Source organism: Onychostruthus taczanowskii, unplaced genomic scaffold (assembly GCF_017590055.1).
Source record: "Onychostruthus taczanowskii isolate IOZ18803 unplaced genomic scaffold, ASM1759005v1 scaffold17, whole genome shotgun sequence".
Taxonomy (NCBI): Eukaryota; Metazoa; Chordata; class Aves; order Passeriformes; family Passeridae; genus Onychostruthus; species Onychostruthus taczanowskii.
In genome coordinates, this window is record NW_024498906.1 from 33,905 (window position 1) to 322,262 (window position 288,358).

The 288,358-nt window shown below is 39.8% G+C and overlaps 5 protein-coding genes across 9 annotated transcripts in view; 3 read left to right on the forward strand and 2 right to left on the reverse strand.

The window, feature by feature from the left end:
• Positions 1 to 51,546: 51,546 nt before the first annotated feature.
• On the reverse strand, positions 51,547 to 110,977 carry CTPS2 (CTP synthase 2). 2 transcript variants are annotated; one of them, XM_041399701.1, is made up of 20 exons: positions 110,649 to 110,977; positions 109,048 to 109,253; positions 107,532 to 107,702; positions 107,145 to 107,245; positions 105,239 to 105,355; positions 104,466 to 104,549; positions 101,862 to 101,942; positions 100,355 to 100,506; positions 99,969 to 100,101; positions 97,829 to 97,917; positions 96,939 to 97,033; positions 96,055 to 96,117; positions 95,380 to 95,423; positions 67,316 to 67,412; positions 65,439 to 65,494; positions 64,623 to 64,719; positions 63,085 to 63,229; positions 56,609 to 56,614; positions 54,781 to 54,891; positions 51,547 to 53,136 (listed from the first exon to the last, which is right to left on the reverse strand). In XM_041399701.1, the coding sequence occupies exons 2-19, from the start codon at positions 109,229 to 109,231 to the stop codon at positions 54,822 to 54,824; spliced, it is 1,785 nt and encodes a 594-aa protein (XP_041255635.1). In that variant the 5' UTR covers positions 109,232 to 109,253; positions 110,649 to 110,977; the 3' UTR covers positions 51,547 to 53,136; positions 54,781 to 54,821. The 2 variants fall into 2 exon arrangements, with proteins under 2 accessions (XP_041255635.1, XP_041255636.1); XM_041399702.1 differs by lacking the exon at positions 56,609 to 56,614.
• A 19-nt stretch (positions 110,978 to 110,996) lies between these two features.
• SYAP1 (synapse associated protein 1) lies at positions 110,997 to 128,925 on the forward strand. Its single transcript, XM_041399703.1, has 9 exons — positions 110,997 to 111,271; positions 114,275 to 114,393; positions 116,611 to 116,677; positions 118,054 to 118,127; positions 118,432 to 118,571; positions 120,151 to 120,296; positions 124,182 to 124,240; positions 125,194 to 125,338; positions 126,787 to 128,925. The coding sequence occupies exons 1-9, from the start codon at positions 111,067 to 111,069 to the stop codon at positions 126,912 to 126,914; spliced, it is 1,083 nt and encodes a 360-aa protein (XP_041255637.1). The 5' UTR covers positions 110,997 to 111,066; the 3' UTR covers positions 126,915 to 128,925.
• Positions 128,926 to 136,020: 7,095 nt separating this feature from the next.
• On the forward strand, positions 136,021 to 160,332 carry TXLNG (taxilin gamma). The gene is made up of 10 exons (XM_041399815.1): positions 136,021 to 136,176; positions 144,574 to 144,886; positions 145,598 to 145,689; positions 148,948 to 149,118; positions 149,911 to 150,105; positions 151,485 to 151,604; positions 152,608 to 152,682; positions 155,360 to 155,452; positions 155,975 to 156,070; positions 157,065 to 160,332. The coding sequence occupies exons 1-10, from the start codon at positions 136,072 to 136,074 to the stop codon at positions 157,383 to 157,385; spliced, it is 1,581 nt and encodes a 526-aa protein (XP_041255749.1). The 5' UTR covers positions 136,021 to 136,071; the 3' UTR covers positions 157,386 to 160,332.
• Positions 160,333 to 165,785: 5,453 nt separating this feature from the next.
• RBBP7 (RB binding protein 7, chromatin remodeling factor) lies at positions 165,786 to 174,935 on the reverse strand. The gene is given in 12 exon segments (XM_041399816.1): positions 165,786 to 166,228; positions 167,039 to 167,149; positions 167,675 to 167,732; positions 168,646 to 168,722; positions 169,296 to 169,373; positions 169,463 to 169,589; positions 170,483 to 170,643; positions 171,367 to 171,482; positions 171,792 to 171,965; positions 172,418 to 172,560; positions 174,329 to 174,473; positions 174,748 to 174,935. Coding segments are annotated over 12 exon segments (1,275 nt in total). The 5' UTR covers positions 174,764 to 174,935; the 3' UTR covers positions 165,786 to 166,159.
• Positions 174,936 to 202,625: 27,690 nt separating this feature from the next.
• REPS2 (RALBP1 associated Eps domain containing 2) overlaps positions 202,626 to 288,358 on the forward strand; it is a 101,081-nt gene continuing 15,348 nt past the window's right edge. For 3 of the 4 annotated variants that reach the window (XR_005952298.1, XM_041399911.1, XM_041399913.1), the window contains exons 1-14: positions 202,626 to 202,901; positions 236,796 to 236,919; positions 239,223 to 239,371; positions 241,015 to 241,138; positions 243,952 to 244,049; positions 245,692 to 245,830; positions 247,336 to 247,399; positions 250,100 to 250,242; positions 253,259 to 253,353; positions 256,674 to 256,743; positions 258,628 to 258,693; positions 262,979 to 263,021; positions 265,955 to 266,091; positions 277,144 to 277,208. Coding sequence is in view for 3 of the 4 variants with exons in the window: in XM_041399911.1 (XP_041255845.1) it covers positions 202,686 to 202,901; positions 236,796 to 236,919; positions 239,223 to 239,371; positions 241,015 to 241,138; positions 243,952 to 244,049; positions 245,692 to 245,830; positions 247,336 to 247,399; positions 250,100 to 250,242; positions 253,259 to 253,353; positions 256,674 to 256,743; positions 258,628 to 258,693; positions 262,979 to 263,021; positions 265,955 to 266,091; positions 277,144 to 277,208 (1,533 nt within the window). In the remaining variant the exon portion in view is untranslated. Of the gene's footprint in view, positions 202,902 to 236,795; positions 236,920 to 239,222; positions 239,372 to 241,014; positions 241,139 to 243,951; positions 244,050 to 245,691; positions 245,831 to 247,335; positions 247,400 to 250,099; positions 250,243 to 253,258; positions 253,354 to 256,673; positions 256,744 to 258,627; positions 258,694 to 262,978; positions 263,022 to 265,954; positions 266,092 to 277,143; positions 277,209 to 277,737; positions 277,797 to 288,358 lie in introns of those variants that run through there. The other variant, XM_041399914.1, reaches the window with a different exon arrangement.

Consider the following 288,358-nt stretch of genomic DNA (forward strand, 5'->3'; position numbering starts at 1 on the left):
AGAGCAGCAGTAAGGGCTGATATCCAATGTAAGGGACCTGCCAGTGAAACACTGAGTAGAGTTTCAACCCAATAACCTGGAAACATTGCATTTTTGGGCACCCAAAGAACTATTTTTTTTTAATTTGCCAATACCATCAGTTGGTTTTACATGCAAAATATGATCCAAAGGTGCCTCACATGACACCAGCTGGCCAGAGCAGCTTTCCCAGCAGTGCCTGTTACCTCAACATTTTGCAACAACACTTAAAGTGGGGTTCACTGGGCTTTTACAATCTGTCCTATCTGTCTGTGGCTCATGATCAAAGAAGAACAGAAAGGTAAATCAGATCAGACTTCAAACCTGAAGCCATGTTTAACAGAACTGGAATGTGGAACTCTTTCCTTTAAACATCCTATCAATCCTTTTGTCCCATACACAAAACATTTGCTGAATTTGCAGTAGCTCCTGCAACTCTCTTCCAAAAACACATTGCCAAGTGGTCTCCATTTCCAAGTAATTCTCTCTCTTGCACTCCAAAAATTAGAGAAACACACACAATCATTTTAAAGAACAATAAATTAAGTGCAAACTGTCAACTTTACAATGTAATTGCATTGAATCCATGCAATTACATGCAAGAATAATTTAATTCATTTTACTGATTCATTCTGGAGTTAGAATTACACAGTATTAAGGCTAATCTTTCATACTTAGAATAATTAATTGGTCTCAATATATTTGTTTGGGGAATGACTTAGGCAGGAAAGCACAAATTGCTCAGTGGTTGGATGGTGTGCGTTTTCCCTAAGCAGTGTGTGATGATGTGAGGCTTTCTACAAGATCACCACCACACACTAAATCAGCCCTGGAGCACCTTTATGGCATTCCAGGGTGGTCCCCATGCTTCTTTGGTCAGGAACCATGTGTGGCTGCCAGAGGATTGGATTCTCTTTGCTTGTACCTTCACTCAGTAGAAATAGAAGAAAGGGGGGTTTGGTCCTTTTCTGGGGCAGGTCTGTAGCTATGATATTTTATTAAAAATCCTTTCCTAGGATTTTTTTCCCCCCTGAGGAGCTGGGAGCCTCAGAAAAGAAATGTAAACAATAACTGTCTGCTGCTGTGGAATGCAACAGCTGCATCTTCCATTGGTCCATGTGGATTGTTTTCAATTGATGACCAATCACAGCCACCTGTGCCGAGGCTGTGAGCAGTCACAACATTTTGTTATGCATTCTATTCTATTCCTATTATTTGTAGCCTTCTGATCTTTCTTTTCTCTCTGTTCTTTTAGTATGGTTTTAATGTAGTATTTTAGTATAATATATAATATAACAAATCAGCCTTCTGAGAAATGGAGTCAAGCCTCGTGTCTCCAAGCACAGAGAGTTCACCTCAACACAGGTCCATATTCTTCCTTCCATCAGCCCCGTGGGTACTTCCAGGATGTTTTCCTGCTCAACTGTGGATGGATGTTCATTCCTAAGTAATAGAGCAATGAAAACAGTGGGGAAAGGCATGGTTTTCCATCTACTCACTGATATAATCAATTGCAGTCTTTGTGGACCTGGGAAAAACATTTAAGCACAAAGCAGCCCTTCCCAGCTCACACAGCTTGGACTGTGAATCAGCCAGGTGCCAGCCACCACCACACAGCTCCAAAGGAAAGAAGGGCCACTGAAAGAGCTTCCTCAGACTTTTCCTCAAAATTTGATTTTTGCATCAATAGACACAAACTTACCTAATAGATTCCTAGTTTCTCAAAAAAAAAAAAAAAAAAAAAAAAAAAAAAAAAAAAAAAAAAAAAAACCCAACAAAAAAATTACAAATTTAAAAAAAAAAAAAAAAAAAAAAAAAAAAAAAAAAAAAAAAAAACCAACCCATCCAAACTAAACACAACAACAACAAAGGGAAATAAAAGTTATTTGCTACTTGCTGCTAAAAATAATTATTTTGGACCCAAGGTGCAAGATAAATGGCAACCATATTTAATTTGTGAGGGGAATCATGTGTATGACTGAGCAATCCAAAAAAACCCCGGGCAGATCCCTTATATAATCCAAATAGAATGGAGGAGAAAAAAAAACTTAGATGAATTAGTAGGATGGGAACAAATTATTGTAACTTCTTACATAGTCACACACTTTCTAAAAATAAAAAAGAATCCACAAGGAAAAAGAAAATCCAAACAGAAGTTAGTCCTTGCTTGCATCACAAGTACCATGCATCACACTGATGTATTTTTGCTTAAAGCCTAATACAGGCTACTGCTGTATGTGCAAATTTCCAAAAGTCCCTCTTAAGTCTTCACGTCCCCATCTATTAACCTCATTTTATTTTTCAATGCAAGGCTGTTTTTTCCTCCTGACAAAGTTCTTTTTTTTTTTTTTTACTTCCATTTTTCATTTCTCAGAGAGTTGGTTTGAACATTCATATTTTTTCTCAAAGGAATGGACAAAGCAAATAGCAGTGTAGTGGCTGTTTAAAGACAAGGACCCAAGGAGGAGGAGGATCAGGAGGCACAGGCAGAAAAGAGGCTTTGCAGTGTGCAGACAACTTTGAGAGACATTTTGAGAAATGTTCAGTGAGGAGAACATGTCAGCTGTTTGTATTGCGACATCACAAAGGTCAGAACAATAGCAAGAAGCTTTTCTTTCAAGAAAACAAAACTCCACACATTAGTCATTCACAAGTATGGGAGAGATCAGCTGAAGAAAGTGAACATATAAGAAATTAAGCAAGTAGTGCATGAAACTTATTTTCCCCACATTTTATCAATTTTCCAAGGCACTGTTGCTACAGGAATGACGTTTTAGGCAGTCAGTTCTTTTGGAAATGTTAAATTTATGCTTGACTTCTCCAAGGCCTGATTATTTTTTCAAGTATTTGAGCCACAAAAGCTAGCAGCTCAATGTCCAAAGTACCTCGAGGGATCATTGCCTTTTCTGTGGGCCAGTGCATTAGAAGTGCTGCAGGGTTAGTGGGACGTCAGAAGGTGAGGATTTGCTGTGTCACTATTACAAAGCACTAAGTCCCAGTGCAGCATTGTGGGGAGACCTGCAGAGCCAGACCCCAGGGAAAGCACGTGGGAAGGTCCCAGGTCCTGCAGCACAGCAGGAGCCTGCAGCTTGCAGGAGGGCAGATATCTCTGTTTTGGATCTGCCGCCAGACAGCCAGCAAGGGACAGGGGCCGTATGTTAGTAAGCCAAAAATGCATCTATTATTGATTCCATCTGTTCATTTTCATTCACAAATAACTCCCCTCTGTCCAGCCCATCAGCCCTATTCCTCTGGTCACCCCTTCTCACCTCTGATACCAGAGTACCTTCCCGCACCTTGCCCGCTCTATGCAGCAAGGCTGTCCCTGCTGGAGAAAGTGTCTGAGCAGCGCCTTGCAGAGCAGCAGAGAAGCTGAGTGTCTGTTGAAGGCTCCTGCCTCTGCAGAGCGTACAGCTTACAACATCACTGTGCCTCCACCCTTATTTTTCCCTCAACCCACCACTTTTGGAGTAAAATGAGTTGTCTTTGTTTCTGCTGGGAGAGCAGATGGAAGAGGGAGGTACTCCATGGTCAAGTCCTTTCCTGTCTGTTCCTTTACCTCCACCTGTGCCCGCAGTCTCTTATTTTCTTCCTCCTCTCAGAAAGGGCTGGGCACAGACAGAGTTTTAGGACAGTTATTGCCTTAAAGCCTGACATAATTAAAATCTCTTTCATTACCACCACTGATTGGAGAGTATCATTACAATGAACAGGATAGACACCTTTAGCCTTTGCAATAAGAATAAAAGATAACTGCCCATGACCACATGTGTCAAATAATATTAACAGAATGTACAATTCAGTAATGAGAGTTAATACAGTTTTTAATGGCACTGAGGTACTGGTGTAATTTAACATTCAGATATTGGACAGGATTGTCTAAACCACCATTGCTTGGTGCTCTCCTCCCTGCACGTGGAGCATGCACCTTCCCCAGCAGCAGGGCTCAGGTGCAGAGCAGATGTGCAGTGATGGGAACAGGTTCCCATAGACAGCAACCTTACTGTGCATTTAAGAGTATTAAACCACCTAAAGCCTTCTTGGGAAGTCAGTCAGTTCCCAGAAGCTGCAGTAATGGCCCAAAAAGTATTGAGACAATTTTCTGCTTCTAAACATGTTTCACCTTGGCAAGGACAGAAAGGGACCCACTGTCCCTGTGCTCCGGCTCCTGCACGCAGTGGGGAGCTGGCAAGCCCTGCCCCAAAGCTGTTCCCACTGTGATGACACTGAACAGGCAGTTCTGCCCTGGGTGATGCCATCTGATGTTTGCACCTCTGGGTGCTGCTCAGCCCTTGCTGGCACAATGATCTGCAGGGCTGAATCCTCCACAGCAGCTCGGATGCCAGAGGATGCAGTTCCCACCATTCCCATGGCAGTCTTTCCCATCAGTCATATCTATCCACCTTCTAACCTCTCTGATCAGCCTTCCAAAAAGGATGTGCCAAGACAGCTCTGGCAAAAGGGTAGCTCTTGTGGAAGTCAGGGAGAGCAGGAGGAGTTGCTTTCCCACTGGAGTTGCTTTCTGTCCCACTCAGAGCACATTGGAGCTGCTGATGGACTGAAGCATCATCCAGGCTTCCAAGTGCAGTGTAGGTCAGATCTCCTCCTGGGGACACTGCTCAGCAGCACAGGAGCAGGGGCCCTCAGCAAGGAGCTCAGGAGTCAATTCCTGTTCTTTTGATTGTCCTCAAGAAAGAATTAATATTCAGCCAGGAAATCAAATTGTCATCAATTTTTCTGCTGTAAATTGCAGGGCCTCCACTAAAGACTACGTCTACACTGTTTCAGAGATGATTTCATGACCTTTGTCATCTGGAAACAGCATGTGTGTTAAGGAGTAATAAGATAACACCCAGAAACAAATAGAAAATAATTGACATGAGAGTGTGCCTGACAAAATTTTCGTGACTGATGTGACCACTGTTTCAACTGGTGCCATGAAGTCTTTGTCCTCTGCTCCTTGTCACATGTCAGAGAAAACTGTTCCCTGTGGTCAGTGGCTTCTGAAGAACCACATCATGTCACATAGCTGGCATCATATTCTTCTTTATCATTGCTCATGAAAGCCATAATATCTCAAAAAGGGCATGAAGAATGAGGAAATATGCAGAGAGGAGCACAAAGTTTGATCATTGCTCTGGAAAGAAAACAGGACCATATGGAAAGAGACTAATATCCTTCCAGTAGGTAAATATATAGCAGAGAGAAATTAAAAAAAGAATGGGAGATATGGGTGGAAAAGGACCTGAGAGCCCTCCAATGAGAGCATCATATAATGATTTGAAATGGTTTTAAGGTCAAATTATCCAATATAATTAAATTTGTGAGCTCATTGCTGCATAAAAGTATGGAAACAATACGTAAAAACAATTAGACAAATCCATAGAAGGAAGAAGCTTCATAATAAAAAGCCCACACCTCAGACTGAGAAGCCCCTGGCAGCAGGCTGTGGATAAGAGATCCTACCAGGGCAGCATGAATGCAGACTTTATGCACCCAGTTACTGCCTGAGCCCTTTTCATCTTGCCTGGCGGTGGCTGCAGGGAGGCACAGAGGATTCTGGGCCACATGGGACCTGTAAACCCTTTGGCACTTGTCATCAGTACGGCTGTAGCCTGGCCAAAGGCAGCAGGAGCAGAGGGACTGCCATGGGTCTGAGCTGAGGTGCAAGTGATGAGAGCACCCAGCCTAGAGGCAGCACAGTGGGCAGTGATGGTGACACTTCAGCAGGTGATACTGCCACACTTCTCACAGCTGGGGGAAGATTTTCTCCACCTCTGACTCAGGACTGAGCACTGACAACACAGCTGAATCCTGCACGACCGATGAGTACAGTTTATGTGATGTCATATATAATGCAATGACACCTCTTTATCACTTCATGTATTCCAGTCCACTCTGGATTACAAATACAGCAAAATGTTCAGTGTAAGAGAGACACGAAATTGAGGTGTATGGACCAAAAATACATCCTTCTTTTCTCATTGCAAGAGGTAAGAAAAATTCAAGTTCTTTCATCAGGCAGGAATTAAAATGTAGCTTTTAGAGCAGGAAAATAGCATATTATTGAGCCACTGTAAAGCAGGTGAGGTAATCATTAACTGATTCTATTATGCTACCTTCTCCCAAAATTAAAGCGACTTCCCTATAATTTAGAATTAATTCTGAAAGTATTTCCTGACTATGCCTTTCCTAATGATGGAGGGGATGGTGTTTCTATTCACTCTTGCTTTGTCCTGTAGTGAAACATGCCAGATAAGAAAATTAGCAAGCTGTTCTCATTAGCCATTTTGGACTGTGTATCCCACCCTCACAACAGGCAACTGGCAGGTAGGCTGGGAAATGTAATCAGCTTTGAGCCCATTATGAGCAGGTTTGATGAATTGTTACTTCACAAATCTTGTCTGCCTGACAAAGTATGTGGCATGGGTGTCTGTGCATTCCTGTCAAGTGGCAGCTTTGCTGGGTAAGGAATTTAGGACTGGTTTCAGAAGGAACTCTGCAGCCAACATTTTCTTTCAGTACTCCTGGGAATTATCCCAGTTTGGAGTGTTTTACAAAGCTAAAAAAATCCCCTAAATGCTCATTTCTGGAACAGTGCTGCAGCTTTCTGGGGAAGGCAGGCTGTGAACAGTAAAAAAATTGCACATCTACACTTGCACAGCCCTTTCCTTCCCTTCCCATGCTGTACTGTGCACTGCTGACTTGTGGATACCCTTTGTGCCTCTCCAGGGAGCTGAGTTTCCCCACAGGGCAGCACTGCCACTCATCTCGTGGCTGCAGCATGCTGTGACCCAAACTGCAGCTCCTGCACTCCAGAAATAGCATCCTGCCTCTGGGAGAGGTCAGCCATGGCTGACTGCTTCATGTCAGCTGTATCTGCTGTGCAGGTTTCCAAACATGCCCTGCCCGATTGCTCACTGCCTCTCTCCTCTTCGGGAATCATCTCTCAAGAGCTCTGCATTACCTCCCCGCATCGCTGCCCCAGGGCAGGAGACAACATCCACACAGAGCTGTCCCCCTGCACACTTCTAACCCTGGAGAATCCTGTATGTGGGTGAAGATCCCATAAATCACCCATGGGGGAGTTCCTAGACATCCCCTGCTCCAGATTTGTGGCCCAAGGGAGTTAGAAACTTGGGATTTGAGATACATCACTGTGCAATGTCTAAGAGGGCTCTTAAGAATGTAAACATACCCAGACCCAGAGCAAGGGTCTTTTAATCTAACAGTTTTCTGAAACATTCTTAAGAATAGAGTGTAAAAACCAGTCCTCTGCCCTTACAATTCCTCCCAGCCTCTAGAAACCAACGTTTTGGAGTTCTTGAGGTCGCATATTCATCACTGTATGTAATAACTCTTTTTTCCATGAGCTTACCAAAGTCCCTTCAAATTAATTTTTCTTTTTGGATAAATGCATTCATATTTTGACAGTAAGGTTTGGGGTGTTTTTTTTTTCCTTTTTCCCCCCCTCATTTTGCTTTTGTTTTGGCAAGTGTTACAATAAACAGCCAAGACATGAGAATGGCAGGTTGTACCAGAGGATTGGAGCACAGCAGCAGACCTACAGGACCATTTCTGCCCAGACATGTCCTCCCTCCCTGCCTCCTGAGCCCATCTCATGATCAAACCCAGTGCTCTGCTGTGGTAGCCAACCACTCCTGGTCCTCCCTTTCCCAGCTCTCTGGGGACAGCAGCAGGGGCAGCAGGCATGGGCGTGGAGTGAGCCCTGTGTGGGAGCAGTGCTTTCAGTGGTTGCTGAGACTGATGTTTATGGGTCTATCTGGTCTGAGACAGATGGACCACATCTCCTCTTCCTGAGGAGATCAAGCATGTGGACCACTCACCAGGAAGTGGAAGCAGAGATTAAATGCCCCACATTGTCCACAGAACCTCCTCCCCAGAGTTCCTCTCCTTCGCCTTCCCCAAGCCATGCCTGTCCTGCCCTGCTGCTGACCAAGCCCTGGTGTCCTCTTGTCCCCTGGAGCTTCATGGCCCTCCCATACAGGCTGTGTTGTCCCTGGGGCATGGCAGGGCTGAAAGAGCAGGTGAGGACAGTTCTGTGACACTGTGAACTCTGAGGGGTTCTGACCCAGTCAGCCCTGATTTTGCTGCTGACACAGTAGCACGGCTGGTCCGACCGTGACTGGCGCTGTTCTTTCCCTGAGGTCTCCTGTGTGTGTGGAGTGTCAGGGCTGCTATCTACCAGCCTTGGCTGCTCTTCTGTTAGCTGGGTGACTCATTTTCCAGAAATGTCATCCCAACCGTGTCCATGAGCCTAAATGTCTTTTATTCTTCCCTTGATGAAGACTGCATTTCTCTTTATCACTTTATATGGAGCCTATACTAGAGCAGCTTTTTTTATGAGAGGATCTTGTTTTGTAAGAGGATTTGCTAACAGAAAAATGTCAAGAAAATCCCACACTCCACAAGCATTGTACAGTAGTTCCTACATGTGTGTGCTTTGAGCAAAGTCTACTCCCCATTATCTGAACCACAATTTTGGCAATTTTGTTTAGCTAGAGTAGAAGCAACCACCTCTGAAGCACCTCAGATCCAAGAGCTACAGATGGTAGAAAAGGACACAGCAATTCCATTAAAAATAATAATAGTCAATGTGTGGAGATCATAGGTGAAAATAATATATTGGACCTGTAAGAAAAGGAAAAGACAAAACATGAATAAGAGTATTCTGGGAGAACATTTAGACAATTATAGAATAAAAATAGCTGGATGAAGAAAGCTCTCCAAAAAACGGAGCTGGCAACAGAAAGACATATTTTGAAAGAGCAACAAAAGATTGAATTATGCCTGTGAGCTGAGAAGCTGAATGACAGTGCCAAGGTCAATGGGATGGTAGACAATAGCAGGAGAGAAAGTTAAGAGGGGTTTTGTCATTTGCTAACTTGGCTATGAGAAGGAAAATTTGAGAAGAAAAAAGAGAGAAAGAAAGAGAGAAAGGGGAAAAAAAGCAGGGGTGTAGAGGGGTAGAGTTTTGTCCCTGAACACCAAGGAAGCCAAAGAAAGAATAGGAAGGAATAGGAAAGGGGAATAAACAGCACTACAGAGATCAAGAAACAGCAAGTTTTCCAAAAGTAGAAGTATAGTAATATAAAATCAGACTGTCCTTTCTTTTCTCTGAGGCACAAGAACAATTTGATTATACGAGGGATTTGAGAAACATACAAAAAGAGATTTTGCAGGATAAGAAATGTTTCTATTACTGCTTGAGAAAAATACACATTTCTGAAAAAGGCATGGAAGAAAATATTATTCGTAGTGAGACAGGTGGGAGCAAAAAGAGGAAGAGATCTTTATTTGTGATAACCATACATTGTAGAAACTAACATTTATACTTCAGGACATATGGGAAAACCAGTGAGAAATTGTATAGATGCTGTATCAATGACAAATTAAGCATTTGAGTTTTCCATTAGAAAATCTGATGTTTGATTGTGAACCACATTTCTGAGGGCTACGCAGCACACAAAGATAATAAAAATATTTTCTATGAAACCCAAAAATATCTTTAAACATAGGTTCTAGAGAATTAAGGAAGACAGATATATAGATGCATTTGCCTTGAAAATTAGAAATTCCCTAAATCCTCCATTGCTTTCAAGCAGTAGCTTTAATCTCCAAGGAGTTTTTACTGTAGATAAAGTAAAAACCTACTTGGAGTAGGTTTTTACTTTCCTCTGATGCAAATTAATAAATTGTTCAGCTCACATTTCACAACAATTCCCAAGGCAGGACCCACAGAAAGGGCGTGCTGACACCTTTGGAAGCAGAAGACTACGAGCAGCTCGTTTTGTGGCCGTGGTTTCTATTCCACTAAAAGCTGCAGACTGTGTTTCAGGGTGCTGGTATCCCTCCAGATTCTTGAGGAATTTGGAACACATCCTCTCCGCAAAGCAAGGCACTGCCAGTTTGCTGCTGGCCACACCTGTAGCTCTGGCAGGGCAGGTGCCCATAGCCTGAAAATCCTCCCATGCTTTGACCTGATCCAGCTCTCAAGAAGCTGCCATCCAGGGAGGAGAGAGCTCTTTTCCTACCAAAACATGTGAAACACACTGAGAAAGACATAAATGATGGGTTTCCTTCTGAAACAATAGTTTTTATGTATGTGGAAATATGGAAACTTCAGTGACAGCAGCTGTGATTTACAAAGAGAAGTTGACTGCAAGATGGTGTTAATGTTTAAAACCTTGTCCTCACCATAAAGAAGAAAAGATCACACATCTTCCAGAGTGAGGATCTGCTGTTTTCTACAGGATGAGCCCAGGTGAGAGAATATGGCTCCCAGCAGCTTTCTCCTACGTCTTCCTCTGATCAGGAGGAAAAGAGGGACTCCCATGTCCTTGTGCCCACAAGAAACAGCATCCAAGTCTCCCAGATCCTGCAGCCCCAGGGTCCCCCCTTACCGGACCCCTGTGGCAAGCAGGAGAGAAAACCTCTGGTGATGCCCAACTCTGTTGGTATAAATGGATTAAGGTAGGACTGCACCAGGTAGCTGAATCACTGCAAAAGCTCTGGTGTTTGTCCAAGAGCAGGTTTTTTCTTTCTTTAGAGAGTCATGGGCCACCTGCAGGTGTCTGAGTCAGTCTCATCTCCTAAATTTGCTGAGCTCCTGGCTGTAGCCAGTGGACTTAAAGAAATTGTTGATGTTCCAGGAAGCCTCAATCTGCAGATTTCCCATGCATCCTGTGATTACCTTGTTACAAATCTGTATGAACCATTGCAATAATCCCATGTGCTAAGGAAAGGAATTTGGTACCTCTGTTGAACCCGTATTGAGCACCTCTTACAGCCTCTTTTCTGACTGAAAACAAATTTACATATGTCCAGACTCTCCATTTCCCACTCTGCAGAAGAAAGATGACTCATTAAATCCACTGTCTGCACTAATGAGGTGAGTGCTCATGAAATTTCTGATCACCCTCCAAAAGATACTTCTGAGTGCAAGTGTTTAGAAACTGCACTTATCTGGACAACTTTCATCCTGTTTGTCAGACCTTTTAACTGATCAGTACAGTTCTAGGGGATTGAGCTGCAAACCTGGAGGATGCTGCATGTGAGGGACCAGAGTGCCACTGCCTTGGCAAGGCAGGAGCTCAGCCCTGACAGGGCTTCTCCATGCATCCCTGTTGTCTGTGGTACAAGCAGCCTGTCAGAAGTGCTGTAGGGATCTGAGAACACTGTCAGTGACATGTTGAGTACTCAAATTTATCTTTGTTTTATGCTGCTTAAGATAAAAACCTTTGCCATCTTTTCAATAGACTGCTGTCAATTAATCTACTGCTGAGGCTATCTAAACTTTGAAACAGTGCTGACATTTTCATTATTTGGCAAACTTGGCCTTCATTATCCACTTTGCCTCTCATCCAGGCTCCATAAGGCCCGAGATTTACCCTAAGTAACAGCTAATTGAATACATTTTTCAGTGCAAGAAATCTTTTAATCTGCAGAGATCAAATAACAGAATACTTGCACAGCAACTATTCAGCTGAACATTGGAGTGCCACACGCTTGCACCATCCTAATGAGCAACAGCAGACCAACAGGAAGCAAATACTGTTTCCCAGCTCTCTTTCTTTAATCTGCCAACCAGGGGTGGAACTATAAAAAAGGAACCACAGCTCAATAGGTAGGGAGGCTCCCTTTTAACGTTTTATCCAGGTTCAAGTTTTCACAGACACATGACAAAGACATTTTCCTGCTTTTACTGGTTTGCAGACATAAGGACTGAAACAAAATAATTGTCATCAACATTTGCAAATGGAGTGAGGACTCTAATCTTGACTTTTTGGAGAGCTATGGTAAAGAAACTTGTTGACAATTTTCCCCCTTATCCTTACATAAAGCTACATTCCTTTTCTGCTTTCAGTTTCCTCCTATGAAATAGTCATTAGGACCCAAATTCCAGGCACTTTCAAATGCATGTGAGCAGCAGAGGTAAAGAAAATTGAAAATCACCTTGTAATTTCTGTGATCTGAACCCAAAACCTTGTCGGAAGTCTTTAGCTATGCTAAGCTAGAGGAAGGGCAGGAAGTTTTGAATTCACATAACTTAAGGAATGCAGTTCAGCTTTCTGCTGTCTTTACCATGAATGAAATTGTTGATATTTTTCTCACAGAATGATTTTTCTTGAAGATCTGAAGGGGCAAAAGATATCCAGTGGAAACACATTCATTTCAAAGAAAATTTGTTTTGCCCTTTTCTGTTTTATTTTCTTATAATAACATAACTTTCATTATACAAATGTTAAAAAGCTTCAGTGAAATGCTATGGATTATTTTTCTTCATAAGGAAAATCCACTATTCCAACTTTTAACCAGACAAGGAAGAGCATGGTTCAAGTTCCCAACATTTTTCTTGGGACAGATTTTAGAGGCTCCCTTGGAATGGTAGAGATCTGTGTGAATATCCTGCAGATCGTGCAGTGCTGGCAAGAGAAAGCAGAGCTTGCAGGTCTCAAGCCCAGGCGCAGGGCTCAGATGCAAACCTGCAGCTCCCACTTCCATCACCTGCTGCTGTCTGCAGGCCAGGAGAGGCTTTCACCCAGCCCTGCCTCCCACAGCTGGAGGTGGCAGCATCCTTCCTATTGTAATATCACCCTGCTCCTGGCTCTGTGCTGAGATTTTGTACTGCTGCTTACAGAAGCTCTTTCATTTATTTTTTCTAGTCAAAGTCTTTCATATCCTCTAAACAGACAGTAGGAATTTGCCCAATATACACAAGCTTTACAATCTAGTCTCCTCTCAATTAAATCTCTTTGCAAACTTTCAGTCATATATGGAGACTTCTGCAGAGAAAAGCAAAGCTTTTTCTTTTTTTCTTCTTTCATTTACAGAGGACTGTATGGCCTTCAAACACCATACACAAGGGCATTTTTCACATTGGTCTTCTACTGACACTTCTAACAAGTGTGGGGAAGCAGAAAAAGTACAACACTGTGAGAAAAATCATTCACCCCAACAGATCCAAATCATCAGGAAACATTTTCATTTGCAATGTGACTGCCAACCTGCAGGGTGTGAGGGAGCAGTGTTCTCTCTCCCAAGAGGAAAGGCACCCCTTATCTCACAATATCACAAGAGCTGTGTTAACATCAAATCTGAGACATGACAGAAAATTTCTGCTAGCTAGAACTACAGTGAAAGAGTTGTTGAATATTGATGTGCACCAGATGCTAATGCATAGCCTAAACAAGCAGGAAGTGCCCAATTTCAGACATCAAATACTGGCTGTAGAACACAAACTATGGATAGAGTGAATTCAAAACGAAATTAAGCCCCAAAACAAAATACCCCACACAATTTCAGTGGGCTAAAGCAATGCACCTTTTTATGCAAAGCCATACTAATTGAAATTGCAAAAGTCTAATCAAAGAGTCATTACTAGTCCAGTTCTGATGATACTTATTGTCCAAATTATTTCATTATTACAGGAAGATTGGGAACAGACTTTTCAGGAGAGACCAGCAGGACTGGCAAGGTGAAGCAATATGACTCTACTTAAGCTAAAGGTTTTACTTTAATTCACTTTAAGGATCCCTGTAAGGATCCATAGCATTTGAGAAGCTATGGATTAAATGAGATAGAGGCAAAAGAAAGATGTTGTTATTGATGTTCTCTGTGAATCACCCAGCCCAGTTAACTAACAGATGAGTTAGTTACTCTACAGGCCTCTAGGAAAAATCTCCTGATTCATAACCCTAATCCTTATGGGACATTTCAATGTCTCACACCTCAGCTGGAAATACTCTACTGTTACTGTGGGGAGAAGTAAGAGGGAAATTCCTGAAGGTTGTTTACTATAATTTCTTATCACAATTAGTCAACAAGCTGGCTAGGAAAGGTGCCCTCCTGGACTTGACCTTTGTGAGTGAAGAAGGGCTCATGGGAGATGCCAGATGAACAGAGCAATCATGCTTCCACTGCTCATCCAGTCAATATGACTAACTTTTGGAATACAGCTTGAAGTGTGTAGGATGATGTCTTGCTGTTCTTACAGACAAGGGTATTTAGCTTTTGAATAATGACACCTTTTTTTGTGGCAGCATGAAAAGTTTCACTTTACCAACTGCAGAGGATTTGTTTGTCAGCTTGTGTGGCACCCAGCACAGTACAAAGAGAAAAGTGACATTATCTTTCTTTCATCTCCTGCTCAGTCTTGATAGTCACTCCTGGGATTCCTCATGCTGCTCTCAGTCTGTGGTTTTCTTCCCCTGGGAATACTAGTGTAGAAGAGACAGGATAAGTGATGCTGTTGTATGCCAGAGGTAACTCTGCTCTGCAGGACCTCTTCATTGGGTGCCACGGGCTCTTCTGCCTTTCCTGCTGCAGTGTTGGTGAGGAACTTGGGGAGCATGGGGCACTGGGGGAGACACAGCCAGGACAGGTGACCCCAACTGACCAAAGGATATTCCAGACCATCTGACATCATGCTCAGTACATAAAGTGGGGGGAAGAGGAAGGGAGCAGGAGACATTTGGAGAGATGGAGTTTGCCTTCCAAGTCACCATGACATATGGTGGGGCCCTGCTCTCCTGGAGATGTCTGAAAGCTTGCCTGCCCACGGGAAGCAGTGAATGAATTCCTGGTTTTGCTTTGCTTCTGTGCCTGGCTTTTTGCTCCCTCTATTAAACTGTCTTTACATCAATGCATGACTTTTCCAGCTTTCACCCTTCCCATTCTCTCCCCAGTCCCACTGGTGGGATGAGCAGCTGCCTGGGGTTTGGCTGCTGGCTGACCAAGCTGAGATGGCACAGAGAGGGCAGGGACACTTCCCTTGCTGCAGGGAATGGCCAGTCCAGATGGAGAGATTCAGAAGATGGAGCTCTCCATGGCTTGCAGCACGGAGTGACTGAACTGGCATCACATTCATAGTCAGAGCTCTGCAATCATGCTGCAATCCACCTTCCTCTGGGAAGATGCAGTTCTAGAACCAGACCAAAGCTACAATGTCCAAGGAGATTAGGAGTAGTGTTTGGAATATTTTTCCTCATGATAGAATAACAAAATAAATATATCTGAAAAGCCATAGTCAAGCAAAAGGTGACTACAGAACTCATTGTTTAGGTGAAAATAGTAGTTATTACTGTGTTTGTTAAAGAATCCACCAGTCCCTCAGTATTTATGATGTGTGTCAATGTTCACTAATAAATTTCTATGTTTCAGAAATTCTGAACAGTATTTTCACTGGCCACAATATTACAAAATTATAACTTCCACAATATTACACAATTATAAATTTCACAAATAATATAATCATCTCATTCTTCAAGTTGCTCTTGTTTTTCTTTTGTTTAGGAAGCATTGATAAGTGCACTCAGAAATCAGCCTATGTGGCTTCACTTTTTTGTTTTTGTTATTATTCAGAAAATATTTTTTTCTGGACAATGCAAAGGTTTCATGTAGGCTGAACAAGCAATTCCAGTGAAGTTATCAGAAAGTATTCTTCTTACCCCAGTAGGAACAGCTTCTGGTGCATTTAACTCACATTCCATTTCCTTCATTTACAGTATGGTGATGGAGAAAGGGAATTAATTTCATATCACTTCAAGCCTTTGCTGTCACTAAGCAATTGGTAATGCTGATTCCCTTCTCCTTGAGTGATTAAGTTTTACTGGCAGTAGTAAAATGTGATTGTCTTCATTCTGCTGTAGTTCTAGGCTATACCTGGTCTCCTGAACATACCAGGACCATAAAAACTACTTACCGAAGAAATTTCAAACATATATATACATTAAAATTATTTATTAGATTCAGCAATTCCTTTTCCCCTACAGCAACAAATGTGGCCTTTAGAAACTGGTATTGTATGAAAAATAAGCTGTCCGTTCAAATACAAAGTATTCCTTTGCCCAATTATATTTTTTCCCATTTGAAATCCATTTTCAGGCTTTATTATCTAATAAATACCAGGTCCCAATTTATGTTGAGGCAGAATATTATATTAGCATTCCTGGAACTCTGTCTCACTACTGAACCCTGCTTATATAAGATGAGAATTTTTCTTTAGACACAGATGTCAACCTAAATTGATGAGATTCTCCCACTCCTAATAATTGGTATGAAATTTTTCAACAGTCCCTGCACAGAAATTCACAGCCCATGCTGTAATGAGCCATTCAGCTTCACATGAGATGCTAGCAAGAAAATCACCTTCTCCAGAACTAAAATGATATTTTAACACTTGCGAAACATGGTATTGTATCAATGAGAATGAAAATGTTCTCTAAGGCACTGAGCACAGCAGCACATGCACAGCCCTGAGTGTGCAGTCCCTTGATCTCCTCTGAAATGATACCAAAGGCCAGCATTTAAAATTGCTTATTAAACATTTTAACAGAAGAACAAGACAAAACTGTTCAAGATTGCACAGGGTTTATATACAGCCCTGGAGTAAAGAGCTTGTTCATTTTTTCCTAAGAGCATCATTGTCTTCAATTTATTTTTCCTGTTTTGCTTTGCTATTGTAATGGATTGGGCTGCTCTCTTGGGAAACTGCTTGTGAATACTGCTGTGATCAGCTGGGGAGAAAATCGCCTGCAAAACAGAAATTCAAGGGGCTATTTGGTCCCTGCCCACACTGATAGAGAGACAACACTGTCAGATCAGTCAGCACTATCCAGTCACTTCTTGAAATTTTCTGATGAGGGGTATGCCATAGTCTCCCATATCTCTGTCACTATATACCTATACAGTCAATTTATTTTCTCCAAAATCAGACTTGCATCTCCTTTTCTGTAATTAAACTGAACACTTCTTGCCATCTGTGGAAAACAACTGAACATGGAAAGCAATTAATTGTTGGTCTTATTTTATGTTACTTTTAGAAATGTGTATTAGAAATCTGCTTTCATCTTCACCACATTTATCCTTTTTGCCTAAGACTAAACAAAGGCAGTACTTTCAACATATCCCTCAGCAGTGATATCCTCAAGTCATCCTTCTTATCAATGCCATCTTTCAGCTTTTGGCATGTTCTGGCTCACCCACACCTTCCAAAGGGATTGAAAAGTCCAGGTGGGAAAAGGCCAAACACCAGAGTGAAACAGAAGCTTCCTGTTTGGTTGCTATATTTTTCAGAAAGGATCCCCTTCAAGGCAGTGGTCGCAGTTCAGTCACCAGCACAGGAGTGTCTGCTGTCATTTGGGCTGTCCTACAGATGTCCCCAGCTGACAGATGCTGCTCCGCAGGACACAGCTCTCCTGTGGCTCTATATTCCCTTGGTCCACAGAGATGTCTTGGGCATCAAAAGGAGTAGAAGTGGCACCATGTTCAGGTAACTCAATTAATTTCTCTCTGTCAGCTTACAGAACTAGATTAAAAATTATCTTCCGAGATACAAGTCAGCATCAGTTTACTTCATTCATTTTAGAAATCCTTGTGCCTTTTCAAGTCAGACAGATTTCTACTGCCTCATGTAATGCAGGTTTATTTTTCCTGAGGATCTGCAGGTACAAGAAGTATGATTGCCTGCTCTTCTCAAATAATAAATGAGTCCACTTTTAATTTAATCTATATATTCACATATGACTTTCTGCCTAAATATCTTTTTGTTGTATGACTCATCCCGTAGGCTCTAAATATTGTTGATTATATCAAAGAGTGGTATCCAGCCCCAAAACAGACTTGCATGAATGTTTTACTGGAGGAATTGGGTGTAAAAATGAGACTTTGCTCTTCATTTGATTGATCCTCTGTTCCTCCAATTATGCTTATCCATGTTAATTGCCATCTATGTAGCTATGTAAGGATGTATATATGGCCTTCCTAATCTCCTTTTGTAGTTAACTAAAAAAGACAGACCCTCCAGACTCCAGGATTGTCAATGCAGAAAATGCAAAGGGCCAGGAAGGAAGTTTCTACACTGAACCTTTGAGAATCTATAATTTTCTTCATCCCTTGATATGTCTTTATTGTTTCATTTAATTCACTGTAATATTTCACCCATGCCGAGTCCAGATGATAGCAGAATCTCACTCTGAAACAGATATCCCACTTCAGGACACAGATCTTTTATCTCCCTCTATGGAAACACGACTCAGATAGTCTAAAACGCAGCCCTCCAACTGCCTTATGCATAGAAACTGAATTAACACACAAAAGAGTAACCCCAGCTTTGGGGCAGAGGAGCATCCACGTGGGTCCAGCAGAAACCCAGGGCCAAGTGCTGTGCAGCTTAGATAGGACCAACCTGCACTAACAGTGGGAGCAATAAGATACAGCAATACAGCAATACAGAGCCTAGGAAATCCTTTACCTGGCCTCATAATTGAAAATTTATCATCTTCCCCAATAGAGACAGTAGAGGACAACAATGTGTTTATTTTAGGACCCACTGTGTACCCAAAAAAAGCCAGCTGAAAGCCATATATTGATAGTGGCTGCAGCACAGACTTGTGGATCCCATCCAGAGGTAAAAATTACTGACCACAGGGATTTTTTCTTTTCTGCACCTATCCTCAATGAACAGTCACAGGGAATTTTTGCAGGTAGTTCAAAGGTGAGTACTGACTAACAATTTGAGAAATCTCAATGTAAATTTTAAGTGGAACAGGGAGGAGCTCCAGCTTTTTGACCATCTTCATGACCTCCTCCAGACTCACTCCAATAGCTCCATTTCTTTTTTTTTTGGGGAGCTCTGGAGATGAATTTATTAACATGCATAAATTGCAGTATAAATTACAGTTTTAATTGAAAGCTGGCACTGATACAAGTATGTTGCTGAGAAAGGAAATATGCATTTTGATACTGGCAGTGTTGAACTCCATAGTGGGCTGTTATTTGCTAATGTTTATATATATATATACAAAGCATACACCAATAGCAAGCCACTTCACTAAATAAGTAGGGTAAAAATGTAGTTAACAATTACTGCAACTGGGAGAGTAGTGAGTACAGGCTTTTCTCATCTGCACTTCAGCATACAGACAGCTTATGCTTACGTGTGAAAAAATGAGCTCTCTTTCTTTACATGTTTTCCCTTTCTCCGTTATCTGTAGAATACAATAACAGCAGGGACAAAACCCTCCAGCATGATTCAGAGAGCTGAGAAAAGCCACAAACCCCCCTCCTAATGTGATGCCAATTCACATGCAGAGCTGCTGACTGCTTTGTGCAAAACTCCTGATGCATCTCTGCTCACTGCCTCTGGATCATGGCTTCTGAAAAAACATAGCACAGAAAGAACTGCCCCACTGAATTCAGTTATAGTATTCCTGGTGAGTTAAACAGGGAGCAGAGTTTGCCTCAGGTCCTGAAGTCAGTGTGCCTGTGTAAAATGACATCTTAACTGCAGGTCTGTGCATAGTGTAGGACATTTGAATTTTGGTTTACCCTGAAGGAAATCCCAGGCAACTCAGTGTGTTAAAAGATTGACATAGTTTGGGTGCATCACAAGTCCGTGGCTGAGGAATGAAGATCATGGCCCCACCCCATCCATGAACAACCCATCTTTCCCTGCTGCAGCCCAGCCTTTAACTAGATGTGCTGTTCTGGTAGGCACAGAATCCCCCAGTGTCAGCTCACCTTGTACCCCATTTAGTGCTAGACCCATCTTAAGGGAAAAGCAAAATCATAGTTGTTGAAGACAGGAGTAATGTACTTTATTTATGGAACTGGAAATAAAGCTACAAAATAAGAAAAAGGAAAAAAAAAAGAAAAAAAAAAGGAAGAAGAAGCAGAAAAACTAATTATTAAAGCCACTTAAAATATTTCTCTGTCCTTATCAGCTCTGTCAGGAGTTGTTTGCAGATGTTGCCATTACTGATAAATTCTCACAAGCAAATACCCATCAGAGAACGCTCTGATTTTGGAGATCCCACCTCTTCCTCTGCTCAAAGTCTCCCGTTTAGATGTTTTCTTAAAAGGAAAAATCTCTAAATATTTATGAACCTTCAAAATCTATTCCATCTCTCCAGTATTCCCCTTTCCAGCTATTATTGTGACAGTTTTCATCATGTTTCAGTTTCATTTCTTTCTTTTCCCTCCTGTCAGTCAGTGCAGACAGGTCCCTCAAGGTTGAATTTTTGTGTCACTAGTGCTGTACCTGCTGCCCAGAGCAGCTGGCTGGGTCCCAGTTGATGTTTAACCACTGAGGTAAATGCATCAAGGTCGGTAATTTTACTGAACTTTCATATTTTTGCTATGCATTTCCACCAGCAGTTCAGCCAGAGCTGTGATTGTGATTTATCACAGAATTTCAAACATTTTGTCTTTACTGTTCCTTCAAATCTAGTAGCACTACACTAACTAACACTAACACTCAGTTCAGCAGGTTTCCTCCCCACTCAGATAACAACACCCAAACTGCTGCATAACAGAGACAGAAAGTAGAGCAGAGCCTGTTGCCTTGGGCTGGGTGCAATTTGCCCTAAGCAAGCCCTGGACTCAGACTGAGGCTGAACAGGCTCACAGCTGTGGAAAAAAGACAGGAAAAAAGAACAGGGCTCAGCCGTGTTCGTGCACATTCCTTGCCAGGGATGCCTGCACCCTGCAGACCCCCACCTGCCTGCTGCAAAATCCAGAGCTGAAAATGGGGAGCTGTTAGTCCCCGCTTCCTGGTGTCCTGTGTGAAGTCTTGGCCCTGAGCACCCAGTGGGACAGAAGGAGGTCTCATTGCCCCTCCCTACCTAAGGAAAAAGCACTGTCACTGTGGCTCAGCTCATTGTGGTTCAGCATCCCACCCAGGGACGCTCCTGCAGCCCAACCATGCAGCACTTCTGGATGTCCTTCCCTCCTCACCAACTCACTGTGTGAAGACAAAACCCATCACTGACCAGCAAAACAAAGCATCTCAAAGGCCAACCCCTTCTGCAGGGACTATGTGTTTATCTAATTAGGGCACCTTCCCAATAGCTTTGGTTTTAAGTGCTATGGCAACAGGCAGTATCATCATTAACAAACCAAATGGAATGGGAGGGAAGGCTTTCAAATAAAAAGAAAGTCCACACTACAGGAATGGAGTGTGCAAAATGACACAAAAGCCAGCAAGCCTAGAATACATTTAAAATGTGGTATGAAACAGGTTCAAATTTTTGGAGGTAGTAAATAGCGTAGGAGCGGTAAAGGCTTGTTAGATGAGTCCTGGTAAGTTGTTTCCCATCTAATTATCTTGGCACCCTCCCAGGTGTTCACCTGCCTCTGCAGTCACAGGATTGTGGCTAGAAACAAGTTGCCTTCTCCACGGCAGCACAGCCATCCTGAGTGTGTCCATCAGCACTGCTGCCCGTGTCCTCTGTCTGCTGACCAGACCTCCACCAACTCTTCATGAGTTGCCAACACAGAGCCTTTGTGTCAGGAAATTAGTTGGTTCTTCAAGCAACTTATCATCACTTTGTCTTGAGCTGGAAATAAGGACTGAGCTGAGTTTTCGCTGGCAATGTTTTCTGCACTATACAACAACACAGTAAGAGTATAAATGCTCACAAAGTGAAGCTCTCCATGGTCTACTTCATTGGTTTCAACAATGAAACTTGATCTCCCCCAGAAGACGTGATACGTCCTCACAGTGCTGAATGAATTAGCATTTAGTGGACAGTTCAGAAAAAAGAGTTTTACAGGTTTAAATTCATTTAGCATGTCTATGAAAGAACAGGATTGAATGCCTATGGATCATGGAAAACACATTCAGTTTTATGAGTATATGGGTCCTATGCTTAAGCAGTTTGCTATATGTAAAATTTTCTAAATCCCTTTTAACATTTATAAATAACTTTATTTTTAGTTCACAGTGTTCCAAGTTTTATCAGCAGAATACTATGTCTCATGTACTCTTTTAAAGTCCAAACACAAATACATGCTGAAAATAAGCTCTGCTGCTTTGCTATCTCTGCTTACTGGGACGTTCTTGCCTACTTTTTAAAGTCAAGCTATTGCTGCATATTTATGGATTTGAATACAAACAGCATGAAAAGGAAGGCAAGGGAGTTTTCTGAGCACCCTCTGTAAAGACACTCTAAACAAAACTCTGGGAAAGGCTGACCTTCTTGCAGGTTTGCCTGTTCATCTATCACAGTTGCACGGTGAAAATATTTTTTCAGGGTGGAAAAGAGATGCTGGGCAAAGGGAATTTGCTCTTCAGGGGTTTAGTTTCCTTCTGGGTGAAGTTATTCCACTGTCCTGTTATGTTTCATCTTGCTTGTCTCCAAGTGTCAGGACTGCTTCTAGAGAAAATGCTGCAAGGAGTGATGACAAACAAAGCAGCACATAACCAGTAAGAAAATATGTGGAATCATTCCCATATTCACTTTCAAATCTGAAGATGAGTCTCAATGTAAAATGACTGGACTTCTTTCAAAATTGGGACAGGCTGCCCAGGGAAGTGCTTTAGTCACCATCCCTGGAGGTATTGAAAAGATGTATGGATGTGGTGCTGAGGGACATGGTTTAGTGGTGGACTTGGCAGTGCTGGGTTAATGGTTAGACAAGAGTCTTTTCCAGCCAAGAGGTCTATGATCCTATGTGCTGTGAACCTGGACTACAGACAAGCCCCACACAATATGTGCTGGGGGCTTCTTCCCTGCCAAGACTGCTCTGGAGGGACTGAGGCATTTTTCCAAAAGAGTTCAGTGTGAGAAGTAACAGTGCCTTCATCAAGCTGTAGCTGTTCCCATAGCTCTCTCCACCAAACCAGCATAACCCTTGCTGGTGGTTCTTGACCTGCTCCCCCAAACCCCACAGTCACAGATCCTCCATTAGAGAAGCAAGGGGAAGATGCTTTTCTTGCATCTTTGAGCTAAAAGTGACACAGGTTTCCAGGCTTTCTCCTCCATGCTTCCCACTTCAGGCTAAGTTTCCTGTTTATCACTCTTCCATCTCTGTTTTCCTGAAATAGCCCATTTTCCCAGGCAATGGCTGGATGAGCTGGCAAAGACAGCCCTGTGCTTGCTCTAATGCTGAGGTCCACAGGCAATCAATCACTGGAGCGTGTTTGTTGCTGATACACTGATAAGTGCCTCCTCTTCTCTGTTTTCAAATTATTTCAAGCAACACAAACAGATACCCAAAACCAATCTCTGAGTGCTACTTGAGCAGCAGAGCCAGGGCCTCCAAACAGCGGAAGAGCAGCCCTTGAGCTGGTGATGTGGGGAGAGATGGGCTTGGGCCAACCTCACTGAAATGAGAGGCTGCACCAGCAAGGATGACCAGGAAGCCCCACTTGAGGAATCTGGGTCAGAAAAATCACTTACCTGTTTTATAAAGACTTGACCACAGGAAAGAGAGTCTTACTTTATATGTGATGAGCCTGTGGGGAGAAAGAGAAGCAGCCTGTGGGGAAGGATTCTCCACAGCTCTGGGGTGTGGAGGGAGAGGAGGAGTGCAGGAACAAGAACATCTGAGAGCCAGTGGGTTTGCTAACATACTTTCCAGATATAAAAATCTTAATGATAACAGCTATCATCTTGATAAAAGAGCCATGCTCTGGAAAAGTCTGAAGGTCTTTTGCTGGAAATAAGCTAAAAGGGGCCTAGGGAAGGCTTTCTATACTTTATTAAATTCTGTATGCTTTATATAAGATTTTGTTGAACTTTTTGTTCCCTTTAGTCATAAAACATAGGTCCCAGAACGTTATAGTTACAGTTTGCCTTTATTCCAAAGAGAAAAATTGGTTCAAAAGTTCTTTTCAAATATTCTAATTTTTTGTGAAGATTGTTGTGCAACAACCTAAAAAATTAATATGGACAGAAATATCAATTGCATAAACACCAGATATGGATATTTTACAGGTGTGAAACCAAGTGTAATAACTCATATTATACAGACTTCCCAGGTCAAACAATCCATTGGAGGGAAAGAAGAAGTTATTTTCTCTACCAAATGCTTGTTTAAAATTTCTTTTGACAAAAAAAAAAAAAAAAAAAAAAAAAAAAAAAAAAAAAAAAAAAAATAATAAAAAAATAAAAAATAGTAAGAATGTTAATACACATGATTTGTTTTAAATAAACATAGAAATCTATTTATTTTCCACAACTTCAAGATCTCATTCATTACTGTCAGGTCCTGCCACCTCATACCAATTAATTTATTAATTTTTAAGCAACTAAAGTCAATGGATTTAGATGCTACTTTGATATATAATTGATGAGCTCTGTATTACAGATGCTTTTGAGTCAAATAGCTGGGCAGTGTTTTTCAGTGAAACGTCACAAGAGCATGTGCTGAGCTATTGCCTGTCCACACTGGCCCTGAGGCAGCAGGTCAGGGCAGGAATGCTCAGAGCTGCCAGCGTGCTTGGTTTCATATGAAGAGAGAAGTTCAGGGGCTTGTCTAGGGATGGTTGCAGTCAAATGTTCTCCATCCTTCCCATCTCTGAGAGCAGAAAGAGAGAACTGAGTGACCTGAGACATTTTCAATGCCACTGGCCAAAACTATAAAGGAAAGCATTTTTTCAACTGGCAAATCCTGTCTGAATATGTTTTTTTATGTAGCAGGGCAGAGTAGGATGGCCTGGAACAAAAAATAAGGCAAAATTTCACAGAACCAGAGAATCATCTGAGTTAGAAGGGACCCCTAAAGGATCATCAAACCCAAATATCAAGTGAATGGCCCAGGGAGGGAGGGAGGGAGGGAGGAAGGAAGGAAGGAAGGAGATCAGGCTGGTCTGGCAGGACCTGCCTTTCCTAAAGCCATGCTGGCTCAGCCTGGTCCCTGGTTATTGTGTGATGGCACTGAAGATGATCTGCTCCACGGTCTTCACCATCAGGATGACATGCCTGTCATTCCCTGGATCCTCCTTCTGGCCCTTCTTGTACATGGGTGTCACATGTGCCAAGCCCAGTCAACTGGCATCTCCCCAGCTGGTCAGGACTGCTGATATGTGACCAAAAGTAGGTTGGTGAACTCTTCCAGCACAGGGAACTCTGCTGGCATTGCACAAGAACAAGCATTGGTACTGTAAATAGTGGAGCAAGAGACTCATTATCCTTGTAGGAGCAGACGGGGACATGATTTTTCTTTCTGTGTGGTATCTGCCTCATTTTAGGATCCTATACATTCAATTCACTTGGAGCTATTTTATTCCAGCAGTGGGCGTCACACAACTTGCCACACAGCTGTTGTCAATTAATAACAACGGGATATTATAGTAAAATGAGCAGCCCATTAGTTCACATCCTGGTTTATTTTCACGCCTCACTCTTGAGAAAACCAACAGGCAGCTGCACTGTGACTTTGAACTGGTCCCTATTCATTTCCTACTGGGGTGTGCTTGGACATCAAAATGTATTATGCATGCACAGCAGCTCAAAGGAGCCTCGCTCTTGCTTCAAGCCTGTGGAAATAATGCATTGGATCGGATGGTTATACAAATAGTAGTAATTATGCAGAAATCAGCCCATGTTCCCTTGGTAATGGCACCTCATTAATTTCACTGAAACCTCCCTAAATTATACCAATGAATTCTCCTGTTAGTTTGGGTTTGGGGTTTTTTCTGTTTGTTTGTTTTTTCCCTTTCATAAGCAAATTGTGCCATAGAAAAGTAAGAAGGGAACATTTCTGCTGGGTTGAAATAGATAAATTTCCCATCAGATAAAACAGCGGTGGTGAGAATAAGAGTGGTGATGTCTAGTACACACTAAAACTGTGGTTGCTAACTGCTGTAGAGAAAGTATTACTTTGACAAAAAAAGTTCAAGAATTCGTTCCAGAAGTGGCAGAGCCCAGTTTGCAATGGATTTCTGTAGGCAGTTGAATTGCATGAAGGTTGCAGCATGAACTCACCATGCCACTAAAAATGACAGAGCACTGCAGGGAGAAAGTAATGATATTAATTTTGATGAAAACTGCTATTAGCCGGTTGGGGTTTTTTTATTAGTAGTAGTTAATGCCAGATAATCTCCTTAGGAGACAGCCTTTGACAGAGGAGAGGACTCTTCACTTGACACTGTGCATTTTGCAGCTGAAAATCAGCCATGAAACACAACTCACAAAAGGCCTTGAAGACAGAACATCCATTGTCTTTTCACATGGATCCTCTGGCAAATGGTAAAATCTGAGCTCTAGTTGGAGTGAGAAAATGAGTGGAAATGCAGTGTCTTTGACACCTTCAGGAGTCTGGCAAAACTGTTTAAAACTAAACAGCAAGTTTGAAAATTATTGATAAGGGAGATGATGGTTGACATATCTCTGCAGCAAAAGAGTTTGACCTTTGTTTTTCATGAACCAGGCTAGTTAAGAGATACATTTATTTTTGTCAGCTTTCACATCAAGTTTTGTTCACATTTTGTCACCCTGTCCTGTTGATGGAGGGTTGGTGGGTACCTGGCAGCTAGCCAAGGTAAGTGCAATACATTCACTTTTATGTTTGCTCCTTTTCAAAATTCCTTCTCTGACTATTTACTCTGATAGTCTTATATCTGATACCCCTTTTTTTCTCTCTGTTCTGCTGAGATGTTTCTTATGTAAATACATTATCACCCATATTTTTATTAAGATTTCATTTTTTATTTGCTTATTTTAAATTCACTAGTTGCACTACTTAATAATTTTATTTTGTTTTGCCTTTCAAAGTCCATATTCAGTCTTTACACGTGCAACACATTATTCATTTAATTCTTGAGGTACACATAGTACTTCCAACAAATGCAACAATAGCCTTTCCTCTAACAAGCTTACAGCTCAAATGATAGATGATAGAAGAAGCCTGAGCTGGGGGCAATCACAGAATGATAAGACTTTCACTGTATACACTTGAGAATGAATTGACCACAGGATGTATATAGATCATCACATCCTTGATGGCATGTAACCGTGTAATCAGTGGCTGATAACGGCTTCAAGATATCAAAGCAATGAGGTTTTAAAACAGCTTTCTTGTTAGAGTTGGGGGAACAACAAAATAAGTCATCCTTAAGCTGGAGCCTGGTGTGTTTCTGAAAATGACTGCGAGATGTTGTCTGCAGCAGTGGGAGAGTGGTGGGGTTTTTTTAAATTTTGCTTTTTTTCCACTGTATTTTTGTATTTTCTTGTTGTGAGCAGGGAGGGAAAGGAGCTTTTCACAATGTAAGCTTACAGAAGGTGAGTGTCAAAGCTGCATGCATAAGCAGTCAAGCACGGTACCCTGGGAACAGATTAAAAAGTGCCACCACAAGATCTAGCAAGAAAGCAGGGTCATTAAATGCCTTTCCACTACCTTGCCCACCTGCACCTGTGGTAGCGCCCATCCATGCCTGAGAGGTGAAAGTATTTACTGCACAAGAAATGGACATTGTGCATTAGGCTGGTCCCAGTCGATCACAGACTAACCCAGTGACAGCTGTCAATCTGCCTTCAGAGCAGACAGCACCTGGCACTGCTAACTTGCCAAACCACACTAAAATAAAGCATAAACTCTTCTCCAAATAAGCAGTTGTTCTAGCTTTTAGAGAGCAAATAAAGGCAGGGAGGAGAAGGAAGGTGGTCTGCACGTCAGAAAGAGAAGTAGGGGCACATGGCCAGAAGATGATCTCACAACTGACTGTGATCTGCTTTTGAAAAATAGTTTCTACTCCATCTGCACCAGTATATTTGATGATAAATGGTACTGCTGATAGAGTGGCTAGACATCTTAAGACAAAATTAAAGGGTTTATTCGATTATATGGGGATAAAGCATTTGTGCAGGCAAAGCATAATTAAATACCAAGCTCTCTACAGCCCTCAGAACGTTGCTGCAAGGTTAAGGTATTGTCTTTTTGCCTCCCTTGTGCACTGATTGCATTTTGCCTACACACACGCTCACACACACACAGAGTCTGTCAGCTTGCTGGATTTGCCACTTTTCTCCTGATTTGAAATAGTCTTTCCTTACTGGAAAAAATACTTTTGTACCACTGCTGATAGCTTCCCAAATACTGCTAGTATTCAGGAAACAATGACAGGAAATGGCTTATTCATCCTGTGTGTTTCTATCACTGATCATACCTAGAGACTGAATCCTGTTTGAAATACAGATGTGATTCCTGACTGTCTGCCTAGAAAAACAGGTATCTGAATTGCAAATGCTGAAAGGGAACCTGTGGTATAACTGCAGTCTTTAAATTTTTTTATTGGATTTTGAGTAGGAAAAATATTTGTGCAGTGCTACATGGCAGGAAAGTCCAGGAGTTTCTGCCCAGCACCTGCTTGATGGCTTTGGAGTTCAAAATCCCAGGAGCCAGACTGTATGGAGTCTACTTTCTCCCTGTTTTCTGCCATACCTGACCTAACACAACTGAATGTTTCGTTGTCTGTCACTGCATAGAAGCCAGGCAACACTGTTTTGCTGGAGTTTTTAAAGCACATCTAAATGCTTTGGCACATAATTATTTCTACAAAAGCCCTCCTCAGCTTCTCCATTCTGTGCCTACTTCACTGTCCTCTTCAAGTCGCCTTTTGCAGCGTGGCTGCTGAAACTTTGGCATGGAGAAGGGCACCTGCTGTTTCTGCAATCACTGTCTGCCACCCCATCCATGCCCATCCAGGGAAGCTTGTCAGCTTGTTATATTGTCCAGTGGGGGGCAAGGATGGCCTTTGGTGAGCACCCAGCATGCAGGGATCTTTCCCTGAGCAAGTACTTCCAAGCACAACAGCAACACAAATATATTGACAAAACAGCATTTGATTCTGCCACAAACACTCTGGAGAGCTCCTTCCCCCTTCTGTTGTGGGGAGTTTAATCTCTCTGTGCACCACTTTCACCAAATGTCTTTCACAGCACACTCAGGGGTTTTGAGTAATTTCAAGAGTTTCAAGTGCATTCCTCCTATGTTTTGAATGCAGATATAATAGTAACATCTCCTCCTTGATTGTCTTGAAGAGTTTTGTTAATGCATTTCATAGTGATTTGACTTGCTCTCTACTCCATATTTTTAGGTGTCTTTCTGGCAATAAGGATGTATTTTCCCTCATGAGAGAATGAAGAGTGTTTACTCCTCAGCTTTTTAGATCTGCTTCACCTTACTCCATCTCTTTCAGGATAAGCCATTGATATCAGGCTTGGGGAAATACAGTACATTAAACTTTCTGAAGCAAGGCAGGAGCAAAAAAATCTGGGGTGTGATGGTTCTACCATGGGGTAACACAACACTGGTGCCACGTCTTGGTGAAGGAAAGAAGGGTTCAGCAGTCATCACTGCTGAGGCCCTCAGAGACACTTCTCACTCAGATCTGGAGTGGGCATCCACAGCCTGGCACAGTTTGCCATACATTTCACCACCAGTGGTTAAATGTATGGAAAACTATAGCATATGTCTTTTAATTATTGAGAAAAAGTACCCCAAATCCCTTATGTAGGGATATAATAATCCAAACTCCCTGAAGGAAAGGAGAAATGGGGTAAAATGCAGCATGGATGAGGAAGCAAGAGGACCAGATGGGACAGCCCCCCTGCCAGCAAGATGTGTGATCAGTGAAAGGGTCTCCAGAACAATAACACAACAGCATTGACCTGGGCATCAAACATCACCTTGCTGTTGAGCAGATATTCTGGCAGTCAATTCTGTGGGGAGGTTTTGTCCCAAAAACTGCCTCCTCATTGCTTCATGTCTGGAATAAAAGCAGAGAGCCTGAGGCAAGTTTCATCCTCACAGGTTCAAAGGCCTTCACACAAAACATGACCGGAGGTGCCATCAAAGTTCTTCTTGCCCAGCCTTTGTCTGGTGTTCCATATTCCCTCTTGCCACTCCAGATTCCACTTAATTTCAGTCACCCAGAATTGGTAATGCATTATTCCTTCATGTTCATACACAGATAATGGCCCAGAAGTCTCAAAAATAATTATGGTTTCAGATTAAGTCAAGCTTAGCTTTTGTCCTGAGTATGGACTTCAGACCAACCCAAGTTACGTGTAAGCTCTTTGTGAGGCTGGTTTTGAACTTTCCAATAAGCAAAAGGCCTCACTGGATACAGACCTGTGTCACTGCATCTGCCTGGATTTGAAAGGAAATGATTGCTAAGCTCTTGAATCTAAAACATATTTTTTGCTTCTTAAACTTAAAAACAAAGGAACAAAGGGTGTGTCGATAGCTGCTGTTAGGCAAGAAGAGATCAACATGTGCTAAAATAGAGTTTCTTTAGCAGCCTGCCAGAGCCTTCAAATTTTTTTCACCTAGTAAAAATTTGGGATAATAGCAAAAACTGATTCAGACTGTTACTGTAGGCAATTAAGTAATTTTTATAATGTTTTGCCACTTTTTGAAGTATCTGAAGCCATATGTAATACACCATAGTTCTAACGTCTCTCATTTCCTTGGGAATACTTCACTTGTCAGAAATTAAAATGCATTACTACTAATGAGATATTCTGATTTCAGATTGTCATTTCCAATTCTAAATATAAAAGTAATTACCAGCACATATGACCCCCCACAACTGAACAATTGTATCATCACTCTCAGAAGTAGCTCAGTACTTTTGTTTTTTCTTTTAAAAGAAAAGCCTTTACCATAATGACACCCTTATAGTCAAGTGGAAGACATCACATAGACACAAAGGCATGAAATAATTGCATTGGTGATTTCATAATATTTTCTACATAAAAGAGAAAAAAATAAATACAAAAGGAAAATTATTTAAGTTCTCATGTACAGTGATATAAGGCAGCTTTTGCATTTGTTTCCAAATGCATGGAAAAAAAATACCTAAAAGCAGAGTCTGTGAAAACTGAGTCTCAGCTTAGTCTCTGAAAAGTGCAGCAATAGCAGGCAATGTTTGTGCTACTTGTTTCTTCTCATTATACCAATATCTCACTTTGCAAACAACACAGCTATCCATGAGAGGACTTTTAAAATACAAGCAGCAGATTCATTAACAAGCTGGATTTCAGGGATAAATTTTGCCATATGCAAACCTCATATCCATCTCCTGCAGTGCTTTTCCTTTTTCAGTGCACCCCTTGCAGTAGGCAGAAGTTCCAGTTGGCATCATCATCCATCTTCCCGTTTGGCCCTCTCAGCCTTGGATGCTCTATATTGGATTTCCTCTATTTGATATAGACTAAAAGATGTCTCAGAAGGGAGTCAACAAGTAAGCAGACTTTTAAAGACTCTCTCTTATCTAGCACATGTAGTTGGAATTATCTAAATAATTGCTGCATTTATGCAACCTGTTCCTATTCTGTAATTTAATGCCTCTGCACATGTCTGTGCATTATAACACTCCTCTGTATAGCTCCTTCAATGTTTTACAAATTGTTTTTTAGATCAGTTTTGGTAAGTGTATTGATAATGGTGATTAAATAAGTGAGAATAGTTCTTCACTACTTACTACTTGGTACTGAGAAACTGTATTTTGAACAAACTGCTCTGGTTTATAGGAAAATATTTCAGAATAAAGCAGTCTAGTGGATATCTGGTTAGATCAATATTCATACAGACACTAACTATGTCCCCTTTTCCAATTTCATGCCCACTTGAAAGATAAGAGAAGTTGGTGGATTTTTGCCCAAAATCCTCTCATTTTCCTGAGGATAAGACTATGTGAGGAGACTAAGAGAGAAAGGATTTTCTTGGGTCATCAGATCTAGATTTCTGTTATCCCTATTAGCCATGTTACACACATTTTCCCATAAAGAGACAAGTATCTAAGTTTATTTTTCATTCATATCAGTGATCATCTACTGGTTAGGAACATAGCGCACATTTCCTCTTGGAAATTATTCTTGTCCTTGTTTATTTCCAGTTGTTTTTGTATCAGCATTTAGGTCAGTTAAATGCAGTGAGGTCCTTTGGTTAGCTGCCAGAAAATGGGGTTTCCTTTCTTCTGATTCTCCTCTCCTTCTTACCCTTGTTCTTACTCTGTTCAGAAAGAACAGATCATCACAACCATGTGCTGTGTTTTGGGTGGGACCTTACCAGTGGTTCTCAGAGGGTAAATAAGACTTTTCCAGTGTCTGCTGAAAGCACTCTGCCTGATCCAATTCCATCTCAACCTGCTCACCCTGCAGCTGCTTAGAATAACAAGCTCTTGTTCCTTCTTCCTTTGTTTCCAGCTGATGAGCTCCAGCTCACAGCAGGAATTTTAGCTACTTAGCGACCCTGTATTTTTGACTTCTATAATGTCATTATTTCTTTATTATGTCAAGATTTAAAGTCATCCTTTTGTTCTTGTACTGTTCTTCCTCCCAGCTGTTACTACCAAGAACTCATCAGCATGTTTCTACTTTTTCTGCCAAACTCTAAGATATTTCTGAGTACCATATCCATTACCCAAGGAATTCAGTTCTTCTTTTTTCTACTACTCATTAGTTCCCCTCACCCCTTGCATTTTGTTTATCAGACATTTCCTTAGTTATCATATACAAATTAACACACAAAACTCCAGCCTTATTAATAATTTTAGTGAGGAAATGTTTAACCTAAGTCCAGGCAGATTGAAGCTATTTCACTCCTCTTTTATCAAAATTTAATTGAATCATGAGGGATAAGTATTGAATCTACTCTTAGGAAATGGCAAATCTTCATCGTGTTTTATACCATTCCCCATCTAGTTCCTCACCTTTAATTATGCTTTTAGAATTATGGAATGAATATTGCCTAAGTTTCTAACTTGACTGCATTCACCATTTTGAATTCATTTTTTTTAATGGGAATTGACATATTTTATCATCCAGTTAAGAATTACTGGGCTCACTTGAAAACACAATAATGTTTAAAATTAAACAGAAAGCCTTATTTGTAAGGCTTTCTGTGATGGAATATGTCTATTTGAGCACCTGTTCTGCTGAATAAACTTATTTGATTTAAAGTACATTACAAGGTCTAAGTGAGTGTCATTTTTCTACTGTCATACCTTCTTGATTTTAAATTTGTCTTTTTGTGGTTTTGATCTGCTCTTTCATTTTTATCTGATCAGTCTAAAGAATGTCTGCTTCTCTATACAGAGAAATTTATAGAAAAATCCAGGAAAATTGTGCTTTACTGATTTTTCCATGGATCTTCATTCTACATCTGAGAAGGGAGCTTCCTCATTCATATTGCAATTCTTAAAATGTTTTAACTTGAAGAAGTACTCAAATATTAAGCTACTCAAATGCATTCACACAAGCAAGCACAGATATTAACATTAGAGAGAAAAAAACAGCCAAAGACATGTGTGAATTAATTGTGAATCACCCAGTACAATAGTACATTTGTTTTTTTAAAACTAGCACAAAAAGCCTTTCTCACTGCTTTCCTTACAAGTGTCTCTATAATCACCTGAAGCATTTGGCTTCACACATTGGAGAACTAGAGGATTTGACCTAGTTGCTAGATTTAAGGGAAACGAGACATACAAAGGAAGAAGCTGGAGGTTTTCAAGACAAGATGTTGCCAGGGTTACAGGAATTTGCTCATGCAATCCTCTCCACCACACTTGAACTATTCCAGAACTGCTTCATGCGCCGGCACACGGAAATAAGTGCATGCACCAAGGTCTTGAGAATGTTATTTCCAGACAAGAAGAAACACAAGATGCTGTGTTCAACAGTGTTTTTAGTTAATTTTGTTCCTTTTCCTTATCAAACCAAATATTCTATGATGTCCAAAAAAAAAAAAAAAAAAAAGAAAAAGAAAAGAAAAAAAAGAAGAATGAGGTGCTCTTGGTTTGAGAGAGCTCTTCAGATGGTCAAGATGTTTTGTTTTATTACTATTTCCAGAATGACATCATTTGAACAGAAACTTAGTATTTCATACTGGACTTCATGGTAGTACTGAAGAGTTGCAGAAAAGTAAACCTATTTTTTAAGCGTGTATTCATATTTCACCTTGCCAGTATCCAATCAAATTAAAATATGTTATAAAATACTACACTATACAACTCCTTTAGAGTAAGGCAAATGTTAAGATTTGAACCATGTGGAGCTGCCCTGGCCCTGCCTGGACTTACACCACAGGTCCCTGTCCCTTGTGGCATCCCTTGCCACTCAGCATCCTGGTCATTGTCACGTCCCAGTCCTGCCTGCCCCTGTGTCTTGTGTGAACCTCAAAGTCACATTGCAGCAGTTTTTCTGCTGCTGCCAGGAGGATTCTGGACATGACTCACTACCTTGCTTCCTCTGGGACTGTTGGTGGATCCTGCCAGGGTCACCAATCCTCCCCCCCCACCTCATAGCCTGTGGGACAGTGCCCGTTGCAGAGGGCAAACTAAACCCGAGCTCAAAAGGCACCCAGGGATTACAACTCTGCAAAGAAAGCTCATGTCCTGGGGGAACTGTGATGAGAATGAGTCTTCTTCTCTCTTTCATTCTTCTAGACAGCTCTGATTTTCCAGGCTGGGGATCAGTCCAACTCGGCCCAGTCTGTCGGGAGCCTGACACAGCTTTTCTGTTGGACTGTCCTTTGAGCAGGAAGAATTATGGTAGCACATGCAGTAGATAGCCTTGCAAGCCAGTGGAGAGGTTTATTCTGCCTGGGAAGGTTCTTCACTTGTCATATTACAGCCACCACGCCATAGCAGCTACCAGTCATGCTTCTGAGCTCCTCTGGGCATCTACAGGGCCCAAGAGAAGCCAGCAGTATGTGAAGCTCAATTTCATCTCAGAAACATCTAAGTAGCTCTCTGGATGCTGCTTGCTACTGATCTTAGCACGCCACAGGGTGTAAGAAACTAACCTCAGTTTCCATGGGTGCCCCATAAAGCATCCCTTTCCTCAGACTGTGCTTCTAGTTCTAGTCTTTGCTTTGTTTTTCATGGCCAGTCATTAATTATTCCATTGATTGATGCAGAAAGCTGTGAGGATAGGTTGCTTTTGGCATGAAGCAACTTTTTAAAAAATCTTCATTAAGGAAAGCCAGAGATTTGGTTTGTCTGAGGCCCATATGGACAGGACCAAAAGACCTGTTAGACCCCCTAGTAAGGCTGAGACCAGAATGATCTCACGTGCTGTATTGTCATTACGAAATTGCACCTCAGCAAAGGTGCATTACTTGAACATGTCTTACCTGGGTTTTTTTGAGACCTCAGTGCACTTCCCAGCACACCTAAGCTTTGAAGGACTCACACAGAAAGGGGGCAGAAACAGGTCCAGCCTGCTGCAGGCACTCTGCCATTGTGACTGTATTGTGGTGTTACACAAATGTAATCCCAGCAGTCCCAGTGCTGTTCAGGCACGTTCATCCAAACAAAATGCAGCCTTCAGAACAGGGGCATTACACCTTGCCTTGCATCATGGCATACAGCCCAGCCCAGCTGCCTTTTGCACAACCTGGCCCCAGAGCCTCTGGATTCCTGACTCCACAAGCAATTCCCAGTGCTCAGCAGTAGAGCAGAAGGGCAGAAGGCGAGCTGTGCATTCACCACCTGCCTCTAAAGGCAGCTGTGCTGGTTCCTAGCCTGCCTTATTATGGAGCCAGGTTCCTGTAGGGCATAGGGTAGGGTTTCTGAATCCCTGGAGGAGGAGGAGAAGGAGGACGGGATGAGGTCAAAAATGATGCTGGAGTGAAGAGCTGGGGCAGGAGAACTCATTTTATGATCTTGAATTGCACTGTTCACTGTGGAGACACATCACAGGCTCGTCACCTCTCCTTTGTTCCTGTTCCAGCTGAGCACTCAATGTTCCAATTCTCTCTTAATCAGCATCACCCTTTTTGAGCAACACAAAAAGTTTCCCATTTTCTAGATACATCAAAATAGTGTCTTGATTTAATCTCCTTCCTGCAGAGAAACAGAGGGAGAGAGACCTTCTTCCATCTCTGTCCCTATACTAAGAGCCATTTAGTGCAGCCTTATTGACAATACTCAGAAAAAAAACCTAGCTCACTGCCTTCAGAACTGAAAAACAGGACAATCAGGAGTAGCATAAAATCTATGCTGTCACCGCTTTAAAAGCCTTTTAAGGGACACCTCTTAAACCCAGCATCAGAACAGAGGCATGTCCTGGCAGAGAAGGGCATAAGATGCTGTGTGACAAGGTTACAAAACCTAGGCCCCTCCATCTCATTTGTTCTGAAGTTTTTCTCCACAGTCTTGGACTCACTAAGTAACTGCAAACACCCACTGAAGAGAGATTGTCTTCTTGAAATGAGGGTCTAGTACCGGGTGACACTCAGCACTAGTAGAACCATAGTTAAAATACCCCGCTTGGATAGAGACAATATATGTCTGCTAGACAATAAATATATTTTTGCAAGCATTTTGTATTGGAAGTTTTGAAAATCATGCAATATGGTTACTTAAATGCTTGGCTCAGCTACTGAAAAGAGACAACTTCAGATATAAAAAGACAGTGTCAGTTTTTTGAGAACTTTATTGCATGGTCTGATGGTCTTTGGGGCAGCATAAGAGAACCTGTGCATGAAACAAGGAAACAGACAAGTAAGCAGTGATCCTGACAAATGGCACTGCAACTTATTCTAATTAACTAAATTTAATTACTGGAGTCAGACAAACTGTCTTTTTAAAACCAGCCAACAAAATCAATACCAAGTATTAGTCATAGCAAATTTAGTAGTGCTGCCTGTTAGGAAAGTGGCTGGACATTTCTTATTATAAAACCTACTTTTGATCTAAATATTCCTTGCACAGCTTCATCTGTCTGAACTGAAATTGTCCATATGTGATATCTAATTTTGACTAATTTTTCCAGAAAATGTTATCAAAAAGAGTATAACCATTTCCAGGAATCAAAGCAGTGAACAGGACACTGCTTAGACATGTAAATTTCCAGGACAACTGTTTTCATCTTCTTACCCTTTGCTTCAGAGGGAGTACTTAAAATGCAGTAGAAAGTGGAAGGTAGCATTAGAAACTGGAACTGTCTCCCATAGGGTCTAGCTAAACTCAGCTAAGCTTCACAGTCTCGGACACTCCACAGATGCTCTGAAGTGTTTGACAGCTGAAGTGCCCAGAGGTACAGCCCTCCCTGAGGACAGCGCACCCATTTCCCTCCCTGATGCAATCCAGGAAACTTCTCAACATGCAGGAGCACTGGGAAACTCCCCTGAACAGCTGCTGTGAGTCATTGGAGACCTACCTGGGATAAACAAAGAATTTGTACTTAATTGTACCTTAGATGGCACTCAAGCAACCCAAGGGAGGGACCAGCTCTTTATGAATAAGGGAAGCAAACCAAAATAACAAGAAAATAAAAAGACTGGCCAGCTACAGCATATTCAGACCTAGGCCTGGGACAGGAAGAAGAGGAGGCTGGGGCAGAGGAGCCAAAGGACCAAAAGTTCAAGAGCTGGGCCCGTGGGAACCTCATGAGATTAAAGAGGGCCAAGTGCAAGGTGCTGCACCTGGACAATCACCAGTATCCAAAGGAAAGCCTGGACATGAGTTGGCAAAGTTAGACTGACAAAATCTACTGTCAGGACATGGCAAATCTACATTGTGTTTTATACCATTCCCCATCTAGTTCCTTGCCTTTAATCATGCTTTTAGAATTATGGGGTGAATATTGCCTAAGTTTCTAGTTTGACTGCTCTCAGCATTTTGCAGCCCAGAAAGCCACCTGTAGCCTGAGCTGCATCAGAAGCAGCGTGGCCAGCAGGGTGAGTGAGGGAGGGCTCCTGGCCCTCCGCTCTGTGCTCATGAGACCCTACATGCAATACTGCATCCAGCTCTGGGGTCCCTGGCACAGGAAAGACAACAGCTTGCCAGAGAGAGTCCAGAGGAGGCCAAAAATGACAAGAGGGCAGCAGCACTTCTCCCATGAAGACAGGTTGAGAGAGTTGGAGTTGTTTAGCCTGGAGAGAAGGCTCTGGGGTGACATTATAGCACCTTCCAAAAGGGGAAGGTACCTAAAGGGGCTACAAGAGAGCTGGGGAGGAACTTTTTACAAGGACATGTAGTGATAGGACAAAGACTAATAGCTTTGAACTGAATGATGGTAAGTTTTGATTACATATTGGGAAGAAATTCTTGACTGTGAAGGTGGTGAGGTAATGGAACAGGTTGGCCAGAGATGGTGGATGCCCCATCCCTGGAAACATTCAAGGTCAGGCTGAACAGGGCTCTGAGCAACCTGGTTTAGTTGAAGATGTCCTTGTTCACTGCAGAGGGGTTTGGTGTAGATTACCTTTAAAGGTCTGTCTCAAACCATTCTATGTTTTTGTCTTGAGACAAGCACCCAGGTGGTGTCTCTAGTCCATATTCTCTGGAGGCTCTCACACATATCAGTGTCCTCTCCAAGGTGGTCTCCATGTGGACAAAATTCCCTCCATGAAAGTCAGACAGAAACTTCAATGCAGTCCAAGAGGTTCCTGAGTGCAATGAGGAACTCCAGAACTAGGGGAAGAACAGGGACTGGAAGGAAGCAGAGGATATGGCACATCACAAAGCAGGAAACAATACTGCTGTGAGTGACAGAAAAAGATTAATATTTCTTATAAAAGCAGAATTCTAATCAATACATATTACAATGTCAGTAAGGCAAAATAAACACATTAATTTTATTAATCCTCTTCTCTTCTATCATGTGTGCTGACTATTCCTAGCCCACAATAGAAGAGGCAACCAGGCTTTATCCAACCAGGCAACAAAGCCATCAATAACCCTGTGCCTCAGGGAATTCTCTCCTAACCCATTTAAGTCTCAGTGAGCTTAGAAATAGCTGTCAGAGCAGACCTTGATGATCTTTCCAGTAATCTTTTCAGGCCACTGGGGAAGAAAAAAAATTGAACATTTTATTATCTGACTTGCTGTGGGCTTCGGCTTGGTTGTTTTCTTCATTTCTTATTTGAGAAATCCAGCCTTTTAAGGACTGTCTTCAAAATCTTTCTACTCATCTCCTTGGGAGGGGCCTTCAAAGGGAAATATAACCATGATCATATATGTCTACAGAAATGACTGTTGCATCATTTTTTGTGGCTTCCCTGCTGGAGAGGAACAATTCTCTATCCCAGTGAGAACCGATTGGAGTTCTTAATTGGTCCGGTACCAGTGTTATGTTGATTAAATATTCAGTAGAAGACAATTTAACCTGTTCTGGCTTACTTTACCCTGAGGTGGACAAAAAGACCTCATATTTGCTCCACCTGGGGGAGCAATCACCTCTGAAATCATCACAGGTGTTCCAGCAGGAATGATCTGTCTTCAGCCTCAACTTATGTTGTGCAAATTCTTAGCACAAGTTTGTGTCCCAGAGCATCTCTTTGCTGCCAAAATTTAGTCCTGGTAATAATGTATTAAAAAAAAAAAAAAAAAGAAATGAGGAAAACACAACAGATGCTGCTGTATTTCAGTAGTTGTCAAACATTTGGGCTGGAAATGTTGGGTGGCATACAACACTGAGAGATGAACAAAGTAATCTCCAGATCTCCAGTCTTTATTCATACTAGGTTTCCCTGTAATATCTACCTGTTATGGGAGAAGGCAGCTTATTTCCTGAATCTGAATCCTGAAAATGCATGAAAAAAACCCAGCAAAAGCAGCTCAAATATGCATTAAGTCATGCTTTGTAAAAAAGTGACATAAATTTGCATGGACAAAAAGGCCAGACACAGGGAAAGCATTAGAATGCAGCACACAGACAGTCAACTCTCTTAGTTTAATCTCAATATAATTTAACTTCAGTGTTCTTAAAAAGCAGGTGTCATTGTACAATCCTGAATCAGACATGCAGAGCTGTGACTGATGAGAAGCTCAGCCAGCAGTCCAGCCTGGCATTCCTGCTATTTTGCTTCATCAGACAGAGCCCCTGATGTGTCTGCTGCTTGTCCATAGCAGTCATGAACACAGGCATTGTCAGTACTGCAGCATCTCCCTTCAGCTTCCCTATCTGCCCCGGTGGGAAAGGAGCGTGAAACACCTGGAGACACACTTAATGCTGAGAATCTCAATTCATTCTTCACAAAATAGGTTGAAAACCTGAAATCTTGTTTGCTGTGTTAGCTATCAGATAACCTGATTTTTTTTTCAGGGCAGTTGTTCAGGTGACTCACATCTTGGGGAAAAGCCATGGTGCAAGGACTGTTCCACTGCTGCTGTGGTTTCAGATGTAGCAAAAGACTAATCCCATTTTAGACAAGTATAAGGAGAGGGAGGCGAGAACAGAAACCCACTTTCCTCTCTTCATCTCAAATTGCAGCATTTAAAGGTGTCAGCAGTGAAGCGCTCAAGTCTGGCTGAGAGCCCCTCACATAAGTTGTTCCATGGCAAAGAAGAAAACTCAGGAGATAAAAGCCCAGGCAGGCATCACACCTGTGATTCTCTTCCCTTGGCAGGCACACATGGCTTTAGAAGTGTAAGGGTCACCCTAAGGAAACTACAGCAAGCAGTGTGAATAACTTTTTTTCCTTCCACTAGTTCAGTTTAGATTTGCTGCCAATTTTTTTTTTGGAGAATTGTTACAACACTTTGATACAAGAAAATAGTCACTGATGGGAGCTAGTAATTATCTGTTGCAGAGATCACAAGAAGAAAAGAAAGAAATGATAAAACATCAGCTACGGCGTAGCCCATTAACTTGATGCCTTCAAATTCTTCTCAGCTTTCATCTTTTTTTATTTTAGTTACTGCTACTCATCTCTGTGTGGCCTCCTGTGGTTCCTGTTCCCTTCCATCCAAAAGGTATGTATTAAACCTTAGAACAGTGTCAGGCTTTTTCCCAATGAACAATTGTTAAAAAAAAAAAAACAAAAACAAAACCACAAAAACACAAAAAAAAACCCACACAAAAAAAAAATTTGACAACTTTTTTAAGTCACTGCATAACCTTACCTTCTGGCTTATCTTACTTCCAGCTCCCAAACATATCCTATTCATGTAAGAATCAAATAGGGATTATTTTTGCTTTCATACAATGTGTCTTCCTGGTCTTATTCCAACACACATTTGTTGTCATCCTTGTAGAAATAAAAAACGCAGCTGTTTTTTATAAGAACATGAAGCTTTAGCAGAAATAAAACCCTCATGGGCTCATATGTCTCTGTTCCCTCCAGTCCTAGTCTCTTCCTTTCATCCTTGGGATGAGAATACAGACAACACGGCTATTTGAAGCACACCATAACCTTCTCTTTTCCAACCCCAGGTGGCTAAAAGGCTCCCCAGTTACTGCCATAAGGAGTCCTTCCTTGCAGCTGCCTTGATGCACAGATGCTTGGCTCTCTCCATAGGACTGGTTTGCTGGTGGCAGGACAGAGCTGTGTGCCCTGTGCCCCACCCCTGAAAGCCACAGATGAAACAAGAGCAAGGATTTGGATATTTAAGCAGCACATGCTCTCTAACCCTGAGCCCTGTGCGTAATGACAAATTTTAAATGCCAAAACTCTCATAGCCTCATATTTCCATCATCATGAGCTATTTCACAGTGATAAATTGCATTAGTGCTTCTGTGTCTCTCATGGCCAAAGCCAGCCTTGATCTAAAGACCCACCAGTTTTGGTGACACTCATGCCCAGATTTTCACAGTGTGCTAAAATCTTTGTAATATCTGGTTCCATTTGTATCAAAGAGGAGATCTGGCCTCTTAATGGGTCTATCATAGTGAGACTAGAGAAAGTCTAATGAAATCCATGCTGGGATATTTCATTATCATGCAGGCAATAAAACCATCAAAACAAAGCCATTCATTATCTTTCCTATTAGGGAAGAAAACAAGTGATCTATATCATTTAGATTATCTCATTGTCCTCCCTGTTCAAAAATGATAGCAGCATAATGAACATTAAAAAAGGCAATGTATATTATTCACTTGTTTCTTTCCACAGTAAGAAAGCAGTGCTTTAGAAGGAAGAATAAGCTTGAGGGCTCAGCTGCATAAAAATTGCCTATTTTACAGCTCATTGCATTGTTAAGTAACATTATAGTGTAATTTGGCCTTTGGGATATGGTTTTACATAGGGTAGACCAGCACTTGCAAATTTTTTTTAATATTCTTTTCTCCCAAATATGTTACACATAACCAAATTCAATATTTGGATTTTCAAATCTGCACTAAGCGGAAATGACTATGAGCATACATGACAGTAGGCTGCTTCTGGACTCCAATTCAGAAACATAATTTTTTCTAAAGTGATATATTAAACACTTCAGAATTGCTCATCTCTACTGTCTATCTTTTTAAAACAGATTATAGGGTCTTTATGATAAGAGCTCTGTCACATTGACATGCCATAAGGCTGTGATTGTAGTAAGAGATTTGGGAGGTTGAAAAAATACAATTATTATAATAATTTTCGTCCTGTTGTCATAAGAAAGAAATTACTTCTCTGACTGCAGCATTTTTCCCTATCCCATCCTCAGTCTGCCAGTTCTCACAACTCTCAGGAATTTTCAAACAAGTGCAACAAAGAAACATGGGTGTCAGAAATGTTTAATTCCTCCAAACTTCATGGAAATAGGTCAGAAATACTTAGGTAAAAGGCAGTTTTTACTGCCAAAAGGCACCAGAGAGTTGGGCAAGTGCTACATTTAGGCTACACTGCTGCCAAAGCAAGTTTAGGCTGCACTGATGCTAGGAGCACTTTTGGCCTGAAGTCACTGGCAACTGCTCTGGGGCTCACCCCCACCTCTGATGGCAATGAGAATTAAAAAAAAAAAAAGAAAAGGGCTTAAAAGGGCATTTAATGTGCTCCAAAGCACACATCCTCCACAGCTGTCTAGAACACTGGGCACAAATAAAAACAACACCTCAGCTGCAAAGTCACCTTTGGGAAAGACTCAGTGGAGACCCCGTGTTTAATGAAGATCACACCAGGAGTAGATTGAGGCAACCAAGGCAAGTAGATCAAGACAAACTAAACAAGTAGCCAGTATTTGAATTCACCGAGGCTAGGATTTTACATCTAGGGAATGCCTTTTCACAGTTTCTATGGCATTTTCATGTCAATTAAGCCAAAATGAGATTCTAGTCTCCTTGGCTGTGGGAAATAAACTGAAGCCAAAATATGTTGCTTAGAGGCAGTGACTGAAATCAAATGGAAATTCAGAAGAATGTGTCATTATTTCTAGATGACTAAAGAAAACAGCATATAAAAGAGCAAAATCATATATTTTACTTTCAGACTGGTTCTCCTACAAATAAATAGCAAAATCCCCAGCAGGTAGTAAGGACAACCAGACTGTGTGAAAGCAAAAATGTTCCAGGTTCCCCCCAAAAAGAAATTGCCCTACAAAGAATTTGACAAGCACACATCACTTTTTAAAAAACTCACTGGCAATAAGAATTTTTTATTTAGTAGATTGAAACTAGGAAAAAAATAGTGATATTTCATCTCAGAAGAGGGAAATTCTGGGTTATGTTCTGGAATTCAATTCTTAACAAACAAACGCATTATTAAATAACTAGTAATTTAGGCATCTAAAATGGTTATCCTGTGGTAGCACCTCAGTCCTGTGTTATAGATTCACTGTAATATACAAATCTTTAATTGTAAGTTGGCAGTAGAAGGTCCTTTGTGGTAATTTAGCTTTAAAGCAATTACGTTCTTAGTGCCACTGTAGCAAAAATTTTTCCTACCATTTTCAGTTTAGCTGAAGGGAGAAGGCCAAATGTTGCCTTTGGGCACCTGAAGCTGGAAGTAAGGAATGGGAACAAAAGCTCTGCCTTGGATTTCCAGAGGGTGGTCTTTGGACTGTTCAGGACACTGGTTCAGAGAGTCCCTTGGGAAAAAGCCCTCAGGGTCCATGGAGGCTGGACATACTTTAAATGAGGAAATCTTGATGGCACAGGAGCAGCTCATCCCTATGTGCTGAAAAATAAGCCAGTGAGGAAAACCAGTCAGGCTAAACAGAAAGCTTTCCCTTGAACTCAGGGGAAAAAAGAGAGTTTGACTTATTTAGTTAAGGTATTTGGAAGAAGGGGCAGGCAATTCAGGAAGAGTACAAGGATGTTGTTAGGTCATGTAGAGAGAGAATTAGAAAGGCAAAAGCTCAGCTAGAACTCAATCTGGCCACTGCTGTGAAAGATAATAAAAAAGTGGGTTTATAAATGCATTAACAACAAAAGGAGGGCTAAGGAAAATCTGCATCTTTTTTAGATGTGGAGGTGAACATTGTTATCAAGGGTGAGAAAAGGACTGAGATGGAAAGGCTGGAAAATGCCTTCTTTGTCTCTGTCTTCCACAGAAAGTCAGGTTATCCTCTGGGCACCTGGCCCTGTGAGCTGGTAGACAAGGATGGGGAGCAGAATAGACACCCAGCAAGCCAGAAGAAGTAGCAGTGACCTGCTATGCCACTTAAATGCTCACAGGTCTGTGGGGACAGATGGGATCCAGCCTGTCCTCGGTGCTAGGAAAGGTGATGGAGCTGCTCATCCTGAGTACCATCATGTGGCACACACAGGTCAGCCAGGGGATCAGGCCCAGCCAGCACAGCCAGCCAGCACAGCCAGCATTTAGGAAAGGCAAGTCCTGCTTGACCAACCTGACCTCCTTTTATGACCAGGTGACCTGCCTGGTAGGTGAGGGGAAGGTTGTGGATGTGCCTACCTGGAGCTCAGCAAACCCTTTGCCACACCTCTCACAGCATTTCCCTGGAGCAGCTGGCAGCCCGTGCTTTGGATGGGTGGCCTCATTGCTGGGCTAAGAACTGGCTGATGGCAGGGCCCAGGGAGTGCTGGTGAATGGAGAAAAGTCCAGCTGGTGGCTGGTCACCAGTGGGGTCCCTCAAGGCTCATTATTTAATACCCTTATCAATGATCTAGATGAGGAAATCAAGTGCACCCTCATTCAGTTTGTAGATGACACCAAGATGTGCAGGAGGGAGCGTTGATCTGCTGGAGTATAGGAAGGCCCTGCAGAGGGATAGGGATTTTTGGGGTGAAGTAGTGTTTTTATTGATCAAGATATACTGCTGGGAAAAACAAACTAAATTTCAAGTACACAAGTTCTCCTTCAGATGACCCAAAACCTTGTCAAAACACTTCTAAATAAGTATTTCCATTTCATGAAAACAGTTACATGGGCCATCAAGTTTGCTTCTCCTCTAACTTCACAGTCAAAATGTTAACCCATGTGCAAAAAGTCAGCAAAGCAGAGGGTATTAATTCAGACACTCATTCTTTTATCAAGTTCATGTTCCTGAACACTACAGCAAATATTACCAGAATTTTTTAAGCCTGTACAGTAGGAAAAAAAAATGACATAAATTAGCAGCCTTGTAAATTAAGGCTCCTTACTATTAAAGAACAAAACAAACAGACTGGGTAATGGTCTTTTATCTTTTTCACACTCTAATATTCTTCTCACACAATGAGACAACCAACAGATGTTGAACAAATCATCTTGGAAAAAGCAATTTCAGAGGACTGCCACTGGCACATTTAAATTTGTACCTAGATTTTTACTTAATACAGTCATATTTTAAGCTATGATCTTGGTTGAACTTTTACATTTGCAGCACTGCAACAATATAAAAAGCACACAAGCATGACCTTTGTGTGATTCCTCTGACCTGCCCTAATAAGCTTTCTGTCAAAAGTCTCAAATAAAACAATCCCAGGAGTGCTACACACTTCTCAAATTAACAAGCAATCATGTCTCTGTTCCCCAGCAAAGTCAGAGCTGCATTACCCTGAGTAAAGAGCAAATCATTACATGGATAGTCTCATCCCTAATTCACTTAGTTATGTGAGTAGCAAAACTCCTAGATCCTGCCCCTCAGGAGGTCTGATTCTCTCCTGCTCACGATACTACACTACTGTCGAACTTCATGTAGCCAGGAGAGCTCTGTATCTTTAGTGAGTTGGAGAGAAATCATTGTTGGTCAAAACAGAATCACAGAATCACAGAATAATGAGGTTGGAAGAGACCTCTAAGATCATCGAGTCCAACCTATGCCCTAACGCCTCAACTCAGAATCCAGACTATAGCACCAAGTGCCATGTCCAGTCTTTTTTTAAACACATCCAGAGATGGTGCTTCTACCACCTCTCTGGGAAGAGCATTCCAGCACTTTATTTTTCTGTCAGTGAAAAATTTTTTCCTAATATCCAACCTATCCCCCCCCTGACGTAGCTTGAGACTGTGTCCTCTGGTTCTGTCAGTTGCTGCCCGGTGGAAGAGACCAACCCCCACCTGTCTACAACCTTTCTTCAAGAAGTTGTAGAGAGCAATAAGGTCACTGCTAAGCCTCCTCTTCTCCAGGCTAAACAACCCCAGTTCCTTCAAATGTTCCTCAACCTTTCTTTCTTAAAGTTCACGTAAAACTGAAAGGAGATGGTCTCAAGAGTGATATCCCTTTAAGTTTGTAAACAAAAGTTTGGCAGTAAGATAACATACACAGAACAATCTTTAAATTGTTAACCTTCTTCAAACTCAATTATCCACTAGCACTGTCCAAACTTTGTAAAAGGTGGCACATTATGCTCCCAAGACTAAACACAGGCCACACTAGCCAGGCACAAGCCTTAGAAGTCAATGTTTTGACTGTTCAAAATTTTGGATGCCTTTTCAATTTCTCAAACCTAGAGACTCAACCAAGGCATATTATTAGACAGGTATGTTAAGAAGAGTTCAAGCTCTTCCAGGCACTGGAACTATGCTGAGAACAGTTTACTTTCATGTGTACAGGCTTCCTTCTATCCCTTTTTGGGATAAAATAAATTAAAATCCTGGGTAGGACAGATGATGAGTAGCATATCCAGCAGAGGAAAAGATAATAAGCTAGTGCCTGAGGCTGGCACTAGCAGCAACACAAACTGGCACAGGTTCTTAACAACCAGCAGGGACAATAACTGAATGGTGAAGCAATGATGCAGCAACTTCCATCCATAGGGGAGAAAAAAGAGGGGAGGTGCTGTCACTCCTTTCTGTTCAATCTGTGCCACCCCAGAGAAAAGGATTCAAAACTTACTTGCACAAAACCAGAAAGCTTCTTCTTTATGGTTTAACAAATGGGAGTCCTCTACCCTGGCTCCTTTTCCAATGACAGTTTCTGTCTTTTGTTCAGTATCTATTTAAAATTCATCAGTCTATAAAGATATGGGCTCAGGTGCTCTCCCTCCCTCCCTCCCTCTCAAGGAACCTCTTGTTGCATGACCTGCAGAATCATATCCTTGCTGTTTTTCCAGCACAGGACCAGTGGGGATTTTGGCAGATGGCCCTGGTGTTATGAGAGCCATGAACACTGGTACTGAGAAGTGGCTTCAACCTGGAGGAGTGGGCAGCCCCCAGAGGAGAGCGGGCCTGGCTGCTCCTGAATCGCGGGAGGAAACTGGTCATGTCTCCTACATCCTGGGGAAGTGCCCTGAGAAACAGATTGTTGTTTTTCCAGGGAGGGTGGCACTACATGGTAACTCATGATGACAGATTCTGCTGCTGCTGCTGTGTCTTGTGTGGAGCTGGTCCCAGCAAGAGCAGACAGAGATGTTTACCCAAGCACCCACACTGGGGACACACAGGGACAGGCCCCTGGCTGGGCTTCAGCAAGAAAGGGTTGCTACATTCAAGGCTTTGACTAACACAAAAGTGGGTTTGAGGCCCAAGAGAAGAATGGATTTTGCATTCTGGGGAAGTTCAGGCTGTCCAGGGGTGAGTCTACTCAACTGAGCCCCCAGAAACCAGGGAGCCAGATACATCTAGCTGATAAGTAACAAAGAGTAGATGGTAGTGACTGATTCCCAGTTCAGCACCTACACCTATCAGGACCTATCAGGAATGGAATCATCTGACCAAACATACATTATCAGATGCTACGATGCCCGACGGGTGGGAAGAATGATGCACAGAACTCCATGATATCAGAAGGATAATTAATTACTTTATTATACTATAACTACATTACAGAACATTACATTAACAAGAACTATCATTAACTAACTCATGACTGTCTCCAAACCAACGCTCCACACAACTTGGACTTGATAGGCTAATTAACATAAACAATCTCTACTAGAATCTAATTACCAAATTCCTTCAGGTAAACAACCTTCTCAACACATTCCACATGTGCAAACACCAGGAGCAGCAAATGAGATAAGAATTGTTTTGGCAATTCTTTTTTTCTGCTTCTCTCACAGCTCCTCTCTGTTCAGAGGGCATGTGAATACCACATCGTGTATCTCAGCCATTTGGGCCAGGCTCTTTTTTAAGTTCCATGCCAAGAAAGAAACAATACCCACAGGTAATTCATCTGATCTGCTAAGGCTAACTGAGAAGTTCGGACAAAAGGAGCCTGTGGTGAGTAGCTCACACATAGGCATGGATATTTAGCAGTGCAGGTGCTGATACAAGCATGGCCCACAAGGCCATGTCTGTGATGCTGTATTTTGCAGTGCCCCATCACCCAAGTAGGACACTTACCAAGCTCAAAGAGGACCAGGCCAGGTGACTCCAGGATTCTGCTGCCTGGTTTCTGGTCTTATGTGAGAACACATCCCCAGCAACTCGGAGCATGGTGCCTGTGTGGAACCCTGAGTGTCAATGTGTTCGCGGGTCCCAGGACAAGGGAAGAGATAAATCTGATGCCATATATCTTAGAAGGCTGACTCATTATATTATGGTATTGTATTATATTAAAAATGCTATACTAAAGCTATGCTAAAAAGAATAGAGAAAGGAATACATCAGAAGGCTAGCAAAGGAATGAATAATAAAAACTGCTGACAGAGAGTCCAACACAGCTGGACTGCAATTGGTCATTAAGTCAAAACAATTCACATGAGACCAATCAAAGATGCACCTGTTGGTAAACAACCTCCAGACCAAATTCCACAGCAATCAGATAGTTATTTTTTACATTTCTTTTCTGAGGCTTCTCAGCTTCTCAGGAGAAAAATCCTAGCGAAAGGATTTTCATTAAATATCACAGTGGCACTTGAGGAAGACTTCAACAATAAAAACAAACAAACCAAAAACCCCATGACAACAACAAAAAGGCTGATAGGAAGGTGAGTACAACACCCATACAGAGGCATTCTGTGGCAGTGTTCTTCCCTGGGTGGGTTCAGAACTGAATTACACCAGGTTTTGGAATGAATCTTCAAATTTTATTCCTGAACAGGGTCTGAGGTCTGGTGCACACCAGCTGCTGTGGGAAATCAATCACATGTAGCGAGAAGGTTTGCTCCAAAACTGCACTATTCTCCAAATTGCAAATCTATACTTGGGCAATGAGGACCATGTTCCAAAGGTAGCACAAGTGGTATTCAAACAAGACGACACCTGAGGTCATATTTTTATTGCTCAGATTGACTCTGTGAAATCAGGGATTATTGAAGCTGCAATTGGATGAGGATACAGAAGCTCGGAGCAGACTATCCCAACTATTCCTTTAAATATATGGAGTCTTGGATTATGCTTTAATCCAAGACTTGACTTGGTCCTTAGGTTAGCCAAAGGATGCTACTGTGAACTTCATTAGTATCTCCCAACTTTTCTTAAATTATTAACTGAGGGTCCGTAGAAGCAGAAAAGATAGCCTTACCTTTCCAGGAGCACTCCTGAAACACACAATGTTGTCCACACTTCAGGAAAAACTGGTTTTCTAGGCTCTGATCCAAATTTGTGAGAGCATGTTACCAGGAGTCCAGTAAGGCAACCAATTTCTTCAAATGAATTAGGATGTTACAAGCAGGGAAAATATTCCATATACAAACAAATCATCAAAGTCTAAAGATTAAAGTACACAATTTTTACAAGATGAAAGACATTTTAATAGACTTTATTCCAGCAGTAGGTCAGCTAGGTCACAGCAGGATGTTAAATGCTGCAATCCCTGAGGTATTTTAGAGAGCAAGAAACCAGACAGTACTGAAGATGACTGACTTACTTTTATATGAATAAAGAACAATAGAACTGGTCCACTCCTGTGTTCCATGAAAAGTTAATAATTTTAATTCACATTAAAAGCAAATTTAAAAAGTTTAAAAAAAAAAAGTTTGCAGATAAAATCAAGACAATCAACCAGAAATTGGAAAATAGCATTTCTGGAATTGCTATTCAGAGGGAATTTCCAACTGAGGCAACATAGACATTTTCTTTGGACATCTAATAGATGCTGATGTAAATATTCTGAGCCATTTTAGGGCAGCTATACAAATATGAACCTGCTGCATAGCAGAACATACGCAGACTCTTTTAATGTAATTATTTTAGATGAGCTCTCAATTCATTTCACCTTGTTAGCACATGCTAGTTACCAATTCAGACACAACTGAATACCTGAAAAATCTAGACAGTACCCAATAAAGGGAGAAATATCTGAATAAAAGTTCATTGTCATCAAAAAATACAAAGGTTTCTAGCTGAGAAAATGTGAGAAATCCCTGAACAAAGTACCAACCATGTCAACATTAGCGATAGGGTGAAGTGATAAGAGGAAGAGTTTGTCTGCAAGTTACCACAGAGCTAACAGCTACCAATTCACTTTGCAAGCAGGGAAAAACCAAGCACTGTATAGAATAAAATGCTGAGGCACAGAAATGCACCATAACTCCCATGCAGATGTCCCAGGGAAGAAGCTGCCTTCTACTTGTGTGCAAGGGTGAGGTGTTATTCAGTCCTAGATACAGAAACAATGGCATCATTTGTTAACTTCCCTGTCAAACTGATTGAGTGAGCTTCTGCAGCATGTTGGAAGAGGCCACATGTTCTCTCCAGAGCAATATTGTTCTGATTGCCCCTTGCTCCACCTCACTCCCTTTCTCAGATGATTTTGGTCACCTCACATATGCAGACAGTGGGAAATGAGCTTCAGCCAGTCCCACACAGGTTTCCACAGCTCCTGTTCACCTGTGCTGCTCTGCCTCTGCTGCCAGCTCAGAAGTCCTCTAGGCTGTAATCACACTCTACTGTCATTGATACACACAGATTTTGGGGAAAACCTTTCATTTGCGTTGCCATGACAGCTGTAACAGCTCTCCTGAGCTCAGGTTGGTATGTCAGTTGTTGCTCTTACACTTGACTCTCCTTTATTTCCTCTACATCATTTTGGGCAGCAAGACCCTGCCCTTATAATTGTTGACAATCTGCCTTTTCTCTCCTGAAAACATCCTTTAGCTTTGGGCTGCAATTGCTGCTTACACAGGGTCTTGCAGAAAACTCCACCTCTACTTTTAAGGTATTGCTCAAAACTTCCCGTGTCTTCCTGGAAAGCTAGGGCTTAGATGCCTCTAGAGGATTTCAGAAGTAGTATGCCAGAGTCCCATGATCTCAGGCCACAGTAAGCCTTTTTTGGTACTACTCTGAGTCAACAGTCACACTCTGCCTGATATTAATATGGCTTCAGAAAAACAGCAACCTAATGCAGCATCTGGCCCACCCTCCCACAAGAACGCCCTGATGAGGAACAGTCTGTTTGGTCAAGCAAATCCTCCTCACTAGATCCAGCCTCTGCAGGCATTACACACAAGCACATGAAGGTTATGTCTCCAAGCAGGTAAATAAGGGGAAGCAACCTCAGCTTCAGGGTACACATTAAGTACACTGGGCAGGTGCTAAAGGAGCTCACCTGTAAAGCTGACAGTGAAACAGGAACCCCACGCTGCCCAGATGCAACACTGGACTGCAGACACTCAGTGAGATACAGTTCTGTGCACAGAATCAGTCAAGTGCAATACCTACCCTGCAGTCCCATCCAAACTTGGATGCTGCTCCCCTTCTTTACAAACAAGCACAGCTTCATGATTAAATGATGAATTTTCTTTAACACCACAGTTCACAATTGGCAGCATGATTCTTTAGCAGGTACCCAGACACTTCCAAATAACACAATTTATTGAAAATGTTTTGAAAATACATTTGCACATTACAGACAATCTTAGGAAATTCTTCACTTTTCACAAAGCAGTGGCCAGTGTCTCTCATGGGGGAAGACATACAGTGACACCAATTCTGCTGTCATTATTTCTAAGGCACATATTCACAAACTACTTTAGGAAAGTGCAGCCATAAAAATACATTTTATGTTTCATTACCATTAAAGCTCCTTTTAGTGAAAAGACAAATTTGCTATGTAACCTGAGATTTTCTAGAACAATGCACAGCTCTCAAACTTGCTGGTTTACAAAGCTGTAATAAGGAACATGGTGCTTCTTGTTTTTGTGTAGATGTTGACTTTTGATGAATTAAAGAAGACACTTTACCCAAAACCAAAATGAAAACCAGCTCTCAAAACTGAGAATTTTTCTTTATAGCAAAGTGTGCCCCAAGCATCTGGAGCCCATCAGTTCCATAGCTCAGATTCAGCTTCCGTGACAAGTGTGATACTGCCCCAATGCTACATGGGATCCTTACACCTTAATGCTGCCTTACACCCAGAGCAGAACCTCTCACCTTCCTCCTCTGTCCCAGTGGGTTCAGGCTCCAGCCCTGGCCTGGCAGGGCTGCCTGAGTTGTGATGCAGTGGAATAACCTGTGATTTCTAAATTAAAACACATCAATCCATTCGGGGAAAAGTGCTACAATGATGGAGTGGTCACATGATGCAGGAAAACAAAGGTGAACCTTACTTAATTTGCTTCATACTTATTTACTGCAACTAACTGAGTGTGGCACAGCTGGAGCCCAGATAACACCCCAGGTTTATGACTGTTTTTTCTACAACTTTCACAAAAGTGTTAAAACTGGAGTTTAATATATGAACGAATTTACTTTCTCTCTTACAAAATACAAATGTGAAACCACCTTCTAATATCACTTCTGTAATTTTGTAGGTCAGAATTATGTTGAGCATTATCAGACTTCCAGGAGAAATACAGCAAATGAATTTATGTGAAACCAAATCTCTTATAAAAGCAAAATGAAAAAACTTGTATCCAACATTAATTACTATAATCACACAGGGCTGAGATACAGCAACCATTTTTCATTTGTACATATAGAACAGCAAAAAAAAGTAATAAAAATATATATACAAGCTCAATAGGAAAAAAAACTGAAATGGTTTTCTACTGCTCAAGAGAAAGACAATTTTCTCTTAAATGCTTTAGTGCATTCCCCACCTAATTTCCAAGAACTAATGCATTTATTCTTCCTGTTCCAAGGCCAACTGAAACCAGTCAAATCTTTCTTCAAATCAAGAAAGCTGTGAACTAGTGAATTGATACATATTCACCTGAGATCATTCTGAAATATAGCACAAGATAATGATGATTAACAGCTAAGGTGCACAACCATTTAGTAACTTTTGAAACAGCATTTACATAGAACAGTTTTTGCTACAGAACAGTAAAACTGTCATCTGTAATGAGAATTATTGAACATAGCAGAGGAAGAAACAGTATGAGAACTGCAAGCAGCTTACTCTTCTACTTTCTTCTACTCAATATTGTCCTGTTCTCAAGTTTTCTGTAACATAAAGAGGGAGAGGAAGGAAGAATAAATGTAAAAATATCAATTATTAAAAATATTTCATCTTTAACTCAGTTTATTTCATGCTTATGTAATTTTCACTCAAATTTGTTGACTCATTTCAAAGTAGTCATATGTAAATTCTACAAGTAGATGCATTTTACCTAAAGTGAAACCACAAAGCTAAATATGATCTACATGTGTATCCAGCTCTGATTAATGTGTAGAATTAACCATGAGATTAAAAAAAAAAAAAAAGGCAATGCTTTTCTTAATTTTTGATATCTGGATTTAGTTATTTAATCTTTTCTACAGTAATGCTGTTGAATAACAATTGTTATCCACCAGCAACATGTTCAGACACCATCAGCTTGGCTACTGATAACCGCTCAAAAGCATCACAAAAGGACATTCATCCAAGTACTGAAAAAGTCACACTGCAAGAGTAAACAGAGAACTACCATTCATAAAGGTAGTTCCTCCATTGAGGAAAGCCAGGGCTTTTCCAGAGGGACTGTCCTGTACCTTGTGTTGGTCTCAAGAAACAGAACCATTGTGATGTTTGGAGGTGGGAAGGATCCAGGCAAGAGTGAAAAGGAACATTTTGTCTACTTCTTTTTGGTTATTTTAGGACAGGCATCAGTACTGTATGTACATGTACCAGGTCATTACATCTCTTAACATTCTGTTCTTTGCTCTCATGATTTGGATGGATCATTATCTTCAACATGTAGCACAGGAGAGCAAAAAGGAATTAAATTGAAAATCACAGAAGAAACGCATGCATCTAAGGACTGAACTCCAATTTCTAGTCTCATGTCACTACTTGGATCAGGAACCATTAGGCAGAAATGCTGTTCATATGCAGCTTTAATTGTCTGCTAAGCAGAGCTGCTCAGTGTCAACACCATGTGCGACATAATCAGAGGGGAAAGTTGTGCCCTCCTCACAAAAGGATGAGAGAGTCATACCAGCCCCAGCTCTGATGAATCTGCAGAGGAAAAATAAAGTAAGACCAAGTTTCAAGCCTAGCTCCTGCAGAGATCAGGCGTCTCACAGGAAATAAAACCTCCAAACTAAAAGGAAATCTATGACTACCATGTTTGCAGGTGAATAAACAACCAATCCAACATCACTCTGGCAAAGCCTATGGCAAACAAAGCTACAATTTGATAAAACCGGTTTGTGTCTCTATCACTCTGCAGATTAAATAAAAGTACTTATGTTGGGATGTGTTGGTTGTATCAATGCATCAAATGCAATTACAGGTGAATATTAAGGCAAAATAAAAAGTAATGTCTACACAGTGTAGTTGAAGTGATTCCAAATTGTAAACTGAAGACACAAAAAAATAAAGTATCATTTAAAAATGTTTTTTCTAATGTATCTTCAAACACTAACACAGCTTGGTTTTGTGCAGCATCCTATATAAAAGATGTATCCAAAATACTTAGCAGACTTTAATATCTCAATTTCAGAGTTAAGCAGAAGAGGAAACAATTAAATGCTACAGATAAGAAAGAAGACATAAGCTCTCAGATGGGACTTGAAACAAATGGGAGAATTAAGTTAACTTTATTTCCTGTTTTAAGTCTAGAATAAATCAGTGTCATAAAGCAGTATCAAAACATTTCAGTTTACCTCAACAGCATCATCCATTTCTGTGCTCTCATATAATCATTTCAGCTTGTGTCAGAATAAGGAAACTCTTTTTCTGGAGAGCTGTCATCACTTAGGTCACTGTAGCTGTCACTGTTGGAACCAATAAGAATTCAGAAAGATCTAAACCAAATATTTCATTTCAAGCCCTCCAACCCATGATGCATATGATCAACACTTTCCTCAAATGTAACCCATTTCCAGAAAACTTCTTTAGGCTCATGCTAAAAACACAGTATTTCAGAACACCTTCCTCTAAAGGAATGGGCTGAAGTCTGGAGTTTAAGACCTGATGCAAAATAACACTCTACCTGATAAACAGTACATTACATTTCTTTTTGCTTGACTCCTGTACATTCATTCTTCATTTTGCTGGTGTTGTGTGTCTAAGATCATGGTTAACAAGATAGATAATAACAGGTATTCAGAGCTAAAATAAAAGGAATTTCTCCCTTATGGTAAAGAAAATCATTGTTTTAACAAGAACAAAAAAAGTTAAGACAACTTTATTAGCTCACAATTCTACACTTAAATTACAGTTCTTGCTCTTTTAGTAACAAAAATAATTTTTCATTGCACCAAGCATTATCCTGACAGTTTTTCTAGAGTTTTATCCCCTTTTATTGTGTCCCGAGAACAGCAGACTGGTTTTCAGAGACCAAATTGCCATGCAAGTGATTGTTTTATAAGTGGTAAGAACAAGGAAACAGTGAAGAACAAGAATCACCACAGTGACTGAGAGAAAGAAGTGCCCACAAACCACATTTTCTGTCAGTGGGATTGGGTCTCCAAGTTTATCTTAAATTTAAGTGCGCTTCAGAAGTGCCTCCAGCCTCAACCCCTCCCTCCTATACCTCATTTTACAGTCTGTTTTCCAGACATTTTGATTTCCCCAGATGAGAAGCCAGCAAAGACAGCCCAGGGAAGAGATAAGCACATTTGAGCAGCAGTAATTGTGGTCAGTCCTGGGACCCTCCAGAGCAGAGGCCACGGTTAGCAGAGCTCAGTGGGGATCCCAGACCGCATTTGCGCGGGAGCACCATGACAGCCCGGGTGCCAGCTCCATGCCAGGCACTACTGCACAGATTTCTTGTCACATCTCCCCTTGACCACACAGCCCTTCATCCTCCAGACAACAGGGCCCCACTCGTGCCATGTTCCCCATCTCTGGGCATGGTCTCCTACTGAGACATCGAGCACGTGGCCCACCCAGACAGACCCTTATCAGTGCCAGAGCCTTATCAGTGACTGCCTGCTGGGCACTGCTACAAGGGAGCCATGCAGCTGGAGATCTCTGATGAGACTGCACTGTGGAACAGAGAAAACTGCACTCAGCTACTCTGCTGCTTGGTACTGAGCACTGCTTTGTAGCCTGAATTTCACCCTCTCTTCTTTGAAGGAAAAGGAAAATTGAAGAAAGAGTAGGTAAAAAACTAGACACTTAAACAGAGTGGGACAGGAGGAATGACACCAACAGTCACCTCAATGAATTTCTACCTCTGTTAGAAAATTTTCCCACAGATACAGCAAGTCACTGTACCAAATTTCTGTAAAACAGCATAGATATTCTGGCTGTCCTAACATTAAGTCTTTGTCCACAGCATTCTGACCTTTTCTGCATTACACACACACTGCTGATGTGGTTCTTATAAAGGGTGTGTCACATCAGGCTAGTGTGAAATGCTCAATTTGATCATTTCATCAGCTGGTGATCAATTACACAGTTCAAGTGAGGAAAGTGTTGTTAACAGTATGATCAAGCATGCCAGATGCACACAGACAAACACAACATCACCAACGTTGTACTTACTTTTTTCTGAAAGTACCCATGGAAACATGGAACAAAAATTCAGTATTATTAAAACAGTTTTGCATTTTTACATCACAGCAAAATAGCAAATATTGTCCACAGAACAGAAAATAAAACTGATGGTAGAGAACTGCACAATCTTGTGACAGCAATAATTTAAGTCAAAAGTCTTCAGAGAACTTTTTTTTTTTTCATTAGCTCTGCTGCCCAGTGGCAAACATAGCCCCAAATCATGCCAGAGCTCTGTAAACAACACAGTATGGAAGCCAGATGCTTAAGTAGAAGTGCTCACCAACCAAAGGGGTGAGTGGAGAACTGCCCAGCTTCATCTCCAGGAGGCAGCCAGGTGCTGATCCACACCCAGCACTCTCCTCACAGGTCCTCCCCCACTCAGGTTTTAGAGGGATTTGCCCACAGAAGTGGATGCTTCTGTGATTTCACTGACTTACCACCCAAACTTCTTAAGCCTGTTTTCAGTTTGCCAAAGCTGAGGCTCACCTGGCCACTAGTGCAGAGGCTTAACTTAACTCAGCTGATGACAATTTTGTCCCTGCTCCCACACTGCCCAATTTCAGTACAAGATTTGACACCAAATCCCAGAGAAGGGCTGTCATCATCACATTCTTGACTTCTGCAGTAGCACCTCACCATCTCCCCTACTTTAGAGCTGCTCTATGGGGTGTAAGTCAGTTTTATATCTCACAAGCAGGCCACAGGGCAAGGAAGGCAGGGGGAAACCCAGGTAAGGATCAGCCCTTGGACTTCAGACTCAGGTAGCTGCCAGCCTCTCAGTTTCAGTTGCTTGAATGATATGTCTAAGCATACCCAGAACATGTGGCATCATCTTAAAAATAACAACTTGGGCCCCAAGGAAACCTGAACTTAAATAGTTAGGCTGCCAGTGGACTTGAAAGCAAACAGGGACTCGTGAAACTTGTCATATCTACACCTGTGTGTTACAGCTTCAAGCCAGCACTGGTGTCGGGTTTCTGAGATTTACTCTGATATCAAATATATTAGTATCATGTGTCATCTGAAGGAAAACTGTAGGTGGCATTAACCAGAAGCAAGCCATCTTTTGTCTTTGGAATAAATGTGTGCTTTGCTCCAAATTACAATGAGTTGTACACAGACACTAAACACAAAACCCAAATGGATGCTTCCTGCTCACAGTTGGTAATATTAAGTAACCTTACTTAAATCTGCTGGCTCTGAAAATGGTGGTGGTGAGAAACCAAATAAACGCAGCTTTCTTTAATGAAATTATTTTTCACACTGAGCTAACCCCTGAAAAAATATGCTTGCATTTGCTTCAGCAAGTTTTCTCTTAGTCTGTGTTCAAATTAATCAGTAATTATCTTGTGCAGGAGCCTGACACCCACTTAATCTTTTTTGTAACAATTCTTACAAAAGTGGACTCCAACAAGGAGCTACTGCGCAGATCTGAGGCCACCAGTTCTAAGACCTAACCCCAACAGGTTTTGTTTGGTTGGTTGGTTTTGTTTGTTTGTTTTTGGGGGATCTCAAGTATAAAGTGGAAGCCAAGGGAAAAAAAAACATAACAAAACTCAATCCAGTGACACTGGATCTAGTCAGTCACTGTAGATGAAGAATTTTGGTCACTTCACTTCTGTAAAATGGGTACTCTGTGAACTTTCTGGTTTTCACTTGGAAAATCCAGATCAATATACTTTAGAAACAAAGCAGCAGTTTCAGGGAAGCTTTTCTTTCATTCATTTTTAATGTACAATTGACAAAAAACTCCTTTTGCAGAAATATAAGGAATTAAAATAATTGCTTCAGTAATGCTATACCCTGCAAGATGCCAAGCTAAGTGCATTTCTTCCTCAGAGCAAATTAAAGATACATGAAGTACAGATAAATTTAGTACAGGCTGCAGTTGTTTAAGCTGTTTAGCTTTTGAGGACTCAGCAAAATGAAATAATAATGCAAATTATTATAATATATTTCCCAAAAAAAAAGCTGAATTATTAAAATTATGATGCCATTAAAACATTATTTTGAATAAATGCATATTTGATTGTACAATGGTTATAACTGCAGACACCCATATTCTTGGTACAAATTTTTATGATCGTTACATGGTCATAAAAATCATAGATATCATTTACAGTCATAAAAATTTTATCTATCATTTAAAATCATGATCATCATTTAAAGTTATGGTCATCATGATACAACCCTATGCCTCCATAAAACATCATTTCATTTGGGAATCCCTCAGCACAAACCCAAAACTCCCCAGTTCTGACCTGCAAGCCACCTGCCCTCACATAACTGGACCCAAGATAATATCTTCATCTGGGACAGGCACCAGCAATCTCTCCCCACAATCACTGGAGAGAAACAGGCTCTGGCAGCATGTAATGCATAACTGACCCACAGAACAGTGATAATGAGCTACTTGGTGCCTTAAAGTGCATTTTCACTTAACAACTTACAGAAAAAGACTTCAGGTCACTAGCTCAGAAGGGTTTTCACTGTAAACATCTAACATTTAAATGGCAAAGTCAGCTGACATAACTAGCCATTACTAAGTGCCAGTATGGTTTAGAAAGGATTTCCTTTAAAACTTTTCTGAAGTTTTCTGTAAGAGCTCTGAGGGTAACAGGGTCTTTGCTGTCCCAGCCATCCCCACCTGGGACCTGCACCACTGGAAGGTCACTGGAGCCAGAGCACTTGTCTTCTGTGGCAACTGTGGTCCTGACTGAGGACACCACCCTCACCAGGACAGCTCCCACCCCTGGCTCCTGGAGTGCCACCTTGCGTGGAGCAGCCCCTCTCTTGCTGCTCTCCTGACAAATCACATTTCCTTCAAGTTACATGCCTGGATTCAGCCAATGGCAGAAGCGTGACGCTGTCCCAAATGTGTTCTCAGCTGGGGACAACACACAGGGGACATCAGGCACCAGAATGTGTCACACAGGCTGTTTTCTGTCCTGTTCATAGGTGCTTTCCTCCACAGCTGATCTGAGAGATAGCTGGACCATGCTGATGCAGTAAGCACCATATGGGCAAATTTTGTGAGGGTTTTGGTGTTCTATTTAATGCACCATTCCTTCTGTTCTCTGACCACTTTTGTTCCTTGTCTCTGAACACAGCTCATAGGTCATCTTTCATTAATATTTTTCCCAGAACTCAAGAGTACTCTGTGACTAGATGGCATTGGATTTGGTGCTTCACATTAGCATATCCACTAATGCTTTGCAAAGGTTTTTTTTGGCAGTAGCCAGTGTTGCCTACACTTACTCACCTAGGAACACCTCTCATTTCCTACATTTCCTCCCTTGTACTGGATATTTGTGTTTAAATTATTTATCTTTAGCTTCTTATCCTCTTCCTCCAGAGATGTCATTATATTCAGCAGAGATTACTAAATTCCCTATATATTTTTTGTCGCTTCTTTGTTCTGAATAGCACTTTCAGCTCTTATTCAAATGACATTATTTGCAAATATAATTAATGCACTCGGGCTTACTCTTGCAGGCCATTAATAAAGGTGCTGGTTGTACACAAAGAAGAAATAAAGCCTGCTGATGCTTAACTGGATAAGGGGGAAAAAACAAACCAAAACAAGCAACATGGCTTTATTGTACACCAGTGATTTTGCAACCCATATTATACTGTTCCCAAAGACAAGTCAGTTTTTATTATTTTTTCAAATGAAACTATGTAAATCTCAGTGAAAGCTAGCAACATTACATGTGAAGTTCCCCTCTTCATCCACTAGTTTCCTATTAAAACCCTTTGTTTTCTCTTCTAAAGCAGCTTATTTGTGGGTATTGTACACTTTGAGTCTTATGTAGTTTTGGTCTTCTCAGTCCTTGAAAATGAAAATGTAAACTGGCAGCCTCCCACCACATTCCTCACTTCTGTACAAAATGGTGACTTCAGTATTTCCGTGGAAAGGTTTGGAAAAGGTCATGATCTAAAGCCATTCACAAGGAATGAAGAGCAGGGCTTTGATGGTTGGGCACTTGTGCCATAAAGCACAAGCAGCTGAAACCACAAAGGCAACTTGGATGCCCAACTAGTACTTCAGGTAAATAAGTAACAATTAATCACTGCGTTACTCTGATCCTTTGGTCAGTTCTTGACTGTCTCTTGGTGTATACACCAATGTTTCTAGGAATTAAATTTCTCCCAGAGGATGCATCCCAGTCTCAAACTAGGTATGTTCATGCCTATGTGGGCCTATGTCTGTATCAGACTAGGCCTTACAAAAATTTAAGAGACAGTTTATTCACTTTCATTTATTTAGGGCACTCTCCCAGAAGTTGTAATGCATCTTTGAAGTTATCATTAGCTTTGCTTACAAGCTAGGGCTTCTATCCAGGTGTCAAATGTTCGAAAATCACACCCTAATTATGGGGCTATTAAATGTTCTGGAGTAATAGTTTCCTGTTAAGACTCTCATGCTGAAATACCTATTTCCTTTTGTCTCAGGACTTCATCATTCACTCTCTCTTCAGTGTTTATGGTTGCCTAGCATAGGTAATCTGCTCAGCTTGCTGGTCCACAGCACAGCTAAAACTCACGTGGGTGGTGCTGGGTGAGGTGTGCAGAAAATCCTCTCCTCAGATTTCTTCCAGCCTTGCTAGGACATGCCTTAGCTTTACAACTCAATGACATCACCAGCATTCTGGGGTTTAAAGGTTTACATTGGAAATCTTTCCACTCAGCAGGTGGAATATGTTAATATGAATAACTCATATGTTAATATGAGTGTGTGTGCTGTAACTAACACTGCAATTCCCTCCTGAACATTCTCCCATACAAAATCTTCCTCTTGTAGCCTCAAAATGCCTTCCTGTTCCAGTGCTCTTTCTCAAGACACAGGGGTATTGCTTGATTGCTGTGTAACTAGGTAAATAGCAAACTGCAATTTTATAGATTAAGTTTTGGAGTGTGGCTTTTTGTCTTTGCTAAAATGTTTAAGACTTGGCAAGAGTTCGTTCTATGAACATGAAGGAAAAGATCTGGGTATACATTTTGAATGACTAATTCAAATAAGTCTAAGGGGGGCAAATTCAGTAATGGCTGAAACTTTAGGTCAGGGTTAGACAGCATAGTTGTTATAACACTAAGGGATGTAAATTAGCAGGATGCATGCAGATCACTCATTTTAAAAAGTAATTTTTCTTCATCTCAGAGAAATAAACAGGGTTACTTATGGGATAAAGCAGTGTAAGAAAGGATACTGGGGCCTGTGAAGCAAGATGAAATGTGGAAGTGCCCACCAAGAGGGTAAGGCTGAAGATCACTGTGGTGGAAGACTCTGCCCTGCCAAGCACCACAAAAATTTGATCTGTGTATTGCACCAGCACACCTTTTAACAGGTAGCTAATGTTATGACTGCTTCTAACAATAACAGCCTAAGGTAACAGGAATGTTTCAATCAAGCTGTGGTTTCCAGATCAGAAATTCATTCTCTTTGTATGTATGTCATTGCACAACTGGGCAGAGTAAATAAAAACTGATACCCATAAAGGAGTAGGGAACCACAACAGATTGGTCTGGTCTGGCTTGGCTGTTTTCCCATTACTACTCAAACTTGAATAAAATTTCTATTTCTCTCTTAACAAACAGATATTATTTTAATAGAACACAAGACTCAGGAAAAAAAAAAATCCCAACCCACAGAATTAGTAAGTTTGGTGTCTTGTTTAGAGGAAAAGCCAACATGCCAGAGTTGGATCTGTTCAATGTTATTATGTAGTCATTTTATGATGACTTTACATTTTTTGTTACTGTGCCCAAGGGTTTCCTCTGATTTCTTTATTATTGCTATTATAATGAAATTTTAACTGTTATTAATATCATTGAAATTAACAAGAATTAGTTAACCCTGGGAAAAAAAAAACATTGGCACATTCAATAAACCAGAGCCTCTGTGTCCAAGAGACCAAGGACTGAGTTTTGGCCGAACCATCCAGTTCTGACTAAGATCCAAATCCTTCTGTAAATCTAAAGGTATTCCAACTGTTTTATTTCAGGCCTGTCTCTGAAAGATAGTATTTATTATTTAGCTACTGCAAAATAAAATCAGTGCTTTCTTTGTTGTTGTTATCATCATTTAAGTTCAACTAGATACAAATTTCACTTCATTGCTCGATCCTCTAGCAAATCTCTTTCCCTGTGAAGCTACTGTCAATGGAAGTTAACACAGGAGGCTGCTATTTTCATTTGAATTTATTAATGGTTTTTTACTTTTTTTCTGACTGTAATGTGGGGTTCTGGCTTTAGCCCTAATAGCCTCTGAAAAAGAAGTTAGGAACTGTTCTTCCTGCTTACAGGTTATTTTACACCCAGGTATATGACAGGCCCACACAGTCACAAGTAAATCAATACATGAAGAACTCCTTTTCCTCTTCTGGGCTTCTGAATTGAAGGATGGGATAGTCCCTCTGAAAATGTGACTGTCAAGCTGCAGGCAAGCAACAAAGAAAGATTACCTTGGGGACAATTTACATCCACGCTGCAGGTATGCATTCAGTGTCCCAGTTGCTGCTAGCAACAGTCCAAGGTATGGAGGTGAAGGTTTCATAGGTCTTGAGGAAAATTCTGGGTGGAACTGAACTCCCACAAAATATGGGTGATCTACAAGATAGACATCAAAAAAAATTACACAATGTAGGAAGAAGATAGTAGAAAACTTTTAGGAAAAAACCTTATTGAAGATTTCGGACTAGTGTCCAGAAGCCAGAGCAGCACATGTCAATTTAAGGGTGAGGCAGCAGAGAACTTCTTTCCACAAAAAGCAACTGACAACAGAGGCAGAAGTTCAGTAGGGCAAACTAAGGAAAAGTCATCCTCTGATTCATAAAAACTGAATAATAAACCTGTACCAACATGTAAGGGTGGGAGGAAAGTGGCACAATTGGAAAAGTCACAAAGTTTCCATTCATCATGTTATTTTCATAGTATTTTGGTTTCCAGTATCTATTTATGCATGTCTATTCAGAACAATATGCTCAAAGCAGGGACAAACTCAAAGTTAAATCATGTTGCTGACAGCTTTGTCTAGTCAAGTTTTGAAGGTCTCTGCTCCAAGGATGAACATTTCCCAGACTTTCTAGTAATGCCATATACTTTGTGTATACTGGATATATACACATTTCATAAATGAAACGCAAATTGGGGAAAATGAAACACATACTAGGACCTGACCAAGAATATTTGAGGGTGCTTAGGGGGCAGGGCAATGTCACTGTGAAACTGGCATATAGATAAAAACCTATAAAGGCCAGAAGTCTCTGATAACTAGAAAAAGGCAGTCACCATGCCCTTCTTCAAGACAAAAAGAAGGATCCACAGAAAATTCCTGATCTTCAGAACATGAAGGTCAGGAAGACTGGCAGAACAAACCTGAGAAGAATCTGTCTTTGGATGCAGGGAGAGCACTGGCTTTCCTTAATTCTGACTTTAGCAAAGCTTTTCATATGGTTTCCTACCCTTTAAGCTGGAAGCTGTGGACTATGGGTAGACCACAAAGTGTGTTAAAAAAATGGCCAGACTTCTGGATTCAAAGAACAGTCATGAGTGGTTTGAAGTCCAAGCAACAGCATACTTGAAGGTACTCAAAACTTGACTGATACAGCTCTGGAGAACCTGACCTATATTTGAAGGTAGCCCTGTGCTGAAGCAAAAGGTTGGACTATATGACCTCCCAAATCACTCAATGATTCTACATAGTCAAATCCTCCTGAGCTAGACTTAGGAACTTTTGGAAAAAAAACCACATTCGTCCCACATAATCTGATACATGCACAGTCCTTGCCAAGTGTAAGACTTTTCCTAACCTACTCTGAATTTTCACCCATTGTAATACACAAGTAGAGTTAGCACTATCCCCCAAAATGACCTTGGCTGTTAAGACAGCTAAATATTGTGTCTATGTGCCATTCAACAACCTATAGTTTATAGTTCATAGTTTATAGTTCATACAGTTTTAACAGATGCAATAAGTATTACAAACAAGTAAGACACTCACTCTCCAGTTCAATAATTTCCATCCTGTTCCCTTCTGTATCATGGCCAACAAATTTCAAACCTTTCTCTTCAAAGCAGTGAGTCAATTCTGGGTTCACCTGAAACATTGAAAGCAATAACAGTGGTAGTTCTGTTTTAATTTTTGGATTTAACAAACAGGAGCAGTCAATTGCAATGGTTTTTACATGCATACAAGAATGAAGAGAATTGGGTAAAGGTTGGGAATTTTTGCTTTCTTGTTTTAACAACCTGGGCATAAATTTGTAGAAGTGGACATTTTTATTAAATAAAGAGATTAATCAGTAATTTTAAAAGTTACTATGCAATATTCAAAAATTAAAGCCAGGGTGCCTTTTGTTTGCTGCTCTTCTGAAACCAAGCAGCCTGAATTCCTCCTTTTTAAATGGCCCACTAGATGCCCACTGACCTCCCCTTCGAACACTGAATTTCAGTGGTTATGACAAAAGCTATGATGCATCTCTTCCTTCAAACTGAGGAGCTCTGTCTCATTTCCTTGATGATGTTTTAACCACTCAGTTACCATCCAAACTTTGAGCAGGTTTGCCACCATCTCATTCTCCTCCCTTTTAAGGAAGGTTAATATTGTCTGAATCAGTTACAGCATGCACATATCTGAGAGTTCAAAACCCTTTTGAGACACTGATGGAGTCAGATCCCTTCTGAACTATCTCAGAGATAACTCCAGGAGTCCACCTCAAGTGTGTCTCCTTGAATGACAGTACTCTGAAAGCATTCAGGTACCTTACCTCAGATGTTTGCATAAGGGGAGGGGACCCACACAAAGGACAGTGCTTACCTCATATCGATGCCTGTGTCGCTCCTCTACAAATATTTCATCACCATAAAGCTTCCCTGAATACACAACAAAAGAGAAATTAAAAGCCCATATGTAGCTTTAATAGTTGCTACAATTATTCCTTGTAATTTAAACCTCAAAGAAGTCACATTTAATACTTGTTAAACACAACAAGACATTATTCATCTCACTGTGTTTTTCTGTTCTTCCTGAGTGATGACTCGTTTCTTTTAATTCACTGTTACCTGAGTTTATTCCAGATTCATATTCAACATTCCTTAACTAGAAACAGCTTAGGCAAACTAGAATCTAAACACACTTTAACTAATTTAAATTGTAAAGCTCAAAAAAGAAAAAAGTCTGAGTGAACCAGCAATGAAAAAATCCCTTCAGGGCTTTACAACAGTTGCACACAAAAGATGCAGGGAAGGAAGCCTTTTAGGAGCATCTGTTCCATTTTAATAGATTATGCAAGGCACCTGGCATAGTACCTCCAAAGAACAGAGAATATTGCTTTTCTCTGTTTTCCTGATCTCATTACCCAAATGACTCTGGCAGTCTTCTGTGCGTCATCTCGAACACTCCGCATTTCACAGCAACAAGGAGCAAGTTTGAGATATGCAGTAAACCAGATCTCAATCATACCTCTTACTTATAATCATGGCCCAAACTTTGCTCTCAATTTACACTAAGGTCATGAGAATTACTCTCTTGCTAGGGGGTTGGTACATGAACTAAACTGACAAGAATATCTTCAAAAATTGTAGAATAATAGTACTGCCATTTTACCAAAAAAATGGTGTATGTCTTAATTTTAAGGGACCACCTTTTCAAAACTATTATTTTCATCCAAGTTGTAAAGCATAAGAAAAAGAAATCAGATTTCCTGATTAAACTACCATAGCTTTTTATTATTCTTTCCAAAGATCTAAACGGATTTAAACAACTCTTAATATTGGTCAAGAGTTACAACACATGTTAATTTTTATTAACTTTTCCAAAAAGTGTTTAGGTCACACAAGAACTTGTACATTGTAATATGCATATCTCTATCAGACATAGGCAAAGTATCACCCAGGCTAGTTAGATCACTAGTATGGGCATCTCTAGAATTGCAGATTTTTCATTAAATGTGCATATGGTATTACACTCTGGTCTCCTGCTGAAGTAGATGTAATTTTTAAGTACTCAGAAGGAAACATTCCTTAAGCTTAACACAGCTAAATAGACAATACCTCAGAACAATATCAGGGGCAGGGCAATATAAGAAATACACACATATTTAGTCAATGGACAAGCAACTGCTTTTTACACTTTTGCAGCATCATATACATTACTACTGTATAATAGGCTGATTAACAGGAGACAAGTATTACTTCAATTTTAAAATACACATAGATCTAATTAAATAATTTTTTCCATATTCTGGTTGCTTTTATTATGTTATCTGAAGCATCCTGTTACAGCAAATAATTTTCCTTTCCTGCAATAGGTACTTTGCTTTCCCAAAACAGGACTACTTCAGGATCAGGCTACAAAACAGGAAGAGAGCACTCTGACCTTCCCAAGAACATAATGAATTGAACTGCCATGAAAAGAATTTCAGTTTTCTCAACATTTTACTCCTTGTTTTTAAAAAAGCACTGGACCTTCAGTGACAGTATCACTGGGAGTTACAGATGCCTCTCATTTCTTATTTTCCACTCCAGTTCTTAGTAAACGTAAATAACAGGCTCAGAGTGAATGAGCTCAGGGAAGCTGCCACCTAACTGCTTGCTTAAGATTACAGCATTTTTGATTTTCCATGTTACAAAGCTCCTATCCAAAAGGCATAAGAGCTCCTATCCAAAAGTCATAAGAGCAGAAAAATAACTTACTTAAAACAGAATTTTCTGTTTTAAAAACAGTCCTCCTCTTCCCCAGTCTCATTGTTCCTCCCATATCTCCAGGATTGTGTTCTGGCATGTCAATGACCTGCAGAGAAAAGTTGCTCAGACACTGTTTCATTCAACAAATAAAAAATTCCTAAAACAAACAAGCCTAGCCTAGCAAGTTGCATATATTTTTAAGTGGCAACTTTATGTATTTTACCTCCAACCATTCCCAATAATTATTTCTCGTTTGTTTTTTAATGTTTTGTTCTTCAATACTGCATTGTAATAGACTGACAGTGTTAACTAGTTTGTGACAAATGTTTTCATTTAATGTTAAGATTAACAAAAGCACCTTACTAATTTCTTATTTTAATTTTTTGGGGTGGAAAAAACACCTTTCTTTTAAAAATGATACCAAAACGTTGCCAATAGGATAACTCTGCCCAAAGCTATTCTTTCTGCTAAGTCAGTACACAGATTTTTTAAAATTCAAATTCAGAACAAAAAAAGTCCACCAAGTGATAAAGATGCCATCTCTGGAAAAACAAATTCTCTGAACCTCACAGAAGCTGAAAGATTATATATATTAAATACGGGTAAATAACATGGGTAAATACTCCCATACACTAGGCCATTTCTTATACTGCTCTTTCTTATGCTAAGAGGCAGAAACAGCTGTGGTATCAAGTGAGAAGACAAACAACCTTTTTTCTTGGGAAGCAGGAAGACGGGAAGGGCATGCAGCAGCAGAGTGAAAAGAGGACACTTGTCGCAAGAGAATAATGTTGTAAAAGCAGAGTATGAGAAGAGGTGACTCCAGTATGTGTGTGCTATTTCAGATTATACATATAACTAATTTATCACAGAACATGGAAAACCATTCCCCCCATTCCCCCCACCTTCACCTCTACTAAAGGGCTTCTCAGACTGCTGAAGAGTTAACAAAATACTGGGATTCCTTATATTAAGAATACACTATTTAACATAAAGTTTAAAGACAAGGATATACAAATACTGGGTTTGAGGACTGAAGCAGATGAGCCAAATGGCTTCTATGTGGGCCAAGTGAAACCAAGATAGTGGGATTTGGGCCACATGAGAAACCACAACTTAGTGGAAGGAGTGCACTTAGTTTTGCTCAGTTTGAAAAACCTTGCAGGGTCTCACAATCCAGTTTAGAGGAAATCTGTCGAAGACAAGTAAAAGAGTTTGAAATTGTAGAAACATGAGCTGAAGCCTTGACCTACATACTTGTATTCACATAAACACAGTCAGTGAGAAATATAATTGACAAAGAAAAGTTCTAAAAATACAAATATTCACATATATGGGTAATCGCAAATGGATTTTTATTAACCTTAATTTGCCCTCTAAGAGTAATGAAAACAGTATCTGGTGATACACTTCATAAAGTAAAGTTATTCAATTTAGGAGGGATGGTGGAAAGTGCTTAACCTTTGGCCTAGTGCCAATGCATTTCAGCTGTGTAATTACCTCTCTACAACCTTATACAATCAAAATGTTATTTATAAGCAATATATTCATTACAAAATGTCATGAGCAGGAGCTGTGATCAAACCAATGGGATATTACAGATTCTTCAATTACCTCTCAAATCACAAAGCTGAGGACTGTGCAAGATCTTGAGCTAAGCCCCCCTCAACATATACAAAAAAAATAAAAGAAAACCCATTCACTGAATACTTACTATTTTAAAAGTATGAAAATTAATAAATTTATTTTATTTCCTTTCATTTATTTTCACTTTTTTTTCCTGAAGTAGTGGCCACAAAAACAAAAAAGAAAAAAAAAAAAAAAAAAAAAAAAAAGAAAAAGAAAAATTAGAGGGTCTCAGAAGTAGAGCATCTCTGCTCTGCTGAAGGCTTCTGTCATCCTCTGGGTCAGACCCCCACGTGGCACTGCCAGCCCTGCAAAAATTGCCTGGAGAAATGGTCTCACAGGGAAGGTTCAGGTGAGTTTCAACACCTCAAGTGTGTGTGTGTGTGTGTGTCTTTTCAGCTCTCCATCTCTCCCAATACTGTTTTATTAGTAAGAAATGGACAAGGTTTGATATATTAACTTTTGTCATTAGGTGACAAAAGGAGCTATTTATGAATTAAAACCTTGGAACTGCTTTGGCTTTGTGGCCCAGATGAACTCCAGCAACTACAACAGCACAGCCCTCAATATCACTTATTTATATATTTCTTCAGTTTCTCTCCAACATCTGTGCAAGAAGCTTTTGAAACCAAAGTGGCACTGCTGCCCTACAGCCCAAAGAAAGTAATGAGAATCAGAAAGGCAATGTCATATTAATGAAATATTTTGCCGTGTTATACAGAATTTATTTGATCAGAAAAATAATAGGTTTCAAATAGTGGTCATTTTGAACAACTGTGCAACTGAATAGATTCTTCAAAGAGCTTATGCTTCCCAGCACAGAATAAATCAGCTCCTCCTATGTGTTAGTTCTTTGAAGGGCAGAGAACAGCACAGAAGAGGCACCACAAGCAACAAAAAAGTATCAGTAGGGAGGATGCAAGAATATATAAGACATCAATTAGGTCTTTCTTACCTAAATCTCTGAAAACTGCCAACACTACAGGGATTTTATAGAGATTTTCTATGTACTACACCAGACAGCCACCATGAAAATAAGAATGAATCACCGTAACACAACACAAAGCACATTCTAGATATAAAGCAGTCTGATCACTATTTAATCATGTTACTAATGAATAGTGACTTCAACTATCTATGAACAGAAATTTCCTTTCAGATATCTACCGCCTGGATTGTTTCACTGTTGATAGAAAACACATAAAAGCTAATGAGAAAACCTTTCAAGCCCTGACACTCAAAAGAGAGCAGCCAAGGCTCTGAAAGCCCCACACCTATCATTTTAGCAATCATGCCAGGACCATTACATTTTATCTTTGTTTTGCCTCATGTTCTGCAATGCCATTTTGAGAAATTCATCTACTCTGGTTACCTTGGCAGGGAAAGGGGAGGGAGTGGGGGGTGTCTGCTTGGGTTTTGCTTGTAGGCTTGGTTTTTGAGGAGTTGAGGAGGGAGATGAGCATTACTTGATTTGAAGAGCTGATAGCTAAGCAGCTTTGGAAGCACGTTTCTACATGTTCGGGGTCCAGGTTTTTTTGTCTTTTTACTCTGCCTTTGACTGGTGAGCAAAAGATTTAACAATGCTGAAATAAATTACTACACATGTAAGTGCTGATCAAAGCATCAGGAGATGCCACAGCCCTGGAGATTACCTGAACACTGAGAAGAGGCTCTGAACACAGCACACCAGAGACTGTGTAGAGGGAAAGCTGACAGGAGCAGGGAATGCAGTGACAGGTACTGATGAATACTAATCCCTGCTGAACTCAGCTATGAAAAAATCCAGCAGCACAAACTGACAAGAACTCAACCCAAACTTAAGGAACTTAGCCTTTTATTGACTCTTCCATCATTCATTAGTCAGTACTTGCTAGATTTGATCAAATCAATCAATCACAAGTTCATCAGTAAAAAACCCCAGACACCTACAAATGGGATATTTATACTAACATCTATTCTGCTTTAGAAACAAACTTAGTACAAATATTTTAAAGAAAAAGTTGACAACTGCAACACTACCAGGGGCACTGAGAGCTTCCAACTTGGCAAGGAAACCAAAATGACAGACTTTCCCTGTTCATTAAAAATGAGGGTTACATTTTCAGTTACTGAAAGAATATGCAAATATTACATCTGCCTGAATCCCTTGCTCCCTTTTCCCCCAGAGATATCCCAGTTCCAAGCAAACTGCATCACTGCCCACCCATCTGAAGCACTTAGTGCCCTAGGACTGAATTAAAGCCACTGGGACTGCCAACAAAGCCACTTGCAAATTTCAGACTCTTTCTGTGCTCCATTACTCTGACTGAAGTAAAGTTGTTTTTAAAAGGATGTCTACCATCATGTGTAAGATCAAAGCAGAAATTATTAATAGCTGATTCATGCAATTACATACTGATATGAGTAAACAGCTTGAAAAATCCTGTGCTCTACTCTCATCAATAAACTACAGCACAGTATCCAAACATTCCAACAAATATCAATCTAAATTTCTTAAAACTCTTAAAATCCCATAGAACACTACTGTCAACTGTTTTCCAGTTTGGGTGATCCTCTTCTCCACAGATCTGTTGTTTCCTATTTGAGAATTAAGTAACTGCCATGGAGCATTTATTTATTGATGCCTAAAAGCTCTCTAAGGATTCTGTCTAAGCAGAAATTCTACTACAGAATGTTTTGTAACATTTTCTCTAGAAGAATTCATAAAGGGTGTGGCTTCTTTTCAAACAGTAAGCAGTGTGCAATGAACTGAGCAAGTTAATGGAGATGTTGATATGCAAAGCCCATAAAGATATTGCTTAACAGCATTTTGAGAACTCATTCAAGTTATTCCAAACACATGTCCTAGAGATGGCTTGAAGACTTAATCAAGCAGAAAGTTCCAGACTGTTAGCATTAGTGAAAGGCACAGGGTCAGATAGTGCTGGCTATAGAAATACACTGGAGTGTCAGCCATGCCATGCCACCAAGGGCTGTATTTGACACAGACTTGAATAAATAAAAAAGATGTGCAAGAGCGTTCTTAGACTTCAGACTGGTCTCTCTCACATCATAATTAATGACTAAATAATAATTTAATTTCAGAAAGATCAGCAAATCTGTAGCTAGGTGAAATCCTCAATCCTATCATATACATGTTTAAAAAATCAGAACTCTGTCATTGCCTTTGAAGAGGACTTCACCAGCTGCAATTCCTAGTAGGTGAAATTCTGCCCCTACCAAATGCCCTTAAATCTACATCAGGTATATCAGAAAGAGGAAAGCATGAAGCAAGTCTGTGTCTCTGAGCATCCTAAAGACAGGGAAGAACCTAGAGAGTGAGACAGAGCCTGGTGCTCTCTTTATCAAACCCCCCACCCACAATGGTGAGACAGGAACAACCAAACACAGCCTGGGACTGTTTGAACAGCACTGTGCTTGGGTGGTCCCTGACTCAGAGAATTAGTATATCCTGCAGGCAAACTGCCACAGAAGACTGGGCCACAGACAAGCCCCATTACCTAAACTACACAAAATAGCCACAGAAACATGAGATTGTCCTTGACAGACACAAAGCTCAGCAGATGTTTTACCCTCAAAATTGTCCAGTGTTCTATACTTGTTCTTCCCTGAGTTATCATGCCTGAGCAAGCATCCATTCCAGTTGTTTCTCATTCATTAACAGACCTGTGATAGTTTGAACTACTTCCTTATCAATTATCTCTGCCTTCAGCAAGCAAGACAGAAGGAAAATTGTTTACTTCAAGGAAAGCAAGCAGGAAAACTGGTTATTTCAAGTGGTCACTACTCCAGACCTTCACTGAGGAGAATTACTGACATCAGCTTTCAGGCAATGCTCAGTGCCATGACCTACACTACTCTAGTACTTCTTGAAGAAATTCTGTCCATCTGCCATAAAAACCAACATCCTCACAGGGAACATGAGGAGAACTAGCAACTGTTTTTCATCCCATTTCCCTAAAGTACTCAGACCACCATCAGACTTGTAAGAGAGACTGCCTGCATTCCAACCACTGACCCTTCTCACAGAATGGTGTCACCACCCATTTTGATGCTCTGTTCACCCTCCAAATCTGCTCAGTGATGATTTGGTACTTGATAACCAGGGACTTAGAAAGTGAGGCATTTCTTTTAGAAAGGAAGTGAATAGGCAGCAAGTAGAAAATTACAGATTGACCCCTTTTAATTCTTTTTTTAGTTGGAAAGTTTTGTTGTAGTGCAAAACTTCCTAGATAAATGTAGAGCTGAGAAGAAATCCCTAGAAGATGAGCTGAAAGACACCTGTGGACTATTCATTTTATTTACTGGATATGGAAAAGCATCCTATCAAAAGGATAGCTATTTGAATAGAAAAAAAAAGACAAGGTCCCTTAGTTGAAAAGTTGAAAAAGAGACTGAAAATTTTCAAGTAAGAGCTCTACTCACAGAAGAAAGAAGTGCAAATGCTATCAACAGCGTGCAATCCATGTCAGTTTTAAGAACACAAAACTGAACATCTGTATTTTTTGTGGCTTTGCTTCTGTTTTAATAGAAATTACTTTATTCTCTTTTTGATTCAGCCTGATCATTCATTTTTACATTATCTGACATCAAACATTTGCTTAAACAACTTCTAGCAGCTAAGATGATTTCACCAACTAGCTTCAGTTGCATCTCATTAATGTATCATTAAATTGAGGTTTTAAACTGAAGGACAAAAATATACAATCACACTGGTTGATATTGACAAAAGAAAATCCCTTACTTAAAATTTGGAGTAAATGAATGAAACAGAAAGAAAGGATTCTAGCTCCATAAGGATTTCTCTGCTACAGACATGTACGAAGCAGCCCAGTACCACTCCTTCTAATTAGGGTATTATGTTTCATACTATGCCCAAAGATCAGTGGTTGACCATCACTTTAATGGTTGATTGATCACCTTTTGAAACAGACACCAGAATTTAAAATCTGACATTTCTACATCAAAAAGAATTTTCTACTAGTTGGGCTAAATTGGTATCTCTGATAGGTGAACATTCTATGAAAATCAGTTGAATAGAAGGAAAAACAATGCAGTTACTCAGAATATAAAATGCTAATTTTTATATTATCTTCTCTTCAAAGAACAAACCCCCCATAGTACAATTCAAGATCTCAAGGAAAAGCAAAGTAGGTGAAAATATCTTGAAATGTGTTAAAGACACCGCTGAGCGAACATGTTCAACTGCTACAAGGTATTATGCAAGCTGTATGTCTTTGGAAAAAAATCCCACTATAGATAACTGCAGACAGTTGTGAAAGTAAATCTTGATCTATACCCAGTGCCAAAATCTTATGCCAATCTGACTCCTTCAACAAGCAGCTCAGCTGAGTCCACTCTGGAAAACCACACAAAGCAGCCAGCTCACGCCAACCACTGTAACCTTTAATTGAAGCAATTTGTTATCATGCACAAGTTTATTTTCTTTTCAACTGTTCTTTTACACCTAAGCTGTAACTTTGTAGAAATGAAAATAGATGTAGATAATGAAGCCCTCAAACTAATTAGCAGTATAGTCATGCTTCTTCCTACCTTCCACTCCATTCTCTTCTCCATTTATATCTTTGCATTTTGAAACTGCATCTCACAGAGGATCACAACCAGGAAGAATACTGTGCAAGCTAAAGTAACTGGTGTTGGAAGGCATGCAGGATCACTTTTACTGTTTAAACTGACTCATATCTACTATGTAGAGATCTGGAAATATTTTACATACATTTTTGTAATGCTCTCCGTCTCTCTTCCTCTTTGAAAGCTTCTGGTTTGATTTAACTCTTGTTTAAATGTCATGACAGTTCCCCCACCTCTATTACCTACACCCCACAATAAAGCATACAAAATGAAAGGCCTCTAGAACTGAAGCTGACCATTTCATTACCTAGTGGTACTTCCACAAAATTTACTAATTTGAGAAATTCTAGTAATGTTAATCTTATGGATTAAAAACATAACAGACATATTTTAACAGGGAATATCTGGGCAGAAAGCCTCTGGCTCAATCACTCCAATTTTAAATACTACTCTTGCCTTCCATTGCATGCCCAGAATAATAAACGTTCTTTGACATATCTGGTCTTTAATGTCTATAACTTTCCCTAAATTACAGAGAACATGAATGCTGGGTATCTTGTTAGACATACAGTATTGACATTTATTCTTCTGGAAAGCTCTCCAGCAACAAGCAATGGGATTTTCTTTCCCCCATGAATTCAATAGCAGATTACTTCCATGAGTCCTTATCCTCCCTCCCACACATACATCATAATGTTTCTCTTCACATTCTGGAAAAACTAAGGCAAGAGCTGGATATCATATAGTGCTCATCAAGGTACTGAATTGTAATTCTAGGATTTTCTAAATCCTATGGTTTCCTATTGTAAACTATATTAGAAAAAAAGATAGCACAGGGAGATAATTACAACACAACTTTAAACAGATTATCTTGTAAGTACTTTGGTATTTCCATTACTGTCTATCCAACAACAGTAAACATCTTTTCAGCTGCAGAAAACCAAAAGGAATGCTGTATATTAATATCATAGCAGAGATTAATTACCTTGATTACCTCTGCCAGGCATTTCAGGGATGCTTTGAGACACATGCTCTACATTACATTTAATAGCTTCCTGCTTCCATTTCAGAAAAGCTTCAGTTGGCCAAAGATCATCTTGTCTGGAAGACTCTTTATTCTGATAAAACACTTATGACCTACAATACTTCTTTTTTTTTATTTCAAGTAGAAACCATGATGTATTCCTTCAGAGCAGGATCCCTCCCATCTCACTTTGTCTGTCCTACTTCCTCCAAAAACCTAATAAACATCACTGTTCAGATCATAATTTAATTCTGCACTTCTTGTGATCTTTTCCCCCAGCACGTTAACTCTATCCCCTTCAACATGTAATGACAAGAATTCTTTGGAATTTGCTTTCCTTAATTGTGTTTATAAGGTATAATCAGGGGGTCAGGTTCAGACACCATTCAAAGGGACAAGTGGCTTGACCAGTTGCACCCACACCACGTACATCAAACACTGATCACTTCCTCTCCCATTCATGTAACGAGGTCCAGAGTTAACATGACAGTACAGACATGCCTGTGCAGTTCTTGCTTGCTAACAGATCATAAAACCAGAATTGCAAATCTCCATATTCATTTTTAGGGACGGACATGGTACATGCTTTTAGAACATAAACCGAAAGGAAGAGCTACCTGTGAGGAAGTAAGAAGAGAGAAGCAGAGAGGATGTGTGTATGCATATGGAGAACCACTAACAAAAAGGTCAGAGAGGAAGAGAAACGGATCTTCACATCACTTCTTACTTAGCAACAAGATGGTGAAAGCCTATAGGAAAAAATCACCAATATTGTTTCTAAGAAAGTAACATTTATACAACTGACTTTATACTGGTGCAGATCAAGCAGGCATTTAATTAACATGACATCAGCCGAACACACCCAGCACAATTTTTCCTCTGTGAAAAGCGTGGGTGGCCAGGTACAGATTAATTCAACAGATAATGCAGTGATCTACTCAAATGCTACAAATGTTTACTGAGCAATCAAAAGACATTGCCACACAGCCAAAGTTCCAGGCTGCATCACCACACAACAGTGGCACACAACAGGCACCAAACACAGCCAACCTCACAAAGGCAAAGTTTCCCAGTGGTACTCATGCAAAATTCATTTTTGTCCTTCACCTGCACCTCTGATACTCTCCAACAGCAGAATAAAGAGACAGAGAGCATGAGAAAGAACTTATAGTTTAAAAGCACAGATCTACAGCACATCACTGTCAAATCCACTGCAAATGCAGTTTTGTTGTTCAGTGCCTAACCTCCCAGTACGGAACACTGTATTATCACATACAATGAAGGATGGGAAGCAAATAAATACAGAATTAAGGAAACAGAAAACCTCATTAATAAAAAAGTCTTCCTTTTGGGGAACCTTCATAATTTGCTTATACTTCACATTATTTTTCTTCCATCACATTAATTTCATGTGGGGGTCGGGGCAGAACTTTAAACTGAAACTAAAACTTTAGCTAATAGTTTTCTTGGGTTTTTTAAATAAAAATTAAATACTTCACAACATAATGAACAGGCTACTCACATCTAATAAAATACACCCTGCAATACAACCATTTAGCTGATTTGAATCCTTATTTTTCATTGCCTATGCACTTCTAGGCACATGTCCAGCTCCAGTTCTCACTCCTGGGTGTCTAAAAGGCTATTAGGAAAAGGGTGGAAGACCTCAGCTGCTGCACAGACCTTTCTCTGCAGGTATCAAGCCACTTCACAAAGGCAAGTGTGTTTCATTACCTCCATTTGGTATGGGAAAAATAAGGCAGATTAAACAATTTTTTTAACCTAGCAGAACCAGGACTTCTGTGGTATCTCATCTTGTTCCTACACTTTAAAAGCAAGGTAGCTAAGGACACAGAAACCACACATTCCCAGGTGACCTTCTAAGAATGCCAGTGCCTTAGTGTCACTTGGTCCCTCGTCTGAGTAGGAGAAATGTCTACAGAAATAGCATTTATAAAATTGGAGAATTCATGTAGTTTTCAACATATGAACTCCAGCAATTTATTGAGTTATGCAGCAATTTGTGAATAGGTAAACTATTTCATGTTCCCTAATTCTTAGATTTTTTTTTGTTAATACACAATTTCTGCAAGCTTGTTTTAAGGCCAGTGGGTGGAGGAGATGTTTTGGAGCTGTTCCATTCAGCAATGTAATCACAGCATTAAGGGATGTGGACAATTCCCCTTTACATTATTGACTTGCCAAACAGAACAATGGTGAGGAACTAGTTCACTAGTTACAGTGTTTCCCCTGTGTGTGAGAATCATCTCACATAACTTCAGCTGCATAACTTCTAGATAAATAATTTTAGGAAATCACCTGAGTGCTTCTCTCTGTAGGGACCACAACACAGACAGGGGTCAATACATTCAAACTGGAGAACCTCAACAAAACATTTGGTAGCTTGAAATGCTCATAAGCCATGCGGTAAGCAGGGCTGTTCTGCCCTAACATGTACTACACACCTGCACAGAAACAGTTTTGTGAATGTCCCTTCAATATCCATTCCTGAACAATCTACAGCATCCCAGAGCATCCTCAGCTCATTCTGAAGTGACACACAGTTCGTTGCAGCATTACCAGTGCAGATGCAGACATACAGTTCTCCATTAAATAAAATGTTCTCTGCTTATTAAATCAAACCCCGACAGACACTCACCGACATCCACTTCATCCACAAAAATGTTTTGTGCACAGCATAAATTTCCCTATTTGATTTACAATTAGTTACACATAATTCCTTTTCTAAGTACTGGAAAGGGCAAAGCTTTTTTGATAATCCAACATGCATTTCTACTTAGAAAAATGCTTTTTTATGAAGAAAATTTTAAGAAAGGAAAAAGGTGGGAGTTCATTAACAGCAAGAAGGCATTCTCCACAGAACCTAAATGTCCAAATGAAGAAACACAAATACTTTTAAGTTTATATATGTATATACCAAATCATTAACACCATCCCCCAAATATTTAAGAAGAAACTTGTAAAAGGCATCAATAACTGAGAGTCAATTATTTTTATTCATTTTCCTTTAAGGAGAAAAATGGCATTGTGAAGTTAATCCAATATCAAGACTAAAAGACAAAATAAATCTCATACACAAAACAATGACCATGGCAGTAAAAAACATGGGCATTCTGTTTGTGTGCAGTGTCAAGGAGTTGAAAGACACTGCCAAGCTAAAATCCATCTTCAGGGGAAACTCTCAAATTGAAGTGTTAAAAGAAGCGGTTACAAAACAGACAGAATAGACAGTAAAAAAATCACTGAAAACAGGTGGCACTCATTCAATTTTGAAGAGGCTGAAGGGTGAAACAGCTGATCCAGTACCTGTGGTATAACTTCCCATCAGCCTTGTCACCCACCCAAGTGGCAAATGCCTCAGTGGAGACACAGAGACCCAGGGTCTGAACCATGACGGCCATGCCAGGCAATGTGGCTGACGCTTTAACAAAAATGTAGAAGTACAGGGCACCTGGGCAGCCATAACAGGTTGGGACACCGCCAACACAGATTTTGTAAAGGGAGAGACAGGGCAAGCCTGGCCAAGGGGGCCTTTGGTCTAGATGGAGCTGTGGTCTGACCCAGTGTGCTCTTGTTGAACTAAAGGTGATACCATAATATGCATTGTAGAGCACCACACACATTGCCTTCCTGTGAAATAATTATAGGTGTGCTTAGTTCACAAATGGATTTCATCAGCTCAGTCTGGGCTCTAAGAGGAAAAAAGGGTTCTCTCCTTTTAATTTCTTATCTAAAATAAAGTTCTCTCAGTGCTATTTGTCACTTGACCTCCACATTTTGCTGAGTTTGCTGAATTGCAAGTATGTGATGGAATGAAGAAAATAAGTTCACTGAAAAAAATGATTTTTAGAAACTTTTTCAGTCGTTTGTTTAAGTACTGGCTCTGTCATTTCTCCAAGAAGACAGATATTATTAAATGTCCCATTACTTAAGATTCAGCTCAGAAAATGCAGGTAAAATTAGTTGAGTGAGAAGGCGATAATACAAATATACTCACCACATACTGGTGTTAATGATACCAGATCTCTAAAATGGTAATTTACTTTGTATTAGTTAATTCATACTGGTTTTTATAGGCTCACTTACAATTCCAGATTCACAGTGAGAGAAACAGCAAGACAACACAAACCTTGCAAGAACCCTATTTATCACTACTTAAAATGGATTATTCTGAGAAAGATTAGAATTATTTCTTTGCCACAAAACAAAAAAGTTATACACAAAGTCAAGCTGTGCAATAAAGTACTGTCACTGATCTGTGTCGTTTGCAGGCACAGCATGTCTGCTGTGATTTGCCAAAACTAATTTTTCATTTTACAGTTTGAGCAATTCTGAGGTTTTAGTGGTTTTCCCAGGCTCTTGGGCAACTTCCTTCTCATCAATGAAGACCAAAGTTAAGAGTTTCATGGCAAGTTATGTCTCTCATGCCTACACAGGCTCTCCCTAATTAGCCAGGCCAAATGACAATGCCAATGGAAGCCAGAGCTAATAAATCTATATTATCTTTCAGTGGCAATGCAATAATCACCAACTGTTTTCGACCACTTGGTTATTGTTTTCAAATTTATAATTTATTATTTAAATTCTTTTCAAATTTAGAATTCCAGATTCTTCACAGCTGGATATTAGGGCTTTTTCATACTAGGATCCAGTGGGCAATAGAAGGTGACTGTGCAGAGGTCCTGGGAAAAATGGACTTCTCTCAGAGGATAACCAATGTCTGGGAAAAATGTCTCAGAGGATAACCAATGCCTCTCCTTTTGTGATGTTTCAGCATAGCATGCACAGGTATCTTGGGGTTACACAGGTCTGCTCCAAACTGGTGCCAGGTTTAAGGCTGAGCTCCACAGGGTATCTGGTGCACTGCCTCACAAGCTAAAGACACTTAAAACTTTCTTATAAAATTCCACTCTTGATTCTAAATCCTTTGAAATTACTTAAAGCTACATTTTGTTACATCTTAGCTGTGAACTGCTGTGTATTACAGGAAGAAAAAAAAAAAAAGAAAAAAAAAAAAAGCTAAGTCCCTTTGTGTTGAAGGGAAGACTAGTCACTAACCTAAAATAAATGAAACTGGCTTCAAGGTAAATTCAACTTAAATGATAGTTGGTTTCCTTACTAGCACAGCTGAGAAATGAGTTATGGCTGAGGTGGATAATTTGTTAAATTTCAGTTTACAAAATGCAAATCTACTTCTTCAAAGTTCTGGTTTACAGATGCTTAAATATGACACACTTGTCTAAACCTAGAAATTCCAAACTACTACTCTAGTTACTTATTGAACCTAGAATAATTTCGTTTTGATTTAATATTCAAATTGGGTAATTAGAAAGTCTAAAATTAAGCTAGGTATACAAGCACTATCCTTTCTTAACTACAATTTCTGTAAGTACCAACAGCTTAATTTCTTTCAATAGGCCACAACCATATACAAAATAGCTAGAAAACTGATTGCTCTATACTGTTTGTTAGACAACTGCTACTCTTCTCATAGGCCTCATTAGTCCTTCTAGTTTCTTTGATTTTTTCCCTCATGTCCCACTCTTACTTGATCAAAATAGAGGGTAGGGGAAGACTTTTCTAGGAGCTTCTTGCTTCCATTGTCCTAAATTCCCATTAACAGACAGACCTGAAAGTTATTAATGGTAATTTTGACAGTTTTCCTTTGGAAATAATTTAGCAAACATCTATTATATCTAGATACTAATACATCAAAATTCTTAAAAGATGAGGGATTTCTATGCCAAAGGTAAAGCCATTACTTTGTAGCACCATTTTTGTTATGTTTCCCATTGGTAATGAAACATACCCCAGAATACCACTAATAATCTGATTTTACAAGGCATGGCTCACTTGCAGTCTTCTGACTGAGAATTAGTAACTTCTGGAGCTCTACTGGTGCATATAAGCACCTCTTTCTCTAAATCAAAGAGAGAGCTCCAAAGTTCTTACCACTGTTCTATTTATTTCTCTGCTTCTGCATTTTGCACAGCTGAGTCTGATCAGGCCAGCAAGGCTGACCATCCAGATACACAGTCCTGAAGGGGAAGAAATTGAAGAGATTCAGATGTTTCTACCAAAAAAACACCTCCATTTCTTTCTGCCTAGGGGCACCTCTCATGGTTGCTGCTGTTTTCCCCAACTTACCTTACAGGCAGAATGTAGGTGGTCATTATCTAGCACAAGCACCTGCAGCTCAATATAGTGGCACTACCTCAAAAATTCCCTTCTGCTTCAGCAGCAAAGTCAGCACAGCTCCAGCATAGTCACAGGGGCCTAAAGGGTCACTGCAGCACAATTCTGATAAAAGACCTCAGTCACTGATTTATAGGGGCTTGAACGTGGCTAAGTGCTGAGAGCCCCCTGTCCCTGCCCAGTGCACATCCACAGAAGACTGCACACTGGTCCATGGGGTAAAAACACCAGAATACTCGTTCTCCCAGTTTCTGTTCTTTAATAGAAAAGCCAGAACTGTTTTAGAGAACCCAGAACCCAGGATTCCACATCCTTCCCACATGCACACAAAGTGAGTCAAGAGGATCCTATCATGTCACCACACCATCACCACACCTATCACCACACCATCATCTCAAGGTGTAGGCTTTACAAGAAAGCTACACAAATTCATATAGTATCAGACTCCTGTCTGTCAAGTCATTTTCAATAAATTCTAATAATACAAAATGGATTATACTCGTCCAGGATCAAGACAACCAGATATAACATCTCTGACTCACCAGTAGGATTATTACATTGACAGACAGTAGTCCTAGACTCGCATGGAAACAGATTATAACTACTTCTAGCTAAAAAACATGCTGGGCAAGGGAATTTCTTAGTGGTACATTTCCCCTTTTGAGATCAGGCATCTCAGTGTGATGTAATCCCTAAATTAGGCACCCATGTGTCTTATTAGATGCATCTCTAGACCTCTTTTGAAAAGTCCATCTGGTTTGCACTGCTAAGAGCAACATCAATGCTCTGAAAATGAGCTACAAACTTGATTCCAACTCCCCTCATCGATTTTTTCTTCAGGATTAAGAAAGGTTTTTAGATACAGATGTGACATCTAGAGACTCGAGGCATCTCCAGTGTCAAAGGGCAGCTGAGGAAAGACCTCATCTCACCAGAGAAATAAACTCACTAGTGCCTCTTGTACAGCATTATTGTACTTATACTTACTTTGCTCTACCTGAAACTGAACCAAAGCCACTCCTCCATAAATGCATATACTCTTTGCTGGAATGGAGATTTATACATTTTTGATCACTCTAAAGAATTCCAAAAAACAAATTTGAGTTCAGTATGGAACAAAAAGGTATAGGGTTTTAGCAACTACATAACTGTAAATTTCAGCTGTGGCACTAACAACCTGATTGCACTCCTGCACAAGTCAAGGTTCTCAAAAGGAAGGATAAAACCTCTTACTGAAACACATTCTCCCTCAAAACTATCTTGTGCAATATAGAATATCTACATCACAGGGAGTTTCAGTAATAAATGAGTCTGCCAGATGTGTACATATGGCAGCAACAGCTGACACATATAGTTACAATGAATAACACATTACCAATTTAAAGCTGACTACAAACAATGCATCTTATTTAATAATTCATCCCTGTAGCAGTCACACCCAGTCCTGTTTAGGGAGACACCTCCAACATCTCATTAGGTGTATGTCACAAGGGAGGGCCTGCAAGAGACTCTTGTCAGGATAACCCATATAGCTCAAGTTTAATTTGTGAGATGAGACAACCCTTTTACACGTCACCACTACAGGTTTTACAAACAATGACAATTTTAACATAGGGAATGCATCACCTCTGACACATAAAGGATTTTACAACTCATCCCCAACTTCCATCTAACAATTCCATCCCTCAAAGCAATGCCACGTTCTCTACAATGGCTGCAGTGCAGTTTGTTGCACTTCTCACCCGTAATTATTTGATCTTTTTCAGAAAGTTTGCTCACTGAATGTTCCTTTTCGCTCAGTCAGTCCTTTGTCTCCTCCTAGGCTAACAGTAAGAGCCAAGTGACAATACTGAATGTTCTATCACAACCCCCCTATTTGCACTACAGAGCTAGTTCCTACATCTGCCAGCCGCCACATATCTTGGAAAAATTACCCAAGGGTTAGACTGGCTTTCAGTATCCCAACTTTAAAGCCTGTTCCTTTTTGTAGAGAGGTCAAGAATGCCTGAAGATGAGTGCCTGCAGTTGTGGGACTGACTCTGCAAAACTCACCAAAGCCCTTAGAGCTGAAATGAACACACACCACGGTAGCAGCAGAAATCTGCATCTCCATGGATTTCATGATTTGCAAATTATCTACAGTACAATGTATCCCATATTTAACTTCAGATACAGCATGGGGATTGGTAATTTACACAGGCACAGACACACATACATTCTTTATACCAGCACTAGTTCTATACAAATTCTGCTCTGCTTTTTTACTCATTAAGAAATCAAAACTTGACACCTTGTAAGATTTCTTTGCAAATCAGATAGGACTCATATGTTCCACAGAGTCCCCAGTCCACCCCAATTTACTTTAATTGTCCTATCATTTTTCTCCCACATCTCCCATCTTTCTCTGCTACAAAAAATAAGCAAAGTTAACAAAGGGCTTTGACCTAGTGATGGCCGTCTGTAAGCCTGAGATGATGCACAAGCACTATGGATGTAGAAATAAGTGAACACTAAGCACAAAGCTGCTTCCTGCTCTTTCTTTTCAAGTGCTCAACATCCACAAAGATATGCTCTTCACTTTTGACAGCAGACATTTCAATACTCCGGCTAGGCTGTAAAATAAGCCTCACAGAGATCCCTGAAATTGCTTAAAGTAGCTGGGCTTACATACAAGTGAGCCTGGTGCTGTTACAATCAAATACACCAAAGAAAGTGGAAAAATACTGGAGGGTTAGGGCGTTAACCCATCACCAGGGGATTAAACAGGATGATTTGAGATAGTCACTGCCCTCAGGTGACAGCCCCACCCCTGTGGAGGGTGGCCTGTCCCTTCCAACAGTGTCAATGAATGGCATAGAAATCCACTTGCAGACCAACCCAGTTTCTTGTCCAGCACCTTAAGGTAAACAAAAAGCACAGATTCGTATAACATTCAACCATCAATGGTGGCAGGAAGGATGTGACAAGGGCAAAAGAGACAGCACCTGGGTTACCATTCCATTGAATCCATCATTAAATGCACATGACCGTGATGCCATAAACTTCATCCCTCCTACCACTTTGGTGGTGCCCAGACTTCAGTCATCCCTGCAGCTTGTGCTCCCTCACTCTCCAATGTGACTGGAACTGCTTGCTCCTAATATGCCAAGAAACCAGTTTACTAGGGAAATATTCACCAATAGCCAGTTTTGGGTGAATACTGAATCTGCACACACACTGAAAGAAAATGACACACAGCCATCACAGGGACATGCGATGTGCATCTCTAAACAATCTTACAAGACATCACCAACTTAGTCCTCTTTTTGCTAAAGGCTTTGTATCTAAGCTAAAATAAAAATGTCAATTCCAAAAGGATACTGTGCTTACTATGACTTCTCTAGACCAGGGCAAACCCAACTGAATTATGCCATAAACTGCAGGAATTATGTATTTTCATACCTGCAAGAAAGAGCAGCAAGGCACTGGAACCAAAGTTGGACTGCTGCTTCTACACTGGGAGTCAGCTTGCACAGACATCAAAGCTCCAAGTGCTGCTCTTTATCCCAGATAAATGCTGCTGTCTACTAGTCACACATCATCAAGGCAGCATCTCCTACTTTTTGTCAAATTCTTAATGAGCAACCAGAATTCCTTACACCTGGATATCATTCTGCCATTGCTGGGCTGTGCTGGATAAGATGGATGCATTTCAGAATAGCATTTAAGCCCCACAAAGATGCCTTCTGGAAAAGACAGTGCACTGAGTTCTGTGTCTGATTCCAGAGTTCAGAGATGCCACACAAACTGCTGGAGGAGGACAAAGAGTCAGGAGGTCAAACTGCAAATCCCGGTTCTGCCGATCTCTCATTCAAATAGCCTCATAGATAACAGTGCCTTGTGAACAGAGCTGATCTGAGGACACTGGATTCATCCCGAGATTTGGCACACAACTTTTGAGGAATTCACCCACATTTCCAGACGTTGGTCTCTCACTTTTACAGGAAGATGTTTCAGTAAAACTGGTTATGCTATTTTGCAATTAGGTGGTGTTCTTTAATGAACCCTTAGCAAATTAACAAGGCTAATGTGCTGAATTCCAAGTTGTTATCCCTCGAAATGGAGCTTTTCCATACCACTAAGCATCTTACTACTACATTTTGTACTCAGGGAGGTGCCTTAGGTACAAAGAGAAGTCATTTGAATACTTGAATCTTGTAAATACTGTAATGTCAACAATTCAGATCAGGCACACCAGCTTCCCAGCACTGCTTCCAAACGGGATAAAGCAGTAAAGATGGTGAGGCTACCAGACAGGAGCTGCAGGGAGGAATTACCAGGTGGGGAACAGAAGCCTTAGCAGATTACCCAGTCACACAATACTATGAAAATTTAACCACCTACCAAAGGTGGAAAAGAGGATGAAAGGAGAAAGAAGCAGATATTTCTTTTCATTTTGTTGGCAGAAAGAAAAAGAAGACAAAAGGACTTATGATTATCTTATTGTCATGAACAACCATGGAGTTCATGGCCCAGTTTGGTGTATGGGACTGACCCTAACCCATCCAATGCATTCCAGGCCACGAGCCCCATGCTTGCTTGCACTGCTACTCCCATATCCCATAGCAGCAGGAGAGGTTCTGTTAGTATAGACGACAGCAGCTCCTGAATTTCTGTAGAGCCAAAAAGCAAACACAAGAGAAAGTGCATTTCCAGCTTTGTACCTCAGCTGGACTGGACAGATACTGAGGGATGCCTTGCCCCAATTTGTGAATTCCAAGCCAATGCCAAGCTTTTGCACTGAATTTTACATCACTGTATTTGTCCTCTCCACAATCTTGAAATTAAGTGTCAAGAAACTTGACAAGTCTTCCACTGTTAAAACCCTGTAGCTGGACACCTCCCTGTAAAATAACAGAGATTGTCCTCATCAACCAAATGCCCCTGGAACGATTTAGATCTGCAACACCATGAGTACCCAGAGAGGTGAACAAGTGACACAACTTTGGACATGGCATCTCAAGCAGAATGGGAAACAACTGAAAAAAGTCAGAAAGAAATTACTAGATCTAAGTAGCAGGAGTCACAAAGGAAGACAAAACTAGCAAAGATTTCTAAATATAAAAAAAAAATAAAACAGGAATTTCTCTGATGTCAAAGGCCATTTTAAGAAGGAAGATGTCTGTTCTGCCTATCTGCAGAGACAGGAGAATCAAAGGGCCTTAGTGCAGCAAGGCTTGTGGACACCCAGTAATACACTCTAACAAAACCCAAAAGGAATAGACCAGATAAGAGGCTGTAGATTCCCCATTATACAAGGCACTTCAGAATAAGTTGACGAGACATCCAGTATAAGTATTGATGACCCCACTCCAGGGAAAAGGAAACAATTAGATATATGATCTCTAGGGACTCTTCTAATACTCTCCTGACACTTGAAAGTGAGTGCAAGCACATTCAAATGGGCTGCTGATGCAAGGTGTATATCTAGATAATTCATCTACCAAAGTTTGCCTGGTTTTCTCAGGAAACCTCCTACTTACCTGTTATGGAATCCTACACCCATACATCTGCAGTTCCAAAAACATCTCTTCTGCCCCATCCATCTCCTACAGACCCAGAAAGCTCTTGGTACAGAGTTATAAATGACAAAATGACAACTGATTCTGAAGAAGTGATGGACTGAGTGAAAAATCTAGTTAGTGGGCCTGGAGCCAAGCACAAAAAAAAATGACAACAGACACAAGGCAGATTAGAAACCACAAGTAGAAACCACAGCCAGAGCCAGCAACTCAGCAGTTGCAAAATTAACAGTGTTGGGTCGTGAAGCATCAACCACAGGCTGATTATCAACTCCAGGATGTCCCACAGATCATCAGTGGAACATGATAAAACCATTGGAACATTCAGAATGGAACATCCAGGACCTGCAGAACACAGTAGTCAGTTATAAAGGTGTTCCCAAGAAGGGATTGTTTTCAGAAGCTCACATACAACTTTCTCATTTAGAACACTCCAGTTTTCCACCATTCACATCACGCAACGCTTTGTTTCTTAACACTAGCAACCAAAATTTTATTCCAGAGGAGCTTCATCTTTTTCCTGTGCTAAGAAATAGCACAGGATGTGGAGAAGCACAAAATGTGCACAAAATAGCACAAAATGTGGAGAAGTGTGATTAACTACTCACACAAAGAGCGAGTAGCTTCTTAATATTTTACTTACATATTTGGATATGTTTAAAAACCCCTTATATTTGCCATTTTCCAAAAGGCCACTGTAATAACAAATGCTATACACATCGCCATAGGAGTCTTTTTCACGCTTCTCTGAGTGTAGTTCATCTTGAAGACTACAAAAATTCAAGCAAGAAAACCTCTCCAGTATCACCTATAAAGACCAAGTAAAAATATACCAAGTGCAGTGGAGGATCATGACACATTTCAGAGATAAAAAAATATTACTCATTTCTACTGCTAAAAGTACCCTATTCCTTTGACTACTGAAAACACAGTAACTAGTGTACTGACTCAATGACACATGCTAGTTTCATAATTAGGGTGGAGCATGCAAGCAACTATAAAGGTTGCCCCAATCTGAGACTCTCACTGCTGGATACATCTGAAAGCTCCGGGTTCTGAGTGAGGTAAGCATAACCTAAATATATTGAGTCTTTCAAACCCTTAAACCTAACTTAGATAATTTCCTTTCTTGGGAAAGTTGATCCATTTTGCAGGGAAAAAAACCCCAACTCTTTTCATCTAGGTTAAGTATTACTCATTGAATGGTTAATTAAACAATGAAGAGAGTGTCAGATATATTTCAAATTGTGATTGCTATTGTCTGTTTTGTTTGCAGTTATTCTTCAAGACAACATCTGAGAAACATGGAACATTTATTCAATGAAAACCTTCTGAAGTATTTTACCCAGTATGCTTTACAGGAGGGCAGCACCAATGCACTGTCCATTGGTGGGCTGAAGAATCTGCTTCAGAATCAATTTGCACAGTACCTGAAGGTAAGTTTCGCTCTCACTGTATTCACTGTGCTTCCACGGAATGCACAAGAAAAAGGAAATACAGGCAACAGTGTTCAGGGCAGATTACTGTGTCCAAATGGTTTCACTAAATCTGTAATTCTTAAATAAGGTTTGGCTTATAAAACTTCATTTACATTGATGAACAGTAGCTTTGAACACATATTTGAGCACAGAGTTTACTACAAAGCCCTATGAAATCAAATGCAAAACAATCTAAGAGCTGTTCTGTTTGGGTTTGGTTTTGTTTTGTTTGTTTTTTATGCAAGCTGTATTTTGCCTGAAATATTGTACCTGGATCTTACAAAATATTTTTCAATCTAAATAATTAATCTTGATTCTATAAAATATATAGAAAAGAATCCATAAGCCAAGTAAAATAGTAGAACACATTTAAAGCAAGAGACCTCAGCCAATTTCTATCTAGGTTAAATTATCATCATCACAAAATAAAAGAAGTTTTGCCATTCCAGAACAATGCCAAGTAAAGAAAAGAGATGCCACCAAGCTAGAGAGAGAAATACCAATTTCCTGTAGCTGGACAAAAACCTATGTTCTGATTTTATATATATTCTCTGCCAAATCTTTCCTGAATTGCATTAGGACTCAATTTAGATTCTTCTGCTAGACTAATCTTTAAATACTGTGTTTTGGATATCTCACAAAAGCTATTTTTGCTGAAGGTCTGAAATAAGTGGCACTCCCATTAAAAAATACAGTATTTTGAGAACTACAATAATCCAATTTAGTCATTTCAATTAACATGAAATGGCTTATTAACAACAGACTCTTCAAAAAACCCTACTAAAACACAAAGGGTTTTTTTCTTTCCCTTAAAAGACAGCTTAGAAATTGATTGTCAAAAAATAACAGAAATGTGATGGCAAATTCAGAAATATAATGCTTTCTATAACACTGAAGACAATTCAGCATCATACACATTTTCCCAGATATGTGGAAATGGAACTGTTCAGAAAAAGCAATATTGATGTTTTCTGTCTGGACCTCAGACATTTTCAAGCAACAAGTCTGTTTCCAAATATTTATGGCACCATAATGAATCAATATCAAAACATAAGAGGTCATTACAAAACATGCAGAGATACATGGTATGAACAAAAGGAAACATTTTATGAATTTAAATTATAACTCCAAATTTGGTTTATATTATTTAATTAGCCTGATCATGGCTGTTATCAGAATATTTACTGCATCAGGATGCTACATGCACTCTTACCAGACACAACAAATAAAAGAAGCTAATAATCTGAACTAAATTTAATACATTAGCAAGATGTTTTTAACAGTGAATACAATATTTCTACTAAAGAGGGGGGAAAGGGAGGGAAAAAGACCCTCAGATCCTAACCCAAAGCATAAGGAAAGTAGCAACTTTTTTTCAAAATGTGCATGCACGGCCAATTTAGTATCTAATAAAGGAGTAGGTCATATGCATGTTAATTTTTACTGGTGATTATGCACCTGCAGCAGCTATTTCACCTGCTCCATTTCCCAGATTCCAAATTTACCCAGAAGACTGAAGTAACCCATCTGAGTAATACTTCACCTTTCTCAAATGTTTATACATCTTTGTTAACATTTTTGGCAGGCAACAGCAGACACTGTCCTACTAGTTTAACCAGTCAAACCAGTAAATATAACACCACCAGTAACACCTTCAAGTAACACTGACTGTTATTGACTGCATTATTTCTTGGCAACATGCTTCATAGAAAAATGCTCATAGTGATCTAATTATTTCATTCTCTTTTTTTTTTTTTAATTCTTGTCTTATAAAAACAGGATCAATTCTCACTTGATAACATAATTAAATCGTTGGACAAAAATAAGGATGGATCTGTCAGCTTTGATGAGTTTATGATGATTGTAAAAAAAATAACTAGTACAGGACAGTGAGGCATCTGCAAGAACAAGGATCACTGCTTTGAAGAAGAGCCTGGCATTTGTTTACATGACATGTACATCTAAACCCACAGATTTGTTACTATTTTAAAGCATATTGAATAAAGATTTAACAGAAAAGAAAGCATGTTTGTATTGTGTTTCATCCACAGTCACCAGCCACACATTCCAGCTAAAATGCCTTCCAACTAGCTCAGAACTACTGTTTCTATTTCACGCTACATTTGAGGTGTTATTTAACAAATCCTGCTTTACCTGGGCTATTATTTGGACCTCTAGAGAAATTCAAATCACACAGCTTCTAAAACACAGAAAAAGAAAGGTGCAGCATTCCATTTGAGGAGTGTTTCCTAGAGTATACTATCCAATATTCCTCACAGTTCAGTTTCATAATTCACAAAATATGGCACTTCATAAAACAAGCAGTTTTCAAAAATAAGTCCTTCTTTTCAATAGCGCCAAGTGTGATAACTGCAACATTAGATGCTCATTTTAAATTATATTTACGTAACCATGTACTTTTTTTGTTATGACTCTGTGAATGGCAACATGCAAGTTTGTCTATAAACTGAGTGACTGTTGTTGCAGTTGAAGTTAATTAGTCTTACTTGACGCAGAATTAACCTTTTCATTGCGTGATTCCTGTAAGAGATGCATTTTCATGGGCATTATTATTTACTTCAAGAAGAAATTAGTGAAAGAGAAATATGAAGAACAGCTGTTTTGAAGACAAGTAATCAGTGGATTAGGCACTAATCCTACTAGAGAACTTAGAATTTTGGACTGAATTTTAACACCAACATCATCCATTATATTGATAAATCACATAGATCTCTTAAGTTACTTAAGGACTTAAAGACTTGGCTTAATAGCAAAGCCTGTGAAGTTCATTCAAGATCCCATGCTACTGTGGCTCCTATCCCTGAATTTCCCCTCAATGAAAAGAGGAATAAAGTCTCCACACCATTGATGCTTGAATAGAAGACTTAAAAATATGATGTTTAAACATCATATGATTGTCCTATCATGTTCCCAGGCCATTCTTTCACAAAACCCCTTTAAGTTGTTGAAATGTGTTATTTCTTGGAAAAATCGTATGCATTACTTTTTTCCTGGTTTATGAAAAGATTCTAAATTAACGATATGCTTTGATTTAAAAAGTAAATACACCACATGCACATTATGCTAACCAAGCTCCACTAGCAACTTTACGCACACACCTAAGTACAATCACAGAATTTTAGGACATGCTTTTTGCATGTGTGAGATATACACTCCTTGTTATCTCTTAGACAACCTTAGAAATTTTGGAATTCAATCAGGTTACTGACATCCTGAATAGGAAACATTGGCACTAGGAAATTAACATGTTTTAAGAGTGTCACCTACTGGCAAAATATACTTCTGCACAATTTCTTGAGTATTTAGAAAATGCAGTTATTTTACCCAGTGCAGTAAGCTCAGGTTCATGATCCTATACAAGGTGTAATTGCTCATGAAGAACAATAATCACAATTAAAATTAGCTTTTGTAAATCAAAGTAAAAAAGTAAAATTATTTCCAGAAAGTTATTTTTCTTCCAGAACAGTATTAGATGCAGCTGCAATAAAACCAACAAAGAACATAATTAAAAGGATCATTAAAAATAAAAAAGCTAAGTTTAATAGTAAAGGAAGATGAGGGAAATGAACAAAACAAATGACTCTTCATCCATCCAGTGAATCCAATTCACTAGCAGTTCAGACCATACAGTTTCCCTTTAAAGGAGTTATTTTTGAAATTACCATTTGCATGAGAAAATTCATACCAAGCTCTATACTCAAGCAAATACATTACCTTTCTGAACTGCCATCCTCCTGCAAAGAATACTAAAAATTTACCTATCATTATTTTTCAAAAAGGCTAGAAAGTAAAGCAGAAAGCTTAAAAATATATAATGGGAACATCACCTGCAAATTATCAACCAAGAACTTGGTTGGGCTGTGCTCAGAGCTCATTTACTTCCCTCATTGCCCTACTGAGGAGGGCAATGCTCCAGCCTTGGGGAAGAGTGGCTGGAAAGCTGCCCTGGGCAAAAGAGCACTGAGGTGCTGGAGAATGTCCAGAAAATGGCAAGAGACCTGAAGAAGGGTCTGGAGCAGAAGTCTGATGTGGAGCTGTTGAGGAGGCTGGGGTGTAGCCTGGAGAAAGAATTCAGGGGTGACCCTATCAAACTCTACCACTTCCCAACAGCAGCAGATGGGCACCAGGAGATTCTCCCAGGCAGCCAGTGACAGGATGAGAGGAAAGGGCCTCAAGCTGTGCCATGGGAGGTTCAGGTTGGAAATCAGGACTAATTTCTTCTCTGAAAGGGTTGCTAAGCATTGGAATGGGCCACCCAGGGATGTGGTGAGGTCATCATCCCTGGAGATGTTCAAGACACAGATGTACGTGGTACTTAGGGCCATGGTCCAGTTGAAAAGGTGGTATTTGATTTAAGGTTGGACTTGATTTTGCAGGTCTTTTCCAACCTAAATGATTCTGTGATTCTGTGTAATGCTGAGTTACAGGACTACTTGATAATTGTAGTTTTTATTTGCAGGTTCAAATTTCCGTAGATGCAGTCAACAAAGAGAAACAAGAAAATATTTTCTATGTGCTTTAGATGAAACTATCAACTTTAGTAGTACAGTTCTGAGTACCTGAATGCTTAGTAAATTAAGAAGCAATGTAAGTAGCTGCATCTTTTATGATGCCACTCAGTTCCCCTGCCAAACTATGTGTCAAGTTCTGCCTCTTTTTTAAAAAGTAAAAGGAAATGTAACTACTGCCTCACCAGTACCTTTCTTCTCCCTCTTCTGTTTTCAAAGGAGGGGAAACCAAAAGAAAAGTACACTGCTTCAGTCCTAAGTTACAGGACTTAGTTACTTAGTACACAGTGGCATCACAAGATATTATCAGTGCTGATATACTCCAATTAACTTTCTTGGATAATGAAACATCTACATCAGTTGGATAGGTCAGTAATCTGCTTCTCTTCCAACTGTTTTTATTGATTATATAGAATATCTAAACAGCTTTCAGCACAAGATGGACTCTGCTAAGGTGGATTATTTAGCAGCTGTAATTATTGATAGTGCAAATCTCCCACTTGGAATGATTTACATCTGTTTCTTGTCCAGAACTGAGGTGTCAAAGATCAGATTAAGATGCTGAAATATGACTGTCAATAACCAATTTCAGAACCTTAATGCAGCTCAGAAAAACAGAATATCCATTATACGTACTGCAATGATAACACTTCCATCGTAAACAATGTATTAATCTTCTATGACACATTCACTCCATTATTTTCTTAACTTTATGTACACATAATTTTCTTTTTAACATATCTACCTTACTTACCCTTGAATGTAAACTGCAGATCACCCAGTTAATACCATTAAATAAAACTGATGCTCAAATTAAATAAGTATCATTAAATAAAACTGACACTCAAAAAGCTCTAGAAATAAGGATGCCCCAGAATCAGTCTTCTGTTCTCTACCTTCCTACAACCTAAAATTCTACAGTAAGCTTTCGACATCTTCCACATTTTACAACATATTGCTATTATGAAATTTACCCCTGAAGTGAAAAAGTACATTCTTGCACATAGTCAAGGAGAAAGGATGAGACCTGTAACTATGGCAAGGCCACAAATTTGATGCCAAAAGTTTAGCTTCACTCACCGGCAGACTTCTCCAAATACCACCAAATTCTAGCAGCAAGTCTCACCTGAAACTCTGAAGGTCTTTAATTTACCTTCAGAAGTTCAAACTAGATTATCTTTCCTATGCAAACAAGCAACTTTGACAAACTGAGCAAATGCTTTAAAAACCCTCTTATTTGCACATTTCAGACTAAGCAGACATGAAAAACGTATGTTTTACTTGCAAATCCCAACAAAATTCTTTTGAAGGAAATTCATACAGAAACAGTAGGTAACTGTGAGCAATCCACTTAATTTGTCACTAGAGCAAATGTTAACATCTCGCACTAAGATATTGCTTTTTCTCATATTTACTTCTGTTCTTTTTCATATTCTTAAAAACTCTGCTTCCTTGATCACTTTTAAGTTTCACTACATTAATAATGTGGTGAAACCCACTCTAAAATCCTATCATCAGCATATGATGCAGACAGCCCTGCCATATCTGGGGCATTGACTTTTTTGTCAAAAGGAGGACTGTAAGATGCATGGGGAGGATGGGTGTAGTGGTTTTTTATACTACATATATAGGACATAGAAGAATTTTTCAACCCATTTTCATCTAATCCTTATCTTGTCATACAAATTTTTATTTTGGTAATAGCTTGTGCTACATGTTTAAGCTCCCTTTTATATTTTATTCCCTAGTAAAGCCAACTCAATAATTATTGTCTACTCCCAGCATGATTTTCCACACAAGGAAACCATTAGAAAAACTACAAAAATAAAGCTAAGGCCATTCACAGAAGCAAATAGGCAAATGGCAAGAGACTATCTAAAGAAAATACCTTTTAAAACAATACTGAGTAAGGACAGCAGATATCACCTCATGTCCTACCACAAAGAAATATAGATAGATTTTAACTAACACAGACGTGTTAGTTAAAATCCCTTTTTAAGAAAGATGTAGGTTTACAAAACACATGTAGGGAAAAAACAGTACTTACAACTGGGTTTTTTGTGCCTGGGTCAAATTCTGTAGAATTTGCATCTGGAACAGAAGTTCAAAGTAAACACAGTACATTTGCTCTACATTCACTACAAACTCAACAGCTCTGTGGCATTTCAGGGCTTGTCTACATTTATGTATTTTTGTTACAATCTCATGAGTTGAAATGCATCCTGCACCACTTTTGATGCAATAACAGGAAGCATATGACCTCAGACACATAAATTACCTTTCCTGCTTTCCAAAACACTTTCCTCTCAGCTCTTAGTACTAGAAATTCATTGATAAGTTAAATCTCTTCATACTACTACTGAATGGCTCTTGTTTGGCCACTCTGGCTAATGAAGGCAAGTGAGAAAACCACTTCTCAGCTTTTACTTCTCACCACCAGCACACTTCAGAAAGAGACTGCAGAGGTGAACTCTAAAGCACACTTTCTTCTACACTCTTTAGATCAAAAAGCAGGTTTCAAAAAATCCACATAACAAAGAGTTCTTACTCCCTTGCACAGAGAGGTAGCACAGGGTACTTAGCTGAAAATCATCTTGCTGCAAGAGCTAAGTGTCTAACAACCACAGGATCCGTAAACAGTTCTAATAATAGACATACATTTCACACAGAGAATAAAAATTCCTCTAAATAAATCATATTCACACCAGCCTACTGAGCTCACCTTCCCAATTCAAACAGTTTCTTGCGAATTCCACAACTGCTAACTGCATTCCCAGGCAAACTCCTAGAAGAGAAAACAAAAACTCCAGAATTTCCAGGCAAAAAGAGTAGGACTGACTAAGTACTTGCTGCTCTGCCTTAAACTTGATTGCTTTGAAATCTTGGTATTCATTGCATATACACAGACCTAAAAAATAAACCTAAACCAAAAGTGGCTGCTCAATGTAAAACTCACACTTCAAACTTGGCACATTATAAATACACGTGACACAATTATGTGCTTTAAGCCCTTTCAAAGATATTTTATTCCTCTCATCTCTTTTACCAACAATTACTGCAAAGACAAACAGAAGCTGAAAGCCTGGGTATATCCAGATTTAAACTTTGCTTTGGCAACTACTAAGATACTCAGAAGTAAGAAATGTGGAGAAGGAAGCAAAGCCTCAGAGGCATTTACACAAACAGCACTTAGCTTATAGGCCAGATGACATCTTTAGACTTTACTGTAATAACATATACCAGTAAATCAAAAAAACCATTTAATATAGCAAAAGTAGTCCAAAGACATCTATGTTTTCTGCACATTGTTTAGTAAAGAAAATTATAGTGATATAATCACAATGAGAAGCAAACTCCCTCCATTTTTGTACATGCAAATTAAACCTCTGCAGAAGGGATTGGGCTTTTTTTTTCCTTTCTCATATAGAAGATGTGGTACAAGACTATGCTCCTGGAGATTCTTTACATGGCAGATAGTCACATATCACACATACTTCCCTAAGACAGGATCCTTCTCTAACGTGGGGGTTTGTCTTTTTCTAGTCAAATCAATTAGCTTGCTATACATCTCCTAAACACAGCCATTTCTCACTCTAATGATCTTACCAAGAAAAGGTTTTTTCTTTTTTCTTGCCCAGGAGATAGCTTGGAGTTTGCCTTCTGTTCCCCTAATTCCAAAACCTCCTGGGACCAGAATGCCACTGTAATGACAGCCATATATATAAAAGAATTAACATGTAGAATCAAGCCAGCAGAGCAATCCACACAACTTGAAGACTTTTGAAGTTATAACTAAGCAAGCAAAATTCATGAAAGGCATGTTTCATAGGACCATTCAGAATACAAAGACATTAAAATTGGAAATTTGTTTCACCTACCTACCCCAATTCTCATCTGACCAATATCACACTTCACAGTGAAATTCCCACTGCTTCAATAAATATTGCTCAAATAAACTAGCTACATATATCCTACTTAAAATCCTAACACCCAAAGTTTAGATCTTCTAATACCAAAAAAACTAAATGCATCTGGACAGGAAACAACATCACTTGAAAAATACAAATTGAAATCCTAGCAATGAGTCTTAACAAAGGCATTTGCAGTGTGCATTTACAAGCACCTTTCACTATGCTGCATGTTGACAACAAAAAACCTTTGACAACTGATCTGCACTATAAAGAAAGGATATCCAAAAAAGCAAAACAACAACAAAAAAAGCAAAACCCTAAACCAACAACCAAAAAAACTGCAATTTGTCTAAAAATATTAAGCAGACTTTGAGGATATATGTTGATACTTCAATTTGCTGAAGCTTTTCACCACCCATTCAATTTATCCTTTCGCATAAGTAACAAAAGTCTGGATGCATTGAGAAATTATTTGATTTATTCATTCATTTGTTCATTTCATATTGATTTATTCATTCAGTTTTCATCACATGAAATAAATATCATGGTCTGCATTTGGTAAACAGAATGCCCAATGTCACTTACTCTGCTTTGCACAGTTTCTGCCACGCCTGGTGATATTTCACTGAGTTCTCTGCTTCTGTAGAACATTCAAGTTCTGTTGAATCTATGTACTAATAAAGAAAAACATGCAATGAAATGGTCCTGTCTTCCACAGAAGGAGCAGCAGACAGTATATGATCAAGCACTAAGAGAAATTATTAAGAGTTTCAAGTGAATTTGCCAATAAACCTGTAACAACTTCACTGAAGACCCAGTATTTGCTTTCAAGACTGAGTGTTTGCTCTAAGTGCAGCAATCTGTGCCCTTTTATTTGCACACAGCTCAGGAGCTGTGTCTGCCTATAGCCCTGTTTGGCACCCTCCAGGTAAGCAGATTAACTAGAATGCTTTGTAACTCTGAACCCAGGTCACCTTCCTAGGGCAACCAGGGCCAAACAAGGACTGGTGCTGACCTTATCCAGCCATCCCAATGGGATGTGGCCAGGATGTTTACTTTCCTGGCTTTTGGGTGCCACAGCTTGTCCAATCTTATTATAAGACTGGAAAAATCTGCATTGTCTGTCAGAAAGGTGTTCCTGGGGACTCTTGAGTAGAAAGGAAGAAAGAATCATTATCTATGCCCTACTGGAAATACTGCATTAGAATCTCTAGTGTCATTAAAAAGCACAGATCATGATGCACCACTAGAGTGAAGTGAGGGGACAATAGGGACACAAAAGATCAGAGTTTGGTTCTGGGTTTTGTCAGTCTTTTTCTCAGATTAACATAATTAACCACATTCTGATGTAGAGTCCATCCTCCATAAAAATGAGATCATCTGAAATGGCAGAACTCACCTGTGTGCAGAGAAAGGAACTGACAAGGAGATTGCCGAAAGTTCCCCAGACAAGACTGATTTCTAGCAAATATTTTCTACTTTTTCCACATTCCAGAAGGCATCAAAAATACAACAGAAAAATAACTACTTTTACATGTTGCTATCCTATACTAGAAGAATATTACACAACCAAAAAGACACTATGATACTGTGAGGTTGGAAAGAAACTAATGACAGTTGGAGTTAACTGTATTTTCTTTGCCAAACGTATTAAGAAGGAACGTGTATCAGTTAAAGAAGCATCAACATTTCATCATTCAGATTAAGCAGTTCCTTCAGAGCATGGGATTATACTGACAGCCTTTGGGCATAAACAATGGAAGGAGGTTTGGACGTGCAGTTAAGTACAGCGGGAGCTGTGTCTGTTAACATTTCAGCACTGTACTGGAGCTCAGCAACCATTAGTTTTCATGCTTGTTAATGCAGAAGTCCCACCAAATTTAAGACCAGCTGCACATGAAGATTTCTGTGCATTTGTAGACAGGGCACCTTTCACCTTTTTTTCTAAAAGCAAAGCTATTTTTCATATCATAAAAATTTCCCACTCTGCAGCTGTCAGTATGAAACACTACATGACACAATCACGTAGGTCAGAAAAGACATTGGGAAGTCTCAAGCCTCACTCCCTGCTCAAAGCAAGTCAAATTAGAGCAGGCTGCTTAGGATCATTTCCATTCAGGATCTGAAAATCTCCAAGGATCAATTCTGGCTGTTCCCACTTTCTTATTTATTCATGCACACAGAAACAACTTTTTTAGAGTGTTAGCTACTACTCTTCCCAGGGTGCAAGAAAAGGCTGACCATCTGCCATTTCCCCAAATCCTAATTTTTGACTTTTCTTTTTTTTTTTTTTAAGACTGGCACATTTGCCCTTTTCTAGTCATAAAATGGTTAGGTTGGAAAGGATGTCTAAGATCACTGAATCCAACTGTCAACTGAGGACTGCCAAGTTCACCATAAAACTATGTGTCATGAAAACAAATGAAATCTAACTATGATAGTAAATATAAATTTGCAGATAGTCTGCTTTTTCATCAGATCCAGTTTTGGGTAACTTCAATGTTCCTTTCAGGTAAGTTTAGTTCCAAATATAATAATCAAATCTGTAAACATTTCTTTTAAAAAATGAGATGCTTGGCCAGTCTGCATTTATCTGCATGATGCATTTTCTAGTTTTCACATGAATTAAAACTGCCACATATAATGGAAACTAGTAGGTTACCACAGAATGATACAACAGTAGAATCAAAGTATTCCTGAAAGCAAAAGCTAGAAATATGCTCACCATTAAATCCAGTTTGTAATTAATTGCCAGTGCAGAGTGTTCCAGAGCTTTGAAAACAGATGCATAGCAGTCACTTAGCTTGGTGTACTTGCCCACGAGAGCTATGGAACACACCTTCAGCAACCTTTCATATCTGACAAAAACAAGTTCCTCAGTTACTACACCAAATTTCACCAGAAAAAAAAAAACATTTTAAAAGTGTTTGCTTTTTCTTTAACTCCAAAAAACATCTGCTAAAATTTCCGAACTGCAAATGGTTTTAAACCCAGACCATTCCCAGGTGTCTATCAGCACTAACCCAGTCAGTCCAGTTTGGTCACTTCATAGCAGCTAAAACCGACCCTGAATTACAGCACTTCTAGAGAAAGCAGCAGGATGTAGAATACCTGCAAGCCATTTTCTTCCACTTCATTAGAAGGTCACTTGGCTGGTCATCAATAGGTAAATTTAGCCTCTGTTTAAAATACTTAATGATGCCTTGCTCCTCCAATAGGATTGGTACTCGGTAAGTAGAAGAAACGTCATGAATAAATATCACCTAACAAAAAAAGGCAGAATATTAAAATTTTATGTAAATTTTTCATAGGAAACATTAATTCTGCTTTTGGATACTACATGCATTTTTTATTTCACACACATTCTGGTTTTTAAACACCTTCCTTTTGAATGAGCAGGACAGCACAGCTAATATTTAAGGTTACATTAAAACTACAAGAAAAAAGTTACTCAAAAAGTAAAAATATGTTTTACATCTCCTTCACACCATCATGCAGGCTTGTCAAGCCTATCAATGCATCAGTTTTAATACAAACATCTGGACCCACAAGCACTCATGCTTGCTAGCAGTTCCTTCCTCCCCTCTCACAAGCTTGAGGAGTATTAGCATGAAAGCAAGAAAACAAATTAAACCTAACAAAACAGACCAAATTAGTTTGTGACAAAGTCTCCAAAAAGTATTTTGTTAGTTAATTAGGCTATGTGATTACTGAGTACAGTCCATGTAAGGACCTTTTTGTTCAGAACACATTTATAAACTGCATCCAAGCTGCCAGCAGTTAAGGTGATTGTGCTTGGTTTACCTGAGATCACAGAGCTCAGAATCCTGAGCACAAATGTTCTCAAGACATGAAGAGTAAAGGATACTCTCTTTGTTACCCTCAAGCTGCTTCTGCTCATCACAAACTCTGTACCTGTGTGTGCTGCCCCGTGCCTCTCTATGTGCCCGCTCAGTCTGAATGTGTTGTACCTTCAGCATTATCCATTACAGTGAAAAGTAAAATGCTCTCACTTGCAAAAATATTTAAATAGCAGTCAATTAATCAAAAGTAATATCTGAATAGCAATTAATTGCAAACTATTAGGGGAAAAACCACACATGAATTATAGGAGAATATATAGCTACACAATAGATGCATGCTTAAGGGCATAAATAGCCTATTACATATAACCACAGTAAGAGTGTTCATGTGGCTGTGACCATCTGTGGACATAAGCAAATCACCTAGCTTTAACCATACTTTGTTCATCCATTATTATAATCACCTGAGAAGATTTATGGGCAATAAATACATAACAATAAATAATGAATAAAACCAGCCATAGTTGTGAAAACTGTACAGTTTCATGCTATGCATAATAACTAACCATGCACTCAAAATCTATTTTTATTAGCTTTTACACAACATGCATTTAAATTATTAATGACTGTTTGACATAAAACTTAACACATCTTGATATTTTGAAAATGCTATAGCATCCATAATAGCATAATATCATTATAGCAAGATAAAAATTATAAAAACAATCACATATGAATGGAGCAGCCAGAAGCTGAAAACAGAAATACACAGAAATATTTGTATACTTTCCCACATGAAATATTGAAGTACAGACCTGCTCAGGTTCCACATGACAAAACATGGAAATCTTCTCCTTCACGGCCATCTCTATAGGTTTTGCACTTCTGCAGACTATCTGTCATCAGGGAAGGAAAAACTTCAAATATTTACTAGGCAAACCAATAGAAGATTCTCAATATTTCATAGTGAAATTCATCTCTTCTGGAAGCAGAGCACAAACAAATGTGCCTTTTTTTACTCTTTCCCCCCTTTTGGAGTTCTACAATATATCAGAGCTCACAAATACCTACTAGCAAGGCAGAAGCAAATCCATCATCTGCCCATACTGATCAATTTTCATTCATCTTTCATTGGCATTCTCTGTAATATTCCTTCCTCATGTTCTTCTTTCTTGCAGCTACTATTGTAATATTCTTTGCCTCAAGTCTAGCAGCTCTATAAGTATGTTTAGGATGAACCAAAAGAAATATTGTAATCAATAAGATCAGATTTAAATTGAGAAAAATAATACTTAGCTTACATTCATGAGTATTTCAGTATTTCAGCATCTTCTTAATTTAGACATCATGACAAAAATGAGGCCAAACAAGAGAAAACTAATTCACAATTCTATGGAGTTTTTACTGGTGCTAGTATTTTGCTGATACATTTAAACCCCAGTAATTTTAGAAAATATTGATAATTTTTAACCAATTAAGAAAATAATAATAATTATGTGATTTGGTGTTTGTTGGAAGGGGTCTTTTAGTGTAATATGTAACTCCAGGCAAATACACCAAAATGCAGAACTGCTCTAGTAAAGTGCCTACTGATTACTCAGTCTACTCCCCTAAGTTATTTTGAAACCTTAAAGTATAACAAAAGGTAGGATGATCCTGTTAAGAGACTAGTTCATTACTTTTCCCATATTTCTAGCAAATGCAACTACTTAATTCATCAAGCCCTTTTGCTCAGAAACTTGTAGCTGCTCTTTGATCACCCTGCTAATGCAGCTTAGCTACACTGATACTGATGGAGTCTAATTAACTTACCCTAACCTTAGAAGTAATTCTAGAAACAGGGAAAAAAATTACCAAGTATAAGGAAAAGTTAGTGTGCTTTTAAATCAAAATGTAATTAGGAAAGAGTTTGTACATTCTAGTCACTTAAGCACAATTCATATGTAAAATTTGGTACAGTTTGAAGCTGAAAGTATAATTCATAAACATTGATAGTATGAGCACATGAGTAAATCCATTTTGAAATCTATCATCCATCTTGTGGAGACAAATTTAAAGTTCATGCAGACACAGAAATCAAAAACATCAGAACCAGCATGAAAATAACACAACCACAATAAAAATGGGAGAGACGCAGCACAAAGGAACATAACACACAGAAGATGAGGAACAATTAATCCAAAGGGCAGCTCTGCCAAGTGCATACCCGAAGTGCTGCATCAGAGTGCAGGGTCTCTGCAGCCCAGCACAGTGTCCATCTGGCACTCAGAACACCCTGGGGAGAGCAGAGAGGCTCGGGCACACAGAGCTGAGCAGCCACCCCAGGGATGCCTGGGAGCAGGCAGGGAGGCAGCAGGGATTCAGAAAAGGATGGAACAGGCTCAGCTGTAGCAGCTGCCGCACGTGCTGCCTGGCCAAGACGGCAACCATTTAAATATTGTCCTGAAGCAGCACTCAAGGAACTTTATAAGGGTGCCAAGAGGCTGCACCTCGAGTGAGATCTGTCCCTGCTTCAGGTGTCAACAGCAGCAGTCAAAAAATAAAAATGATACTGTGCTCCTGGCAGCCCCAGAACTGCCCCAGGCAAGAAGCCAAGATGCAAGACTGTCACCATGTTTGTCTGTTCTCCTTTTACTACACACACCCACTCAACAGGCTTTTTAAAGAAAATTGTTTTTTGGAGGGGAGGGAGAAGCCAGGCCCTAGCCTTAGAGGCCTTCAAAAAGAACAGGCAAATTTGCCTATGCAATTAGCACTTCAAGAGCGATTTTGGAGATTAGGCCCTGAAACTTGGAACAGAGTACAGCATTACATTAATAAAAGTCTTTTCTTCCACAAGCTGGTTACGGCTATCATGTCACAGCCACTTGACTCCAAACACATCTTTCACCTACCATATTTCCAAATCCATTGGTTTTGTAGTTAAAAACACATTCATTCATAAAGGTAAAGAGCTTTTAAAAAAAAGACCCAGAAAGAAGCACAACACAAAATTTAGTTGTATCTTAAGACTATCATAAGAATATTTTTTTTTGAGGATATACACATTGCTTCTTCTGAATAATATAAAAAAAAATCCGAATGTTACAAGACAGAAACATTCTAGGTCTTTTTACAAAGTGAATTGAGATTTAAATTATTTTTAGCAGTGAAGAATTATTTTTGTAAAAAAAGATGCCTTTAGAAGAACCTAGCTACAGTCCCAAGATATTGCAAGAAATTAGTTTAATTAAGTTAGCTTAGAATGATTTTGGCTAATTCGATTTCCTGTGGCTTTAAAGGAGCTACGCAGCACATATTTTGCATTTCTTCTAAAATTCTCATCTCTCCTGAGAGACTATGGCTTATTCTTTGAACACTAGTTATGCAAGGATATTTCTAGATGACCTATAAATAAAAATCTGTATTTATTGACTCACCAAATCTGGAGACAAGCCTAGACCCCTCAGGGCTCGAACACTGTTCTGTGTTGGTTTTGTCTTCTGTTCACCAGTAGCATTAGGCTGAAAAGGCACATTTTGAAAGCTCAAATAGCAACTAACTTCTGCTAACAAAGCAGTTACAGATTAAAAGCAAAATTCATTGCTGGTCATAATATTTGCAGGAAATAAACATATCCAAAGAGAGCCATAATATGCCAGAAACAGAAATGACACTACTGTTATTACTTGTATATGAAATACTGTGACAAAACCACAGGGTTCCAATTCAGGTCAAGTTATTTTGTTGTTTTTGTTTTCAGAGAAAAATTTCCATATAATTGGCTTGGGCAGAAGAAGAAGAATATTCCAAAAGTTGGATTTGGCTAAAAAATGCAGAATGTCCAACACAGCACAAAGCCTCCAGTTACTGTTTTTGAAATATTCAGATGTAATAAATAATTCTGTTCTGGAATACATAGAATTAATCCTACCAATTGCTGTTCAATCCTCTAATCCACAGCTGTAGTTGGTAATTATCTTTTTGTCTGTAGAAGATGAAATCTATCATCATTACAAACCTCTGCTTACCAAAATACTCCCAGTGAGTAGTGAAGCAAAATATAGAGTCCAAATGAAAAAATACTTTCAGTCCTGTACAATGAGTTACAGTGGTCTTGACTTGACTCCGGTATAAAAGGGTTAATGAGAAAAATAAACAAATATAAAGCCAATATAGAACAAAATTTATATTATTAATTCTAATAACTTACCTGGGGTACTAGGCTAACATGGATATTACAGAAGTTCTCTCTTTTTGCTTTGAACTGAAACTGTCTAAATGCTTCAACAAATGGCATTCCTTCAATATCTCCAATGGTTCCACCCAGCTGAAAAGGAAATGGGTATGTCAGAGTGGCAGAAAGCAAAAACAAAAGAAAAAGAAAAAAGTCTCATATATTTCAAGATGTTTTCGGAAACTGTTATCTGAAAAAAAACCCTGACAATTGAAACTTGCAAAGACACTCTACAAAGTGCTTTCATCTACTCTGCACATTTTGTTTCTTGTGGAAAACATTAAACAATTTTCCAGTTTTGTTATATTCACTTTCCATCAAATACATGAGCTTGCCAGGGGAAGATGTGTGGTGCTGCTCAATACTACATGCTTCACACTGCCTTCAAAGTGGTGAACCAGTAATCAATTGTTAAGCTGATGTGAAGATTTTCATATAGGAAAACTTTGTTTCCTTTCAGATTAAAAAATATTTGTGATTAACTAGAAACAGACATTTCTCAGTATTATCACGGCTTTCCGACATCAATAATTTTTTATTACCAAACCAAAATCCAAGACTAAATCCATGCTGAAATTTATTTATAAAGACAGAAATCAGATGCCTTTCAAGGACACGGCGAGCTATAGCAGAGTAAGCACTGAATAAAGCAGCTTTGCACACAAGAATGATGAAATAGTTGTATTTCAGAATGATGTTTTTGTGCCACCAAGTGGTTTTCGACAGAATTACATATTTCTCTTCATGCAGCACCAGAAAAATTGACAACTACATTTGTATATCACACACATTTAGTCTAAGTCCTTCAGGATTTTACAACTGAAAAATATTACAATTATTTTTAGAGTAATAAAGAAAAATAATTTTATCAGGCTGGAGGTATAAATGTAACAAAAACAAACAAAAAAAGCCCCAAATCAAAACACAAAAAACCTGAAAAAACTGTAGTTAAACTGACATGACCATCACTTATTAATGTTTTTGTGCTACTTTTGTATTTACTTTTTCATATTTGTTTTAAATTAAATATTTGACTCCCACTGTGAACATCATAAAATTATCTGTAGTTGTACTGGTAAGTGTATCTCTATCAAGGCAGATTCTTCTGCATAAGAAACACAGTAATTCTGCTGTTAGGTCACAAAGTTTATGGTACTACTGTCTGCAGTGGTCACTTCTGGCATTACATCCGTTACAGCTTCTGTCAAATTCTCAACTATAATAATTCTTCATTATTGTCTGCTGTAATAGTACTACTAGCAATTACTGGCTTTCATCCAGCTCTCTCAGTACCCTACTAAGGGTGGGTCAAACTCCTTGGTTCCTTTGTGCAGAACATCAGCAGGCTAAGTAATTAACAAAGTTGCCACCAAAGACCTTAAAGATAACATCAGAAAGTGGGAAACTAACTCACACATTGTTTACATATATTCCTTTAAGTATGACCACAAGCAACAAGATGAGCGTTTGAAGTTCTTTGGAAGCTGGAATGTTAAAGGCTCACCTACGGACCACAGGAGATTTCAGAGATTACACGACTTTTCTCAATGCTATTAACAGTATAAAGCTTCAGTCATACATCTGGATCTTGGAATAGACAGTTCACATTACAGTAACTGCTTTAATTCTCTAAGTTAATGAACGCTTAAGAAGCTCAATTTCAGCTGTATTCTAGAGTGGATTTAGTCAAGTAAATGGAAGCTGTAGAGATAAGACCATGCCTATCCCTTTTAAGAACAAACCAAAGAACATAAAATGTGTTTTTGAATTTCTGCTCTCCATAAAACTTCAGTCTGACCTCTTTACAGTAAGGAGCAAAGAGAAAGCAAACAAGCTCATTGTGGTCACTGCAGATATACAACCTAAAAGGTTCTATACTTGCCTCAATTACACAGATTTGTGGCTCTTTTTTGTCATCATCCACAGGAACTTTTGCCTGATTCATTACCCATTCCTGAACTGCATCAGTAATGTGTGGAACAACTACAAAACAAAACCAAAGAAGGCAAGCACAGCTTACTTTAGGTCCATGTACTAATTTTTGCATGCAAAAGGGGTAAAGTGAACAGAAAGCCAAGAAGAAACTACCAGGTCTTTTCTCTAGCTCTCCTTTCCTTGAGCCCAGAAGCCAAACATTTCAGGAATATGCCCATGTCTTTTGGAAAGGAGAAAGGAGTAAGCTGGTGGAGCAAGAAGCAGCCTGTTCTAGCTGATCCCTTCATTTGTGAAGATTGAATGGACTAGTATCCCACAAAATTAAAATTATTACCTTGAACGGTTTTTCCCAGATAATCACCATGTCTTTCTTTATTAATGACATGCTGATATATCTTTCCAGTGGTAATATTGTTATCTTTATAGAGACTGATGTCCAAAAATCTCTCATAATTTCCCAAATCTAAGTCAACTTCTCCACCATCATTTAATACAAAAACTTCACCTGAAAAAAGAAAGCAAAAACAGACAGAAAAACAATAAAACAATCAGAAATTATTAAACACACGGCAAGAACACCACAGACATCTTAAAATAGAAGAAAAATATTTTAAATTCTATATGACAACAAGGTATCAATAAAGTTCATACCGCAACCCAACCTGCACTGTCAGTCTGTATGACTTAATATCCAAGTCAGTTTTACATCTCATGTCCATCTCTCAGACACATAGTTTTGCAAATAAAATGTAAGTTACATTGCCAAAATATTTAAGCAACATAAATATATAACCAGCATTTCAACCGCAGAATAATCCTTCACTGGAAGAAAACAACCTCTAGGAATCATAAATCAGCAGCAAATAAAATATTAATTTACTTGCAGGAGAGAAAAACTACGCTTCTATAACCATGAATGATCATACATATTCAAAGTGTTTCATTATAAATTCTTGTTGATTGGATCTATTTTAAAGATTGAGACTTCGATCAGGAGTAATGTTATGATGAAGAAAAATGCTTCTTCAGACGTGATCCAAAGTCTTTGGCTCACCATGTCCACAGCAAGGGTTATTTCTGACCCAGAAAAATCCACTTAAAATACCCTTCAGGTTCACATTTTTCTCAGTCCTCTAAAGAGTCTTTAAATTCTGAATCTAGTCAGCTTCTGACAGAACTCAAGTTACTAGATCTTGAGGTAAGGTTGGAATGCTCTTCATTAAAACTGTAAATATGTTGCCATGGCCCAATAAACCAATGGCAAAACAAGTTACATGACTAATGCAAAAAAAAAAATGTGGACTACAGAAATGTACATCCCACCAAAGTACAACACTCCACTTCAATGAACTTAGGTTCTCAAAGCTTCACTAATGTTTTTGACTAATGTCTAATGATTTTTTTTTTTACTAAAACAACAGCTTAAGCTAACTCTCATGAAGGCACTTACATCAGAAGGCACAGATACCCAGAGAGCAGCATTCTCAAGTAACTCTGAAGGATTTAAAGTCACAAGTAAGTTTCATAGCACTATTTAAAAGGGGTTTTTAATCAAGTTGAACTGCAGATAGCATTAAATGAACAATTCTTACAGGTAGGATTTTCCCAGTAAAGTGGTATTTTAGAGAAAGGAAGCATCTGCTCATAACAGTATCTTCAAAAACACAGGCTTCTGTTTCTTAACTTAGAGCAGTTAGTGTCCTTGAGAACACAGAGTAAGCAACAAACTTTCAAAATAACGATAAAACAACTTGTAAACACCATACTCTTGTTTTTTTAAAAATAAAACCAGAACATGTTATTGTAAATACAAATGTTTATGTGAAAGAGAATAGCACTTGTCTCCATACCATGTTCATACGGTGAAAAGGTTCCAGCATCTATATTTATGTAAGGATCAATTTTGATTGCAGTGACACGTAGACCACATGATTTCAGAATGGTGCCAATGCTGCTTGCAATGATCCCTTTGCCAATGCCTGAGATGACACCACCAGTTACCAGGATGTACTTCATTGGAAAATCAGCACACATGCACAGACCTTGAGCTGGAAATCTAAAACAACAAAGATGTACATCTGATGAATGTACATTCATGTCTAGGAAGATCACAGACTCAATCTGCAAAGACCTAAACTGAAATGACCTTCAGCAACATACAACAAAAATGACCATTCTGGAATCTGGAAGCAGGATTCACCTCTCCAAGGTTATACACCAATATGTAAGATAAACACCTGTCTTGTCCCTATCCTAGGTCCTTATGAGGCTGATTGACACACAGAGCCGAAGTATGAATTTATGCTTCTAGACAGAAAGGGGCGCTGGGTGGCAAATCCACAAAGGTACTACAAAACTTTTTACTATGTATACATTTTAGCAAACAAAGGCACCAGTGTTGATCAGCTACAAAGCGCTGCATTTTTCCACCCATGAGACAGGATGACATGTATCTCATCTGTAAATGAATTCACATTCATTTAGTGGAGGCTAATCACTGAACTATTTCTGAACAGTGACAGCACAGCTCACCATAAAGCAAGAACTCTAGGGCCAAGAAAATCACCCAATTCATCCAAAACAACATGCAATAGCACTTGATCTAATGGCCCCCAGTATAAATCAAAGAAGTGTGGTACTTCAGCCGCCGGTATGAAGCAGTAGACACACAATGAACATTTTAATTCTTCTTTTTATGATACTAAAGTAACATAAGGCCTGGATCTTCAGGAGACTGAGTTCAGGAATGTAGCAAGGCATGTTATCAATGCTCTTACGTTTCTGGCAATAGGAATTAATAAACTATTTGCTTGTCAATATGATCAAAAATATTACTATAACCATTAAACACATTTAACTCAGAAGAAAAATGAACACCAAGGATTAACTTTTCCCTGCCATTTAATTTTAACATGTAATTTTTTTAATAATGATTTTAAGACTTGGACCCTACTACCTCTGTTTCAGGCTATTCCTTCAGAACTCAGCCAGCTTAGCTGTCAACATCACAAACATCTAAGCCATGTGCAAAGCTCTTTTCAGGAAAACGGGGGATGATTTCAACAACGGTACAAATCTTAAGTACATGCCACTTTAGAACTCTTAAATCTTGCTTACAGAGAGCAAAATGAAAAGTTTGCTGTGATTTTACCAAAGCTTCAGGAAACCCGTTTACTTGAAATGGGCACAGAGAACTGCAGGCGGTCTGGGAAGTCACTTGTAAAAGATGAAGGAACTGGAGTCAGGGGAGGGAGCGCTGAAAGCGAATACTGAAGAAAACATTTTGCTGGGAAGTGGCACACGAATTACTCTGTCCAGCCTTATCTACAGGAGCTGCCGCCTGCAGCAGGGATTTGTGGGCGCTGCACCCCAACCGTGCCGAGCCGAGCCGCGCCGCGCCGCGGGAGCGCTCGGGGCGCTGCGCCCAAGCAGGGAGAGGCCTCTGACTTACGGAGGAGTTAAAGGCGGCTGCTCCGACCAGAGCCCGGCAGCGCAGACCAGGAGAGCCCGCCGCGGGAGAGCCGAGCCCGAGCGCAGGGCCGGCGGGGCGCGGGCGGCACCTGCCCGGGACGGGGGGCACGGCCCCTGCAGGTGCCGCGCCTCCGAGCGCAGCCCCGGCAACGGGGACGGACACACGCGGGGCGGCCGGGCAGCAGGGACAGCCCCGATGGGGACACCCCCGCTGGGGACACACCGGCCGGGACCTGCCCCGCTGGGGACACCCCCGGCGCGACAGGTGCCGAGAGCCCCGCGCCGCCCGGGCCGCCCCTTCCTCCCGGCGGAAGTGGCGCACGCGGAAGCGCGCAGCGGCCGCCCGCCGTCCCGCAGCCCCGCCGGCAGGGCCCGAGCGCCGCCGCCGCCCCTGAGCCATGTTGCGCGGCCTGGGCAGCTGGCTGGGGCTGGAGCGGGCGGGCGAGGAGCAGCTGCTGCCCGCCCGCAGGAGGAGCGGCCCCGCGGAGCAGGAGCAGGAGCGTGAGGAGGAGGAGGAGGCAGGGCCGGCCGGGCAGGAGCAGGAGCAGGAGCAGGGCGAGCTGGACTCGGAGGCGCTGCTCAGCCAGGCCAAGGGATTCGGCAGTGAGTGTGTCGGGGCTGCCGGCTTTCAAATATGAGCTAAGGAAACAAGGCTGCAAAGTGCCTTATCGGCTCTTTCAGAGCTGTTTTTAAAGGAGCAGCTTTTAAGTATCTGCTCTGTTGGCACTACGGGAGGAGGTCTGTGTGTAGACGGAATAGATCCGGCTACGTGGATTGCACCGTGGGCGTTTGTGGGTTTTTTCATAGGAAAATAATGGGGTTTTATGATTTTTGTTGAGCGTGTCTTCAGTCTTAGAATCACAGAATGGTTTGGGTTGGAAAGGACCTTGAAGGTAATCTCATTCCAACCCCCCCTGCCAGGGGCAGGGGCACCTTTTGTTAGACCAGGCTTAAAGCCCCATCCAGCCTGGCCTTGAACGCTGCCAGGGATGGGGAAAGCTGTAATTTGCTATATCTGAGCTAGTTCTTTACTGTGCATTATCTTGGGCAAGCAGAACTGCAGCAGTTTAGTCTGTGTAGTTTGGTTGAAAATCTGTCTAGCTGTGGTAAATTGATACTAACCTGCTGCCGACTCTGATTGTTCTATTCTGCAAATTGCTCTGATTGCTCAGGTAGGAAAAAGGACTTTGAGTTTCAGGGGAAGAAAAAGTATTGACTATTATCTGTATAAAGATCCATCCATAACTTGCCCTGTAAATGAAAATTTGGTTTAGTGGTCAATGGGTCCATTGGCTATGACACCAGAATAGATTGTGGTGGAAAGGCTTTCTTGCTGTTTTAACACATAATCCTAGAAACCTCTGCATGGCCAGCAACCTGTGTAAAAAGAATGTCTTGGCAGATAAAGAATTTTACTGGTAAAACCGAAGCCTTATAGACATTATTTTTGTTCATTATCATGCCATTAAATTATGAGTGTTTTGCCAACATGAACTAATAATAGAAGTATTGCTAGATACTTGTATTCTTAATACAGGCATACGCTGTATGGGTTTCTTAGTCATTTGAAAGTTGTTTTCCATCACAAATTCTATTTTTCTAAGGCTAAGTACCACCCCTTCTGCAGTTTTATAAGTACCTTAGTTCAAAAGAATATTTGCCCTTATTGGAAGTAAAAAGCATTTTGTTCTTCAGCATGGTTCCAGGACTGGCCAAAACCACTTTGTGCAATAAGGCCAGAATGTCACCAGACACCAAATGCCTCTGCACATTTTGCACCTAAAACAATTGCATATAGGAGAGGTTCCAGGGATACATGAAACAACCAATAAAAGCTGGTAGGAAGCAGTCCAGTAGGTTGCTGCTTCCTCTGCTCTCATAAGGGGAATATTGTATGTGTCTATGTCTAAAATGTAGAACTTACCCTTTTTTTTTAATACCTGAATCATGGGGTGGGTTATAAAGCCTGATAGCAGGTATAAAAGATGCTAGTAAGTACTTGAAGGATGCTTGGTTACCACCATTCTGTGCCTAGTAAGCAAAAGTTACATATAAAAAATTGTCTTAAGGCTTGGCTAGACCTCTGCGTATTTTGGTATTGATTTGGTGATATCATTACAAAAGAACATTTTATCTACCACAGAGAATAGTCAGCTTTCCAAAAGGTGACGTCAGTGTTCCAAAATAACTCATTCTACCATTGGCTAACAACTGTGTATTAAATGAACTTTTTTTTTTTTTTTTTAAGATTATTTATAATCTTTTTATAAGATTATTTTTTACATTTCTAGCCCATAGGAAAACTGGATTTTTTGAGAGTTCTTGAGAAGGAGGGTGGTCTTTTGTTTGAAACAGAAGAGCTGGGTTTTGGTGGGGTTTGTTTGGTTTGGGGATTTTCTTTTTGTTGTTTGGTTGACTTTTTTGACAACCCCCTGTAAAAAAGTCAAAGTTGATTTTCTGGAATAACTAAAATATGTGACTTCTGTTGAGCTGGCTACCAAGCAGCACCCCCAGATCCTTTTCTGCAGGGCTGCTCTCCAGACACTCCTCTCTCAATATATATTCATCCCAGCATTTATTCTTGTTAAATTTCATGCCACTGATGTTTGCCCAGATGTTCCAATCTATCTAGATCCCTCTGCAAGTGTTTTATTTACTATGGCACTGACACAATGTGTGTACTGGAGCTGAGGTACTGCAGTCGGAATGCAGCCATTCCGATACAAATAAGTGCTTGTGACATCCTGCTATCTGAGAAATAGTACCAGTGTCTTAAAATCACTTGTCTATAACCTGGTACTTGATGTTTCTGAGAGTTTATGATAAACATCTTGCTTCTTGCAAGTTTGTTCTCCTTAATTAAAATAGAATAATACAGTGCAGATGGCCGTGCTATGTGTATGTAGTTCTTTCTCTGCCACCTCTCTTTGCTTCAGCACCGCTAATACAAAGAATGTGAGTCTTTGAGAATAGTCTTCATTGCTGTTCTGACACTGAATATTTTCAGAAAATATGGCTCAGAAAAATGAGTGAACAGGGCCATAGTGCTTTTCTCTTCCTAAAGAGAGGAAGACAATGCAAAACAGATTAGCAAGAGCAAGCTTCTATGCTAAGGCTTTTAAGGGAGGTGTTAGCTGCCTGAAATTTTTGATGGATTTGCTGCCTCAGGTTATAAGACTTAATAAAGTCTTAAGTGCATGTTGATTTTCCTAAAAATATATAATTCTGTTTTAATACTGTGGTTAAGTCACTTTATTGTCTCCAAAATACTTCTATGAAATCAGGAAAGACACATTGCATCAGAAAACTCATTGGAAAGGAGTATTTTAAGGACGATTAACAATGTTTGATTTAGTAAATAAGGTTTGTGTATAAATATTTGATTTACAGAAAGTTGTGATAATCATCATCATGAAAGAATATAAACTAGAAAAGATAAACAGAATTTTAGGAGTTTTTTGTAGGCTAGAAGCTGGGTTAAGTTATTTTGAAAGAAACTTTCAATAAGTATCCAAACATCTAAAGAGAAGATAAAATAAATGTAGAAAGAGAACTGGATGTAAAGAAATCTATTCTCAGGTCTTTGGTTTTTTTTGTCTGTGAAAGGTTACCTCTTCAATTTTGCCTCTGCTGCTACAAAAAAGATATCTGAGTCTGTTGCTGAAACAGCACAGACAATAAAGAAGTCTGTAGAAGAAGGAAAAATTGACAGTATCATCGATAAGGTAATTTATTTCTAGACACTCTGAAAGATGTGTTTGCTTACCATTGTTACAACATGTGTCAAATCTGGCATTTGATAACATTTCTTTAAACTGTCTTTAGATATTATGTCTTTCAAGAGATACTGTGCATCTCTTGTCATGATGAATGATGTGACTGAAACGTTTATACATGGTAGAGTTTCCAAAAAATGGTCACCCTGCATTTCTCAGTGCTGCACCCGTGTTTGTTCAGTTCCCTCAGGATGTTGATAGACTGGAGAAATACCAGAAGAAAATATGAAAAATGCTGATGTAGGTGGAAGGGCTGGAAGAATTTGAGACAGGCAGTTGGGGAATGTCTGTCCCAAGATGTCTGGACTGGTTTCTTTTTGCCCCACAGCTTATTTAGTTGGAAAAAGGAATGAGGTAGCTTGCATCTTAAAGGCAGAAGTCAAAATTAGCTTGGCATTGTACATATTGTATCCTAGGACCCTAGGGGTATACAGGTAGAGCTCCACAAGAGCCAGTGAGCTAATGAAACACCTTGTTAGTGTGCTGATGTTTTCCCACCCTGACCCTGCCCCATAGTTCTTGCCCTCTCTGTTCCTGTCTGTCAGCTCCAGTTGCTTAACTTGTGCCAGCAAGTGTTCTTCCAGTGCTTTAAGCCACAAACCTGGCAGAAGGAAAAGAAAAAAAGAAAAAGGCAGCAATAACTGCCATGAAGTGTTCTGTGTTTGCTGTTGTGTCTGGGAAGGGAAGGGAAAGGGAACGGGAACTGGTCCAAACCATCCCAGCAGTAGTAGGACTGTGCATCCAGGAGTGTCTGACACAGGCAAACCCCTTTTCCTGCTCCTGTCTCTCAGACAGCCCTTCTGGGGAACTACAGCATTGCCTGTTTATTTTTTTAATACAACAGAATTCTATTTCTTGATATAATTAGTTTTCAGGGTGATCACATTTTACATTTTGGCTTCAGATTTTATAGATACTTGTCTATATAATAATAGTGGAGATCTATTTCCTTCTACAGTAATATCAGAGTCTAATGTAATTTTGATCTACATCAAAGGGGAAAAATGAAGTAACAAGGTTATTTGTTAATTTAATACCCTAATAATAATGCTCCTAAGTAATTGTAGCTAAGTACCTGCAGCATATTTTATGCCAAAAATACAATTTTCTTTTTTCTGTAAATGTTTTAGAGTAATATGAATTCCCTGTTTCGATTAATCAGTATTATATACAGGAGAAACAAGATTATACCTGTACCATCATAAAGCTTTCTTCTTATATCATATAAATTGTTTTATTCCATAAGTAGAAAAAAATTAACTTAATTTTAAACCAGAAGGAACCACAATAATCTGTTTGTATAACTGACACTACTATAGTTCTGTCACTGATAGTAATCTTAAACTGAAATACTGGGTCACTGAAGGAAACAAAAAAGCAAGGGATTGATCAGGATTTAGCTTGAAGACTTCTGTGCATTTTGGCAACTTGTTAATCCATAGACCTCACGCATGAAAGTTGTGTTTTTGTGAGTGGTTTAAGTATTTATTTCTAGCTTCATCTTTTTTGTCTCTGCTTTCAACTACAGAACGTTTGCATTCTTAGTTCTAGATTATGGCATACCAAATTCTGAGACCATTCTCCATGTTTTAAATTCTAAATTAGATATAGAATATTTCTAAATATTTTTTTCATGAAAATTTGTCAACAACATAAGTGGAGAAGTTATTTTGTTTCAGCTAAGCAGGTGTTCTGAAATGCAACTTTAAAATTTTGAAAGTCCAGTTTCTTGCCACGGATATATTTCTTAGTCAACTTGAAACTTCTGTAAGGCCAAGGCTACCTCTAAGTGTTAGTGCTTTAAAAACATGTTTAAGTAAGTCTAAACAGTCTGCGTTGGCTGTGTTTCATACAGTGAGACAGTAAGTGGATATGCTCATGTTCAAATGATCAGCTAAGATTTTCCTTCTTTTTTTCCTTGTTCTCTGAACTTGATAAAACTATAAATATAATTTTGAAAGCATGCACAATAGTTTTAAATGGAAAATCAAATGTTTCAGTAAAAGGAAGTGTATGATTGACATGAGACACCTTTAACTAACAGGAAGGGCCATCACGGATATAAGAATATGCACTGTATTTGAAAGCACTTTCTGACTGAACATAAAACAAGAAGAGTGAATTTTAATTTTTTTTTTAACTGTGGTTCTCTAATTTTTGTTTTAGACAATTATTGGAGATTTTCAGAAGGAACAGAAGAAATTTGTCCAGGAGCAGCAAACCAAAAAATCAGGTAATGTATGCTTTTTTTGATGATATCTAACATCACATAAGTGAAAAATTGCTGAAAGCTGGATAATTGAGCTATACCTAAAACTAATCTATCAAAACACAATTTAATAAAATACGCTATAACAGAACTTAATGCATGTGATGGAATAGGAAGATTATATTTTTAAGTGAGGTTAATGTTACATTGTGTAGTTGGTTTAGATTTGCTTTTTAACCAAATTCTGCTTTGTGAAATAAACTCAAAGATCACCATGCTAGCAAAGTTGTTTTCTCACATTGTTTTTCATCATTGACTTTTATCTTTATTAATGTGTTACCTGAATGCAATAATTTCTGACAGTTTGAGTATGCAGTGACTCTGTTAATCTTTAAAATGAGCTGGTTTTAAATGGATTGTGATAAAAATTTTCATGGTGTTTTTAGTTAGTATGTTAGTCTGGTTTCTTCTTGCAAGATTGTTTACGGGATTGTGTTGTCTGTATTTCTGTCTTTTTGTCTGTTAGTAAACTTGGTATTTTCCTAATACATTTCTAAAAGCTTCATGAAAATAGGTAGCTAGATTGGCCAAAGGAGGAGTGACAGATGGCCTGACTGAAAGAAGCATCAACATCTGATGTGGATCCATGTGGGTGAAAGATCTTGCTGTTATGAGCTGCACAGGCAAATAAGTGTTAATAGTTTAAGGGCACAAGAATTTGTAATCTTCTACAAATGCATCAGATTGTCTCTGTAGGCTGATTTGCATTGACAGTGAAGAGATTGATAAATATCTGTACATCTGCAATAGTTTATTTTCCTCTCTGTACAGCCCAAAGAATTATTTGAAAGCATCTGCGTAACTGTATAAAGCAGCTGAACTGGAGTAGGCTTACTCAGTGTATAACAGGTTGTAATTCATAACAAATTTATAACATTTTTCTCCATTGTTAAAGAATTGGTGTCTTCTGGGTCTAGGTTACTTTGCAAACTTAATTTAGACAAAGTTTACATATTTTAAGTGGATCTGGAAATACTGTCTGAAGGCAACTTAACCAGTTATACAGCACTACTTCAGTAGCTAAACTAAGAGGCATGAAATTCTGACTCGTGCATGCTGCAAAGAAATCCTCACAGATTTATTTTTACAATTACAGAGTTCAGCAACTATTTAGTTGTTGTTTTGTTTTATTTTTTTTTTACTTTTGATAAGCAAAGATCTATTCCTAGGGTTTATCTCTTATGCCATGGACTTAGTTTAGGAAAAAGACACAATGACTTGGCCTACTGGTGTAACTCTGCTAAATTTTGTGACACTGTTACCTTATGTAAGGTCTGTTATTTGGAGTGGGTTTTTTTCAAGTAATATACATGCAATTAACTTCCTCCTTTCAATACCAGAAGCAGCAGTGCCTCCCTGGGTAGACAGCAATGAAGAAGAGACAATTCAACAACAAATACTGGCTTTATCAGCAGTAAGTGTTTAATTTCCTGTAAGATTTGAATTTTTCTCGTGGAGAAATTTAAACTACTGGTTTTTTTAAGTAAGTTTATTAAATTATGTGTTTTCAAGACACTTTCAATATGTCTGTCACCACACCAATCATGTGCGAGAGTAAATAGCTTTATCAGCTATCAGTTTCAACTTTAACCCAAGCAGTTTCTCAATATAGTTGTTATTTTTATAAAGGCATTACAGATTGCTTTGCTGCTCTTGTGTATGAAATGTGGTGTCCTTTTTCTGATATCATTTAATGGCCATAAATATGTTCTTCAAAGGATAAACGGAATTTTCTGCGGGATCCTCCAGCAGGTGTGCAGTTTCATTTTGACTTTGATCAAATGTACCCTGTTGCACTGGTCATGTTACAAGAAGATGAGCTTCTCAACAGGATGAGATTTGACCTTGTTCCCAAACAGTAAGTAATTTCTTCTGGTAACTGTACCATCATGCTTTTAATATGTCTGTAAATACTCATAAATTACTCTTTGTTCCTTTCGCTTCCTTCAGTTCTTTATGTTCTTCCAATGTGTACATGTATTTTTATGCCAGTGTCTAACACATGCAGTATTGCACATGCATTGCAGTTTAGTAATTTGAGGTAAGAAAAAAGTGTATCTGTGAGACAGAACAATAAGGAACTGTTGACTTAAGAAGCATGGGAGATGTCCTCATTATTACCATGTCCAGTGTGCTAAATTTTATGATTTTTTTTTTCTCGAAAGAAAGGTAAAGGCAACAATCAAAATGTTCAGATCTGTTGGTGTAACTGACATCCCAAAAAGGTGATTACAGATAGTCAGAAACCACCCCTGGAGAAATAGTAATAGAATGTTGTCACAAAAAAGCAGCAATGCAAGCAAGAAAAACTGGATTTGGATAGGAAATTGAAAAAGTTCTATTTTGCAGAGCTTTATTCCAGAGCTGTTATTCCTTGTCCAGTCCCAGACTCTGTTCCTAATGCTTATTTCACAACTCAGCTTTCTATTTAAGTGGGAGTTCCCAACATTAGTCTCCTTGTCTAAGGATGGAAACAGAAAGAAAATCTTTCCTTGACGTTTTCTGTCTTAAATCTCCTCCTTTTATAAACCTTCCCAGCTCCTCTTTCTGTTTACCTTCTTCTCTGTTGTCATTTCTGAGGATCTGCCCATAATCTCTGATGCTGTCTTCAGCCTCTGGTCATGCTATCCTTGCTTTTTCTACCACATTGCTTAATATTTTTTTCACCTGTTTTTAGTCTTGGTCGCTGTTTGCCTGAAAAGGTGTGAGGGTAACTTCATTCTTTCTCAGCTTACACAAGTTCCTCCCCACAGATCTTGCCATTTCTGCCTTCTGTTGCCTGTGGGTTAAAGCAGGGTCTTGTCTTTCTTGCTGGAGGAATTTCAGAAGGAAATGTTACCTGAGGTAGGGCATAGTCTGCCACTTACCAGAGTTAGTCATGTCCAAGATGGCAGTTTCTGGTTAATGTAGGTTCTGTGGATGTGCAGATAGTGAAATAGTACTGCTGCAATCTAGGATTGGCTTCTGCCACCACAGATGTTCCAGTTCCACCTGCCTAGGGAAGATGTTGACAATTATAGTTTGATGTAGACAATTATTAGTTTTTTGCCTCAATTATAGTATTATATAGTTTTCTATACAATTATAGAACAGGGTCGTTTGGCTTGTTGGGTTTGTTTACGTAATTTGTCAGGAGAGATGGAACAGGATAATATTTTTCCATACCATGTATTGTTGTGTGTTTTTAAGCTTTTTCTAGACTTACAACATTACTATTGTAGGTTCAAGTCAATTGCAAATGTCTTGTAAGAGATCAGGAACTTGTAAAATGATGAACTTTTTAAAATGTGTTAATGTCACAAATTTTTTTTAAGATTTTACTTAAATATCATCTATGTCTATTTCTCCTGTCTGCATATTTAATTTTATTTCACTGCTAGATGGTGAAAGGAACCATATTCCAAATGTAATAATCAAAATCTGTTTGTTCTCTCTAGTGTAAAGGAGGAGGTGTTCTGGAGAAATTATTTCTACAGGGTGTCCCTAATTAAACAGTCTGCACAACTCACAGCACTTGCAGCTCAACAGCAAGCAGCAGGAAAGGAGGAGGGCAAAGGCAAAGAAGAGGATAGTGAACTGAAAGGTATGGGAAACATTTGTTTTAGCACAGTTCATTCAGTTACTGTAACGCTGTTGTCTAAAATCGGAAGAAAAAATTTTCAAATATTAAAATTGATAACATAAAAAGCAGTCTTTTAATGAAAGCTTTCAGTTGCACATATAGTACCTATATGCATGTGCAGCATCAAATTTTCACAATTTTTATAAGTTTAATTAATTAGCATGTCTAGCAAGTACATCCAGTAGGAGAACAGTTACCCTGTAACCCACCCTTGGATCTGCTCTACAGGAGCCCCTCCAAGGATTCTTAGCCCTATATGGTGTTATATCTACAACTATTTTATTAGTTCAGCCCAGGTGCTAGTGCAAAACAGGATGTCCTTGTTAGAAACTCTTTTTCCTGACCAAACAGAATTTCAAGAATGTGGCATAATATGTGAGAAAGGGTGACTACTGTTCTAAAGTGTGAGAAAGTGCTAGAAACTATACAGCTGTTTATTAAAAATGTGCAAAGCTACAAATATATTTAAAAATGCTAAAAATCTTTAGGCATCAGCAAATGTTCACTGTATACATCAGGTGCCGTCACATTTTTATCCTGGATTGCCTGTTAAATCAATGCTTCTCTCACCATACTTGATGTCTTTGTGTAGGCTGGGGAAGAGGAGGCTCCTGGTGCTTTTAAGCTGTTTTCCAGTTTCAGCCAGCTTTGTCAGAAGAGTGGAAGTCTCAAAAGGAGAAATGTTGTACTTGGCTTAGGACAGCTCATGACCATTAGGTCTTAGGTGTGATTTTTGACTTGTCAGAAAGTAGGAGATAACTTTGGTTCACTTGATCAGACAACAGGTACTAGCCAACCCAGGCAGCTGGCATATGGATTGCTCTTGGGTTTTGCTCATCCCTTTCATGCCAAACAGAAGTTAGTGAGTGATACAGGGGTAGAACTACTGTGGTGGTGGAGTGCAGGGTGTGCAAAGGCCCATAATGTATTGTAGAAACAGAAAAAATGGGTACCAGGAGGCTGCCTGGGATTCAACCTTGAAATGAAAAAGCTGCTTCAACAAAGGTGTCTTCAGTTACATTGATCAGGTTCTACAGGTGATTCTTACTGACCCTCTTACAAACCACTGGACCTCTTTACATGTTAACAGATTCTGCAAGCAGGAATATCTGTGGCTTAAAGAGTATAAAGCAGTTACTGTCAGAAACACAAAAGATAACCAGTAGCTCATTAAATCTTAGCCTAGCCTAGGTACACTCCCCACCCTGGTAGGACGCCTGAAGGATCCTGGCAGGCTGGGTAGGCACTGGACAGAAGGAGAAAGTCTTTTCTGCACCTTGGAATGGTTCTCATATCCCCAATATCAATGAATTGTCATCCATGAAGTCCAGTAATACTTATGTCCTGTTGACACTGCTGGCCTGACTTCCAGTCAGGTGATTGCTGCCAAGTTAACTTCTTTTTCTTCCTCTTTTAATATAATATCTTTCCATATAGGTATTTTTCCTCTTGAATCACCTTTCTTATTCTTTTTACAGACTTTTTCACAGGTCTTTTGCACAGCTTAAGCAATCTTCTGCACAGTCTGAACTGAGGTTACTCAGTCAGGCCTTAGCTGCCCAGCCAAGGAGCAGAGCTTTGGGGTGAAGGGGAGGCTACAGATAGGCAATATGGAAGCCCAACTTTGTAATTCTATGTGCTTTTGTTGTCAGTTTGTCTCTTGCTTCTCATAGGTTTTGTTTGGAGTATACCTGTGTCAGCCTAGGCCAAGGTCCCCATGTAGAGTGGAAAAAATAGTTTTCTCTGAGTAGATTCTATAGTAGCCTGTCCTGTCAGCATTGTCATCCAAGCAATGCTGACAGAACAGGTGACTCCACAATATACTGTAGACCAAGAGACACCAATTCCCACTGCTTTTGTTCAGGACAGTTGTTTACTGTCCCAAAACTATGGCTGTTTTAACTGAAGTGTCTCTGCTTTACAGGAGAGACTGCATCTGATCCTATTGAACAACAAAAATATTATGTTTGAGTCATCCAAACCCTTGGAAAGTACCATTCAGTCAAAGTGAAAGTTGCTGGATTCTAGTAAGATTCCCATTGTGACTAAAGCAAAACATAACTTCATTTAAAAAAACCCAAAAAACTACATTGTCTTTTGGTCTGTTGCAGCTCTTCTACAGTTCAAACCACCAGTGTGTGATATGGCAGATAGAGTTCCTAATGACTGCATGTTCTGTAATGGCAAAGATACATGCACCAGACTGTAGTAAATGCATGTTTTGTTTGACTCAGAAATTGCATAGATTTGGGAAGCTCTGAATCATACATGTTATTTTTGGTTTAACCTTTTTGAAAGTTGGATTCCCTAATTGGAGGCTAAAACTGGAAGTAATTGCCTGTTGGTAGTTCTTCATAATGTTCAGGGTTTCTTCTTAAAGCTGAGTGTCTATAAAATAGAATTGTTAGCCTTCCATTTCTGTGTCTCCTCCTTAGCTGCTATTTTCAGAAAGTTAAATAAGCGTGGTTGATGGGAAAGGAAAAGAGACAAATGGAAGAAATTGAACATTCTGGTGTAGAGGTTATATAAGATCTATAAGAAAATGCCAAGTTCTAGCCCTTCTCTAGGTATTAGTAGCTCTGTAGTTAGGGAATAAATCACCTTGGGATGAGAGCACACTGCAGTGGAGGAGATGATGCCAGGCCAGTAGTCCAGAATGATGCTAATGGTATGTCAGTCACACCTGATGGGGGCATGGCCCAGGGCAGAGCAGCTGTGTCCCATCTGCAGGAGAGCAGCAGGTAGGGTCTGAGGCAGCAAACAGTTACTGCCATGTCCTACAGCTTCCCCAAGCAGGGAATGCTGGAGCCTCTTTGGCTGCAGTGTTGGGTGCAGTGAGAAATCCTCTGGAGATAGGAAAGTGGAAGAAAGAGAGAGGATGGGACAGAGCAGTGGGCATTGAGTAGGTGAGCTATAAAAGCAGGGACAGGTACCAATTAGGGAATGATTTTAATTAAAACTGACCTTAATTTTAAAAACTAAACACAAAGAATCAGAAATTGTTGAGTTAGCAGGAAGGATCCAGCTGGGCACCCTGTAGAAAGCAGAGCTGCAAGCTCAGAGCTGCTTTGCATGTTTAAGAAGAGAGCTGCTAAGCAAGCACTTGACCACTACCACAGCCTCTCCTGAATGTTAACTGTTCTTGCAGCCACCTGGCTCTTCATTGTAACTTTTCTCCCCTGAGCGTTGCACAAGGGAAAAAACTGGGATGTTCCTTTACCTGCCAGGGAAAAGATCTAACCTTGCTTGTAAACAATCATTGTCTTCCTAGCACCATGCTCTAAATACAGAATACACACCAGGTTTTCTTAGGAAATTGAGACCAGCTTATAGGGTTTGTTTCTCAGTGATTTCTTTTGCCTGTGTGAAAGGTAAGGCTGCAGAACATGTCCCATGTGCTCTTAGGGGTGTGCATAGTATGTGTGCAATCTGTCTGCCCAAGAGCTAATTGGCACCTGTGTCAGCAGTAGAACCCAGCCAGAGGAGTTTGACAACTTCTCTGATAGACACTGACTGGATTTCATGAGTTTAAGTTTTGAACTTAAAAGTTTTTAAGTTTATGCATTTGTAACTTTAAAGATCTTGGGATGGCATTTTGAGGGTCAGAGGGATCCTGTCTATTAAGTTTGGAGCCATAATGATGAAATGGCTTGCTAAATTTGTCTTAATTAAGAATAGAAAATTGTTTCACTTTGCTTTTGAAAATGGTTCACCTGTGGCTAAATTCAGCCTTTAACCACAAGGGTTCCTTAAAATACAGTATTTCCTTGTACACGTAACAGCTATGCAAATTAAATTAGATTTTTATATATTTAAATGTTATCTACTTTTTTTTTCCCTTGATAGAAACAGTACGGCCAAAAACACCGCCTGTTACAATAAAGCCTCAAATAAAATCACAAGAGGTAAAAATGTTGTTATATTTTATCTGGGACTTAGTATGTGAAGCTGTTCCTTAATAAGTAATTATGCATCTTTTTGAGTAAGTTCTGCTATGAAACCATAGTAATATAGTATCTGACAGTCCTAACCTGCTGCTGTTTTGCTGTGATATTAATTTTCAGCATGTAATCTTGAAACTCATTTTCAGTAGCAGAGACAGTAATTAGTCTGAAGAATGTTTTCCTTAGTGTCCTCCACATTATGATGTGATTTTACTGTCAAGAGTGAAATTTCCAAAACATGTGGTGTAGAAGGTTAGCATTGCATTGAGACATGAGCAGTACCTTCATAAAAGTATATTTGTGTGCCATGTGCTGTCAAACTCTTCAAGCAGTTGTTAGGCTGAAGTATAAGGAATCTAAATGTTGCATTGCAATAGCAACACTGTTCTATTTCACTTTTGCTTGGTACTGCAAAAGCCTTTACCTTAGACACAAAATGACCTTTGTTTATTTCTGGATTGTAAAACTGGTGCCAGAGAACACTCTTGGCAAAAGCAGAGCTGTGCATTCACTTGCCAATAATATGCAGCGGGCAAAGATTTCCAAAGAACAGTCCTCTCTTAATCTTACTTTGATGTTACTGAATTGTGGTCAAATTTTTAATGTTAGGTCCTGTTCTAAACTATTCAGGAGTTTATTATTGTTTCTGAAGATTACAAAGTCAGAATTAAAGTTGTTAAGAGAACACAAAAAGCCTAGAATGTAAACCAAATCATTTTCAGTACAGCTATCTAACATTTTTGTTTGTACAAACATGCTTGTAAGGAAAAGTAGCCAGTAAAGAAATACAGTTGCGAGAGTAATGTGCTTGTGTTTGCCAATTCTAGTTAAAAGCAGTCACATGAGTGAAACTACCTATTGGTGACTTTTTTTACCCTGTCTGGATAAGTTTGTACTGAAGTGTCTTGTTGCAGGATGAGGAAGAGATTTCCACAAGTCCAGGTGTATCAGAATTTGTGAGTGATGCTTTTGATACCTGTAATCTGAATCAAGAAGATCTAAGAAAAGAAATGGAGCAACTAGTGCTAGACAAAAAGAAAGAGACTTCAGAAGTAGAAGGTAAAGCTGCTATTACCTCTGTTTCTTACATAGAGCAGTTCTGAGATAGGTTGATTTAAAAGAAAATAAAAGTTGTAATTCAATTTAGTACAGTAGATGTGTGAACATTTTTTCAAAAGTGTATGAAACAAGCTTTAATGAGATATTGCAGAAATCAATTATAATTTTCGCCATGGTCAAACCACATCTTACACAGAATGTCAACTGTGAGGGGTTTAAATCCAAAGAACCTAAGAGTTTTAGGTCACTCTTTGATGAAAGTGAGTGTGGGGTATTTTTTTCTTTTTATCTCCTCCTTTCTCTTTCATAGGTTCTTCTGTATATGAATTGTTTTCTTTAATTGACATCCTTGTAGGTAAAGTACAGTATTTGAAAGGCTCTGTTTTCTTTTTTTGGCACCAGCTAAAAAGGCAACTTTTGCACCAGACTATGAGCTTGAAGAGGCCTCTGCCTATAAAGGTTTATAGGCATTTGGAACACTTAAAATTTAACAAATTGTTTGAGAATGATGATAAGAAATTAAGTGGAGCTTATTAATTAAAATAATTCAGAAGAACTACTGTCAGTGTAAAGAGCATAAAAACAGTCTGTGATGATCTAACTCTGGCCAGAGATAATTTACTTTGACAACACTTGTATATGTAGATGCTTATCACAAAATTTACAGAATTTTCTTAGAATGTGCTTTGGATTGTCTTGCATCTAGTTCTTTGATGAAAGTGCTTCAATAGATCATCAATGTGTTATTTGTTCAGAGACTTCTCAGCTGGCCTGAGCTGATTTGGACTCTGGAATTGCGTACCTTCCTATCCAGGCTGAAGTACCAGCCAACGTGTAACACATCAAACACTCCTCTCCTCCCCCACACTCTTGCCTATGATAGGCAGAGCTAATTAAAATAGAGATTAACAACACAGGAATGCCTTCTGACTAATTTTTTGCCCTGAAGTATGAAATATGATTACCTTTAACCCTGATTAAGTGAGCTTGCCTAGCTACAAATGTTAGTGAGGAGAGTACCTTTTTTGTTTTAAACTAGCCACGGTATTTGATCTTGGTTTCTTTTTTCCATAAAAGTATCACCACACTTTTACAAACTTTATTTTTTATGGGAATTTAAAATTGCAAAGGGAGATTCAGTTGAAAGTAGAGTGAAAGACTGCAGAAAATTATCTTGCAAAGGGGCACTCATAATGACTTGGCTGTGTATTTGCCGTTTATATCTTTATTATAGTATGCATATAGGAATTATATTGCATATTAATTAATTCCTATTTGTGATCAACAGGAAGGTGAAATTTCTGAAGTTACTTTTGTTTCCAAGGGGAATAGCCCATAAAGTTTAGGGGATATAAGAGAGATTCAGTGCCAATACATCTAGTTTTATATAAAATACAAAACGTACAATATTATCTGTTAAATTCTTACACAACATTTGTCTCTTTTAGAAGAAACTGCTGATTGGGAAAAGGAATTACAACAAGAGCTTCAAGAGTATGAGGTGGTGACAGAATCAGAAAAGCGTGATGAAAACTGGGATAAAGAAATAGAAGAAATGCTGCAAGAAGAAAATTAAACATTTTCACAAAATCACTATAACCCAAAGCTCTTTTGGAGGACTGACATGGATTTCTGCTTTCATATTTTGCTTACAAAAATATCTTCAGAAGACATAAAAGAATCTAAAGTCGTTATAATTCCATATGGGAATACAACCAGTATTTCTGTTCTTTATATGAGCAGTTTCTGAACTTCTATATTCTTCAAAAGAAAAAAAAGAGGAGGCAGATACTGCAGGTTATAATTAAAAGTGATAACATTAATACATGAAGCAGTGGTTCAGTTTGAGGCATTTTTAGGTGATCAAGAAGCTCTTCAAAGAGATTTCTAAATCTAAGAATTGCAATTTTTTTTGTCCACAGCCTTCTGTTTGGGATGTAAAAATGGATGTTGTAAGTAACTTAGTCCTTGACAGCAATTCTCTCATGCTATTTGCACTCTGATCCATGTATAATCTGTAAATGTGTACTATTTTTCAGGTACTTTTAGTTGGTAGATTTCACGTGTATTTAACTTCCTTAATGTATGTAGCCAAAGAATTTATAGAAAACTTTATCGAATAACTTTCAAGGATTTGGTTAAACATACTAATGCAGAATCCAAAAGAAGCTGATTATTTATCAGTCAGGCAGCAAACATATAAGCATTTAAATTAGTAGAGTTAGTAACTGCTTGAATTAAAGTTGGGTTTGTTAATCATATTGAGATACTGCCTTTCCCCACAGAGAGAAGTCATTTAATGCTTTCTTTCTGCAGAAGGCTATTATGTTTCCATTTAATTTTACTGTCTGAGCTGAGAGCAAATTAAATGCTTCTCCTTAATTTTAAGTGCTGAAACATTTATATGAAAACTTTCACTGGTTTGGACATCTTTATTAAATATTGTAAATATGTATAAAATTGGTTCATTTGTTTGGAGGGAGGGCAGCGAGGAGCAAATATGCTTCAGACACAGATTTTAAAAATACACTTTTTCACAGTGCTTAAGACATAGAATTTAAATTTAAAAATAGGGTTTTTTTTCTCTAAAAGGTTTTTGATTCTTCATAGGCATCTGGATGTTTCCTGTGGTTATACCATTAAGTCAGTACCTTTATATATAGATAAATGAAAATTTTATGTTCAGTTTGTCATCTATTTCATAAACTTCTATAACAAAGCATTCATGGAATTCCAAATACAAAGGAAAATGGGTAAAATTAAGTAGGTCGGAGTCATTAAGCACAATTGAATTATAGGCATGTTACATACAGTAAGCTCTGTTTTAATGACATAATTCTGCAGAAAACTTTTGTAAAGAGACTGAAGAGATTATAGCTGTAATTACTCAGTCAATATTCATCCCGTGGGAAATGAAAAGAGCTAAGTAGTTTCCACTGCTGTTACTGTAAGAAAGGAATATTTTAAATTGTCTCCATTAGCAACTTGGACAGAAAGTTCTCCTCTATTGCTTGTTATGGAAAAGGAATTGTTTTAAACCTGCATACATTTGGCTTCCCAGATTAGTTCATTGCCATACACTTTCTCAACTTCAAACCATTTTAAGCACAATTTGTATTTTTCTAGGGTTTTTCACTTAGTTTACAGATGCGAGGTAAGTCACAGTAAATACGATGTACTTAAAGAGCTTTTGTATCTGGGATTAATTAAAGGTGACAAGAGTTAAATCTGTTATGCTTATAAAAATAAGTCTATTCACAGCTCAGTGGTTACTCCTGACAAATACAACTGCTGTTGATTTAGGATGGAGATATTAGGATCTGTCTACTGTACAGTTTGATGTGACACCTTCTAAAAAGATGGGTAGTTCTATTCTGATAGTGGCAAATATTCCCTGGATGACTGAGAACTTCAAAATCACTGCTCCAAAAGTCTGCTTTCTTAAAAACAAGCCTGATGATTCCTAATGTTTTCAGATGTATGATGGCCTTATGTGCAGGGGGCTTGTACATCAAGCCTTATCTTTCTTTTCATGTAAGCATAACCTATATAGTGGTCATAGCTAATAAATTTCATTTCTCATAAAAGATGGTTCCTTCATATAAAATTCTCATTTTTCCCTTTTTGTGAAAAACAATTATAGATATAAAATAAAAGAAACCAACCCACTGCTTAAATTTGCATCTAAAAAAAGACAATAATGTAGCAAGACTGAATCTGACTTGAGCTCTGATATTTAAAGTCTCTTATCAAAAGTCATTAATATTTTTAAATCTGTGTATCTGGTTTTAAGCTGGAAAATTGACGTAAATTCTCCATAATCCTGCAGTTTTCAGGCCTGGCCTATGACTTTCACTTAGGTAGGTGCTACAGGTGCCTATCAGTTCTTATTGTGCATGGGAAGAGGGAAAGTTTCTGCATACCACTTGCCACAATGGAGGAGCACAGGCAGACCTTTTCATGTTCATGTGAATTTTGCATGCCTTTATACCCAAATGTGTCATATTAGTATATTACATAAGCAACTGTGCTGGTCCTTTCTTAACAACATTCCAAGCACTGGAATGGTACAGATGATAAAATCCAGCAAAACAGTGCTACAAAATCAGTGAAAAAATGAAACCAAAAATGAATGTAAATAACATCATCCTGTGGGTACAGTGTGACAGAAAGTACAGTTGTTCAAAACATTGAGAAGAAGCTTTCTTGGAAGATAAACGTGCAGATTTTTTTAATTAACTTTTGGAAAACAGGACAAAGATCACCCAGGAATCATGTAGGTTAGCTAAGGATAGCTCTGAGATACCAGCACCTCCACTTATTCTGTGCACTGAAGAATCATCTTCAGCTATTTGTTTATAATTCCAGTTGATATTAGTTAATACCTGTATGGAATTTTAAAAATTTAACAGTCTGTCCTGGAGGAAGAGGAAAGATTGTAAAATCCGGAAATAAGTGTAGTGAAAAGTTCCCCTACGTTTTCATGCGGTCACTTAGAGATGATCTGTTATCAAAGTTAATCAAAGCTTTCAGTTTCCTGTATTGTTCTGGTAAACTTCTAGGTTTTTTTTTTTTAGTTTTTTGCCTCAATATTTTTTTTTCCTTGCTGTTTGGTGATATTGGTGATCGGTAGGGTGATGTATGTAGTACTGAAGTGCAGAATGTCAATTTTAACCTCATGCATTTAAATAACCCTATGTGCAGAAGTGTGTTGCTGGACTATGAGATGTATCCTTGAACTGCTGGCCATTCACATACTATTGACTTTTACCTTGCAATATCTATTGCATAGAAAGGAGCAAAGTGTGTCTGGTTACTTCTCTGTGCAGTGCCAAGCAGTAGCAGCCACATCAGGCCCTTCGTCCCAGGGCTGTGTCAAGAATGTGGTTGTACTATTGATGCTTTTTTCTCTGGTCCTAAAAATATGAGCCAGACACAGTTAGGGTGATAAAAAGGGGTACCTTTATAGAAGGATCCTCAGGTGCACAGCTGGTTCGGTGGAGAACACTGAAGATGCATGCCCTGTGTGACAGGTGTATAATTTTTACAGATTTTGTAAATTGGAGTATCTGACAAGAGCCCTGCAATTAGCAACTGACCTGGTGAAGTAATCCCCCCAGTTCTAGTACCTTCTAAATTCTCCCCACCTTCAGTGGGGACCAGGCCCTGTTTACAAAAATATGTCTCAAAAAGCTGGTTTCAACCTTGGTTTCTAAGGACAACCAAGATAGCATAGGGATCCTGGAATTTGTTTTGTCTTCCTGCCTAGGAAAATGCTGAAGCTAAGCTACAATAAGAAACTACAAACATACGTGTAAAGAATACAGACAATATATAAAAGAAAAACAGGTCAAAACCATTTGCCACCCTGATAATGGTCTGGATTTCAATTCAGCAGAAGTCTACAGGATGTATTCTCTGGCCTGATGCTCTTATGTCTCAGTATGAGCTGAGTGATAGATCTCTAACAGCAGTACAGTAGCCTAGCCTTAAATAACATTACCCATTAGTAGATTTTCCTTCCAAAGTACTAATTTTCAATGCTTTTCTCCTTTTATTTTAAACATTTGGATTGTTTGTGTGTATTAGATAATCATTCTAATTTTTTTTTTAACAAAATGGCAAGTCAATTAAGTTCTTGCTATGTTTTCTGTATATATTACAGTTAACTATTGGAGAAAACAACAATTTCTACAAAAATATCAGAACACATGCATGGCTCTGTTTTATTCTCAGTATAGCCCTGCATTTCCTATCGATAGATAAAGACCATGCATACATATAAATGCAAACCTACATATATCATAGTGTCTAAATATATTAAAGAAATTATAATGTACTTTGACAAAAGACAGCCAAAATAATTAGCATTAATTTGTCACGCTATCATTTGTAATGAGATTACTCCTTGTAGAAATGAAGGAAGAAATCACTTGCTTCATTTCCTAAAAGACTGGTTTTCGTTATGGGCAGGTTGGGGACATTTTCCTTTGCTAATTCAAGAATTCATGAATCTATGACAAACCTCTCCAGATAAACTTGGGAGATAAAATTAACCCAAAGCTATATAGGCAGATAGGTTATTTTGTCTCGGTGTGATTCTGGCAAAGTAGGGAAAGACAAGAAAAATGCCTCTAGTTAAGGGCTGTATATAAAATTAGAAGAATAAATATTTGATGCCCTCTTTGATATATGATGCTCTAAAGAAAACCATGCTTAGTGATTTTTTTTACTTGTCTGCCTGCATAAAACCTTAATTCTGCAGTTGTTTTTATTTATTTCTTCTAGTGGCTATGGTTTCCATACACAAATGTGAGGCTTTGAGCCAGGTAAAACTGCTTTTCTGCATTTCCTCTGCATCCCAATTAAACCTGTTTACCTCATAGTCAAATAATGACCAGAGAATGGGTTGATACACCCAGCTTCTTGTCCCACTTACTTCAGAAATGTTTTAATGCTGGCCTTGTGCCCTTTGATGCCAGCAATTTAAACATCAAACAGTTTTGGTTGTGCTGTATCATCACCACCTTTCATCCTGTATCATGTGTAACAAGATTTTCAAGCCCATCGTGTGTTGGGTGGATGAAAGGTCCTGCTGTAAGGATGTTACTGGGGTGGAGAGGATATTCCACTGATATTTGCTGTGGATGTGGAAACAGCGATCTCTTAGTGGGATGTAGTGTCAAAAAATTAGTGGACAAGTTCATGAAAGAGCAGGAACCATTGCCTAAGCAGGCAAAAATACTGGTGCAAAGGATCTTTCAGGTGGAAGAATGTTGTTATCCAACCCACTTTGGGTTTCTCTGGCTGTGGATGTACTTACCAGTCAGCTGACAGTCTGAGCACATGTTGAAAACAGAATGGTTATAAGCAATTACAAAGACCACTAATCATGTTTGCCCTGAGTCAGCTAGCAAACTCTCCATCCCGGCCACTGCACTGTTCCCACTGGAGCTGGCAAGCAACCCAGCTTTGGAGGCCAGGTGCCAGGGGCTACAGTAGGGAGTGGTCTGCCTCCCCTATGGGGAAGCAAGAAAGAAAGAAGAAAATCACCTGCATATTTAAGTCACAACTGCAAGAGTAGCTTGTGGCTTGGGTGTGAGCCCTCAGTCCTGGCTGCTGTAAGCCAGGAGAGGCACAGTTTTAGAGTGAGCAGTGCCAGGCGCTCCCGAGCCCCACACCAACCACCTGCCTCCTCACTGGGGCCACAGCTCCCCTTCCTACCCTGACAGCTGACATCCCAATTCTATTGCAAAGTATGTTTGCATAAACATGCAACTGGCTATTGTTCTAATTCATAAAAAAAACACAGCTCCTTTTTAGAACTAATTCATTACTTTCCTGGTATTGTAAGTTTATTGATGTGTGAAGGGGAAAAATCTTTTTATTGGTTTTGAATTTACCTGAGAAATGTATGACATAGCGAAACAGAAGGACTTCACTTTGCCTTCTTTGGATGTCCCGCAAGTTAACTTTCTTGAATCAAGCAAGAAGTTTCAAACTTCACTCCTTTCAAATTTTAATGGGGGCAGTTTTCCATATACCAAATAGTGTGTAGCAGCTTTCTTCAAAACTCACCTTTGGAGGTAATTTTCTGGAAGCGAGGTGTGACATGCAACAAGCACATAAAAGAAAGCACCACCCAGCTGACACCTCCTGGTTTCATTTTCTGTATTTCTCCTCATCTCGTTCCACATGTATCCCAACATCTTGGGTTTTTTTCTGCGGCTACATAGTACGTTCAGCCAGTACATGTTTGTAACATTGTCCACAATGGACTCCAGGCAACTCCCCTTGCCACCACTGAATTTTAGGATCCTGTAAAGTCTGGTGATTTGGGTTGAGTTTTTGATTTGTTTGTATTTTTCTATTTCCCTCCTGCCTTCATTTTAATTTTTGATTAGTTATTCTCTGAAAAGTAACATTGGAAGAATTACTGCTCCTACTCAGTATCATAGAGTGAAGTTCCAAGAAAAATTCTGATAGTCCTTACCTTCTCCAAAGTTCCAATAGAAGCAATTATCATAATCATCATGAGGAAAGGACAAAATTAAATAGTTTCCTGACTGCATTGCCTGTTGTAACAATACTGTGACAAAAGAAATAATATTTTTTATTTCACAGTTTCTCAGTTGTGTTTGGTTAAAGATTTGAACGTCTTGTTCTAGTTGTCACCTTGCTGATGTATTTAAACATAATGGAAAAACTAATTTTCACCCAGTTGCCTGGGAGTGTCTCTGCAATGAGGGCAGCGAAGTACCTAAGAGATGTGTCAACCTGGCTGGTAAGTCTAGAAGGTTCATGAAGTCAGACTGCCCTTAAGCAGAGTGATAACCACATAACTTGGCTGTAGTTCATAAAAACAGAGTACTCCAAAAATCTGTAAAAAGTTGACGACTAAAGATTCCTACCAATGGATATTTAGTTATATCCTAAATAATAATTTAAAAGAACTAATTTTCCTAGGATTTCACTTCTTGCCTGTCAAAACTTGAGACCACTACACCTTCTTGGCAGCAGCCAGTTGGGTGGAACAGCTGCTCCTGGTGCGTAGGATTGCACGAACAGTCTCCAGCAAGGTCGTTTACAGGGCACAGCTGAAAATATGTTCTCAGTACGTGTATTTACTTGCAGGAATGGAACATAAATTTCCCATACTGTTGACATGCACTTTATTGGTAAGTGCATTTTTGAGGGAAAGCGTGTTCACATAAGCACAAGAAGAGACACAGGTAGAGAATGCTAAATGTAATTTAAAATACTAGAAGTAATTGTTTTCATTCAATTTCTCATTTTTATTCTCCAGAGGACAACAGCACTGCAGGCAAACAGTGCACCAGAGATCTGAGTCCTGATGGTACCTCTCGCACTACACCTGCATCAGCTATCCTCAAAAAAAACTGAACTACTAGAAAACTGACTTACTAGGAAGAGTATCTTTCGTCACAAAATAATTATAATTGATCTGTATCACTTAATCAGCAGAAAAAAACTCTAAAACATGCAGTTCATGTGTGAAAAGCATTACTGCTGGAAATATATTCTCCAACATCTGATCATTTTTGCAGAAAACTTTGTTCTCCTTGACAGAGCAGCCTTGTGCCTGCTTCTGCTGCACAATGTATGCTGACTTCCCAGGCACCCAAATTCACCAAAATAGAGCTCACAATTAATTTTATTACAGACAGCAAGAGCTCTGTGGTTCTTTATTCCATTTTCTCCAAGTAGCTCGTATTTGCAATCTTCCTTCCATCAAAAATGGTCAGAGAGGGGGACAATGCAAAAGTAATTTATGTTTTGTAAATTATGTTTATCTATACATACATATATATATATATATATGTATATATAAAATGCTTGGGAGAAATTTAAAGTAATCTTAAAGCCCTATGTAAGGATTTCATGAGCTATCTAGGGATCAAACAGAGTATGTTTGATGAATGGATCTCTTGCCACTCTCAAATGGAAGAGATGCACGGGGAAAATACTAAAACAAAATTCTGCTAGGGAAGAGGAGTGGGCCATCTTCCCTTTTCCAGAATTTTTACCAGTATTACGCATGTTTGTAAAATAACAAGTGTTTGGGAGGGACAAAACTTCCATCTAAAGATCAGGATGGTACAAAAAAATGTAAAATTATTTTTCATCTTGAAATTAATAGCTGAATACTTACTAGAGTAAGTTTAGATTTAAGGTGTAAGGACACAATATTTTGAGCAGTTACTGCCCCGCTGAAGTGACTTTATTCAACACTGACACATGACCTATTCTCTGAAGTAGTAAGTGCTTAGGGAGGTTTAGAGTGATATTTTTGTTCAGTAACTCCAAAGTTCCCGTCATATATGGAGTGGGTAAGTTTGTTTTCCCGGAAAACAGGAACATATGAAACGTAATTCTAGGATTTTGCTTCCACCAGTTTTAAGTTATCCCGCGGCAGCCCCGACACCCGAGGCCCACGTGCGCACATGGCCCGGACGGGAGCGCAGGTGTGCCTCGGCAGCTTCATTCTCCGCTCCGTGTGTCGAATCCCTGCTTCCACAGACGCGCTCCTCCACCCCGGTGCCCCCGAGCAGGAGGGGCCGGGGGCGGGCGATGGCTCACACGGGCATCCCCCGGGAAGCGCTGCCGGCAGCCCCGGCCCCGGCTGCACCGCACGGCAATTCCCGGCACAACTTCCTTGCGCAACTCGCTCTCCCCGCACGCACGCCCCAGTTTCCCCTCAGAAGCAGCAGCCGAGTATCACTGAGTATCTCCAGGGAGCCTCCCTGACTGGAGATATTCCAGATCCGCGTGGACGCCACGCTGTGATCTGGGATGGCCCCGCTCGAGCAGGTTGGACCAGGCGCCCCACTCCGCTCCCCTCCAACCTGACGCACTCTTTGATTCTGCTGATCCTGGCCGCCCCGCCCCCTGCCCCGTCACGGACACGCTGAGTTGGCCCCGACTTCAAAGCCGTGACCGAGGCAGGAACAGAGTCGAGGGAGGCGGGCTGCGGCGCGGCCAGGGAAGGGACCGGCCGTCACTGACGCTATCCGCCCGGGGCCGTGCCGTGTCCCCGCGCCTCGACGGACGGACTACAACTCCCGGCACGCCCCGCGGCAGGGAGGGCGCGAGCCCCCCACGTGAGCCGTTAAGCTGCGCGGTGATTGGCTGCAGCCGGGAGGGAGGCGGGCCCCCGGGGAGCACTTCCGGTGCCCCGCGCTCGGCACTTGTTTGGATGCTGCCGTCACATCATGGCGACGCGCGGGGGCGGCGGCGCGGCGGGACCGACCCGGCGGAGCTCGAGCCTCAGCGGCGGTGGAGACGCGGCGGCGGCGGCCCCGAGCGGCACCCCCGAGGTGAGGCGGCGGCCCGGTCGGGCCCGGCGGGAGGGAGCTCCACCTTCCCCGCCCCGCCGGCTCGCGGCGCCGCGTTCCCCGCCTGCCCCGTCCCCACGCGGCCGCCCGGCCCGGGAGCACGGGGCAGGGGCGGGCAGTGCCCGCGCCGCCTCCGCCGCTCCGCGGAGCCTGAATCTCGGGCTGCCCCCGAGGCCGGACCCGCCGAGGCACCCGCGGGCGTGAGGTCCTGGCGTGGCCCCCCGGGAGGCGCGCTCGCCCTGCGGGGTCGGGAGCGGCCCCTCGGCGCTGCCCGAGAGCGGCGGGGCGGTCCCTGCCGAGCGCGGGCCGCCGGGGGCGGCAGCACGTGGCGGGCCCGGTGCGCGCGGGCGGGGGGTGCCGCCTCCCGGGGTCCCGCCGGCCGCCCCCCCGGCACGGCCGGGGTGCGAGGCGGGAGCGGACGGTGGCTCTGCCCGCGGGGGTGGCGGGAGCGTTTTCTCTAACCTCCAAAACAGTAAAAAGGAAACCCCAAAAGACCATTTTATTTCTTTTCCCGTTTTCTGCTGAAACCACTCTGAAAGCAGGGCTGTTCCCGGTGATTTTACAATAATTTCTGGTTGCAGATCCGTGTAGGAAAAGCTTAAAATACCTGTGCTTGGTCACCCAACGGCAAATACTTAAAATATGCTGTAATTCACTGCTGTGTGTAATATCACCGGCTCGGTGTTTTATGTGACAGAACTGCCTTGCTAATCTCATGTGCTTCTGAAGCATCTCATCCTGTGCCCTTCCATAAATTGAAGTGGCTTTGTAGTGGTAACTTTTTTCCATAGTACAAAGGCTAGCATCTCAGAAATAGTAACTTGGTGGTGGTGGTTTATTTTGGCTGTTAAAAAGGTCTAGGAAGCTATGGAGCTAGTTTTCTTCACTGAAAAGCACCGTCCTCTGCAGTGTGGGTTTTTTTAGGTCTTTACTAAGAAGTAACTTGTAAGTAACTTCGGTGTCTATTATGAAAGCAGATGATGATGATGTTAAAAAAAAACCCCTGTGTTCCATATTATTTCAAATACAGTCAAAAGGAATTTAATTATTTTAAAGAGGTGAAATATGGCAGGCAATGTTAAGCAAATTCTCCATTCTCTTGTAGATTTCCCTCCCCCTGCCTTGATATTATTTTTAGGTTCCTTGTGACCTGTTTGCATTGGGAATTCAGAACTTGTCTACCCTGCTTTTTCCAGAATCATACTGTGGGTGACTACAAAACTATTAAGTTTGTAGTAAAGAGGAAGTGAAGCCTCATTGGTGGAAGTGATTCACTAATGATATACTAAATGTTTTCTTAATTAGCACCTGTCTCAGATGTTTATATTAAAAAAGGTCTTGTTAGATGTGCAGCCCTTTGTCCTGTGGGTAAATGCCCTGAAAACTTCCATATAAGCTTTGGATTCCTGCAGTGAATTTTTTGCTAGAATTACAGGAGGTGTTTGTCATGAATTTTTTAGGTTGCTTTAAGAATCTCTGGCAAAAGTAGATTTTATATAAAAGCAAAAGCGTGACAGAGTTGCTTGGCGAGGTTCACTCTGCTACTTACTGTGTGGTTAAAGCATGCAGGGAAAAAAAAATCTATAAAATCAGTTGATCTAAAACTAAAACCAACCAAAATGATCAGCGTGGAGGCCGGGGATGGGAAAAGGGTAAGGACAGGAAAGGGTAAGGATGACAAGAAATAAGGGGACCCTCCTGTTGAGTCACACGGTTCAGAGTGAATTCCCCATGCCAAACTTAGCCTCAGGCTTGACTGATAGTTAGGCACAAAAGCACTTGAACTTGACAGCACTTAATCGATGCCTCCAGTTAACCAATTTAACAAAAGATTCTGTAGAATTTACGGTCAGTGCAACAGTAAGTCACAGGCCTCACTCACTCACAAATGTAAAGCACTTAAGAATCTGAGAGCAGCATTTACAGTACATTTGCTATAGCATGTTTACACTAGACAGACTTGGAGAGTGTGTACCAGGTGTATATCTGTGAAAAATTCCCCTCAGATCCAGGGAAGTACTCACGGTTGATGCCTTTCCCTGTTCTCAAGGGACAAAGAGCTGAGCCTTGAGGAGTGGTATCAGCCCAGGCTCCATCACCAGCAGTTGGCAGTGGTCCTCCAGGAATGGCGAACGTGGGAGTTTGCTGGGTCTGAGAGCTGCCCCCCCAGGGGGAGATGCTGGCCACAGCCTGCCACAGTCCAGGGGAGCTCAAGGGATCTCACTTCAGACCAATGCTTGTAGGGCCTCAAGAGAGGAGGGCTTTACTTGTAATAATTTTTCATCCTGGTTCAGATTTGGGTTGATAACTTCCCTTGAAAGTTCTGTAACAAAAATATTGTTCCACTTGGATGGTTATTAATGTAAAAAAAAAAAAGTTTTCAAGGATATTTGCTAAAAGCCATGAGCTTTTTAGGCATCACTGTTTCCTGGGAGCAGCCAGTGTTTCTGATAAGCTCCGGATAGGCTTTATTCCTGGGTGCTGTTTGTCAGTGCCAAGGCCTTGAGATCGTACTGTGGCCTGGGGTGGGGGTATGAGATGCACCACCACTGTTCTAATGTCTTCAGCTAAGTGGGGGAAGAGATGGTTGGGGTTTTTCCCATTTGTGTTTGAGGTAAATTAAAAAGCTTTTCTTAAAAGCAGGCATGCCATCTGTGTCATGAGGTCACTGAAAGAGCAAAAAAACCCAGTGTGGTTAAGGGTAAGAGGAAGAAGTGAGTGCCGTAAGCAGGGGTCATGTTAGAATGTTTCTGAACTAATACTGAAGACCAGGCCTTGAATTATAGGGCCAGGAAACTTAATGGTGGAATTCTGCTAACGAAGAGTCTGTCTTGACTTTTATGAAAGTAAAATACAAATTTAGGGAGTGGGTGTTTCTTAATAGTTGTCCTACTGTGTTGGAACTTCTAACCTTGCAGTGCTTTGAAACTAGTGATGAGCAATGCTGCAGGTTCCTCTGTCCAATGTTTTGAAAGTAGATAAATGAGTGCACAGAACATAGTTTTCAATGTAATGACAGAATGTGCTGAAGTGTTTGTTTGAAATGACTTTCAGATCTCCCAGCTAAGATCCTTGTTCAGTGGGGAAGCCACCTCAGAGGCCATTAGGTTTGAGAAAGGTATAATTAGACTGTGTGATCATTCAGGTCAGTGAGCACAGTATAGAGAAGTATTGCATAGAGAAATAACCTCAATAAGCTAGTCTTGTGGTCAGAAGCATCTGAATAATTGTATCTAGACCAGTGGATGAAGGTGCACCTGCTATAAAATTCAAACCCAAATTTTGTGACATCCTAAATGGTGGTTTTCATGCAGAAGTTGTAAAAAAAATTATTACCAAAAATGGTTACTTTATTTAACATAACTGTTGAAAAATCTATTTGAGAAATAGTGTATTACATATATGTTTTCAAAATAAGCTTTTCTGTGTTAGCAGGAAAAAGTAAATTGCTGCGATGCCAGAAGCTTAATATTTGTTATGAACCATACCCATTTGTGATAAATATGAGTTACCTTTTTTGCTGCAATATTTTTTTTCTTACTGCAATTGGTTAGGATAAGGGTTGTAAGGCTTTTATGGCCAATTGCATGTGTAGCAGGTTTGGAAATGTAGTCAGCTGAACAGTGTTATTCAGATTATCTCTTTTGGCGTCTGATGTTGAGGAATTGATTATATATTTACTTATATAGTTAGGTTGTCATCACAGTTGTGAAAATCTATTTTATGTTCATATGCTTGTTCCAAAGCTTCCTGGATATTTCTTGAATGTATTAGCAATTCCATAGGCTAAGGGTGGAAGAGTCTTTTCACAGCACAGTCCAACTGCTGCTATGGGGTATGTAGGAGTTGTTTTCATAGATTCATGCTAGTGCTTATGTTTCTTAGGATAATTAGCTAACATACAGGATAAAATCGATTATGGTGCAGCTACTAATTATGGGATTTTTTATTAAAAAGTACAGAAAAGTATTTTCAGGTGGTTTAGGGAAAGATTGTGTATGCACAGGAGTATGGAATACAGGCAAGCATGGTACAGTAAGCACAGTATATTGTAGCATAGTGGTGTAGCATAATGTGCTGTAGACTTGTGTAGGTAGTAGAACAAAAAATAAGTGGGTTTGTGATACATTTTGGTGTGGTGGTAGGACAAGTTCTGTAGGACAAGTGTCTGTTCTGTCCTTATGTGCAGTGTGAGTTCCTGAAGCTAAACTGTTTGAAGAAGAACTGGCTTAGACTCTTGTGATCATAGCCATTTTCACATATGGAGTATCTGTCTTGTATGCTGATCTTTTAGGCATGAAATAAGGTAGAATTTCCTTGATGTGCATCTTTTTTGATCGAGGTATAAGCTGAAGGAGCAGAGCACAAGACTGACTGAAAACTGGGATGAGATGGAGCAGTGTTGCCAGTAATTTTCCTACAGTTACCTTCAGGTGGTTTGTCCTGTAATTCTTAAGTAGCTTGAAGATGACATGCTTATTCAGAAATGTCAGCATCTTTGTAATAGCTGGTTTCACAGCTAGGTAGGTTGCACATATCTTGGAGTTTTGATAAGTTTGTGATCTTATGAATTTGCACGTTACCTGTGCAACGTACTCTTTTTGCCTCTCTGTAAATCTTTCTAGGCATGTAGTATTCTGACTCTGGGTTGTCAGATCAGGAGCCACCTGTGGTTGAAGATGGCTGGAAGCTGAGAGAGCATGGTAGCAGTTAGAAAAGGTAGCGGCGATTTCAGTAGAAGGTCTTTGCTGGGGTAGTTTTGTTTTGGTTTTATTCAGTCAGTACTGAATCAGCACTGTTATACAATGTGCTGTGGGAAGTCCTCTGTTCTGGCTGGAATGTTAAACTGAGAAGTTCACTAGTCTGATGAGCACACATTTGAAAAGATGAGAGGTAAGAGTTAGAGTTGTTCTCACAATTACCTCAGTAAGGAGGGAGCAAGTTCAGTGATTAATGTGGGTTAGTACTTAGCATTCTCAATGTGTTGTTTCTTATTCCTATACTCCAGCTTGAAGCTTGATACAGACCAAATCTGAAACCACCTGCAGTTCAAGTGTTTTAAGAATAGCATTGAGTGTAAGAAGGCTGTTGAGGCTTCTGGCTAATGGTTTTACTATCTAAAGTTACAGCTAATGTAGAAAATTCTTTGTTAGTCATAATCAGGAAATCATTTGTGTTTGTGGCCCCTGTCAGGCAATGGCAAAGTTTTGTTTTTTGAAATGAAAACACTTTCTAATTAAATAAGTTAGAATTTTAATATGTTGTGCCACTACTGTCAGATTTGCTAAAACTTACAGGCTACGACTTGACAGATAGATTGAGTTTTAACTAAGAAGGAAGGGGTTTTTGTTTGGGGGGTTTTTTGTGTGTGTATGCTGTCAGATTGTTTCAGCTGCTGGTAGAATCACTTTTTTGAGTGCAATTCTAGTCTGTGGTCAACAATTTGTAATCATTTAAGATAAGAAAACTGGATATTTTTGCAAAGCCTGCCTACTGCTGCACTGAGCTTTGGTTTCGCAGGGAGCTTATTTGCTTGTCAGTATTCTTGAATTTGTTCCATGTTCATGTTTGCAAAACCACACGAAGGCTGACAAGTTCTGTATATTTTCACCATCTTTATAATTTTCAAATGTGTTGGAGACATACAGGACACTTGTATACAATCCTTTTTCTTGAATTCAGTATTCTGATATGTTATTTCTGCCTTTTTTGTTAGACTTCGGAGAGTGAGTCTGAAATTCTAAAAGTCCTTGTGGCTTTTTTGACAAAGAATAGAGAATACTCAGTTTAGAAATTATTATTGTCAGTAAAAAATTGAACTGACACCTAATTTGACTTCAACAAAAAGCTCTGCTGAATTAATGAGGTGGTGGTGCTCACTTCCTGAAACTTCCAGATGCTTTAGAATATGCATGTGAATTGCCAGCTCTGAATTGACGTTTAGGTTACTCTGTTGGTTTGCTCAGAAAGAGATGGGCATTTCATGACTTACTGCTCACATGTATGCCCCTGCTAGTAGTTGTTCTTTTTTTTCACTGGAAACAACAAAACAACAGAATTTTCTCAGATAAAAACCAGCGAAATTTTTTCAGTTGACTAGGTTTGAAGCAGTCACAAACTGCTCACAAACGTGGTCTTGTTGACGTCCCAGTCCTTCAGTAGCCAGAGTTAAGTGTGTACCTGTGGTGAGAATAAGGTATTGTGTGTTTAGTTCTTGTGCTCTGACTGCAGTTAGATTGGCTTTTAATTTTTAGAGGCTCTCGTGCTTTGGCTTCTTTCCAATCATCCTGCTTCCACTTCTGTTGGCAGGGTTGCCTATTGCTGTGCAGTGAACTGAGTTGAGGAACTGATCTGGCTGTAAACTGTGTTAGAACAAGTTGCACAAATGTTATTGCTAGGCCAGAGGAGCTTGGGCATTGCTGCTGTTCAGTATGTGACTGCAGCCAGTCAGGCCTTCTCACCTTCTGTTGGAGTTGCTGGCAATTTTGTGCTCTGCTTTCAGAAAACTTCCAGAGTCTCTATGGATATCAGGAAGTCTGGAAATGCTTAATGCTTTTGGGTGCCAAACCCAAAATTTTGAAGCAAACTTTCTGTATGTTTTGCAAGACTACTTGGGTGCAAGTATCTGAATCAGAAGTTCACGTTCTATACTAATAAAAAAACTGCAAGTTTCAGCTGTTCTCTTGGTACTGCAGGTACTCTTGGTATCATGTTGTGTTAGAATAATCTGACCTTTCTTGTCTTGTCAGCTTAATGTGACACAGTGTCTTCAGCTTCTGTATGAATCCTGGGTTTTAGACTACATCTGTGCCGTGGTTTCAGCCATTGGTACATACAGAGAGGTGAAGTGAGTTGTGTGTTTTCACATTTCTTGTTCTTTTGTGTTTATTTGGCTGTCCCTAGAGGGGTAAACCTTTCCTGGAAGATCCACAGTTTAGGACAAGCCAAAGGGAAAAAAATGGGCATTTTACAGATGACTTTTTAGAGGTGTAAAGTGTTGTAATTGGTTATTTGTTCCAGCAGTTCAATTACTGCCATGACCTTTGTAGACATTTATCAGTACGTTGCCTGACATGGTTAGAGAATAAAACTGCAGTGCATTTATGTTTGTCCATAAAGCATGTGCATCATTTCCACACTTGTAAAGTGAATATTCCTTGGAAAGTCAAAAGTTGCTTCTTAATGTTTATAGATTATTTGCAGTTAAAATGCTTATTGTCCTTTGAGAAAGACACTGTGTGAAGTCCATCTCCTCAAGAATGAATCTACCTTGAGATAAGGTCTAAAGAAAGGGACTTGTCTTTAAGAATAGAGAACAACAAAGCCGTTATGCATGAATATTGCAAAAAAATATGTATTTGTTTAATGATTTTTAAATAATCTTTTGAAGCATGCTGAACAAATTTGGAGTTGAAATACATCTCACAATACATTATGAGTGTTGGCTGCATTCCTTTGATGTTGGCTAATTCCTTTTGAAGAGGAAAACAGTCCTGTGCAGAATATAAAATCCAGTGCCAACCCCTGGTTTTAAGAATTAACACATTTTTTAATAAGAAGATGTAAGGTAGTCTGATATTAATTTGTGCTTTAAGAGCATAACTGTGTATAAACAAGCTCTGTTTTTAAAATTCTTTGTGATTTTAAGGAAATTTACATTCAGTCCACTGAAAATAAGTCAACTTGAATTTTGCTTTGGCAGTGAGTTCAGCTCTGCTTATCGTACTTTTAACTATCCATGTATGTTGTGTGTTGGGATTGCAAATGGACAGAAAAAAAACACCTAACCATCTTCAAGTATTGTGCTAGGTCCCAGCCTCTGCAGGGTAACCAAATGAACAAAACAAAACCACACCCAACCAAACACTCTTGCAATTCTGAATCAGCCTGAAATATTTGTAGAAATTGAGAATATTGTTTATGTGATTGAGAGAGAAGTCTGGAGATGCTTAATAAACTACTCAGTATTATATAGAGAGCATGGGATATTCTGCTCTAAAACATAACCGTGTCACAGCAGTGTTATAAAACAACTGTGGTGGTTAACTTTTTTGTTAAGTGATTAGACATTTAGCATTTTAGGAACTCTTTAGAGAGGTTCTCTTTAATTGAGCAGAAAGGATGTATTCTTAAAAATCATAGGCAGTAGGAGTCCAAGCCTGAAGTCAGTTAATATTTTGGCATTGTGATTGAAGTAGTTCAAGCTCTTGCTCTGTGCTGTTGAAACACTTTATTTATGTAGATTTCATTAGACTTCTTATCAGGGTTTTCTTTTTTGCATTTTACCCTTTTTTGTCCATGGAAAAGAAGGGTGGAAGTTATCATTTTAAACACCTTTGCTTAACTGTTCACATCCACTTCCTGCTTTCCGTTCTGAAGGTGGTTGGTGGTGCCATGGAAGAATCTGGATCTCGAGAGATGGGAATGAATAACCAGGATCAGCTGGTGAAGAGCAAGTGCACGGAGTTGTCTGATACAGCGTTGCAGTATCCCCAGTCCAATTGTTACAGCCTGGAAAACACTGGCGCCTTGGAAGAAGCCGAGTATATCACAAAGAACAGAAAGCACCCGGGGTCCACGGGCTGCTCCCAAGAGTCCCGTGAGGAGACTCCTGGGAGAGAAGAAGCCCGTACTGATCCACCTGATGGCCAGCAAGATCCAGAGAGTGAAAAACACAAAGAGAAAACGTTGGGTGTGTTCTCTTTGGCGTTCTAATTTTTAATATAATATTTTTAGAAAATATTTATAAAATATTTATAATATTTTTTGTAAAATAGCTATGGATTTTCTCCTTATCTTGAATTTACTCTGTAGCCAAAAACTTGTCACCCGTAACAGGATATTTTGAGAAACTGTGTGTGCACTTCTACTTGGGAAAGACAGTTCTTAATGCATATGTAAAACTCCTTCAGCTGGCAGTGCTATTTTTACATGAACTTTAATAATAATGTGGTAATTGCTAATCAACTTTTTTAACTTTCTGGTTTAAATCTGGGATGGCAGTGTTCAGTGCTGCCAAACACGGCTGATAATTAAATTCTAAATGCTTATTAAGAACATACCTGCCAATACTTAACCTTCTAGATGGCATTTTTTTCAGATTTTTTTATTATCTGTGCAATTCTAAAACAAAAATATTTTTGTGTTATTACATTAAAATAATTTTTGCTATCCAAGTTGTGGAATGGCAATACAAATAGGGTAAGGCGAATTTATTCTTGCTGATGACATCTTGTGATGACTTCCCATTTGTCATCTGTTAGGATTATGCAGCTGTCAAACCAGGGAACAACTTAAATCAGGCTAATTTCTCATGGATCTATATTTTACTTCTAAGGACAGGCTGCTTTTCTGGTATATGGTTTTTCTTCCTCAGTAACATTGTCTGTCATCCATTTCATAGGAAAAGAAGTGTTATTATTAATGCAAGCCTTGAACACACTTTCTACTCCAGAAGAAAAGCTGGCAGCTTTGTGCAAGAAGTATGCTGATCTGGTAAGTAATTTGTAAAGACAGCAGAAGTTATTAATGTGTTAATATTAACTATGGAATGCTACAACAACAAATCAAGGACAGTTAATGATTTTGATTATTTTACAGTGTTGGTAAAAAAGACACTCAGGCTGACTGAGTATTGCTTCATCCAAACTTTCTTGTAGTTATTTCACTTCTACATGACTGCCCAAATCCAAAAAAAAGCAGGTTTTGATAACTTGGTGTTGAAGCATAATACTAGGATTAACAGAAAAGTTGAGTTCTTTTGGGAGTAATTGATAATGCTTTTGTGCTAGTGTTTTATCATTTTAGGATAAAGGGAAAGAACATACTATCATACAGAGATTTGAGGGGGATGGAGAATGTTCAGTTATATTTAACTCTTTTGTGGTTTTTCAGAAATGTAGAGTGTTGGAAAGATCTAGGTTTAATTTTGCTTTGTGCTTTCTGATGATGTGAAGGAACAGAAAGAAAGGGTTGCATTTCTTCAGTAACAAACCAAAAAATAAGCAGTTCTTAAAGTGCATTCCTGCCTCATGTTGGCAATTCGTACTCTAAAATAATTGATCACAAAATTGGGGGTTAGAGGAGAGGGTTCATAAGTTTACTTTCCAGAATGGTCTTGGAGATAACAACACTTGACTCATTTTTCTTTAGACGGGGAGAGACAGGAGTGGAAAGACTGGAAATCTTACGTCTATATGTTTTCCCACCGTATTTGTAGTTATAAAATGAATGCAAACTAAAGAGATTACAAAAGCCTAAGTTTTCTCTCTGTAGCTGTCAAGTGCATCATATGCAGATATTTCTGAAAACGACACAATGGCTGCACAACATGACATTACTCTTCTGAAAGAATTTTCCTTTGAGATTTATACTGTCTCCAAAACTTTGAGGATGATCTGGCAGGTGGTCTTTTTACTCACAGAGGCAATATTGATTACTTAAGAAGAGACTTAGATTAGTTCTGTTATGGAAATCCTGAGTCCTCCAAGGAGGTCTGTTATATTTTTGCTTGTTTTCCTTGCTCTCTCTCATGTGCTCTCAGGGTTCATGTGTGCATTTCCTTTAGAACCAACATCTTCTCTAAGAAGTCACTTTCATTTAAATGAGAAAGAAAAATAGTTCTGAATTGTAACTCAAGGATGGGGACCCCATCTAAAAATGAGCTTTGATATTGTGAGAGAAAAATGCAGTAGGTTAGTTGTTCCTTATGAGCAATTACTCGTGCATGTGATGCCTTTTATATTTAAGCAAACAGCTCCTGTGTCACCTCACAGTGGTGATGAGGGCCTGCATGAGGAGCTAGGCCAGTATGAATCCCTCAATTCTGCAGAAAGAAAAGAGTCTGCCCTATTTCAGTTTGAGCTTTATTATTACTGGAACGATCTCAAAACAATTAGGGAGCAGCTGGACCAAATAAATTGTCAGCTCCTTCAAGAAGTTTGGTAGTCAGATGAGATGTGTCCTTGTTAAGGTTTTTGCCCTCCTAGGAGGGGATCAATAGACTGTAGGCAGAGTAAGCATCCACAGTCGCCATCCTAGAAAACCACCTGCTTTCCTCATTATGCTCAGAATGGCTGAGGAGCTGGGTGGGAGCTTGCCTGGGTGTAAGGAGAGCTCTGTTTCAGGTAAATGAGTTTGAGGGATGCCTCTGTTCCACTTAGAATGTTTAGGTTGGATCTGATTGTGTTCCTTTTAAGATGCATTCTTTTCTTCATGGTAGTGATGGAGAACCACTGGCACAGGTATCAGCTTTAATGCCAGCAGAGGTTTGAACTGTTTATGACAGTGCATCTACAATGCTTTTTTTCTTTTTTTAAAGATTCATCATCTTTAAAGCTCACTGTCAGGTTTTTCAGTGGTGTCTCATGAGAAGGACTGTACAATGAAGGTAGGAATGCCTCTCTCCTGGCAAAAGATCTTCCACAATTTTTTTCCATAATTTGGAATCTATCAGGAGATCAGCCTGTGATGCAGGAAGGTTTGCATCCTTGGTGATACATCTCACAGTGGCACACTTTTGCAGGCCTGGATTTTCATAGGTGTGCAGAGAGCACAACCACTTGAAGTAGTGTTTTCTGGCCGTGCAAGAAAAGGGCTTTTTGTGTTTAGATGTGAAAATACGCCCTTAATATTCCATTTCCCTAAACTGCATTAAATACACATTTAATTTACTGTTGTCATGGAGGTCCTTAATTTTAGTCTTTCTTTTGTGCTTCAACATTATTTTGAGCTCTTTCAGAAAACTAGCATTGTATTACTCTTCTGTCATGGTGGCGTTCCTCATTGCCAGCTCTCTTTTCCTGTGGTGTCCCAAGGCTGAGGCACTGTCTAATAAGGAACAGTGTAACACTTAACATTGTAGCCTTCTTTGCAAAGAAACAGCCTCTAAATAATATGGTTTCTCAGGGAGCCCAAAAATCAGGTATAATTAATATCGATGTGAGATATTAATGCAAGAAACTTCTCTTCACTGGATATTCATAGAATAGATTTTTAAATATGTATAGAGTTTACCTGTGTCATCTACCATGTAAACAGGCTGAAGGAAATAGAAAAAAAAAATTGCTGCAAATGGTTGAGACTGCAGATCTCTTAAAGTCTGGACTATGTAGTTGTAATAGTAACTGACTTGATTTGTCAGGGCTGCTAGTTTCATCTGTTCTTTTCTGAAATATGAGAGTTCTGAAAATTCTGAGAGTTTCTGAAAAATTCTGAAATGCAGAATTCAACGAACTTGTACCAATTTCTGCTTCCCTTTCTAGGAGCTCCTGCTGACAAGGAGCTCTGTACAGTTCTGTGGTTTTTCTTTTTGATAGCAACAAGACCTGTTGGATAAACAGTTGTGTGTACTTTCAGGATAAGAGTGGGAAAAGCTGTGACTTGTTGAAAAACCAGTTTCAGTTGGCTTTTAATTGTATCTGCTGCATCTTCCTTTCAGAGGGCTATTCTTACCCGTGCAGATGAAAGCAGGCTGATAGCTCATAGTCAACAACAGGTACATGCTGCCTGTTCCTCGAAGGCAAATGTTAATTGGCAAATGGAATTTGCAAATTTTTATTTTCTGTCCTTATACATTAGAATTGTCTGGATGGATGATGGCAGTTTCTCTTTAAGATCCAACTTGGGGTTTTAGTGAAATTTTACTTCCTTGTTTTCGTCCAAAATGTTCAAAAGTTTCTTCAGTGTGCTCATCTAGATGCATAAAGATGGTTTCACCTATGCTTATTTGACAAATTTGCTCTGTAACTATAGTTGGAGGAGAGCCGAAATGTTCAAAAGCAAATGAAGATACTGCAGAAGAAGCAAGCACAAGTTGTGAAGGAGAAGGTCCACTTGCAGAGTGAGCATAGCAAGGCCATTTTGGCACGTAGCAAACTGGAATCTCTCTGTCGGGAGCTTCAGCGTCATAACAAAACTTTGAAGGTTAGTTTATTTACATAAGTTGCAGTGCTGCTGGTGATGGAAATCTTACAGATCCCTGCTTAAAATCAAGACTGCTGCTTTTTTCCTTGTCACTTTGACCATTACCTGTATGTGTAGATGAGTGGCGTGTAGTGTAAGTGTAGCTGTTTTTAAGGTAAGGAATACAAAGATAGTTAATTTGCTGATGTCCCTTCCCCCCCCCAATTCTTACTCTTTCCCCCCAATTCATACTACTTGCAGTATTTGATCTTGTCATACTTGTTTCTGGGAGCACTGCTGATAACTACTGGAAAAAATAGCACAAATAAAATAACAGCAGCGTGAAATGACAGGGTAACCAAAAAGCTTAATTCTGTCAGAATATAATCGATGGGAGTGAAATGGAAGAGAGCCAAGATAAGATAAGAATCTGTGATTGCTGTAGAAAATTGCATTATAGTATCAGTGCTGGTTTTTACATCTGGATAATACTGACACTTACATAAGTGTAAGTTATAAGCAAAGGTACTTATGTAGCATCTTAATACCAGCCTTTGAGTAATGTTGGTAGTGGTAAAGACAAAATTTTCTAGAAGTTTTGCAATTTCTAGATTCTTTTTTCCACACACTTCACACGGGTAGTCAGCGTGGTATATTATGATTGTGGCTTATGTTAGTTCTAGCACTCTAGAAATTGAAACTGTACAGAAGTGAATTACTGCCATTGTTTCTGACTCAAAAAGTGCATGGTTTTACCTGAACACTTTTTAATATTTTATATTTAAATATTTTACGAATATTTATCCATAAAAGGAAGAAAACATGCAACAAGCACGTGAAGAAGAAGAAAGACGGAAAGAAGCAACTGCACACTTCCAGATCACACTGAATGAAATTCAGGCTCAACTGGAACAGCATGATATACACAATGCCAAGCTCCGTCAGGAAAATATTGAACTGGGGGAAAAACTGAAGAAACTCATTGAACAGTATGCATTGCGAGAAGAGGTGCTTACAGTACACTTGTAATGGGATTTTATTAGTTCCTTGACTGTAAGGATCAGATAATGAATGAAAAGGGAGGGGAACCTCTCATGTCTTACAGCCATTTTATATATAGTTTTTGTAATTATTCTTTTTACTTCACTACTGAGAGAAATCTAGTAGCTGTTTGGCTCCTTGTCTGCCCTTCCTGACTGCTTTTGATTGTCTTAAGTTCAAGATGCATTGAAGAAAGTCTTTCACAATGAAAGTAATCAATAAGTTGTCCAGAGATAGTCTAAAGGCAGAGGTTTGACATACTCAGAGCTCAGCTGGGTAAGGTGTGAGTAGCCTGATCAGCCTTTGAAGTTGACCCTAGTCTGAGTGGATTAAATGGCCTCCAAAGGTTACTTCCAACATAAATACATACTAATAGTTGAAATTCTTCAGAATTATAATGGAAGGGGATGTAAGAGTTATTCTGTCTTATTTCTTCCATTTCATTAAGGTTGGGGTCTTTGGGGGAAGACCTTTGTATACATAGCTGCTCTTGTTGGCACAGAATCGAAGTAAGCTATCATGCTTTAAGAGCATATTTGGCCTGGTATCACGGAAATGTCTCTAGCTAACTGAGCTGTCTTTAATTGGCACCAGGATGTGAGCTAGCTGCTCTAAGCTACAGTGATGGAAAACAGCCAATTCTCCTTGTCCAAGAAAGAACCAAGCTGTGTGGAGTTCTACAGCTAAGATTAATTGGCTGGTTCTTAGTTGGCACAGGAGGTTTGGAGTATAGTTTCTCAACTGTTTCTAGAATGTTGGGTTTTTGTTTTGTTTTTCATCTGGATAAGTTAATTAGAAAGCTCTCTGTAAGGTAATTCCCTACCTTTTGTAAGCATGGAATGTTTGTATCTACCTTGAGACTATATGGAGAAAAGACAGGAAAGTGCCTTGTGCTACTTTATGGATGGAAGTAAGCCTGCAAAATGCAATGATTTGTGGGATTTCATGAGCTAAATTAACTGTTGTTGCAACCTTTGCTCATTTTGAACTTCGGTCATGATGAAGACTAGAGCTTTTAGAAGTAACACAGTACAGATTAGAGGTAGATAAACCAGCTTTAGAGGCAAGGATGTAGACTTCTTTTTACAGGATTTTTGAAATGTCTGGTGTAATGTGACTGATGGTATTGTACCAACTTAATGAGATAGGCACCTGGCTTCCATGAAAGACTAAAAAAGGGTGTATGGAGATCAAGGGGGGCGGGAAAAGGCATGTAAAACAGTCTTTCACCACTTTGTCTTTTGCATGAAACTTTTAAACAATGTGCATCTCCCCCAAACAGTACATTGCCTTCACTGACCAGCAGACTATCTGTTTGGCTATTATGATTTTCTTTTTCCCTTCAGCATATTGATCAAGTGTTCAAACATAAGGAACTGCAGCAGCAGCTTGTGGATGCCAAACTTCAGCAAACTACCCAGCTTATTAAAGAAGCAGAGGAAAAACATCAGCGAGAACGGGAGTTTGTAAGTGAACTGTACATATGTTAAGAGAAATAAAACCCACCAAACCAGACTTTTCCTGATTTAAAGCAAATACAGCAAATTGAGAGGACCATCTTTTGAAAGTTAGGGTAGATTTCAACAAGGACACTTGAGATTTAAGTTTTGTATATGATGCCTAGATTATTGATATCCGTGGTAACAGGCAAGTAATGTTATTTGTTTGCATTTTCTCAGCAAATATGCTAAACATCATTTAAATTTCTCGTAGACTGGGGAACATGCTGTGAAGCACCAAAGGTACTTTCTGCAGTCAAGGGTTATAACCTCTGGTTTTGTGCTATAAGAGATAACAAATACAGAATAAAGCACTTTTTTTTTTTTTTTGCACTGTTTTCTCCCCCCCGCTGAAATGTGTGATGTTTTATTTGTATGTTGATAATCAGCAGTATACTTGCAGTCTTCTGAGAAGTTTTCTTCCAATGAATCTGTAACTTCTAGAAAAAAAAGCCTTGTTTTTTCTGTATAATCTTAAAATGACCATCTAGTCTTGGATTCTTCTGGTTTTTTTGAACATAATTTCTGATTCGTAAGCTGGAGAAAATCCCTTCAAACATGAACCTACAAAATGGTGTCAAGTTGAAGTAAAATTGGTTTGAACTCGTCTGCAAAGATAATATGGTGACTGGAGAAATGAAGGTGGAAAAGGCTACAAATCAGCTACAAATTACATGCAGTTTGTTAATTAACTATTCATAATTTAGCAGTTCAAACTTGCTAGAGAAATAGAAATATTGACTCATGTTGCCAGTTAGAGAAGTGTTTCAGTAAAACTCTCTCCATGACATCACATGCTTTAAATTGTGTACGTGAAAATGTAGTGCAGTAATAAAGCCTGTGTGAGAAAATGTGGTTGACTAGCCCTTAGGTGATGTTAATGTTTGTTCATTTTTAATCATAGATTGAGTTAAGCCATTTTTGGGGGTACTTTTTTTTTCATTATATGGCTTTTTGCATTGTTTTTTAGCTGCTAAAAGAAGCTACAGAATCCAGACACAAATGTGAACAGATGAAGCAACAGGAAGCTCAGCTGAAGCAGCAGGTATCTTTTCTTAATGGAGAGACCTTCAGTAGCAGTTCCAAAAAGAAAATACCAAGAGATTTGTGACTGTAGTGAACATAAGACAACATCTGAAAAAACTTAATATTCGGATGCTTATGAAGAGTACTTTGTATTTTTTAAAATAAGTTTTAAATTTAATTTCCAGTAGGTAACTCTTCTGTAGTGAAGCATGAAACATAAATTGTAAAGAACTGATGTTTTGTACTTGCTGTTTAATACATCTGGAGAGTACTGTTCCTGGAAGGTGCTCAACATTGAATTTCTGGAATTAGTGCTCTTCTGAACTAATAGTGTTAATACTACAAAGACTAGAATGTAGGAAAGTTTAAGAAGAAAAGTTTGGGAAAGCATGGCTTCTCTGAAAATACTGGGTTTTTGTGACTGTAAAGAGTTGTGTGGTGATTTTTACTCAGGCAGGTTTAGAATCTGTTTCTTGCTATTTCCATCACCACCTGTTGTGGAGGATTGGGAGCAAGCAATGTCCTGTTTATCCCTGTAGTTATTCAGATTTAGTAACCTGACTATCTCTGTCCACAGACCCTGCTGTTTTCAAATTATTTTCTTGTTGTAATGTAAATGCTACAGCAAAATCCCCTCTGAGGGAGGAGAAATGGTCTCTGGTTTTTGTGCTCTGGATTGCTTTCAGTCATTGACTGCACGTGAGCTCAGCACGAGGCACAGGGAAATGGCAGTTTGAGCCAGCACCAGGGCAGTGGGAAGCAGTAGCTGTTCTCTTCACTGTGTGTCTTTACTGCTTCATTTGAGGTTTTGTATGAAGTCTCTGTCCTGGTTTCAGCTGGAATAGAGTAAATGTGTCTCTATTCTGTGTTTCAGAGTCACTGTAACATTGATAGCACACAGATGTTTTGGCTGTTGCTAAACTGTGATTTCTTTAAGTCAAGGGCCGTTTTATGTCTCATGCTCTGCTAATGAGGAGGTACACAAAAAACCCAAAAAAACTGGGAGCACAACTGGGACAGGTGACCCTGGCCAAAAGGCCAAATGGGTGTTCCAGACCAGAAAATGTCATGCAGGCTGATGTCGGCTTGGAATGGGATCTGCTGTTGAGCAGTAGGTGGTGAGCAACTGTGTTGTGCATCACTTTTTTTTCTTTTCTATTATTGTTATAATAATCTATTATTACTGTGTTTTTATTACTAAAAATTTTTTTTTATTACTAGGCAGTAGGTGGTGAGCAGCTGTGTTGTGCATCACTTTTTTTTCTTTTCTATTATTGTTATAATAATCTATTATTACTGTGTTTTTATTACTAAAAATTTTTTTATTACTATTATTACTTTGTTTCAATTACTAAACTGTTCTTACCTCAAACTACAGTTTCGATTCTTCTCCCCATCCCACTGGGGTTCGGAGTGGGGATGAGTGAGCAGCCATGTGGTGCCCTAGTTGTCTGCTGGGCTTAAACAATGACAGTGTCTTTGAAAGCTATTCCATGCCCTTTTTTCATCAATACTGTACCCAGTTCTTTTCTAGCCTTTCCAGGAGTTAGGTTTAAAGTGTGTGTGTGTAGTTAGATGTAATCATACACATCTCCATTGGACTTGAACACAGGAATATCCAGATACTTCCAAGTAGGTTTTTTTACCATGCTTAGTCTTTTATGATTTTTTTTTTCCAAGTTGGTTACCCTTTATTTAAATTCTCTCTGCCTCTTTTGTTGTTTTTAATAGTTACAATGGGTATAGTTAGTGGTTTCTTGGGGCCAACAGATTTTTTTTTTTGTAGAATAAGATGAACTAGAAAGTTCAGTGACAATAATGGCAATGAGTCATGATGTACTGGTGACAAGCTAGGCTAATTCCTGTTATGAAATTCCCTTTACTAATAGAGCAAACCACAATATTTCTATGCTCTTAATTGTATTGTCCTGCAATCACCATGTAAAAATTAAGAGAATCTTCTACTCTTTACTGAGAGTAACAAGTTACTGTGAAATGGTCATGTATTCCTAGAACATCAAATCACACACTGATTAGAAGTATTTTTTTATAACTGTGTTATTAGACAGATTTTGCAGTTCTTTCTTGGTGATTTACCTTTTGGTGCAGGGCAAGAAAGTTTTCTGTAATTGATTTTAATGCTCTTGACTTTTTAAAGTGTAATGCTCTTCACTGTCCTGTGAATTTCTTTTCAATATTCACTTTCCTTGATTTTTGTTCACTGGGCAGATTACATTGGTTGTGAATATGTATTTTGATTTCTGAAATCTGTCCTGTTTATTTTGTCCCAGCCTTGGTTATTAGCTTTGGCTGGTTAAGGTGGAAAGGTAGGTAATTCCTAAGTTTTAATTTTACCAACCAGGTGCTGAATTTCCTATATCTGTATATGTCCATAGAACTTGTTTTTCCAGTGGGGAGGTAAAAATTAGGTAGTAATGAACTGTGATGTCTTCCAGCATTTTATTAAACATAATATTCTTTTTACTTCAGAATATATTGCTGTTCTATAAACACAGAACTCTACTTCACATATAATTTGAATAGCAGGTCTGTGTGTTCCTCCAATGGAAATTGTAGCATAGTTTAAAAAATATAAGGAAGTTAATGTTTTACTATTTCTAGTTGCATATATAGTCTACATATTTTTGTATTTGTATACACTGTTCAGATTAATGTCCCTGCCTTTTTTCCAATAGCTTTCTCTTTACATGGATAAATTTGAAGAATTCCAGACCACCATGGCAAAAAGTAATGAGCTCTTTACAACTTTCAGGCAAGAAATGGAGAAGGTATTTATAGGATTACCTAGTTTCATAAAAAGTAATATAGAAATGCATGCTGTTAGTGGGTTGCATTTTAGATTTTATAAGTATTGGCTTTCTGAAAATATAAAGACTATTTTGACAATTTAATGTGGATGATAAGATAGGGTATTAGAATTATGGAAGAGAAATGTATTTTTTTTCTGTATTTTAACATACTTAAGTAATACTTAAATTGTAATTTCAGTGTTCTGCTAAATACTGGTTCTCATTCTCTTTGGCTGTACTTATGTTTTAAAACTTATTTTCCTGAAGGTTTTTATTACTTGTACTTGAAAGTTGATAGTCTGTTTCTTTTCAGACTCAGTATTGTTTTCTTTGAATGCAGAATCTGTAGTTGTGGGGTTGATTCTGTGCAGAAGCACTTTCCCAAAATAACTTGTTCAAACTGGACTTGGAAAGTAGTATGAAGAAGTCTAATTAGTCATGTAAAACCACCTACATTGCAGCACAAGCCACAAAATTAAATCTTTTCTTTATCTTTTGTAGATGACAAAGAAGATTAAGAAACTGGAAAAGGAAACCATTGTGTGGCGTACAAAATGGGAAAACAACAACAAGGCTCTTCTGCAAATGGCTGAAGAGGTAACCACCTTTTAAACAGCAGTGTAGTTCAGCTAGAGCCCGAGTCCTAGAGAACTTCTGACAGTTTGTCAGTTTCAGAGAACTGGAAGCAATACACTGTACAGTCTCCTCTTGGGCTGTCTGCATTATGTTTCATGTTATGTAAGTTATTGTCCTCCTCAGGCATGGAAAATGAAAGGCTGCTATGTAAATCTAAGCTGATGGCACAAGACGAAATTGAGCCTCGTTATTGCTTACTGCTTAATTGGTGGGATGTGCATGAAATCATACAAGCTGAAGGAATTGGCTGTATTTCAGTATGCTGAGCAAAGTTCAGCCAATGCTGTGGTAGAAGTCTGAAATGCACAAGACTGACATGAAGGAAGTAAGCCCTGTGCAACAGATTGATTGCTTTCTTGCATTGCTGCTGCTTTTGAGGTCACAAAATGCCATTACTTACTTGCAGTCTAGCAGGAGCTGCACAGTGCAGCTGTGCCTGCACTGTCCAGGGCCTGTCCAGGTTTGTGAGGTCTGGCCTTGGCAAACTGCACTTGGTTGAGTTGGTTCTGCTATAGTGCTGTTCAACTTTCCCTCCTTTCTTATAAGGAGCTAGTTGAGAGCCCCAAGCGTGGTACATTCTGGCCTGGATTCTGCAGATGGATTGTGAATTTCTTATTTCTGTGCCCTTCTCCTTCCTATAGTTGCCATTATTTGGGTTGTAGTTGACAGTGTTATGGGAGCTCATATTAGGGTCCTGGTTGATGCCCAGCCCTTACTTATAGCTAGCATTAAGTGGTTATGTAGTTCTCATTGCTTGTTTTGAAAGGCATCCATTGGCACTCCAGCTCCTGGCTAGGTGAAGTATTCTGAAGAAATTGGCTCTAGTTCAGCTGGAATTTGGCCTGCTGGATTAATTAAGACTTAATATTCAGGATTAAATAGTGGTGATTCTTTTAATTAAGTTAAGGGGGGAAAATGGTTGTATCACAGAGTTTTTATTTCCTTTGTCCTTCAGAAAACAGTAAGAGATAAAGAATACAAAGGCTTTCAAATAAAACTGGAGCGTCTGGAGAAGCTCTGCAGGGCCCTTCAGACGGAAAGGAACGAGCTGAATGAGAAGGTGGAAGTGCTCAAGGAGCAGGTTTCTCTTAGAGAAGCAGATGTGGATCTGGCAGTGCAGGTGTTGCAGTCCTGCACACTCAATTCCCATGAGGAGCTGGGAACTCCCATTGACACGGAACCAGGAATCCAACCCGGTGCGGAATCACGTGCGGGAAATAGCTCAGAAAAGACTGTCTCAACAAGTCCTGTTCCTGGCACTGAATCTGTAGACTAAAATGGAGTGTAAACACTGTATTGAGAGATATATTTTGTGTATAACTTTCTCTGTTGGTGGTAACTATTTGGTTTTGTGGTGAAAATTTTCTTACTTTTTCTACCATATCTGTATTTTCTTAGAACTACTGGACTTATGTGGTACAGGAAGCTGCATAGCAGCTTTAAATAGCTTAAACTATAAATTTTCCACAACTGTGTTGCACATCTGCCTCATTTTTTAGAAGAAAATATTTTTCCATAAAAGGATGCATGTGTGTTTCCTCCCCACAACACAAATCACTGTCATGGAAGACTGTGTACAGACATAATATCGTTTGGGGAAAATGGTGACAGCAGGTCACTCTTTTGTTTTAAAGAACAGCACTCTAGTTTTGTTCATTGATTTGCCACTCAGTATACTAAATATTATCAATTTTTCCAGTAAATTTATCTACATGAGGATGTCTAATGGCCAGTAAAAAAGTCAACTTTCCCCCTATATGTTTTCATGTATATGAATGAAAAAGTAAAGGCCCAGAATATAGTTTAAAGTATTTTTAAAGGGTTTTATGTACTTCGTGGTATGAAATACATTAACTTGCAGCTGGTGAAACAGGGTGTACATCTTTTTGCAGATGTCTCAGGGTTGTGTTATAAAGGTTAGTTGGGATTATTTGCCCTACCTGTGAACATGTTAAATATAAATGTGTGGGAAAATGTACAGTAATGCTACCGAGTGGGATTTTGCAGCTGTGGAGCCTATTGCACAGGTGCTGGTCACATTCTTCCCTCTTAGCTGCAGTGTGTCCACCATGTGGTTATCCTGACTAGAGAAGTCCATTCATGTCTGAACAAACCTTTGGATTATCTGAAGAGCTGGAAAATAAGACACTTCCTGCTGGAGGTATGGAAGACAGGAGTCTGGCATATAGACTTCCTCTAATAGCCAGGTATGCAATGTATTTAAGTGTTAGTTAAGGCTATACTGGTTATAATTGACCATGAAGATCCAGATATATCTCCTGAAGTACAACATGGAATTTCCTGCACGTTCAACCTCAAAGCTGCACCAGTTGGCTGAGTGCCTTCCCAGTCAGGTTATCTGGTAAAGATGGTACTTCACATTCTTACACTAACATACCACAAGCAAAGCCCCCTTGTTAACCTGAAACCATATTGTATTTTCCTAGAAAATTTGATATCCACATTGTGACTTCTTTTCTTGAAAGAAAAGGAACTAGGACCAACACTTACTGTTTGACAAGGCAATGTGATCTAACTACATGCTACCCCTAACTTTAGTTCCCATGCATTTGCTTTCTAGTTTTGGCTGCTGTCATTTTAAGAAATATGAACATGTGTAGCCTTTTCTGGTACTTAAAAGTTTTTTGCACTTACTTGGGAGGGGATTTCTGAGTCAAGCACATCTCAACAAGCTTCCTACCCCCCATTGCCCTTGGCAGTTCTGTGGCTAAATTACTTGAATGTTCAGGCTGCACTGAGCTCCCAGTCCTTTTCCTGTAGTAATGTACATTGAAATAACTTAGCTGTCTCAGAGAGAAAGGTTATGTAAGGCCTAATACATGTGTTTTAGCTCATACCACTAAGAGGAACTGTGCAAAACTTACATTTCTGTAATAGAGCAAATGGGAAGCTGGCCATCTTTCTCCTAGATTGTGTGGGTTTGGTGTTTGTGGTCCAAGCACAATGCAGGAATGAAAAGAAGGTAGCAATGAGCAGTCAGGTAAGCTTTAAAGCTTTGAAATGTTGATCATGCAAACCATATAGCATAAGAATAACTGGAAAGAAATATTTCAGACTTGCTGTTCAAATTACTGGCTTCATAGAATCAAGCTTGAAAAAACAGGTGTTGTGAGAACTGGTTTTCAGCTAACACTAAGTATGATGTAATTTTCCTGAGGAAAAGCGAAAAACTTTGTATCTCGTACATCATTCCCTTGGCAAGGTAGGACATGCAGTTTTCTATTTTTACAATTTATTATTTGGACATTTGTATTCTGAACAATTCTTTCTGTAGTGCTTGTTTTACATGGAGGAAAGAGTGAGTTTTTGGACCCTGCTGCAAGAATAAATTAAAGGGCTTTTAGAGACACGACAGATGTATGCAACAGCAATACAAGTATCTTTGACACTGGCTAATATGTAAATGAAGCTGAACACCCCAAGACAAAGGTTTTTACAATGGGGATATTTTCTCTATTTTCTACCCTCAGCATACCCTTATCATAGCAACTTATCTGGCCAAGGCAAACTGTACTTTACTTCCCGAAACCAGTCAGTGAAGTTTCATGCATTGATTAAAAAGTGTTGTTTTAAAAAAAAATACAAACTGATGTTAGGGATAAGCTCAGCACTGTCACTGATCTGCCATACTGCAGGCTATTGCACTGCCAGGCTGCAGCCAAAGGGGCTCCAGTAGGGTTTTTAAGTAAACTTGTATTGCTGCCTTTCTCCCACTACTACAAACCATTTAAGCTGGATGTAAACTGATGTAGCCTGAGATGAGTGTGTCTAATTGTCAAAACTGGGGCCTGATCAACAGTTTCACCATGATTAAGCTGCAAAAAGCTAAATTGTATGTGATTCAAGACCCAAGTACGTGTATACATACACACGTAAGTTAGGGCTGTATCTGTATTGTTTTGTCCTTCCTTTCATTACACCTGGTTATGTTACAGTTCAATTCTCAGGTGTTGCAGAAAATCTACCTCTTTGGACTGTAGATGGAAATAACTGTGAAAAAAGTGATGCAGAAATCTAGTTTGTGCTAAACACACTGCTTTATTTTTACAACCCATGTCTGCTTTCATGAGGAAAAGTGATAAATGAACAGGCAGTCTTTGTTTTGCTTTTCAAAAACATTTTGTAGAGATTTTTCACTAATGTGAATCTGAAATTTTATCTACTCAATTCTGTATAGATTAAGTAAATAAGTATGCTTAATATATTGGACTCTGAGTTTTTCTTTAACATCATACTCATGTCTTCTAACTATATCTGCTGAAATTGTATTTATTTGAAAATTCAAGAATGAAAATTAAAAGACATGACATTTGATTTCAAGCATATTGTTGGAGGAGCTGCCCTGGGAGGGGGCTGCTCTGGGGTTGTGGCAGTGACTTGCACATTCCTGGTGCTGTCTGGTGGGAGCAGCCCAGGGCAAGGGGTGAGGAGGTGCTGCACTCTGCTCAGCTCACCTGGAGTGTCCTAAAGTGAGGGTCACTTGGACCGTGAAGGGCAGGAGCTTTGGCTGAACCTGCCCCTGCCTGCTTCAAATTCTTCTCATGCCTTCTCTCTCCAAAAATTTGTCCATCATACTTCAGTTGGGTGCACTGTAAAAAATGTGGGAATTTATGCTAAAAAATAAGGTTTCCTAGTAAGTTCTTCAAGTGCTCCACATTCTGTCATACTCTGTGGGGTCATTTGTTCCTAATGTACACTCCCTCCCAGTTTCCTAATACTGAAAAGGGTCTATTTGCCTTTTTTGGTGTACATTTGGCAACTTCCCTGAACTGGGTTTTGTTTTGGAGCTGGTTTGAGCTCAGTTTTCTTTTGTGTCTATTTTTGCTAGGTAGAGCATTTGGAATTGCTCTACAACAACATACTCTGATATGCTGTCTGACTCTTTGAAAATAGTATTAATTTTTTAATTTAAAAAAAAATTTACTTGTTTGACAATACCATTGTATAAAAAGTGAGCAACAGGGGTCCTAGCCGTGAACCTTTTCTAGAGCTGTGCCAAGTATTTTGAAATCCAACCACACTGTCTGGTCTTAGTTGTTCTCCGTGTATTTCAAAGCATTCCTTTTAATTCAAGTATTTAAGTATCTCAGACTTGTCTCCTCAAAGGTACTGCCTCTGCTGCTGTGTGTATACATTTCTTTCCCTCTTTTCTTCCAGTGCATGCTGGTACAAAGGTCATATCTGGTATTATTTCCTTGTATCTTCCCAGTCTTCCTAAGTTCCTTACAAAAACTGGTCAGATTTGCAAGCTTTTGCTAGAGGGAAATTTGTTTGCAGTTAATAGCTGAGGATTTCGGCTTTTTCCTTTTTTTTAATCAAGTGCTAAGTCTCTCCTGCTAATGCACATGCAAACATGTACACACACATGAAGAACAGTCTGAGGGGAGAACCTTTTTCACCAGCTGCATTCTGAGCCCTTCAGGCGCCTGTGTTTGAGTGTGAGTGCTGCAGTGACAGATACTTGAGCTTAGGCCTTTACAAAGTTACTCCTCACAGATACTTTTTGTTCTTTTCTGATTTGGTTTTGTTTGGTTGGGGGTGAAGTTTTACCTTTGAATTTTGGTAATTCCGCCTTTTTCTTCTTGTTTAGCTATTTCTTCTTGAAGGAAAGTTGTATTTCCTTCTAACAGCCTAACTCAGCCTCATCTGACTGTGCTAGCTTTTACAGACCTTGCTGGCTCTGGCACCCATCGAGCCTGAACTTTTAAGTAATTTAAGAATACTGTTGTGCCTGAAGACTTTATTTTAATTTCCTTTAAAACTGTTTGTTATTTTTTTGCTTTGGGGTTACGTGTTGTTTTGGATTTCTTGTTCAAACAGGGATCTGGGCTGGACTTGTCTCATGACCTGGGACACTTGAAGCAGGCCTTTGTGTAATTCCAGACTATGCCAAGAACACTGCTCCTACAGCTCTACTTCAAGAAAGTAACCTCTTAGAGCCTTTACAAATTGAAATACCCTGTTATATCTCATGATATTTCAAGCTGAGAAAATGAATTTAAATCACTTATTTTTAAAATGTATCTGAATACAGCCATGTGACAAATAGTCCATATTGATGTAGTTCACTGTCACTTCCACCAGATTTATGTCCTGATGTTAAGCATCAAAATAACTACCTCAGTTCTGCCAAGTCCATGATGATACTGGTATTTAATCCATGTAATTTGTTGGAGTTGTTTGGTTGGTTTCTACCCTTTATGCCTGTATTCATATAAAACCATTTGATCTTGGTCATGCTGCCTGTTTTATAAATCCTTTTCCTCAAAGCTTTTGCTGGCGTTGTGAATCTGCTGTTTCCTGCTGGGTGGTTACTGACTCCTTTCCTAACCCTTCTGTCCAGAATATGGATTTTATGCACTGTTGATGTTATAAAAGAGCCATCCATTGCCTTTTAAAGGGGAAGAATAGTTGAACTCAAAACATTGTTATTCATGCTTGATTCTGCTTGAACTTGGGGAAGCTTTGGGTTTGAAATTCACAAGACAGAAGCTGATGTTGAAAGAATCATGAAGAATCTACCCCACCAAACATCTCAGTGGCCATAAAGCAACAGGTCATACTGGGTGTTTGACTTTAATACTTGTTCTCTGTAGAGAGTTTACACAGCTTTCGTCAGCTGTTTCAGTGCTGAAGTGAAGAGGCGTTGCTTACACATGGAAAACAATAAAGTATAGTGTGGATAACAGCATAAACTGTGTGGCTACATAGCAAAAATTACCTCTTATCACACAGTTAAGGTTCTCAAGTCTTGCATTTTACAATAAAAGCAAATACAGTTCTTTGTACGCAGTAAAGGAAAACCCCGAACTTGCTTTTTGCCACACTGAAGCAAAATGCAGGAATGTCACACACACTCTCAGGTTTGTTGTTATATAGGTATCAGTCTTCCAAAATATTGCAGCGTCAGTTACACTTAATGCCTTGCAGCTCCTCACAAATAACTTCTGTCAGGTTTATCTTCAGAGGAGTTGGTGATGCAAACCATCCCATTCTTAGGGAAGAGAGGGAACAAAAATTTGTGATGCAGAATAGTAGTGGTACTTGGCTTTACTAGCAATAAAAGACCACTCTGCCACAGCTGCTGCTCTCCAGAAGTACTGGTGTGGTCTGACAAGAGCCTGGCTGAAGATTTTTACCATTCAACTTCCGGAAATCGTGTCTGTTGAAATAAAACAGCTGCTTTAAAATACAGTTTATAGTTTCACCGTCATTCATGGCAACAGTGGCAAATTCTTCAGTCAGCGTCAAAGAGGGACTTTTCACAAGCAAAGGGAATGATAATGGGTAATGAGTTTAAACCCCAAAAGGTAGGTTTAGATTAGATATTAGGAATAAATTTCTTTACTGTGGGGGCAGTGAGGTACAGGAACAGGTTGCCCAGAGAAGCTGTGGATGCCTTATCTTGAAGCCCCGTCTGTGGAAGTGCTCAAGGACAGCTTGGATGGGGCTTGGAGCAACCTGGTCTAGTGGAAGGTGTCCCTGCCTGTGGCAGGGAGCTTGCCAAACCAAACTCATATTTAGAGAATGCATTAATTTCCATTTCCTGTGCATGGCATTTTAGTGTTTGTACACCCAGAACACCAGCAGGACCAAAAGCACAGTCAGTAAAGCAGTGGCCAAGGAATCCTTTGGCAGTTTGACCTTTCATGCTGTTTAGCACATCCTGTCCACTTGTCACCTGCTTGCTGACCTCTAACAGCATGTCAGCCTTCCAGAGGAATATTTAAGCTTTTTTGTACCTACCTGCATCAATTTAATAGGAACCATTATTGAAAAAGGTGTGGAGAGACAAGTCCATGCCTGGTGACCCAGTGACTACAAAGCAGGGGGGTGCCCTGGTAACAGCAGGCAGGGAATTAAGAAAAGGTAGCATAAGAAAAGCAAGGAGAAGAGCAGTGTAGTTACTACACTCCACTTGCCCTCTCCCATTCAGTTAGTGAGGCAGTAAAAAGACTAGTGAACAACCCCAACCATGTTTCACACACAAAGCTGGAATCACCAATTCTAGGGATGAGCTGTGCTCTACATGTTGGTGCCAAGCAGCCAGGGGTCTCCTTGAAGTGAGCACTGAAGAGGACCAGCAGCAGGGAGAGGTCATGTCACAGAGCACTGCTCTATCTGCACCAAGAGGAGCCACCACCATGCTCTCAGGAAAGTATTTCTGTTTGTCCAGAAAGCTGGGCCATAGACATCTTCATTTCCTGCTTTTCAAGAGCTGTGTGTGTCAGAATGATTGCAAAAAAATATGTAGGGCCTGACCATAGGCCACCTCTGAATTCGGTGTTTAATGCTTATCATGTGCTGCCACTTGCACCTCCCCAGCAGGGTGGGGGAGAGAACAGGAAGAAAATCTCCTGGGTACAGCTGGAGGAGTTTCAGAAGTGGGTGAGGGAATGAAACCACTTGCCCCCGCTCCTTGACACAGGTCAATGCCTGCCACCATCCAAGCAATGCCCACCACGAAAGGCTCTCTTCACCTTCCTCCACCCATTTCATTGCTGAGCATGGCCCAAAGAAAGGAATATTCCCTTGGCCAGTTGGGCTGTCCCAGCTGTGTCTCCTCCCCAGTCCATGCCCCTTTCCCCCAGTGTGCAAGCACTGCCCAGCAAACACCAAAGCACAGCTGCCTTATCAGCAGCATTCCAGCCATGAATCCAAACCACAGTCCCCAGCACTGCTCAGATGGACAACACTCCATCCCAGCCAGAGCCAGCACAGGCAGCTTCAGGTACACAGCTTGAGCCCAGTTGTCTACTAACTCGTTACAGTTCCAGTGGAGAGGAGAGCAAGGTATCACTCTCTCACTATCAGTCACCACTGTCATTTTTTTTTTTTTCAGCTTGAGCAGAAAGATCAGGACACCCAGCAATTAATTTAATTAAGATCTTAAGTAGCTAAGAGCTATAAACTCCACTTGGACTTGTCTGACAGCTCCCAACGTAATCCATCACCTGTCTGTAGATCCATCATAAATATGAAAAAATTTTGCTTCTGTACAGACAAAATTCTTGAGCTTTTCAGTCAATCCAAGGTTTAGAAGCAAACTGTGTGTTTGTCTATTATTTGTTCAGACATTGATGTATTTTAGACAACTACCCAATTGCCTCACTTAAGTAAAAAATGCAACAGGAAGGCTCTAACCAAACACAGGTGACACCAATTCACTGAGAGGGCACTGGCACTTTGGCACTTAAGAAAATTATAAAGGACAGTGCTTTTACCACCACCCAAAAAAACCCCCACAACACACTAACACATAAAACCCAACACAACACAAACAGACAAAATCCAACCACTAATCATCCAAAGAAGTTACTTGAGTCTACTCAAGATTTGTACTTGAACTTGAGATCTACTGGCTCTGCCCCTGGATTCCCTAAACCTCCTCCTATACCCATGCCTTTTGTGAAGGCATGTATTCCAATGTTTTTTTGCATGAAGACAACTCTAATCTTCCCATATTTTTATCTGTGGGCTAAGTTATAAACTAAAAAATACATAACTTTATTAGCAGGCAGCAATTAAATTCTATTCTATTATTGAATACAAGAAGGCATTCAACTGATGCCAGTGGACATTAAACACATCAAACACTTTTCAAACAGATTTTATTTATGCAAAACCAATCCAAAAGTGGTGTGTAAAAGTGAAAAGCTCTTTTTACATATTAATACAAAAAGGGTGTTTTTATACAGTTTCTATGTGTGAAGAGTGAGGATTTGACCATTTTATTTGGTCAAATCCTCACAAAGTTTATTTAAAAATATATAGACATAGGTATTAAGTCATTCTTATTTTCTCTAAAGCTAATTGCTGTACAGTACACAACAGCTAAAATGCTCACAGAACCAAGGGTATCCCATGACAACTTCATTATACAAGCTTTTTGCTTAATCCAGTTAGGAATATTCTTGTTTTGATGCAATGCCTCTGCCCAGTGATTGTGGGCTTTTTGGTTTGGTATTTGGTTTTGCGAGTTTTTTCTAGGGCTTTATTTTATATATACAGTAGTCAAATTAAGAAAAGTTACATTCCTTGAGCTTCCAGTTCAGCTGCTGTTATATCTGGTTCTTCATCACTGTAAATGTTTTCTGCCTGAAGACACAAAACATTACAAGTGATACACACAATTGTTTTTAAACAATATTCTACACTTGATATAGGAAAAAACCCTCAATAACACCAAGGTGGCACAGCCATCATCCCCTCTTTGAAGGTATTTTCTTCCTGCCCTTTCTTAAAGGGCTGCCAAATTTAGAAATGTGCACACAGTGGCTACATTTTGGCAGCTGCCTTCTTGCATTGCTCCATTTCCACAGCAAAAGCAGTAGCCATTTAACCACTAGCCCTTTTATTTTAAACACTTTATCTGGAATTATTTCAACCACAGTCTAAACACACAAAACAAGAGCAGGCACTGAAAAAAGAAGCCTGACCTGTGACACACATTTAAGTCCATTAAGAATTTTTTAACTCAATTTATTCCCAAATTACTTTATTCCACACTTCTAAGATAGCTGATCAATTTCCTGTAATGTAAAGTACTATGAACTAACTGGGGATTTAAAAGGCATCCTGCTTTACAGCCAACATATGGGGGAGAAGGGGGGGCAAGACTTGGCTAATACTGGATATAAGTGTGCAACTACTTTGTTAAGAATAAACCTTAATGTTAATTAGTACCTAGAACTTGGAGTCAAGAATTAACTAGCAGTTACTTTTATTGAAGTTGTTTTAGTCTTGGTTTTCTTTTTAAAGTCTTACACTTTTTATTAGATCAAGAAGTATATGGCACAGACAACTTTCAGTCCTTGAAGGCACAAGCTGCCCCAAGAAGAACAAGCCTTTTCAGTTTCATTTATACAACAAGCTTTAGAGTAACTTAAGAGCTGTTGTGACACTCACCATCTGCCATATCTGCATTATGTTGTCCTCTGATACAGAACAGATTACCCAAGGCTCATTAGGATTCCAACTGAAGTCTGAAATTTTGGCAGTGTGTCCTCCATGAATAAACTGTTAAAAAAACCCCATAAGCTTCAGTAAGCCATTTCAACTCTAGATAAATCTGTTTAAACCCAGGATTCTTAAGTTAAATTCATCATGCTAATGACCACCCAAAGAAAAAACCTGCCACTAGAGAGTCACAACAGACAAAAAGAAGGTGTGTGTTCAAGTGCTTCCATTTGCTGCTTATGGACACAGATGCAGTTGCTGGGACAGCATTTGAGATAACAGTTCCTATTATTACAGCAACAACTGACATCATCAAAATGGTCTCTCTTCACACAGGGCTGGACTGTGAAATGTGAAATCCAGCCATATTTTATTCTGATTATCTATAAGAGCATTACAGAGTCACACAAGAAATGGGGAAACCTTCAGAACTAAAGAGACGAAGCCTACAGCAAACTAAAGCGATGGACTGGAAACCAGGGAGGTGAAAAGATTTATGAACAGCTACAGTTTTAGCAGCACAATGACAAGACATCTCACTGCCACACAGCATGTCAGCACACTGAAACCTGAACAAAAGGGTACCAGCAGCTCAGGAGGCCCATCTTCTGCATCCTCTGCAGACTGCTCTTCTCCAATTTTACTGCAAGAAAGTAGTTTATACTTGTTATTAAAAGGACAGTTGCATTCTCTGTATGCTTAACTGAACAGTTCCTGGCCTTTCTTTCCCTTATTTGCAATTTGTGTTTCTCACTGTAAAATATCTATAAGCACCAGGTATAAAACATCAACTGTCTGGCACTGTCATTACTGAAATGGAATCTTAACTTGTGAAGCATGTGGAGGTAAAAATCACTTACTGATGTGATGCCTAAAGATTTTTAGCCTTTTTCATATTGTAGCTTTGTAGATTTTTAACATATAGTTGTATGATTTCTAGTACTTTTCCTGCCCTCACTCACATTCAGAATAATTAGCTAAACCTTTCTAACACATTCTTGAAATTCTGTTTAGTCTCATTGTTAATAACAGAATTTCTGACAAGGATATCTTGTTTTCCACCAGAAGCTGAGAGACATAACAAGAAATAGAAAAGAAACTCTTGGACCAGCTCCAAAGGAGCAGACCCAAGGGTGTTTTACTGGGCCAGTTGATCTATTGGATGTACCAGCAACTAGATAAACTAATTAATTAACCTTTCAAAAATTGCAGAACTCCTTTGTCACACATACGCATATAGCTATATTTGTGCACCTGAAAGCTTTCATTGAAGAACTGCTTTTTATCCTACCACTTTAACACCGTTGAAGTGGTAGGATAAAAAGTTTTGTCTTTTGAAACTAGGCAACAAGTGTACAACAGAAAACAATGCTATTAGCAAGAAACCCTGATGGAGAAGTAACTTTAGATGTACTGTGCTGTTTCTATTTATACTCAGAAGACCAGACCTGAGGAAAGCTAGAACAACACAAATCAAACCTGCCAAATAATGCAGGCCTGCAGCATTTTTTTTAACCATCTGCTCACACATACTAACAGAAAGGAATTTTCCTCACCTTAGATCCCATACATTAAGGCGATGATTGGTACCACTTGAAGCAAGAATGGTTTCATTATGAGGAGACCAGTAAACCTATTGAAAGGAAACAACTTCAGTGAGCAGTTACTGATTTATAAAGCATATCCTGAATAACCAGCACCGTGGCCACTAATTTTTAACTATACTCTGTAAATCAGTTTCTTCCAGCAAGAGGATATTCAGTAGCTCAAACAAACTGCTTTAATCTTAAGATTTCTCATACTGAACAGACAACATCATTTCACTATCACAGACTTACAATATTTCAGGAAATCTGTCTAAAAATCACTGTTACTTGCACCTAATTAAACAGGCAAAGTTCACAAAATTAGGTTTGAATCCAAATCCTCTCTACAGCATATCATTTTAGAGAAACCTTCTACTTGTACTTAAGGTACTTGTGACACCCAGTATCCTTTTAGCATTAAGTTGTTGACTACTTGCTTCGAAGTCAAGTGGGGAAAGGCAGAAATAAACTACATGGTACTGTTTGTAACTGTCAAACTCAACATAGTGAATTTTGATTCAACAGATTTATTTGTGTTGCAAGAACACAAATCTACATGTTCTTGTCCAAGTCAGTACTCTTCTTGGTTTTTTTTAACATGTTGTAAGTAGCTTACCCACCTGAAAAATCTCATCCTTATGAGACTCAAAAGAATGGAGTTTCAGCCTTAAGTTTCGAAGATCCCACAGAGCCACCATCTGGGAGACACAAGCAACAAGAAACTGGTTTTACTATAATGGCTTTCATCTGCACTACACAGGAATGTAAATTATACACAAGTGAAAACCTTGTCAGCAGAGCCAGTTGTCAGAATGAACTCGCTGTAAGGACTGAAGGACAGACAGTTGACCTCGGCTGTGTGAGCGTCTACGGAGTGGCTTGCCTTGCATGTGGCATTAGATCTTGTGTCCCAGCTGTGGCAGTGAAGGGTTCAGGGCAGGGAGGAAAGAGGGAAAGCAAACAAACTTAAGTTGTTATAGGAAGTTCTTTTTCACTACAGCTTTTATTACTAAACTGAACTCTGAAGTTACAGCTTTCATTCCAAAACCTTCAGTATTTTGTGTTTGTTGTACATGAACAGCTTGCACCATGAAGCTGACATACATATTAGTTACATCTTCTTTTCAAGTGATGTGAACACATTAAATGGCACGTAGATTTCAGTGAATCTGCACCATCACTGTAGCTGATTGCCATAAAGAGCTACATGAAATCACTCCAAAATTCAGACTTTTTTTATCCAAGTGCTGTAGACTAGGTCCAGTGGCAGTGATGCAGTTTTGGTTTTACTTTTTTTTCTTTCATCTATTCTCTGTATTCTTTACACATACATTTGTAGCCTATTGTATTAGTGGTTAGTTTTCCTAGTAGTTTTCCATACCCCTTCCCTAGGCAGAAAGACAAAACATCCTCCAAGGGCCCCTATCCTATCTTGGTTCTTCCTGGCTACCAAGGTTGAAAACAGCTCATGGAGACACATTTTCATAAACAAAGTACAGCCAGTACCAAGGGGGGTGCTCCAGAAAAGGAGTTTGACCCGGGGGGTAATTGCATCAGCAGTTGTCCTCCTAATTGGTGTTTTTTTAAAATTAGCATAATTGACAAACTTATAAAAATGTATCCCCCCCACTGGGGGATGGGCTTTTGTGGACATTCTTCCATAACTGCCCTGGAGGCCTCCAATAAAGATCCACTTTTATATTCCCTCCCATACTAGTATCTAAAAAGTCTGTTTTGTTTCGTTTCCAGGATGAAAACAGGCATCAGCAGGACACAGCAGACCCTACCCAAAAATATCCTAACTTACATCATAAGTTTCTGATCATCTGCCACAGATCCAAACAGAGACTCGTGGAGCAGGTGCCATGCCACGTCTTTCACTACTGCAGAGTGCCCAGTAAAGATGGCTTTTGCATCAACAATCTTGCCCTCTGTGGGTCCAGCATTTACATCCCATAAACATACAGTCTGTAAATAAGCCACAGTCTATTGAACTGCAGACTCTGATTGTATCATCTTTCAAATAAATAATCAATCGCACTCTATATATAAAGAGACGACACTCCACTACTGCAGAGGGCCCAGTAAAGATGGCTTTTGCACCAACAATCTTGCCCTCTGTGGGTGCAGCATTTACATCCCATAAACCACAGTCTATTGAACTGCAGACTCTGATTGTATCATCTTTCAAATAAATAATCAATCGCACTCTATATATAAAGAGACGACACTCCTGCGGCAGTTCTTTGCTTTTGAAAAAGAAAGATCTCATTTATGGCATAATAAGTTAAGTTATCAATCAGCCTTCTGCAAGTTCAAGGCCCAAGGATTATTTAGAAGGTCATAAAAGCAATTTACACTTTTGAAGTTCACAAAGACATTTATAAGCTATTAGTTATTGATCTTTGAGAGTCTTACTAATTTATGGTCTTGACCCAATCCAGTTTAAAGGGTTTTTTCCAGCAGACAACTATAAAAACATTCTCTTTTTACATTAAGAACCTTAAAAAGAACTTGTGGTTGATGACAGCCTAAAACCAACTGACAGCCTTTAGAAATGTAATTACAATATGTGAGAACTTCCCCACATAACAATACACATCTGCACTAGGACAGATTTTCTCCAATTTTCTACTACAACATAAATTAGGAGTTGGGCTTCTTTTACAGAGGAAAATATGTGGTTTTTACATGATCATCTGATGCACTGAGAAGATGGCCACTCAAATTTGAGTTCCATGATAAACCATAGCCTTCCTTCTGGTGTCCTTTTAATCTAAGCTCAGGATTACACTCTCCACTTGGGTCTGAAAGATACAAAATTCCTTTCATTTAGCATGTCCTTGCACACCAATCCATAGAAGCATCATTATCACCCAAGAACTTTGTTTCTGTTGTAATAATTATATTTCATACATGAACCTCTTCAGAGAGTGCTGCTTCTGTCAAGATTCTTTTATGAGAGTGAGCATAACCAGGAAGTTAAAGTCGCTGAAGATATGGGCCTTCTCCTTTGGGTTCCAGAGCCCAGCAACTCTCTCCCAATCACAGTTAAACACAAGTTTATCCCTCTATGACAAGAGGCATTTTGCTTAGCTCCAAGCAGTCCGACCCACCTGGTTTTGAAGGACGTTTAGTGTAGTCAAACACCAGCACATCAGCAGAGGGTGTTTTTGTCGCAACGATGCGGGGATTCTGAGGCATGTAACGGGCACGGTTCACTTCACCCTCATGGTTAATTTTAATCTCCATCTCAATTTTGCCAGTCACAGATCCAAAGCCACCAAATTCTACAGTTGTGAGAAAAACGTCAGTTTATCCCATCCATTATTTTAGACTACTGAAACAGCATTTCACAGCATCTTCCCTACTCCAAGAAACAGTGGTAGCACCTTATTAAACTCCAGCGAAGACTAGGAAAGACTACACTATGTAACACAATAGCATTCACACTTCTGATATTTAGAATCCTCTTTCAAAGCTTTAGTTTTTATTTGAGGTAGATGTGCACCAGTTTTCACCACAACTGAGAGCTGGTAGACATTTTAGTAGGGATTGCATGTCAATGTTACCTAAGCTCTTATAAAACAAAATTTCTTCTTTTCAGTTGTCTAGAATTAGTGTGGACTGGTAAGTATTTGTCCACTTTTGTATTTAATATAAAGTTAGAACACCATTATCAGAACAACTGAAAGCAGTAATGACATTGCTCAAAGAGAACCCAAGAATGCTGCATACCCACCTCCTTTCTCACTGTCAGACTTCAAATCATCAAACTGATAATTGTTGGGAATCTGGACTCTGGCGACAACCAGGTGGTTCTGTTCATCAGATGTGTGTGTTCCCAAAACCAGTCAGTGCAGAGCATAATCCTTTCCTTCTGGCCTGTTTAGAATAATAAATATTGGAATAAAATTATGTGTTCAGCTCCAGAAGTTCCATAGCTTGCATCAATAATCCTGAAGGTGCAAACCTCTTCAGGGAGTTAGAAAAGAGACCCTCCCTAAGAGATCCTCCCCTTTGTTGCAAGGCCTTGTGTAATAAAGCAAACTGGACTCTGCCATGAGCCAAAGACACAACCAGCAAGGTTGACAATACAGGGCAGTAAACAGTGCCACTGTGGCTTGAAAGGGACAGTTACAGTTTGCACAGCAGCTAAAGGGCACAGCAATATCTACTTTGGTCTAATTTCCCTAGAGTTTCACAGTATTGATTTAGGAAACAATCAATACTCCTTTCCACAAAACATAAATCCTGAGGAGACAAGTGGCAACCTATTTTAGTTACTTCTCTTAGGAGCTTTTACCAGTTACCTGAACTAGAATCAAATTTCTCTTTTGGTGGTGGAATGCAACATTTAGTTAAAAGTGAACAGCTGGATGGATGGTGCCATTCATCTCTGAAAGGACAAACTTGAGCAGTAAAAACCAAGCAACCTCTGCATTCTTGAATGCAACAAACTAATTATGTTTCCTGAATCTAAGCAATCCAGATTCATTTGGGTAATCATAAACAACCACAGGTATTACTACACCACTTCCAAGTGTAGAGGGGGGTAAAACACAAAACCAAACAAGAAACACAATGCACATGCACTTACTTGCATCTGGAACAGGTGTCCCATCATGTCAGACACCATACAAAGAGGCAGTCCTTGCCTTAAATAGCTTACATACTTTGACACTGGATAATTGGAAATACCAGGTTTTAAACTGAATATTAAGTCAATCTGCAAAATATGAGGCAAGCAGAAGTGTTCCTCATAAGGGCTCCACACCCTCAAATCCCCGCTGCATTTTCTCCATGCCATGACTATTTAGCTCACATCTCTCAACATCATCCCCAAACATTCTGGTACCAAATAAAGTGATCACCTACCCAACACGTAAAACATCCCACATGTAAAGTGGGACTTTATAGAAGAAAGAGACCATCCTCTGATAATTGCATGACACTTACACACTTTATTTTAAAATCTACCTAAATCCACATTACACCAGTCCTTGTCCACTACCTCAGTGGAGTCCTGAGTTGTTACTGCAATAATTTAAGTTCTGTAGTAGCTGGCACATGAACAGATTTTATCCCCATCTTCATGATTCTTTTAGAAATTAAACTGAACCCACAATTTTTTCAACAGGATGTGGAAGAATGGGAAATTTAAACATGTGAATTCAGCAATGAACCAGGGACAAAACCAGGATGCAAAGAACTAGTTTTAGAATATTCTCTTAAGTAAGTCCAGGCTTAAAAGATACCAAGTTTATACTATACTATAGATATTATAGCTTGGATGGAACAATATATACAGTGCACATGAGAAAAATCAGTCTTTAAGAATGAGCTAATTTAGTAGATAGATTTCTCGATCCGAATTAACTATAGATGAGCACTAGATCTCTTATTTAGAAATAAATTGAGAAAGATTTCTGTGTTCACACCTCACAACACCTTCTGCTAGGCTAACCTAGACTTCAGTGAAGTATCAACTTGTGACCTTGTTCCTGTAAGTAAAATAAAGAGCTACAGAATAACAAAGAGAAGTCTAATCCAAATTGCTCTCGTCTTGCATGGTTCTTATCCTCAAGGTACTCATCACACACGGTTAAGTGAAAGGATCCGAGCGGCTCCGCGGCACCTTCCCGTCCCTCACCTGCTGACACCAGGCAGCCACTGCACCGTGAGGCTGGGCCACTCCAGGGCGTGTGTCATCACCAGGTCGTACAAGAACGGGGTGTTTTTCTTCCAGATCTTGTACTCCTCGCTGATGACACGCTCCTCCACCGTGTCCTCCAGCACTGCAGGAAGGGAAGGGATGAACCGAGGGTGGAGGGGGTGAACGGAGCCGCAGCCCCGGCCGGGGCTCTACCGAGGCGGGGACGGGACAGGAGCGGGGGTCCCGCAGGACCCTCGGGGCGGCCGGCGGGACCGACACTACAGCCAGCCATCCCAGCTCCCACCTCCCGCGGGAGCGCCTCGGGGAGGAATCCCGGAGCGCCCCAGCTCCGCTCCGCCATCCCGGGGCACCCTCACACCCCACCGCCCGGCCGGGGCCAGGGAGGGGGCTCCTACCGTCCCTGCTCGCCATGTCGGGAGAGACGCGGCGCCGGGAGGGAGCGGAGGGGGCAGGGAGAAACGGAGGAGGCGGGGAAGGAGGCACAGGAGACCCTGGAAAGGCAGGCAGGCGGGAGAGAGAGAGAAGAGGCGAGGATGCGCAGGGGGCGCGGATGCCGCGGGAAGCACCCCAGGCCCTGAAAGGGCTGCCGGGCTAGGGCGGGGCGGGGCGGGGCGGGGCGGGCCCGGGGGAAGGCGGAGACAAGGCGGAGGCGGGGCCGGGACAAGGCGGAGGCGGGGCCGGGACAAGCGGAGGCGGGCCGGGACAAGCGGAGGCGAGCGCGCTGCGCTGCGGCCGCGAGGTGGGGCTGTAGGTAAAGCAGCACCACCGAGGACAGCTCTATTACGCCAGTCTTACCTAATGAGCCTAAATCATACTAAAAACGTGGATATTGATCCCCCTTCGCATCTAGAAATGACAGAATTATTGAATCGTAGACTGGTTTGGGTTGGAAGGGACCTTAAAGATCAGCTCATTCCAACTACCTTGTTGGGCAGGGCTGCCCTCCACTAGACCCGGTAAATAAATCTATAAGTCAAAATGGTTACAGTGGCCACAGCTGAATAGTTACTGTTTCTTCAGCAGTGGTGCTGAATATGTCTTAGTTTTCTAGAAGAAATGTGTGTTTGAACTATTCTTTAGTTGCAGTTTTGGCATGGAAGGCACTGAACTGCATTACTGAGCTGTCAGACACACAAGATCAGTTCAGGGTTACCAGAGTTTTAAATTCTGTCGCTCTCTAATGGGGTCAGTGGTGATGTCTCATACCCTGGCAAGTGGCATGGCTTTGTTTAAGCAGCCATGTACAAATCAAACATATGGCCCTACCACCATCCAAATCACACATACAGCCTTACCACCATGCCTGCCCAGCCTTGCTGATCTCTCCTTTCAGGAATCAGTGGACAAAAGATTGTTTAAAGCCAGCTGGATGGAGCTCTGAGCAACCCGGTCTAGTGGAAGGTGTCCCTGCCCTGGTCAGGGGCATTGTAACTACATGATCTTTAAGGCCCCTTCCAACTCAAACCATTCTATGATTCTATGACTTAATTTAACTGCTTTCAATTCAGCTTAAATGAATACTGCTTGCCTTAACCAGGGTAGATCTTTCTGGCAGCTAATAACACTTTCCAGAACAATAATGGAAATAGAGGCAGTTAAGAAACAGGTTAGATTCTCCCAAATGTCCTTAAAGATTCAAAGGAACTTTTTGTCTCCAAATAGCATGTACTTTCTTGTCATGTTGTAAATTAGAGTCTTAAGATGAGTCCTTGCTTCAGTGTTAAACTCACAGAGATGAATCCTGTATCACTAAGGCTCATGACTGGAGTCCCAGAAGGGAAGGAAATCAACTCTTAAGTGAAGCTCACTGTGCTCCGCTATAGATGGTGACAGGAGAGAGAGGGAAGCAGCCAAATAATAGCTGGCATTTTAATTTCCCCTCTGTGAGGACACTCTTCATGGACTGAGCCTTCTAGGGTATGGACACAAGTTTTTCAAACAAGGAATCCAGTTCTGGAAAATGTTTATGTCTAGCAAAGGTAGGACACTCTGAGGCTCTTAACAGCAGCCAAAGGTTGCAGCATGGGAATCAGGGAATAAGACTGAAGAAGGCAGCCAGCTCCTCCAACTGGAAGCTTTCCCTAATAAACTATTGCTTTTCTGACCAGGGTGTTAAAAAAAGAAATCTTTTGGTGAAGTTAAATAAGTACATATTAATCTTTACCTTAATGCACACAGATTGGAATTATACCTGTGCATGGCTTACTTATTTAATAAGAATCCTGTTGAATTGCACAGAAGCTGTACAGCAGTCAGCTCCATAGGAGTGCACGAGTTAACACAGGGCCTTGTCCTGCCAGATGTGGCACCAGCTTCCCTTTGGCACTGCCTGCTCGATGCTTTGGTGTTTGCTGCCAGGAATGTGTCTACTCCTACAAAGTGCTGAGGCCTTCCTAAAACATTTTCAGGGTGAAAACTGAGCCTTTCAGAGCCTATGTGTTGTTGCAGAATGTTGATCACTTAAACTTCAGATAATGGATAAAGGAAATCTCTGTCAGGCTTCCTGGCTTTAAGTGACCTCTGTTAGCTCTCCCAGAAGTGTGATTACACGACTCCTCAAAAGATGAAGCACATATAAACATTTGGCTGTGATGCTCTTTGTGATTTTGCTGTAAACAGCAGTATTTGTGGCCACAGCTTACCTGGAATATGATAGGGAAAATGTGAATTGGTTTTGAAAAATAATGGACAAAATTGTTCTTCAATGATGTCATGTAGGGCTTAGCTGAACTATAAGTGAAGAATTGCTCCCCAGCCCTCCACAATTTTTTGCTGACTCTGTTTAGGATCTGGAAATCAAGTTGGATTGTAATAGGTTCCAGAACTAGTCCTAGCTTTGGTGAACAAAACCTGTTACATCTACATGTCAAAATGGTTGGTAAGTGACCAGCACAGTTCTCTTCTCCTTGTTAACAATTACACTTGGACACAACCACATTTTCTCTTCATTTAAATTGTGCACCAAAAATCCTGTTATTAAGTGCTCTTCTCCCATTGAGATTTATCATGGAAGAGACAATTTATAACACTCCATATATCAAAGACAGCACATCATTTACTCTTATGTTGGTTATTTGCAATTCATTGGCATGGTCATATCTGTGGCAACACATCTAAAACATATCCTTTGATTCTCACACTTTGTAAGGAAAGCAATTATGCATGGCTGTTGTTCATCATTTGCGGTATGTGTAAAATGCACCACAAATTAGTTCAGAAATGAAAGAGTGACTTGAATCATAAGCTTTATTTTTATTAAGCTATACTTCTTTCAAACCTAAGCATCAAATAGTGCATCTTCATTTCAGTAAAAAAAACCACCATCTCCTGCATCCTCAATTGTATGTGCTGCATCATGCTTCAAATTGCAGATATATTTATTAGGAATTATACGCACTGGTTAATTTTAGCTTGAAGACAGGTATGCTGATATATTATTCTGCAAAGAATTAGCTGGCTTGCTGTTGCTTCTTTCTCTTATACATTATGCAGAAGTGATGGATGTTCCTAGCATAACTCAGCAAGTAGGTGTAGGTATTACTGTGAATGACCATCTCAGTCAGAAAATTGGGAAGGGCTAAACAATTTTGCACAAAAACTCCAAACTGCCCATTGGAAAAGTAAAATAGCAGCCTCAGCAATTATTATACTCTAACATATTTGCTGTCATTGCATAGTCCCAGTAGCCTGTTTGGAATAATGCATAATTTTCTTAAAACATGTTTATAAGAAAAGCACACTTCATTTTAATTCACTCAGAATTTCTTGAAATGTGACCATGTTTATTTTCTCCACTGGTCATCCAATATTTCTTTTTATTTACCCAGCAATTATCATCTCCCCAGTATCAATCACACCTAACCAATATCCTGCTGTCACAAAAGATCTTGAGCTGTAGCCATGTCTTGAACATGTTCTCTGTGACATGCAGGTTGGGATTTGTCTAATGACAGCACGTCTCCGATAGCTCACTTCTAAATAGCTGAGACTGTGTTTTATCCTGATGTGCAACATCTGTGTGCTGCACAGCCATGTGCAATTGGCAGCTCTTGCTTTGCATTGAATAAAGAGCATTTATGGCAATGTCAGTACTTAGGGGAAAGCTTGACTCACTGGGATTATATCCAGCGTTGTAGACAAATACTCCTCTTGCACCTTCTAGGTGGCATTGCTCCTACCACTGGGATGCTGCCGTGGGAACTAATATGCTGCAGGGTTTGAGTAACCAGCACTGTTTGTCACACTTTCAGCTGACTGTTGTAGATTGTATTGAATTTCAAGCTGCAAATGGGAGGAAATCCTACAGCAGTTTTGTGGACTCTTTCAGTATTCAGGAATATAGAGTGTTTTACCTTTGAAGTGGAATATGTTTATTCTGTGAGGCACAAACCAAGCTTGTTCTCATATAACAAGTCCCTCCTTCACCTCCCAAAGCAGCACTGCACTGAGCTAAGACTAATCCAACTCTGCTAAACGCTTTTTTAGTTGCTTGGATGGACATGGCAATATTCCCTCAACAACTGGGCTTACTGGGCTATTTCTGTGCTCTGTGACATTTATTTAGCATTTTCTATGCTTTTTTAAAAAAAATAATTCCATGTAGAATAGAAGGTAGATTATTTGAGAAATAGATATCAATGTTTATATAACTGGCTTGGTACACTTTTATTAATTTTGCACAGAGTACTGAAACTGGTTGAATTTCAGAAGAGCAGGAGAATAGTAATTTTTAACATGTCATCTTATGAAACAGTGCCGCAATATGCGCTCTTTTGCATGCTTTATATTTCCAATATGTGTTTTCATTGTATAGTCTGCTGTAGCTCTGCAGCCTCTGGCCTGGACAGGTTATTGCCCATATGCAGAGTTGCAGACCTGTAAGGATATTAAAAGAAATGGCAGAGAATATTTTGCTCAGCAGAAAATACTTTGGCTTTTTGATAGATGTAGCAGATAATGCAAATTTTTACAATAAACAACCTATTTTCCTAGAAGTACAAATGCTGAAATTAATGCCAACAGGGAGATTTTCAATAAAATGAAAGAGAATTCTGGCTTCTAAATCTTCCAGCATTTGGCTTAATGGAGATCCTTGTTGCTTGTTGCCTTGGCCCCCCTCTTTGTGATCTTGGAAGAACTTGGGGAGCACAAATTGGGTAGTTCCAAGTTTGTGTCTGGGTCACAGAAATCAGAGGAGACTGTAATCCAGACACTGCTGTTTTCAGTTATATGGAAAGGAGTCGAGGCAAACTGCTGCTCTCAGTGATGTGCCAAAGCACAGGAAAGTCTCAGCCTTTCATGCCAAAGAAGGTGAAAGGGAGTTGTTTATTATAATCCATTTCCTCTTCAACTTCCACTCTAGGGTTTAAAAGCCTCTGCAAGTATTCAGTGAAGGAAAGTGATCTCCACTCCTGCCTTCTGATCCTTGGGAATGTCTCTCCCCACCTGAGCTGCCTGGCCTTCTTTTTCAGAGACTTCTCTGAGGTCACCATATGGTTTCTCTCTGTGTTCTTAACTCACTCTTTTGAGATTTGAAGCAATTAATAACAGCATTATCTTCAAGGTTTGGGATATCTCAGAGGTGAATCCACTGAGACAGGAATCATGCCAAGCTGTTTCAGCTCACTGATCCTGTTTTTGTGGTAATGAAGGTTTTTGTTTATGCTGTTTGATTTACTCAGTCATTATGGCAGAACACCCTCACATGCAGTCTTTACAAGCTCTATAGATCTTGATTTGTATATTGTCTTCTTTCCAATTGTTTGAAATACCAAGCACCACAGTCCTGCACAGAGTGTGCATTAATGGACAGGTGTCATGTCAGACATCTGTACAGCTTTTTACTTTGGGAGGTGGAGGCTGGGGCCAGAGGAACTATGGATTCACAGTGTGGACACCGTGTAAGGGAAGAACATCTGCTGAAACCAGGTTTGTGCTCATTTACATTTCTGCAGTCAGTTCTAAAGTTGGTGGTTGCCCAAGCAAATAAACTTTGCTATTGTTTCTGCTAGTGTCTTGGGTGAAGTGGTATGGCCACACGTTCAGAAATGAGAGAAACAGGAACAGTGGCACGGCCCTATCGTGCCAGTACTTAACACATTCTTATATTCCCTGTCATCAGTTCAATATGTAAGGGAAGAAGGAACAGGCAGACACATCTGCTGAAAACAGGTTTGTGCTCATTTATATTTCTGCAGTCAGTTCTAAAATTGGTGGGTGCCCAAGCAAATAAACTTTGCTATTGTTTCTGCTAGTTCCTCGGTGGTGTCTTGGGTGAAGTGGTATGGCCACACGTTCAGAAATGAGAGAAACAGGAACAGTGGCACGGCCCTATCGTGCCAGTACTTAACACATTCTTATATTCCCTGTCATCAGTTCAATGCTGCTAAAGCCATTTTGCTAAACATTTCAGAGGATACTTTTATGAACAGTTTAAGCCAGTCTAAGACCATAATAATATTAGCTGGTCTCCCCTCTTGCTCACCACTCTTCTGCTCTGCCCAGTGCTAACATTCACAAGGTCAATGGAGAGCTGAATCAGATCCCTGGGGTGGTAGCTGACTTTTGGTTTTTTTGCAAAGCTGATTTTCAGCCAGGTGATCAGGCTGAGCATACTCATTGCATGTCTTCCTGGTTTTAAGCTTAGCACCAAGAGAGGACATGGCCATGGGCAAGAGCAGAGTTGGCCCATTCTGGTTTCAGATTAGTTTGCACCTTTTGTGAGACTGCACCATGGGCCATGCAAGTCAGTAATTGTAGCACTCCACTGCTGGTTCAGTGCCAAGTCTAGAGTGTTCAGTTCTGTGAACCACCCAGCTAGGAGTATTATATTGCCACTTGTGTGTCTTCTGCAGATGTAGAACCTGAGAAAGAAGGTGAAAACTCCATTCACACACTTTCATTTGCTGACATGAGAGGAAAGCTTTAAAATTCCTACTTAGTTACTTAAAATTCCTACTTAGTTACTGGTATAAGCAGGATATATAATTAGGACTTTGGTGGGAGACAACCAAACTAAATACAAGAACACATATTGTCATGGGACACCATTGAGACCTTATTTGACATACATTTAAAATATTCTTCAAAGAGGTTTTTTTAAAGGAAAAGGGTTTAACAAAATTGCTGCTTTGCTGAGAAGCAGCACAACTGGATCAAATTAAATAAAACCTGAATTTTAAAAGCATCTTGTGATTTGAGATACTGCAGAAAGTCTCTTTAAAAGGTATCTGAGATCAAGCATCCATCAACTGAGGAAATCCCTAGCACTAGGGGCTTTAGAAAAATCTACTCTTTCATATTTGAACTATTACTCTGTACAGCTGGAAATCTAATGTAAACAGGGCCTAAGCAACTTGGCCAAAGTAATTTAGGAAATCAGAACTGCTGACTGCTAGTACTAGCTCAGGTTTCTAGCCCCATGCCCAGAATGCTAACATTTGGCTTTATTGTTTTGTTTTTCCATGATTCTCTGCTGTGAGGTGCAGTGGGGGAAGAGTAGATCAGTGATAACTGTTAAGATAACATCTCTGCCCTCTTTCTTAGGAAGGACCTATTTTCTTGCTGAAGCATAGGGAGACAAGTATAGATTACATGATAACATATTTCTATTTGAAAAGTCATTTTTGGCTCTGTCTTACTTTAAAAACCGTGCACATGGGAGGGTAAGGAGGGCGTGAATAGCCTCATTTCTTGATGGAGGAGTGACGCAGATGCAGTAGGTTGGATGTCAGAATGGCTCTGTTATTAGTGATGTGTTACTGCAACATCTCCATGCCACAGGCACAGGGCAGCACCTCATTCTGTCAGCACTCTGCAGACACTGAGGGGAGATGCCAGTCATTGACCTGAAGATCAGTCCTTCTCTTGGATTCTGAGAACAAGACAGCTGGATACAGGAAGACAGGGCAATGCAAGGTGGCAATTATTGGTGAGCAAAATAAGCAGTTCTCATGGCTGCAACCTCCCTGGCAGCAAAGAAAATATAGGAAGAGAATTGAAATTTGAATTTGAAAGAGAAACAGTGTGGCTTTGTGAATACTTAGGGAAGAGCTGTGTCTGGATGAAACAAGCAAGTAAGAAAAAGGGATAGATAACTTTTCAGATAAAACCAGGGTGGGTTTTTTTTTTTGTTTGTTTTGTTTTGTTTTGTTTTGTTTTAATTTGGTTACCTCTCAAAGGAGTTGTTTAAGAACCCTGACTGCAAGTCTTGTGGGGTTAACATTAGCATTTTAGTTTGGACCAGGAGTGAACTTTGAAGCAAATCTTGTGATTGTCCCTACTTAGTGCACTTTGGTTTACACTGCAGACTGGTCACAGAGCACTAGTCACTGAATCCTTCTTGAGAGAAACTAAATCACAAATATGTTCCATCTGCCAGTGAGGGGGTCAGATGTACAGAACCAGACAAAAGAAAATCTAAAATTGTTAACACCCCCATAAAATATATTTAGCATGGAGTCAAGGTCCTCAAAAACAATTGTTTTACTCTACAGATCCACTTTTATTCATGGTACTATTTGCTAGTGTTAGACATAAAGTACCTTGTTTCTTTGATATTTTTTGTTGAAAGGAGTATAGATTTTTGGCAGACTTTCAAGTGCTCTTTGCTTATATTTCCTAAACATGTTGGTATCTGATCACCTGTAATGCCTCAGTGGCATTTGCTTAGGTAGCATTATATGCTCTGTTTAGTATTTGAAATCAGTGAAATTGCACCAATTTCAGAACAAAGTTTCTGGATTCACAGTAAGCATCTTGAAAGCTAAAATGATGTACTAAAGGTAAATCTCAAATGCCTACTCAGCATTCTGGCAGTGGCACATATGGAAACACACAGTTTAAGATAGTGAAGGTCAGAAATTATGTCTCAGGGGATTTTGACTTGAAATGTGAGAGTTTTAAAAAATATGTTACGGGTTTTAACAGAACATTTGGAAACACTTTTCCCTCTTTCCCATGTGTGGCCATGGAGTCATTCATCAGTCTCTTCTCTCCGCTTACTTGGCTCAGCAGTGGAAATATCTAGGGGCAGTATACTGTTGATCTTGTATGTGTTTTATTAAGGCCTAGTACGCTTTCAGATCCCACAGAAGAGTTCAGAAGAGAAATAGTCTGGTAACATGTGGAACACAAAAATTGAAGTGGGCTGAAATGTGGAAACACTCCCCAGTCTCCATACACTTAGAGAAAGGGAAGAATTTACCACAGGTTTTTAAGGGGTAATGTAGCACATTCTCACAATCAACCAGAGGGAAAAGGAGGGTCCCAGGGAAGTGAAACCTGGTTCTTCTCTCAGACTTTTCCTTGGACTGGTACAGCTACCCACAGCCTCTCCTGTAGTGAGGCATTTGTGTCTCTTAAAGCTTAAGTATGTAGGAGATGGTGGTCAGAGAGTGTGGACACAGAAGAATCCCAGTTTCATTGGGACTGAACTGCTACAAGAATTAAGGATAATAAATTCCACCCCCTTTCAGCACAAATCCCAGGCACATTTATTTAACAAAGCTTTTGTAACACAATACAAATAAGTAGCAACATGGGCATTTAGTACCAAGGGAAAAAAAAGTAATGCCAAAATTGAAAGCACAGAACCCACCTCCTAAGAAGGGATAAAAGAATGCTAAACTCCATGTTACAAGAGTCAGGTAACACTTGTAATTCATTCTTAAGACTCAAAAGTGTGCCATGAAGACAATAAAGCTATTTTAATATAATAGAATCCTTGACATACATTGTATTTAATTAGCATTTTTTCTAAGTAACTGATAATGGTATTTATGTGCTGTTCACATGACAATGCAAAATCAGGTCTGTGTAAATACCTGTTCTGAGTGGGGCAGGACAGCATGTAATAATATGCCATGATGCCTGGGTTTTTTTCAGACATCAGCTTGCCCCGCGTTTTCCTGGGATAACAGCAGCTTACAGGAAGCCTGAAGAAGTGCCAAAGTAACTACTGTCTCAGAGAAAAGTGAGAAATCAGGTGCTTCCACTGAAATCTTGCAAGTGTTGGACAACAGAGCTGGTTTGGGAGTTAGTTCCATACAGGAGGTCAAAGTTTTATTCAGGATTCTAATTTATTTGTGTTTAGAATGCAGCAGGACCTTGATAATGCCTACTAAGTGATCTTTCAGCATAAGACACAGACTACCAATGGGTCTTTGACCCTTTCTGCTAACAGGATCATGTTGGATCACTTCAGAAATTCTTGCTAGCAGAGAGAACTTTTGTTAAAAGAGGACAAAAAAAAAACAAAAAAACCAAAAAAAAACCAAAAAACACCAAACCTTTTTTGGCTCAGGTGTTGCCGCCAAACAAAGAGAAAAGCAAAATAAGAGACTCCATGAATATTAATTCATAACATTTGGCTTATTGCATAGAGTAATGCTGAAATAAGCAGAGGGCTTACATCATTCTGCAAAATGATTTTCTCATGGGAAAGTGGGGGCTAGAAGCACCGTATATCTGTGCCATCAGCTGGGTGAAGCCATGTCTACCTAAGCTTTACACCAGCAAGTGCTGTGGAGTTCTGTGCAAGTGGGATATTGGCTATACATCTAGACATTTTGATGGCAGGAAATATCTGGGTTTGTGTGCATGTGCACATTGCTTTCCACCAAAATTGTCATTTTCTCCCCAAAACAAAGCAGATATGGAAAGAACAAGCAAAGGAATGTGGAATAAACACATCTCTCATAGCTAAAATGTGCTGTTTCTTGTGATGTCCTGCTTGTTTGCTGAAGGGTGTACTGTGAGAGAATTTCTGGGCCATTTTCATCTACACAGCTTTATGATAGCATCTGCACTGACCACACCAATTCAGGATATTGATTTGGAAGAGTTTAACAGAGTTACCAGAGCCAGCTCTTTCTCTGCATAAGCAAACGTGCCATATATTTCCATCCAAACTTGTTCAATTTCACTTTCAAAACCATTAAGTTTGACTTGCTCTATATATATTGGAGAACTCCATTTGCCCACAATTACCCAAACCAGAAATTTCTCAAGGAAGTGTTGTGACAACAGAATCAGAATTTCTGATACATCCAGTTCAAGACAAGAGCATGTCCCCAGCAAAGTATTACATAACTGGAGATACATAGTCCTCATAGGTTGTTAGTGCAACAAAAGACAGTACAAGACCATAGGTGGGCAGAACATGATTTTAGTTTACAATTCCCTAAGTTAGTTGATTTTACCCACTCACGCTCTCATGCCCACGTACTTACAAGCACTAAGACATGTGCATGCCTGACCAGTTTTGCCAGGATCACCTGTATGCCATGGAAGGCAGCAGCAAATAGCTTTCAGGTTCTCACTACATCTCTTGGGTTCCTCTTTATGGGTAACAACAAATGGGTTTTGACAGGTTTTTAAACTCTCTAGGCATCAGCTGTTATTATGGGACAATATTTTTGCTGAACAACCTTGTTTATTTTATCCTCCATAAATATTCAATAATGCTGCCTGTTCTGTTTGCTTCTTCATTTCACATATCTTTATGACTATGGTCTGTCTCAATGCTGAGATCACAGGGAGGGGAATAGCTCTTCCACTGGGCTGCAGCTTTGCTGCTTTGCTCTGTTGTTTCTTCCAGTGCTCTTGTGGATTTCCACCCAGACCAATTCCAGTATTTCTGTTACCTAGCTTTATACACTGTAATGGCAAAAATAGCTTTTCTGCCTTTTGCTGTAAAGGAACTTGCAATACATCTGAGCATACTTGGCTGGGGATCCAAGGCTATGGTCTCAGAAAACTTTGAGCTGCGTGCCAGATTTGCTCTCAAGTGCATTACCTCAAGGGACATAATTTGAGTGTAGCTAATTATCACTCTGCAGTGAAGTCAACTGAACATCTTTTTACATGCCTGGATACCTGCCTTTGACCCGAGGCTACTGCTCCTGCTTTCTAACCAGTATTCCTCCCAATATCCCAAAGAAAAAGGTGGGTGAAATGTCTCACAGCTTATATGAAAATACAAAACTTATATGAAGAAATTATACTTGTTATTGTGAAAACTGAAACTCCCCCTCCCCCCAAACGAAGCATTCAAACTCAGTTCTTTCAGCAGATCACTCAGGGCACACAAAGGTGCTGCATGTGGGAGAAGAATCAGGTCCATTTTAATGATGACTAATGTAAGCCTGGCAAATACATATTTCAAGCTGTTTCTTCTTGCTCCATATATTCAGGGATGCAGATGTGCCATGTCAGGTCAGCTGCAGAATAAAATGGAACCTTTCATATATTTTTCCAAGTTCTCCATTTTTAGTGCACCCGAAGAAATTTTGGTAAAGACCTTTTAAAATCTATACTTCATTATTTTTTCCTAAGATTAGGCACACTAGGGTTTGACACTTTTTCAGTTATTACAGGTTACTGACCATTTTAAACTGACATTCATTATCTTTGAAAATAAAGAGTATTCAGTTCAAATTGCAATAAATTTTAGTCACAAGACAGGAATTTCCAATATAAGAGATTTACCTCTGAAAGATAACCTGATGGAAAATGTTTTGTCATCTGGAATATGGAATTTGTTATCCTGGCTTGAATCAGTCTAGTGGAGCTCTGTCTCAACAAATGCATTAGCCAAGTAGTGAGGACTGTGGAGCCAAAGGGAGTAGTTTTTCTTTTATGATTCTTAGAAAGGTGTGGTTTATTTGATTAGATTTATTTAAGTGGCTTGCAAGCAATTAGTTGTCACTAAAATTATACAGCACTTAAAAAATGTTTGTGCAGTAACTAACTTGGTGATCAGCTGCAGAGTATAACTCTGCATTTATTCCCTTTGGTTTTGCAAAATTGTACTTAGGTCTTGGAAACACATTCAGTGAAGAACTAGCTGCAACAGTACAAATTGTTATTGACCAACTCGTTGTTGTTCTCCTACCGGAGGTGAACACAACAACATTTTCAATGTCCTCGGAATCAGTAGAGCAAAATAGTCCTTCAGCCACTTTACTGTGAAATCTAGTAGTTTAGTAACAGAACCCAAATTACTGTGAGAGGCAGTTGATCCTGAGCTGCTAGATTTCTTGTGGTATTGGCTTAAAATCACATAAATGTTACTTGTAAGAGATTTGGAAAATGTAACCGGGTCTGGGCAGTGAGGAGAGTAAGGATTGGCAGCATCTTAAATCACTGCAACTGTTTCTGAAATGAAAAACCACACGAGCCTTGAAATTCTAATCTGCCATCACAGTAATTTCTGTACCACAGCTTTTTATCATCCTTTACAAACCCCTTGGAAATGGTGATAAGAGTGTTCAGAATAGAGACGATGCTCACTTACATTCCATTCCAGAAGTATGGCCATTAGTCACTCAGGAGATAGTTTACTGAAAAGTTTCTCTTTTCCACCATATGAAAAAGGAGATACTATTTGATTTTTGCCTTGAAATGCAGCTTTCAAAACACTGAATTAGAAAGTCTGCATGAAGAATGAAAGGCTAGAAGTTCACTGATTCTAAAATTTAACAGGTGTTATGTTTTTGTCCCATAAAGTGTCAGTTGTCCTCAATGAGAGGTAAAAGAATGTGTAAAGTTCTCACTAGAATTTAATAAATTGTAATTGCTAGCATGCTAGGACTATGAAATATCTTCACAAAAATCAGCTAGGAGCAAAAAAGGTACCAGAGTAAAAAAGCTTGGAGGCTCAGTAAAAAATGAGGTGCTCTGTTTCCCATTCAGCACTGTTTATGCACAGCATAAAAGCCACAGAAAACTGAGGAGAAAAACTCTGAAAAGACTAGCAGTTATCTTCCACTGTATTTTTAGCACGGGATCGTAGCCAGACAGCATCACTCAGCAGCCTCCCATAGTGTTCCTTGGTTCAGCCAGCCAATCTGAAAGCCTAAGGAATGACTGCACTTGTGCTTGTACCAAGCAAGCTGCAGGAGGCTTTCCATCCTTGCTTAGCACAGTCAGTGGTACTAAGAGCTGTATTTGTCAACAGCTTTGTATTGCTCTCAGTATCATGCCAGTTATCCTTGCTCCTGAGGTTTCTGCTGGCAGCACTGTCCATGCTAATGCTGCTAACAGCACTGCGGCTGAATCACTGTGAGCAAAATTCTTCACAGTGCACCAAACTCAGGCTGACTCAAAATAGCAGTGATGCACTGTCATCAAAAAGTACCTGCAAGTAGAAGAGCTCTCATTAAAGCTGGTCAAAAGCTTCCAGTGAGATCAGCTCTGCTTCTTGTATCTAGCTGGGGTAGACAGTAAATTTACCATTTTAATACAGTAGTTTTGCCTAGAGGGATGCAGCTATTTGCAATATTCACAAAGACACACAGTTGAGGGTAGAAATGTGAAAAAAACATTAGTGGGAGATTTTTAGTGATGCTATAGTGAGAGTATTCACCTTTCCTTCACCAGCTGTGGGATCATGGTCAGATCACAGATCTCATGGCATCTCTTCCCTAAGGCACAGACAGAGGTACAACCTAAGTAAATGTACTGAATTTAGCTTGAGACTAGCCAAAGAGACAATAGGAGATGATACACATAGGTCAATAAAGGCTTCAAAGCCCTTTTAAAAATTCAGGTAAACATTCAGTGTGCTGGCCACCCCGAGGTGCTGCAGCATTTTTCTCCAAACCTGCCCATAAGTTCACTCTGGAGTGTCTCTGCAGGCTGCAGTCACACACTGATTGCAGTATGGACACATCCTCAGTACTTTTAGTGGTCAAGCTATCTACATGGGGGTGACTGGAAATCAGAAAGTATTTCTTAACATGGATTTTTTGTTTTCCTCTGCCCAGAGGACTCTACTGACACAAGATTATTCTCAAGTGATGCGTGGAATAACAGTGACTTTTCCTGCATTAGTATATTCAACTTTCTAGTGAGTAATACACTAACATGAACAAACATTCCTAATTCTGTATTAGTAGTTGTGCACACATGAAATCCCTCTGAAGAACTAGCCTACAAATTCTCCCTCTGTTTTACTCCAGTCTTGTTTGCAGGTTCCCTGGTTGGAAGGAGGTAGTTCACTGTTATTTCTAGAGCAGCTCCCCAAAACGATTTAAATACCTTGATATGGCTTCCTCCATATATCTCCCTCTTGAGACACCCTGACTGAAAGTCTGTGCCTCTTCTGTTGGTAATTCAGTATCTTCGTTGCTGTAAGCCCTGTCCCAACTTTTCTGTCAGTGCAATTTATTAAATGCAATGTTTACTACCTGATTAAGACATTTGCCTGCTCCCTTACACCCACCAACAGTAACATTTACATGCTGTGAGAGCTTTAGGGGCTTGCTTGAAAGCTGAGATGTTACTGGATCTCAGCAGGCAGGTATTTTGGAGGAGAGCTGCAGGCTCTAACCTTGCTTCAGATCCCTGCAGCCTTCTCTACAAAGAGAGAAAGAGTCCATGCTTCCATCCACATCCTGCCAGCCAGAGCCAAACTGGCACTCCTGCTCTGCAGCAATCAACCAAAGTGGCATCTCTTATGATGCTGCCAGTGAGACAGCAAAAGGATAAGTGCCTGCAGCTTATCCTCTGCCTTGGGTGTGTGTGTGGGGGAAGAATGCCAAGGATCTGGCTAGATCTGAACAAAACCATGCTCCAGCAGGTGCTTGCAACCCACAGATAAAGTGCAGAACCACCCCAGGACACTGGGCCTGCTGAGCCAGCTCCGGGGGGAACCTCAGGCACCCCTCAGGAACATTTAGGAGGGTGTCCAGCACCACCTCATACTAAAAAATGGATAAAACACCCTGTATGCTGCAGTTTGCCATTTTAGCCCATAATCTCTTCTTTTTCACTGGTCACAAGCATTTGTAATCTATAGACCTGCTAATCTATAGACTTTGCATTATGTTCCAGAGTACTGAACTCAAGCGATTTTTATATTGAAACCATTTAAAGGGTAATAACAAACAAAAATTTCAAAAAATTATACTGACAATAAATTCCACCTTGTTGTCAACCATCATTTTCTGGGGTCTCAAATGGGAACAACATTGCCTTCCTCCCAAAACCCTCTCTCTGCCCTTGACAGGAGGCAATTTTATTTAATGAAGACACCCATACTTCAGTATAAAGGTGTCAAGTGAATTATTCATGAGCTCCTTTGCCTCCAAAGCATTCCAGCTGCTTCATCTCATTGTAAAATTGTAAAAGAAAATTAAAGTATTTTTGTGAAAGTGCAGCTGTTGCTTTGAAAAGCATCTGTTTACCAACTATTACTGGGAGGCACTAACATCCTCATCTTTTGCTGTTAAGTAGCAGAAGTAAAAGACCAACAGAACTGGGCAAACAGATAACGCTGGAGAGAAAGGAGCACAACTGATAACGTCAGCACTGTGAGGAAATCAATATTCAGATATTTTTAGGTGCTTCATGTTCTCCAATTAATATCTGGAGCAGTATTGAAAAAAAGGGAAGAAGCGGAGCTTTTTTCCCCCTCTGTATTCCCTTTTCTCTTAACATATGACTGTTCTTTACTGTGAGGAATTTTGTTACACACCAGCCCCGTCATTAGTGCAGTACATTGATAGGGATCTTTACTTGTGAGGAAACCAATACAGTCATCATGGCCATAGGTAAACACAACAGTCTGCATTTGGTCTGGTTTCAGAGCTGAGATCCACACGGGCTGAGTCAATTACAGAGCAGAATTCCCCGCAGCAGCCACGGGCCTTATTCTTGCCTCTTTGGTTACACAGTTACTTACATTTGCACAGATGTGTAAAAGTGTTGCAAAAGAAAAGATAATTTTTTTCTTGGTGATATTTCAGTACTGTGGAAGAAGAAGCAAGCTGTATTATGAAATGTGGCTAAACATTCAGCATAGCCTTAGAAGTCAGACCAGACTGCTTATATCTGTGTCTATGAATATTAGTACAGAGTAAGGCCACATCTACCACGTTGCAGATAATCTGGTAAATGCCATCACTATTTAGCAACTATGGCTGAAAATTAAGGAACTTATTTTACCTTTCACTTTCAGCCTCTGTGCCCATAAAATATTAAAAATAACATTGTCTAGGCTTCTTGCTTGTGAGATTTCCTAATTGTTGGCACTTTATTTCTTAAACTCAATATTTTTTTGGTAAGATGTTTTATCTAGAAAAATCATAATACAATGACATCTATCATCAGATATAATTTTCAGTTATCATATCAAAGTAACATTTAAAAATGTGATCATAATCTTAAAGGTTCGAATATAAAGATAAGAAAATATATATTCATAAAAAATTACTCTCTTCAGTGTGGAAGTAGATTTCAATTACTCTTAATTAATTCTGCTTCTGCTGAGATTGGTATCTGGTTTAATATAGCTGCCTTGCCAACTGCCTGCTACTTCCTGACCATGAAGATTTTTCTCAGTATTCATTTAACAGGTAATGCAGGGTTTGGCTAATAGCTGCTGTGGCAGCTACAGTGCTTTCTCTCCCTGCAGCACAGAATGCTGAATTTCACAGATGATCCAGAGAAGCTACAAGGAAGTGCTTTTGGAACTTGACCAATACTCATCTGGCCAAGACAGAACTTCAGGAAAGGCAAGAGGGATCAACAAGCTGATTCTTTGCCATCAGTAACCACTGAACTGCAGAAAGCAAGAAAAAAAACCCTGAAAGTTCTACTAAGGAAGAAGAAAATATTTCAATAATGTCATGAGATTGCCATGCACTGGCTTGAGTGACTGCTGCAAATAAAACCTAATGCTGACATCGTCAAGCCTTCAGAAGAGAAGAACTTTTTTGACTAAAAAAGTTGGTTGATTTGGCTTGATTTTTTTTTTTTTTTAACATTAGGAATGCTGATAATTAAATTACTTTCCATTTTCATATCTCTGATGAGTTTTCTCAGGATAATTGGATTTTTCTGAATCTATAGGATCAAAGATTACTAGAGCTGACATTAAAAAAATCCAGAAAGGAGAATCTGTCCTTCTTGCAGACTTCAGCATCTATATATTTGTCACACGGTTTTGATTTGTAACTACTGCAAGCAGCAGACTCTCTGAACATCTGCTCCCTGAATGTCCCAGAAGGACTGGTTTTCTATTGTGAATTTCAAGCATCTTTGATATTACCCTGCAATACCATAATCTTTTCTCTCCTTGCTGAAATGTTTTTAATGTGAATATCTTAGCAGAAATATACTTGTCTGAAAGCTGATAATTGCCTATATGTTTTTCTAATTCCTACACATTTTTTAAATATTTTAGGATTTTGCAGAATTTTTACCCAGTCATCCTGCTTAGCTATTCTTTTTAGCTTTCCATTTTGTTTGTATTTAATTTTCTTTCCACGGCATTTCTTATAACTGGAAAAGTTGTTTGACTTTTTAGATGATGACTTTTCATTGACATGCCTGCTCAGGATGCACTGTTCCATTAAAGCTTCAATGACAATTCACTAAAATAGAAAATCATACTGAGATCAGGCCTCATCTGGCATGGTCATTGATTATGAATCTATTACAGTGGTATCTATCTTACAGTAAATTTTTAGACCATTAACCAGCACATGCTTAATTTAGCAGCTGTGTGCAGCCCTGTGTAAATTCAGTATTCTTTCATGGATTTTAAAGGTAAGCCAGTACAAAAAGGTCTTGCTCACAGGGTACAGAAATCTTGGTGTTTGGGTACCAAGAGTTAGCACCAGAAACACTCAGTTATGCTACAAAACACAGTAAAATTTTGAAATTCCCCCCCACCCCATGCTCTGGTTCAAATATATACTCTAATAGATATTAATACTTTATGAAATTATTCATATTGTTTATTCCAATATTTCTAGTTAATAAATACAAAGCTGACAGCATAAATATGACATTGACAGCTACTCTTCTCTAGAAATAAGCAGTCCCAAGTAGACTCATCTGTAACTATATAAGAACACACATTTCATAAAACTGTATCTTATTTACCTGGAAAGACAAAAAACACAACCAAACAAAAAAACCCCAAGCCCAAAACTTAGCAAAAAAACTCCCACAACCCTCCCACCAAAAAACCAACCAACGAACCAAAAGACCAAACCCCCCAAAAACCAAAACTAAAAAAACCCAAACCAGGATATCTGAACAATTCTTACTACTTCAAATTAACTACATGGCATGTTCATTAAATTATAGCCAACACATTGGAAATATTCCTCCCTTAAAATATGCATAGTTTTAGAGAAGGCAAGTCTTGCCAAATGTTTATTATTTAAACTAAGTGCAAAGTACAACAGTGTTCAGAAATGCAACTGTTCAAAAATGCTTGTCTGGTTGCTAGGAAGGAGGATACATATTCACTACAAACCCAGGGATTCCAGGAGCAAGGGCTTTGCTTTTGAGTCATCCTCATTTGAAATGCTTCAAATGTGGCTTCAGCAGATCCCTTTGAGGTTTCCACAAGGCTACAAGACATGGACGCTTTTAATTGCTTGATAAAGCAAAACCACCAGACATCCGTGGAAGTTTTAATGTAGAATCACAATCTTTTTGTAAAATCTTTTGTTTCTAGCTGTGCTTTTTCAGGACAGAACTAATCCTGAATTTCTCTGCAGTGTTCCTGCATCTGAACAGAAGGGATTGAAATATTAGTTATGAGCAGAATTGGAATGGTATTGTAGGAAATATTTGTAATCATCTAACTAACCAAGCACAAGAGAGTAGCTACACATCCTGTGGCCCAATTCCAATTGTTTTTCTAATATTAGGGCCAGGAGCAGTTGATGTACCACACCCAGAGTAGTAAACAGGAAAGGCTGCATCTATTGCTTTGTCCTGCAGTGCTTCATGACAAGGGGAGACACAAGACACATCCAGGAGGATCCATGCAGGCAAGGGGAGACACAGGGTATGTGCAGGCAGATCCATCGTGGAAATCTGAGTTCTTCAGTGCTAATGCTAAGACAGGAGACAGGCTGAACCAGTGGAGAGAGCTTAAACCTGTAACTCTGCCTATATCTTTCTTCTTCTTCTTTTTTTTTAAATATTTGGTCCCCTTCACCCTTTCAGAACATCTCAATGCCCAACAATCTCACAAGAGATTGCCTATATCTCTATATCTCACAGGAGATTGCCTGTATCTCACAAGACTGCAGTATAATTGGAAAATGTTTTCTTTTACTACTACTAAATCTGCAGGGTTGCACAACAAATGTAGCAAAGGTAGGAGCAGTACCACACTTTTCTGAGTCTCACTGAGATACACTCCTCAGTCACAAGACTAATTTCTCTTTGTTGCACACACCTTTCTTTAACATGATGAGATTCAATATCTCATCTCTGTACTGAATAATAATATGTCAGCTGTCAACTGCCTGGAATTCTTACACTGAAAAAATGGTGAAGGTGTATAAATGACAAAGCAAATAGTACTCTAACAATATTTAGTCTTTGCCAATCAAACACTGGCAATACGAACACATGTAACTAAAAATACACGATTTTTATAATAGCTGACATGATATGGGCTCAATAGCACAAAAAGTATATATGCGCAGACTAGCCTTTATTTCAGGCCTGATCGTATTCCTTTTTAAAATTGTGGCTTTAGATACCTCAATATCAAATCTATGAAAGACTTTAAATATATTGCAAAGAATAGTTGAACCAGTGGAGAGAGCTTAAACCTGCAACTCTGCCTATATCTTTCTTCTTATTATTTTTTTTTTTAAATATTTGGTCCCCTTCACCCTTTCAGAACATCTCAATGCCCAACAATCTCACAAGAGATTGCCTATATCTCTATATCTCACAGGAGATTGCCTGTATCTCACAAGACTGCAGTATAATTGGAAAATGTTTTCTTTTACTACTACTAAATCTGCAGGGTTGCACAACAAATGTAGCAAAGGTAGGAGCAGTACCACACTTTTCTGAGTCTCACTGAGATACACTCCTCAGTCACAAGACTAATTTCTCTTTGTTGCACACACCTTTCTTTAACATGATGAGATTCAATATCTCATCTCTGTACTGAATAATAATATGTCAGCTGTCAACTGCCTGGAATTCTTACACTGAAAAAATGGTGAAGGTGTATAAATGACAAAGCAAATAGTACTCTAACAATATTTAGTCTTTGCCAATCAAACACTGGCAATACGAACACATGTAACTAAAAATACACGATTTTTATAATAGCTGACATGATATGGGCTCAATAGCACAAAAAGTATATATGCGCAGACTAGCCTTTATTTCAGGCCTGATCGTATTCCTTTTTAAAATTGTGGCTTTAGATACCTCAATATCAAATCTATGAAAGACTTTAAATATATTGCAAAGAATAGAAGCCATTTCTTTTCTCACATTGCTGGAAATTAAGAATACCTTTAGTGAAGTTGGTCCAGAGTTAAGAAGCAAGCTGGCAGTACCCTGTGAAGAGTGGGTCAGCCACCCCTATTCCCTCCTGGAGTCTGTGAGCAGGAGACATAGTTTGAAGACGGATGTGGGGAGACCATCTGGCTCTATTCTGCAAGAGGCTCCCAGGGGAAAGCTGTTGAGGTGAACACCCCATGTGTGGAGATACAAGGCTTGACTCCATTTCAGAAGGCTGATTTATTATATTATATATTATACTAAAATACTACATAAAAACTATACTAAAAGAACAGAGAGAAAAGAAAGATCAGAAGGCTACAAAGAATAGGAATAGAATAGAATGCATAACAAAAATCTTGTGACTGCTCACAGCCTCGGCACAGGTGGCTGTGATTGGTCATCAATTGAAAACAATCCACATGGACCAATGGAAGCTGCACCTGTTGCATTCCACAGCAGCAGATAGTTGTTGTTTATATTTCTTTCCTGAGGCTCTCAGCTCCTCAGGTGGGGAAAAATCCTAGGAAAGGATTTTTAATAAAATATCATGGATACAGAAAGCTGTTCCTGTGACCATGCCATAAACCATTTATGTTCTGTCTTAACTGTGGCCCAGGTCAAGCTGTGTAATCCATGTGGGACCTCTTGTGTTCAACTCTGCAACTCTGCCTTCCACATGGGAGAGAGGTACTGAATTACCTCTGTGCTACCTCCCCTGCTTGCTGGCTGCAGACCATGAACAGGCTAGTGATGTTTGGGCTGGCAGTGACATTGAGAGGCCAGTTATGGTCTGTGTTATTTTTCCTGTGTATCTCCTGTTAGTGGCCTCAGGGGCTCTGACAGTCCAAGGCTGTCCCTGCTATGGGAGGGTTTTACTAGAAAAGGAGATCTTCTCCTGTGCTGCTGAGAAAAAAAGCCTGATCCAAACTAACACCACTCAGGTCTCTCAGGTTTCTTATCTTTGAAAACAATATCCCAAGTATCTGTTGTGAACTTAGAGGGGAGGGAGAAGGGAAAGGAGGTTCCTACATGATGGTGTCAGTGTGGTTCTGGAGCCGGGCTGTGGCTGGCCCATCTCCACCAGCATATCCGTGCTCCTGAGCCCTGCCCCACTGCCCTGCACCAGGCACAGCTGCCCAGCTCCCACAAACCCCACTTTGGAGAGCTTCTGAGGAGGAGTGAGGCCGGGGCATGGTGCTGCAGGTGAGGGAGATGCAGCTCTGGCTTCTGGGGACTATGAACCGCTGTATTCTCTGCATTGCATGTGGGATTTGAGAGCTGGAGGCTGCTATCACATTGCAGGACTGGCTGGAGGCTGCTATCACATTGCAGGACTGGCTGGAGGCTGCTATCACATTGCAGGACTGGCTGCTGTTACAGTGCCTTTTGCATAAAGAGCTACGCAGTGACAGTACAGCCCTTCTCAGGCTGATGCTGAATGAAAAGCTTTGTCATGTTTGCAGGTTACAAGCTTTACAGCACAGCGCACACTCCTGCTGAAAGTGCCTCCCACAATACTTTCTGCAGTTGCAATGGTGCTGTTGTAGCTGGTTTTAGTCTGGGAAAATAAGTCATAAATAGAATTTATTGTTGGTTTATCTCCACTGTCTGTACTAACAGCAGAAGCCAGAGTGAATTGCAGCTGGTTTGTTTGTTGTTTATAGTGAGCTCATGAATTAACTGAAGGACAAGATGGACCACTTGCTATGTTAAAATGTAACCAGGAAAATGGCATAAGGGCATATACTATTTGCCCGAAAGGGAACATATTTAGGTCAAAACTACATAGGAAACTTGAGAAAGTAGCAGTAGCAGCACTGAAAACCCATTATGGTCAATAGGTTATTTGATAACTGAACACTTATTAGAATTTGTTTCCAAGTCTGAAGGCAAAATTTTGAGCAGCACATTAGCTGCAGGACACACAGATGAGTAAATGTACAGTGATTTTTTTTTTTTTTACTTTTTATTTCTTCAAATGGAAAATATGCATTTTGTTTTGCATTAATGCCTTCATTGCAGTGATTAATGTCTCTGTGCCTTTCTGTGATTATTTTTCACTTAGGAGTATGGTTACCAGTAACAGAGAGTTAAAAGAAACAAGCAATGGTACATGAACTGCCACACAAAGCACTAAGAGATTTTCTTTAATTATCATCTGTGCTTTATAATAGCTCCTTTGGCCTAACATGTGTTTCTCTCCTTGTCCATGAGAATAGAGTTATCTTTCAGAATATATTGCAAATTGTACATTTTATCTCATGTGTGGGAGAAGACATTAATAAGTCCTTATTTTACTTTATTTATTTACTTATTTTTATTTTCTGTGCGGGACTTCCGGGATCACATAGATTTTTCCCAGCAGCATTTCTTGGTTCAGGCATTCAAGTGTCTGATGGTAGGACCTTTAGGAATGATCACCCTGCAAAGTAAGGTTTGGTGTGTTCTGGGTGAAACCTGGTGTTTGAATAGTTGCTGAAGGCTTTGTGAATTTCCTAAGCTGAAGGACAAATGATAGAGGAAAAACATGTTCTAGTGCTTGGTTTGTTGAGTGATCTTTTGCTTCTGTGGAATACAAAAGTAAGTGGATATTTCAAAACTAAACTGAAAACAAACATGCACTTAAATTGTTTTTCAATTTCACATGAAGCCATTATTTTAAAAGAAATAGACTGTGGAGGCACTGTGATGAAACTTAATGGAAATTCAGCTGTACTTTCCTGAAAAGGTACCTGAAAAGCACTTTTTTTGTTCTTGTTCCTGCAAAGATGTGTGCATGGGCTTTGCCTTCTGGAACTAAAGCTCATACTACATGCATAAATCTTCTTAAAAGGACTTTAGGAAAAGACTCTCTAAACACAACTAGTTGTAATATCATTTTAAGTTACAAAGCTTTCCTGGAACCAAGAAACTGTACATACCAGTAAATCAAAACAATTCAAGTATTTATTGTTTGCTAGAAAAAATAATGTCAGTTATGTAAACTGGATTGAAATTTGACTTATGAAAGTATGGCTTATATCTCTGTGTGGTCCTGTTTCCCTCCTTCGCTCCTCGCCTCCCAACTAATTAATATATGGATATTTATCAAATATTTTGTGACACAAACTCTAATTCTCCATTATGTACACAGTTGCTTACAGAAAACAAACAATCTGCCAGGAATTGCATCTTCCACAATGTGCAATTTATGATGCCATCTAATTTTTGAAAACAATTAATTGGTCAGAGTAGAAAACACTTACTATTTCTTAGTCTTTTTCATGCATTAAAGGTGCTAATAAGCTGGAGAATAGGGAATCAAATTGTACAGTTCATTAAGCATTTCTTCTGTTTTTCTTAGAAACAGGATCTCTTCATGTAAGCAACAATGCAAAGAAGAATATGAGTATTTGCATGCTGAATCTATACACTAAACAGCAGGTTTGTCAAATATATTCCAAGCATGTCTGATACCAAGGTCAGGCAACATGTCCCACCAGTTGCTTGCCATCAAATTCTTCTTTGATTTTGCAAAGAAAGTAAATAAAATGTTATGAGGAACAATGGGTGAGATTCACTTGAGCTGGTTTGGGAAAAGCTAAATCAGTTTTCCAGTCAACCGTTTGCATGGGTTTCCAAAGCTTTACTTGGCGATATATGGAGTGTTTCCACTGTCAGCTGGAATGCAGATCTCATGTCTTTTGGGCCAGGACAAGTCTGATATGATCTCAACCCTAAGACTTGTGAAATAACACATCAATTTGAGTGACTAGTGTTTGGTTGTACTGATCAAATAAAATTTCCCAGGATCTCCTACATACTAAAATATTGGGAGAATTTTTTTACTGGAGATTATGTTTTATGTCATATTATACATGACAATTTACACCAGTTTATATCCTGAACAAAAATATGCCTATCATCCATATTACTGTTATTTCCATTAGCACATCTTTGGAAGTAGTAAAGTAGTATTTGTTGGTTTTTTTTGGTGTTTTTTTTTTGTTTTTTTTTTTTTTTTTTACTATGACCTCTGTCTCCCTCCCACACGTGATCACACAATTGTTTGCAGGACTGCTGCTGGCTGACTTCAGAGCAAGTAATTGCATTACTAGTTGGGTGGAGAGGGAAGGAGGACCACACACAGATCTAAGCCATACTTTGATAAGTCAGATTTCAATTCAGTTTACATTACTGACTTTTTTTTCCAGGAAAAAATAAATACTTGGATTGTTCGGATTCTGATACTGACATGCAGTGTTTCTGAGTTGTAGGGAAGCTTTGTAACCTGTAGTGATGTCACAACTTCCATGTAAACAGGAAGGCTGAATATCTCTTCCTATGATATTTGTATGGCTTTTATCATTAAGTGCCTCTCAGTCTGAACTAATGTACCCTCACAAGAACTTTAAGGCACACAAAGGCCATAAATATCATTGCACAGGGTGCACTGGACTGTACAGAAAGTGGCTCTGGCACATGGGGTGGGTTGGAACTCCCCATAAGGAGTGGGTGCAGCAGACAAAATCAGTGTGGTTGGCATTGCTGAGTGCAGAACACCTGCAGGGAGCAGGCAGACACCTGAGCACCCACCCCCTGTATTCCCCAAAGGCGAGCAGGGGTGGTCAGCTCACACCAGGTGCACCTCTCAGCTCACATGGACTTTGCAGGAATAAGAGGCATGGGCTTCCCTGCCTCCCCCCTCAGCTTGTGGTAGTTCATTTCTTTCATGTCCTGGAGACATGTTGGAGATAACAACACTGGGGTAGACTGGTTGTGAACACAGCCACTGTGTAACTTCTGATGAGAGTGGGCTGTATGGAGAGAGGAATGCAAGTTTTAAAGGTCAAGGAAGAAGAGAAAAATGTCCAAAGCAGAAAAAAAAAAAAAAACAAAAAAACCCCAGATGTGTGTGTTGGCAGTAAGAGGTGTGGCTGGTGAAACAGACTATTGTGTTCTTGACAGTGTGTGTTTCAAAAATCTTCCTGCCAGGTTCCACTTTAGAAAAACTTTGAAGGATTGGCTAACACATCAACCAAGATCAAATGGTGACTGCTGGAGTGTTGGCAAAGGGCGTACTTGTTGTGATGAGACATCACAAGTACTGAGCTGCTCAGCTACAAATGAGCATTTTCAGGCACAGAAAAATGCACAATTTGCACAAACTATTCACAGTGTTTTCTTTTGCTTGTCAGGACAAAATCTGTCCTGTTCAAGTTCACGTGGAAGCCAGCTGTTCTTCCATAAGCTAGGCTGAAGATATTTTACCATGAGAGTCATATAGTTAAACATGGCAATAGTTAGGAATGGCCCTACATCCTCTCCACATGGCTGGCACCATTTCCTCAGAGCAGTACCTTGTACCTGGCTGGAGATACAGGAAAAGGCCAGTGACATTGCAGGACTCTCCAGGCGATGTACCTTGCTGTCAGGGGGTCATTCACTCTCTGCTCTGCAGAGCCTTCTCAAGAGAACTTGCTTAATTTTTTTGAGCTACTACAGGTATTTGCCACTTTAAGTTGGGCTACAAGATTCAGTTGCTGAAATAGTCTTGCCCTCCTGCATAACCATATGTTTTGAAATGAGAAAATACTATGACAATCTCTGTCCCTAAAAGAAAAAATTCTTCTCCATAAAATTCTAGACTTAAACACATGTGTAAATTATTCACCTGCCAATAGCTGTATCTAACAACTATTCAGCATTCCACACATTGAGATGGCAGGAACAGATCCTCAATTTGGATTAGAAGAATGAAGAGTTTGCATGTTTTGTGCAAGTGAGAAGGAGGCACAGACAGATATGTGGTGTAAAGATGATAAAGTAGTTTAAAAACAGATTTTAAAAAGAGGTAACAATATTTGGTTAACAAGAATGGAAGTGGCGAGCTAGTAATTTTATTTTTGGCTTTACAGACTGTAAATTGAACTATTTTTTAGTAAAACTGTTATGTAAGATTATTACATTTGGATTTTTTCCCCCTGAATTAATAGTAAAGAGGCATATAATTAATAGTAAAGAAGCATATAAAAATTAAACCACATTGACTTCCCAAATGTTTTGCATTCAGGAACACATGTAACAACGCTGGCCTGACATTGCTAATGGTACAGGACGGAAACAAACAGGAGGTAGTCTGATTTCTCCTGGGCCAGGCCATGTCTATGCACCAAAGCTGCTGTGAAGAGAACTTGTTGACTCCTCTGTGGGTCACAGATATTTACAAGGATCACCTTGTAAATATCTGTTGATTAGCTTATTCCTTGAAATTCCCTGAAAGAACTGCTGGGAGGAAAGGCTGAAAAAACCAGTATGAGACACACAAACAAGTTCCTGGCTGGTCTCCCACCTCGGTGGTGATCTGCCTGACTTTTGAGGTGTTGCTGCACCCGTAAAGAGAACATTTACAGTGCCACTGCTGACAAAGAAGTAATAAAGAGTAATCTCGTCTCCATGAGCAAGGGGCTCTTTGCCCTTCACATTAAAGCAAAGACTGGGGAGAGAACACGGTGAGATGCTTCTCCCTCCAACCGGCACGGCTAATCGATTGGGACTCACTGCAGGCTATCGAATGATGCCATTTCTCTTCTGTGGTGCCCACGTGGCACGTTCAGCAGCAGGTGGTACTTTTAAAACGCCACTGGCGAGGGATGCCCCGTCCCTGGCACCGTTCAAGGCCACGCTGGATGGGGTACTGAGCAGCCCGGTCCAGCGGGAGGTGTCCCTGCCCCTGGCAGGGAGGTGGGAACGAGACGTTCTTTAAGGTCCCTTCCAATCCAAGCCATTCCGCGATCCTACGATCTGAGGAGAAGCCGGCGTGCTGCTGAGCGCCGCGAGCGCGTCCCGCAGCGGGGCAGGAGCGGGAGGCCCGGCAGCGCGGGCAGGCAGCCGGAGGGGCCGCGAGGGCAGAGGCGGGGCCGGCGGCAGCGGCCGGAGCACTGCGGAGCCGGCGCGGCGCTCACCGGGCGGGGACTGCACCTTCGCCGCCGCAGCGCGGCACCCCCCCGCTCCCCGGGGGCGCGGCACCCGCTGCCCGCCCGAGCGGCTGTGCCTGCGCCGCCCCGCCATGGAGCAGGGGCCGGCTGGGGGGTCCGGTCCCGGTGCTGCTGCCGCCGCCGCTGCCGGTACTGGGGGTCTGCTGCTGCCCCTGAGCGAGACCGAGCAGCAGCGCTACTCCGAGCTCTTCTCGCGGTGCTGCCCGCCCCCAGAGGCGGCCGCAGGGGGGAGCAGCGTGGGCGAGCTGTTCCGGGCCTCGCAGCTGCCCCCGGACACGCTGCACCAGGTGGGTCCGGGGCTGTCCGGTCCGGCTCCCCCCGGAGCTGCGGGGCGCGGGCGTTTTGAGGGGTGCGGGACGGGACCTGCTCCCGCAGCCCTTCGGGAGAGGGGCTGGCGCTGCCTCCGCTGGAAGTTGGGGGCTGCGGGCGGGCCGGTGCCCCTGCGCTGCCCGCGGGGCCGGGACGGGGCACAGCCCTGTCGGCGGCGGGGCAGAGCGGAGCGGGGCCGGTCCCGCCCGCAGCGGCGGTGCTGGGGCTGCTCCGTGCTCGCTTGCCTCCTCCAGACAGGCGCTGGCAGTGCCGGCTCCGCGGTTCTGGGGTTCTGAGGGGCCGCCGAGCCCCTCTGTGCCGGGCACTGCGCGGCTCTCCCTGTCAGGTCGGTAGTGCCGTCGTCTTTCTCAAAAGGGCCCCGAAAGTCATAAAAGCAGTTGTATGAAAGGACGTGACATGTGCTAAATTCCTGGTTTACCACTGAGGGTTTTTTTTCCTAAATTTGGTTTCAGTGGGAAAAAAAAATACGCGGGTGAAATGATGTTGCGGTGTTTTATGTCAGTTTTTGGTGCGAAGTGCGAGGGTCTCCCCCGTCAGAGCAGCAGAGCCCCAGAAGTGGTCCCCCCACAGAAGCAGGGGCTGTGAGGCGGAGCCCTGCTGCTTTTTGAGGAAAAGCTTGTCCGGGGTGGGAGAAGGCTTGTGCCAGCCAGTTTCCAGGAACAGGGAGGAACCGGACTTGGGTCTTCTCCACCTGCGGATTAGTAATTTAACTAACGCTTTGTAGTTGCCTAATACTTCCTGAACAGAGATAGGGTATTCCTGATATTTATTTATTTATTAATTTAACTTTTATTTCCAGAAATTTTGTTCTTCAGTAGCTTTTACTGATCAAGCAGGAGAAAGTTGTGATGAAATGGAGGTCATGTACCTAGGCACTGCCCAGAGGTAGTGAGCTCTACTGCTGTCCTGATGGCTGGCAGATCATCTCTTAATGGGTTATATAAATTCGTATTGCACAGGGGATTCTGAATGAAAATTGTGGTGTTTCAAGGATATTTTTCTTCCTATTTGTGCTCTTTACCAGATCAGTTAAACAAAAATCTTACCGAGTGCTGTATTACTACCTTGTGTGGAGCCACACTGTGACCTTGGTCTTGCAGGTGAATGGAGTAGTGAAAGTAGAGATTTTCCATAGATACAGCACTAGGAGTGTTCTTCCGCTTTCCTCTTTTTGCAAAGAGGAAGAACAGAACATTTAAATTCAAATAAAAAGGCTTATCTAAATAGCCACTTAATTTTTCAAAGAAGTATGGAAAAACCCTCATATTTTAGCTATGTAGTTCTTACCCTATCATTTACGTGAAATTTATCATTATGTTATTATCATAGTTTGTTTTCAGGGTTGTTTTGGTACTAATGTGTTATTTAAACCTGGAAATGGTGAGGTATTGATTTTGGTTTTGTTTTTGGATTTGTTTGTTGGTTGGTTTTGACATTCTGGGTTTTTTTTAAACTATTTTTGATTATTTCCAGGTACATTTATGCTGTGGTGAGAGCATTACTGGCAAAGAAGCCTGTAATTGGCTTCAGGAATATTGAGATAATAAGGCCTGTGGGATCTGGGTCTGTTTCACTTTTTCCTTCCTTCCCTCCCCCTCTTGTTTATAGGGCACTAATCACAGTGGCATTCTGCTCTACTGCTGGTGTGCCTGTCCTCAGAACCCACTGCTGTCAGGTATTCTTACATGTTCTGAGACTTCAGGAAAAATGAATTAATGCAATAAGGTAAAAAAAAATCGCAAATGGGGATGTTTTGATAGGGAAAATCCCACAATGTTATTTGAGATGTTTTTCTGATGTTTTATCTTATTATATTCCAAAAATGCAATTTAATATTTTCACATTAAAAAATCCTACCATTCTAACAGGGGAGCAATACACAGAGATTCCTGGTATACATTTTCTGCTAGTACAGGGAACACCTGTTTTAGACCAAGACAGCTCATTTGCGTTAAGATAGCATGCTTTCTTTGAAATAATTTTTGAGTATCAGCATTTTCTGGGGGTTTTTAATGCTTTTTAAAATCCCCATCTGTCACTTTTAGTGCTTTGTATACAGGCAGCATCCCTACTGACCGACTGAGAAATGGTCATGCTGAGTTTATTCATGTCAGAAATGGGGAGATTTGGTTTGGAAACCAACTCTGGATTTCTACTAAGTGAAGCCAGCACAGTCCAGAAGGTACTAAACACAGTTCTCTGGCCTTGCCTGGGCTGTAGCAAGAGACAGTTATGGATGGTTTTGTAAGCAATGTGCAATTTGCAGCTTTTTATTCTCAAGGCATTCATTGAGGAGTGGTTTTACAAATCAGGATGCTTCCAGAACTGACATTTAGTGCTGTGGCAGTCTCAAACCTGTGCTGTTGTCTTCAGTTGTACTCGTGTAATAAGTGGGATAAATCTTTGAAAAAGAAGGAGCTTTTCCTTATACTCTTTGATTGAAATTTATTACTCATCAGGATGATGCTCATGAGCATCACAGGAAATCTCTCTCTACTTCCTTACCTGTAATGGCAGGGTTTGCTGTTAAGCAAAAATCAGTGGGTGCATCCTGGGATATCAGTTCCTAGGGGAAAAGCAGTGGTGTGTGCTCTCAGACAGCAAACAGGCAAGGGTTTGGTTTAAAGTTTAATTGGCTTAATCCAAGAAGTTACGTGGATGAAATAGGCCAGGTAACAGAGAGCAGGTAGGGAATGCCAGAGCATGTGGCAGAAGAGGAAATGCTGGAATAAATGGAAAAAATCCAAGAGCAGCCGGGTCAGTCGGAGCAGATGGCGTGCACCCGAGAGTCCTGGGTCTTGCTAAGAATGAAGTGATTGAACACAGATTCATTACACCCAGGCTCATTAAAACCAGCAATTCTGCTGGGCAGTAGGGTTCAGCAGAGCTTGTACTGATTTTGCTTTACTTACAGACAGGATCGAACAATGAACTCAGCAAGAGTTATTTCAGTTCTGGAAAAAAGGTTGCAGTTAGCACTAAAATCAAAAACGTCAGACACTTCGTAGGACAGAGAAGGGCGTGACAGGGACAGAACAGCATGGGTTTTGTGGACTGTATAATCATACCTCCCCAGTGTACTGAAAGTCTTTGGCTAGACATATTGTTTGGCTGAAGACAGAGCCATTAAGATTGTATTTAGACTTGAACAAAACCTATGGCAGATCTTTTACCAGCGGCATTTAAAGTAACTCTGCAAAATGCCTGTAATTATTTGCCTGAAAGGTCTGTCCTGGTTTGTTTTTATTTTTTACAATATTTATGTTGAAGGAGAAAGAGCAGACTGGTCATGCACCAGGCACTTATGCAGACTGTCAGAATTAGAAGAAATTCAACAGCATCTGCTGGATTTATATGTATATGTACGTATTGATGAGGTTGAAAATGCTGTTCTCTATGCTTTAGGCTCCTAACAAAAGGGAAAATAACTGAATTTGTGCAAAGAAGAAAAAATTGAAAAAAAGTAAATGTTTTGGACTCATTGGACCCACAAAAAATCGGTGATCTCGCAGCGTGCTTTGTTATATAGCTCAATATCAGTAACCCTTCTAACAAGGGGAAACAGCAGGCAGAGGTGTGGGAGGAAGGGAGGGAGGCAGGAGGCACCACTGTTGGTCATCAGTGGATGACTAAAACAGGTTTATGTGGCCATGTGGGCAGACTCTCTGGGGATTTGGGCCTATTCCTTGCAAGATCTGTTGGATTATGCTCCCCAAGTGCACTGGGATGTCAGTATTCCACACTGACAGCTGTGCCGGGTGCTGACAGTATCTGGTTTGCCCTGTCTCATTTGGGGCAGTTGATTTGTGACCCTGTTTTGAAGCTGGCCACCAGCAAGCACATACAGCCTCTGCTGCTTGGGTCTGGGACCCCAGGTGTGCCTGTTGTGGGTGCCAAGTAACAATGGGCTGATGTCTGCAGGCATCTCAGATAAAATAATGCTTTACAGAGTCACTGCCCTCTGATCAGCAAAGGAGAGGTACCTTGTGCTAGTTTTGCTGTCTGTTGACATTACTATTGTCTCTGAATATTTTGTCTTAAGAAATTGAGGAGCAGAACTGGGCTCAAGATTTACACTAAAATGCGTATTTATTTTCATTAGTTTCCAGCTTATTTGATTAATTCTCACTTGGTTGTCTGACAGTATCTTTAATTCTCACTTTTATAAACCTGAATCTTGTTGGTGGACTTGGCACTATCAGTACAGAGATCCAATTTTGTTAAGAAAATGCATTCTTTCCTCTGCAAACGAACACACTGTGTTATTTTGAGCTCCAAGGATGACAAGTACTAATTGTGTGATGCTGGAGCTGTACAGGCACTGCATTTTTTAGCTGGGACTCTCCTTCCAGCTCTGTGAATAGGGAACACAGACAAACGGTCGTGCTTTTCATACACAGACTTCGTGAGTTAACTTGTGTTTATTGTGCCTTGTCTCTATAGTTACAACTCTACACTTTAACTGTATTATGTTCAAAAAGCAGAAGTGTGAATAGACTAAAAAAAGTGGTTAAGTTGATATTTCTTTGGAAAAATTCCAGCAAGGATTGGCTTTCTGAAATTTGTTTTTTCTTAATTTGCTAAGTATAAATTATTACCTGCATGATAGCTGGAGTGGAACTAATGGTCTGCTTCGAACAGGCAGAAAGGAAAAAGAACTGTGGCAGCTACAACGCGAGCTGTTTGGGTGAGGAAAGTCTGGACTCAATGTTACTTTAGAGAAATAAAGTTCGCTCTGTTGCAGCTGTTGACAGAACGTGGCATTATGTTTGTGCTGGCTGTGTGATTTTGCTGAGTGAGCAGTTGATCCATCAGAAAGTGGTGTTAGAGAGAAGTTGTATCTTACTGACGTCTTCGAGTCAGAAAGAAACAAAAGCGTGGTACATCATCATGTAAGCAGTGCAGCAAGAGGAGGAAGGGGAAACTGACGTTTCAGTGTCAGTATTCTGACCACAATCTCCTAAATTGTCATTGCCTTTCTAGAATCATAAGCAAACTTGTGTTTATGTAAGTAGGAAAATGAAAAACCCAGATGTAAAAGCTACAGTAGTATTGTTACTAAGAAAATTTCTAAATTGCAATGAAGTAAAAGGTAAAACTTCACTTGGGGCTATCTCGCTGATGCGTTCCGTTAAAAAATAGAAAATGGCAATCTTAATACATCTTGAAACTATTTTTTATGACATAAACTATCACTTCATAGTCGCTGCTTACGAGGTTAGTAGTTTTGAGTGCCTCAGTGTTGACATACACAGTAGATGATTTGTGGAAGCCATTCCTTCCAAGTGTGTTTCAAATCACACTGTAAAACAGACTCTTAGACCTGCTTGCCACAGGCATCCAGTGGGATGTTCAGAATTATTCTGGTCAGGGCCTGCAGTCTTCAGTAATTAACCCTCATAACAGCCAAGTGTCAATTAATTATTGAGTTTACCAAGAAAATAATGCTTTGCTGTGCCAGTGATTTCAAATAATACAAAAGACATGAGGGAAAAAGATCCACTGGGGTGAAAAAGAGTTAACTTTCTTCATGAGAGGTTGCTGCAGTATGAAGTGGGGACAATGAAGAATGGTTTTCATTTTTATGTTTTCAGTAAGTGCTTTTGTCATGGTAGTTACATAAGTGCAGTGGGGTTCACCAAACAGTTGAGTATAACCTCTTCTAGTCTTTTGTATATCTACAGCAATCTGCTGTCAGTATTCTGATGGTTATACACAGATTGATGGTGTTGCCACAGTCTGTTTTGCAAAGGAGATGCTGAACACAATTCACTTCAGCGGCTGAATCTGGCTCAAACACCCCCTGTGAAAGAGGGATGGTATAAAGTCTGAAAACATGAATTCAGCTGAGCTGAAAAACTTAGCCAAGATAGAGTAATGAAAGATGGAACAAGCATTTCTTGAGCAAGGAATCAGGATAAATGACCTATTTAAATTTAAAATGATATGATTGACAAATACATCTGATATAATATTTCTAAAGCAAGATTCTTTGATGTATTAACATCTAAACATACCAACAGTATAGTAAAATAAAACATTAATGAGCCATATGTGCTAGTTCAACTTTTGAGACAGTCAAACAGTTTAACAGCTGAGTTAGTAGATAATTAACTGGAAAAGGTTGCTGGAGTAGAAAATCAACTGTGGACAAATAGTAATCCCCTCTTCCTGAACAGAGGGAGTATTTTCTTTATCCATTGTATTCAGCAGCATTATTGGGTGACACTGCATAAAACTGAGAACTCTGTTGGGTATAACTTTTTTTTTGTTTATCGTTATTTTTTAAATTTTATTTTTATTTTAGATAGGATGATGAGGTGGAAGGTTGTGGTGGATTGAGATCCATTAGTTCTGTGATCTGGTAGGACATAGTGACCAGAAATAATCAACTAAATCATTAACTGCAAATTATATTTACTTCATTTATCAAAGTGTTTAAAAGGCAAAAAGTATTTATAAAGTTCCAAATCTTTGTATATATGAGAAACGTGTAGCTTTTGTTTTTTTAGCAGATGAGGACTATGTATTTTTAAATGAATCCCAGTTTTCATCTAAATTTAACTTTGCATATGTCATACATACATACAAAAGCAGGTGTGCCTCTTATTAACAATTATAATAGAGCAAATTTCTTATTATAATTAAGAATGAAATGAATTCTTATTATAAATTAATTAAATAATTAAATGAATTCTTATTAGAAAATAAGAATTAATATGTTTATTAGGTGATGTGGTTGCTCAAATATACTTTAAATTATTACTTTGTGGTAAGAGCAAAAATGTTATAGTAATTTTGTTTTTAAGCGTAAGAGTCTTGTTTTGATGACCAACTAACAAGACAGCTCTTTATCTAGATAATTGTGAAATTAGGGTCTTACCTCCTTGGACTTAAATAATGTTTTAAGTAGCTTATTTTTCCCAAAAATCTGCCCTGCAAACACTGAAGTTCAGACACCTGGTGCTGCCTGTTGTTTCAGACTGTTTGCAGAGGGGTGTTGAAGATGCTCCCCTCTACCCTGGGCACTCTCAGTCTGGAGCAGGCTGCTTGGAACCCCTCTGGGATTACACAGTGGCTGTCTGTTCGATTGTCTCCTGTGCCTCTTTGAGCCATGCAGACCTTTACATCCTGCACACATTGCTGAGCAGAGCGACAGGAGTGCCCCGTGTTCAGCGCTGTGAAGCCTGCAAAAAAAGGGGGGTCTTGAATAGCTTTTGGCAGCTTGACTACCAGAGTACATCTTCAGTGCTTTCTTCTGCTTTACATTTTATGTCTGTAGGATTTGTTTTCTGCCCCATCCAAACAATCTTCAAATACTGGTTCTAGTATTTTAGCCCTGCACCTGTGTAGTCCTCCAGTCTGAATATGCAGGACTGGTTTGGTCCCCTTCACTGTCTGGAAGTGGTGGGAGATGCTCCTTTGGGCCAAGCCATGATAAAATGCTGGATTTGGGCCTCATAATTCCCACTGGCTTGGTGGCGCTGAAAGTTTAGTGTCAGCTAATGGGAAACACTTGGCTGAGCTTGAATTCAGACTGTCTGAACATGGTCCATGGTGTCTGCTTGCTCACTCTGGTATGAGTCATGAAGGTGAATTCGACTTCCGATAGCAAGTGTCTGTAGCATTACTTTATTATTATGATTATAAATTTCAAGTGTTTTTTTGGCGTGAACCTTTCAAATGAATTTACCTTTTTTTTTTAATCCTTTCATTTTCTTCAAGTCTCTTTCCACACCAAGAAACATTAGATCAGCTTTGGCATAGGCAACATTTCACATTTCATGCATTATTTACTTCTGGCATAATTTACACAATGATGTCCTATGGAAGCCAAGATGATGGTATTTGGAACAAAACAATGTGTCTAATCATTTGCAAAACAGGGTGACTGCTGTGGGCTAACAAACGGAGTCAGAATTATTTTGTTGTGAACAGTAACAGCAGTGGAGCAGTAAAAGGTGAAGTACTTTGAGATCCCAAATGCCAAAAATAAGAATAAAAAGGGAGGGAGGCCAAAACTCAATTGTGTGATTCTGTATGTATTTAATTTTTTTTTTGCTTTCCCTCCTCTGAATAATTGCTGTCTTTATAAGAACATCTGTATATTTTAATAGCCATAGGCTGATTTTCCTTTACTGTGTACAGATAGAATTGCAAATACAAATTGCGGCAGAAAATGTGCCATAAATGCTGGCATACTGTGCATGGACACTGGAGACAGATTAGTCTTTGACTCTAGTGTTGCTGTTTTGAAATCCTGTGCTCTTCTGGTGAGTCGAGGACAAACCCTTGGTTTGGACACAAACAAGTAGATTCTCACTGACAGAAGGATGCATTTCCGCAATTAAGGTGCAAGCATGTTGGGTGAAATAGTGATAATTTTAGTGTTTTCTTTAGTTGTGTGGAAGAGAAAAAATTTAACCTGCTTTTCCAAAAGATGTGTTGATTCTAACTAGAAGTAAACGGGATATAAGATCAATGAAGGGCAGGAAGTGTATTCAGTATACACCACGTGCAATGGAATTAGCAACATGGGTACACCTTCAGTTAAGAAAACTTTAGACAACTCTTCAGTCTCATAAAAATAGTCCATAACTGTCAACTAAAGAAGGGTTTTAATAAATATTATTGATTAAGATAACTGCACAACAGTAGAAGATAATGTTTGTGTGTTTGCTGCATTGCCTTTAAAAGAACCTTCTGTAGTCGTAAGCACGAGGGAAGTGAACTCAGGAAACATGCCAAATATGATAAAACACAAGGATACAGGAAGCGTCACTGTTTTATTGGGGTAGCCAGTCCAAAAAAATCACATAACAGTAACTATGGAAGAAAGAAGCTCATTTGAAAAAAAATATATTGATGGAGTGGGAGATATGTCAGTAAGAGATTTGTTTGTATCAAAAATGCATCATGTGTCACAGAATTTCTGTTTACTTCTGTATTAGTTAAGTCTCATTTTGTCTGAAAGCAGAGAAAAACCCAGAGCTGCATTATTATAGAAAATGCCAGAATTTCTTCCTGTCTTCTAGGGCAAATTTAATGATGTTTGCAAGAGAAGTTGCTTTGGAAATGTTGAAAAAGTTGTATTTTGTTGAATTAAATCAAAACACTTTGTTTTGAACTGCCTGGATGTTGAAGCACTGTGGCACCTTGAACACCTGAATTTTGGGAAAGAGATTGTTCATGTTCATCATCTCCAGCTCCTTTCTGTTCCTTACACTAATTCTGCCCTTACAGATAGAAGCGGTGGTGGCCAGGCAGCCTGTTCAGAAGGGACACTGTGGTGCCACAGAGATGTCACCTGCTGAGGGAACCACAAAGGTGTGAAACATCAAAACAGCAGCTTCCATGGGACTGTATGGTACCTTTGTGTTAAGGTGACTTGGAAAGAACCTATTTCATTTCCTGGCAGAAATTTGAAAGGTTCATTGGAATCATAGTAGATTGGGTGTTTTTTTGTTTTTTGGTTTTGTTTTGTTTTGTTTGTTTTTTTGGGTTTTTTTTGGGTTTTTTTTTGTTTTCTTTTTCAGGAAGAGATCCAAGATGTTGCAGTATTTTTATTTAGTCTGGTTCAAGATGACTGGATTTGGTGGCTACCATCTAGCTGGGGAGGATTTCTCACATTTTTCATGTGGTGTTTGCCAGTTCCTGGATATTAACTCCAGTGGTTTTTGCAACTTTAAATGCTTTCTGCCCCTGCTTTCAGGATGAGGGAGACATCAGCTGTCGGATCTGCCCTGCAGAGTTGTCCATAACTCATTCTGATAAGCAAGAAACAAAGATTTAAACCTCTGAATAATGAGCTTTTTCTCTATTCTTGCTGAAGGTTGTGGAAGACCTAGACAGTTGTAGCTGCTAGAAGTGTTCTCCTATTCAGCTACATGGACGTGTCCCCTGCCTTCAGGCTGTCTCTTCTGTAAAATCTGACTTCAGTATTAATGGAAACAAATTTTCCTTTGGACCTAATATACAGTAATACCCTTTTTAAGAAGCATGAGAAGGAGAAACAAGCCTATTCCAAAGTAGGTAGTACATTTCATGGTGAGCTGATGTCTGAGTTACTGGCCAGGTTCCTTTCTGGGTTTGGTACCTGTGAAGTTCATGCTTCCCAGCAGCTTTTTGTGCTTCTGGTAGATGCAGGACATCCCTTATGGTGCTGGATGGAAGCATAAAGAATAGATAGGCTGAAACAAGTTTTCCCTTTTAAGAATGTATAAACAAAGACCTTACCTGAGTCTGAGGGAGATAAGTAGAAGCAGGACAGCAGTGAATGTCATTGCAAGCAGTGGATGTGAAGGGATTGGAGTCATCCTGGTGGCCAGTGTTTACTGGGGCTTCTCTGGTTTGGGAGGAGATCAGAAGGCAAAAATAAATAAAACCCAATTATTTGGTTAACGGCTGCTCTCGGTTGTTGAGTAATAAAAGGCAGGTCTGGGAAGCTGCTTGTTTCTGTTTTTTATTAGATGCTTTAGGTATCGTGGTGATGAGCAGGTTATAAATATAAATGTCTGTTGCAGATGGAAGATGAAACAGGATAGAACCCAGTAACCTTTTAAGAGAGATAACATAAGGTTTAAAACTCTGCTGAGATCTGAAACTTCCTACAGAGTCTTTGGATAATCTCTTGGAAAGCCTGGCAACAGCAAGAGAAGGATCAAACCCAAAACAAATAAACAACCCCTCAAAATTCCCCAAAACAACCCCAATTTTGAGCCAAAATCTTACCCAATTTTTAGGTTCAGTTTTTCAGGAGGTGCTGCCAAGGTTAGAAATGAAGAGAGCCTCAGCTTTCTCTTTTCTATTCCTGATATATGATGGAGATATACCCCTGTAACAAATTGGTATGCTCCGGGTTTTTCGCAATTGTATTGTACCCTGCTGCTACCCTCGCTTAATCATGGACTTCTTTTTAAAAACAGCACTATATTATCATTCTGGAGATACAGTATACCTCTAAAATAATGCAGCTATGAAGTCATGTCTGTCAAAACATATTTTGAGTGTTGTGAGAGGAAGGAACCAGGATGGGGAGCCTGGGGTTGATGATGTTACAGCACCTGCTCCCTCACAGCCTGACAGGTCCCAGGTTCACTGGCCAGAGAAAATGTTTCAGACAAAGAAAGAGCAGCTTTGGGCAGTACTGATGTCAGCAGGAAAATAATTCTTAGTGTTATTTACATCAAGTTATCAGTCCCTTATTTTCTTTCTCCCTCTCTCCTCCCCCTCCTCCACCCACAGCTGTATTATAGTAATTATATCTTTTATTTGATCTAATCTAAATCAGGACTGTCCTTGAGGAGTATATTCTCCAAAGGAGTATTTTTCCATAGGAAATACTCATTAGCTGTTTTTAGATTGCATTACTTACTATGCATATATTTGATTGCAGGGGAAGTGTGCAAAAGGTAGAGCTTTAGTTAAGTCTAGCAAGGCACTCTGTATTCAGTATAACTACTGAATTTAAGCCCTGCAACAAAAGAGATTATTCTGGAAATGGAATTAAGGGCTTCCGTTCAGGTACTGAAGGATGGACCTTAAAGTAAACATTTCTGAGTGAGGGAAACTTCCAGAAGGGCAAAAGTAAAAGAGAATTTGTGAATATTTTTTCTTTTCCTTTTTTTTTTTTTCTTACTACATAGTTTAAATTTTCTAGTTTAAATTATTTGGCAATATGTAAGCGCAAATGTTAATAGCCATCTAATTAATAGTTGAACACTGTAATACTTTTTTAGTCCTTCTCGTAAGTTGGTCAAGTTAAGTTTCAAAACATAGGTGTTTCACATTTTAATGAAAAGACGGAGGAGTGATGTGTCAGGAGCTGTGAAATGCGAAATACATCTAAGAAAGTGGATGAGTAGTACTATCTAGCTTTATGTGTTCTTGATTCCCATCCATATGGAGAATTCTGGTAATATTTAAGGCCCTAAATTGAGAGTTGCAGGACCATCCTATTGGCATTGGCCCAGAAAAGCATTTCTGCAGTTTTCACAGCACTGTGTCATTGAGAAGCTTGGGTCATATGTGGCTCTGCAGAGAAAAACTTAATTTGGAGCAGTGAAATTATTTGGACCAACTTTAAAAACTGAAATTCTGCTTTGCTTCCTGATGACATTTTCAAGACAACGTGTCTTGCAAGAAAAATTGTACAGAAATTTTCCTTTGTAGAAGAACACTAAGCTATTTCAAAAATGTTTCACCATTGCTCCAGGATGGCCAGGGCTGTTAGTTTTGTGATGAAAGAGCATAATTGAGTTGTGTAGTTCCGAGGAAAGGTGTGTTTGAATCATAAACTGATACAGACTGCCATAGCGGACCACTTCCCAAACATAACACCCAAAAAATGTTTAACCTCAAATGGCTTTTCAGTACTATGTAATATAGAATGTTTCTTTTGCTCTGCTGCTGATGTTTCTGTTGTGTTAGAATTTTCTGTCAAAGCTGTTAATGATAGTCTTGCTCTCTGAGTTCCCCTTTTCTTGTGGTCTATCTAGAGCTGCTGCAAGCACAATGATAGATGTACTTATTTGCAATAGAATGTTCAGTTTACCTCTGTGTAGCAGCAGTAGCTCATTTATTACCATGTTGCAAGGAGAATATGAATGCTATTTATATCCTTGTGTGAACACCCATTAGTCTCATTAACTATTAAATGGTCAAAGAGCTGAAGACCTCTTTGAGTTTTTGAATGTGTAATGTATACTGCAGGAAAGGCATCCCTCATCTGGTTTCACGTTAGGGGCTGGCTTAACATGTCACCCTGTTCTTTATTCAATTCAAGATTTTATCTCTTTCTAGTAATGACCTATCAGCTAATGGTCTTTTTGTTATCACTATATGACTAACCACAAATCTATATTCCTGAAAGGTTTTGCCATTTCCTACATAGATGTGTGCTTTTAGAAAAGAAAAAAGGAAAAAAAAAAGGTCTCCTTTATTACTACTTTTTCTGCTTCACCTTCCTTACTGTAATCTGAAATTTGTCAATTTCCTATGTCATGGGCTGAGGTTTCTTTGGTCTGATTTTCGAAAGAGGTGAGGTTTGTGCAATGATGTTATTAATTCAGCCCTGTAATAACTTCTGAATTGGTCAACTATTTCAATAAAATTTCAAGAAAATTGAGAGACTTTGAAGAGTACATAAGAGTTATGTGGAAGACTAAGTCATCTGGTGAAAGAAAAGCCTATTAATTTTGCTGTTGAGAGGAACATTCCAAAAGGAAATGAGCCCATGTTTAACATTAAAGAATCCCTATAGGAATGTCACCCTAAGACTAGGGTCTAGAGAAAGTTGAGGCTTATTGGTTCTGCTGCTCAAAGACAACTTCTTGACCGATGTAGGCTGCCCAGGGAAGTCAAGTCACGGTCTCTGGAACAGTGCTGGATTAACAGTTGGACTCAATTAGGGTCTTTTCCAACCTAAATGATTCTATGATTCTCAAGAGTGTTGTGGACATGAGGTTAAAAATGGCTGTAAAACAGCATTTTAAAACCCACTGTAGCAGTGAGTGGAGAAGAGCAAAAGGGACAGGCGAGTGTCTCCGTATCTGCTCTGTGTCGCTATTTTTGTGCCCCTCTTTGCTCCCCCATCTCTTCCCACAAGGCTCCACCTGCACTGCTCTTTGTTCCCCCAGTTTCCAGCTGGCGACTTCCACCAGCCAAGAGAGCTGCTGGTTCAGCACTTCTCTGCATCTGCCAGGAAATAAATAAATAGAGGGATGAGAAACGGAAGGGATGTGTTCTTGTTCTTTTTGTCAGCTCTACTTAGGGCTTTTTTTTAATTGTATGCCTTGCTAAAATGCATTACTTTGAGAAGATTTCCTTGAAACTAGAGCTGAATCCTGTCGCCTCCTTGGTTTCCTTAGTTTTCTGGCATTAAGAAAAATGCAAGTGCTTGGACGTTGGTGGAGATGGATTCTCATATATTCTGCTATTACATAGGCCACAGCCACTGAGAGGTTGAATGTTATTCCCCGAGGGCTTGCCAGGAGTTCTGTTTGCAGGCACACCTTGCCCACGGAGTGCTTTGCAGGATGACCTGCACCTGCACCCCCCATTTCATCACTGCAGGGCTTTGGGAGCTCTCTGTCCTATAAATTCCCTCTAACTCCCCATGAAGCTGAAGACAGTATGCCCCAGCACTATTCTTGTTCCTTTTGTGCCAGTTCTTTCTCCCAGTGTTTCCAGCCTTTGTGACTGCCATCTGCCTGGGAGCTGGAGAGAATGTCTGTTCCTTTCCCCACTCTCCCACACCCCCCCTTTTTTTTTTTTTTTTAATTGTATTTAGACCCAGGTTCCCAGTGACCCCAAGTGGTGTGTCATACTGGGAACTGAGATGAACAGGTACATTATCCTTGGCACAACAAGGAAATGAGCCCCTCACACACAGTGGACCAGCTCAGCATATTGCAGTTGATGGCTACTTCTAAACTAAATACCCAACATCATTGCTATTTGCTCATTCCTCACTCGTTTGTGTGAGGAGGCCTTAATTTCTTCAGCTGTGTCTAAGAAGTCTTGATCATTTAGCATTGGTTTTACTGCAGGTTTCACTGCCTGTGATGAGAGAACTGCCCTAGTTGTGCTGGTGTGCAGGGTATTCTTCTGCTTGCTTAAGTATCCTTTGCAGCAAGATTATGTTTTATTACAAAACATTTCTCTTGTGATAGATCTCATTAATTATCTCCATATCTATTTCATCCTTAATTATGAGCATTTTGGAGCCTTCTGAAAGTACTTCCAAATTTATTTATCTTTGGTTTTTATTATGAGTAAAAATGACTAATAGGCTTTCCTTAATTTCTTACTATTCCTCTGCTGTCTGTTTTTCTTTACTTGGAAGGAACATTTGTGTTACTTTTAAATTTTTGTTATAGAAATATTTAAGTATAAACATTGCAGGAAAGTACTTTTTTGTATAAAACCTGCACAACTATGCCCAGTGGAATTTAAAAATAACAAACTCCACCATTCATGTAATGGCAGAAGTGTTTTTGCTGATACTCAATCCTGGAAAAAATTATGTAAGGTTATCTAATTGTGAGCCAAACTTACCTTGACTATGTACCTTTTGACTTTGTAAATGTGTTTTTAGATCTTGAGCTGTATAAAGTGCTTGTGACGTGGGTTGTTTGAAAGAGTATTTGGAATGCAGAATAGTTTTCAGAGGATGTATGCTTGTGTTAAACCAGCTTCCCCAGTCTAGAGAGATGTTTGTGCATGTTCTGAAAGTGCCAGGACTGAGCTTCCTCTGAGAGGCAGGATACAAGCAATGGGCAATGCTCACCTTCATCCCTGTAGCCCTGCTCAGCTGGGTCTGGATATTCCTCTGCTCTTCACTTCATTGCTGACTCTGCTGCTTTTGGAGCAAGAAGCTGGTAGGGAGGAAGACCAGTGAATCTGGAGTGGTCAAGGACCCCTTTAGTGTACAGAAGGAGGAAGAGGGTTTGGCCAGTAGTAAGAGAGGCTGCCCACTAAGACCAGACTTTGTAGTTTTCACTTTTCAAAGTATGACAGGGAATAAAACAAAGGATAATCAGTAAAGGCGTGTCTGAAGTTTTTGTAGATGTTAGGTGTCATTGAAAATTAGCGATCTTTCTGTACTTTTTTCTTGAAATTGCTGCTGAGGTACAGATCAGTGGACACAGTCTTGTCTTTCAGGACTTAGGACTCGTGTCCTAAGTTGCCCCTGGGTTGCCATCCCTTGCTCCTGGCTTTCCACACTGCCCTTTCATAGGAAAAAGGCAAGTGGTAGCATGGGCACAGCATAGCAGTTTTCATGGGCCAGTGGTAGCAGAAACATTAACTGGTTCAGAAACAACACATGGTACCTGATGGCTGTGTCAGCACAGAGAAGGGGCTGAGCTGCATCAGCAGTGCTGATAAGACCTGTGAAAATCATGGTCTGGGAAATGCTTTTCTTGACACCTCTGCCCTTCTTTCAAACCAAATGGACTCCAAAGCTTATGAGTCCTGAAAAGTGTTGGAGAGAGTATTGTGTGCTAACATCAGCCACATCTTTTTACAGGAGGCTGAATAATCTACAAGCATGGAAAGGACCTTGGACCATCCCTAAATACCCTTTCCTGCCTATAGCAAAAATCCCATTGCCATGTATTGAGCAATTTGTTAATCCTTGGTGCTAACTCTACAACTTTTACAGGTAATTGACTCTACTGCTGCCTTATCTTTGGGTTCAAGGTTGTTTTTAAGTCTGATGTTGTTTGTATCCGGTGTAAAGAACAGATTATTCCTCTCCTTTTTCAAGCCTACTGCTACCATAGCTCCTTTTAGTTTAGGGCTGCAAACTGATATTTGCATTTGGACATTTCTGCAGGATGTCTTGGGAAAGTGCAAGCAGAGAAAGTTTTTCATCAAGAATCTTTATGCAGCATTTGCTATTAAGACAGAAAACAGTGCAAATGGTCACAAAGGATGTAAAAATAAAGCCCATATGGGAGTGAATCTTCAGAGAAGTGGGAATTCCACTGTGGCTTTCCTCTGTGTTCTGAGTGGGGAGTCCCTTGTGCCTGAGGCTTCCTGGTATGTTTTCAAAGGCCCTGGGGAGCTGCAGTGCCAGGAGAGGTCCTCCCTGTGGACAGGGCTGTACTGCCCATTCTGCTGATCAGAACCACTGATCACAGCCCTCAAGACAGTCAAAATGCATCAACCAACTGCAGGATCTTTACTCTCCATCCCTGAATTGTGTCTGGGGTCATTGTCTGCCCCAAAACTGTCTCGTTGCCCCAGTGGACTAATCCATAAAGAGCTCATGAAGATTTTGAGTTCATAAAACTATGTTAGTTTCCAGCAAGGCAGAGTTGGAGTTTCTACACATGTGCTGAAATGGTGGATTGTGTTGTACGGTGTGTTCACCTGTGTCTGTGTTCATTCCTTTAAATTCTAGTTTTAAAAACATACTGCTGTTAGTGGCTTCCTTGTGTGGTCATGTACACATCATGTCCCTGAAACCAGCATTGGTTGTGGACTAGAAAATAAAAGCCTCATAACAGCACCTGGTGTTCAGAGGGTCCTCAGCTGGAAATACTGGCACCAAACTGAACAAACAACCCCAAAATTAAGATTAAAACCCACAGAAATCCCCCAAAAGTCATCCCTCAAGAAAGGAATGAATTCACAATAAATTCCTTGCTGAGTTAGAAATGTTTCTTATTAATTCCTTTAAAAACAAGTCATATATTAAGCTCTTGGGAGCAAAATAAGTTGGATGATTGCCATCTCATATGTCTGTCAAGACTTACAGAAGATCAGCAATTACTATGCAAACAATTTCATTGCAGAATGCGTAATAAGGAGACTGAGGAGAAATGTTAAACTCTAGAATTGGTTTTTCGTTACCTTCCATTTTGTTCCGCCTTATTCTCAAAGTTTCATCTGATATGGACTCGTTGAATGTGCTGGGTTTCCATATGCTGCACCCTCATCTGTGGGCATGTTGTAGGTTGGGACCCAAATGGTCTATAAATGTCTTGCTCAGGAATCCAAGTTGAACCCTTCCCAAAGTGTTTGTAGAAAATCAGTTTCCTCTGGGGAGTGTCAAGGTTTTTAAAGTTAATACTCTGTGGAAGTGCCTCCAGCTTTTTGCCAGGAAGGGGAAAAAAAATCTGGTATTCTTATGCAATCTGAATTAAATTTGTACTGTTGATGTACAATAAGTACAGTTATATCCCTCATTAAAGGTTCTTGTTTAAAAGGACAAAAGGTTTTGTATTCTTTTAGTTTGAATTAATTCCTTTTGACATTAAAGTATAGTGCCAAAGATTTTCAGTGTTGTGGGAATTGTTATTCTGAAAGCAGTTCTGAGGGATTTAAAACAATAAGAGCCTGGATATGGTGCCCAAATATTGTGACATTGAAAAGAAAGGTACAGAATACAAATGAATTCTGTTATAAACTGTAGTTTAATTGAGTCATTTTTGCAGAACTTATTCATTATGAACAAAAAGTTTTCTGTATTTCTGAATCTGGAAGGATGAAACATATAGGTAAGCAAATAAAATTTTAAAAGGGCATGGGTATTTTAAGAATAAGGTTATCTTTCTCAAAAATATTTTTTTAATTCGTGTTACTAACTATATTATTTATGTGGCATTTTGAATGCTTTTTCCTGCTTAATGCATTGTGACATTTGCAATCGTCACCATTTTTTGTAATTGTTTGCATAGGAACCTACAGATTATCAGTCAGTTTATGTAGTTCTTCGGGTTTATTTGAGAGAAAAACGTAGCAGAGTTTGTTTTTTGGCAGAGTTAAAATCATCCTGGTTTTGCATGTACCTCAAGATCACCTGAATCTATAGACATAAATTTCCTCAAAACTGTATTTTATGTGTCAGTATTAAATACTCTCTTTGTGCCAGTAAGGTATGTACAGTGCTGAGAGTCAGAATTATTTGTGACATCAAATAATTTTTTTTCCCCACATATTTTAAGAATTTGTACTCACCAGAAATTTTTCTGACAATTAGGAAGTTTACATTTTTTAAAAGGTATACTGGGCAGTGCTGCTTTTAATTTCTTGTTGCTAGTTAGAGTAGGCAAGTTGTTTTAATTCAGAACTACTGTCATACCATCGATTATTTTAAAAGTGATTTTATCTTAATGTTTTACTTTTTTGTAAAATCTAAGAGTCTTTCAGATAGTATTGCAAAATATATATAAACTGATTTGTTTCTAGAGGAAATGTGCTTGTGGGTAAATAGTTTGATTTCTTTTCTGCTTAAAACAATTTTTTTAGGGGTTGAAACTCCTCAGTACAGATGCTGTAGAACACCTTAGAAAGTTAGTATGGCTAAGGACTTGAAGAAAGAAAAAACTCCCATTCATGCTCATCAGCAGTGAGCCCACAGCTGTGGTGAGCAGCAGATCATCAGTGGAGGTGCTTTTTTGTTTTCTTGGTGAATGGGTCACCAGGAGAGTAGATGTAAAACTGGCATTTTTCCCCTGCCCCTGTGCAAGCCCCAGGAACTTGTAAACACCTCCCTCTCCCCCCAAAAATTCCCAGTATCTTGCATCAGCCCTTCTCTCCCTGTCAGCCCACCCTCAAAACCAACTATGAAATGTAATCTATATCTAAGTATTTACACATGGAAAAACAACTCCTGCTTTCTGACTGTAGACCCGGTTTCATCAGCAAAATAAAACTAAGCCAGAGTTGAAAAATGACAAGTGAAGAAACGTGGCAATAATGTGTTTTCTGTTGTGTTCAGATATTTTCCTCTTCCATTTAAACTTGCTTTCAGTAAGTTGTCAGTAATAGGAACATCTGAAATTTAATTTCCCAGTGTAAAATGAATCTTGAGATATCCCAAACTGGCAGCGCTTTCTGTGGCACTCTTGCTGGGCAGCAGCTGGGAAGGTCGAGCAGTATTTGTTAGGTGGGACCGGAGTGAAGGGCAGTGTTGGGAATAGGACTTCCCTTGTTATCTTGCTTCTCATGCCTAACAAAGTGGTTGTTGTAAGTCCACTAAGCCAACAGATTCCTGTGCAAAAGCACTAAGGGAATTAAAAGCTTAAGCGGTTCCTGCACTCTGAGGAGTTTAAATGGTTTAGTCAAGGAAAAGAGGGGAAAGAGTATATATTTGTTAAGTACTTCTGCTTGTTCTCAGTTAGGCTTTAAACAACGAAGAAACTCAGGGGTTTTCAAACCTTGAGCTTTCCTAGTGAATTTCCATGGGGTTGTTTTAATGTGAATCTGAGAGAAAAAATTAGAAGAAAAGAATTTCTAGCTCAGTTATTCAAAGACTACGTGCTTAGTAAAATATAATTTTATTAAAATCTTCTGCAGTTTGTTTTTTCTTTCTTTTAAGCTGCTGTACTTTGGCTCTTTTGTGAATTTGTTGTGGGGCTTAATTGCACGATAAACTGTTTGCGCTGCAGACTCTTTCATTTTGTGCAGAAATTGTGCAAAGTATAGGGCAGAGGGCTAGGAGAAGGAAGAGAGGTTGCTGCCTTTAAGAACTGTTTTGCAACACAGGCTTGGGTTCTGGTATTTAGTTTTCATTTACTTTAAGCAATAATTTGCCTGGAGACTTCTGTCTAAATATAAAACTTCCCAGTATTAAAGAACAAGAAAGAAAATAAAGCAATTGAAAGGAAAAATGATTGCTGACTAGTTCATTCACTGTCCTGTTGCATAGGCTTAATTTTCAATACTGAAGCAAAGTAATGCTAAAAATGAACAGATATTTAGAAAAGCGGCATGTGACAAACTTTTGCAAATAATTTTTTATTCTGAAATGTAGTAATGTGTACAGATGTCCTTTTGTTTTTCTAGATTAATGCCAGAAAGTCGTGTGAAAGTCATAAAAGCCTTACAGCTAATATCCTTAAATGCTTTGCCTGCTGTGTTTTCTCCTCAATAATGGAGGTGCATTGAAATAAGCATAATGTTAATTGTTGCATTAAGACCAAAGAAATGAGAAACTGATTTTTTGTTTTCATTTCAAAAATTTTGCATTTAAAATACCTTGTGAGCTCCTCTTGCACACGCAACTGTGCTGAGAGGTGGGGAAGGTGTTTCAGCAACAGCCATAAGTGGAACTGGTACATGGTTGCTCTTTCCCAGTGCATCTCTGCTAAGCTTCTTTTTCTTGAATGATGGGTCAATGCAAAATAATTGCTTAATAGAATAGTTATTTAGAGCAGGTTGTAAATACTGAATATGCAGCACAGCAGAAGATAAGCACAGAACTCTTTGGATGGCAAATGCAGACTTACTGTCCTGTTTTTGGGTTATGCTCCATTTGTGAATTGCCCCATTTGATTGTAGAAAGATTTCTTGCAGGGTTAAAGAAGTGCTAGCTGATGTACTTTGTGTCAATCACAAATAGATTTCAGTATAGCTATTTGTGATTCAGGTCTCATTTGATGCAGAATTCACAGTTTTTTAATTCTGCGTCAAATGAGACCAGATCACAAATAACTATACTCATATCCTTATACAATCACTAAGATTTGACTGGACCTTTGTTTCTTGCTTTGCAGATAGTAGTACATTTCCTGCAGTGATCATTAGTGCCTTTGGAGAGCTGAAATCAGCTTGCAACATTGATCGCTCCATTTTACCCATCTCTCCAGAATCCAATAAATCAGCAGTCTTTTCTCTGCACAATGTTTTAATTTCTCCCTTATTAATTTGCTATTTTGAGCCATAAATTTTTGTTGAAAGTTGTGCCAAGAATGGAGAAATGAAACAGGAATTTGCATACCTATCACAAACATCTGCCACTGGGTTGCTCCCTTCAGCTGTGCAAGTGTGTGAATTCCTTGGTTTGGTGCACAGATACCCTGTGTGGAGAGTTATTGATATCTTAGAAGTCCAAAGCAATATTTGACAGTCTTTTCCAAGTGCAAATTAGGCTATCATTGTCTTTATCAGAACAGGAGAGAAAAGTTGGGCAGGAATGGCTGTGGCACTGACGTGTCACGGATCATGCAGCGTCTCTGATAGCTGAGAAATAGGCTGCACCATTAAGTGACTTTTGCCTTTCCAGAGTCGACCAGCCTAACCTGTTCCACACAAATTGCCACTGACCTGGTGGTTAGAAAACCCTTTTACAGAATTTCACTCCTGACTTAGCTCTTTGTCAGTGAATTATGCCCATTTCAATTGAGTGCAATGCTCCTAATAACATGTCAATTAATTTTAAACTGCAGAAATCTTCACTCTGCCATGAAGACTTGGGAAACAAGCTTCATCACTTGCTCCCTCTGGGGTTTTGGAAAAAGCATAATTTAAAATACTCTGTAAGACTTTCGGTCTCCTTTTCTAATGTACAGAATTTAGTTTTTGTAACCACAATTTTAATTTTAATTTAAATTTAATTTAAGTTTTGTAACCACATTGGTTAAAAAAACGAGTGGTTTTTCTAATTAGTTTCTGAATATTTAAAACCATGTTGCTCAAGTTTAATTCTGGACAATGATCTCTTTCTCTAGTGCTATGGAAGATTTTGTAAGACAGTGTTCTTAAGTGATGTATTATTTATTTTTGCATATTGTGGTGGTTGGGCCTTAGAGTTGTTTTAAGCAATTAAAGAGTAGGGAGGAAATGTAATGAAAACAAGTGTAAAGGTGTTGCTGAACTGAATGTTTAAACACTCATCTGTATTGCACTGGCTGGAGTGAAAAAATCTGGTGTTATAAATCATATGTTAGAGAAAAATGTCTAAGAAAAACTTTATTCCATTTCTTTACTTGAACCAAGGCCCATTGAAAACAAATAGATCCAGGAGGATCAACTAGAGTTTTGTCTGGTAGAAAAATCCTGCTGTTGAAGAGTCTTGCGTGGGAGAGGCCATGCAGCTTTGATCCATCTGCCAGGCTTTCAAAAGTTCAGTCCAGAAACCTGGAGCTGATAACTTCACTGCTCTGATTTTTGGCCAGCTCTGCTATGTATCACTGGTTAGGTTTGGGTCACTGTATTTTGGTGGGGTCTGAAAATATTTCCCAGATGCATATCCTGGGAATGCCTTCTGCGTGGAAGTACTGACAGGTGCTCCAGGAGCCTGCCTGTCCCCTTGCTGTGGCCCTGAGAACCCTCTATTCCAGTGAGCTTTTGTCAGGGTAGCCTGTGGATCCCGTGGGCAGCCAGAGACACGACAGTCATGCAGCTGATCCACAGTTCAGCACAGCTGAAGTTCAAGTCTCAGCTCGGTTTAGGGTCATTACCTCTGCTTTTATTTCTTTCAGTAATTGTGGAAGCTGGTTACTCCTCCTGCATTTAAAAGGGTTTGCCCCAAAAGTAATGGGGAAGTTTTTTAGAGCAAAGTGAGCCATCTCTAAGCCTTTGTCAGCCCATCTCCCAAGGAAGGGGTTTTCCAGACTCCTCTGAAAACCCTCACTCAGGGATATGGAAGGTCTGCAGCTGGGTGCTTTTGGGTGCAGCCTGGCCGCCTGTGCCCAGAGCTCCTGGGGCATTCTGGAAGGGATGCAGTGCTGGCAGCGTGGGAATGAGAAGTGGAAGTCTCTTGAGCTTTGGGCTAGGATTTTGTAAGAGTTTGTGGAAGGAAACCTGAAGAACAGATCAATGCACTTGTAATCAGCAGTGCTACTGCTGCTTGAGGCCAAAAGAGGTTGGCAAATTGAGTTAAGTGATGATGACTGCTGAAAGGGGAGTTTGAAAAACTAAAAAGCCGTAGGCAGAAGTCACTGGCAAAGGCCGTAATCAAAGTACCTCATTATTTGGGTAATATCCTGTGTATTTGAACTCAAACAGCAGAAAATTCATGTTTATCCTGAAACCTCAAAAGATTTTGAATTTCTTCACGGGCCTTTGTATTCCAATGATGCAAGTTGTCACTAAAATGTGAAAAAGCTAAACACTGGATGTATTTCTGTAATCTTTCTAAACAACATTAGGTGTCCTCTGTGTTTGATCTTATGTCATCTACAACCCACACAAGTTTGTCCTGCATCATTAAACCATGGCCCATGTGGTTCAGTATCCAAGTGTTTTGTCCCTGTGCAGAGGGAAATTGAGTGAGGTGTCTTGTTTGAGTATGATCAGAGATGAAGAATTTATTTAGGTCTAGTTTGTGACTGGGTGCATCAAGACTGCAGTGGTGGCTGGAGGAGTTGTGTCCCATCAACAAGTAGGAAAATGTTTGCTAAGAAGAAAAGGCTGCTCACCTTCCAAGATAGTAGGGAAATGTTTTTGCCTGGATATGAGAAGATAAGGGCAATTGTCATGAAGTTTGCTGTCGGTCGCTCTTGGTATGCTTTCAGCTGTGAGAACGCCTACAAATGGAACAGATTGTAAAGTTATCCTGGCATAGCATCTGAGAGTGAAACTCCTGAAGTATTTCCTTGTAGTTACAAAGAAATATGGAAATAATAAGGCAGCTGTTGTAGAGGCAGCAGGAGCACACTGCAGTACTGTCTGTAGGCAGTCCTCTAGACCTCTCAGTGGTGACTTAAAACAACTTTGTTTTCTGGGGTTCACTTATAGCAATACAGTTACTTGGACAGAATAGGAAAAGAAAGACTTGACTGTAAAGGCACATATTTTGGGTAGCCTTGGCTTGAGTTAAACAGTGAAACTCTTGAACGAAATTTCTGATAACAGTTAATTTTTATACTTTTACAAAAAAGATTACAAGCCTTTCTGCCTGCTTTCGTTACTATTCTTGACTTCAGCATTTATCTAGCAGTAGTCTCCATTGTTTTTCCTTAGGTGCTAAAAGGGTCTCTGAATTTAGGAAGATGTTTTGATTGTTCATAACACATTGTGGTGTGTCCACAGGAGATGTTATCTCTTTGTTGCTAAGCTTTTTCAGCCTTGTTCAAGATATTCTTTGCACCTTAGGTGAGTTTGGCAAGCTTCTTTATGGGTGGTGGGGCAATGATTTCACAGACTGTTACTTATACTGAAGCTTTTTATGATGATGTTTTAACATGAGAACAAAATGGAGTTGTATTGCAGAGCTTTATATGTTCTTCATTTGTTGAAGAGTAAGATGCGACACAGAGTTGATGTTTGCTTCTTTGAAGGGTAAATTAAATCCTGTCTAGCAACACCTTGTAGAATTTTCTGTAATACACGTTTGTTTTGTATTAGTAATACCCCAAGTGAATTTGTACTCCAACAAGAAATAAGGCATCAACCCAGCCAATGAGGATTTATTTTTTTCTTCAGAAAATCTGGTTTTTCTCAGTCTGTGGTATGCTGTTAAGAGACGGAAATTTAACAAAGGTAGGATAAGGATTCTCTTTATGAATGACAAACTACAAGATTCATTTATGTGCTTTTGGGCGTTCTTGGAGCATCCAGCATTTTAAATGGTTTCAAGTTCCATTATAAAATGTGAGTGTTTTCAGGGTTTAAAAAAAAAATCCCTCATGGTGGGTGTTTTAAGGCATATCTGAACTGCAGCAATGAAGAGACAATTTTTCCTTTTGTAAAAAAAGGCTTGGACAGATTGCAGAAACCTTTCCTTCAAAGGTTTGATTTTTTAGGCTGAGTTTCAAGTTATATTTAATTTCAATTTTGCATATATATAGACATACAGTATATCTATTATGAGTGTATTTTGATATATAATTTTTGATATGTATATGTGTTTCGAATAGATTTTGAAATACATTGGGCTAGTAATGAGCTCAAGCTTATAAATGAGTGCCGTATTTTTAAGTCAGTGAAAATGTACTCGCAAGATGAAAATATGCTAAGGGATATTCTGCTTGTGTAAAGTATTTCTTAAAATAATAAGCAACTTTGTTGCCAAAGTAGTCTAAAATGCCCAAACTGCAAGGATTTTGCATGGTAAAAGTAGTGTTGTCCTTTTAATTTTGCCATGATCATCCTATATTTCCATTCCCAAAGGATATGGGTGCAGCTCCTGTGCAAAACATGACATTTCCACTTGAGCTAAAAAGCACCTCCCCATTCACTCTCACTAGCAGTAAGATTTAGATACTATTTTCGTTCAACCTTCAGAAAATGAAAGTTTTAGGAACAGATGGATATTTTGGTTGGCCTAGTTCCAGCCCTGGCCAAATTTCAGTGTGGATAGTTACATCCTGCCTCCCTCAAGCTCTTGCCATGTCAGTTGCTTGGGTAAGGGGAGTTCAGGATAATGTCTCTGCTGAGTGGACAATAATTGGAGAGTCTGGGTTCTGTTCTGTTGTGTCCTGGACCTTCTCTGTGTTATGTCCCTAGATATGCTCTTGAAAGAGACGAGGTGAGCAGGAAAATGAGCAGAAATCCTGGGATGACTGGTGCCTTTACCATATGCAATATATAAAACATATAGTGTTGACCATCTGTAGGATGAGCTTTATGAAACTCATGTCCAAGAGAATTAAATGCTCTTGGCAGGGACTTGCATCAGAAGAAATTTGGATAACCCTTGTGGAAATTTTCTGCAATTTACTTGTTTGGATGGGGCAGTGTGACAGCTCCGTGCTTGCCATTTTACTTACTCTTACTCCCTTGCTTCCACAGTTGAGATTTGAAAAGCAGATAAAGCATCTATAACTCAATTCTGTTTACTTGGCAGATTTCTGTGGGTTTTCACATTTTAACAGTGATTTTTGGCAAAACTGTGCATGCAGCATTTCAGAGAGTGACCTGCTGAGTATCTGTGTTGCCATATCTAGATGCAGACTGATTATCTACAAAGAGTGTGGAGCAGTTCAGTGAATAAATAAATGGATTTAAATAAAAAATCTGTACTGATTGTTGGCATCTTTGTGCCAGGTTCTTAAAGCTGGAGTAACCTGTTCTCAGACTTTATTTTTGTGTTCCAAGCATTACTAAAACTTTATTTATATTCCTACACATGTTTATTGACATGTGCTCAGTGTATCGATCTTGTTAATACAAATGTGATACAGATGGGGAATATGAAACACAGAACAATTTTAGATGCATGAATGTTGTTCTTGTAGCATTTGTTTTCCAAATAGTGAGGAAAAAAAGGCAAGGAGGTTTTGAAAATAATTTGCTTCATCTCTTTCACCTCTGTAGGCTTTCCACATACTCCTAAAGATATGTGTTTGGTGAAGGTGGTGCTAGGTGTTCCTATCAAAGACAGAATGAAGTATCAGCAAATGTGTGTAACAACCTCTGACCTAAGGCTGTAGGTAGGCACTGTTATCACTAAAATAATTTACTTGGTGTGGTGATTGTCAGATATTTCTCAGGTATGGGGCTTCTTAAACTCCACTGTGAGACTGACATGAGATGAAAGTGTCCAGCTTTTCCACATTACATGCAGGTAAATAGTTGAGTAGCCTTTGTGTATTAAAGACCCAAGGTTGAGCATGGGAGATGGCATTTCTTTCAGGTATATTTCAGTGGTTATATGTATTAGCATGCATCAGCAGCTTTTATTCTCTGGCAGATTTTTTCTTGTCAACACTCCTTAATAATTGAAATCTTTTGCTTATCAGTGCTGACTCACATGTCCTCATAGCTGTATAACTCAGATCAATATTTTTGTGACTTGTGGTATGCTGGCATTACCAGTCTTCCCACTTGAAGAGAAGTACTGCATGATTCACATGCTTGGCTTTCCTTAGGCATCCACAGCTCACTGTTACACAAGAGAGAGGACTGGGCAGACCCTTGCACTGACCAAGTGTCACTGCCCTGCTGCAGCCCTGCTCCTGCCCACAGGCTCTTTAAAGATTGAAACCACTTGTGTTACAGGTTGGAGTTATTTTTCACCTCTGCTAAGGAATCAACATTTTCCAGTACATAAAATGGTTCTGCTGTTAAGCCTCATTGTCAGACTTGAGTTTGAACCTGGTTTTGTGTTTGTTTCTCGCAGTTCTGTTGGTGGTGTTGCGGACAGTGGGTGCTGAATTGTGAGCCTTGTGGTTCTCAGTGTTGACATAAAATGTTCTGCTTGGAGCTGATGGAAAAGTGTTTCCCTGTTCCCAGAGGGACGTGCTTTCCCCCCCATACATGTAGAGATGTGATGGAGCACTAGTGCAGGCAGATATGGATGGTTCTGGGTCATGCTGGGAGGAGGGAATTTAGGGAAACCCTGATGGTCCTGTCAGCAGGTTTTTGCCTAACTCAGGGGGTTGCTCTCTGCTGCTTTTAGCACTGTGTTTGTTATGTGATGTTGTGAAGTTTTTGCAGTTTATCTGTTGCTTGCCTTGCAATTTGAAGTTATGGTGTTCTTAAATGTAAAGTGATGATCTTGCAGAGCTTAAACCATGAGAATGTTTTATAGTTAGCTTTTTAAAAATAAACTATGTGTGTGTTGTCTTCTGTGCCATAAACTAAGCTTATTTTAAATTTTGTTTTAAACATTGGAACCCTGCTTGTTTAAAATAGCTTGATTTTTAGTAAGCATTTCAGGTAATGTTTAAAAAAGTCTAAAATCGATAAAAAAGTCTGTTTTTAAAAGACAGAATGACAGAAAAAAATAAATAGTTACAGAAATACCACTGATATGGTGGAGCAGAGGTAAGGAACCAATGCATGGCAGAGCCTCTTCCTATGTACATCTGGGAGTGTAACGCCCTAGCATATTCCTAATGCCTTCCCAGTCAGTAATCCTTGATGTGTTGTTTCTTACTTTGCTTTAAATATTGAAGAAATAGATATGTAGCCCTAAGCTCCAAGTAGCATTACAAATGTCTAAACAATGATCCATTGAGAGAGAAATACCTGTTTAAGAATGTAGCAAAACTTGTCTGCAATAAGCAGATCAAAGAGTCTGTAAACACAAATTAAAAAAAGAAAAAGAAAGGGTAAAGTGGGTCAGATGCATGACACAATTTTGAGATAAGCTGTTGATAAGCCACTGCTGCAAATATTTGTCTTTGAAACTATTATAAGCAGCTGGCTGACCCAGGAGGGAGCCTGAGGACACTCTGTAGTTCAGGTCTGAGCAGTGGCATCACAGTTGGCTGTCCTCAGGAGAGCACTGGGTGAGATGTGCATTGGGCAATGGCAAAAGCTTTTCAACACCTTCCCTAAAATTCAGAGGCAGTTGATAAACTGGAAAATATTTCTACCTCATTATAGATTGAACAAGGACAAGTAAAATATATGTGCTTTCTGGATTGTGTGCCAGCCTGATACAGAGGGTGCCACAGCAGCTAAATGAAAATCTAGATCTACCTCTCCCTTGAGGTTCCAGGATGACCATTTCAGCCTCTCCATAAGATTAAGGTATAATTATTTCTGATTATACTCCTTTTTCTACTTATTAAAAACAAACTTCAGCTCCTGGCTCATATTCAGTTTCTGAAGTTTAGTTCTTGCACTCTAAATTAGACCTGCCCAGTGTGTTTGTGAGGTCAGTGCTCTTGGAGACTGCAGTGGAAACTTGTTTGGAGAGAACTGGGGGAGCTGGAACAATGTCAGATTAGGCTGGGAAAAGCTGCTTCATATGGGATGTCTTCAAGGAGCAATTATAAAAATAACACTTGCTGTCAGCCAATAGAGCAGAGCAGTGAGTGGATAAAAAATACAAAAATCTGCTCTGTGTTTTAGTACCTGGAGGTGTAGAGCTTTTCTATTAGAAGTTTGCATGGAGCACAGTGGTTTCAAACAGCAACTCTTCTGAAGAGCTCATAGCTATATTTCAAATTTTAATGTTTATGAATTGGAGAGTTGTTTTTTAATACTACTAAAAAGTATTTATTTTTGCAACCCTAGAAAAACTTCTTACCTGTCAGAAGGTGTGCAGGCTTATAGATCTTGCTCTTTCTCCCCTTCTTATGGTGCTTGGTAGAGAATATGGTGTGATTCCTCTGCAGAACAAGTGTGTTAAGGCTACCTGCTGAATACCCACTGTTTACTCAGCTGTGTTCTTGCCTCACAAACCATTGAACAGGGCAATTTTCCTTGACTGGAATATTGCTGCAGGCCACCTGATTGGGAGAAGGAGTCGATGAAGCCTTCTACAGACAGCTGGAAGTACGCTCATGATCACAAGCCTTCACTACCTTCTTCAACCACTCTGGTATCTTCTGGAAGTACAACACGACACGGCACGCAGTCCTGGAGAGTCCTGCAGAGCACTAGTGATCAGTTTTTGATACGGGCAGTGGAGCCAGCATGGAGAGGTGTGGTGCTGCACCTTGTGCTAATGAAGAAAGAAGGACTGGTTTGGGATGTGAACGCTGGGGCAGCCTTGGCTGCAGTGACCATGACATGGTGGAGTTCAAGAACCTGTGTGGAGGAAACAGGGCAGAAAGTAGGGTCCCTGCCCTGGATTTCAGGAGACCTAAGTTTGGCCTTTTCAAGGATCTACTTGGCAGAATCCCATGGATTAGGGGTCTAGAAGGTATGGGATGGGTCCAAGAGGTTAAAGTTCAAGCATCACTGCTCCAAAGATGACCAGGGGACTGGAGCATCTCTTAGGAGAGGACTGAGGGGCCAGGACCTGTTCAGCGTGAGGAATATGGAGGAGGTATGCTATCAGTGTTGTGTAAGTATCTGAAAGGAGGTGTCAGGAGGATGGAATCAGGCTGCTTGGTGGTGCCTGGCAGCAGGCCCAAAGTAAAACACAGGAGGTGCCTTCTGAATGAGGATAACTTCTTTACTGTAAGAATGGCACATTCTCCTTCTCTGGGCATTTTTGGAACTTTCCTGTGTGCCATCCTGTACAACCAGCTCTAGGTGATCCTGACCTCCTGAGCAGGGAGATTGGACTCGAGGATTTCCAGAGGTCACTTCCAATCCCAGCCATTCTGTGATTTTTTGTGATTTTGGACTAACTCTGTTTATTGTCCTGAGGTTAGATTTGGCAAATAACATCTGTAACCCACCACCATGAAAAATTATTTCCAATACATTCTTCATTACACTTTTCTTCAATATTTTGCAATCACTGGAGGATTACAGTTTTCTGCTGGAGAATTAAAGGAAAAATTGTAATATAAATGGACAGTCAATCGTTTTGCATTAAAATCCCTTGAAGTATCAAGGCATGCAAGTTTTTTTGATTTATACGTGTGTCTGTTTAGCAGTGCACTAGCAGAAAATACCAGTTCTCTTCTTGCTGGCTTGCTAAAAAGCATGCAGCCCAAACTGACAACAGATTCAAGGATTTAAATGAAAAATTACCATACCATATTCATATGCAGTGCCTTTAACTTGGATGGACCTTGGAAGACTTGTAATAGCATATCACACAAACTTGCCTAATTTCAGAATTGCATAGCACTAAGTGTAATCTGCCCATCGAAAAGCAATGTGCACTGACCCTATGAAAGGTAAAACCAGGAAACAAAAAAATAATGCAGTGTTCAGTTTAAGCTGCTGTGGAAATTTGGGCAGGCAGCATGTTCTGAGGATTTACTTTTGGATAAAGGCTAATCTGCTACCAACTTCTGTGGTTGCTGGAGAGGGGCTGCTCTGTTGGCACCTCTAAGCAGGGTTCTGATGCAGATAGTGTGAAATGCTGGCTGGAAGGAGCCCAAGACCCTCTCCTTTAACTGGACAAGGAACCTGATGTGAGTAAATGCCTGTAGCTGCAGTTAACCTACATAAATGCCCACAATTAATTGTGTAAAAAATTTGACTACTCTGTCAGCTTCCATCTTTTGCTCTGGACCATTAACAAAATTCAGAGTCCTGTTGCACAAGTAACAGAAGCTTGTGTCTACAAAATTTATTTCTGTTGCTACCAAAAAGCAAAATTACAGAGAGGCAGTTTCTGGTTGGTTGGCTGTAAGTGTGTGCTTGAGAAACATCACTGTATTTTTGAGGGGTGAGATGTCCTTGATAAAAATGTTTAGTCTGCATGTTCAGAATAAAATATTAATGTTTCCATATGAGGAGTAAGCAGAGGATTTGCATCATTCAGCAACCTTAATTTTTCAAAGTATAGAAAATACATGGAAAATTAACTCAGGAAAGTAGTAGCATCTCTGTGAAAGTCCCAGCTGCTCAGTATTGCCTTTTTCCAGCAGCCAGTGAGAGGAAACACATCATGGTGACACTGTTGCTCCATGTCAGCAGGCATGGGCAGGGCAGGAAGTGTCGCTATGGAAGGAAAAGAGGCCAAGAGGAGGAAAGTCCCCATAGGCACAGGCAGGGACTCTGTGTGCCATTTCTGCCCCACAGCAGGAGCCATGCCAGGTACTGCCTGTGGGTCACACAGGAGCTGAGCACCCACTGTCTCCATGGGAGGGCCTGGCTGCCAGTGGGTGTCCAGCTTTTGCCAGCTGCCCTGTTCAGTGCTGGCATGTTTTAAACAAACATCTCCCATAACAGACCAGAGCTGTGAACCCAGACTGAATTTCAGCTTGGTTGTGCCTCGTCTCTATCTGCTTCTCCCCAGGCTGGTGACTGGTGGCTTGGACAAGCTGGTGGCTTCTCATACACCTGCCAAAACAGCATTGTCTCCAGAGCTGCCGGATCCCGGCGTGCCTGGAGGTTTTGCCCATGAGGAGCAGTCTGAAGTGCCGCTGCTGTGCACATTCCTTGTCCGTGGTCCAGTCCAGTCATCTGCGCTGCTCACCACTGCACCAGGCAGAGCTAGGGCTGCTGGCTGGGGAAGGACCATGGAGGAGTGGGTAGTGTGGGCTGTGGGACTGAGTGAATTGGGAGCATCCAGGACCAAGAGGAGAACCCTGCTTTGGAGCTCAGAAAGGGTACCAAGAGTGTGCCCAGTCATCCATCTCAGACGTGTCTCAAGTGCCTTGCTTTCCCACTGGAAAATAAAGAAGCAATACCAGTGATAGAGGGAAGGGCAGAATAAAAAAGGATGCAGTAATAGAGAAAAAAGTAAAGGAAAGTGTGGTATTTTCTGAGTCCCCCGATGAAGGTGAGGAAAGAAAGGAATCCGAGTCCATGTTTTTAGAAGGCTAATTTATTATTTCATGATATTATATTATATTAAAGAATGCTAAACTAAACTATACTAAATACAGAAAGGATACAGAGAGAAAGCTAGAAAGAATACTAATGAAAACTCGTGACTCCTCAGACAGTATGACACTGGCCATAATTGGCCAATAAGCAAAAACAATTCACATGCAACCAATGAAATAATCACCTGTTGGATAAACAATCTCCAAACCACACTCCAAAGCAGCAAAACACAGGAGAAGCAAATGAGCTAATACTGTTTTCCTTTTTCTCTGAGGCTTCTCAGCTTCTCAGGAGAGAAATCCTGGGCAAGGGATTTTTCCAGAAAATATGGCAGTGACAGGAAAGAGAATGACAAATGCTTCTGGTTAATCAAAACTGTCCTTACACAGAGACTCAATCTCCCTATTCATCAAGCAGTAGGAGAAAAAAACTATTTGATGTGTCTTGTGACCAAGTCTGAAACTTGTAGGAAGAGAAAGTAGCCAAAGCTCATTTGGTCAAAGCAGAGGCCCCATCCAGAGAAGAAGGGGTTTACTTGAAAACAATTGTCTTTGATTAGTAAGAATTACCATTCCAAAATGTTTGATTTTTGAAGTGATTTTTTGACCTGACATTTTGATACTATGTATATATGTGTATATATACATATAAAAATAAATCAGAAAAAATAGACTTTTCATTTGTGCTCTTTGCTTATATGCAATTTAATACTTTCTGTCATGCTGTTGTAGCTTTGGAGCCAATCCACAGACATGGCTTTCCAGAAGCAACACTTGCCCATGGAGGACTGTCACAGAGGGTGCACCTCACCAGCCAGTAGACATTGCTAATCTAGGTGTATTTTCAGGAAGACAATTTGAGATTTCCTATTATGTCTGGGGCAAATGGAGTTTTGTTCTAACCTCAGTGCTTGTCTGAGGTTTGTTTGTGAACATCTGGGAGCTCCAGGCATGGGAGAATTGGTGCCTGTACTTAAAACCTGCTGATACCTGCTGTTTGTTTAGGCATTATCTGAGTGTGTGAACCTGGTGCTCTTTGCTTCATGGAAGTGTCAGAGTGAAGCAAGTAATGAAGTATACATAGAACTTAAAACTTCAGTGCGAAGATCATGTTAATTTTTCACATAAAACATTGTTTGCTCAAGTGGTGTGCTGCCATCTTTTGTTGTGTTTATGTTCTAGTTACGGTGATTATCTGAATTGCTGTTTTAGGGCTAATATTAAGTATAATTTTCCTGGTGGAAATGTTTTACTGGACAGAGTACTTAAGAACTTTTCATTTCCCCTGCTGTTAAAATCTTACATAGTACAAAAACCCAAACTGGTTTTAGGATAGCAGTGTTAACCAGCAGTGCTTCTGACAAGTGTAGCAACTACCAACATCTCTCCTAGTGTTCTGAGTTGAAACAAATACATGTAGTAGAAAACTTCAAATACAACAAGCATTTTGTGGTTTTAAAGTGTTGTCTTTGTTTATGTGGAGATGTTAACCTGTGGAAGAACGAAATTCATTTAACTGACAATGTGTGTCTTCTCTCTCAGATTACAGAAGTTTGTGGAGCCAAGCGTGTGGGTTATTTTGGTCCTGCTCAGTTTTATATTGCTTTGAAGTTAATTGCGGCAGCACAGTCGGGGTTCCCAGTACGGATTGAGAGCATTAAGAATGGTAAGTAGCAAATTTTGCTTGCAGTGCTATGCACTTGTTTCTCCTTTTCTTTAATGCTTGTCAGCTCTCTGTGGTGGTAAACTCCTTCTTATGTTTCTCTGAAAAATTTAAGGAACAGAGAAAGAGTGGAAGGTAATGCTACATGCTCTAGGTGAGTGGTGGAAAATTGCAGGGAATTACAGATAGGGGAGATCTGAAATGACATCTTCCTCTGGAAAAGGCATTGCAAAGGAGCAGCAGGAATGACAGATGATCAGTGTGGGAGATGCATTCCTCTCTCACTTTCAGTCTCTAATCTTGACAGCTGTCCAGAGTGAGAGCTGATAGCTACTTTGGGTGGAGGGACATTGTGGGGGACATGGGCAGGTCAGGGAGTCCCTCTGTGCAGGGAAGATTGTAACACTCATCTGCTTTCACAGATAATCCTGCCAAAATAAATGGGTAGTGAAGATAAAATCATAGTGCTTACTGTGAATAGGTGTGAAAATGTATATTAGATGTATTTTAAAACAGCTTTATTCTTCTCAGTGAATTGACAGTAATATTAAATGTACCATTTTTGGTGGGGAAGAAAGCTTCTTGAAAAGTCTTATCTAGCTCAAGCGATGAAGAGAGAAAGCAGGTCTCTCTCAGCTGTGAAACCTTGATAGCAACTTGGAAGGAACTCGGTGTTCTTCCTTCAGTGATGCACACTCTGCCTCAGCAGGGCTCTGGCTTCAAAACACAGGGCTTGGGCTTCAAAACACGGGGCTTTTTGCTTGAGCTGGAACAGGTTGGAACCCTTAGCTCCCATATCCTGGGTGGGCATTCAAGCCATGCCCTGAGGCTGTGCTTGCACCATCCCACTGGAGGAGCAATGCAACCAGCTGCAAGATCAGAGAGAGGGCTGGAAAGGCACCTACCCACAACTCTGCAATCAGGTTCCTGCTCGCAGCACAGCTTCTGCTCTGCTCTCCCTGATAAGGGCAGTGAAATGTCAAATTCATGTGTGTTGCAAGGCACAGGGAGAGGGTTCCCAGGTCTGCCCCATCCCAGGGAGGGAAGGCCAGAATGGCAAGCACATGGCTGACCTCCCATGGTGCAGAGCTCCTGGCCAAGTGCAGGGGCCAGATGCAGCTGGCACAGATCGGTTCCGTGCCTTGCTGGAACAGGAGTTTCAACCAAGGGTGAAGAGGAGTGGCCTCGATTTGTCTGCCAGTTTTCCTTATGAACAGCTTATGCACTTTCTCTTGCATTTCTGTCCTTTTCAAAGATGTAAATTAAAAAAAAAAAAAAAAAAAAAAACCCAAAAAAAACCAAAAAAAAAAAACAAAAAAAACCCAAAACAACAAAAAAAATACTCTGTATGCTTTACAAGTCCAGAACGGTAAAAAACTCCCAACAAGCTAAATTAAAAAGCTGGACTGAGATTTTACTCTGTATGCTTTACAAGTCCAGCATATGAAAATTATCCACAAATTTGAAGGAAAACAGGTGCTTGCAGTCCCTGTATTGATATCCTGCTTACTTACTGTTTCAGTAAAATTTCAATAAAACTTCTTCCCATGCTAATTACATTTTCTTTAGAAAATATATATGAGTGCCTTTAGAGTGAAGTGAGTAATATGTACCAAATTCCAATTGATTTATTTTTCTCGTGGTTGTAAATGTAGGTGTAAAAGATTACAGAGATGATGGACAAATGGCTTTGCTTGGTATTGAGTATTCTGTTAATTTTAATTGTATTGATCTTTTAGGATGACTGTGCACAAAATAAATAGTGTTTCTGCAGAATAATTGGGAATTGTCTTAAAGAGTGAAATCAGAGTGTTAGTCTCTTGCTCAGCACAGCAGATGCAACATGGGACCTTTTGACACAGCTGTCTCTAGGCCTTGGTGTGGTCTCTGAACCCTAGCATTTTTGATTTGTTCCTTTTATGATGGTAGCGTTGAGGATACTGTGATCTTGACTGATTAATTTATCCGTCCCACAGTTTCTGTGGGAAACTGTTCTTTTCATTACAGGCAAGGTTTTGAAGGCAGGAAATGAGTTTGCTGCTTGCTTTAATAATATGCACAAGGCTTATTTCTTTCTCTTTTCATGGAGAGATTATATATTAAGCTAGTGAATGTAGCTTTGTGTAACATTCACATTTTTATTAAGACATAAAATAATCAAAGGAGTCCCCACACTTAAAAATGTTACAAAATATAACTAGCAGTCTTTTATAGATAAACTTTTCATTGGTTTTACAAGATGATACTGCTTAAAGTGCTTCTTATGTTCTGTAGTCTCAACTGAATTTTTCTCTCTCTTAATACAGAATTGCCTCTACCACGATTTATGGCGCTGAAAAATGACACTGAAGTCCGTTATGGGACTCCAGCAGAATTCCATGGAGTTAAATTTCAGGTTCCACATGCAACTTTGGAAAAAAATTCCTACAAAAGAACAGATGAAGGGGACAAACAGGTAACAGGCTTGTCATCTTCAGGGCAGCATGTCATTATGCATTCTCCTTTTAGGTCCAGTCCTAAAAGGACTGGACAGGAGCTCATCTCCTGTCCAGTTTTCCAACACTGGACAGGAGATGAGCTCCTGATGTGCAAATAATCCCCATCATGCCTGTGTTCTGGTTTTGATGCATTCCAGTAAATGATTACACTCACAGGGGTTTACTCAATTTTCCAACACTGGACAGGAGATGAGCTCCTGATGTGCAAATAATCCCCATCATGCCTGTGTTCTGGTTTTGATGCATTCCAGTTGCTTCCCAGAAGAAAATTGTCTATATGAGCTTGTATAAAGCTGTCAGCCCTGTGTAAGTTCTGTGTAAGTTCTTTCAGTGTTTTCCTCCTACTTAATCCAGCACTGTTTCTTGGAGAGGATGTGTGAGAAGCAGCAGATAGAAATCTGTCTGTGAAAGAGAGCGGGAAAGTGAGTGATTTCCCATGGCCAGTATGGTAATGGACTAATGGTCCTTAGTCACTCTAGAAATACTCAATTGGAGACAAAGTGTTCAGTCATGAGCCACTCTTTTTGGGTGGGGTAAGGATCCCAATTTTTCTTTCATTTTTATCTCACCAAGGAATGGTCCAGAAGATCTGCTTTTCTTTTTTCCTGAGTGAAACATTATCCCAGCATCTGTTGTTCTGAGATGCCACTTTAATGAAGAATCCAAGGGGCATTCATATTACCTGTATTTAGGATAGTAGAGAGTACTTGTTCAGATACAAGAAGCTTCACAGTGCTGCATAATTTTCATAAAAACTGATTTGCATAGTTTTCCCCAGGCTTAACACCTTCTCCTCTGGTACTGTATCAGGTCATGTTGTAAGTGCCTGGTGGAAGCACTTTTATCTTCCCAAAACATGTGCCCATGTTTATCACGGGGTGCGCTGGCGTCAGTAACGGCGCTCCCAGCCCGAGGTCAGCCAGCAGGCGTGAGCTGATGACAAGATACACAGGTGGAATAACAGGATCAGGAAGAAGAGCATGTATGCCTGTCCTCTGTGTACTGACACCCAGGCAGAACACTGCCCTCAAACCCCTGGCTCCATCTGGATTTTCTGTGTTGTGTTACATTTTCCTCTTTATTCAGTAAAACCTTTCAGGCTTACATCCTTTTCTCAAGCAATCTCAGTAACTCAAAGAAAAGAGGAAGCTTCAGGATAGTTACCCAGTGATGCAAATCCACAGTGTTTAAAATACTGATCCAGAGATGCATTTTAATTTTTTGTACATTTTTTTTAATATGAAAAATTATCTCCCACAAAGAACGCACTCACACTGTAAATTCAAAGCTATCCACTCACATTGAGCCTTCTACATATACTACTTCAGGCATCTTGGGGAGTAAAAGACATTGAGCTGACCATTGTAAAGCTTTGTTATTGCACTGCCATGCTTTATCCCTTGAAGGCTCGGTACCAAATCCTGTCTTGTCCATTTCAAGCATTTTCTTGGAAATAAAGGGCCCGAGGATGTTGCAGTGGTTTCTTTTCTTGTTTGTCCATCATATTGTATGCACTTGGAAAACTTTGCAGCATTACTTAGTTGTTTCTTACAATTTTTGTCTCAGAATTGTGTTTTGTGTTGGTGTGTTTTTGAAACAGGAAGCCAAGTCTCCTTCAATGTCTCCAATTTGCTCACCTCCTGCTTCTCCATCTACTTACCAGAGAATACCCCTAAGTTATGGATATGGCAAAGCAAGAAGTGGGCTGGAACAGCAGCATGGAGGTAGGATAAAAATGGCAATGCACATTGCATTCAAATATTTTTTTTTCCCCTTATCAGAAGTATCCAAATTCTGAATGCTAGTGACAATCAGCGTAATGATTTTAAAATTCAATTAGACTCATGTTTTGAAAAATTATTTGATCGATATATTTTGAGTGTTCAATCCTGTCTTCCTATTCACTTTCTATTAAATTAGATTTATGTCTGACTGCTCAAAAATGCTAATACCTAACCTCTGAGAAGGCTCTGCAATATACCCCAGTGGCAGAGAGCCTGCAAGTATTGTCAGAGTGCATGATGGTTTTGGTTTCATTAGAGGGCAAGAAAAGCCTACTCCCGATTTCAGTAGACACATACTAATTTTCAGATGGGAAGTGAACCGTCCTTTGCAGGAATGGATACTATCATCTCTGATTTTGTAACAGAAATAATAATAGGATGAGAATGTAGAAGCAGTCCCACAGTGTAACTTCAGCAATTCAGACAAAAATAGGCACTGCATAGATTGTCCTGCCTCTCATTTTGGTGCCATTAGAGTAGGTGGGAAAACATTCAGATTTTAATAAGAGGCTAATGGGGTGGAAGCTAGTTTAACTATGACTTTACAGGTTCCTCTTAATTATAAAGCATGTGTGCTCTTGTAATTACAACGTGTGGTGGCCAAGTTGGTGGCAATAAGAGGCATTGGTGTATACCATCATCCCTGCTGCTTTACCTTAGTGTGTTTGCAGTGAGTGAAGATTGAAGCATGCTAGTCCTTCACCCTTTGTCCTTATTTACAGATGAGTGACAAAAGAGCTATTCAACATGTTGAAACTCAGTGCAGCTGTGATAAGAATGTGTTGAACACTATAAAGTGGCCTCCACCTGAAAATTGTACCAGTAGTGAGTCATAGGCATTCCCCTGCTGTGTAGGTAAACTGCAGCTTGTTAAGAGGTGGGATTAATTCTGAAAGAAGCACACTAGTGCAGTTGCTGTCTGGCACAATGCATGTTCTGCCCCAGTGAAGAAGAGTGGCATAGAGCCTGTGCTGTGGAGAGCTGGGCAGGGAACGTCTCTCAGGACTGCCTGACTGTGTACCTGTTGAGTGCTCTGCTCTTTTCTGGCACTCTGTCCCAGATCTGTCAGTGCTATGAGAGAGGATTTTGGGTGTTGGAGTTTTTTTTCCTTCTGAATTTGGTTGCAAATGTAACTTCTGTGAAATTTCTCGTGGACTCAGCAGCAATGCGAAGTGTTCAGGCAACATCCAGTCCAGCTGTCAACATCTTGCAAAATTATTTAACTGCTCAAATTTCTAAGATAATAATATCTTAGAGGTGCAGAACAATGGCTATTTTTCAGAAAGCAATTTTTCCTGTTTTCCAGAAAACGAATCACTCCTGTTTTAATCCCACTAGGGATACTTCAGTCAAATGTATTTTCAATGGCAGTGAGCCGTTAACATTTTATGACCCATGCTGTACCAAATGCCAGGCCTAATGCAAGACCTGCTGATTCTTCCTGGTCTTTAAGCTTAAGACCCTTCAATTTTCCTGAAGAGCACTCCAAAGGGCAGCTGTGTGTGGGGCATGTGGAGGAGGTGCTTGTGCCCCTGCCCGGGGCTGGCTGGGCTGCGCTGTTCTGCAGCTGAAACTGGACAGGGTGTCTTCAGGGGCAGGCCTCTGCACTGCAGCCATGACTGTGTACATTTTATAGTTCTGAAAGTTTTTCATGCTAGCAAGCATATAGCCGTGAGGCTTCGTGTTTAAATATTCCTTTCCCTTAAAATCTCCCCAATTAAAATGAGCTCTCTGCATTTGATGTGCTGTATTTGTGGATCACAACTGCAGTGTATATTGAATTGAAAATGTTTCTCACCTTTCACTTTCCTTATTTTTATTTTTCTTTTAATCTGAAATTAGCAGTGACTTGTACAGGAATAAAAATAGATAACAATACAGGATAAGACCCCTTAGGAAAACAAGGGGGTTAGGGACATAATTTTTAAGCTCTTCCCGAGATCAAAAGTTGTAAGATTTCTTGGACTCCTTTAAGATTCTGACTATCTAATGTAGACTTTGTAATGGTAAATTTTAAATAGGCTGGTAGCAGTTCTCAGCTGTGTATGGGCTTGCAAGTGACTTGCCTTTATGTTTGCATGCTTGCCCTATTTTTAAAACATCGTTCCTAAATATGTTGTTGTGTCACTGCTTACTATATTTGCTGCAGTGGAGCCTAAGTGACTTATTTTTTTAGCAAAAGAAGAAGAAATTGTTACTTTGCTTCACTAACTTTTCTCCAAATAGCACAAAGTGGTGAGTCATGTATTTTGATTTTCAACAGAAATTACGAGAGAAGAAGAGAATATGGAGAAGTAATGGTTTGCTATTTGATAGCATTGCCAAAGCATATTTTTTAGAGACCAAATGAATTATTTCTTCTTACTTAAAACAGTTCTGCTAAATGTGGCTGTAAGTATTATAAAATGTATCAATGCATGGACAGGCTGTATAAATGTATATTTAAACATGATGAACAGTGATTCTGTTGTCTAGCAGTATATAAGTGACAGTATCTCCGTAATGTCTGAAGAAGAATGGTGCAATGGGAAAGACAGGTATGTGGCTGGAAATTTATTGCATAAGACAAAAGAGACTTTGGTACTGTGATACGGGTTCACTTGGTAGATGCTTGACCAAATGGACTTTGATGCTCAGATACAATGTTCACAAGCTACATTCATTATCTTGTGGTATTTAATTATTTCCTTAGCTTAGCAGCATTTTTTTATTATCCTGACATTTACATACTTAATTTAAAATGTCTGTTGTAGCTCCTTATGAAGTCAGACACTCTACTCACCAGCAAGATGGACCATCTTCAGAGAATTATGGAGCCAAATCTGTACTCACCTGTTCAACTCCTAACCGGGTAATGAATTGCATATTTTTCTTTAGTAGTATTAGTAACAAAAATAGAGAAATTTTTAAAAAGGCAGAAAATTCTGACTTTGAAAGTGAAAAGTATTCTCCATGGTGTTTTTAGACTAGAGACTGTGGTTTTTTTGGTATATGAGGAAAAAAATCTCATGGGATGGAGAAATTAAAATAAACAATCAAATTAATTAAATCACTAAAGGTAAGTTGAAGTAAAACATTTTCATTGAAAGTACATGCGATTTCACAGAGATTCCTTCTTGATTTAGGTTGCTATCTGAGACACATGCACAGTATTTATGGCTAACATTCTGCATATTTTGTTTTTCACCCCAGTTGGTTAAATTGCACCTTAAACAGAACATATTAATTTCTGGGCATTTGTTTGTTTTTTGAAAATGGGTCGTATATTTTCCTGCTGGTTGTAAAAGCAGATCTTTCCTGTGTTCCAGTGTGCCTGCTGTGCATTTATTATGCAAACAATTAGTTTTCCCTAAGGAAGGGCAAAGCTCTCTTAAGTGAGAGATTCTCCTAAATAAGAAAGACTCAGAGACTCTATCTTTTCCTGAGTGCTTAGCACCTCACACCCACAATAAAATGTCACCTGAGCCTCCAAAAGAGATCTACAGGTAGTGTCACATAATTTGTGCTAACTTGAAATTAAATTGGGTGCATTTGTGTAGCACTTTGAAATGAAAATTAATTTACAGCTTTATGATGTTGCCTGTTTCAGGAATCTTTTGATGTATTTCAGAACTGGTGTTTTGCATTTGATTCTTGGGAAATAGACAGGTATGTCACAGAAAGGGTTTCACAGCTGATTGTTGTTCATTCTTGCCTTCCCTTTTATGTAGGCTTAAATATTGAATACTCAGTTATTCCATTTTAACAAAGACACCAGCTGTACTGGCAGCCCTCTTGTAGATGCCTCCATCCAATATGCAAAAGGTACAGGCCTCCCTTAAAAAAATTAATCAGAGACCAAAGACAGAACAAAGAAATAATTGAATTGAATACCCTTCTCCTCCAGAATATTCCTTTACCCAAAGGCAGATTTTTGCTTAAACCTTGGGAAGTGATAGAAGTTTGAGGGGGTCTCTAGGGACTTTTGTGTCTCCCTGACTTAGTATAATGAATTCTGAGTTACTGGGGTGAGCAGAGGGTCCAGAAGTGGGATATTTCCATAGTTACAGCACCATTCCTAGATTAAATATGTAGTTTCATAGTGAAGATAAATTTTCATGCACAAAGCTGCATAAATGCAGCTTTAGGATCTTTACTGGTTCCATCCATTTCAGGTGCAGTTCAGGGCTGTAATGAGTGGCAGAAAAAAAGGACTTCCAGAATGAATCTAGAGGTAATAAAATATGATTTAGACTTTTAGTGGTCAGCAGTAGCCAGATTTCCTTTGACCACTGGTCGTGTAAAGCTTCCTTTAATTGCAGGGGTAAAGATACCTAATAATAGCTTCAGTTTTCACAGGTAAGTAGTGGGATGGTCATCAGTGTGGCCATTTCTGCTTCTTGTCTTCTGAAAATTTGTCTGTGCTCCATAGAAAAGTGTGATCTGGTTTCTTGAGGTTCCCAGTGCCCTGGTGGAGCCTTCCCTGTGGCTGGTGCCAGTGTCCCTCCCTTCAGTCTCTTTCAGTGGAGCGGGAGCAGCAGGACAGCAGCGCCCAGTACTCAGATGACCCTTGGAGGATAACGGAGGAGCAGCGAGATTACTACATTAACCAGTTCAGGTCCCTGCAGCCCGACCTCAGCGCCTTCATTTCAGGTAATTTTTCCCAAACACTGTGCACACTGAATAGGGGGGACCAGGCTGGGAGGTGAAAAGTGTTAAGTAAGTAAATGCTTTTTTGTCTCTGGCAGCGCATTTGTAAGAGTTGATTATGTTTTCTTTTTAAAGGCAGCCTATTCAAATCAATATTGTGGCCCTTACATTTTCTCCTAAATATCCCGATTTTAGAAAAACAGTTACATCTAAGGGAGAAGTGTTGGCAATTTGGTAAAAATTAAAATGAACTCTTCTGTATTTGATGTGCTGTATTTGTGGATCACACCTGCAGTGTATATTGAGTTGAAAAACCCCTGAGGGTTGTGCTGGCTTACCCAGGAGAGCTGTGGCAGTGTCCATGTGATGACAGTGAAGCATGCAGTTAACTCCCTGGGCGGTCAAGCCTGAGGGTTTATGGTTCTGGGAGACTGAGATTTTGACCTCTAGGTAATTAGGAAATAATCCTAATTGAGAGCACACACATGATAGAAGTATTGTTAAGAGCATACTGAGATGGCTCTGATCATACTCAGATTTCCATCCTGAATAGAAGGTCCAGGCTACTTGTGAGAGGAGATGACCATGTACAGATAGTTGGTCTGGCAAGGAATATGTCACAGGTTTTAAACTGAGGCAGTTGTAATGAGCCCTGCTGTGTCACTGGGGTTCAGGAGGCTTTGATCCAGCCAAAAGTTTAAAGAAATGACCTGCTGCTAACTGAAATTATTGCTTCAGCAGTTCTTCATCTCAGTTAAGTCTCCTTCATGCAGTTTGCTTCAAAGAACAAATGATTGTTCAGTGTTGGTTCTTTCCCCAGTGGTTGCCCAAGGGGAAGAGGATTATTGTCCCAGAAGTCTGTGCTTTTTTTCCTTATGATCTGTAAGCCTCTACCCAGGAAGGGCTTCTGGGGTACCACTGACAGCCTGTGCATGTGAGATGGTGAAGAAATGTGTTAACGAGAAGTATGAGGAGGGCTGCTATTGCAGGGTGAATGAGGATGCCTGCAGTAGGACAGGAGCTGTGTGCTAGCTGAATCTTCTGCAGTTTCTTTTTTATTTTCTTTTTTTTTTTTTTCCTCTCTGTAAAATTTTCACTGCAGGGAAAAGTCATGGTTGAAACAGCACATGGGGAGAGCAGTGCAGATGTCAAAGCACCATACTGCTGTGCGCATGACTTCTGGGTGAAGCAGGGCTGTTTGTGTCTGTTATTTCATCACTGGTGACATACTTGTTATGCAGGTTAGAGTTACTAGTGCTAAAGTAGTTTTCCCTTTATTTATTTTTCCCATATGGAGGGAATGGAGAAATGAGGTCAACAGCTCTGTCTGGCTTTCTCTCATGTACTCAGAAGGAGACAAATGGTCCAGCATCTACAATAGCATCCGATTAATCTGAGCATCTCTCGGGCATAAATTAACTGTCTGCTTCTGGCACAGCAGACCTGGTAAAAGGGAAGAATTTGGAGAATTAATTCCCACTGGTTGATGAGGCATGCTTTCCCAACAGGTTCCGTAGCAAAGAATTTCTTCACAAAATCAAAGCTGCCCATCCCGGAACTTTCTCACATCTGGTGAGTACTGTAGTATTTTTGGGGATGCCTATCACACTTTTTAAAAAATATGTTTAATTCAAGAGTTCTTGTTAAATTTTAAAAGTGTATTCAAATATACTTATTGCTCTTATCTCCAGAATCACTTTGAGGCCCAAGCAGCAGGGTGGTCATTGGTCTTCCTGACACACTTGTTTTGTGGAGAGATGTTCACCTACTCAGCAGGACTGGGAATGTTTGAACCCCAATGTAGCTGAGAGCTGTTCTTAAGTGTATTGTAAGCAGCATCAAAGAACTGGCATTTTTCATGAAATTACACAGTGGAGAAGCACCTCTGGAATGTTTTAGATGTGTTGTTGGTTTTATGTTTCTGTCTCTGTTCTGTCAGAGAAGACCTAACTAAACAACTACATAATCAATTAGTGCTTTTCTAATGAACCAGTGCTCTTACTTTTAATGAGCTTATTGCAAAACAATTGTGGATGGAACTGTACGTGATAAAATTTGACAAGGATTCTATTATATTTTCATCAACAACATGGTGCTTTGTAATTTGTTGCCATCGTTGCATATCTGATAGGTGGAACAAACAGTTTTAAACATGGATCAGAAATGCTGATAGTGATTTTGTTTTTATATATGCTTTTATGAAGAGAGATGAGAAGTAAAGCTTGCAAGAGCCTAAACATCTGTCAGGGTCAAAAGATATGTCTGGAATCTTTTCAAAGCGGATTGTCAGTTGTGAAAATAAATAAAAAAAAAAACAACAAAAAACCCTACTGAAGAAACATAGTACTGGGGAAGTGAATATTGGAATATAAATTTAAGATTACTTAAAAATAATGGATTAACCTAATATATTAGCAAATCAGATTTTATTTCTATTGCTGACACAAGTTGTTCTCTGTGCAGAATTTCAGGAAAAGTATTCCTTTCTAGTAGATGCATGTAATTTTGTGGCAATGTGATTTATCAGGTTGTGTTGCTGTGTTAAACACATGGGATGTTTCAGTCCTTGTCACTGTACCTCAATAGTTTGAGAAATGTTTGTTACTTTCAAAGAGTAAGAAATTATATGGTTTTTTTTACCATGTGCCCAAGATAAAATATTACTCAATTTTTGCAAAGAGTTAATTTATAAAATTGAATTCTTGAATTTCTGAAGTTTGACTTCAGTGTTTGTGAAGCGTACTAGAATTAGAGAGAACCACTTAGTAAGAAGTTAACAATATTTAAACTTGTCAATAGCATTAAGTTTGCTCTTTTTTAAAGGTTAGTCAATGGTGCTATGTAACCATTGCTAAAGCCCATATTTAACTTCTTCTGCTTGAACTGTTTTAAGATCCTGCATGAATTAGCCAAAGTGCTTCCTGATATTGGAAGGTTAATTCCACCCTTGGAACGATGTACAGTTAATTGCTGCTCAGATGGCCAACTACATCCTGGGCTGCATCAAAAGAGGTGTGAGCAGCAGGGCGAGGGAAGGGATTCTGCACTTCTGCTCTGGCAAGGACCCCATCTGGCGTGCTGCATCCAGCTCTGGGCTCTCCAGCATGAGAAAAACATGGAGCTGTTGGAACAAGTCCAGAGAAGGTCCACTAAGTTGATCACTGTTGGGGACTCTCTGCGTGTTGAGACACGAGGCTTGACTCCATTTCAGAAGGCTGATTTATTATGTTAAATATTATATTAAAATACTACATTAAAGCTATACTAAAAGAACAGAGAGATCAGAAGGCTAGAAGACCAGAATAGAATAGAATAACAAAAATCCTGTGACTGCTCACAGCCTTGGCACAGGTGGCTGTGATTGGTCATCAATGGAAAACAATCCACATGGACCAATCATGGATGCACCTGTTGCACTCCACAGCAGCAGATAGTAATTGTTTACATTTCTCTCCTGAGGCTCCTCAGCTTCTCAGGAGAGGAAAAATCCCAGCAAAGGATTTTTCATAATATCATGGCTACAGATCACAGAGCTGGAGCACCTCTCCCATGAAAACAGGCTGAGAGATGTAGGGCTATTCAGCCTGAAGAAATGGGTCTGGGAGATCTTGTAGCAGCTTTACAGTACCTAGCAGGGTCCACAGGAGAGCTGGAGAGGGACTTCTCACAAGGGCATGTAGTGATAGGACAAGGAGAAATGGATGTAAGCTAAAGGAGGGCAGGTTTAGATTAGATATTAGAAAGGACTTCTTTACTCTAAGGATCATGAGGCCTTAGAACAGATTGCCTATAGAGGTTGTGGACTTCCCATCCCTGGAGGTGTTCATGGCCAGGCTGGATGGGGCTTTGAATAACCTGGTCTAGTGGAAGGTTCCCTGCCAATGGCAGGTGAGTTGGAATTAGACCTGGACTTATCTAATGGAATTAGTCGGAATGATGTTCATGGTCTCTTCTAACCCCGTATGATTCTATAAGTATAGATTATGTATTTCACATTCTACTATACCCATACCATCCTATTCAATGGCATGATGCATTAAAGAAATGTACTTTACTGAAAAAGAAAAAAGTGGCAAGTCAGTTTTAGAAAATCAGTTTGCTTCATCTTGCCCAAGACAAATGTGCAAGTCAGGATGAAGTGTACATGACAGAGATGCTTGTCTTGTGTTAAAATATCCCTTCTCAGAGTTGCATTTTTGTCTCCCACGTGATGGCACACATACGTTTCCCTGAGGTAACACCTTGGAAAACGTGTGCCTGTTTTATCCACAGGGAGCTGAGTGATGTGGATTGTGATGGGGCGCTGACACTCCCGGAGTTTTGTGCCGCTTTCCACCTTGTGGTTGCGAGGAAGAATGGTTACCAGCTGCCTGAGACACTGCCAGAGACACTGCTGCCCGAGTACCTTCAAGCAGGTAAAGCTCCTGTGGCAAACCATGTCCCTGCAGCCAGCTCAGAAACCCAACATGTGTGCAAGACAGGTTCACCTTCCATCCTGGAATGGGCTTCTGTGCTGTGCTCTCCAGCTGCATTTAAGGGATGTGTTTTTAATTGTACTTATGAGGTGATTGCTGAAGAAGTAATATATCAAAGCATAGAGATGGGGATGCAGTGTGGAACAGTTACCTGCCTCTTAATGTCTGCCCCTTTGCTCTGTTGTGCTTCAGGTGTCAAGACAGATAAAGAGGCAGCTGAATACCTGTAAAGCAAAGGGAATCCAGCAGTGGCTTTAAACTGAAAGAGGACAGGTTTATGTTAGATTTTAGGAAGAGATTGTTTACTCTGAGGGCAGTGAGTCACTGTAACAGGTTGCCCAGAGCAGCTGTGGATGCTCCACCCCTAAAAGTGTTCAAGGCCTAGAGCTACCTGGTCTAGTGGAAGGTAAGGGAGGTTGGAACTAGGTAATCTTTAAAATCTCTCCCAATTCAAACCATTCTGTGAATCTATGATACAGCTTTTAATTATTTTGATGATTTTTCCTTAAAGTATCTATATCTTGAAGATTTGTTAAAAATCATACTGGACTGCATTAGAACTTAATAACCTAGTATATTTTTTTAGATGGAGATACTGATTATATCAAAGGTTGAATTTTTTTGTAGGTACTTCTGCGGGTAGCTTGCATTAATGACAGGAGGATTACAACAATTTGTGTAGCACAAGGATGAATTAATCCAAAATATAACATACTTCAGTAACAATGTGCAGTGAAAGACCTGCCCTTTCATTTGTTCTCTTCAGTTATGTCTCTTTTAATTATAAATGAATGTTGAAATAGATACTGTTACATCTAAAAATGTGCATGACTCTCGAGGGCAAGGAGGATTAATCACAGATGATAATTACAGTGCTAAGGGATAATATTTAAGACCTAATAAAATCTCCATTAAATTTGATGACACTGAATATATTAAAAGCCAGGAAAAGAACAAATCAAGCTGCAGTTAGGAAAATTAAATGTTGACCCTGTATCAGATTTGTGAAATAATTTCTGATGGAGTCATGTTCCCTGTAATCCACTAGATTCATATCCAAAGCAATAAGCTGGAAAACAAGCACTTCCAAGTCTTCATCACTTTTAGTCTCTCTGATTACGTTCCCCTGTCAAATTACAACTTCCCTTTTCCCTCCAGGACCACCACTTTGTTCACTACTTTCATGCCTGGTCTCATGATAAATTGGCTTGTAAACTCATCCATGCAGGTTCTTTTTGATGTGTCTTCACATTGAACCTTTTTGGGTAAAAGTGCAATGGAAATAACTATCTCTAGTAGCAGGGAATCATTATGTCAATGGGAGAAATAGCATGGTAAGCTGCAGTTGTTCCCTGGGAGTCCTCTTTTTCTCTATTTGTCCATTTCAGCACTTAGTTCTACCATTTTCTTAGGTGATTATTGTTTCATGCTATTGCATGAGACCAAGCATTTCAAGCAAATCTACATGGAAGAGATGAAAGGACGACTTGTTTCTTGTGGGTCCTTTAAATACCTCAGCTAATGAACTAATTCTGGTTAATCTGAGGGTCTGAAAATATCTCGTGCTCATTCTGTTATCTGGTCAGGATTCACAAATATGTCTTTTGAAAGACTTGCATTAATGAAAAGCAGAACATCTCAACACACTGTGAAACTGTGAATCACAGAAAAGCGTAGAGCCCTGGTTGTATTACTTCTGAAGTCAGAGCATTGACAAGTGTGTAAGTTCCTCATAGAGTTACCTAAAATGTCAAAAGCAATTTTCAAGAGAAATCTTGTGTGTTCATGTTTTCATAATTTGATTTCTGGAAATTTAGACTTTTTTTTCAAGTTTTTTGGCTTCTTAGGACTCCAAAGAAGAATACAGTTTTTCATTAGGTCACGGCATTAGTTTCAGAATGAGGCATAATTTGGTTCAATTGAAGTATTTGCATCTGATAAGAGTGCTGTTAAAGCTTCAAATAAAACTACTTGGAGCAAAAAAGCATTTAAGAATGCATTAATCTTGCTAGTTTTATGGCTTGTACCATAAACTACAAGCACAACTGGTCCAAATGCTATCCTGGCACAGCTCCATTGACAATTTGACCCACCACCTTCTTTTTGGAAGCTTTTTATTAAAACTAATTTGCAAAATCTCAAAAGCTATTTGCCCTTTGTGTAACCCACTGTACTGTAAATTAAGACAGATTTCCAAGAGCTTAATATATTGAGATAAAATAAATGCTAGCCAAAACCTAGAAATGTGGTTGTTCTGCCTTTTATTGATCTTTAAAAAAAGATGTTTTCCAGCTCATAAGACAGATTTATCTCAGAGGAGCTAACCCAGAGTGATACCAGCAGAAGGACCTGAGCTTGTGGGATAGAAATTAACTTATTGTGAATATTCCTTTGAGAAGTCAGATGTGATTTTTTTCCCTTTTGTTTTTTCCCCCATGCTTTCAGTGTTGTTTAGTTGAAGGTGGTGTATACTACAGCATCCACTGTGTTTAGTGCTTTGCTTTTTGCTGCCCTTCCATTTTAGAGTATCATGTAGATTCTGCTATACTTTTCAATATTCAAAAAGTCAAAATTGCAGCTGAAGGTAATGTAAGTACCTTTAACATTGCTAAGAGAATAAGATATAAATAAGATACAAGATAGTTGATACTGGACTGGGAGAAGAAAACGTTTCTTCCAAATTTCACCATTATTTCTACAACAGAAATTACACAAGCTAACCTTTTAATGACACTGACTTACTTAAGATGCAAGACAGAAAGATTTTCTTCATGATGTTTGTCATCTGTGTCTTATGGATTGCGTCTGTGATGTAGAAGTGAAGAGCAAAATTATGCTAGAACAGGTTTCTAAAAAGTATGTAACCAAAGACTTGGTGTGTCTCTTTGTTTGGCTTTGGGTTGGTTTCTTGTTGGTTTGGATTTTTTTTACTTTTTTCTTTTTCTTTTCCCTGCAGCTTGTTTGAAGCCCGTGCGTGACTGTGCACTGTTTGATTCTTACTCTGAGCCGTTGCCAAGCAGTCAGCAGACTCGGGACTTCATTCGGGCAGAGGTGGGAAGGTGTCAGCTGGGTCCTTACCTGGCAGAGGGGAGGGGGCTGCACCAGCTTCATGAGACTGCTATGTGAGCAGCAGGACTGTGAGTCTGAGAGGACTTGAGGAGTCTCTAAGCTTCTTACCATACCATCTCAAACCCCCAGCTCAGCTATTTTTTCTGTGTATGGAAAGGGCTGACAGGCTTTTCAAGAGGTACTCCCACATAAAGAGTTCACAGTAGTCACTGAGGGACTTGTGAGATTCTGGAATCTTCAGAGAAATAGGATTTACCTGCTGGTGTCCTGCAGGGCTGCTGCAGGAGGGGCAGTGGGGCACATGGGCCGTGTTCAGGTGAAGTATCTGCTCAGTCTGAATTGGTTGAAAATAAGAGGCTTCAACACAGTAGTTGGAAAAGACTTCCAAGATCATCAATTCCAACTGTTAGCCCAACACTGCCTTCTTTCAGATACCTAGAATCATAAAATTATGTAGTTTGGAAAAGACTTCCAAGATCATCAATTCCAACTGTTAGCCCAACACTGCCTTCTTTCAGATGCTTGTAGAGGGCAGTAAATTCATCCCTGAGCATCCTTTTCTCCAGGACAAACAACCCCAGCTCCCCCAGGCACTCCTTCTATTCTCTGGACCCTCCACCAGCTCCATTTCCCTTCTTTGAACACACACCAATGTCCTTTCTGGCAGTGAGAGGCCCACAGCTGAACACAGTAGGTTTGTTTGGATGGAACAGGGGCTTTGGACTAGATCTCCAGAGGTCCCTTCCAAACCCAACCATTGTATGATACCGTGAAGTCTGCTGCAAGCAAAACTGAATTAAGGAGAAGAGTTTAACACTGAGGTTAAAATCCCAGGCTTTTAAAGTCCCTATAGAGCTGAACTAATCATGGCCACTGAGTTGTGCCTGAATATTGCAACTCTCAATATAAGTGCTGTGGGATTTAAAGGTTTAGTGTTAAGGTAGTGAATCAAGTGACAGACTGACTGCAGGAACTGGCCCTTCTAACACTCTTCCAAGTTTAAAAATAATGGTACATCATGGCAGCTCAGCAAGGCTGTTCTCCCAGTGCCTTGCTCTGGGGAATCCCTGGGTCAGAACCAAGCTGCTCCCTCATCAAATCCATCTTGGTAGTGGTACCACCAAACAGAATCTCCTAAGCTTCTATGTACTACAGTGTTCACTTTGGGCCATGCTGCAGCCAGCACATGGAGCACCCAGTGCATCTTCTGGAACTGTTAAATACATGTTGTATCCCTGGGGGGTGTTGCTCCATCCTACAGCAGCTTGACCAAACCACAGCAGCCACGCTGGGTTCGGAAGCAGCACTGCAGATCTGGTAGTGCAGGGTTGCGGGCATGTTAGCAGCATGGGCAGGTCCTTTACCAGAATCACCTAATCCCTTGCTTATGACCTTGTTTTGGGTGGCTTGCAACCTAAAATACAAAAGAAGATACAGATATAATACAGAATTAAATTATATTTGAAATGTAAACAAATATATGATTATGTATCGTTCATATCCATAATTTAAAAGCTTCAGTTTACATTGTCCAAGATTAATGGACTTCAAAATCTCCACAAAAGTGATTTGAAAATTATTTTGATGTGATTTTTTTTGTTCAACTTATGTTTTTACATTCAGAATTAATACACTGAATGAATATCATTTGGAAGGTCAGTAATTCATCTTCCATTCATCTCCCTCAGTGGGAAGTGCAGCAATTCACTATTGCAATTTCATTTGTATCTTGGCTAGGGGAGGAATTATACTTTAGATACTTGATCACTACATTTAAAATATTATATTATCAATGCAATCTGTTATGCATTACCTCCATGTCTTTTTAAATTTCCACTTATCATCCATTCAGGCTATTTAATTTCATTTCAGATGCCTGTTTTTACTGTGACTGCTGAATTACAATACTGCAATAAAATAGAAGTAGTTCCTGAATGCATTCATAAAGAAAATAATGTCCAGAGACACGTCACCTGCATGTTAGGCTCTGTTAAACTTGAAAAACACACCAAGGCTGCTGATATTATGCTTGGGAATGACACGGGTGACTGACTTCTGTTTACCAAGGAAGTTTTGTATTCACAGTTTGTTTTTTAATCAAGTTTTTGTCTCCCACTCTCCTTTGGTGCTTTTCTGCAGGTCTTCTCATTGCCAAAATCCTGGAATTAAAGCATGCATAAAATGACTGGCTGGGGTTCCTCTGAGCTCTCTCAGAAATGTCATGCTCACAGTTCATTGAAATCTCTGAAAATCATTCTATCAATAAAAGCATGCATTGAGTTAGATCTATGGTCTCATGTTCTTCACTTGAGTGTCAGGGCTAGCTATGGGTGTAAAATGTTTTGTTCATACATTCTCAGAGTCCTCAAGCCATATTTTTGCTCTGTTGCTTTCTCAGAAGTACTAGGGTATCCCATTCCTCAGAAACTTTATAAAACAAATCTCACTGACCTTTACTGTGGAGTTTTCCTCTCTGAACTGACTTGAGATTTTTGTGGTCTTTTAAAAATGTCTATGAAATCTAGGTTTCTCAATTCATTTGTTTAGGCCAAATTTATTTCAGGACATTTTCAGGTAAACCCTCTTCTGTACTCCCTGGGAAAAACCAACATCACTTAATATTTAGAGAAGTTTAGGGTTTCTGATATTTGCTTGAATATTTGCTTGCAGAGTGTATTCTTGTTCTTACAGATAACAGAGGTAGAATTTATTCCAGAAGAAGCTCCAAGAACAATAAATGCCTATAAGTTGCTGCTGAAATAACAGAAAATCAAGGAATAAGACAGGGGAGAAATTCCCTGTTTTGCTGTCAAAGGCCTGAATAAGCCTCCAACAGACTTGCTAATGAAATTGTTTTTCACATCTCTATGACTGCATGTTGAAAGAAAAGAGTAATTCAAGGATCAGCCAGGAGCCTTTAAAGTAAAATTGTCAGGCTCTGCTGTACAGCTGGAGTTTTGGTTAGAGAGACTTTTCTCATAGAGGCTGGAGAAGCTTTTATCTATCCTTACCCAGGTGTACATATGGCTCTGGGAGAAGTCTCTCCTTTCATACAGTCCTTACCTCCAGTTGTTCCCTGTTGAAGTGTTCCTTTAACTAATTTCCAGTGTGGAACTGCTGTACCTTGAAAAGTAGTTATATTGTCTTTCTATAGGTCCTCAATTCTTCTTTATCTAACAAAGAAATTGTGGTGCAAGAGCAAATGTCACCATTATTTGTGTTGATCTGTATTCTTAAATATTTGGCTGTGGAAAGGTACAAGCTGTAACAATCAGTGTAATTAACAAATCTTCTATCTTTAGAAGTCATCAGCTGAAGAGGTACCTGATAACTCTGCCCTATTACAAGACGGAAAGAAAGATGACAAACAAGGTATTCAAATAAATAACTTCTTTCCATTAGGGATTAAATTAGTGTGTTTTTAGTAAGCCCCTATGTTTGCAGGATGTGTTTAATTTCTAAGCTGGCTGTGTGTTGCTAAAGATTTAAAGAGACAGCTCACCGCAGCTGAGTTGAAGACAACTAAATGGAGGGGTTTACTTCAAAATTAGTTCTCTCATATGTGAATGATATGAAATGTACCTTCTAAAATATGTCTAGCCCTAAGGCAATTAATGTAGTGCTTCTTACTTAAATAAAATTTTGTTATCAGGAATTTTTTAAGAGTAAAGGTTACGCTGTGCCAAATTTTCAGTTTCCATTTTTGCAAGAAACACCAATACTTCAAAATAAGTTTTTACTACTATTTGAAAAAAAATAATCCCTGTATTTTCTTGCAAAATGAAAGTTTTAGTCAAATTGGACTGAAAAGATTAATTGATTCATTCATTTCATTTGACATCCATCAGCAGCAAGTCATGTGAAATTGAAGTGATCTTTCTCTTTTTTGCTGCAGTAGCTTTTATGGCTTCCAGAACTGGCACTGGATCATCACACAGCCATTCATTCCCTTTTATATTCCCTTTTCCCAGTTCTAACTTGCTGTCCCTCCCTAATAGAAACAAAACAGTTGTGGGTATTCTGTTGCCTGATTCTCAGAGCTGCAGATTATGTATGAATGGAAATAAAAAATATCTCGGCCTCCCAGATGTCCACACGTTAAGGTTGCATCAGAGCTGTGGGACCAGGTAGTCCACATTCCTGATTCACCTTCCACACTCAGGTGAGACAGAGTTTGACAGATTCCCAGAGTCCCCTTTTCAAAGAAAGTTTGTCAAGGATTGACGTGTGTTTGTAAAACATCCTGACACGCCGGCATGTTCCAAGAAATCAGTGTTTTGTTGACAAGGTTTTTTTTGTTGCAAAATGTATAATGAACCAGAGAAGGACTTCAGCCTTGAAGGTTATTGCTTTAAGTGTCTACGGAAGATTTACTTTTTACTAAGGGAATATGTTTTCCCTGTTCAGATGATGAAGTTGTGCTTTTATTTTTATAGATGACATGTTAAAGTCACATGGGAACCTGTTTTGAGACATGCAGTCCTCCTTCAGGGCTGAATATATTCTGTATTTATGACACAAATTGCTGCCTTTTCAGCCAAAGAACAAATACTTTTGTTCTACCTTTTATTACTGTTCTGACAAACATGAGAACAGATCTCTCTCCTAACTGAGGGGTCTCCCCAGAAGTCGAGAACCTGCAGCTGAGGACAGTAGAAGCCAATTTTCCTGCATTTTCAAAAGTATCCAAGTAAATTAATTTCACTTTGGTTATAATATAGTTAAATTTGGAAGATAATGTAAACTGAACTGGATTAGAAGACCCAAAACTTTTCCCACATGTTTTGGTTGATAAAGGCAGATCATAGAGCAGGTCAGATTGGAAGGGACATCTGGTTCAACCTCCTTGCTCTAAAGCAGGCTCATCCTAGAGCAGGAGAGATTTCATTCCAAGTGGTCATTTAACACTCAGTGTTACAGTTCATCAAAACAGACTATGGTGCATTAAAAACTCTATTAGAAAGGAGGCATTAGGGGAATGTGGAAGAATAAGCACTCAACCCCAGAAATTACCAAAATTTGAGATTATTTGGGAGCTTGAGTATAGGTCTTTCTTTCTGGTCTTGACTTTCCTGCTCTTGGAAATTGTTACTTGTTTGAGTACTTCAGTTTTCTGAGGGTATTTGGCTACTTTTCAAGTATGTTTGGCGTTATAAGATGTCTCATACCAGTTTAGGTGTTCCTTTCTCAGACCTGATATTTCTAGATTCTACCCACATATACTTAAAGTAATAATCTTTTCTTTTTTTTCTTAAGCTCTTAAAGTAAGCACTACTCTCAAAACTATACCAAAGGAATTTCAGCACTTGACTGTGAAAGCAGGTAAGGAAAAAAATGCCATGTGTTACTTGCATGAGAATTTTGATCAAGTATTTCTATATCACAGTAAGCCTAAATTAGTGTAACTTGATTAATTTTAGAAAGAACTTTTTGCTTTTGTACTACTTTCCTACTGATATTAGCCTTTACCTCATAATGACTACTATTTGTAAGATAAATATTAATTACCTTTTCAGGTTGTCAAAAGGTTTTCTTGCTTTCTTTCCCTCATTGTTAGTGTATGGGTTCTTCCTGTGTAGAAAATGTTTTAAGCTGTTGTAAAGATTCTGAAGTTCTTCTGTGCTACAAACAAGATGCAAGAGCATGAATATTGTACCTCTTGATAAAAACTCAGCTAAAGTATAGAATAACTATGTAATGTTTTGGTAACTATTCTGAAATTGCCTGTTTCTTTGTGATAGCTCAGCTTTCCTATTTTGTGTCAAGGAGTTACAGGACAGAGAGCCTTTGGAAACACAGACTTGAGGCACTTAAGACACTGATGCAAGTTTTTGATTCAGGGCTTTTTTCTGTGTTGAAACCACACCTGATTTTCTCTCTCCAGCTCCAATATACACTCCTTGTTCTTATCATTCTGGAAAATGTTATTTTTGGAACAGCATATTTCAAAATGACTTTTTTGCTCCAGAAACTTGCCCTGCATTCAGTTCAGTTCATCAGACCTCCCTTGCCTTCCTCTTTGTTAATCTCTTTCTACAGTGGTAAGAATGTTGTAAGCCCTCCCTGGTCCCAGTCAAGCCAAAATCTTGCTTTCTCGTCCTTTTGCATGAATGTTTTTCCTCATGAAGATATCCTTGATTAAGAAAATGGACCCCACATGTCTGTCACAGCAGTTTTGTCTTATATCTCGATTTATTCATGGCTGCTCAACAGCTGCATGCCTCGTTTCCCAAATCTTTTTTTCCTGGCTTCTTCCCAAACACTTGGAAGCTGCCAGATTTGCTATCTTCAGCTTCTATTCTCAAAAGATTGCTGCTTCTCCTTTACACACATACACACACTCTTGCACATCCCTCTCAGGGAGAGGAGGGGGTGGTTGCATGACTTTCTGTTCTCCTTCCCCTGGTTTTGCCCAGGAGCACAGGGGAATTTTACTTTCAGTTCTGTCTTTAGTACATTTAAGGAAAAATCTTACTGTCACCTGCACATCTCCTTCCCCTGTGGCTTTCATCTCCTGGTCAGGGAGGTCCTCCCCATGCTGCTGTGCTCTCCAACAGTGTTGCTGTGTTTGTATACCAAGGGGCACAGTGGCAGAATTTCATTCCATCGTTGTGGCTCTTGTCCCTGCAGGGTTCCACTCTTGCTGTGCTGCTCACTGAGTATTTGAGCCAGCACATTCTCAGGTTGCATGCTGCAACTGGTGTGAAAAGTAAAAATGTTTATCTATCCAGTCCAGTAGATGCAGCACAGTAATTGAGTAGTTGTTTCAGAATCAGTCACCATTCTGAAAGGTCATTGTAGTCATTAACCTCCAGCATGAAAACTCATTTGGGATGAAGTGGGAGAAATTCTACATGCTTCTTTGGTTATTCATGTAGGCTGTTTATGTAAACTCAGGAAAGGTGATAGTCTGTGAAAGTTTTCTTTGCCATCAGCAGGTCTGGAAATTTGAAATCAGTAAAGAACTTTATATGCTCAGTATTCTGAATATCTGGCCAGTGTATTTAGACTAAGTGCAGGATCATTGTTGACCTTAGCCTTTTAAAGGGCTGAGAGCCAAATTTCCAAGCGTTCAAATTGTACATTTCTCCTTAGATGACCAATAAGAGATGAGTAATTGATGTTGACTAGTGAGGAATGCTTTGGTTTTTTCTTTAGCCTTTCACCTTTTTCAGCACAATTTTTCCACCTGGTCTTAAGCCTTCAAAACAAGGAGGCAGCTGTTGAGTGTAAGACGTAAGGCTACAATTAAAAGTTACCAAATCAGCATACTTCAAAATGTTAAAATGAAGTTGTCATGTTAAGAGGGCTGCGGGAGCAGCTCAACACCCAAACCAGGAACTTCACAACCTCTTTGCTCACTGCAGACCAAGCTGCTCAGTCCATCAGGCTCTGCTACTCCAGGAATTGTACAAACTTTTGACTAATCAATGTAAATTATTTGCTCAACAGGTTTAACTTATCCATATCATAAAAGTTAGGCTTGTGTAACAATAGCAGTAAAAATATGGAAAATTAGTGAACTGAATAAATAGTTCTGTATCATCTTGAATGATTTTGTCATGTATATGTATTAACCTGCACCTCAGACATGAAGTGTGCACACACTGAACGTACCAAAATAGCTGCAGGTTTCTTGGAAATCCTGCCACAATTATTTGTATGTCCTAATAATGAACTACCTGCTTCATAGTATTTTTTTGTATTATGCTACTTCTTTTGAAAGGAAAGCTAAGTCTGGGTGTTCTGTAATTGTAGCCTTGAATTTCCTAGTTTTTCAGAAGCTTAAAAAGAAAATCCTTGGCACTGGTATTCTATTGCTATCATTTTTTATTACTAGTCATTTTGGAATTCCCTCTTCCTTATGTGCTTTCCTGTTTACCTCAACAGAATGTCCTTGGAGAGTTTGAATGTCAGTTTTACCTACGGGTTTTTTATTTGAAAGGCTTTCTAGAATAGAATTACAGTCTCCATAAGTAAAGGAAAATTTGAAGAGTCTTAAATGTGGTTTAGCTTGGAAAGGATTTATACTTCCTATTTCTAAGTGGCATATTTAATAATTGTGCATGTAATTTAATAATCAGCAATTTCAGCATTGGAAAATTGGGTCATATGGCTGTAGGGAAGTAGTGTCTGAAGTTGTATTCTCTGGGAGTTTGACACAGAGAGAGGGAGGAGGATTATCACCACTGCATATTTTAATATTAATTCCCTCTCCCTTCTTTAGTTGCTAGGAAGAGTTTGTTGCAGAGAAATCTGGAATGACTGTGAACCAGTTTGGTGATGACAATCTACTGCAACTTGGTTCATAAGTGGTCACTGCCAGCTGTGGTGGGGTTTGTTCTGTCCAAAACACCGACCAGCTCTGCATGATCCTAAAAGCAGTTTATTTTATGAAGAGCTGTTATGTACCTGTACATGTGCCATATGCTGCTACTTGTCTTCTGAGAGCCCAAAGCCTCCTATGGATGGTCTGTGCAGTAGTACAGTGCAAGCCATTAAAAGCTCAGTATTTGCCAGCTGCTGCCACAGGCTGCTCCTGCTCAGTGGTTTGGAGGATCCATTGTATTCTCAGGTAGTGCTCTGTAGTAGCTGATGAGAGAAATGCTCTGTAGTAGCTGGTGATAAATGCCTGTATATCTGAAGAGAGATAGAAATTCTGACAATTATTTTTCCCCCAACCTACTTTGTTTCTCTTGAAACAAAGAAACAAAGATTTTGTTTCTCTCTTTGTTTCTCTTGATTAGTAGACTGAGAAAAATACAAAGATTCACTTTGTATGTGCACTAGGATCATTGATGCTTCTGTAATACCTTGAGGGTATCTCTGTGGGATGAATTTGAAAGCAATCATGCAGATGATATGTTTTCTCAAAATCATCTGATTCTAGTAAGGAGAGTAAAGAAAAGACAGTGTAAAGCAAGGAACAGCCTCAAGGAATTACCTAGAGATGATAATTCAGTACTGTTGTTTTCCTATCACATAAAACCTGCATGTGGCAGGGTATTTGGAATTTATCCAAATAACAGAAACCCATTTTTACATTAATAGAAATATGTTTGATCAACATTTACACTTAAAAGCTTTCTTCATTCAAATACCTTTTGTTCCCAAGGTCAAAACAGTCTCGACATGGTAATATTTTGTAATGGGTGATGTACCTTTATACTAATTAGTTAAAGTACTTAGGAAGGACATAAACCTTTGTGCTTTTGGAAGCAGACAAGTAATAGATTAAGAGTTCTGGACTAAGAACAAGATGTTTTCTATAAAAAGTTTTATTGTTCCTTATGTTGCTGTATCACAACTACATCTATGACTACAGGTCAGATCTACCAGACCTATTCCTCTTCCTGTGTTCTTCTAACCAAATTAAAAAGGTGAAGCTCTCACTACATGTTGGCTTTTGAATTCTTAGGACATTTACACACTACGAAAACAAAGGGGAAGGAGAAGTGAAAATCAATCCCCATTGCTCATGTGAGATGAGTATACTCTCACATCCAGATTTGCAACATTCACATGTTTAATGGACACTGATTCTGAAGCTGAAGACATTTATTTAAGATATGATGTTTTAGCGGTTCTTTTTTCTTTTCTATTCCAGCTGCTCAAGAACCTAATGCACTCAGAGCCAGACCACGATCCAGGTACTGCTTTCACTCCTGTTTCAGGAAAAGACATATGCTCCTCTGGTGTTAGAGAACTGGTGTTGAATTTTATTTTTTTTAATTGGTGTTGCGCTGGAAGTACAGCTCAGATCAGACAGATTTACCAGAAGGAATCTGTAAGCTATAGACCCTACATAAATACTGCACTAGGGCCCCATGATCTCTGGTCATAAGGTGCTGGACGTTTTGCCTATCTGCCCAGCCCTGCTACCTTGTCAGGGTGGTGACTGCCTCCAGCCCAGCCCCAGGGGCGTCGCGGGAGGACAGCTGGGACCACCCCATTGCAGGGAACATCCTCAGCAATCCTGTGCTCTTGCAACCTGCACGGTGATTTCAAATGGAGGGAGGCACTGCACATTCCTGCAGAAACAGCAGTAGTAGCTCAGCTCTCGGCTGTGGGTGAGTGAATTCTTTTATTGGCATCCATGTGCTTGGCTGTGGTTGGTTGGTGTGTGATGGAAGGGCTTCAGGACCATTGTGTGCTAGAAGTGACACCTGCTGAATTTGGATGTTTGAAAGAAAAGGGAAACCTGTGCCAGAAAGCATTGGATATAAATGGATTACATCCTGGGTTGGTTGTCACCTACTGGTGTATAGCCATATTGTTAATTCACCTTAAACTTTTTATTTTTGGTGCTAGTTAGAGGGCTCTGCTTAGGACTTTTTTGCTTGGGTAATGAGAGTATAATCAGAAGCTGTCTGCTTATAGTCTTGTCAAAGCCTGCTAGTAAGAGAGGATCAGCTATAAGCATGGTGATTGAGGATTGAAATCCTCTGTTCTTAGGACCTATATTCGGGAAGGCTGAACTGCCTTGTGTGCTATTTTTCTGCTGCTAGCCAAAGCTTTTTAGTTTCTGCAGAGTTTTAAATTTTCTTGCTGTGTTACTAAATTGCAAATATGCAAAAAATGTGCACAAATACATACAACACTAAATGCTTAAACAAGCTCAGAAAAAGTCACTTGAATGTGACTGCTCTGTCACATGTGGCTGTCTCACATCTGACTGTATGTTGCTGCTTCATTGCAGAAATTGAGACTAAAGATGCTTGAGCACATCCTTGAACTCAGACCTGCTGTGTTGTTGGAAATGGGATGAAATACCATAGAGGGGTTTATTTTTCTCTTTAGAATGATTGGGGTGTTACGAAAAAAGGTGTATTAATAGACTTCAAAACCAGATTCTTCAAAACCAGATTGGAATATATTTAGTAACTGAGAAAACAAATAAAAACAGTGAAAGAATTTGTGGTGTGAAAAGTAAATCTGGTAAACTTGGTGGTGATAATGAACAAGTAGAATTGTTGGTGGCTCCTCTGGTGGGTCCTAAAATTCTGATTCAGAGGGTGAGGAGGACTCTGACAGTCCTATTAGAGAAAGAAGTAAATCAGGAAGTCTTGTCTCTAGCAGAACCAGAACAAGATTTACATGAAGTAAATCAGTGATTCAGGCTCCTTTAAGAAAAATTGTGGGACTGCTGGAAAAGCCATCTATGTGTATGTACTGTTTGCTAATTGTGAGTTATTGACTTGGAAACAGGATGTTGCATCTCATTGTAACAATCCAAATGATACGCATAGTATTATTAAATCTGTGATGATGACACATAACCCCAGCTGGGGAGATACATAAATTTGGTTAGAAATTTTATTTATGAAGAAAAAAAAAGAGTAGTTCTAGAAAAAGCAAAGGAAGGACTGAGTAGGAGAAGTTGAGGAGCTAGATGAGAAAACTGGGGGAGCAGGAATATCAAATCCTGAAAAATTTCTCCCTAAAGAAGATCTTGAATGGGATTTGAAGGAAGATGTTGGATTAAAAGGAGTAAAAGCCTTGATTTTATATGGGAATTCATAACGGAGTGGAAAAATCTAGGAGTCTTGCAAATTTGTATGAGGTGAAACAGGGAGACAGAGAATCTCCTTTAGCTTTTCATGAGTAGTTGTTTGAAGTGGCTCATAAATGGACAAACTTGGGCCTGGAGAGTAAGGGTAATAGGATGTTGTTCAATATGCTCTTAATTGGACAGCTGGCACTGGATATTAGGAATCTGTTTGGCAAAAAAAAAAAAAAGGTCCATTTGTCATTAATGGGAGTAATTTCTGTTTTACCAAATGTGCTTTTGGTCTTGCTCTGACATGCAGTATGTGTTACAGTAAGTCTAACATCTCATGTCGCCGTGCTCATTTTGAACAGAGTTTTGGTCTTGCTTGGCCTTGGTTTTTCTAAACTCATAACTACAACAGCTGAAAAAATTTAACAGTATTTGGCAAAATCAAAATTCTTAGCAAATTCACCACACTACATTGGGATTAATGTGCTGTGGGAGGGCCTGGAAAGAGATACTGAGCCATGTATTTGACCAGTTGTAGTCACTTTGGAGACATTCACTTTTTCTGGATTTTGTGCATTTTTGTGACTGTTTCCTATGGAAAATTTATTCTAATTGTTAAAAATTGATTCTAGGAGTGAGAATATCACAAATTACAAAATGTGTACTTGCAAGAGATGGATTGAATCTCTACCTGTGTAAACACTACCCTTGCAGTTGGGAAAGGCAACAGAAACTCCAAGGGGTCTATGTGGGGAATTTTACTTTGGTTTATTCAAAATAGTTGCTACAATTATCCTGCTGGCAAAGTTACATAAGAAGGCCTCAAGCTGTGTTACAAAAAGCCTTAAAAAATGCTAGCCCTGTAAGCATGACTCATTCCTTTCTCCACATGCTTAGGGTCCTTCTGTTGCCAAGTAAATCTGTGTTGTTGTAAGAGGGAGCTCTTAGTCATTAGGGCAAGGAATTTCCACTATGAGCCTGACTTCTGATCAGTGTATTTTTAGGTACTATTCACTACAGTTGTTTAAAATTAATTTTTGAAATAAAATATTTTCTGCTTTTCCCCAACATGTTTTTCCTTAGGTCTTATTCTAGCACATCAATAGAAGATGCTATGAAAAAGGGAGAAGAGCCCCCTACTCCACCTCCAAGGCCACAAAAATCACATTCCAGAGCTTCCTCTTTGGATCTGAACAAAATATTTCAGCAAAACACACAAGGTAAAGTTTGCTTTCTTTGCTCCTTCTCAGACCATTCAGGTTAGCTGTGTTCTTGGCAACTTGATCTGTTTGCAGAAGTGCTTGGCAGTACGTGCATATGCTGGCCTTTGCTGCAGACAGTAATGCACTGCAGAACAGGAGTTCTGCTTGTGCACTTGCTTGTGTTACATCGCCACTGAGGGGAAAAATCACTGTTTCTATAATTAAGGTGATTATAATGTTTTCTGGCACAGTAATGGGAAGCTTAACATATGGTAGTCTGTCATCACTGACTGTTTATAACTAGTCTGGCTGTTTAGACAACTCTCATCAGTAACTAGAGTATAATTGATTTTTATTACTATTTATTTTTTGTAGTTCAGAAGCAGGAAGAAAACCCTTAATGTTTAAACTGGGAGAAAGAAAGCAAACAGTTTTGATGTTAAAGTCTAACATATGTATGAGAACAATCAGAAGCTGCTCTGAGTTAAAAAAAAGGGTAATTTCTTTTGACATTGGGTGCATGTTGAGGGGAAAGAAAGAAAACGACTAGAAAGAAAAAGACTAGTAGCTGGGGTGAACGGAAAGAAAATGGCTTTTCAGCACGTTACCCTTTGAGTGTGCCTCTTGCCTTGAAGTGGAAGAGGAGCTGTTTGTTCAGGGCAGCAGTCACACAGCGTGGCTGTGCCTCAGCAGTGTCCTTGAAGCAGACCAGAGGTTTGTGTGCTGCACACCAATCATCTGACTCAAGGACCAGCTTAAACACGGTCATGCTTATGCTTCAGAAGAAAGCCAAGGTTTGACTGTGTCAAGGAATGTTTAACTGGGCTCTGTAATGTGGTTCTTGGAGTAGAAAAGAGTTTTACCTCTTGCTATATGGGACTTTTTTGTGCAAACACTAGAGGGAATTCAAGATTCCTGCTATGTGTGCAGATCCCTGAAACTCAGTAGGACTAACCTTTTTTTTTTTTTGCCTTACACAGAGGAGTAATTCCTTATTTTTGTTCCTGTTGAGGGATCTGGTGCCTCTAATTTTGATTTTTTTATACATCAAAATAAAACCCCAAACAGAGCCAAGTGCACATTTTCTACTGCAGCAATTTTCTTGGAATCCAGATAACAAGTATAACTGGAAGGAAACTGGAAGGAAATAAACTTGGGTTTAAATTTCACTTGGAACACAAATGAAAGAATAATGTAAATTCTTGAAGAAGTCATTCTGTGAATGAAAATGAACATCTTGTTTTTGCAATAGTTAATTTTGAAAGTCACAAAGCGGTTTCTTTTGGGGAAGTTAACAAACTGTGTACAGTTTTGATAATAATAACAACAATGCAATGCAAAAATAAATATAAATAAATAAAAATATAAATAAACAATATAAAAAAGACATTAAGCCAGTGGAGAGTATGCAAAGGAGGGCAGCAGAGATGATGAAGGGTCCGGAGGTGAAGCTGTATGAGGAGCAGCTGAGGTGGCTTGATCTGTCCAGCCTGGAGAAGAGGAGACTGAGGGGAGGCGTCATTGCAGTCTGCAACTTTCTCTTGAGGGGAAGTAGAGGGGCAGGCACTGATCTTCTCTCTGTGGTGGCAGTGACAGGACCCAGGGGAATGGCCTGATGTTGTGTCAGGGAAGGTTTAGGTTGGATATCAGGAAAATTTTCTTTGCTCAGGGGGCAGTTGGGCACTGGAACAGGCTCCCCAGGGAAGTGGTCACAGCACCAGCCCTGAGTTTGAGAAGCATGTGGACAATGCCCTCAGGCACATGGTGTGACTGTTGGGGTGTCCTGTGCAGGGCCAGGAGTTGGATTTATTATCCTCATGGGTCTTTTCCAGTTTAGGATATTCGATGCTTCTATGTATATTGAGCATGACTAGAATAATCCTATTTTGGTGCATTAGTTTTTGTCCTACTAATTCTAGTTCAGAAATAATTGTAATTTGGGGAGATGGGTGGATAATCTGATTCCAGACCCACAAAGGAATGCTCAGTAGTACAGAGTTTTGTTTTCAGTTCCACATCAGTCATGTTGATCTATAGGTATCATTTCTTTAATTGTAAAACCATCTGTGCTTTGAAGTATTTCTTTTGTTTATTTCCTTTTTAAAAGGCAGAAAAATACCTGAAGTAAATTCAGTTAAAGACTGTGGTGAATCCCTGTGGGCACTGCAATTCCAGTGGGCACTGGAATTTTTTGTTTGTTTTTTGTTCTTCATTTACTGCTGCGATATCATGTTTGTCATCATCTTATTATGCCTTTCTCCTGGCCAGTATGCACACATAATACTTACCTGTGATGGCTGGGATGTCCAGCAATGGATTAGCCATAAAAATGTGCTTTAAAATTGTTGCATGGGGAGATTACTGGACTGTAAGAAGGCACCTTCATAGCTGCACTTCTCTGGATTGCTGCAACGAGTGTTACCCAGGACAGACATAAAAAAAGCATGAGAATTTGTTGAAAGGCACCACTCTCTGAAATATCCTAATGAATTTCTGTAAGGAGACAGAAATCTCTTCTAGTTTTGTTTTTATTCATCTAGTCTTTATGTTAGCATCTGAAGAAAAATCCTGTGCTGCTACATTCTCAATGTATTTCTTTTTGTTGAATGTGTAATCTCTGGCATTTGGCCTGTGTTCATGTTAAGAAAATACTTGGCTGGAGTTTATGCATTCCTGGAAGGACAACAGCAGGTTTTAAGTAGAAACAAAAATGTCATTTTAAATGCATACATGACCTAGTTTACTTCTTCATTTTTCCCCTAGCCCAGTCTCTAGTCAGATACAAGCCAAGAGCTCCTGGAGTAAGACCTGGATATTGAGGGGGCCAAAAGTGGGGCAGCTCAAAGCCCAGAGATCCTGCAGCAGAGCCCCAGCCACCTTCTAGCCTCAACAGCAGCAGTAAGCTAGACTCTGCCTTGGGAGGATTCTGGGGCTGGGGCTAGTCTCAGTTTGAGTATTAAAACCTGAAAATGCATCTGTTGTATTCTCATGTTTTGTTCAGTTCTGTTTGCTACCCATGACAGCCAGTAAAGAATTTACTTCTGGGCAGTGACAACAGTCTGAGTCTTGTTAGATTCATACAGTTCCCTCTGAAATACATTTTATTCCCCATTTAGTTTCATTTCTGAGTCACATAACTACTTTTAATTAACAGTTCTGTTAAACAAAGGATACTTGTCAGGAAAAGAGAATTTGCTTTGATGAAATGACAAGCTTGTCATAAACAGAGTAGTTTTGTGTTATCTGGAAGCAGATTGAACAAAACAGCCATATAACTATTTACAAATGAATTTTTGACTGTAGGTTTTCAGCACTCATTTGCTTTGGAAACTCACCTCCTGCTGTGGCTGTCCCTGTGGTGAAGAACACATGGAATACAGGCACCATTTTTTACATAGGCTGCTAAAGAAACACTCACTGTAACTTGGATTCTCTGTTTCTGGGGTGCTGGTTTCAGTCAGCAACAAGGGGGTTTTTCTCCCTTTTAAAATGTGAGGTGTTAAGTTCCACACTTGATCAGGTGGAAACACAGCAAGCATTTTATTGCAAGTGCAGTATTTTCTGTCACAAATTGTGTTTTCCTGACTACAGTCAGATCTGCAAACTGTATTTAGCATTGCTGGGCTAGTGATGGCTGCCAGACAAGAAAACATTGTGTTTGTTCTAATTTGGTTCACAGGAAAGGGACAAGGGAATAGAATTTATTGGTGTGCATCAGCATTCCCATCAGTGATATAAGTGTGTCCCCCCATCACTCCTGTATTCCTTCACATAGGTGTTTCCCAAGCAGTTTGAAGTGGTACTTGTATCATTAAGATTCTGTCAGTACAATTGTCTTTCTGCATCCTCTCATTTTCATTAGTGCTAAAGGAAGACTGTTCAGCATCATGTTTTACCCTCTTTTTCATACCTTTGAAGAAGACTTTTCATTACTTCTTTGCTTCATCAGACTTCCATTATTTCATTTAATTAACATATCCTTTCCTTGAGCTTACAGACTTGGTGGGTTTTGTTTGTAAAGTGTGGAGATTTGTGAATAATTAAATGTATGTTGAGAGATCTTAGCTTTTTTATATTTGCCGAAGTCAAATTCTTTTTATTTCTGAATGGTTTTAAGTCTACATGTATAATGAAACAGTTCATAACTGTGGAGGAAAGAGGATTTTGAGAATTAAAGTTATTGTTGCTGTGGTGTCATAGATGTTTTGATACAAACAAGCCCAAACAGTAACCATAGTACTGTTGTCCCAGTTGTTTTCAGGAATATCTTTTCAGCTAGATTGTCTTTTTAGCTTAGTGAGCCAAATGCAAGTGACTTTCCCTTTTGTGTACATTAAACTGAATACAAAAAAAACCTGCAAAACTTAACCTAGATAAGCATGATTACTATATTATCTTCTGTATTCTTTTATCCTTAATTGTATTTGCTAGGAAGTGTCTGTGCCCATTGAGGTTAGCTGTATGAAAGATGTAGTTGCTAAAGACAAGTTGTTAACGGGTGCAGTTATGTTTTTGTATTACCAAAAGTACAGATTTCTTTAAAATTTTATTTGAAAGCCAAAGTGACAAGGGGGAACTTAGAAAAGTAATATTCTTTTTTTAAGGCTGAATTTAATTAAGTAATTAATTTTCAGGACTCTCTCCTCTCGTTGCTCTTACATTAGTCTTGATTTAGTAAAATCCAGCTACTTTCTTGGGATTTTGTGCTGTAATACTGTACTGTCTTGCATGTTACTGCGTTGTGTTTATTAATCAGACCATTAAACATTAAATTAGGAAGATGAAAATTCTAAAGGATTTTTATTTTAGAGAAGAGATAATAGCAAATACCCTCCCCAAATATGACATTTCACAAATTATTGTTTGCATAGTGTACAAGAGCTGTAATATTGCAAGCTTAATCGAGTGAGGAGTGTAGAGTCACGTGAGTGACTGGTTGTAAGAGTTGTGACAAATTTAAATTAAAAATGTCTTATACACAGAGCACAGAGAACACAAAATCGAGCTGCTATTTGTCTTTTTCTCTATGAAATACATTTTTAAAATAAGTGTCTTCCTTCTGATTTGAATGGAAGAGTTTTGTGCCTCTCAGCCTTTTAGAATTTTTTATGAAGGATTTATATGTTTACAACTGTGTAATTTCTTTACCCAACTGGACAAGAACATAATTGAGGTTAAATGAGATGGAGAAAATAGTGAGGATATATATTGATGAATAGTTATTACATGATAGGATTCTGATGGGGTAATGTATTTTTGCATTTTTAGATTTTTATATATATCTCTAAGGGCTGAGTCTGGACAGTGCTTTACTGGGGTGAATCTTACCAGCCTTTCAAGTGTAGCTGCTTTTTTTACAATTTATGTGAATGAACTGAACTTTCAAAAAATTATATTTTACCATTTATCTGAGCTTAGCTCTTTCAGGGATTGAGGAATGATTTGCAGTCTATTTTCATCCCGTTGCAGGTTATTAAAAATTAAGTTTTAATCCAAAAACTCTTATACAGAAAATTGTGAAGGTTGAAATGTTCTTGACTAGCCCTACCAACCCCACTGACCTTTTTCATGATCCCATGGGGGTTGCTCTGTTCTGTGAAAAAACGTTCATCCATCATGGAGCAGCTTTATAGCTTAAACAAGGTAGGATCTGCTGTGTCTCATGTGGAACAGGGGTCAAGCTGCCTCCTGGAGATGCAGATGTCCCCAAGAAGTGTGTGAGCAGCAGGAGGGACCAGAGGAGTGATGCCTGGCCAGCCCCCTGCTCTTCCTGGCTCCCATGTTCCTGTTCTGAGCTTGTTCCACGTTGGAAGTGGTCACAGATGGGCAGTGCTGGTACCTCCAGCTCTGCCCCCCAGGTCTCCAGGGGGAAGGAGCTCTGGCAGCATGGATGTGTAGGAGGTAGGTGGAGGGACTGTGCCTCCCTGTGGGTGGAGAATGAAGCTAAACATGAAGTGAGACAGAACAAAATCTTGGATAGTTTTGTTTAAGGGCAAAGGGAGGAGGGAAAACAGTCCCCAAACAGAAACACACAGGAAAGGAAAGGGTAGAGAAAACAGTAACTAGAAAATGAAATTGTTTAGGGAAAATGAGGTACAGGGAGGTAAAAATACAGATGTTGTGGATATATGACATAAACCAGAAAATAGATGTTTTAAAAAAATCTATTTTACAGAATTGCTTAACACATGCTGAAATTCATGGATAGGACATTAAAACCAGACATAATAAAAAATCCTCTAATGATATTTTGCTTGTTTGATTTGGAAGTGACCCATCAAATACATTAGCGCACAATGTCCTAAATGGTCACACCTGTGAGTTCATAGTGCAAAGACATTAATTACTTAAGGCCTGGCTATATATCTTCCTAATTACTTGGAAAGTACATGGATAATTTTCCACTCACTTAAGGTTAGCACATGTTGGTTAGCACATGGAACAGACCTGTAACAAGAGGATGTGTCTCTAACATCAGATGCGTGCATCATTTGCTGTGACACAAAAAATTGCCAGCTGAGCAGATTCCCAAAACTAACTGAGAGAAGAGAGGTCATTCTGCCACTGGCAATGCTTTCCACAGCATTTCTACAAACCTGGTAACAAAGTTAATGTCAGGAGTCTAAAACAGGGGGGTGTTTTTGCAATGCTATTACCTTCTGAGGAGACATCAGCAAGAATTATTGAAACAGATCCCTGGATCAGTGGTATTTCACAACTACCTTACTACAATCCTTTATTAAATTTATGTTCCTGGCTACAGCTTTACATGTTTTTTTGTTTGGGTTTTTTGGTTTATTTTTTTTTTAGACATAGCAGTGAGAATTAATAAACCAGATCTCTTGAGAAATGGTTATTTCACAATCACTTACTAATGCTGCTGTCAGGAATGTAAATAAATGAATTTGTGTAAAGAATGGTGTCAGTGTTAGGGGATAACTAAGTACTAATTTCACTGAACAAGAATAGAAGTTCAGTAAGAAGGAGGTAAACAGAAACCAGCTTAGACAGAGAACTTCTCTGTGCTCTGCCTTTGGCAACAGAAGCAGGAAAAGTATCTCAAAAACCTTTCCAGAACAGTGGAAGGTTGAAAATGCTGGCTTTCCTGAGGAACCAAAGCCTTAGGTAGTTCGAAATAGAATAGTAGTAAAAGAATAATTCATTCTGTTAGCTTATCTTTTTGAGCTGATTGCAGTATCTTACTCCCTTTGCTTCCTGATAAAATTAATTGGTTGCTGTTTCATTAAACCTGCTCTGGGAGCTCAAGACTCTGAAGCAGCATAAACTGATGGAAATCTACCATGAAACCAGCCTCTCCTTTGATCCAATAGTACTGTAGCATCCGCTTGAAAAATGCCAAATACATCAGCCAGACTCTCTTTTGACTTGAGATGAGGCCAGTCTCCTTGAGTAGGTTCAGTTTGGTCTGCAAGGTACAAAATGGCCCTTGACCCCAGAAAAGCACCCTTCCCTTCTTTCAGGGAAGGAAACATATGTGTTCAATTCACATGGGAATGAGGGTGTACATTTTTTCCACCCAAAGTTTAACTTGTCTGAGGTGATATTCAAGCTAAGGTGATAGACATCTAAAACCAAGATGTTATCCACATGTAGGGAATTAATACTAAATATTTGACATGGAAATATTTCAGGAAATGTAGTTTCATATGCTGCTGTTGCAATATTAATTTTCAAAAATAGCAGGTGTTCAGGAGCTCAGTGTATTATGGCAGTTTTTTCTTCAATACTGAAAACCAAGAGCTTAAGTGACTGTTATTGGGTAAGAGAAGTACAGCACTTTGCTCTTATATTTCTCTAAAGGATCCCCTTGGCCCAGACTCATTCATCCTAGTTTTGGGATTCTCCACTGCTGCTATATCTGGTGACTTAAAGACCTGCTTTCATAGGTTTGTGTGGGCTGTTACAACTTCTATTTTTCCTTCACCTTCTCTTCCTACATCAAATCATTAAAGGTGCTATCTGAGTGGTTGCTAGGATTGTCATTTTTCACTGCCACAAATAATGATTAAGTGCTGAGTTTTGTTGTCTGCTAGGGACGCTGGAGGCAGAGTGGTCAGGTAAGATGGCATTACCAGTTCTCAGAGTATACAATTGCAGCCTGCTGTTTGTTTTAAAATATTAATCTACCTTCAGCTTGGAAAACCTGTTTTTTTAATCTGCTGTGGTGTCATGTTAGTACTATCAGACCTTTGTTGTTGCCAAAATAGGGCAGAAAAGTGGTCTTGGAAAGTTTCCATGCAGATAACCTGTCTTAAAAAGGAAACATGCTGAGTAAAGAGCCATGATTTTTGAACTGAAAACACTGTCTTTGTGGGAGTGACTAGAGCACGAAAATGCTCTCAGGAATACATATGATATGGATACTTAAATCTATTTTACTGATACCTGCATGGGCTTTCCACAGTGCTGCTCTCTGTAGGATTTGCCTTATATGATGGGGCTTTGAGCAGTCTGGTCTAGGGGCAATGATCTCTGCTCATGACAGGGGGGTTGGATTGAGTTGGTCTCTAAGGTCCCTTCCAGCCCAGACTGTTCCACAATTCCGTGGCTCAGCCTGGTTTGAATGCCAGCAAGCTGCTCAATATCAAGAGGACCTGTGCGAGACCTATCCAGCCCCCTGGGCTTCTGCACAGGGTGAAAAGATCAGGGACATAAGCTTCTCCAAGCTCTGAGGTGTGCACCTGGAAGCACTTTTGTCTATCTGTCTGTTTGCGGCTTGCCCCAGGGTACCTGCTTTTATTTTGGAAACAGACCTTCCCCTGTGTTTGTGTTTGCTCTAAGATAAGTGGTGCTGCCACCTCTGACAGCAAGAGCTGATCTGTGCAGGGCACTGTCCCAGGAAGGAGAGAAGAGCCCTGTTCCAGGCTGTCTGGAATAGCTGGATAGTACAAGTCACCTGCCAAAGCACACGAAAACCCACGAGTGTCTGTTCTTACTGCCCTCCTTTAGGGTAGTAACACCAGAGGAGCCTGAAGCCTGAGGGTCTTTTAGTTAAGTTGTTACGAGTCCTCCAAAGTCAGCTAACTTTTGCTGGTAATTGTGCTCACATAAGCATGATTTCCCTCTAACAACAGGCCAAAGATCTTCTGCAACAGCAGGAATTCTATGCATATTTCATGAGTAGCTTAAACTAGAATTTTTAGGATTAAAAAGAGGAAACTGGGTCAGATGCACATGTTGTAAGCATCTAACTTCTTTAATGCTAGATTCATATATGTTGCATTTTGAAAGCTGAAGAAGGAGGTTTTGAGTGCTGGCTTTTTTTTTGTGTGGTGATGTGTTGTTTTTGGGTTTTTTTCCATTGGACTATTTTATGGAGCAATTATTTTTCCCTTTGGAATTTTGTGGGCCAAATCCCAAAAGACTCACGGTGTTTCACGGTATGTCCAATGACTTTAGGAAATGCTTTTCTAGCATGTGGTGTCTGAGCTAGGTGTTATTTTCAAATATTGTCACAAGCTGTAAATGCCAAAGCCGCTGCCAGTGCCCAGATAAATGAAGTAATAACCTGAAGTTAAGATTAAAGGAAAGGAAGGTTTCTTCCTTTCTAAAGATCAGTTGCATGAGAGAGATGGAGAATGTAGTTACCACATGATGCTGTTATTGCAATGGTCTTAGAACTAATTAAGTGCAAGAGAAAGGATCCTGATGACTATTTTTTCAAATCTCTCTTACACCTGTAGGTGTGTTAGTGGCTCCCTGGCATAACTTCAGTTCTGTTTTAGTTGTTTTAACTCTCTCTTTGGTATTATGTGCCATATTAGGCTTCATTTTATAAAATACAAGAGATGATGAAGCAGAAAATGGAAAAAACCCACCAGTGTGTTGTAAGTCTCTTTGGAGCTGTAAATAGTCAACATAACTGTTCTCAATGTTTTCCCACACAGTTTTACTCTCATGTCACAATTACCTGTAATTGTTTGTGTCTTTTTTCTTCTTATTTTCAGCCATGTAGACATTTTTAGATTTGTTGTATAAAATATATAAATGGCTAAGGTATAAGATGGCTCTTAATGGTCTTTGTGGTCTATTTAAAATATGCATGGAAATAGAAAGTGCATAAATGTAATTGACTTCTTAGCATAATTGTGGTAAAGAGCATTTCTAAGTTGGATACTGTAGGAAGTTTTTTGTTACACAAAAATACACCAGTGCAAGATAGACTGTCTGATGTCTGTGCCAGAGCAAGTGCTGAGCATTCAGTGCAGGAGGAGCTTGGGGAGGGTAGCCCAGTTAGTCCCTGTTGATGTCTCTGTGCCAGCCTAGTCCTCCTCTCTGCCTCCTCACAGTTGCCTTTTCTATCCTCAAGTTTTGTCCCAAGTGGGTTTTAGGTATTTTAAAGAAACTCAAAATTACAGTGTTGCACCTACATGATGATTACCCTCCCTTTTGCTGGCTCAAACTCAAAGCTGACATTGTGTTGTCTTACAGGGGCTTGATCAAACTGTTAGGATTTGTCTTCCTCCTCCCTCTGAAATACCTCTCCGGGGTAATAGCATGCAAATACAAAACATAAAACCAAAGAGATGGATTTCTTTTTGGTTCATTTAGGCTTTTGTGCTCTTAATTCCATGGCAGATGTTTTCTTTTTAAGGCTGTACTCTATCAGGGAATGTGTTTTATCCAGAGTGAATGCTAGTGTCTACATTGGATGCTAAAGTGTCAGTTTTAAGAAGGGCAATATTTTTAATGACAAAGAGCAAAGTCCAAAGAACAAGTGGACCCTGTTTCTGGGTTTCTTTAATTGGAATTGGATTGCTTTGCCTACAAAGCTGACTGGCTTCTTTCTCTGCTTTTTATCATAACATTCGGGGGTTTACAGCAATTAAATCATTACTCATTCACTACTCATGAGGTTATTCCAAACAAGCTTTTGTTCAATAAAGATCAAGTTTGGGTTTTGTTATTAAATCTTGAATACTGCCTCTTCACTAGGAGGAATTTCCACTTATCCTAGGAATTAATTCTGGGTTTATTTGGAATTAAATTACAGAGGTTTGGTTTGGATGGGGTTTTTTATCATCATCTTCTTCTTTTCCCACTGTTCAGCTGTGAGGTCTGGCTGGCTGCCCCCACCACCACCTGCATTGCCCCCTCGACCTTCTGTATCTCAGGTATGGACAAAGCTTTAGTTCTTTGCTGTGTTTTACTTGTTTATTTATGTTACCATTGCAGTGGTTAGCACCAGTTGGCTTGGACACAGCAGTTATTCTTGCTTCCAAGTTAGTGAAAATCTGCAGTTTGCAGTTCCATGTCCTCCTTCCTGTGTCTGTCTGGCCAGTGTGTTGCAGTGTCAAATTACAGACTAATTAAACCTCTTTGCAGTGGAGCTGACATGCACTCACTAACTTTTATTTACCTAACTGTAAATGAAAGGCTAGCAAAGTTAGTCCACTAAAATGAGTTTCATGCCTGAAGGCGTGGGCTTCATACCTTCTGTTGCTCTTTGCTTCTTGAGCTTCAAAAACACTGAGGGCCTCTGCTAAGGGAACCATGGCATGGAAGTGTGTGTTGCGCCCATGGGCTTAAAAAAATAATGCTGAAAGGAAGCGAATGCCATGTCAGTTATGTTGTTAAGTTTCAAACCATTCGTGGTGTGCTTTTATTTTGCATTTTGGGTGAGTTTTGGGTTTTGTTTTTTAGAACATGCCACAACTACAGCACAACACAAACTGACAAAATCATGCATGTCTGCATCAAGGTAATTCTTTGCCTTCCAGAAAATCATGGAGGATCACAATATTTTTCTGTGTTGTTGGCTGTGTTAAGTCTTAGGCACAATATGCTTCATGTATTACTACTTTAGATAAAATATATGATAGGAAACAAATCCACAGGGGAGCTGACAGCCCTTACATACAAAAAGCTGGTGAGATACCTTCCTTAGGCTGGAATGGTCATCACTTGAGCTGTGGATCTACCCTTAAGAGTGTGCTGTTGAACACCTCTTACTGCACAGTGCTTATGACAGAAATGATTAGAGGCTTGTTGCCACACACAGCTCCATCAGCAGCTTGTTGTGCTCTCCTTCTCCCCATCCCTTGCCAGCACTGAGTGCAGTTCCTGCCTTGAGGACTGTAGAACACTCTGGTTTGAGCTTGCATGTTTCCCCAGTCACACCCCTTGGTGCTCCCATCACATTCCTGCTTTGTCTGACACTCCCCAGAGAGCAGTCTTTCCCTCTGGCTTCCCCAGGTCCCACAGCACAGCTCCCTACCTCCCAAACCCAGGTCCCACAGCACAGCTCCCTACCTCCCAAACCCAGGTCCCACAGCACAGCTCCCTACCTCCCAAACCCAGGTCCCACACCACAGCTCCCTACCTCGCAATCCCAGATCCCACAGCACAGCTCCCTACCTCCCAGTCATGCGCCTGCAGCAGTTGCTGCAACCTATGCCAGCCCTCCTGCCACTGCTGCAGCTTCCCACAGTGCAGTGCAAGCCCTCTCGCTGCCATTGGGAAAGGCATTAATGACAGCTAATCCTGTTCTCATGGAACAAAACTGTTGGTTTCAAGCAAGGGTCTGTTAATTGTCCATTTTCTTATCCTGTGATCAGGTTGTATTTCCTTAGCAGGGGAGTGACAACTTAATTTGTTTGTGCATGTCCAGCAGCTTCCTAATCAAATACTGAACTAAGTGCTTATCCTTATTGGGACATGCAGAATACAGGACCCTCCTACAATGATAAACACAAGAAGATTCTCATGTGGAATTTTTGATCCAGTCCTTTCTATTACAAAGATCTGGTTTCTAAAAGGGGAAAAAAAAAAAAAAAGAGTAGTTTCTCTGTCTGCTCAGTAATGAATATGCAGCTGATGCTTTGCTAACATGCATCACTTTCATTTACTTAATTTATTTCTGATGATATTTAAAGATATTGAATCAAACATTGAAATACTATTGTACTCATGTCTCTCAAAACTGTATCTTCTTGAAAACATAACACGCTTCATGCTCATCACATTGTTTATTTTTTCCCCAAGCATGCCTTTCTGTGATAAAGATAACAGAGAGTAGGGAAGTATGTGTGGTGGGGTCATAATTCAGCTGAGCTGACCTTTGCAAATAGGATGTAAGCAATAGTGAGCATATGGATTACCATAGTCCAGTGGGGCCCTTGATTTAAAGAGCACAGAGAAGATGGAGGAAGGGATCTGCTTTCAAAGCTGAGACAGGATCAAGACCTGAAGAAAAACCATGAGGCTGAAATTGCATATTCAGCTTTTTCTTATTTCAAGATATACCAAACTCTCCTTAAATTTCTGTTTTAACTTATTTTTCAGCAATGTTATTGAAAATCATACTTTAGTGTATTTTGCTGTATGCCTGCAGTTATGCACTGTTAATGACAAATGTAGTTTGGAATTGAAGCAAACCCTGCATATTTCAGGTGGCTGTGCATCTTAAAGTATGCTCATGATATGGTTATTTTGGCTCAGCTTTGGAAATCAGTTGATGGAGGAGGAGAGGGAAATAATTTCTTTCTGAGGTCTATGGTTTTCTATGGATGACTGAGAAGCAGATTGAACCAGCTGGCTCTTCAGAGTGAGATTAAAGGGCTCATGGGATGTAAAGACCAAAGTGCATGAAAGAGAGGTACCCAGGGGTAGGTGTTACATTTCAGTGGATCACAAGTCCAGAATATAGAAAGCAGAATATAGAAATGGCACCTTGACTTTGCTCCTATGTTGCAGCGCTTTTTAGCAGAATTTATTTCAGCCTTTAGGAAAACATTATTTTTCCTGCCAGAACCTCCAATATAATCAACCTTGGTGAGTTACTGAATCACTGGTTATTCAGAGTGTGCCAAACATCTCTACTCATATCACAAACTTCCTACATTATGTCCACATCCAACTCTGCTTCCATAGTCCAGGCAGCTGAATTACGAGGGCAAGGACTGTGCCACTGGGTGAGAAGAGCACAACGTGATGCAGTTGATGTTGTTGTGGCCTTGACTTCAGAGCTCAGGGGATGCACAGAATTATTGTGGCAGGCTTGAGTCTCGGGATGCTGTGAGGACCTGGCCAGTTTATGGAAAATAGCAGCAGGGGTGGCTTCTCTGCTCAGCAGAACTGCTGCCAGCCCATGCTGTTCCACACCTCTGCTGGGCAGACACCTTTACAGGTGGTGGCCGCATCTCTTTTTACTTCTACGACAGCTTTTTGAGCTGGTGGATTTAACTCTGTGTTTCTTTTTTCTTGATGGCCTCTAAAAGGCTATGGTAGTTCCTTTACAGGATGTGTCTCCATTGCCAAAGTCAGCATTTTATTGCCTTTGTATCAGTCCATAAGCTGTACTTAAGGTTTCCTCAGAGCTTTCACCAGACACTTCTCTGATGCAGTGATGCTTTTATCTGAGGTCCCTACTGTGACTGTACATAACCTGAATAAATAAAGATGGACAAAAGGCCAGTTTAAATAGTGTGGATACCTCATTATCTTCAGTTCATGATCTTTTAACCCAAATTCCAGCCCATACCTCTTCTGTACCCCAAGCCATTTTCAATTATGTTTACAGTAAGACATTGTGAATTGCAGAATGAACTCTTTTAGATGAATCAATTCATACTGCTTTCCTATTGAAAGTCATTTAAGTTTTGCCTCAATTTTGTAAAGAGTTCTTGGAAAGATTATGTATGGAAAAGCACGTGTACATAGATAGAGGGTTTTTTTTGGATATGTTATTTTGAAGTGTTTTCCTTTTGTGCTTAAGGCTGTGTGTAACTTCACTGACACCTTCTGTGATCTCTAGTAGCACATCTCACATTTAGCAAGTCTGCAGTAGCTTCCTGGATTTAAGGATAATTTTATCCATATCAGTTTCCCAACTTTATTTGCCATAAATATTTAATATACTACAAGCTGTTGTAGACTTAGGATACTGGCAGTGCCTTACCTCTTCTTATTTCCCATGCCATGCTGTAGTGTATAGAACAGATAACCTGTAGCTTTTGGAGATAACTACTGTGGTTTTTTTCTGGGCTTGTAGAGAATGGGGTTCAGCAGCTTGGGTAAGTTTTCCTCATCCTGTGTTCCTAACTTGATAGTAAACTTAAGTCATCAAGGAGAAATGGCATAAAGGTGGCCCCAAAACAGTTGTGCAGATCCAGGGCTGTGCAGAGAAAATTTGTTTAACATGGAGGTGCAGGAATCACGGTAGGAAGGCAATAGCTATGCAGCTGATCTGCAGTGACACAGATTTCAGATAGAAAATAACTTTGGGTGCTCATGAATAACATTCCTCTGAAGCCAAACATGTATGCACATTTCATATAAGCCCCTGTCGTTATTTTTTTAATGGAAAACAAAATAATATTTTATTACTGTTGGCTTTTAAGCCTACAGAAGTCATTTACCACAGCTGCTCTCTCTGGGAGATTTAGTAACATATTTATGTTAGTAGGAATTATGGATGAACACCAAAAAGCAAATATAACTTCAGGATTTTAGCCAAGATCAGCTAACTATCTGCAATGTTGCCCAATTAGATCAATGTTCCTTTATATAAATTACTGTATTTCAGTACCTTCCTGTCCAGCAATGAAGGCGTATCTTCAGTCCTGCTTGTGCTGTATAAGGGAATTTGAAAACAGTGGGACTGGAAGAAAACTCTGTGTATCTTGGCTGAAAAAACTGATCTTCCTGGTCTCTTTTCCCAGAGTCACAATTTTAAGTCTGTTGGTTTTGTAAATTCACAGTGGTTTGTGCTGCACTTTTATTTCTGGAGACCTTGGGATGTGTTTTTCCCACTGATTCCATGCTGGCAGTTTTGGCAGGCACTAAAAAAATTATGGGTGAAGGCAGAGCATTCAAGTGAAGTAGAGTAGGTAGGCAGCTGTTAATATTATCAAATTTAAGTACCCTGAATACAGCGCAGCTCTGAAGATTAAAATCTCACTGTGTCATGAGCTCAGAATTCAGCTGTCAGTTTAGTGGCCATCATTGCTGTTAGGTGTTATTGATTTGGTGAAATCCTGGAAATGAAGCACTGCGAGGGATGGTGGGTGGGTCACCCTGCCCAGTCACAGCCCCTGGTGGTGTTGGAAAGCAAAGATATTACTCTTTTTAACGTATGAAGTGTTCTGCTCTCCAAATGTTACTTGATACTTCATAGCTCCATGAAGCTTTTTGGCCATTCATCATCCAGAATTGCAAGTGAAAACTGGGACTCATTTCAAAAAGTTGTGTCTACTAACATGCCTCCACGTCCTGCTGAATCCGTGGAGAGCCACGAATGTGGCTCAGGCTGGATTTTTAGCCATCAATTACATGTGCCCATGCTGTGGCCAAGAGGTGGGGAAGGACTCCATCCATCCTGCTGAGACCTCCAGGCCTCCAGAGCAGGATGGCCACGTGCAGGCTCCATGCTGGGAGGTGGTCCAGGTGTCCCCCCCACACCAGTGTCTTTGGCTATAGCAGAGATACATGGAGGATGAGATTGGACTTGCTTACAACAAAGGTTGTTTGAAGAAAATACTCAAGCATTTCTTTATTATGTAAAACTACATGAAGAATTTCAAGTGCTGGCAGGACACTTTGAATTTTACAGGAAGGAACTTTTCTTTTACATAAATAAAAATTGCCCCCGCAAAAAAGTGAATATTTTGCTTTTGGCACCATGCAGTTTTATACATAATTTTGTACAAGAAAGGAATACTTTTTAGTTTGCATTTACAACCACTGTGCAAGGAAAGGTTGTTTTTTTTTTTATCTCCTCCATGGTTTTGGCTGCAGAATAACATATGTTGTATAAGCCATGTGATAGGTACTGAAGGAGCATGTAACAGTAATGAAACTGAAAGTCTTCTGCAACATGAAAGATTTTGCCATCTGCCACTTTAATATAATACAAATGGATTATCTTCCTCTCATGAAAATTATATATTAAATCTAAGACAGCCAGACAAAATAAATTGTGATTTAAGAAGTGGTGGAAAGTAGCACAGTTAAAATTGAATTTGAGGAGTAGTTGATGGATGATGTTAAATCCTTTCTAAAGAGGTTTCTGGAAGAGTGGAAGAAGGCGAGTATCTTAATTAAAATGTGTTGTAACAATTTTTTAATTTGGCTTCACATTTATCATAACAACAAAGAAAAAAGCTAAGAACCCAATGCCTGTATCTCTAGTGGAATGCACATATGCCTTTCTAGCTCACGTTAATCTGGTTTTGTGGAAGTTGAAGTATTAAAACAGATTGTTAATGCTTCCATCTGGGTCCTATTCTTTCCTTGTGAATGAGCTGAACATTACAGCAATTTGTTTGTATTTACTGCCTTTCTCCTCAACCTTATCACCAGCCCTCAGATAGCTCAGGGAAAGAAAAAGCTTATCAAAACTTCAGGGCTGCACAGTGCTGAGAAAGCAGGCAGCACACTAAGACCCTGGCAGCTTGTTGCATTTGCATCCCTGTGGGTTTTTGGTTTTTTTTCTGTTTTACTATTTTCAGTTTTTGTAACAAGCAATAAAAAGAATTGATGATTCAGTGTGGGATGCAGGAGACTCACAGAAACTGGAATTGAGATGTCTCGACTTCCCAGAAATTGGCTTTAAGCACAAAAATACGAGTGTTTAGAATGGAGCAGAGTACCTCTTAAATGAACTTACACAGAGATGATAGAAGATTGCAATGGGCACATGCAGAGTGTTAAGCACATTTAGTAGCCTACTTTTCCTTACAGATAAGCTGTTCTCAATACTTTTTTTGCAAAGCTAAGCAGTGGCACTATATAGATAATGATTATGGGCTACTCCAATGAATGCACAAAGAGATTTTCATTTCTGTGTGTAGTACCAGTGACTACAATGGGATTATTTCTGTGTGTGAAGTTAGCCTGGAGCATAAGTGTGGGTGAAATTGAATTGTGGCAATGATTGAATATATATACTTGACCTCTTGAAAAAAGGCTGTCACGTGACAGAAATTAGGAACGTTTGGTGTGGATCTTCTGTTCTGGAAGATCAGTTACGGATTGTCTTGAAAAGTGGTTGTGTAATCTACATATAATCCAGCATTGCAAAGCAAAAGAACTGGAAATGTAAGTGAAGAACCAGTTGTTAAGATGCTGTGTTCTCTTACAGTTATGAAAATCTTTCATCTGAGGCTCTTGAAGCACTCAGTGCCTGAGTGAGCGTTACATATACTTGTAGAAAGGTTAAGTATTGTCACATGGAGCAGTGAGGAGATTATCAATGGCTGGTCAGGGATCATGCCATGAAATAATGAGCATTTGCAACTCTTAATACTCTTCTTAATGATGAGGAATTATTTGTTCTAAAGCTCAGTGTTGGCCATAGACCGTAGGTTGGGCTCTATGTGGCCACTGCATAGAATCTTTGTTGGCCAGTTCTACCTTCTGCCTGGAACAATGGGAAGAGTATGGCTATTCCTAGAAAAGTCAAGACTGTGATAAGGAAACAGGAGATACTGTCTGCTAATGTAACTGAACTGGTCTCTTCAAAGAGAATCTCTTCAGAAGATTTGGAATAGAATACTCTCTTGCCCTTTTCTGTGGTGTCTTACCCTGCTTCCCAAAATCAAGATACATGTAGGCCTGGTCTGCTGACTCTGCAGTGCACTATAGGCAGTGCAGATGGCCAGGCTATTCTTTGCCCATCTCCTGTAACTCTGTATGTGTTCCCAGCCCATACCAGCCAGCACAGCAGCATTCCCAGTGTCAGTAGTTTACTCCATTCTCAGGATGTGAGACACCTCCATCAAAGCACTTCTACACTACCATAAATGGAGTTTGCCTTGGAAGACCATATTGCATAATTTATAATTAATAAACCAATGGTGAAGAATTTAAACCCCCAAAAAATTGTGCCAAGATGTCTGAAAATTCTAAGATGTTTCTGTGATTGGAGTGAGGTAATTTATTGCCAAACAGACTATGTTTTTGTGGGCAGACTATGCAAAGCATGGCATTAAAATGATGAAGAACTAAAGGGAATTCACCTCAGCTGCTCCTGAAGGACATCCTTTTCCTTGTACTGCACTAGAGGACCAGAATACTGCTGAGTCAGGCTCTCTCGGCCCAATACCAGCAGGCTACAAATACCCCACATCCAAGTCAGTGAAGGAAATCTATGAAGAATCCCTTGCCAAAAGAAAAAGCAGGAGTTATTTTTCCTTTAAAATCTGTGGGGGGATAGTGTGGGGGCACATCAGCTTGCAGATGTATTCACAGAGCCTTTCAGAGAGGCTGCACCAAACCTTCTTTGCAGGGATGCATGATGCGTGTGCCAAGCACTCGGAAGTGGCCTGTCCCACGGCCCACTAGGTGGCAGTTTAGGGACACGGCAGTCACTTGGTTTTATTCATTATGCAGGAGCTGCATCACCAGAACTACGGGATTTTTTGGGTTTTTTTGGTTTTTTTTTTTTTTTTTTTTTTTTTTTTTTTTTTTTTTTTTTTTTTTTTTGGGTTTTTTTTGGTTTTTTTTGGTGTTTTTTTTTAGTTTGTTTTTTTTTTTTTTTTTCAGTTGGATGTAGCTATTTATTTTTGCCTGCCCCTGCACCGCTGGCTGCCGAACTTTGCCATCCACATGTCCTGAAGCAGGGAGACGTGGCCAGCCCAGTGACCCAGCCACAGCCAGTGGGTACCACAGCCCTGAGCACAGGCTGCAGGCTGGCCCTGACAGACACGTCACAGCACCCAGCTCACAAAAAATATCTTGCTCTCACAGATTTTGAAATCTTACCCTTTTTGACATTTTCACTGTGATTTTATATTTGCTTTCACTAGAACACAGGGTTTACCCTTTCTTTTCCTTTCCAGTTCCCTTTAGTTTAAAACAGTAGTCTCCTTCAATGAGACCATTCAAAAGAAAAAAAAAATAAGAAAAAAAGAAGAGAGAGTGTTTTGCAAAAGTTTGTGTTCTGTTTTTTAATTAAATTTTCTTTCCTCTCTAGGCCCCTTATCTGACTTTGATTTCAGTTTTTCTGATTATTTGAAACTGACATCGTAGAATACCAATCTGTTCAGTTACTTCTGTGCTGTTGGAACAAACTGGTTCTTCAAAAGCTGCATTTTTTTATCTATACATAAATAACATGGAGTTGGTCAGGTTTTTTTTTTTTCCTTTCCATTCTGTGGAATAAGTTAATATATTCTTGCTTTTGATGCAAGGTTTAGTGCAGACTCCCACAAGACTGTGAGCACTAGAAGCTGCCTGTCTGCCTGGCCAGGTCAAGGCAGATATCTAGAGTGCTCCCTGTCACTAAAGGGTCATTAAAACTTCTGTTTCCTGTACCCTGGCACAGTTCTGTGTTGTGCAGCAAAGCTATACCATGAGGATTTTCTAGTATGTGTATTACATATCCCTCTGAAGGGCTGGATTTATTGGGCTGTCCCTAAATGAATGAATGGGCTGTCAAATTGATGTGGCCCAAACTTACTGTGCGGTTCTGTTCATTATTTGAGCTTTGTCATCCCCAGATCATTCATGAAACCCTTGTGGACTTGGCCAGGCTACTGTTAGCAGTGCTTAGAGCCTTCATTTCTTTCAAATATATAAAAAGCTATTGTAGAAATCAGGGAGGTTATGGGCCATTCAGCTCACTGATAAAGAAATATTCTGTTGCATTCAATGGACTTTTAAAGGTCTTTGATTTTTATAGACACACAAAAAAATTGCTTTTTTTCCATTTCACTCTATTTGACCAAAAATCTGCGTTTACAGAGGAAGCCCTTCAATATATAAAAAGCTTTTCAAAATTCAAATGTTAGCATCCAGTAGTTATTAAAATTTAAAAAAATTAAGATATTCATATTCAAATACCAGAAATATTAAAGTGTGAAGGGCTCTTTGAGGTTTTTTTGACCATCAGGTAACACTACAGATGTAGCACACTTAAAAAAGGGCAGGAGAGAAATCTTGTCAGTCCCTCTCTTCCCTCTCTCCTGACAAATTTCACATGTGTTTTAAAAAAATTAATTTCAAAACTTCCTCCTCTCTGCACATATTTGATACTGCATGGTTGGAGAAGAGCAGTACCACAGAATCACATTGCCCCTGCACCTTTCTGTACAGGTCTTATTGTGTGTGTTACGGAAGAAATAATGCTATGGAAAGGTTCCTCCTTTTTAAATATACCAAATTCAGGGCTTTCTGTTGTTTTTATTTAACTTAGAGTTAAGCACTTGGAAACTTGTGACTGCTACAGAGCTTGGTGAGCCTGTGCAGAAACCTCTTGGAAACAGTGAGTTAGGTTCTTTAGCGTGTAACAAATTGTTATTATGGCTAAAGTCCTGGCCCCTTAAAAGTTTGAGGTTTGCCTTGGGCTTGGTTTTAAACACAGGCTTTCACCTGTGCAGAAATGAGCCTCGTTTGAGGAGGGAGCAGGATGGCAGGTTGCCCCTGCTGCCTGGGGCCATTGCCAGCCTGGCTCCAACTTGGCAGGAGCTGGGAAAGAGGAGAAGGGGCTGTCTGTCACTGCCAAGTGGCCTCAACCTCCTGCTTCTGCCTGCCTTCCCCATTTTGGAGAGCCAGCCCATATGTTGTGGACAGAAAACAGCCACACCATGTGTATAATATCATGTTTGCTGCTGTGCACCTGGGGACAGGCAGTTCTAAATCCTGCCACTGTCACCAGTGCTGTGCCCTGTCCTGGTGGAGGAAATCGAAAGGTGCAAAAAACTTTTCATGAGAGGCAAAGCAAGTGATTAATCCTCTGCTTTAGTTTGCTTCTCAGTCAGATATTTTGGGAATCAGGTGTTTTGTTTTGCAGATGTGTAGATCTGGGTGGTGAGTTTTCAGCTGGGTTTCTGTTTGAAATGTGAGAAGGGAGGAGGGAAGACTCGTCTGCTTTTTTATGACTTGTGTTTTCAGTAACTTTGCTGGAATTTTTGGTATGATTCCGGCTTTGTCACTCCAGCCTCACAAACTTCAAAGACAGAGGCTTACTCCTATGAATTTTTATTGGTTTCAGGTGATAATAAGGTGACAATAAGGTGACAGGGCATATCCAAGGGTCTTTCTAGCTTTTTTCTATTCTCTTAGTTTTTCTCAAAATATTTAGGTCATTATGGTAATTCTAGAATAAATTCTGGGTACTAGATTGTTTACATTCAGAGACATGGTTCCTAATGCTTCACTAAAAAACTTTTCTCCCATTTTCCCAGCACAGTAAAATGCAAGAATATGGTTTCATTAAAAATCTGCAAAAGACATATGCCATCCATTCAGCTGTCACCCTAGATCTCTGTTTTCCCTAGTGTTGAATTGTTAAAGTAACTTTTCTTTTGTGTGTAACATTTCC

What these genes read in the sequence shown, in the direction of transcription:
- CTPS2 (XM_041399701.1), bottom strand. Translation starts at nt 109,231, where the DNA reads ATGTGTGCTGATTTTCCAATGAAGTACATCCTGGTAACTGGTGGTGTC. An exon ending in ATGTTAGCCTAGTACCCCAG is followed by an intron (nt 104,550 to 105,238) that starts GTAAGTTATTAG and finishes GTGCCTTTTCAG; the next exon opens with CCTAATGCTACTGGTGAACA. An exon ending in GTCATGTGGAACCTGAGCAG is followed by an intron (nt 100,507 to 101,861) that starts GTCTGTACTTCA and finishes TTTTTTTGTTAG; the next exon opens with GTGATATTTATTCATGACGT.
- SYAP1 (XM_041399703.1), top strand. Translation starts at nt 111,067, where the DNA reads ATGTTGCGCGGCCTGGGCAGCTGGCTGGGGCTGGAGCGGGCGGGCGAG. An exon ending in AAATACTGGCTTTATCAGCA is followed by an intron (nt 118,128 to 118,431) that starts GTAAGTGTTTAA and finishes TGTTCTTCAAAG; the next exon opens with GATAAACGGAATTTTCTGCG. An exon ending in TTTGACCTTGTTCCCAAACA is followed by an intron (nt 118,572 to 120,150) that starts GTAAGTAATTTC and finishes TGTTCTCTCTAG; the next exon opens with TGTAAAGGAGGAGGTGTTCT.
- TXLNG (XM_041399815.1), top strand. Translation starts at nt 136,072, where the DNA reads ATGGCGACGCGCGGGGGCGGCGGCGCGGCGGGACCGACCCGGCGGAGC. An exon ending in GTCATAACAAAACTTTGAAG is followed by an intron (nt 149,119 to 149,910) that starts GTTAGTTTATTT and finishes TATCCATAAAAG; the next exon opens with GAAGAAAACATGCAACAAGC. An exon ending in TTCTGCAAATGGCTGAAGAG is followed by an intron (nt 156,071 to 157,064) that starts GTAACCACCTTT and finishes TTTGTCCTTCAG; the next exon opens with AAAACAGTAAGAGATAAAGA.